This window comes from Mobula birostris, chromosome 6 (genome assembly GCF_030028105.1).
Source record: "Mobula birostris isolate sMobBir1 chromosome 6, sMobBir1.hap1, whole genome shotgun sequence".
Lineage (NCBI taxonomy): Eukaryota > Metazoa > Chordata > Chondrichthyes > Myliobatiformes > Myliobatidae > Mobula > Mobula birostris.
The window spans coordinates 27,789,070-28,077,427 of record NC_092375.1 but is presented as its reverse complement, the minus strand read 5'-3'; the positions used below and the strand labels follow the sequence as shown (position 1 = coordinate 28,077,427).

Below are 288,358 nucleotides of genomic sequence, written 5' to 3'. Positions count from 1 at the left end.
TTGCAGGCTACCCAAATGGAATATAAGGTGTTGTTCCTCCAAACTAAGTGTGGCCTTATCCTTGCAGTGGAGGAGGCCAAGGATGGACATATTGGAATGGGAAGTGAAATTAAAATGGGTGGCCACTGGGAGATCCCTCTTCTTCTGGCAGATGGAGCGTAGATCCTTGGTGAAGCAGTCTCCCAATCTACATCAGGGCTCACCAATACACAAGAGGCCACACCGGGAGCACCGAACACAGTATATGACCCCAACAGACTCACAGGTGAAATGTTGCCTCAATTGGAAGGACTGTTCAGTGCCCTGAATGGTAGTGATGGAGGAGGTATAGGGGCAGGTGAAGCACTTGTTCTGCTTGCAAGTGCCAGTAGGGAGATCAGTGGGGAGGGATGAATGGACAAGGGAGTCGTGTAGGGAGCAATCTCTGCAGAAAGTTTGGGGGGGGAGAGGAAATGAAAGATGTGTTTGGTGGTGGGATCTAGTTGGAGGTGGTGGAAGTTACGGAGAATTATGTGTTGGACGTGGAGGCTGGTGGGGTTGGTAGGTGAGAACATGAGGAATCCTATCCCTGGTAGAGTGGCAGGGGGATGGGGTAAGAGCAGACATGCATGAAATGGAAGAGATGTGGTTGAGGGCAGCATTGATGATAAAGGGAAGCCTTTTTCTTTGAAAAAGGAGGATATTTCCTTCATTCTAGAATGAAAAGCCTTATCCTGAGAGCAGATGCGGCAGAGACGGGGGAATTGAGAGAAGGGGGATGCCTTTTTCTTTTTACAAATGGCAGGGTGGGATGAGGTATAGTCCAGGTAGCCGTGAGTGTCTGTTGGTATATAATAAACACTGGTGGGTAAGCTATCTCCAAAGATGGACAGTGAGATCAAGAAAGGGAAGTGTCAAAATACCACTTCTCTTCCAGAACCATCCCAGAGATGTTGGCATTTTTTTTTCTCTTTAAATGTGGCAGAAGGACTGCTCCTTTTAAGGGTCTCTGGCATTTAATGGAATGTGATTCAAGGCTAAATCCAAAGCTAGGCTTTTCAACCCACCATGCACCAAGAACATGCAAGTGGCTGATAAAGTGAATGAGGTTGGTGGTATAGTGTCCCAAATGGGATGCTGAGTCAGATATTGCAACATTTCTCCCCACCCCTAATAAGTACACACATTCAGAATGCAAAATGCTGGTGAAACACATGTCTTCCTCTGAGTCATTGAGCCACATGAATCCAGGATCCCAGGTAAAATAATCGAACCACTTTTGCATATAGTCCCTTGAGAATAGTGCCAAACGGGGCACTTTTTGCAGCAAAGAACTACACCCACAAACTTCAAGTACCTGCTCAGAAATGCCTAGTAAGTATTTCAACATTGAGTCTGAGTATTTTTAAAAATGGCGACAGTGTAAAAGGAATATTAAGTCAGGTCATCTTAACCCGACTGCAACTTTAACTTTCAGATGATTAACTAGTTCTGTGTACATAGTTCAGCACAAATAAACATAATTCACTGGATGGGAGATTTGACTTTGGAAGTAGAGCTAGTTACATATAAAATTTCCTGCTATGCAACAGAATGAAATTCCAGCATTCTGACAAGTGAATTCCAGATTGACAAAGGGAGGAAATGTATCATTTCCTAGAGATGATATTGATGTAATACTTTCCACTTTAGTACCCCCATTCTATCAGAGACTTGAAGTTCTTATTTAAATTGTGGGTGAGAAGAGGGCATGAACAATGTAGCAGTGTTTATATGTGGCAAGGAACATAATCATAGCTGATGTACAAAGTGTACAACCAGAGTATAGATCACTTCCTTGCATTTAAAAGTCTATCCTGATATAAATGAGTCATAGGAACTGAATGAGGTTTTCAGTCAATGCACTTATTAAACTTTGGCTGCTTATACTGTAAGGGCCTAAACTTTTATGGTAGCATTTTACAGTTTATTGTAGAGGAAGGAAATGGCAAAGGTTCCATCAGATAAGAAAGTTGAGTAATATTAACCCATTTGACATAAGGAGCAGAATTAGACCATTTGGCCCATCAAGTCTGCTCCACCATTCCATCATGGTTGATTAATTACCCCTCTCAACCCCATTCTCCTGCCTTCTTCCCATAACCTTTGAATCCATTCTGCAGAATTTTTTTGTAACAAGAATTTTCCAAAAGAAATGCAATTATTAGTATTACAGTCAGTATATAAAATGCTTAAATTCAGACTTTAATAGTTTAACCACATAATGCAGAACATTTTCAACGATGTAATGTATGCTTACTACGTGCATATGTGCTAATGTGAGTAACTTCACTTTTTTTTAAAAAAACTTTGAAATATGCTGAGAAATCAAGCTGAAAGGTTAAAGTTCTGGTTGCTGAACAGTACAATGAAAACAGTAAATCTAATCTGCAGATAGCAATTAATTGATGTTAAACTAGAAATACCTGGTGAACTTTGAAGAGGAAGCTGGGGAAGGAATAACCTTCCACCGCTGACAGTAAATTGCTGGAAGCTCTGAGTCAGACAGAATGAGTGAGAAAAGAAAAATATTAACATTCTCAGCATCGTCTGTCTCTTTCCGTTCAAATTCCAGTATGTGCAATATTTTGCTGCTACTGCAATTTAAGGTCCTGGGAAAGATTCTGCTCTTTATCGCAAGTGGTAAAAAATCCAAGAGGTAATGAACTTAATGTAAACCCTGAAGACTTCAATGAGAGTATTGTATGCACTACTAGACTCTACACTATTGAGAGAACAATGAAGCTTTAGACCTAGTACAACTAAAATGTGCAAAAAATGCTGTTTAGTATAAAGATATACAAATGCAATGAAACACTTGAAGATTAAGGTTTTGTTTGAATCACATAGTGCTATAATAATGCATTTAAAATTATGAAAGGGTATGTCTTAGTAAACAGAAAAGATTACTGTACTTGATAATTAAGTCATTATGAATTTAATTATGAGATTTGGAACTGAATATAAGAAGACCAAACTCAGAGCTTGTGAAAGGGATACGCATATGTTGTTACAAGAAATTTAACTACATTTCTTTCTCGAGAGCAAAAGGCTTTTGTTGCAGTCACTGTTCTTAAAAACTACCAACATTGCGACACTTAAGATAGTGGGGAACAGACTTAATGGCTCACTCATGATTATCATACAAATAAGCTCTTTGGTTAAGCATTGTGTGTTGTCATGCTGATGAGAGAGAATAATAGGTTTGACATAAAAAGCATGGAGATAGAAAATGCTGGAAGTATTTAATTAAAAGTTAAGATATTCCCCGTCCTAACTTTCAGCAGTGATTCCATGTGGATTGGGATATTGTGCCGTAATGAAGAATGAAATTCCCACTGCTGTATTGACTGCCAAATGTTAATGGGTAGTATCCAGAAAGTAGTAAAGATCAAAACTCCATAGGAATTTAATACATAAACATGGAAATGAAAAGATCATTTGTGCAGTTAAGAAAAACAAAAAAAGTTACCAGATAGAAGTAAAGGTTTGTAGAAGTGGTGGAAATGGAAGTTCGGTGAGTGAAAGTTTCTATGAATATTAGGAGAACACTAATGGAGGACATTGATAGTTAAATATGAATACTGAGACTAATAGAGAATTCAGAAATTTAAATAAGTATTTTGCATCCTTTCATGGAATTCTGCTAATGATATTTTGCACTATTTTGCAACGTGAAGAAGAGAAATTTGTGAATTTAATTCATGAATTAATTAAGTTAGTAGAGAAACTAATGGGCTTGAACATGTAGTTGTATGTCTCCTGCTAAGTTTCTTGGAGTTAATTTGGCTACATTGGCCAGGAACCTGCCAAGTTGATTGAAGAATATTGTGTGCAGGGCAAACGAATGTCCAGCAAGGGGGAGGCTTTTTAAAAGTGAGATGATGAGAGTTTGTTTGCACACTTCTGTTAGACTGATGGGCACGGCTGGCAGGAGTACAAAAACCTAGATGAGGAATATTAAGGTTCTGGCCTGGATGAAAGGAGGTATAGCTTGGGTACAGGCAGCTGGTATCAAATTAATCCCTAGAGGAGTATAAGGGATACAAGAGTGTATTTAGGGAAATCAAAAAGGTAAAAAGCGGGCAGGATATGGCAGAGAAGGTTAAGGAAAATCCAATGAAACTTGACAAATATTAAGAGAAAAAAAGCAAATAGGGAAGGAATAGGGCTCCTGATAGACCAAAATGGACATCTTGTGCACAGTTGCAGGAGATGGGTGAGGTCCTCAATGAATACTTTGTTTATTAGTGTGAAGATTTCAGAACTTGAGATAGTTGATAGGGTTGTCCGTGCTGGATGCCTTAAAATGTATGAAGGTAGAAAAATCTTCAGGGCCCAGTCGGGTATATCCAAGAACATTGTGGGAAGCTAAAGAAAAAATTGTGGGTCCCTGGCTAAAATGTATGCATTATTATTAACTACAGGTGAGGTTCCAGAGGACTGGAGGATGGTTAATGTTGTGCCTTTTTTGTAAGAAGGGCTGAAAAAATACCTGCTAAATATAGAAGAGTAAGCCTAACATTTATGGTAGACAATTTGCTGGAAGGAATTCCAAGGGAACAGATGTACAAGCATTTTGAAAGACAGATTGATTAGGGATAGTCAACTTCACTTTGTGCATGGGAGATTATGTCTCATGAATTTGATTGAGTTTTTGAAGAAGTAACCAAGATGGTTGATGGAAGGGTGATAGATGTGGTCTATATGAACTTCAGTAATGCCTTTGAACGTGTTCTGCATAGTGAACTGCTATGGAATGTTAGACCGTGTGGGATTGAAGGATAACTAGCTAATTGGATACCATCTTAGCTTGACGGTAGGAATCAGGATGATGGTAAGAGTAGTTGTGTGCCTCAGATATTGTAGCTAGACTCATTGTCATTTGTATCAACAATTTGGTTAGTAAGTTGGTTGTTGACATCTAAAATAGTGTAGATAATTATCAAGAACTGGGTGACAGATTAGAGGTGTTGCATTTTGGGAAAACAAGTAAGGGTAGGACTTTCATAGTGAACATTGTAGGGTGTGTTGTAGAATGTGGGTGGGGGGGTGGAAGGATAGCAAGTACGTAGTTCCCTGAAAGTGGCATCACAGGTAAACAAGGTGGTGAAGGTTTATGCCACACGTCTTCATGAGTCAGGGCATAGAAGATATTGGAGAGGCCACATTTGAAATATTGTGTTCCATTATGGTCACTCTGCTTTTGGAAAGATGCCATCAAGCTGCAGCAAGTGGGAAGATGATTTACAAGGACATTGTCAGGACTTGCGAGACTGAGTTCTTCTGAGAGGTTGAGCGGTCCAGGACATTATTCTTTGAAGCTCAGAAGAATGAGAGGTCACTTAAGTTGAGTATGATGTTCTCCTAAGGGGTTATTCCTTTAATGAAGAATCCCTGTGCGTGACTTTGTTTAATGTGGGGTGGCTCATGCACAGGCTATCATCACATGGTCCTTGATGGATTGGGGTCAGGGTTCTGTGGCTTGGAATGCAAGTCAACTGGGGACCCTTCACTGCTGTTGTGATGTGTTACTATCTTCACCAGCTCCACCATTGAGATCTCATTTGGATTGTCCTTTGTCGGGAACCTGCCCCTTGACCTTACCACCATGTCCAAGCTTCAGGAGCCATTGCTCATGGATTCGCAGGAGCTCGAGCCTCTCCACCATGACATAGGGTAAATGCACAGTTTTTTTGCACGTTTGGAAAATTGAGAACTAGAGGTCAGAGGTTTAAGGTGAGAGGCAAAAGATTTAATAGATCCTGAGGAATTTTATTCACCCAGAAAGTGATATGTATATGGAATGGGCTGTGTGAGGAAATGGTTGAGACGAATACATTAACAACATTTAAAAGGTACTTGGACTGGTACTTGAATAAGAAAGGTTTAAAGAGATATGGCCCAAATCAAGCAAGTGGGACAGCTTGGGCATCTTGATCAAAATGGACAAGTTGGGTCAAAGGCCATGTTTCTATGCTCTGATTCTATTTGAGGGTGCTTCCACCATATTATTACAACAGCCAGGGTAATAAATTGGATATTTTGGCACAGATTTAATATGAATAAAAATAAAACAAAGAAAAAATGGCCATTTGACTCTTGGCATATCCTGCCTTTCAACAAAATTGTGGCTGTTTTATGCCCCAACTCAGTTACTTTCTCTTCTTCCCATATACCTTAATACCATTCAAGGATGAAAGATTTGTATATGCAGGTTTGTAAATGAAGCCAAATTATTTTTTTTCATTTATTAATGTTTTGAGGAGGTTCTCTTTGTTGCTAATAGCATCCCTAATTGCTCTTGGGTAGGTGTTGCTGGGCTTCTACCTTGAACCACAGTAATTCTTTCGGTGAAGGCATGATGTCAGGTAGAGAATTCCAGGCTTGGACACAATTAATGAATAGTCATACATTTCCAAGAGATAGTGAGATGGGATTAGGTTTACTGATTGTGAAGTTCTAAACTCAAACAAAGATCTTAAGTCCTATCCAATATGGGTACACTCACACTCACTAACAGGAGGTTATACTGTAGGTACCTACTCTTCAAAGACTCGTTCACTTCTCTGTTTATCCTCGATGGCATATTTAGCTGCCAATAGCCACTATTTTGATGGTGGGTCCCCCTCCCTAGCAAGGAGAGTATACTTCCAGCTAACAAAGTATTTTAAACACAGATATATGTTTTAATAGACAAAATTTTTAAACCATACTTAAAACTCAGGTTTTCTATCTTATAAAAGATTTCCAAATTACCAAAACTAAAACACGAAGGACTTCCAAAACACAGATACAACTCCTATATGCTAAAAAAAAAAGACATACCAATAGTTGCAGATGAGTAAATTGTCTGTTGCAGAAATTGAAGGCAGAGGAATAGATTCTAGTCCACTGTCTGTCGTCTTGCTGTTCCATGACCATTTCTAACAAACCTGACTGTTCTCTTGCATATTGTTTTTCTACCATTTGGGTGACTTCAAACGCATGTGATTTTTCGTTTCAGATGTCTTTTTACATAGATGGTCTAAAAGCTTCTGGAGACAAAATTCCCAGAGACACACAATTAATGCTGCGAAGCTGACTTTCTGAGTACACAAACCTTTCAACTATTTGAAGTGCTAAGTGATGGTATCAATCTGGTCTGCAAGCTTCCTTGAATTAAGTAACTTAGCCAGTATAGTCTTTGAAACAGGCCACTTAACATAACCCCAATATCTTGCACTGCAACCAGCCCCATGCTGTATAGACAGTGCAGTTTGTCTGCAAAGCTGTCTTTTGGTTGCAATTTACAGTAAGAACTGAAGAGTGGTTCTCATTTATGACAAGAAGCTGACAAAGAATGTTGGTTGGAAGTTAAAAACAATTCTTTGATGGCTAGAAGTGTCAGCTGCTATGTTAGAAAGATGAGCTTAGCAAAAAAGGCCTGATAGCCCTGACAGTGAGTATCCATCACAATAGTGTGAAATTTGGAGGGGAACCTGCAGCAGATGTAGTCATCCTTCTTGATGGTGTGGGTGTGTGTGTGTATGATAGGTTCTGTCAGAGGTTAAACCCATCAATGCTAGTATGTATCCAGGAGAACGTCCTCAATATTCCTGTACCGACTGTTTTTTTAGTGGTTTCTCTGTAGCTCTTAATCCAAAAATCCCATTATAGTATGTACTCAACAGTTTGGAATTCAGGATGTTTCCTGGATTGGAGGATTTTTGTTAAAGGAAGAGAAGCAGATTGAGGGGTAAACTGACAAAGGTATGTAAAATTGAAAGGCACCAACAGGATAAAGAATATTCTTTCCACAGTAAGGTTATCAAAAACACGGTATAGATTTAAACTGCGAGGAGGGAATTTGTTGGAATGGTTCTTACACAGGGTAGTCGATGCCTAGAACTTGCTGCCAGAGGAGGTGGTGGAATTGAATATAATCACTACACTTAAGGAACATTCAGGTAAATGTGTAAGTAGTCAAGTCATGGAAGTATGCAGTCCTTTTTGTAAGCAAATGGTATCATTGCAGAGTAGCAAATAGGAAGGCAAGGGTATGTTGTACTGTTCTCAGACGCTGTGAATCTACAATCGCCAGCTTAGATCCACATCTACGTATCTATGGGAACATCCTCAATATCACTGTTTCCCCGTAGCCTTTAGTCTAAGATATCAGTCATAGCTTTGTATGTACTTAACAGTTTGGAATTCGCTAAGTTTCCTGGATTACAATTTCTTGTAATGCTTCTCTTTTCTATGACCGATTAAACACTGCTGAACATTAAGAACACTACCAAGCAAAGTAACAAAGGTTGAATGTTCAAAGTAAATTTATTATCAAAGTATATGTTTGTCACCATATACAGCTCTGAGATTTATTTTCTTGTGGGTATACTCAATAACTTTATAGTATAATAACCATAACGGAATCAATGAAAGACCGCACCAACTTGGGCACTCAAACCGAGTGCAGAATACAACAAACTGTGCAAATACAAAAAGAAAGAGATGATAATAGATGAGCAGTAAATATCGAACACGAGATGAGTCCTTCAAAGTGAATCAATTGGCTGTGGGAACTTTTTAATGATGGTGCTGAGCAGTCGTGGACTAACGCGGGGATTTGGCTCTTGCCCTGTGCCACAGTCTACCGCAGCTACTCGGGGAAGCGGCGTGCTCAAACGCAGAAGCACGGTAAGCATGACAGTCTCACAGTAAAGCGGATCCTTGCAGGCCCGTGCTCCCGGCAATTGTACTTGCTAACATCTCATCACTAGAAAATAAACTGGATTACCTGCATGTGCATCAGTACCACCGGGAGATGCGGGACTGTCGCACACTCATCCTGACGCAAACATGACTTCAAGGTTCAGATTCCAGATTCAGCCAACCAGCTAGAAGACCTAATCTCCTTTTGGGCGGACAGAAATGCTGCAACCTCTGGATAAACCCATGGAGGAGGTCTGTGTGTCTATGTCAATAAGCACTGGTGTGTGAATGCCTCGGTAGTAATGGTCCTCTCCTCACCGCAGATAGTGGTGAAGTGCAGTCCCTTCTACTTACCGAAAGAGCTCACTACCATTGTGATTATTGCTGTTTACATCCTTCCCGTGCTAGTGCTGGGGATGCGCTGCAGGATCTCTACGGCGCAATCTGCAGCTTTGAAGTTACTCATCCCTATGGTGTTTTCATTGTGGCTGGTGACTTCAATCATGCCAATTTAAAAACTGTCCTGCCGAAGTTCTACTAGCATGTCACCTTCACAGCCAGAGTAGAGGATATACTAGACATGGTTTATATCAACATTCATGGTGCCCACAAGACTACCACCCGTCCTCCCCTCAGATATTCTGATCAGATAGCCATTTTGCTAATCCCTGCACACAGACCACTGGTTAAATGAGTCAAACCAATTCAGAGGACCAGGACAGAAGCTGATACCTCAACGTTGCAGGACTGCTTCGAAAGCATAGACTGGAGAATATTCAGTGAGGCGGCTACCTGCAAACGTCACTTCAACATTGAGCGTGCAGGATCGATGACTGACTACATGGGAAAGTACATTGAAGACATTGTCATGATTAAACTATACTGCAGGGCAGACTAGAAACCATGGCTGACTGCAGAGATTGCTGCACTGCTTTGGGATGGGGATGCTGCCTTTAGATCAGGGGATAAGGCCGTGCTCCCGTGCCATCAATAAGGCAAAGTGTGAATGTGCACAAAGAATGCACAGACACCTTTGTGACACCAGGGGCATGCAGTGCATGTGGCAAGATACACAAACCATAACCGATTACAAGTCCACCCTGTGCATAAGCAACAGTGACACCTCCCTTTCTGATGGGCTGAATGCTTTCTCTGCACGATTTGACCAATTGAATGATGTGACAGTAAGGAAAGCCCCCTCTCTTCCTAAGGAACTGGTACTCTGTATGGCCACAGCCAGGGTGAGGAGGACCCTAGTCAGGGTAAAACCACACAAAGGTCCAGCTAACAGAGATCTTAATGGCCACCTTTAATGTCTCTCTGAAAGGATCCACTGTCCCTGCAGGCTTCAATGCAGCTACCCTTGTTCCAGTGCCCAAAAGAGCAAAAGTAACTAGCCCAAATGATTACCACCCAGTGGCACTGACTTCAACAATCATGAAGTGCTCTGATTAGCTTATAATGGATTGTATAAAATCCCACCTTCCAGCTACATTGGATCCTTTCCAGTCTGTTTACTGCTCAAACCTGTCCACTGATAACGCCGTGGCCTCAGCCCTCCACTCTGTCTTAACCCAACCAGAAAGTGAAGCCTTGTACGCCAGGAGGGCAGAAAACTTCTTAACTCTTGTTGATCAGCATTGTGTCCAGATACTAAAGTTTTCCAAAGCCTTGAGACAGAGATCTGTCACCTATAGATGAAACTCCGGCTTTCGATTGTTACCTACAAGAGAAGGTTACTGTCATCCAGAATTACTTAGTTTCAGGAATATTCCAGCCAGTGCAGTAGCTGATAAGAATCACTTATGACAGCAATAACATACAGGGCTGAAAATAAGTTTTCATGACACTTATACCTTGTGTATGTATACTTCGGACAATAGGCTTGAACTTGAGCCGTTACTTGCAGAATGCTTCAGATACTCAGTATAGGGAACTTTTGCTGCTGCTGCCTTAAACACAGACCAGTGATTATTTGAAACATAGATCTTCCAAGATCACTGGCTTTCCAAAAGATACAGGGAATGCACACAAAACTCTTTGGGAAGAGCATTCGTTAAAATTTCCTGATTGTATCGTCAGATACAATCAGGAAATTTGGCCACAGTGGGCTCAATAGGAACTACTCTTACAATGTGTTTTGTAGCTCTTCAATACATTCAGGTGATTAGTTTGGAGATAGGATGTGCAATGAGATCTTAGTAACATTTCTTTTTGAATTGATAAGTGACAGATCCCTATTCTGCCATGCTTGTGATTGGCAATCAGTGTTGGTAGCTAATAAATTCTCTCCATTTCTTCTCAACATTCAATGCATTAGCATTGTGTATTCTTAACAGAAAGATCCTCTGATCAAAAAATTACCCTGAGTCAGGTATCTGATCATTATGGCCATGAATGGCTTCCTCGTATGCAAGACATTCTTTCAGAGTAGTTCCTCTTCCTCCATGTTTTTGAAGTCTATACTAGCGAGCCTGCATCCGTAAATACTAAAGAATGTAAAAGTTGGAACCAGGAACAAAACAGCACTGAAAGAATTTGGTGGATCAAGCAGCATCTGTGGATACAATAATAGTAAGTTAATGTTTCGGGCCACGACCCTGCATCAGAATTGTCTTTGTAATGCTGATGCTGGAGTGAATGATTCAAGTGCACAGTGACCTCATTCAATGTTCTTCTCCCCTTATAAACGCAACATGAGGTTTGCTGGCACTAATTAGATTTGGCACGTATGCAATCATCCTGAAATTATGCACATTTAATTAGGATGAAACTTGCAAAAATTTCAAATCTAACACTTTCAAAAACACATTTGCAAAAGGTCACTCTCTTCTGATACCAGGCGTGACTCCTCTCCAAATTATTAAATTAGTACAGGTTTTCAGTGGTCTATTTCTAGCACCATTTACCTTTACTCGACCAAACTTTTAGTCTCCTAATTTCAGAATGAATCCTCATAACTAGAATTACTGTCGGATTTGAATCCCTTTCACTATCAAAATGGAGTTTAGAAATCTACATGCTTATAATACATGAGAATCTAAGTTTTTTTAATATTAGTTACATCATCACAGCCTCTTCCAATTGCATAAAATAGCTAAGGAAATTAAAATACTGTGACTACTCAACGTATTTTAAAGGGACATGGAGAAATCATACATGACAACACACACTTGTAATGAATTGGAATTATGACACCTGTGGCAAAATGTCAGTGATCAACATTATTATTAATGCTTTATTGCTTTGTGCTGTGATGTGGGATTTAGTGCCTCATTTGGGCTGTGGGGAAGTACATGCTGGTTTAATGAGAGTCATTGCTATGGAGGCTGGGCATGTGCCTTGCCCTGGTGAAGAATGAGACTTGCTTTCTGTTGCGGTGACAGAGGTCAGCCACCACACCACATGACAGACCTTTCAAAAGCTAAGGCCAAGGAGAATTTCCGGAAGTGCAACCTTCTTAACTACACTCTAGCACGTCCTAACAAAAGATTCCTGTGTGTAGTGTTGTGGGGGAAATTTAAACACAGATAGAGGCAGACACTTCTTCAAATACCATTATTTCTGTGTGATTTCTTAAGCAGAGACCAGAAATTTTAATGACCCCTTGATCCTTTTAGGTTTACATTAAACATGAAGTTTGTATCTGACTTGACAAGTATTTGAATAAAGCCAGTAATCATTTGAGCATAGTTAATGTTGATTTTTATTTTGTTCCGTCTTCTTTGTACTACTCTCTCTGTTGGACTTAATTGAATAGAAATGCCATCCAGCTTTGTAGTGAGCCAACTTTCTTTTGCTAATGGAATCTGCACAAAACACATAAATTAGCTGGCTTATTTTATTTGCATTCATGTTCTAACTCCAGGAAGCCAATGTTCCGAATAAGCTTAGATCACCTTTCATCTGGCAATAATTCAACAGCCTTACTGCGGAGTACTACCGTCATTTAATTTCATCCTTGTAAAAAAAAATCTTTTCATCCTTATACCATCACATCATATTCATTTCACGATCAAAAGGGTAGTCATCAAACCTGTCTCTAAGCTTCTGCCAGCACTTCTCTGTAACCGAATTCTGACGAGCAGTATTGGTTAAATTATTCTGCGGATTTTTGTGTGTGAGAAAAATGCTTTGCCTGCAATGGTGCCTTGCCATACAACGCAGCAAAAATCTGTAACTTTCCACAACATTTTGCTATGAATCCAAAGGCTATAGTGATATGGTTTGCCAATTTGCTCGTGTTTCTAATTGACACATTGGAACATATTGTATTATTAAATTTCTGAATAGTTAGCACATACAGTACCTTAAATCATCACCAATATTTTATGACACATTGTCATTCTGGCTGTTGCACACTTTGACCACAAGATGGAACTTCATAAAGCAGCGGCAACAGGTTTCCAAAATCTATGTCCTCTTAAAGACTTTCTTTTGAAAATCAAGGGGGATTTCAGTAATTTTTATTTTGGGAGGGGAGGTGGGTTGAAATTAAAATAACATTTCAATGGCCTGGTGACAATGTGAAAAAGTAACTTTGAGTGTCAGCCTTGTTAATTAACCTGGACCCACAACAACACCTCATTAATCAAGAAGACCCAGCAAGAGTCTGCATTTTCTGAGGAGACTGATGCGTGCAAGGCTCCCACGCCCCCCTCACCCTTCTTGGAGCACTATCAAGGCTATCCTGTCTGGCTGCATTATTGTGTGGTATGGAAGTTGTAAAGGATTGGACCGCAAGATCCTGCAGAAGGTAATAAAAACCGCGAAGATTACGGGGGTTCCCTCCTTTCTGTGACATTTACCGGGTGTGTTGCAGACGAAGGGTCCAAAGCATTGCTGGGGATCCCTACCACCAATCCCACAATCTCTTTGACCCACTACCATCAGGAAGGAGGTACAGAAGCATCAAGACGAGGACTGCCAGACTGGGTAACAGCTTCTTTCTCCAGGCTGTGAAACTAATGAATACCCTGGCACCACCAAGGGTCTCATCACTCGGTTAGCGAGTTGTTTACCTGCGCCACGCACTAGGAATTTTGAATTATACTTGATTAACTTTAACTATGGTAATATTAGTTATGTTCTATGTGCGATTGTTTTGTGGGTGCACCATAGTCGGGAGTGTTGTTTCATTTGGTTGTATATCTGTACAGTCAGATGACAATGAATTTGAATTAGATAGTTTCACCCAAGTTTTATCAAGAGATCTCATATCAATTAAAAATGCAGTAATGCGCTTAGCCCAAAACGTCAACTGTTCATTCTTTTCCATAGATGCTGCCTGGCCTGCTGAGTTCCTCTAGCATTTTGTGTGTGTTGCATTGGATTTCTGGGATCTGCAGATTTTCTCTTGTTTGTGAAATGCACTTGCCTTGCAGCCTCTTTTATTGAGGATGATAATGCATTATAGCATCTCTAATGTCCCACGGCATATCCTCCTTTTCCAGGTGTATGATTTGTCTGCTTATCTGATGCTATGTTTTTCATTGTACCTGTGCATACGTAAAGGTTCAATAGGTGTATATAATGTCAAAGAAATGTATACAATTTATATCCTGAAATTCTTTTTCTTCACAAATGTCCACAAAAAAACAGAGGAGCTCCCTAAAGAATGAATGTTAAACATTAGAACCCCAAATCACCCCCCCAGCTCCCCCCTCCCATGCACAAGCAGCAGCAAGACAACAAACTTCAGTAAGGCCTTTGACAAGGTCCCGCATGGGAGGTTAGTTAGGAAAATTCAGTCGCTAGGTATACATGGAGAGGTGGTAAATTGGATTAGACCTTGGCTCAATGGAAGAAGCCAAAGAGTGGTAGTAGAGGATTGCTTCTCAGAGTGGAGGCCTGTGACTAGTAGTGTGCCACAGGGATCAGTGCTGGGTCCATTGTTATTTGTCATCTATATCAATGATCTGGATGATAATGCGGTAAATTGGATCAGCAAGTTTGCTGATGATACAAAGATTGGAGGTGTAGTGGACAGGTGAGGAAGGTTTTCAAAGCTTGCAGAGTGATTTGGACCAGCTGGAAAAATTGGGCTGAAAAATGGCAGATGGAGTTTAATACAGACAAGTGTGAGGTATTGCACTTTGGAAGGACAAACCAAGGTAGAACATACAGGGTAAATGGTAAGGCACTGAGGAGTGCAATAGAACAGAGGGATCTGGGAATACAGATACAAAATTCCCTAAAGGTGGCGTCACAGGTAGATAGGGTCGTAAAGAGAACTTTTGGTACATTGGCCTTTATTAATCAAAGTATTGAGTATAAGAGCTGGAATGTTATGATGAGGTTGTATAAGGCATTGGTGAGGCCGAATCTGGCGTATTGTGTTCAGTTTTGGTCACCAAATTACAGGAAGGATATTAATAAGGTTGAAAGAGTGCAGCTAAGATTTACAAGGATGTTGCCGGGACTTGAGAAATTCAGTTACAGAGAAAGGTTGAATAGGTTAGGACTTTATTCCCTGGAGCATAGAAGAATGAGGGGAGATTTGATAGAGGTATATAAAATTATGATGGGTATAGATAGAGTGAATGCAAGCAGGCTTTTTCTACTGAGGCAAGGGGAGAAAAAAAACCAGAGGACATGGGTTAAGGGTGAAGGGGGAAAAGATTAAAGGGAACATTAGCGGGGCCTTCTTCACACAGAGAGTGGTGGGAGTGTGGAATGAGCTGCCAGATGAGGTGGTAAATGCAGGTTCGTTTTTTAACATTTAAGAATAAATTGGACAGATACATGGATGGGAGGTGTATGGAGGGATATGGTCCGTGTGCAGGTCAGTGGGACCAGGCAGAAAATGGTTCGGCACAGCCAAGAATGGCCAAAAGGCCTGTTTCTGTGCTGTAGTTTTTCTATGGTTTCTAAACCCCAGCCCCACCAGTAAAACAGCATCAGCGCCCTCCACTGAGCACTCAGGTATACAGCAAAGCATCAGTAAAGACACAGCCTTGCAACTTGCAATACTCCAACGACTACTCGTTCACCCAGTAATTCGACATACCATGGGCTCGCTCTCTCCCTAATAAGGGAAAAAGAGGTGTCCCCATTTCACAGCGAGAGGGGAGACGTAACAAACAACTCGCTGATTTATGATAAAAGTTTGTTGCATCGCTTTTTCCAAGCTCTGTGCCTAGAGAATCGGCCCCAGAAATGCTCGGGTCTCTGGACACACAGCCGGCAGCTAGCCCACTGCTCCTGACGTCTGTGTTCTCTGGTGACATCACAGTCAGGGGCACCTGCCTTGAATTAGCCCGTCTCCAGAGCCACGAAAATCCAGCACCCTGAATGCGCGCTAGTCTTCCAGACCGCGTCTTCAGGTTATCAAAAAGCGGCCGGTCGTGAGGCCCTGAGAGCAGGACCCATTCCCACAAAGAACTGAAGTTAGAGTGTAACTCCAGGCCAGGGTCTTCAAACAAACCTTGAAAAGGGTGGGGGGGGGGGGAAGAGATATCAAAGGTAGAAATCGAGCTGTTTCTGAAGATGCAAACATGGGAGTCACTGTTTAGCACAATCTTGACTTTGCTCTGCCTTCCATCTTACCTTATGCATATAACAGTAAATTTGACTTTGAAGTTCTTCTGAACCAAGTTTTCAACTTCATCTACTCTAAAAGGCCATGAATTTTTGATTAAAGCATAGCCTATTTGACAATGCGTCACTCTGAGGTTGCGGCATGACTAAAATGAGTAGTTTGCAGTGTTCCCAACCACACATTATCCAAATGAATCCACTGGATTCCCTCTGAGGTAGGACCAGTACATTTGTACTCCAAAGTTGGAGTGGAAGTCTGGTCCCCTCTGTGCCTTCCATGGTTGGGTCATTTATTAACTGCTATGCTGTTTTGTGTTAGAAAGAACTGGAGATTCATGAGCTGTTCACTGAGACCCAACAATAGTTCATTTAGATGTCAGAGCCCACTGTTTGATAGATGCTACTTCCCTTTCAGTAAATTGTAAACGACCTCTTGCCATTGCTTCTCACTCAGGGCTACAATGTGAACGCAAGAGATTTGGTCACAGGGAAAGTCATTGCCAGTGTCCCCTGCAAACAGTAGTTAAGTAGCTGCCCTCTGGATCTCGGTGTGTATTCCATTCACCTGCAAGCACGATGGTGGTGATCAACAACTTGCAGTAACACTTCAGAGAAATTGGGGGAGTAGCATCAACCACTTCATGTGAGCTCTGTGGTCCTCCAGTGTTGAACCTGTACCAGTGGGGAAAACCCTGCAGCAAATATCTGTGTAGCTGAGTGCCAAGGACTGAGTCCACTTTTGCAAATGATTTCTTCTGAAACATTGCCAGTTTGTTTGTTTTTTGACATTTCCCACCAGCAATAAAATCTCATTTTCAATTCTCCACATATATTTCACAATTGTAAAGCTGCCAAATCTTTCTGCTTCACAGCAGCAGTAGAACTTGCCACTTGCCTATATTGTTACTTTACAGTTTAAAATTTAATTTTAAAACATTAAGAACCGCAAAGGCTTAAATATATCCAATGCCTTGAGCAGTTTACAGCTACATCTCAGAACCTTTTAAACATTGATTTATGAGAGGTAAGGTCTAAGGATTATCTTGGGACTCTGGACTTTGTGCCATTCAAAGCAGCCGTTTGAAATGAGCATGTAAATGGAGCAGTTCTCAGAACTCCATGTCTTAAAAGCAAGAAATTTACAATTGTACTGATGTTAATGTTGAGTGTATTATGATAATTGGCTGGCATTTGCGGTGAATGCCTCTGTCATGTAGCCTCAAAGTCAAGTTTATTGTTATGCATACAAAGCTGAAATGAAAATCTTACAACTGCATCTCAGGCATACAGATACAGCATTATATGAGCAGCTAGTCCCCAGAACTGTAAACCTAAATTAAACACACTTTCTTGTTCTAATTGTGCTCTTTCTGGCAAAAAAAAAATGAAGCCCATTTTCATGTAAGGTAGTCATTGCTAAACTTTTGTGATTAGTTTGGTGCTAGTTGGCTGAAGAACTGAATGGTTCTTGAACCTGGTGGCGTAGGTCTTCAGGGCTTCTGATCCTCCTGCCCAGTGGTAGCTGTGAGAAGGTGGCATAGCCCACATGGTATCCTTCATTCTTACACAGCCTAACTAATGATGTTCCCTCCAGAGTATAATTGAGCTGCATGCTGTAGGTCCTAGTGACAGACTTAACTCCTTCGATAATGTTGTTGTATAATACTTTTAGGTAATCTTGTCCCCTGAAATGATGTTGCAATTCTAATCATGAAATTGTCATCATATGGCATTGCAAAATGAAACTGACAGCATTTTCATGATTGTTACATATGTGACTTAATGCAGAAATCTGGAAATGACTTGATAATATAAGACAGCATTATACAGTACCTCATAACATAAGTGGGTGACACAGCATAATGCTTCTCAGCACCAGCGACTTGGGTTCAATTCCCACCACGGCCTGTAAAGGGTTTGTATAATCTGCCAATGGTCATGTGGATTTCCTCCGGGTGCTCTGGTACACGGGCAGACTATACAAACAGGCAGATATACTAGTTGGTAGGTAATTTGGTCATTATAAATCATCCCATGATTAGGCTGGGGTTAAATGGTGGTTTGCTGGGTGGCTCTTGCAATTGATCAAAAATAAATCAGTTATAAATCATGATCAATAAATCAATCGTAAATAAAACATCATTGAATAAATTGACTGTAAATAATCAAAAATTGATCCTCATTCAATTAATAACAGAGCAAATCATCTCAAATCACTTTTCAGGGGTCTTGCCAGTCCGAACATTGGGCTATACTGTAAGAAGTAGAATATAAGGAACATATCAAAAGAGAAGGGATGAAATTTCATGGAATTCCAGAGCTTGCGTCAGGCAGCTACTTTTTTTATTAGATGTGGCAATCTTAAAATTGGCTTGATCTAGATCTGGGGGAATGCTGATCTCTTGGAGTTAAAGGATTGGATTAAAAAGAAATAGATTTCAAAGCAAGAATGAGAAGCTTAAAATCAAGGTGTTGCATAGCAAAAAGGTAACTTGGGTCATCAAAGCAATGTGATGAGGATTGCTGCAAATTGGGGAACTGGTTCCCTACAGGTTGGTAGTGCTTCTGTCTCTACTTTGCAATCAATGGAAAACAATGATTTAATCAAATTCAATTAATGACAGCCATGGTAAAATACCTTGAATTTCATTGCACAAGGTACAAGGATTTTAATGGATTTGTGCCTGGTAACTCCATTTTTTAAAATATGTTTGTAAATGTGTGTAATTTAATTATTTTAGATAGTATAAAGTTCAAAAATTGAGCAACTTGAAATATCAAATTATTGTTTTATGTTTAGGTTCTGCTTTGTAAATAGAAGAATCCTCTGCTAATATGTGATGCCAAGTCATTTTCTGACCTTACTGCCGCTAAATGTCAGAGTCTATTGAACCAGCAGCAACAGATACTAGAAAAAGATTTTGTCTCCCAGAGTTTACTCTGTGAGCCTGGTCAGATGAGTGGCATCAGTGTGACACTGAACAATTTGGGACACAAATGAATGTTTCTGAAATCCTACTCTATGTAGGCATATTGTAAATTAATTTGCAAGAAAGTGAAGTGATGGATGAGCTGTTCCTTTTGGATTGTTATATAGTAAGCATGTGGGAGAGAGGAGCAAGAGGGGAGTTTTCTGTATCTCAGTGTCAAATAGATACACATTTTAGTGTTGACTATACTACAGAGCTTAGCATCTACAATGCTCAGAATTGTCATGTGTGGGATGACAACTAGATTCAATAAACTGATCATCTCTGGCAAACAGCTAGTTGTAATGGCTGGCCATATAAGATTATTAAGGGATTGGACACACTAGAAGCAGGAAACATGTTCCCGATGTTGGGGGAGTCCAGAACCAGAGGCCACAGTTTTAAGGATAAGGGGTAGACAATTTAGAACGGACTTGAGGAAAAACTTTTTCACACAGAGGGTTGTGGTTCTGTGGAATGCTCTGCCTCAGAAGGCAGTGGAGGCCAATTCTCTGGATTCTTTCAAAGGAGAATTAGATAGCGGAGTGAAGGGATATGGGGAGAAGGCAGGAAAAGGGTACTGATTGTGGATGATCAGCCATGATCACAGTGAATGGTGGTGCTGGCTCGAAGGGCTGAATAGCCTACTCCTGCACCTATTGTCTATTGCCAAAAAGCCCTATACTGACTGTGTGCTTGAAGGCTGAGAGTTGTGTCCACTTTCCAATGGCTCATGTATAGTTGTAGACTTGAATGCAAGTCTGATTCCTGCAAAAAAAAAAAACACTCAAATGCTTTGACAGAAATACAGGTACCACAAGAAGCAATTAGGTCCATGGTGTCCACTGGATCAGTAATGCAAGACAGGGTAACTAATTTCTGGTATTGCATGACTTACCTGGCTTCCTGCCATCATCATGCAGAGTCTGTTGGTTGAGCTCATTGTGAAACTCTCCAGACACAGGAACTATTCTTGAGTAGAATGCTTTCAAAAGTATTTTGTAGAGGGAATTCTTGATATTAACTAAAATGTGATTGAGTATTCTGTGAGGTCCAAGCCACAGTCAGAACAATCTACATAGAAATAAGGTTTGTGAACAGTCTTCATTAAACAAATTTCATCCACCTGGAAGAACAAGATGACAAAAGAACTTTTAATTAATTCTCAAAGATGGAAAATGGAATTCAAAGAATTTAATGTGTAAATAATGTCATCTATATTCATTTACATTCAGTGGCTATCTTGTTAGGTACTGTGCTTTACAGTACAGGTGACCTGGGGTCAATTCCCACCACTGCCTGTAAGGAGTTTGTACATTCTCCTTGTGACTGTGTTGGTTTCTTCTGGGTGCTCTGGTTTCCTCCCACAGTTCAAAAACTTACCAGTTGGTAGGTTAATTTGGCATTATAAATTGTCCATGATTAGGGCTCAAATTAAATTGGGGGATTGCTGGGCGGTGTAGCTCGAAGGGCCTATTCCACACTGTGCCTCAATAAATAAATTCACTACCCATGCCATTTCTTTGGCCATTTTCAGTTTTGTCAGCATTAAAGCTGGAACAATCTAAACCTGAATGGACCCATTTTAGAGAAGGCAACACAGACACGTCCCAAGCATTGCTTGGCGATCTATTAGAAACACCAAAGCCAAATAGTCCAAACCCCAATTACTAAAACCGCACTGAGCACCAATAGAAACACAAACTTATTTAGCATTGCACAAAATGACTTGCAAAGCAGAGTTAATCAGCAATTTGGGGAATAGAATCTTATTGCTGCAATAAACCTCAAAAGACCATAAGACATGGGAGCAGAACTAGGCCATTCGGTACATTGATTTATGCTCTGTCATTCCATCATTGCTGATTTATTATCCCTCTCAACCATATTCTCCTGTCTTCTCCCCGTAACCTTTGACACCCTTACTAATCAAGAACCGATCAAATTCTGCTTTATATATACCCAATAATTTGGCCTCCATGGCCACCTGTGTCAATTAATTCCACAGATTCACCATTCTCTGGATAAGGACACTTATCTCTGTTCTAAAGGGACATCCCTCTGTTCTGAGGCTGTGTCCTCTGGTGTTGGACTCCTCCACTACAGGAAACATTCTTTCCACATCCACTCTATCTCGGCCTTTCAACATTCAATAGGTTTCAAAGAGATACCACCCCCTTCCCCCCGCCCCCCCCCCAATAAACTCCAGCGAGTACAGACCTAGAGCCAACATTCGCTCCTCATATGTTAACCCTTTCATTCCTGGAATCATTCTTGTGAACCTCCTCTGGACCTTCTCCAATGCCAGCACATCTTTTAGATAAAGAGCTCAAAACTGCTCACAATACTCCAAGTGCAATCTGACCATTGCCTTGCAAATCCTAAGCATTATGTCCTTGCACTTGTAGTCTAGCCTTCTCAAAAAAAGGTCGACTAATGAGTGAGAACATTTCACACAAGTTAAGGTGGCTGAATGACTGAAATGTAGAAACGTGAACATCTTTCATGCTTGCTTTCACTTGTGTCATATATTTGTAGGCCCACAGTTTTCTTTTCTCCCTTAAGTCTGACTGGAAAGCCACCAAGTTCAATGTGAAAAGGAGCATGTAGTTAAGATCTCATAATTCTTTTGTGTTTTAATTTACTATTTCAAAAAAAAATACAGCCTTTGATTCCTATGGGATCCTGTTCTAGGACAATCCAGGCTGAATAACAAGAAACCTGGCTTCATCTAAATAATACAGCTATTGTATCCTTTTGTACAAGCAGGTCATTAACATTGCATTCTTTAATTCTTCAAATGTTTGTTTAAACTTTAGAATGTGGTATGCAGCAACCATGCATAAAGTGATGCATATTTTCAGTTTAATTTGAAGTTTGATATATGCTGTAAAACGTTGTTAAAATAAAGTCGTCTTCTTTGCTTGTCACATTAGTTGCATTCCTGACGCCCCCTCCGGTTACCACGGAGACAATGGCATTGATGGTCTGGGATTTATTTCCTGCTGAACTGATAGCCCAGATCTAGATGGGAAATAGAAGGTCTCTCAGACACTGCAACAAAATCTGAATGGATGTATGTTGCTCTGATCAATTGAATAGAGATGCAGAACAGAGCTGCAGCAAGCTGCATTGATCAAAGCTCCCTTTCTGTCGTTAAGCTATCATCTATTTCAGTACAATGCTTCCTGACTATTTAAGGACGCTGGTAACTCTCAACTAAGTTTTTGAATTATCAAAACACTCTACAAATTCTAAAATAATAATTGAGTTCTTCACATTAATTATTTTCAATTTGTTAGTCTGAAGAGAGCATGTTATGTAGTTTTCCCTTGTACAGTTCAACTTGGTGCAACTTGTACTGTTTCACTACATACTGTAGGCTTGCAGAAGTCTATGGGTAGGCAATAGATCGAGAAAGTGAGCATGGAGTCAGAGTTCTCGGAGGTCTGTGAAACAGATTCTGCATTTCAAATTGCAGTAGCGATAGTGGCTGCTACAACTGGATAGGATTCTTACTAACTCGAGAAGGAACAAAGTTAAATTAATATTGGCCAAGAAAGCTAAAGAAAAAAGAGTAAACAACCGAGATTAGATAATTAGTTTCAGAAAGGCCTTTATCATATTAAAACAACTTATATCTGCAACTCCATGACAAAATCTCTTAAGAAAGAAGATGAAACATGACAGCTTTGCAGAAGGACCTGATGCACAAGTGAAAACTTCTCATCATGTCTACAGGTTCTCTTAATAAAGCAATATTAGTGCACAGTCTGCTTCCTAGTAAAGGCTATCAGATACGACTTTCTGTCCCTAGTAAGTTAAGCTTTTCAGATGTGAGTAAACCCTGTCCTTAAGAACCTTCAATGGTTTTTTTTCGCCCAACTGGTGTAGGGCTTACTGGCCTATAATTTCCTAGTCTGTACCTATTAGAACACAGAAATCTACAGCACGTTACAGGCCCTTTGGCCCACAATGTTCTGCCGACCAGCTAACCTACTCTATAAACAACAGGAATTCTGCAGATGCTGGAAATTCAAGCAACACACATCAAAGTTGCTGGTGAACGCAGCAGGCCAGGCAGCATCTCTAGGAAGAGGTGCAGTTGACGTTTCAGGCCGAGACCCTTTGTCAGGACTAACTGAAGGAAGAGCTAGTATGAGATTTGAAAGTGAGAGGGGGAGGGGGAGATCCAAAATGATAGGAGAAGACAGGAGGGGGAGGGATGGAGTCAAGAGCTGGACAGGTGATTGGCAAAAGGGATACGAGAGGATCATGGGACAGGAGGTCCGGGAAGAAAGATGGGGGGGGGGGAACCCAGAGGATGGGCAAGAGGTATATTCAGAGGGACAGAGGGAGTAAAAGGAGACTGAGAGAAAGAATGTGTGTATATAAATAAATAACAGATGGGGTACGAGGGGGAGGTGGGGCATTAGCGGAAGATAGAGAAGTCGATGTTCATGCCATCAGGTTGGAGGCTACCCAGACAGAATATAAGTTGTTGTTCCTCCAACCTGAGTGTGGCTTCATCTTGACAGTGGAGGAGGCCGTGGATAGACATGTCAGAATGGGAATGGGATGTGGAATTAAAATGTGTGGCCACTGGGAGATCCTGCTTTCTCTGGCGGACAGAGCGTAGATGTTCAGCAAAGTGGTCTCCCAGTCTGTGTCGGGTCTTGCCAATATATAAAAGGCCACATCGGGAGCACCGGACACAGTATATCACCCAAGCCGACTCACAGGTGAAGTGTCGTCTCACCTGAAAGGACTGTCTGGGGCCCTGAATGGTGGTAAGGGAGGAAGTGTAAGGGCATGTGTAGCACTTGTTCCGCTTACACGGATAAGTGCCAGGAGGGAGATCAGTGGGGAGGGATGGGGGGGACAAATGGACAAGGGAGTCGCGTAGGGAGTGATCCCTGCGGAAAGCAGAGAGGCGGGGGAGGGAAAGATGTGCTTAGTAGTGGGATCCCGTTGGAGGTGGCAGAAGTTACGGAGAATAATATGTTATACCGGAGGCTGGTGGGGTGGTAGGTGAGGACCAGGGGAACCCTATTCCAAGTGGGGTGGCAGGAGGATGGAGTGAGAGCAGATGTACGTGAAATGGGGGAGATGCGTTTAAGAGCAGAGTTGATAGTGGAGGAAGGGAAGCCCGTTTCTTTAAAAAAGGAGGACATCTCCCTCGTCCTAGAATGAAAAGCCTCATCCTGAGAGCAGATGCGGCGGAGACGGAGGAATTGCGAGAAGGGGATGGTGTTTTTGCAAGAGACAGGGTGAGAAGAGGAATAGTCCAGATAGCTGTGAGAGTCAATAGGCTTATAGTAGACATCAGTGGATAAGCTGTCTCCAGAGACAGAGACAGAAAGATCCAGAAAAGGGAGGGAGGTGTCGGAAATGGACCAGGTAAACTTGAGGGCAGGGTGAAAGTTGGAGGCAAAGTTAATAAAGTCAACGAGCTCTGCATGCGTGCAGGAAGCAGCGCCAATGCCGTCGTCGATGTAGCGAAGGAAAAGTGGGGGACAGATACCAGAATAGGCACGGAACATAGATTGTTCCACAAAGCCAACAAAAAGGCAGGCATAGCTAGGACCTATACGGGTGCCCATAGCTACACCTTTAGTTTGGAGGAAGTGGGAGGAGCCAAAAGAGAAATTATTAAGAGTAAGGAATAATTCTGCTAGACGGAGCAGAGTGGTGGTAGAGGGGAACTGATTAGGTCTGGAATCCAAAAATGCCTAGAATTCCCCTACCACAAAGCCCTCCATTTTTCTAAGCTCCATGTACCTATTTAAGAGGCTCTTAAAAGACCCTATTGTATCCACATCCATCACTGTCGCCGGTAGTGCATCCCATGCACACACCATTCTCTATATGGGGAAAAACTTGTCCCTGACATCCCCCTTGTACCTACTTCCAGGCACCTTAAAACTATGCTCCCTCGTATTAGCCATTTCAGCACTGGGAAAAGGCTTCTGGCTAGCCACACGATCAATGCCTCTCATCATCTTGTACACCTCTATCAGGTCACCTCTCATCTTCTGTCACTCCAAGGAGAAAAGGCCAAGTTCACTCAACCTATTCCCAAAAGGCATGCTCTCCAATCCAGGAAACATTCTTGTAAATCTCCTCTGCACTCTTCCTATAGCTTTCCTTAAGCAACACTGGCTTCAACTCTCGAATTTTCTGAGAATGAACCTGAGACCAAAAGGAGATTCAAAGATCTCTGACAAGGCCCCAACTATCTCCACCCCTGCCTCTCACTATCTGACCTGGGATAGATCCCATCAGGCCCTGGAGATTTATTCACCTTGATGTTCTACAAAAGACTCAGCATCAGCTCTTCCTCAATGTCAATATGCTGAACATTCCTTCTTGCTTGTGATATAAATTCCATCCTTGGTGTGTAAAGAGAGTTTGTGCCAGTGATTTGGATACTGTGGAGTGAGAAAATGTCTGGGGAAAATGAGGATCAAGTTCAAAGATGGATTGTTAATGGAAGAAAGAAAGGAGCCTGCTTTCTTTACTTGCATATCCCTACTGCTCGCCCTGCGGGCTTGCTTTTTCCTTGGAACACTTCTGTCATCTTTAATAATATCTACTGCATTCCAGAACTCTTTCAAATTCCCCTGAATAATCTTTCCTAGATACCCAAGTAACTTTACTCCAGCTTCTGCACCAGTCATGATAAACACAAGAAAATAACCATTTTCTTCAATGTCTGAGTTGGGGGAAGGAAGGTAGAGAAAGAAGAAGAAATCCCCATTATAAAGAGGTAATCTTAATCATTTCTACTTTTTGAGGGAGATTTCTTTGTAGGTCTTTATTTATATACTTGCAACTGGCAAGCTACCAGCATACACTGGGCAAAACAAACTTCTGGAGTACAAGAGATGAGGTTGTTAAAGATTATGAACTAGATTGGAATGAAAGGCTCCAGTGAAGCAAAAATAATAACAGAACTTTGTAGCTATTTTAATCTTGTGTTTTGCAATGTACCAAATTACATTTGACATGATAGATTCTTGACCCAGGCTTTGTGCTGGCAAAACTGACAGCAATTGGTGCCATTTCAGCATGAAATATGCGGCAACTTCTTAAGCACATGCTTCCAGATGCCATTTTGTTAAGTACCTCCTGTACCCAATAAAGTGGCCACTGAGTGTATATTCATGGTCTTCTGCTGCTGTAGCCCATCCAGCTTCAATGCCTTGTGCATTCAGAGATGCTCTTCTATACACCACTGTTGTAATGGGTGGTTACTTGAGTTACTGTCACCTTCCAGTCAGCTTGAACAAGTCTGGCCATTCTCCTCTGACTTCTCATTAACAAAATGCTTTACCCACAGAACTCCCACTCATCAGATGCTTTTCCTTTTGTGTGTGTGTCTGTGTGTTTTTTTTTGTACCATTCTCTGTAAACTCTGTAAAGAGTGTGCATGAAAATCCCAGGAGATCAGCTGTTTCTGAGATACTCAAAACACTCCACCTGGCACCAACAATCATTTCACAGTCAAATTCACTTGGATCACATTTCTTCCTTATTCTGATCAACACACACAAATTGCTGGATGATCTCCGCAGGCCAGGCAGCATTTTGTGTGTTTGCTTGGATTTCCAGCATCTGCAGATTGTAAATTGTTCCCTACTCTGATGTTTGGTCTGAACAGCAACTGAATCTCTTGACCTTGTATGCATGCTTTTATGCATTGAGTTGCTGCCACATGATTGGCTGATTAGCTATTTGCATAAAGTGGCCACTGTGTGTATGCAAGTAAACCTACATTTCCAAAGTGTGCTGTCTATGATTCTGCAGTTGTACAGCCTTTGCAACAGTGATTAGTAAATTGACAAATCATTTGGTTACTCGCAAACTCTCCACCCTGTATACTAACCTCAGATGTCTTTTCTTTGAAATGTAGTTTAATTCTTAGAGGTGGGTGACCGTAATTGTTGTTTAGAAGTATCTTTGCTCCAAAAATCTATGAATTATAATTCTTCTGGTGTTTACTTCAGAAGATAATGGGCTATAAGGTATCCATAGTATTTTTCAAAATGATTGCAGCGTACTTTATTCCTCTTCTACGCCCTATTGAAATCTCTCTCTGAAATTTTTTTTTTAATGATAATACTTGTAACAGTGCTTTATTGTGAGAATGCTTCAGTGCAATATGCTGCTGAGATGGTCTGATTACATTATCACTACTTGGAGCCAGGGATCTTTTTGAATTTGTTGCCTCAAATCGCCAGCTTTCAGAAATGGGGGTTATTTGTGTTGCAGAGATTACGCTACTCTATCTTGTTTATAGGAAACTTTCTCCGAGGTTCACAGAGACTACACACAGTTCACTACCAAATGAACTTGACAATGCAGTGATGCACCTTTTTTTTTGCTAATGGTACAATTGCTAATTTTAGCATGATTGTGAAGTCTGAATACACTAACAATGGGTCATACTCAACTCCCCCTTTCCCCCAACATGATTTTGCTTTAACCAACCCCAAATTTCTCTTGCTCCATTCAACGCTAATTTGAGAAACTGGCTGAATGCTTATATTCACAAAAGATATTGGGGCCCAAATAAATTGAAATTGCCTGTAATATAAATGATTTGAGAAAAATGGGGGATATTATAATACCTCCAAATATACTGATATCCATTTCACCTCTGATGGTTTGTTCAGCCTGGTGCCAAGCACAATATAGCCATATTTTCTGGACTTTCCAAAACATTCTAAAGTAGCTGAACCTATTAAGCAAGCTGATTTTGGTGGGGTTATTTTTGGTAATTGCTACTGATTCAGGATCTGAAAGTAAATAAGTCATTTAGGTTAATCATTTTTTGGCATTTCACATGGCCCTTACTTCATGAATATTTATGGTCAGTTATCCCTACTCAGGAATATACTTGGAATTTGTGGGTGCAGCAGAGGTTCATCAGACTGATTCCTGGGATGGTGCATTTGTTCTGAGGAGAGATGGAAATTAGCCTCGTAATCTCTTGAGTTTGGATGCATGAGAGATGACCTTATTAAAATGAAATTCTTAGGGATTACACAAGTTCGGTATGAATTTGATGCTTTCCCTGGCTGCGATATCCAAAACCAGGATTCTCCATCTCATCATTGAAGTGACGGGCATTTTTTCCGCACTCAGATTGTGGTGAAGCTTTGAAGTTATGAACACCCAGTCACCCTGCATATCCAATGCAGAGATTGATACATCTGTAGATATTAAGGAAATCAAGGGAGTATCAGTTACTGCAGTAACAGTACTGAGTTAGAAAATTTGTCATTATCCTATGAATGGCAGAGCAAGGAGCTGGTTGGATTAATCCTGCTACCATTTCTTGTCATCTTGGGTATTCAAAGTTCAAAGAAAATGTATTATCAAAGTACATATTTGTTACCATATACAACCCAGAGATTCATTTTTCTGTGGGCATACCCAGCAAATTTATAGAATAGTAACTATAACAGGATCAAGAAAGATTAGCCGGAGTGCAGAACACAACTAATTTTGCAAATGAATAGCAATAAATAATAAAAGCATGAAATAACACGATAGAGTCCTTAAAGTGAAATCATTCATTGTGGGAACATCTCAATAGATGGGCAAGTGAGTGTAGTTACCCCCTTTTGTTCAAGAGTCTGATGTTTGTGGGGTAGTAATTGTTCCTGAATCTGGTGGTGCAAGTCCTGAGGCTCTTGTACCTAATGATAGCATTGAGAAAAGAGCATGGCCTGGGTGGTGGTGATCTCAGAAGATGGATGCTGCTTTCCTAAAACATCATTTCTTGGAACTGCGCTCAATTCACCCTCCCGTATTAGTTTTTAAAAATTTTCCGATGCACAAAAATATTGTTGTTACAAAAATGGGAAAATCATTTTGATTCTCCACCTTTTGCTGTATCAAGTTGAAGATTTGGATTTAAAAAGTGAACATACCACAGGAATTTCAATTATCTTTCCATACTGAGATTTGTTATGTGTTTAGTAGATCTAGTAATTAATTTTAGTTTTTCAAAATTGTCTTCCTAATTCCATGCTATTCTTTTCAGCACCAAGTATTAGCACTATGAGATTTTGTTAAACTAATATCTTGTAACTGAGTCTTATTTTCAAGAGCAGCTACTTCCCTTCAATCAGTTGTTCTTGAACCAACCAGCAAAACCCTAATTACAACAGTTTTGCAACACCATAGCAATTTGGCACTAAAATAGATCGTTTTATTTGTTCTAATTGTGTGTTTTGTAAAATAAAAATGTGTATAATTTGTGTTTAATTTATGCTTTTCTTGTGTTCCAAGAGAGTCAGAATGCTGTGCATTCAGAGATGCTCTTCTGCACATCAGTGTTGTAACACACAGTTATTTGAGTTACTGCCATCTTCCTGTTGGCTTGAAGCAGTCTGGCCATTCTCCTCTGACCTCTCTCATTAACAAGGCATTTTTTGCCCATAGAACTGCCACTCACTGGATGCATTTTGTTTCATGCATCATTCTCTGTAAACTCTAGAGATTTTTGTGCATGGAAGTCCCAGGAGATCAGCAATTTCTGAGACACTCAAACCATCCTGCCTGGCTCCAGCAATCATTCCATAATCAAAGTCACTTAGATCATAATTCTTCCCAATTCTGATGTTTGGTCTGAACAACAACTGAACCTCATGACCATGTCTGCATGCTTTTATGCACAGAGTTGCTGGCATGTGATTGGCTGAGTAGCTATTTACATAAATGAGCAGGTGTACCTCATCAAGTGACCACGGAGTGCATATTGCCATGGGCTTGTGATGCTGCCACAAGTAAGCTTTTCGTTATTTAGAGATGCAGTACAGAACAGGCCCTTCCAGCACACTGAGCTTTGCTGCCCAGCAACCCAACTATTTAACCCTAGCCTCATCACAGAACGATTTGCAATAACCTGCTAACCATATGTCTTTGGACTATGGGAAGAAACTGGAGCACCTGGGTGAAACTCATGCAGACATGGGAAGAATGTACAAACTTTTATACAGAGGACACTGGAATTGAACTGTGCACGATGATGCCCCAAGTGGTAATGGCATCATGGTAACAGTTACACTACCCTTGTACCCTTTTACACCGATGCACAACCTTGACCTGCTAAATTTGAGGCTCATCATCTAAGTGCAATCATAGCTAGGGCACGTGAAGAAATTCCTACTTTTTCTATACTGGACCCCTGTTGCAATGCCAGTAAATTTCCTCTGATTTCCTTCTAATCACATGCAATAATCTCTTGTTTTGCTGGTGTGAACAGAAGTCAATTAATTCAGTAAACTTTTAATTGGATTTGTAATGGAGAAAGCTCTGAGCAGTCCTTGTTTGCACTAGGATAGTTAGATTGACATTGGTTTAATTGTTCTTGCCTGCAGCTACTAACATTTAATAATAAATTTAGCCCCTGAAGATAGTTTTGTTATGCAAATTTATGCTTAATTAAATACTATATCAATTTGGAAAAAATAATTTCACTTATTTTCTGCTAATTTTTCATTTGTATAAATTTGTGCACTTCTGAAATGGGTTTATGTACATCTGGTTAAAATTCAATATTTGTATTTATGTTGCAAAGGGTTTTCAGAGTTCTATATTTTAATGTTGTTATTTACATGTTCTATACTCATCCTTTAAAAATGCTTCATGTTTTTGTAAATTTTAAAAAGTTGATCAATGGCATAAATTACTGAAAGTTAGAGGATTGTGAAAGAAGTTTTGTCTTCTGTACTGATTCAGATTTAAGGCTATAACAACACTTCAGCAGGAATTTATAAATGTGCAAAAATAAATGGCAAAAACTGTCAGGTAGCATCTTGGCTGGGAGTTCAGCAAGTACTTCTGGAGTTGACTCCATAAGGTTTGGACCTTTTTCTAAATAAATAAATAAAGTTTAAATTCTTTCATGGTTGTGGGAATGAGCGCCAAGGCCAGTAATTATCTTAATCTGCTCTTGCAGTCAGTGATAAAAACACTTTGTGGAACGGGGGTTTTGGCACAATGAAGTAAGAATAACTACTATCACATTTCCAAGAGGGGAAGATGTATAACTTGCTGTCCTTGTGCTTCAAATAATGGTAGCTGTGGCCATGGGAGTGAAGTGCTGCCAAAGACATCTTGATGAATTACTGCTGTACAAGCTTCAGATGGTTGTACACTGTGACCATGTTGTGCCAATGGTGCAGGGAGTGCATGTTTAAAGAGGGTTTACATTAATGTAGCATATTTTATGTCACTTTCAGGAAATCCAATTGCAGCCAATGACATACTTTGAATTGTGGACGTAGGACATTATATCACAGAACAGGCCCCTTGGCCTGCAATGTGTTGACCTTTTAACATAGTCTAAGATCAATCTAACCCTTCCCTCCTGCAAAGCCCTCCATTTTTCTACCATCCATGTGCCTAACTAAGAGATTCTTAAATGTCCCTAATATATCTGCCTTGACCATCACTTCTGGTAGGGTGTTTCACACACACACACCACTCTCAGAATCGGGTTTAATATCACTGCCATATATCATGAAGTTTATTAACTTATTGGCAGCAGTGCAATGCAATACATGATAAATATAGAAATAATTATATATGTATATTAAAAATCCCGCAAAAACAGAATGAAATAAAGTGAGGTAGTGTTCATAGGTTCAATGTCCATTTAGAATTCTGATGGCCAAGGAGAACAAGCTGTTTCTGAAGTAGAGTGTGTTCCTTAAGGTACCTCTTTCCTGATGGTAACAGTGAGAGGAGCGCATGTCCTGGGTGATGAAGGTACTTAATAATGGATGCCGCCTTTCTGAGGCACCGCTCCTTGAAGATGTCTTAGATACTACAGAGGCTAGTACCCATGATGGAGAGGACTAATTTTACAACTTTCAGTAGCTTCTTGTGATCCTCTGCTGTAGCGCCCTCCCCTCTCCCCACCACCACAATACCAGACAGTGATGCAGCCAGTCAGGATGCTCCCTGTGGTACACCTGTAGAAGTTTTTGAATGTTTTAGGTGACAAAACAAATCTCCTCAAGCTCCTAATGAAATATAGCCACTGCCTTCCCTTCCTTATACAGAAGCTGCATTGATATGTTGGACTAGGTCAGATTCTCGGATATTGACACCCAGGAACTTGAAATTGCTCACTCTCTCCACTTCTGATCTCTGAGGATTGGTTCATGCTCCCTCATCTTGCCTTTCCTGAAGTCCACAATCTGCTGTTTGGCCCTGGTGACATTGAGGGTAAGGTTGTTGCTGTGACACCACTCAATTTGCTGATGTATCTCGCTCCTGTATGCTCTCTCGATTCCATCTAATACTTTACCAACAATAGCTCTATTATCAGCAAATTTATAGATGGCATTTGAGCTATGCCTAGCCATACAATCATGGGTATATAGAGAGTAGAGCAGTGGGCTAAGCAACATCCCTGAGGTGTGCCAGTGTTGATCATCAACGATGAGGAGATGTTATTACCAATCTGCACATATTGTGGTTTTCTGGTTAGGAAGTCGAGGATCAATTACAGAGAGATGTACAGATGCCCCTAGTTCTGTAGCTTTTCAATCAGGACTGTAGGAATGATGGTGTTAAATGCTGAATCAGAGTCAATGAACAGCATCCTGACATAACTGTTTGTAATGTCCAGGTGATCTAAAGCCACGTGAAGAGCCATTGAGATTGTGTCTGCTGTAGACCTATTGTGGCGATAGGCAAATTGCAGTGGGTCCAGGTCCTTACTGAGGCAGGAGTTGCTTCTAACCATGACCAACTCAAAGTATTTCATCATGATAGATGTGAGTGGTACTGGATGATAGTCATTAAGACAGCTCATACTACTCTTCTTGGGCACTGGTATAATTGTCGCCCTTTTGAAACAGGTGGGAACTTCTGACCGTAGCAGTGTGAGGTTGAAAATGTCTTTGAATACACCAGCCAGTTGGTTAGTACAGGTTTTCAGAGCCTTATCAGGTACTCCATTGGGGCCTGTTGTCTTGCAAGAGTTCACCTTCCTGAGAGACTGTGTGTGCGGTGGAGTGGGGGGAGGTTCAACCAACAACAAAAGCAGCTTACCTCAGACATCCACCTCCAATACTTTCCTCCAATCAATTTAAAGTTGTAGTGCATATAAAAAGTATTCACCCCCCCCCCCCCAAAGTTCTCATGCTTTATTGCTTTACAACATTGAATCACAGTGGATTTAATTTGGCTTTTTTTGACACTGATCAACAGAAAGACTCCTTTGTGTCAAATTGGAAACATATCTTTACAAAGTGATCTAGATTAATTACAAATATAAAACACAAAATAATTGATGGCATAAGTATTCACCCCCTTTAATAAGACATCAAATCATCCATGGTGCAGCCGATTGATTTTTAGAAGTCACGTAATTCGTTAAAAGGAGATCTGTTTTTGGAGACCAGTGTGCAGTCAAGACGTTTCAATTGATTGTGGTAAAAATACACTGATACCTGCAAGGTCCAAATGCTGGTGAGTCAGTATCCTGGTAAAAACTACATGAAGACAAAAGAACACTCCAAACAACTCCGTAAAAAGGTTATTGAAAAGTACAAGTCAGGAGAGATGGATACAAGAAAATTTCCAAGTCACTGAGTATCCCTTGGAGGACAGTTAAGTCAATCATCAAGAAATGGAAAGAATATGGCACAGCTGTAAATCTGCCTAGAGCTGGCTGTCCTCAAAAACTGAGTGATCGTGCAAGGAGGAGACTAGTGAAGGAGGCCACCAAGAGACCTATGACAACTCTGGAGGAGTTTGAAGCTTCAGTGGCTGAGGTGGGAGAGATTGTGCATACAACTGTTGCCCAGATGCTTCACCAATTGCAGCATTACGGGAGAGTGGCAACGAGACAGCCACTGTTGAGAAAAACTCACATGAAATATCAGCTAGCGTTTACCAGAAGATGTGGGAGATTCTGAACACAACTGGAAGAAGCTTCTATGGTCTGATGAAACCAAAATTGAGCTTTTTGGCTATCAGACTAAACGCTATGTTTAGCATAAGCCAAACACCGTACATCATCAAAAGCATGCCATCCCTGCCATGAAGCATGGTGGTGGTTGCATCATGCTGTGGGGATGCTTCACTGCAGCAGGTCCTGGAAGGTTTGTGAAGGTAGAGGGTAAAATGAATGCAGCAAAATACAGGGAAATCCTGGAGGAAAGCCTGATGCAGTTTGCGAGAGAGCCGCGACTTTGGAGAAGATTTGTTTTCCATCGAGACCATAACCCCAAGCATAAAGCCAAAGCTACACAAGAATGGCTTAAAAACAACAAAGTTAATGTCCTGGAGTGGCCAAGTCAGAGTTCAGACCTCAATCCAATTGAGAATTTGTGGCTGGACTTGAAAAGGGCTGTTCACTCACGATCCCCTTGCATTCTGACAGAGCTGGAGCACCTTTGTAATGAAGAATGGGAAAAATTGCAGTGTCCAGATGTGCAAAGCTGATAGAGACCTAACCACACAGACTTGAGGCTGTAATTCCTGCCAAAGGCACATCTACTAAATACTGACTTGAAGGGGTAAGTAATTGTGCAATCAACTATTTTGTGTTTAATAATTACAATAAATTTAGACTAATTTTTGGAAATTTGGTTTATCTTTGACAAAGTCTTTTTCTGTTAATCAGTGCCAAAAATGGCAAATTAAATCCACTGAGATTTAATATTGTAAAACAAGACATGAAAATGTCCAAGGGGAGGGGGTGAATACTTTTTAGGTACCGTATATTCCATTTATTAACTATTTCTGCCCTGGGAAAAAGACTCTGCCTTGAAATGTGCCTCAATACACTGTTGTATTGTGAAAAACCTGTAATCGAATTAAGCACAAAACTCTCTCAATGAGTAATCTGATAATGGCCAGACAATCTGGTCCAGAAATTCACTGGGGCCCACGGGATCACATCTTTCATTCCAATTTCACATCTACTTGCATTGCTTTTTAGAGTCAACTGTCAGTGCCAACTTCAGGTTTTCTTTCCTTTCAACAGCATTTTAACATGGTAATGTAAAACTTAAATGGAGTCCTGACTTCAATGAGCCTTGTCCTGGAATGAGTTTGATTGGAGATTAGTCTCTTGTAGATGGAATAATGCATTGACAATTTACTTCTGAAATCACGGCAAAATCAAGTACCAAGGTATAGGTTATATTAAGTATAAAACTAAGAACTTGTCTCAGTGTGGAGCAGTGGAGTCTGCTGTCATGTGAAGATCCAGCACTGAGCAGAAATAAGGGAAATTGGTAACATTGTGTTTGCCTAAAATCTATTAATGTAATAAAATAGCTATCCCAAGATGCATCACAGTAAAGCTTAAAATATATTTTAAAAAATAGTTAATAACAGCATTAGACATCGAATTTCTCTCAACCTCCTTGGTGGAGCAGGCTTGATGAGCTTAGTGGCCTAATTCTGCTCCTATGTCTATGGTCTTTCCCTAATTCACCCACCAACACCTCTTTCTCCCCCCCCCAACCCAAATTGGGGCTCCTGTTATTAACCTTCCTAATGTGCTATTTTGCTTGTGACTATAGTCATCTATGCCTGTAAAATTACCTTACTGCATAGAGAAAAATCTAATTTTTCAACAGAATGAGGAAATAATTTTAATAAAATAGCATGGGCACACTTGCATAATTACAATTCAGATTGATCAGCTTTAAATTAAGAAGGAGGAAGAGACTTTGTGCCCAGTAGCCACACTATACGAAATGAGTTAATACAAAATTGTACAAAGTGGTACAGAATATTTTCTCCTAGTGGAAACTAATCACAGAAAAATTAAATTTATTTACACCTCAGCTCAGAAGATATTATTAATTTATTGTAACTAACATTTATGTTATTAATTGAACTCCACAACAAAGGTGAGATTTCAAATTACCAGAACAGAATTTCAGAATCAAAATCAGGTTTAATATCACCAGCATATGTCGTGAAATTTGTTAACTTAGTGGCAGCAATGCAATGTAATGCATGATAATACAGAAAAAAAGGTAGGTAGATCAATGACAGTAATGTCCTCAGTAATGACATCACCTTTCTGAGGCACCTCTCCTTGAAGGTGTCTTGGATACTACAGAGACAAAAGAATGAAGTTCTAGTATTGTTCTTTAATATATACTTTCCCTCCCTTGAAATAGTCAAGAGTTTAAACCAGCTCAAGTAAAGCTACTCCCATTTCATGAAAGACTCCTATTTTAAGCTAAGTAGGTTACCATATTTGTGCCAAACCCAAGCAACACGTCACTTAATCCTTTTGCTCATTGTCTGTACACCCACACCTAAACTCAGAAATCCTGAAATTCCTTCAGCGTAAGATTAGGTGATCCACATTACAAACATGCAGGATAAAACTTGTAAGGAAGTGAGTTTAATAGTCATAACTGAAAAGTAGATGCATCTGGTTCCAAAGAGCCCACTTCAGCTATTTTATTGTGGAAAATCATTTGGTGTGTTTTTACCTGTTTGGCAAAAAGACAAAAAGGCATAGCGTGAAGGTTGATATCAGTTAAGTACTACCAGCCAACACCCGCAGAGAATTTGATCTGAAATAACTAGACAAAAAAAAGCTTTTGTTAAAACGCCAATGAATATTTCATACAACCTGTGCGAATCAGATACAGTGTGTCTACAATAAATAATGAAGGCAAGTGCTATTGAATTGTCTGCCACTCATTCAAAATAGACATTCTGTACTGGATTCCAAGAGAACAGTGTATTAAAATAGCATGTGTAATAACAAAAGCCTATAATGTTTCTGTCCTATCAGGGATCGAGGAATTGAATGATGTGGAAATGTTGAGGTTGGAATTCTCAGAAGGTTAAGGGAAGATTCAAAGGAAGTGTTCAGAATTGCTACCACCTACATGGCTGTAAAATTGCTTGAGTTTTCTCTTGGTCATCATTGACTTCTAAGGCAGTCCCTTGGGATTATGGATAATTTGGTTCTAAGGTTGCTATAGGAACTGAAGATTCTTCCAGAAATGGGGCAGGAGGTGCTTGACAAGGCAAGTGGGTGGGGAGTCATGAAGAAGTGAACCCCTTCTGCCATTTAGAGCCTTTGATTTCCCAGTGCACGGTTTCTATTTTTTTAAATATATCCTGTGTTGTGACTGTGATCAAAGTCACCGGAGAGACACCAAAGCTGGTGATATGGATGACTTTATTCATCACATGTAGACACTCTTGATAGAGACTTAACAAACCCAAAAGTACGTCACATTTTTATACTCTTAAGATCAAAGTTAACAGTGTAGGTGACTCAATACAATTCCCATAATTACAATGACATCTGTTTACTTCAATACTTTTGGCTGATAAATGGTTCCTTTTGAGTACATGTTTACAGTGGAAGCACGTTGTAATTGAAAAGACACCTCTGGAGGTTCAAACACCCTTGTTGGGAGAAAATAATTAACACATATTCTTTAAAAACTTCTGATGACAGAGCTAGACACTCAAAAATAATGTTGCCCGGGCTGTCTCCGAGTATGCAAAAAAACATTGATTGCCTATACCTGAAGCCATGATGGATCTGCTTAGTGACATCAGCCTGGTCTTCCAGCTTCAATGGTGCAAATAACTTGACCATGTTGCAGATCAATTAATACAAACCTATTGTCTTAACATTTGACTGATACATATGTAATCTTTTGGTCTGTGGGTCAGTTTAACTTCAATTTACTGCCTGCAATTTACAATAAGAACTGAAGACTGGTTCTTACTTGAATTAATGTTATTTTCACTTAACTCCAGAATACTCCCAAACAGTCTGAATGCTGCTTTGAGAGTTGTGAACCAAGTATTCCCAATATTAGTTAGGATGTTGCCTTTTAAAAATAGGGTTGTGCATATTCTTGGACATTAATCTCTGTCCACCTGGTGGTCATATAAACAGTCATTTTTAACTCGTCCATGGCATTCAAGATGCCTGGGCTAATCCTATTTGCCTGTATTTGGCCCTTAACCCTCTACACCTTTCTTGTCATATAAATTGATTTATTATTATCACATTTTGCATGTCATCCATACAGATCATTTCATCACATCAGTGCATTGAGGTAGTACAAGGGAAAACCATATGAGAACATTGAATAAAGTGTTACCGTACAGAGGAAATGCAGTGCATGTAGATAATAAGGTGCAAGGTCATAATAAGGTAGATTGTGAGGTCAAGAGTCCATTTTGTGTACCGGGGACCAATCAATATTTTTACAGCAGCAAGACAGAAGCTGACCTTGAGCCTGGTGGTACATGCTCTCTAATTTAATCACATTCTTCCTATGGTAGAATGACTAGTACAGCACACAGTCCTCCAAGTGCAGTCTCACCAATGTCTTGTTATCTCTTCCTATAACAGAGCTGTGAACAGAATAAGACTTCTGGGGGCTTATAAGATGACAGTGATCTTTCCAGTGAATTTTAAAAGAATTTTTTTCCAGAGATGCCATTTTTCTCCACTACCTTGTGCCTGATATAAGGACTGCAAGTCCCATAAGCATATAAGAGGCCAAGTATTGCCGTTACTCACTAAATGGCGTAATCTGCAAGTCCTTTGGTCTTGACATTCAAGGAACCTTTATTTGACTGAGAACTAGGGTGTGCTGGTTCATTTAAGGTGATCACATTATTTTATCATTAACTATGTTCACAAATGGGTATTTTCTAAGATGTGGGAAATGTTTCACATTTTTCAATGTCTTACGTGAACCTTTGGATCAATGGCGGACTTCTATCCAGTAAATATTGATTTATAAGTTGCATCCTTTTGTGTACTCGGATAAGCAAGTTAGCGATTGCTCGGGTTTAATTTCTAAGCGTGCATTCACCCTAGCATCAGTTGCATATTGTAGCATGACCTTGGAGTAGCTCGACCTAGCATGACCTTGATATTGTAGCATGCTGTTGGGGTGACCTTGGTTCTGGAGCATTGGCACCACATTTTGAACTGTTTCCATGAGCTCCACTTTGCAGGAGTTTTGGTTGAAGTGCCACATAACAGCAAGGAAGATTGAACAAAATGTCAAAGCATTGAGACTGCCTTGTCTGGGTGGCAGCCACAGCCCTCCTACCTTCCACCAGTGTGTTAAAATGCTGGCTCTATTGTTCCTTTTAAGACAACCAACTAATGAGGGAGAGCAGGAAGTGATATTACTTTATTTAATTAAAGTTATATTACTTGAAAAGTAAAAATCTTCATAATTGGTTATTTAATATTCATTCATTCAAAGCTTCACTTCAAGTGTCAACAGTTTTCAAAATGGCTGAAAAGCAAATTGGAAAGCTGTAACACTAGATCTAGATCAGAAGTAGATTGGTCTCTAGGCTATGCTATTGTACAGTTGTATAAGGAGTGACAACTTTTTTTAAAAAGATGCTCAGATTACCTCTAGGAACAATTGAACAGAACAAATATCCATCATGTAAGAATTTCAACTGTGAATTCAAGTTTATTTAATTAAAATCCCTCCAAACTCATTTTGGCAAATCCTTCTGAGAAGGCAAAATAAGCCTTCACCCCAAAGCTGACTGCTCTTTTCCCCATTGATGTATCACACTTAGAACTTTGAGCATAGAACGGTACAGTACGGTACAGGTCCTTCAGCCCGCACTGTTTGTACTGATCGTGATGCCAATTTAAACCTCACAGCTGCCTGCACACAGTCTGTATTCATTGTGTGTGTGTGGTGTGTGAGAGAGACTAAATACCTCTAAAACATTACTATCAATGTTTAATAGCAGGGATTTTAAAAGCATATTCCCAGAAACCAAGAATCTCATTAACTACCATGCTATTTTCCTCCTACCTATAAAGACCACCTTAAAACCATTTTCAACTGTGTATTCATTCAATTCTACCACTCAGCTAGTTCTCCCAATGAAGGACATCCTTTAGCAGTTTATTCATGCACCTTCTTACTGAATTTCTTTGGCTAAACAAGGTGAAATATTTTAGTTTGCAGTGCATCCTTTTTACTAGGCATAATGAACAGTAGAAAGATTGAAAAAAAACATTTAATAGTCATTGAAGTATTTGATAGTTCTTAGTAATTCAATAGTTACTTGGTAGTTAAAGGGCCAGCCATTTTACATGATGCTCTTACCAAATAAGAATTTACCGCCAAGATCTATTTAATTCAACTAGCAATAGATCAAACCATGAAATGTGTACATTTTCCTCTTTCAAATCAATAATTCAGAAGCTGTGATAAATTATTCATTAATACAATATGATTTCAGCACCAGCTGTTAAATTCTACACCTTTAAGTGGGATGTCAATTTTCAGTAATGTGTATTTATGTATTGTGATGGATATTCACTGGCCAGAGCTGGGAGGTTTTTCTTTTTTGCCATGCTCAGCTTTCCAAACACTAGCAGATGACACTTGTAGAGATCGAAGTGTTGTTTTTGAATAAATTGAACTTCCAACCAATATTCTTTGTTTAGCTTCTTGTCAATCTTTAATTAATAATCTAAATGACAAGCAGTAATCAGTTTGGAGTTAAAAGGCCAGCTTTGCAAACAAACACCATCTATTGGAAATGGGCTCACAACACCTGGGCTTATTGCTCGAGGTGCAGTGTAAGACAATAGGGTATGTTAATTGCCCTACATCAAACCAGACAATACTGGCTAAATTATTTAGTTCAAGGAAGCTTGCAGAATAGATTGATATTATCACTTAGCATATCGAGTAGCTTATCAGTTAATAGTTGGAAGGTGTATGTACCAAAAGAGTTGGCTTCACTACATTAATTGTGGGTACCTCGGATCTCCAGAAGCTCTTAGACCACTGGTGTTAAAATGTATCTGAAAAAGTATCACGTGTGTGAATTCACTCAAGTGGAAGAGAAACAGTATAAATGTGAAGAGCTGTACAGGCTTATTAGGAATAGCTAAAGCTCTCAAGAAGAATGACAGAAACACGAGTGAAATAAATTCCATTCCTCTGCCTTTTGATTTCTGTGAAAGACAACTGGTTCATCTGTGGCTTGTGAATATGACTTTTTACCTTGTAGGAATTGTACCTTTTGTTTTGATATTCTTTGTGTTTTAAAAATGGTTTGTAATTTGGAAGTCTTTTATAAGATAGAAATCCTGAGTTTTAAATGTGATGTCAAGGCTGCAGTTACTGCAGTGGGGTCACCTCCCAGAAACTGCTAAACCACGGAGAGGTGAGAACGTGTGAAGTCCATCACTGCATCACTATCTACCACTACAACTTCCATTCAATCCCTGATACTTTTCATATTGTGAAGGGAAGTTCAATTCGCTTTTCTTGATAGTATGTAGCATTTTAAGTGATAAGTAGCTTGGATAACAAATTAAGTCTGACTTATTTTGCCTGTCAGATGGATTTTTAAACTGAATTTATTAAACAGTTATCAGGGGAAAAACTGCAATCTCATATCATGCAAAGAGGTTATTACAGCTTTCCTTGGAAAACTCAATTTTCAGCAACAATATTTGGACGTTGCAAGTTTATGCAATTTCTTTCACTGGACACCCTGAAGATAGAATTGCAAGATGATGATCTGATTCTATATCTTGATCATTTGAAACAACTGCGCACTAATTACAGAATTTCAATTCAGAGACCTGCTGGAGATGCATATTCCAGATTGTGTGGTGGATCCATTTGGGGTGAATCTGAATGATGTTGACACATTGCAGGAATGTCTTATTGAGCTTCAGAGTGATCTAATGGCCCAAGCAAAATTCAAACATAGCAAGCAAAATTTCTGGATAACTAGTGATATTCAAAATGTTTCCACAGTTTTGTGAGAAAGCAAAGTTGTTTTTAATTGGACTTCTAAGCACTTATCTAGTTGAACATGGTTTTAGTCTGAGGAAAGACATCCTTGCCATAGAGGGAGTACAAAGAAGGTTCACCAGATTGATTCCTGGGATGGCAGGACTTTCATATGATGAAAGACTGGATCAACTAGGCTTATACTCGTTGGAATTTAGAAGATTGAGGGGGGGGGATCTTATTGAAACGTATAAAATCCTAAAGGGATTGGACAGGCTAGATGCAGGAAGATTGTTCCCAATGTTGGGGAAGTCCAGAATGAGGGGTCACAGTTTGAGGATAAAAGGGAAGCCTTTTAGGACCCAGATTAGGAAAAACTTCTTCACACAGAGCGTGGTGAATCTGTGGAATTCTCTGCCACAGGAAACAGTTGAGGCCAGTTCATTGGCTATATTTAAGAGGGAGGTAGATATAGCCCTTGTGGCTAAAGGGATCAGGGGGTATGGAGGGAAGGCTGGTACAGGGTTCTGAGTTGGATGATCAGCCAAGATCATACTGAATGGCGGTGCAGGCTCGAAGGGCCGAATGGCCTACTCCTGCACCTATTTTCTATGTTTCTAGTCAAGTTCCTCACTTACTGTCAAAAACGTGTGACAGTTTTGATGTTGTGAAAAGAGGTATTCTTTCGTTATCATTAACCAATTTGCAACCAGATATTCAAAAACTCACTAGTTTGCATCAGTTGCAAAAATCACACTAAATGCCCAAAGTAATAACATTAAGTGCTTTTTTTGCTGTTTGGAAGAATATTATATATTAAAATGATCCTATTCAGATTTTGAAATGTTTTATTTTTCATATACACCTGTAAGATATTTAACATTTAATAATACTCAACCTGTTCAATATTGACTGTATATTAGAATAATTAGTGCAGTTGGCCACAAGCAGAAAAAAGTTGAGAGCCACTGATCTTTCCATATGCTGCATGTTTATTATTCCTTCGGATAATTTTTGCTCATAGTTGTTTCTTATCCAGAGCTCTTTCACTTTTTTTTTCTTATCTACAAATCTGGGAATAGTTGTTTCTCCAATTTCTGTTTACATAAGGCCATAAGACAGCAGGATAAATTAGGCCATTTGGCCCATCAAGTCTGCTTTGCCATTCCATCATGGCTGATTTATTAGCCCTCTCAACCCCCATTCCTCTAAATTCTCCCATTAACCCTTGACAACCTGACTAATCAAAAACCTATCAACCTCCACTTTAAATGTACCCAATGATATGGCTCCACAATCTTCTGTTACAATGAGTTCTACGGACTCGTCACCATCTGGCTAGATGCAATCTCAATGGCTCTCCACATGGCTTTAGACCAGCTGGACGACACAAATACCTATGTCAGGATGCTGTTCATCGACTATAACTCAGCATTTAATATAGTTTCCACAGTCCTGATAGAGAAGTTGCAGACCCTGGGCCTCTGTACCTCCCTCTGCAATTGGATCCTTGACTTCCTAACCAGCAGACCACAATAGGGGCTGATGGGTGATAACATATCCTCACTGGCGCACCTCAGGGTGTGTGCTTAGCCCACTGCTCTACACATGACTATGTGGCTAGGCATAGTTCAAATACCATCTATAAATTTGCTGATGATACAACCATTGTTGATAGAATCTCATGTGGTGACGAGAGGGTGTTCAGGAGTGAGATATGCTAACTAGTGGAATGGTGCCACAGCAACAACCTGGTGCTCAACGTCAGTAAGACAGAAGAGCTTGATTATGTGCTTCAGGAAGGGTAAGACGAAAGAATACATACCAATCTTCATAGCGGGATTAGAAGTGGAGAGAGTGAGCAGTTTCAAGTTCATGGGTGTCAAGATATCCTGAGGACCTAATCTGGTCCCGACATATTGATGCAGTTACAAAGAAGGCAAGACATCGGCTATACTTCATTAGGGGTTTGAAGAGATTTGGCATGTCAACAAATACACTCAAAAACTTCTATAGTTGTACCATGGAGAGCATTCTGACAGGCTGCATCACTGTCTGGTATGGAGGGGCTACTGCACAGGACCGAAAGAAGCTGCAGAGGGTTGTAGATCTTGTCAGCTCCATCTTGGGTACTAGCCTACAAAATGCCCAGGATATGTTCAGGGAGCAGTGTCTCAGAAAGGCAGCGTCCATTATTAAGGACCTCCAGCACCCAGGGCATGCCCTTTTCTCACAGTTACCATCAGGTAGGAGGTACAGAAGCCTAAAGGCACACACTCAGCAATTCAGGAACAGTTTCTTCCCCTCTGCCATCTGCTTCCTAAATGGACATTGAATCTTTGGATACTACTACACTTTTTTAAAAAGTACAGTATTTCTGTTTTTGCATGTTTTAAATCTATTCAATATACATATACTGTATTACTGTACTTTATTATTTTTATTTTTTCTCTCTGCTAGATTATGTATTGCATCGAACTGCTGCTGCTAAGTTAACAAATTTCACATGATAATAAACCCGATTCTGAAAAGACACATGTGTCCTAAATTCACATCCCACTACTCTGAGGCCCTCTGGTCCTAAACTCCCCACTATTGGAAACATCTACTTTATCTAGGCCTTTCAATATTTGGTAAGTTTCAAAGAGATCAGCACCTTCCCCCCCATTCTTAAGCGATTTCAGGCCCAGAGCCATCAAACGTTCCCCATACGTTAACCCTTTCATTCCTGGAATCATTCTTGTGAACCTCCTCTGGATCCTCTCCAATGCCAGCACATCTCTCCCTAGATATGGGGTCCAAAACTGCTCACAATACTCCAAGTGTGATCTGATCAATACCTTCTAAAGCCTTGGCATTACATCCTTCTAGTCCTCTCAAAGGCAAATGCTAACACTGCATTTGCCTTCCTTACCACCATCACAAGCTGCAAATTACATTTGGGGAATTCTGCAATGACAATACCCAAGTCACTTTGCACCTCTGATTTTTAAGTTTCTCTGTTAGAATCTTTCTACAGAAGTGCATGACCATACACTTCCTACCACAATATTCCATCTGCCACTTCTTTGCCCATTCTCCTAATCCAAGACCTTCTGCAGACCCCCCTTCTTCCTCAACACTACAAAGCCATCAAATCCATACGTTAATAGTGAAAACTGAAGAGTAACAAACAGAACCCTTCCAGGATTTTGGTAATAATTTGGTATTAGTATTCATACCATCCTTCTCCCATTGAGGCTTCAACTAGTCTTTTTTTAAATACCCACCTCCAGACCCATTTTTTGGTCCTGCAAGGCTCTTTAGTGTAGTAGCCTATTGTTTGGCAGTACTGAAACTGGAAATTATTGTTGGCTTGAAAATAATCTGGTCATCAATTTCTAACTTGAGTGCAAGATATCATGCTAAGCCTATAGTCGCTATCTGTTGTTCAAGTGTTATATTAATTACAGGCTAAAAATTTGTATTTTGCAAAAAAGTGTTTTATTCACTGCACTGTTTTAAAAGATTACGACTTACTGCAGTATGGTCATGCAGCGAATTTAAACACTTGTATTTTGTGGTTGGGGGGAATGCTTTTCAGGTTTGATTGTCAGGTTGTTACTAAGATTTGAATTGCTTCTGCAATTTGGTGGAAAACAATCTTTATTCTCCCTTCGAGATGGCTCCCCCTTCTGTCTAAAGAGGTGAATTTATAAGTGGAATCTAAAAGGAAAAGTAATGTGATTTTTTTTCCCATAAACCATGTGACTGTCCTGTATGACAATTTAGTGTTTGTTTTTTTTTGGGGGGGGGAGGGAATCCAAATCCAGTAATATTGATCAAAGTTGCTGGTGAACGCAGCAGGCCAGGCAGCATCTCTAGGAAGAGGTGCAGTCGACGTTTCAGGCCGAGACCCTTCGTCAGGACTAACTGAAGGAAGAGTGAGTAAGGGATTTGAAAGTGGGAGGGGGAGGGGGAGATCCAAAATGATAGGAGAAGACAGGAGGGGGAGGGATAGAGCCAAGAGCTGGACAGGTGATAGGCAAAAGGGGATACGAGAGGATCATGGGACAGGAGGTCCGGGAAGAAAGACGGGGGGTGGGGGGGTGGGACCCAGAGGATGGGCAAGAGGCAAGAGGCAGGAGGGAGAAAAAGGAGAGTGAAAGAATGTGTGCATAAAAATAAGTAACAGATAGGGTACGAGGGGAAGGTGGGGCCTAGCGGAAGTTAGAGAAGTCGATGTTCACGCCATCAGGTTGGAGGCTACCCAGACGGAATATAAGGTGTTGTTCCTCCAACCTGAGTGTGGCTTCATCTTTACAGTAGAGGAGGCCGTGAATAGACACATCAGATACAGTAAAGGAGGCCATGGATAGACACGTCAGACACGGCCTCCTCTACTGTATCTGACGTGTCTATCCACGGCCTCCTCTACTGTATCTGACGTGTCTATCCACGGCCTCCTCTACTGTAAAGATGAAGCCACACTCAGGTTGGAGGAACAACACCTTATATTCTGTCTGGGTAGCCTCCAACCTGATGGCGTGAACATCGACTTCTCTAACTTCCGCTAGGCCCCACCTCCCCCTCGTACCCAATCTGTTACTTATTTTTATGCACACATTCTTTCTCTCACTCTCCTTTTTCTCCCTCTGTCCCTCTGAATATACCTCTTGCCCATCCTCTGGGTAACCCCCCCCCCGCCCCGTCTTTCTTCCCGGACCTCCTGTCCCATGATCCTCTCGTATCCCCTTTTGCCTATCACCTGTCCAGCTCTTGGCTCTATCCCTCCCCCTCCTGTCTTCTCCTATCATTTTGGATCTCCCCCTTCCCCTCCCACTTTCAAATCCCTTACTCACTCTTCCTTCAGTTAGTCCTGACGAAGGGTCTCGGCCTGAAACGTCGACTGCACCTCTTCCTACAGATGCTGCTTGGCCTGCTGCATTCACCAGCAACTTTGATGTGTGTTGCTTGAATTTCCAGCATCTGCAGAATTCCTGTTGTTTGCCAGTAATATTGATGTTGCACAGTCAGTATTCAGTATGTAGACAGTTAGCCCTGGCATTTGTGGAATTTTTTTTATATAAGTAGAAACTTGTTGATTATCAGGAACTTGAATCACTAGAATGCCTCTGTGCTAAAGAGAAAATAAGCCCAACCACCTGCAAAAGAATTCTCTAATGAGCAAATCAAGACCGAAACAGAACTTAAGTTGTAAATAATGTTTAGAAAGTGATTGATGAAGTAAAATAGGAAAACACATTTAATAGATAGATTGGAAATGGTAAAAACTGTTTAAAATCTCCAGATTATATATTTATACATTACCAGGGCAAAAGGATTGCTTGGTAGTAATTATGCTTGCCCAAAATTTTAAAAAAATCACTCGTATGCAGAAGTTTTAATAAACATTTCTGCCTAACTGGACACTGCCTGGCTTCATGACCCATAATCTTATCACTTTTTTTTTTGATGAGCAGCATTGGACAACTGACCTCTGTATCCAACAGGCAGGCATCCAGCAAGGTGGTACAGCCTCCTTACCACAGACAGGCTTTGAATATCAAATTGTGATGCATTTCCCAACCACTCCAGAATTCTTTGCCAATATTCTTAATCATTTTTAATGCTGCAAATGCTTTTGTCAATCAAAGGCTTTTTTGTTTCCGAATGTGAGAAGTAAACATTTAAATAAAGTTGCAGTAACAATGCAAAACATCTCAAAGCCAGATAAGTTAGGCACTTAAACCAAATTGAGAATATATAGCAGGTTATGTAGCATGTGCAGGAGTGAGTTTTTGTTTTGAGATAATTTAGGGAAAAAAGAAGCACATCTTAAAACATAGAGAAAGGGGAGGGGAGGGACAATGGAGAATGCATCTGATAGGGTGGAGATTGAGAAGCTGACAAAGTGTTTGTGCCAGCTGAGAGGTGGTTGTGAAGGTGTGTTAATTTGTCTGGAGGTGGTGTAAATGGAGAGAGATAAATTAGAGGGAAATAAAAAAAAAAATGCAATAACTGAAATACAGAATATGGGCACTTGATTCCCACTTTGCAACATGCGTGCACTCAAGTATAAGAGGTACTGAAGGGTTGAAGTCGAGTAGTGGTCAGCACTAAAGAGAATGAAGTACAATTAGAGAGCAAGCAAGCAGTGTCTAAACATGCACAGGCATATACGGAAGTTGCTCTTCAACTTGCTTCATAACACTGAGCACTGATAGCCTCAGCATTGCTTGCAAAGTTAAATTTGAGCCAGTGGCTTTTTCTAAGATATTGCAGAATCCTTAAAATTTTTAATCTGTGCATGAATCCTGAAGAATGTACAGCAAAATATAAATTGGAAAATAAATATTTATTTAACATAAATACAAGTGTTCCTGAATTTCAACATGTATAAAAGAGCTAAAGAAAAGCTTCTACCAAACAAATTTATCATTAACAATATTTTGAAATCTAGAACTTTCCATTTGTTCAAAATGTAAAAGAGGCTTAGAGAATGACAGATTATTTTATTAGCTAAACTGCAAAAAGTTGAGATGGGAACATCATGGCATCCCCATTGTTTGTGATAGCAAAGCAGCAAAGTCTGCCAGGTGAGATGATCACTGTTATTTTCCAGGACCCCATCTGATGTTGCTTACACCCTGAAACTGCCTTTTCAGAGCATGCCTATCTGCCCAAGCTGAATCAAGATAGGATTCATCATCATTTTCATCAAGTTTCTGGAAAGAAACAATTCAAATATTCAAGTTAGAAATGTTCATTGAAAAAAAATTAAACATGCATTTTAAACAAATTTTTAAACTAGAAAAGAAAATGTAATCTTTTTTAATCTATCTATTGTTCAGTTTGCAGCTCTAGTCACTAGTATTCTTCTGAAATTCAGTGATCAGAGATTTTGCCAACTCAGTTTCTCGTGTCTTGACGTGACCAGGAATCAAATCTATATTCCATGTGCCAGAAGTATCCTTTCTCATATCAAAACTCCACAAACTCCAAGATGGGGGCTCACCAACACTACTACAACTGCGGCAACATAAGCTTGATATTGTACTCAAATTCATTACAATAAAGGCCTTCAAAACATTTTACTGTTGTCTGAATTCCTATTTTCTAACCATGTGAAGGTTTAAATACCAATTTCTCCAATGTACTTTCAGGCTGTTTCATCATCTAACATGATTATGAATTATGTCTTGCTCAATTCCATATATATGCCCTTAGAAACATAGAAAACCTACAGCACAAAACAGGCTCTTCGGCCCACAAAGTTGTGCCGAACATGTCCCTTAAATTACTAGGCTTATCCATAGCCCTCTATTTTTCTAAGCTCCATGTACTGATCCAAAAGTTTCTTAAAAGACCCTATCATATCCGCCTCCACCACCGTTGCTGGCAGCCCATTCCACGCACTCACCACTCTGAGTGAAAAAACTTGCCCCTGACATCTCCTCTGTACCTGCTCCCCAGCAGCTTAAACCTGTGTCCTCTTGTGGCAACCATTTTAGCCCTGGGAAAAAGCCTCTGACTATCCACACGATCAATGCCTCTCCATCTTATACACCTCTCAGGTCACCTCTCATTCTCTGTCGCTCCAAGGAGAAAAGGCCAAGATGTCCTTGCCCCATCTCTTGAAGTTCTTGGTTATCAAATTTATCAATCACAAGCTTGCTTATAACAACAGCATCAAATGCCACTTCAGAAAGCTACTTTTAAACAGTTACCACAATTTGCACATAGAAAAAACAATTCTTAACTTTATTTCTGGAATGCCTGCCTTTTTGCTTTTTTGGTTATGTTCCCAAATCCTAGACTTCCAACTCGAGTGATATTATCCATCTACGTTCAGTTCTTAGTATCTTGATCTTCAATAACATCACTTTTTATAATCTAAATTCAAAGGGTATACAATGAATGGAGTTCCAGTAATCATTCTGGTAACTCTACACTATAGAGTGCTGCAAAATCTGTATATCCTTCCAATACCGATCCCCACAGGACACAAGTCATATTGTTCCAATCAGAATATCTGAGTATTGCCCCCATTGTGTCAATACTCGAAGAATTTCCTTGTTAAGTTAATATTTTTGCCTTCACTTCCATGATAGCAACTTGAGCAAATTAAACATCTACCTAAATATTCATGTGTCAACTTTAAAACATTTCAATTAGCTGCACTTCGCATGACAAATCTGGGGCTCTATTAAAATTGTTCGTTCCTTCTTTATAAGGGACTCCAACAGTTTCATAACAACCACTCTTGTCTATAATTCCTTGGTTCTTCCTTTCACATACTAAATAGTGAATGGATTTTCAGATTAAATGAAAGATAAAACTTCATGTAAGGTAGATAAAATTGCTGTACCTTGAGTTCTTCTTGTCTCCTGTAGTAATACATCATCATTTGCTTCTGTTCGTCTTCTGTGATAATTGGTTCTCTGGCTGGAGCACCATGACTTTGCTATTGAAAAATCAAAGCCACAAATTAGCATCCAGTTGCTAATGCTGCTTTGTTATTTTATGGCTATTAAACCTTGCCCCCTCTTCCTTCTGTCCTAATGTTTTTCACCAGTGCTTTGCTCCTGCGGGCTTTGTTTAGGTATGTCCAGGTTATGCACAATGTCGTAACATCCCAACTTTTACACCACGCCTTAACTTCACAAACTTGCCATTTGCTTCCTCACCACCCTATCTAACCATGGTTCAAGGGACTATGGACTTGAATCCAAGATCCATCTGCTTTGCAACATTTTGCATTTTGTAGTGCTCTGCGTTTTACTGTGGAAGCTTTAGAGGGGTTGCACAGGAGATTTACCAGGATGCTGCCTGGATTAGAGAGCATGTCTATGAGGATAGGCCGAGCAAGCTAGGGGTTTTCTCTTTGTAGCAAAGAAGAATCAGAGGTGGCTTGACAGATGTAAAGATAAGAGGCATAGATCAAGTGGACAGCCAGCAACTTTCTCCCACAGTGGAAAATGCTAATACAAAGGGGTATAATTTTGTGGTGATTAAAGGAGTGTGGGAGAGGGGGATGTCAGAGGTAAGTTTTACACAGTGGTGGGTGTGCAGAATGCACTGTAAGGATGATGTTAGAAGCAGATACATTAGGGACATTTAGAAACTTAGGCACATGAATGATAGAAAAATCGAAGGAAATGTAGGAGGAAGGATTAGATTGATCTTGGAGTAGATTAAAATGTTGGCACATCATGGGCCAAAGGATTTATACTATGCTGTTTGCACTATACTATGTTCTAAGTCGTTAACATGTATGATAAAAACAAAGGCCCCAACAAAGATTCCTGTAGTACACCACTGGTCACAGACTTCCAAGCAGATTAGCATTCTTGCACTGCTACTCTGCATCCTATGTCCAAGCTAATTTTGGATCCAATTAGCTTCAGTGCCATATGCCCGGCAATGTGGGACTTCAGTAAATTATTTGATAAAGTCTATATGGACAATGTCTGGTATACTGCCTTCATCAGTCATCTTAGTTAACACCTTAAAAAAACTCAAATTAGTGAGATAGGATTTGCCACGCTGATCATCCCTGATCAGCACCTGCCTTTCCAAATGTACTAGATTCTCATCCCTTATTTTCTGCAAGAGTTCTCCTAGCACTGATATAAGCATCGTATACTTACCTACCTGGATTATCCAGCTACCCTTCATAAATAAAAGAACATTACCTATCCTCCAAAACCTCACTGTGGCTAGAGAAGATACAAATAATTGTCAAAGCCCCAGCTATATCTCCTCACAGCAAACTAGGATAGTTCTCATCTAGTTTTGGGAATATATTAACCCTTACGCATCCCAAAATATCTAACAACATCTCCTTAATACTAACCATCTCTACACACCTCTCAAACTGCCATCTTCCATGTCTTCCTCCTTGGTGACTTGTCAAGGACCCAAGTTTTAATTTCTGCTTCCCTCCTCGTTTAGCCCATGGATTTTAGTGTTTTCTACCATGGAGATACAATATTTTGTTTCTATGTGCTATATCAGCATACAGCGGGTACTGTCCCAATGATATTCTGTGGCATTACTTCTCATTGTCCTAACCAGGTGAATTATCTGCAAACATTTATTGGTTAATGTATTTTTTGCATCTCAATTTTGTAAGAACATTGGGGGTGGGGCAGTTTTCTTTTGGGTTTTGCTGATGATCTGTAATTTTGTGGGTGTATGGGGTGTCCAGGGAGGGAAAACACCTCTGGTGAAGGGGCTTGTCATGTCCATTCTGAGGCAGCTCACTCACCTTTGGGCCCCACTGGACACTCAGATCCTCGCCTGTGGCTCCAAGTAGCTGTTTGCATATGACAGCAGCCACATCCCAGTGCATCGCTTCAAAAGGCCAACTAAACCAGGTGAAGGTAGCTGGCAGGCCTCATACCCTGGTGAGATAGGGTAATACATGCCTGTTCTAGCATGTGAAGTCAGCTCCCGTGTATTGAACAGATGAGATCAAGAGTAAGATCCAACAAGCGGGAAGGTGGTTCTGCAAAGCTTCGTGGAGTGAAATGGGCATGATATGACACAGAAGTAGTCACTGTCATCTACTGCAACCAAGACAGACCGCAGTTTGTGACTACTAGAGAGAGAGTGGAACTGCCTCAGTGCAATGGTTTTTCCACTTTAAAAACTCTTATACACAGGTCTCCTGTCATTGCTGGAAATGATGATGACTTAAGCCCAGCATCCAAACTGGGGCAAAGGCTGCCAAAGGCAGCTCCCTAGAGCCCTCTATCCTGAACAAGTCTTAGAAATTTTCCCAGGTGTAGCCAATTTTCTTAGTGTATCCTTCCTCTCCCAGCGATGCAGTCCTTGGAGCTTCTGTTGGCATTTCTGTAACACTTTATATAAAAAAAATAAATGGGATGGGGTTAGTAGCTCCTCGTCCAACCCTCCACCTTTTGCAGCTGGGCTTAGAACCATCCATGGCAAAGTTGGATACGATGGACAACCGATAATTTTGTGAAAGCTCTAGAGAAATACTGGAAGAATAGCAAATGCCCACAATCCTGAAGACGGTTGAGATAGCATATTTACAACATAATGATAAGTTTTAACAGATCAAAGTTTAACAGGATTTATACAGCTTAGTTTTACTGCCTCACATCTATTCCTCTAAATTTGAAGCTGTAGTGGGGCTTGAGAAAGGGGAAATAAAACATTTTTTTACTCTTTGCAAATCAAGTGCTTCTGATACTATTCTTAAACCTCAAAGAAGCAATCTAAAATTGCTTCTGGGATCAATTTTATGTTTACTCTCTCTGGCAAATTGCAACTTTAGTTAAAAAAAAAACCCTCTTATTTAGTCCACTCTAAAAGGGAGAAAAAGGAATTCCAAGTTATTCATCTTATGTTCATGATCAAATGCTTAAAAGTACTAGGCTGGTAATGCATTAAAAGTACTCTTATCCACATATTTACCTTTTGTATCTTTACAACAATTTTGGTTTTCTCATTCTTGCCAACATAATCAGATAGTTTCTTTCCTCTTTGCAACTCTTTTCCTGCCCACCACAGACGAGCCTCAGAATCTTCAATCACCATTTTCCCAGCCTACCAAAATAACGATTATACAATATTTAATAATTTCAAATACAATAATCTTTTTCATTAGCTGCTTATTTCCATTATTGAAACTTTAAGAAAAAATAATCTGTAAACATCCATGTATCTCAAAAATAAATGTAGGTGAAGAAATAGAATTCAAGCTGCTCTCATCTATCAGTTAACTCTCATATAGTTTTCTACTTGCCTGTAATCCGGACAGATCTTCCTTCCCTTCAAATTCTTGTCGGATTGGATCATGTGGTGGAAGTCCCATGGGGTAAACTATCATAACAGCTCCTCGCAGTTGGTCAAGTGCTTCATTAACCATCTCCATTGTTACACATACGTTGGCCTGAATTTGTTTCTTATATAAAAGAGAGAACCAATCTTTCACTTGAGATGCTTGTTTGTTTCTGTCACAACTAAGTTATTAAACTTTTACCAAACAGTGCTCCTTAATGAGAAATGCCCTTGAACCAGGGACATACAGTAGCAGCAGCTTGAGCAACACACATCAAAGTTGCTGGTGAACGCAGCAGGCCAGGCAGCATCTGTAGGAGGAGGTGCAGTCGACGTTTCAGGCCGAGACCCTTCGTCAGCAGCTTAACTCAACTTGCGCAATTGCCCATATAGTAATCATCAGCTCAGGAAAAAAATTTAAGGATTTCTGATTTCAATCAGAAATAAGACTTGCTAGAAAGTGAGTCGATGGACATGAGGAAAATTGAGGGCAAGATCAAGCTTAATGCTAATGAAGTATTTGAACAGTTTTTCAATGTATTTCTTTACATTCTTTACAATAGAGTTTCTTTACATTCAAACTTGATAGAAAATAAACCAGTCAGATGACTATGAAATGGTTTGAAATGGATTTCTGGCATGTTAAAATTAAGTATTAGAGTTGTGTACAGTTCTGTTGCCACACTACTGGAAGGATGTGGCAGCATTAGGGACTGCAGAACAGATTCACCAGGATGCTGTCTGGAATGTAGGGCTGTAATTATAAGAGATTAGATAGGCCAAGTTTATTCTCACTACAACACACAAGGTTGAGGAGTAACTTTAGAGATTTATAAAATAAAGAACAAGATGGGACAAGTAATCTTTTTTTGCAGGGTAGTGAAGGTTTTGCAGTGACAGGGAAGAAATCTAAAGGAGAACTGAAGGCTAAGCTTTTCAACAGCAAACATCTGGATCAAGTTGCCAGAGGGGTAGTGGAGACAGTACAATTACAATGTTTAAACAGGTACATGGATAGGAAAGGCAAAAAGATACAAGCCAAATATTTGCAACAATGATTAGTGTAGATAAGCATCATAGTCAGCATGTGTGAAGTAGGCAGAAAGAATCCATTTTTGTTATTTATTTCCTTTTATAATGAATGAACCTTTGTTCCAGAGGTAGAATCTTTCAAATCTATTAAACTAAAGTCTTCATCTTTCTAAGATCTCAATCAAGTAACTTTTTGGTCCAGGACAATAAGTAACCCACAAACAACAACACAAAAATCAACAATATTTTAATTTTATTCCACTGCTTCCTGCAATCTTCTTGTGCCTAAAACAGCTGCCTTGTTAAAAAATATCAGGCAGTAATTATACTTGGGTTGTAAAGTGGATTTGGCCATCTTAATTATAAAATATACCTTTGAAATTAATGCTTTTGCCTCTTCTTTAGTTTTTGTTAAAACTGCTTTCATTGACTGATTTGGAGCTGGAAGAAAAGGAAAAGATGACATTTTCAGACCAATTTCCTGAACAATGTTTCACATCAGCTTTCTTTAAAAGTAAACCAATCAGTATTAATAATTCCTAATTTTTAAGATAGCATTTCCAATAGTAGGTATGAAGCATTTATTTCCTTATAAATCTTTAATTTTAAACTTCATTTTTGTTTGCAGCAGTTTTCATTTTCTGCAACTTAATCTCTTGCAATAGAGGGAATTAGAAAGGAGTCTTCTCAGTTTTGGTCTACAGTAAAACATGGGAGGACCAAAATCCTGCAAATAGTTCACAATGTTGTCAACTCCCATCATCTTACCTTGTCCATTTCTCCGTCCAATTTCGTCTTTTTTAAATTCAAAACCTCCACTGGGTATACATTTCTCTGCCCACTCATCTTTCAGTTTGAGTTCTTCTATCTGCTCATCTGTTAGTCCTTGCATATTAATAGGAAGGAAGGTACCATGCTCTGCCAAATCACTTATTTCTAAAAAAAAACATTTGAAAGCTGAGTCAGGATGTTGAACAGTGTCTTCCAAGTAAGACTTGCACAAAACAATAGGGATTTTCATCAGAATGGATCAGATATTTGCCTGATCACTAGTCTACTTATTTCATCAGTGGATCAAAAGTTTGCAGATTCTAGAGACTTCAGCAAAAATTCCACAAGCTCAATCCATTTGAGAGTGCTTTACAGTTAAGAGGTGCTATCATTCAGTTGAACTGCTATTAAACAGACATTACAACTATTTTATTGGGTGGATGGAAATTTTCATAGCTTCCTGGTATTCGTCAAACAGGTAGCTAACAGGTATTCCTCAAACACACATAACAAAATAAACTAAGGGCCAAAATTAATCAGATCTTCTCATTTTCAAATTTAACTTTTGATTTTTTTGAAGAATACATCTCACAATGCTCTGAACACATCATTACTGATGTAACCTGAGGTCATTGGGTGCTTCGGGTCTTTCGTCAGACCCCTGACCCAGGTGACCCAGCTGTGGTTGATCAAGCCGAGGCTTACGTAGAGGTAACATGTGCCGCAGATCCCCGTGGACTTGGTCTCTTCATTCAGAGCCATCTTGTGGCTTTCTCTGCTGCCTCGGTAATGTTGCTAACGGCTCTCTGCCTCCTTGTACCAGCTGAGATACTGGCACGATTAGCTGACAGGCAGGAGGCAGTGAGTGAGAATAAAGTGTTTTTTCTAGTTGACTGCCAGTATGTAACCGCTACTTTTCACATTGTTTGTCAATGATTTGGATAATGGAATTGATGACTTTGTGGCAAAGTTTGCAGATGATACAAAGACAGGTGGAGGGGAGATAATGCTGAGGAAGCAATGCGATTGCAGCTGGACAGACAAATTGGAAGAATGGACAAAAAAGTGGCAGATGGAATGCAGTGGTAAATGTATGATAATGCATTTTGGTAAAGGGCACAATAGTGTGGACTATTATCTAAATAGGGAGCGGTGCAGAGGGACTTGGAAGACCTTGTGCAAGACTCCCAGGAAGTTAATTTCCAGGTTGAGTCTGTGGTAGAGAAGGCAAATGCAACGTTGGCATTAATTTCAAAGGGAACAGGATATAAGAGCAAGGAGATAATTCTGAGGCTTTATAAGACACTAGTCAGGCCACACTTGGGAGTATTGTCAACAGTTTTGGGCCCCTTATCTCAGAAAAGATGTGTTGTCATTGGAGGGACTCCAGAGGAGGTTCACGAGGATGGTTCTGGGAATGAAGGGATTAACATGAGTGTTTGGCAGCTTTGGGCATGTACTCACTGGAATTTACAAGAATGCGGAGGTGATCGCATTGAAACCTACCGAATGTTCAAAGGACTAGACCGTGGATGTGGAGAGGATGTTTCCTCTGGTAGGGGGCATCCTGAACTCGGGGGCAAAGCCTCAAAATTGAGGGGGGCAACATTTTAGAACAGAGGTAAGGAGTAATTTTTTTAGCCAGAGAGTAGCAAATCCATAGAATGCTCTGCCACAGACTATGGAGGAAGCCAAGTCCGTGGGTATACTTAAGGTGGAAGTTGATTGTTTCCTGATCGGTCAGGGTATGGTGAGAGGGCAGGTGTATGGGGTTGAGTGGGAACAACTGAGCAGACTGTGGGCCAAATGGCCTAATTCTGCTCCTATGTCTTACTGTCTTATGGCTTTGTGAAGAGACTGTCCAGTGACGCCCCGGCAACCCACTCCAACAGACATAGCAGTTTACCTTCCATCCCTGCCTCCAACAGTCGCTGACCATCACCTTGCAGGAGGAGCATCTGGAGGAGGCCCACGAGAGGAAGCTTGCCAGATACGAAGAACTGGTCAGTGACTCTCGGAGGCAGGGATGGAAGGCAAAGTGCATGCCCATTGAAGTAGGCTGCCGGTGCTTTGCTGGGCAGTCTCTTCAAAGAGCCTTCAGCACACTGGGCATCACTGGTGCAAGGAGGTAGAGAGTCATCGGCAACATTACTGAGGCAGCAGAGAAAGCCACAAGATGGCTCTGGATGAAGACAGCAAGCCCATGGGGATTTGCAGCACATGCTACCTGAACACAAGTCGTGCCTTGATCAACCAAATCCCAATGCACCTGATGACCTCGGGTTACATCACTGTGTTCAGGGCATCGTGAGGTGTGCTTTTTCCAAATGAAGTACAAAATGGAAATGGAGTGTAATCCTCAGAGATCAGAAAACTAAAATAATAGGACAAGCAGTTATCTCAAACAATCAAAATGCAGAATTATATACCTAAAATATAAGGAAGTGAAAGCTGGAGCATTCTGATATGCAAAATGCATGAGGTAAGTCCATATGGGAGTGGAAATACTGGGAGATCCCTGCTAAATTAGTTGGATTCCTCCCTCTAAAGCAGGAGTTCCTAATCTTTTTTTTTTTAAATGCCATGGACCAATATCATTAAGCAAGAGGGTCCGTGGACCCCAGGTTGGGAACCCCTGCTCTCAGGTGAAGTTGTTAATATGTTCTGGTTTAAAAGTTCAGGTTAACAGTAAATCAGGGCCAAATATACAACTACATATACCATCAATAGCAAGTTCCGTAGAAGCACTGATAGGAACATGGGATGCATTGTCATAGCTTCCTGAAACTGACACTTGTAGACAGGATAGTGAGGGAGGGACCTAGCATGCTTTCATTCACAGGCAGGAATTCAGAGTATCGGAGTTGGGATATCATGTTTGCAATGATACAAGACATTGGCTCAGTTAGCATTCCATCTATAAAGTCAGGTTTGTATGATCTATTTCATGCTGCACAATTTCTCCCCAGATTTATAATTCAGTTTGGACTCCACTTTGTCCTTCAGCACCATGTAGGTACCTGAATGATCTTTCCAGTTGAGACAAAGATTCAGTTAACCCTCTTCTATCTAGTCTATTTAATTCAGTATTCTTGATGTGTCCTGTTCAATATCAGCAAGACCAAGTGTGCTGCGACTAGGCAACAAATTTTTGCAGAGCACCTGCACACTGGGTGCACTCGCCCTGAGCGCTCTGTTGCATGCCATTTCAATTCTCATTCCTACTTTCATACTGTCCATCCTCTGCTTTCTCCACTGCTAGCATGAGGCCCAATGCTAACTGGAACAATTTTCCAATTTCAGATAACCCTCACCTCTGGTTTCACCACTCTCTTCCCCCACTATCTGATCTTCTTCTCGTCCTCTTATGTCTGTCCCTGTACCTACAAACTCCTCCACCTCATAATTACAGCTACTAACCCTCACCTGGCTTGATCAGTCCATCAACTAACTTTCCCTCAACTTGCTCCTTACCCAATCTACCCGTCCTCCATCTCACCACTCTCCCCAGTTTTGATGCAGGGTTTCAACCTGAAACGTCAACAACTCCTTCCCCTACCCCCAAATGCTGCTCAGCCTGCTGATTTCCTCCAGCAGGTTTGTTGTAAATAAAGAGAAGTCCATCCTGAACTGCCTGCCTGTGCCAAGATACTGATCTCAGAATAAATGCCAATAATGGTTCTACAAATGTTGTTGTACTCTCTGAAGCTTTCCACTGATTCCACAGTTGATTCTAAATGGAAACTGTACAGGAACACAAGATTATTATCCTACTTTAGCATTCAACTGCTATCTCAGCTATAATAATCCTTCAGTTATGGATGTTGAGAATCAACTTAATTGTGTAGAAAATAATACCCCAACTCAATATTCATTATGGTTATGTGCAATTTTCCCAGGGCAGTGGTTTGCCATTACTTTCTCTTGGCAGTGTCTTTACAAGATGGGTGAACTCAGCCATTATCAATACTCTTCAGAGATTGTCTGCCTGGCATCAATGGTCAGATAACCAGGACTTGTGATAGCACCAGCCGCTCATACAACCATCCACCACCTGCTCCCTTGGATTCACATGACCCTGGGGGCTAGCAGAGGGAAGGAGCACCTTATACCTCCTTCAGTAGAGATGCATCTCCATCCCACCACCCCAATTTTGCTTTTATTAATCACATTTGATTATGCCTAATTTATTCATGCCAATGTATTAACACATTTTCAGGAACTTTATCAAATACTCACCCAAACAAATCCTGTCTACTTTGAGTCTGCCATTGTAAATGGCTGATACTTGCTTGGTTAGATCCTCCACTGTAACATCTACTGTGGTGTCAAGCAAAAATTGGCTTTCACTACCATGTTTGATGTGTAATTGAACCATAGCTAGAATTTAAAATAAACAATATTTAGTATACAAAGATTATACAAGAACAACACTGGAGGTAAACAACAATGATATGTGACTGGTTGGAGTGGGTAGAAGCCCCCTTTATGGTTTTTGGGAGGGAGGGAGGGAGGGAGGGACAAAAGGTGAAAATGAAAATACAGGAAAGATGGGAGAAAGGGAGATGCAGTGGATGTTGTACATTTGGATTTTCAGAAGGCCTTTGACAAGGTGCCACACATGAGGCTGCTTGACAAGATAAGAGCCCATGGAATTACGGGAAAGTTACATACGTGGATAGAGCATTGGCTGATTGGCAGGAAACAGAGAGTGGGAATAAAGGTATCCTATTCTGGTTGGCTGCCGGTTACCAGTGGTGTTCCACAGGGGTCCGTGTTGGGGCCGCTTCTTTTTACATTGTACATCAACAATTTGGATTATGGAATAGATGGCTTTGTGGCTAAGTTTGCTGACGATACAAAGATAGGTGGAGGGGCCGGTAATGCTGAGGAAACGGAGAGTCTGCAGAGAAACTTGGATAGATTGGAAGAATGGGCAAAGAAGTGGCAAATGAAATACAATGTTGGAAAGTTTATGGTTATGCATTTTGGCAGAAGAAATAAACGGGCAGACTATTATTTAAATGGGGAAAGAATTCAAAGTTCTGAGATGCAACTGGACTTGGGAGTCCTCGTACAGGATACCCTTAAGGTTAACCTCCAGGTTGAGTCGGTAGTGAAGGCGGCGAATGCAATGTTGGCATTCATTTCTAGAGGAATAGAGTATAGGAGCAGGGATGTGATGTTGAGGCTCTATAAGGCGCTGGTGAGACCTCACTTGGAGTACTGTGGGCAGTTTTGGTCTCCTTATTTAGTCATAGTCATACTTTATTGATCCTGGGGGAAATTGGTTTTCATTACAGTTGCAACATAAAAAATAAATAGTAATAAAACCATAAATAGTTAAATAGTAATATGTAAATTATGCCAGTAAATTATGAAAAAGTCCAGGACCAGCCTATTGGCTCAGTGTCTGACCCTCCAAGGGAGGAGTTGTAAAGTTTGATGGCCACAGGCAGGAATGACTTCCTATGACGCTCTGTGTTGCATCTCGGTGGAATGAGTCTCTGGCTGAATGTACTCCTGTGCCCAACCAGTACATTATGTAGTGGATTAAATGCTTACGAATGAAGGATTTACGAATTTAAGAAAGGATGTGCTGACGTTGGAGAGGGTACAGAGAAGATTCACTAGAATGATTCCGGGAATGAGAGGGTTAACATATGAGGAATGTTTGTCCGCTCTTGGACTGTATTCCTTGGAGTTTAGAAGAATGAGGGGAGACTTCATAGAAACATTTTGAATGTTGAAAGGCATGGACAGAGTGGATGTGGCAAAGTTGTTTCCCATGATGGGGGAGTCTAGTACGAGAGGGTATGACTTGAGGATTGAAGCGTACCCATTCAGAACAGAAATGCGAAGGAATTTTTTTTGTCAGAGGGTGGTGAATCTATGGAATTTGTTGCCACGGGCAGCAGTGGAGGCCAAGTCATTGGGTGTATTTAAGGCAGAGATTGATAGGTATCTGCGTAGCCAGGGCATCAAAGGTTATGGTGAGAAGGTGGGGGAGTGGGACTAAATGGGAGAATGGATCAGCTCATGATAAAATGGTGGAGCAGATTCGATGGGCCGAATGGCCGGCTTCTGCTCCTTTGTCTTATGGTTTTATGGAAAAGCCACAGCCACTCATAGAAAAGAGTAGAATTTGATTAAGTTCATAAATTTGCAGTTATAATACAAAGCTATCACCATAACCATACAGGAAAGAAAAGCAAAGAACATGAATAGTTTTAGAAGGAATGCCATATATCCCATGAAATAACCTCTACTACCATAAGCGTGTCTCGTTTTTAAAAAATAAAACAAAGGAAGTGAGTTATTAAAGGAGAAGGTATTCATTGCAAGAACTAATTCAGCCAGGTGAAGGAAAGTGATTCGACAAGGGCTTACTAGTGGTCCTGGTAAAAGATGAAGGTTAATAGTATTAAACATCCTACAAGGTGCTTATTGGTTAAGGTTAGGAAACCACAAGCTTTTAAAGTGGAGGACCAGTTTGTAGCTAGCTGCTACAGCCTGTTGACTTCCACCTGAAGCTAAAACTCGAATGGTGATTGCCAGTCTCTGAGTATACTGATGCGAAATAAATGGTTGGAGACGATGAACCAAATCGTCAAATCTACCTGCCGACATCTGAAAATATTTGAAATGCCTTTCCTCGTCCATTTCTCTTAGTAGCCGGACAAGCACAGAAAATTCACTCTCGTTCTGCCTCAATCCGTTCAATGGTCGTACACGCCATCTCCTCCGATGTCTTCTCTCTTTTCTGCATTGCAGTAATTTCAGTAAAAGTAACTCTTGTTCAACATTTATTAGCTCCAACTCCAACACGATGCGCTCCGTTTCAGTCACCATTGTTTGAAGTACACAAAGAAACTCAATGCGGTGGCACAGAAACTCCACCGCCAAGCAGTGTTGTGGCGGTGAATTGCAGCGCGACGCAACGCCTCGCACAGGTATAAATGCTCATAGCGGCGTAGAGCCTACGCGGCCCTGACTCTACCACCGTAAAGGAACCTTTACTAATGCTGTTCTCGGTATGACTTTCATTTGCAGGTTGCCTTCTTTTGTACATTGGCGTTTGTCGGTCTTTGTTCGTGTATAATTTTTCGTAAATTCTTATTGCATTTCTATTTTTTCCTGTAGATGTATACAACAAAATGAATCTCGAGGTATTAGTTACGTATAGGTACCTTAGTAATAAATTTACTTTGATCTTTGAAAAACTGGGGGTGGTTGGTAGCGAAGAACTTGTTTTAAACAGAGTGCAGATGCTGGAATCCAGAACGACACACAATGCGCTGGAGAACCTCAGCGGGTCAGGCAGCATCTTTGCCCCAGTCCTGGTGTCTCGACGCGAAACACTGAATGCCCATTTCCCTCCAAAAATGCTGCTCGACCCGCTGAGCTCTTCGTGTGTTGAACTTGAACTTTTTCCTAATACCGAGTAAGTTTTATATTTTAATTTCTGGCTATTACTCGGACCCAGGACGCTGTTTTCGAAACAAGACCACAAGTTGCTATGGTGACCAACACGACTCCACAATTTAACAGCTTCGGAACAGAAGAAATGAAATGCACAACACTGCTGAAATTAGATGTATTAATTCCCCACAATTAGACATACCTTACCCAACAGCCCGAGCTTTAAATTCCCAGAGCACAGGCTACGAGAGAGCTCAACGCTTTGCAGGCGCACGAAAAGCAACCCGGAAGAACATACGTACTGGAAATCGGCAATGTACCCTTTGGGCGCATGCGTGTTGACGCGACTTGCCGGAGCCTTTCCCGGATGCGCATGCGTTACATTGCACACGAGTGCCTGTTCTTGGCCGCCTTCCGTTCAGGCGCATGCGAATTGACATATATTGCCGGCCCTCCCTCGTCCAGGGCGGCACTATTTGTTTCTAAGGTTTGTGTGCTATGGCTTGGGGTTTATATTTTCTCTGTAATGACAAGTTTCGGCAATTCTCGGAAGTTCTGTATGAAGATTCGGTGCTTTAACAAGTTACTTTGTAAGTTGGCTCAGTCGCAGCGGTTCATGGTTACAGGTAAAAACTGTCAAATTAAATATGATAAGATGGTTTATTGTTGACACTTGTACCGAGGTACTTTGAACGACTTGTCTTGCATACCGTTCAATTTATTATAATAGAGTAATGAAATGGTGCAAAGCAAAACTTTAATTATAACACATTAGTCTGCATCACAGAGCGAATACAGTACAGGTAGCTAGTAAACTGCAATATCATATTGATGTACACCGAGAGGTCGAGTTGATTGAGCCTGGTGGTACCTGCTTTCATATCTTACCCATGGAAGATGCCATCACCTGCATCTCCATTTCTCAGACATTCACACTCACCCCTTCTTCCCGCTCGTCCTTACCTACCACCCCATTAGCCTCTGCATCCAACACATCATTTCCAGGATGTTTGGGGTGGGTGGAAGTTTTCATTGTGTTGCCTGCTTTTCTGAGCAGCAAAACGTGTAGACAGAGGTTATAGTGGGGAGGCTGGTTTATATGATGTGCTAAGGCTGTTTGTTTGCAACTCTCTTCAGTTTCTTGAATTCATGGGAAGAGTAGTTGTTGTACCAAACTATTAATGTACTTGGTCCATTTCTGACACCTCTCTCCACTTTCTTGATCTCTGTCTTCAGCATTGGAGACAAACTTTCTACCAATATCCCTTATAAACCCATCAATTTCCTTGGCAATCTTGACTATACCTCTGCCTGTAAAAATGCCATTCCATTTTTTCAGTTCCTTCTTTACCGCATCTGTTCCCAGAATGTGGCTTTCCTTTCCAAGGCATCAGAGAAGTTGTCCTCCTTCAAAGAATGGGGGTCCCACTCCTCCACCATTGAGGCTGCCCTCACCTGCATCTCCACCATTTCCCAAACATACACATTCACCCCATCTTCCCATTTGCCCTTGCCTACCAAATACAACTTTACCTCCCCCTGCCTCTCTCTTTGCTTTCTGCAGCATTTGCTTCCTCTGTGGTTCTCTTGTCCTTTCATCCTCCCCACTGGCACTTACCTCGACAAGTGGCAGAAGTGCTACACCTGCCCATTCACCTTCTCCCTCACCTCCATTCAGGGCACCAACCAGTCCTTCCAGGTGAGTTAACACTTCACCTGTTGGAGTTGTCTACTGTATCCAGTGCTCCTGATGTGGCCTTATCTACACTGGTGAGACCCGACATAGATTGTGGGCCAGTTTGTTGTGCACCTCAGCTCTATCCCCAAAAAGTGTATATTCCTGGTGGCTAACCATTTCAATTCTTATCCCCATTCCCGTTCCAACACGTCAGTTAGTGGCCTCCTCTTCTGCCATGTTGAAGCCACTCTCAGGTTGGAGGGAAAATGGCTCATATTCTGTGTAAGTAGCCTCCAACCTGAAGGCATGAATATCGATTTCTCCAACTTCCAGTACTTTTTTCTCCTCCTCTTCCCTCTTCTTCTTTTCATAGAAACATAGAAACATAGAAAATAGGTGCAGGAGTAGGCCATTCGGCCCTTCGAGCCTGCACCGCCATTTATTATGATCATGGCTGATCATCCAACTCAGAACACCGCCCCAGCCTTCCCTCCATACCCCCTGACCCCCGTAGCCACAAGGGCCATATCTAACTCCCTCTTAAATATAGCCAATGAACTGGCCTCAACTGTTTCCTGTGGCAGAGAATTCCACAGATTCACCACTCTCTGTGTGAAGAAGTTTTTCCTAATCTCGGTCCTAAAAGGCTTCCCCTCTATCCTCAAACTGTGACCCCTCGTTCTGGACTTCCCCAACATCGGGAACAATCTTCCTGCATCTAGCCTGTCCAATCCCCTTAGGATCTTATACGTTTCAATCAGATCCCCCCTCAATCTTCTAAATTCCAACGAGTACAAGCCCAGTTCATCCAGTCTTTCTTCATATGAAAGTCCTGCCATCCCAGGAATCAATCTGGTGAACCTTCTCTGTACTCCCTCTATGGCAAGGATGTCTTTCCTCAGATTAGGGGACCAAGACTGCACACAATACTCCAGGTGTGGTCTCACCAAGGCCTTGTACAACTGCAGTAGTACCTCCCTGTTCCTGTACTCAAATCCTCTCGCTATAAATGCCAGCATACCATTTGCCTTTTTCACCGCCTGCTGTACCTGCATGCCCACTTTCAATGACTGGTGTATAATGACACCCAGGTCACGTTGCACCTCCCCTTTTCCTAATCGGCCACCATTCAGATAATAATCTGTTTTCCTATTTTTACCACCAAGGTGGATAACTTCACATTTATCCACATTAAATTGCATCTGCCATGAATTTGCCCACTCACCCAACCTATCCAAGTCACCCTGCATCCTCTTAGCATCCTCCTCACAGCTAACACTGCCACCCAGCTTCGTGTCATCCGCAAACTTGGAGATGCTGCATTTAATTCCCTCATCCAAGTCATTAATATATATTGTAAACAACTGGGGTCCCAGCACTGAGCCTTGCGGTACCCCACTAGTCACCGCCTGCCATTCTGAAAAGGTCCCGTTTATTCCCACTCTTTGCTTCCCGTCTGCTAACCAACTCTCCACCCACACCAATACCTTACCCCCAATACCGTGTGCTTTAAGTTTGCACACTAATCTCCTGTGTGGGACCTTGTCAAAAGCCTTCTGAAAATCCAAATATACCACATCCACTGGTTCTCCCCTATCCACTCTACTAGTTACATCCTCAAAAAATTCTATGAGATTCGTCAGACATGATTTTCCTTTCACAAATCCATGCTGACTTTGTCCGATCATTTCACCGCTTTCCAGATGTGCTGTTATCACATCCTTGATAACTGACTCCAGCAGTTTCTCCACCACCGACGTTAGGCTAACCGGTCTATAATTCCCCGGTTTCTCTCTCCCTCCTTTTTTAAAAAGTGGAGTTACATTAGCCACCCTCCAATCCTCAGGAACTAGTCCAGAATCTAATGAGTTTTGAAAAATTATCACCAATGCATCCACTATTTCTTGGGCTACTTCCTTAAGCACCCTGGGATGCAGACCATCCGGCCCTGGGGATTTATCTGCCTTCAATCCCTTCAATTTACCTAACACCACTTCCCTACTAACATGTATTTCCCTCAGTTCCTCCACCTCACTGGACCCTCTGTCCCCTACTATTTCTGGAAGATTATTTATGTCCTCCTTAGTGAAGACAGAACCAAAGTAATTATTCAATTGGTCTGCCATGTCCTTGCTCCCCATAATCAATTCACCTGTTTCTGCCTGCAGGGGACCTACATTTGTCTTTACCAGTCTTTTCCTTTTTACATATCTATAAAAGCTTTTACAGTCTGTTTTTATGTTGCCTGCCAATTTTCTCTCATAATCTTTTTTCCCCTTCCTAATTAAGCCCTTTGTCCTCCTCTGCTGTACTCTGAATTTCTCCCAGTCCTCAGGTGAGCCACCTTCTCTGGCTAATTTGTATGCTGCTTCTTTGGAATTGATACTATCCCTAATTTCTCTTGTCAGCCACGGGTGCATTACCTTCCTTGATTTATTCTTTTGCCAAACCGGGATGAACATTTGTTGCAGTTCATCCATGCAACCTTTAAATGCTTGCCATTGCATATCCACCGTCAATCCTTTAAGTGTCGTTTTCCTCACTCTTCTCCTTACCTGCGTATTATCTCCCCTGCGTCGTTCTTCCTTCCCTTTCTTCCATGATCCACTCTCCTCTCCGGTCAGATTCCTTCTTCTCTGGCCCTTTTCCTTTTCCAGCTGCCTTCTCCCAGCTTCTTACTTCAAACCTCCCTCCCTCACCCATCCAGCTTCACCTATCAGTGTCCAGCTAGTCCTCCGTCCCTTCCCCACACTACCTTATTCTGGCATTCTCCCCCTCCCTTTCCAGCCATGATGAAGGGTCTTGGTTCAAAATGTCGTCTGTTCATTCATTTCCATAGATGGTGCCTGACATACCGAGTTCCTCCAGTAATTAGTGTGTATTGCTCTGGATTTCCAATATTTGCCAAAACTCTTTTGTTTATGAATCTGGATAGGATGTTTTCCGTGGTGCATTGATAAAATATTTTGAGTGTCAAAGGACCAAGTTTTTCCTTCTCTTGAGGAAGGAGAAGATGAACAAGATTGGCTTTTATTTGTCACATGTATATTGAAACCTACAGTGAAATGCTTTATTTGCATCTTTAAGTGTCGCCATGCCAACATGGCATGCCCATAATTTACGAACTGTAATCTATAAGACCATGCGATATCATCATCAGGTGCCGTGCCCAGTTTGAGCTTTGACTGCCATGGCCCACACACTCCTGTTTCGGGTCAAGTGGATCAATTCATTGGTATTCATTTCCAGTTCTCTGGCTGCTGTCTCCATCATCATTTGTCTTTGTCTTCCTCTTGCTTTCTTCCCTTCAATCTTTCCCATAATTACCGTGCATTCTAACTCCTCTTTCCTAATCACTCGTCCAATGAAGTCACTTTCCCTTTTCATGATCTCATACGTTATTTCTCCTTTTGTGCTTGCTCTGTTCATGACATCCTCATTAGATATTTGTTTCATCCATGATATTCTTTGCATCCTCCTCAAAAACCACATCTCTGCTGCTCCAATTCGTTTCCTCATGTTACTAGATATTGTCCAACATTCTGAGCCATAAAACATAACTGGATAAACGTAACATTTCAGTACTCTGAGGCCGCTTGTCATGCCTAGTTTAGTATTGGTCAGTATACTCTTCATTCTCGTAAAGGTGTCTTTTGCTATCCCTATTCTTCTTTTGATGTCCATGTCGCACCTGCCATCTGATGTCACCCAGCTTCCTAAGTAGCAAAAGTTCTGTACTTGTTTTATGTCTTCCCTGTTTATTCTCAGCCTGCAGATAGGATTCTCCTTCTTTTTGGATATCACCATACATTCTGTCTTTTTGCAATTGATAGATAGACCCACTTTTGCACTTTCTTCAACAACTATATCAATTAAGCTTTGTAGTTCTTCCTCCATACTTGCAATTAAGTGTCATCTGCATATCTGAAATTATTGATGTTTTCACTGTCAACTTTGATTCCCAAGATGTCTCTTATTTTTTGTAATATTGTTTCACTGTACACATTAAATTAGGGGAGAAAACACACCCTTGTCTAACGCCTCTCTTGATTTTCGTAAACTGACTCACTTCTCCATCTATTCTTACAGCGGCAGTTTGTTCCCAGTACAGATTTCTGATTAGGCGGAGGTCTTTCGAATCTAGATCTAGAGTTTTCTGTAATATTTCAAATAACTTATTGTGCTTCACTTTATCAAATGCTTTTGTGTAGTTGATAAATCAAACAAACCAATCTTTTTGCACTTGAATAGTTCGTTCTGATAGTATCCTTAACATCAATATTGCGTTTCTTGTACCTTTGTCTTTCACAAAACCACATTGTTCTTTGCCTATTTCAGCTTGTATCTTACTTTTAGCTCTTGTCATCAAAATTCTTAGAAGTATCTTGGTGATATGACTCATTAAACTTATGGTCCTATGTAATTTTCATTCTATTGCTCCAGCTTTCTTAGGAAGAGTGATAAATACTGATTTTTTTTCATATCTTCTGGTATTACTCCAGTTTCATAAATGTCATTGATTAACTCAGTCAGTTTTTCAATTCCATAATCTTCGAGGGCGATAATTTGTTCTATTACTAATTCATCAGGACCTGCTGCCTTTCCTTTCTTCATCTTATTTATTGCATTATGAACTTCAGATTTTAAAATACTTGGACCTTCAATGTTTTTCTTAATTTCTGGTTTTTCGCCTCAATCGTCTTCAAACAATTCCTGAATATATTCAGCCCATCTGTTCATAATCTCATCTTTTTCCATGATAATGGTACCGTCCTTTGCTTTCAAACATCCACCTGAAGAACAGAGGAACTTTTTACCAGTGATATTCTTGATTTGTTGATGTAACCTTTTTGGATCAGTAATAGGGATTCTTTCTATTTGCTCACATTCTTGGTTTAACCATTCTTCTTTGGCTTTTTGACATAAGCTTTTAACTTTTTTATCTAAGGACTTATTCTATAGGATTTGCTTTCTTCCGTCTCCTTTCTTCCATTAGATTTTTGATTTCATCTGTCATCCATTTATTTCTGCTTTTTTCTTCTTTAGGAATCACTGACTTTGCTGATTCTACCAAGGCATCCTTTAGAGAGCTAAATTTCATTTCTACATGATTGCTATCATCTTCAACAGATTCTATTTCTAGACTTTGAAATCTATTCCCTACTTCAATTGTAAATTTTTGTCTTAAGTTTTCTTCTTTAATTAATTGCAAGTAGTCAAGGGATTGTTCAGGTTTTTTCTTCTTTAGTTTTTTAAGTTTTACTTTTACATGACATACTACTGGGTTATAGTCGCCATTATAGTCTGCACCTGGTTATGTTTTGCATTGAGTCACTGAGTTTCTAAATCTTTGGTTTATAGTAATAAAGTCAACTTGATTTTTAGTGTTACCACCTGGACTTTTCCAGGTCCACAAGTGTCTTGGATGGTTTTTAAAGTAGGTATTCATAATGACCTGATTATTCTCCTTGCACCATTCTACCTATTTCTCACCTCTTTCATTTCTTTCCCCTAGTCCAAATTTTCCTAGGTATTTCCATCAGCACCTTGTCCTACTTTAGCATTTAGATCTCCCATGACAATAACAATATCTTGAGATTTGCATTCATTCTTTGCTTGTTCAAGCTCTTCATAGAATTTATCTATATCCTCATTTTTTCCATCTGTTGTTGGTGCATATACCTGTATAATTGCTAAATCAAATGGTTGTCCTCTGAATCTAACAAGGAGCACTCTTTCTGATATTGCCCAATGTCCTAAAACACTTTTTGCCATGTTTTCATCCATAAGAATTCCTACTCCATTAGTACGGGATGTTCAACAAGAATAAATTAGTGTTTTATTTCTATTCTGACATGTTCCAGCATCTGTCGAACGAACTTCGCTAATTCCCATGATGTTAATCTTTAGTCTTTCCATTTCATTTATCACATTGTCCAATCTTCCTGCTTGATATCGGGTTCTTGCATTCCAAGTGGCAATAATTTTCTTTTGTGTTACTTGAATTTTATGAGCAGTAGCTTGATGACAGTCAGGAATCCCCTGCTGCCCAGAATCAACCCTACCAAGTGAAGCATCTTCAGAATTGTCCTGAAGATCCTCTTGATGCTGTTGTTGTTTGATACATTTTATGAGTTTGACCATGGTTTTCTTAGCAAATAGCAATGATTGTTTGCTATTGCCTACCGTTGGGTGAACTAAAGAAATCGTCATTTCTCTTCCCAAATGTTCATCCACCTATACTATAGCTGTTGACATTTGAGGTTCTAGCTCACCCGCCTTCTCCGTCTGTTACTGAACGTGCCAGATCTGCCGTTGGCCTTCGCTCGTATCCTGAGCAGGAACCCTTGCACGTGCTACTGCTCCAGGTCACAGTGGCCCTGGGAGCAATGAATTACCAAGGGGTAACTCCACTTTCCCCAAAGCTCTGAAAGTTCCCATTCAGAGCCTCATCACTGGTTGCAGTTTACAGTCATGCCCGTAAGATGTAGGAGCAGAATTAGGTTATATGACCCATCAAGTCTACTACGCCAGTTCATTGTGGCTGATCCATTTTTCCTTTCAGCCCCAATCTCTTGCCTTCTCCCTGTTTCCCTTCATGCTCTGATCAATCAAGAATCTATCAACTGTTGCCTTAAATAAACATACAGGCTTGGCTTCCACAGCTGCCTGCGGCAAAGAGTTCCACAGATTCACCAATCCCTGGCTAAAGATATTCCTCCTCATCTCCATCATAAAAGGACACCCTCTATTCTGAGGCTGTGTCCTCTAGTCTTAGACTCTCTCACCAAAAGGAACATCCTCTCCACATCCACTTTATCAAGGCCTTTCACCATTCGATAGGTTTCCATTAGGTCACCCTCATTCTTCTGAATTCCAATGAATACAGGCCCAAAGCCACCAAACACTCTTCATACAACAAGCTGTTAGATCCTGTAATCATTTTCATGAACATCCTTTGAACCTTCTCCAGTTTCAGCACAACTTTTCTAAGATAAAGGGCCTAAAACTGCACACAATACACCAAGTGAAGCTTCACTAGTGCTTTCTAAGTATCAATATTACATCTTTGCTTTTATATTCTAGTCCTCTTGAAATGGATGCAAACATCACATTTGCCTTCCTCCTGTAAATTAATCTTTAGGGAATTCTACACAAGAACTCCCAAGTTCCTTTGCGCTTCAGATTTTTGCATTTCCCCTCTATTTAGAAAATAGTCTATCCTTTCATTTCTTCTACCAAAGTGCATGATCATACACTCCTCCCCCACTGTATACCATCTGCCATTTTATTTTTGCCCATTCTTCTAATCTATCTAAGTCCTTTTGTAGCCTCTTTACTTCCTCAAAACTACCTGCCCCTCCAACTATCTTTGTATTGTCTGCAAACTTTGCAATAAAGCTGTTAACTTCCTCATCCTAATCATTGACATATAGCGTAAAATAATCGGTCCCAACACAAACCCCTGTGGAACACCACTAACCTCCTGCAGCCAAATTGAAAAGGCTCCCTTTATTCCCACACTTTGCCTCCTGCCAATCAGCCACTGCTTTATCCATGCTGAAATCTTTGCTGTAATACTACAGGCTCTTAGCTTGTTCAGCAGCCTCATGTGACACCAGAGCATCTGGAGGAAGCCCATGTGGCCACGAGGAGAACGCACAAACTCTTTACAGACAGCGATGGGAATTGAACCTCAATCTTCTGACCGCTGGAGCGGTAAACTGTTACACTAAACCGTGCGCCCAGAAGTACAGCTGGTGAGTTTTCTTGGCCAAGGTATTTCCATGATTGGACCAGGACAGGGCTATTGGCAATGTTCACTGCTAGGAAATTGAATCTCTCACCCTTGTCCTCCGCACTGTTGATGTATTTAGAAACATTTGCATTGCTCTCCCCTCCCCTTTCCTGAAGAAATGCAGCCTTGCATTAATAGAGATCTGTCACATCCTGTAGAGGGCAGGCCCTGGATAGCTGTGCTCCATGTGGAAAATTAAAAATATCTCTAGACACTGATGCTGACCATAGCTCATATGAAGAACTTTAGTTCCAATACATGCTTAAGTGGTCATTTACATAGGCTTCTTGATTCTCAGCCTCTACACGGAGCTAAACTTCTGCTGAGATAGCAAAAACAATGAAGTAAGGACACCTCAGAGATATTTTTTAGCCATTTAAAAATAAAAATGGTCGAAGCATAATCAATGCCACAGATTTGTGTGCAGCATGCTCTTACAGAGCCATGACAATAGCAAATTTATTTATTCTAGGAATTGAAAAAGCTGGGCCAAATACTAGAATAATTACGCTGTTCAAAATAATATTGAGATCCTTTGCATCCTACTGATTAGATGAGGCCTTAATTTTACACATCATTCAATGATGCAGCACCAAAGTCTCCAATAAGATTGAAAATCTCAGAAGTAGGACATGATCTCAGGCAAGTCTTACTAACACAGCCACAGATGGTACACATTGAAGAATTGTCTTTTTTTCCCCATCCATTTTGAAAACTAAACTACATTTCCCATTGAAACAACCACCCTACTTTTCCATATGCTTCACTATTCCATATCATTTGGACTTGCATAAGGAAAACATTATGGTACATTTTAGTAGGTATTTTTAAATATGTATTCTCAAATTGTACTCCCACAATTTAAAATTTTATTCAGGATTAACCTTTCATATTTTGTATCTTTAAATTTATTTCTTGTGCTTTTGTTCTATTGGTGACTATGTGCAACAGAAAGCAGAATTTAGACATTTCATGTATCTTTCTAGACTTAAACACGTTTACATATTTCGGCCATGTTTGAAGTACATCCTTGTTTTAGTGTAAACTAGTGTATAATTTAGGTGCTTTAATAATTAGATGAGCATGCAGAATAATAAAGAATATTTGCAATCTCATTAATGACAAATCACGCTTACTAGATTTTCTTGAAGGCAATGCTGTTGATGTGTGTGGACTTTCAGAAGGCAGTTCATAAATAGGCTAGTCAACAAAAACTGGATATCATGGAATCAAATATGTTGGATACAGTATTTAGATTAGTGACAAAAGATAAAGTAGTGGAAATTGTTTATCAGGCTGGAGGAAAGTATGCAATGGGATCCTCAGAGTTTGTTGTTCAGTCCACTACTTTCCATAAAGTAGATAAATAATTTGAACTTGTTTACGGTTAAAATATCAAAATATTTAGATGACATCATGGAATGTGGTAAATAGAAGTTTAGTGATAGTTTTCAACAAACAATTAGTGTGATTGTAGAATAGTTAAAAACAAGGCAGATGGAGTTCAACAGTCTGAAATGTGGAATGTTGATCTTTGGTAAGATGAATGAGGAGAGACGTAGACAGGTATAATTCCAAAGAAAGTGAAAGATTAGAGAGCTGGAGTATACATCCACACAAATTTGAATGTAGCAGGATCATTTTGGAATGCCATTTAAAAAACATCACTTGTGATCCTGGAAGTTAAAAAGGCATTGAGTGTAAAAGCAGGGATCATCGAAGATAAATGTAGGGTTACATGGCAAGAGGCAGAGTAATACAATCAGTCAACGTTTTGGGCCAGAACCCTTCCTGACGAAGGGTTCCAGCCCGAAACGTTGACTGATTGTTTCCACGGATGCTGCCTGACCTGCTGAGTTCCTCCAGCGTGTTGTGAGTGTTGCTTTGACCCCAGCATCTGCAGAGTATTTTGTATCTATTATATATAATGTTCTAGTTAGGTTTAATTGACCAAATACCCCCATTTTGTTCTTTAATAACCTGTTACTTCTAGCAGTCAAGTTCCTTATTAATTCTCAACATTCACCCCAATTCATTGAGTTTTTAAGCCTATTAAATTTAATGTGGAATTTTTGTCAAAAAACCTATTGCAGGTTTAGGATCACCATGCTTTAAGATACTGTACAGACCTTTTAAGATGCCACTTCAAATACTTTCTGGATAAAGAGTAAGTGCTGATTTACAGATTTTGCAAAGCATTTACACTGTAGCATCCATCCAAGTGGTTGCTGCCATTTCTGATGCAGGACCAGTGTCTCATTTGAATGGATGAAATGGCTTTGAAGAGTAAGGAAGGTTAATCAGTCAAAATGTATTTGGAAAATGAAGTTCTAATTATCCATTGACTTGTATCCCATTGTTCCGTATGCTTATGAGATGGGCTGTGTGTTACTGAGTACAATTCTCCAGTACTCTGCTCTGTGATATCCAGTAAATTCCATTAGCTTTGAGATAGATTATATTTCACTACCTGCCATCACTGATACAAACTATTGGAGCTGGAACCAAGATTGGCAACAGCGGGGACGGTTGGAAGAAATGGTCAGAAATCTTGACTGGAGTGAGAGTGTGCAATGTGTTTGCCCACGTTGAAATTTGCTAGCTGAAGCTTACATAAGTCTTCATATCTGAAGGACTGGACTGCTGATGATCATTGCAGCCTTAGTGGTCTCTGCGGAGTCTATTCCATGCAATTAAATAGAATTTGGTGTATTTGCCAGGGCAGTAGTATCTTCTGTACATTGGCTAGACTAAGTGTAGACTAGCTGACAGTTTTGTCCCCAGTGAGCATCCTGGCATCCCATTTGGATGCCATTTTAACTCCCCTTCCCATTTCCAGGCTGACCTGTTAGTCCCACTGCCAGGGTAAGACCAAACATACACCTCTTCCTCTCCCATCTGTCCTTTATTCCCATCCTCACATGTTCTACATGCCTCACCCCCTCCTTTTCATCTCTCTGTACCATCTGTCTCCCGTCTATAATCTCAATCCTGTTGTTAGCCCAAAATGCTGACTATCCCTTTGCCTGCACAGCTGCTGCCAGAACTGTTCCTCCTCCAGCAATTTGCTTTTTGTTCTAGATTACTGCATCTGAAGTCTCTTGTGTCTCCATGATTCATTATGTATGATTTTGATATTTCAGACATCCCACCTCTCCCGGAAGTTCCGGGAGTCTCCCGCATATTAATAGTGGCTCCCTGATGCCCGCAAATTATATACAATATCACGGAGATCAATTTTTTGAGAGCGAGCAAGAGAAAGCAAGAGCGAGAGAGAGAGCACGCACGAGAGTGAGCAAGAGAGCGAGAAAGAAAGCACGAGAGAGAGAGCGAGAGCGCGCCATGGCAGAGTGTTCCAAAAAATATATAAAACATACATCACCCCAGACTACACTAAGGTGTACCCCTGCCTAATAGGAGTAAAAATAATAAGTGTTATTCGCTGCACTGTTTTCAACAGTGACTTTTTTATTGCCCATGGTGGGTTAAAACTGTAAAAGACATGTTGAGGTGAGTTTAACAGGTGTCATTCGTTCATTAGCATAGCTAATGTTATTTAAACTAGCTGGCCAGCTGCTAAGGAGCTACTCTATTGCAGACATCTCACCTCTCCTGGAAGTTCCAGGAGTCTCCCACAAATTGATGGTGTTTTTGCAAGGTGGGATGTCTGATATTTGCATCAAAATGAAAATTACCATGCTACAAAAATACATTTATAGGACAAAGCTACATTTATTGAATGAAGTTACATCTCAAACATTGCATGATATGTACAATTTACTGTGCACACAAATTTCAATATTGCAGTCTTCAGGTAAAAGAATTAGACATAATCTACTGAATATAATATAACCAGTTTAAATTGTAAGTTTATTGATATGCATTGAGACGCTCTAAAGATCAAGAGACTTATAAAAACTATAAACAGCCAAGTTACCACATTGAAACATTGCAGTTACGATTTTGTAAACACTGTTTAAGTTCTTGCAAAGTACATGTTTGCTGCAGCCCTATTAGAAACCACAGAAGTCAGTGGATTACTCAACAGTTACAGATTGGGAGTTTGCACACCAGCAGTACCATACTTGCACATTGACAGTATTAAAATTCAGTATATGATTAAGAGTTATACATGGAAGTGGTGTATTCAGTTGAAATGTGACTAGAGAATTTTTAAACAACTATTCCCCATTGTACCACAGGCAAGAACAGCAGCAACAAGCATGATATTGCTTTTTGGATATCAGTAGGACTATCTAAAGCAAGGCTGCAAGGTTATGTAATTAAACTTTCAGCATCTTTAGTTAGATTTTTCACTTTTCACCTGATTGAAAAGTCCATTCCATTTTCAGATTGTTCAGAATGAAGTTCAAAAATGGGAAAGGAGGATAACGTAGCCAATGAATCACCTGGTTATTTAATACATACTTTAAATAGATCACGTGGTTCATGGTTATTTTTATTTACTACATTTGAATATATAGAAGTGCATCCAACTGCCTATTTAGCACAATTTCATCAAAACCCCAAACATATATTTGCATCGTGGAAAACCAAACAAATGTATTAAAATGATCTGAACATAGGTCAGGCTTGGGAAATACATAAAGATTAGTTATAGTTCCTGATATATAGATTTGTCTTATTCAATAGTCCTGGCTCCATCATTGGTCACGATCTTGGTTTTACTCAGATTAACAAATCCTTTGTGAAATGTATTCTTTGATAAACTAAACTACAGTCTAATTAAATCACAAGTAGGCTCAAATAAGTTACATAAATGTACATATAATGACAGAAATATATTATAAAATTAACTTTGATAGGTATTTTACAAATGTTCTAGATAGGATGGGCAGGGTATAGGCTAAGTGTGCTTGTTGATGTGACCACTAATTTTGGATTTTGAATGAAAATTCAAGTTTTAGTAAAATATAGTTTACATTTGAACTAAGTTTAATCTTGGAAATGTGAAAGGATATTGCATGCAGGGTCATACAGTAAATTAAGAATGAAATATAATTTTATGCAGTCAGTGTTATGATTTTTTATATGGAAATATCTGTTGATAAATATGGCTTAATTGTCAACCATCAAACTTTACACCAAAATGTAATTTGCTATTTTTTTCTCCAGGTAATAATGGAATATAGGCAAATTGAGCTTATGGGCTTTAATATTTAGTAGTAGAATTTCAAGGTACCTGTGGCATCTGAGTCAATATAGTATAGCATATATGCTGTTTATTTTCCTCAAATCTACCTTGCAAAAAGAGCATTTCATTCAGTGAACCTGTTAATTTAGTTACTATCATTGGTTGCATCTTTGAACTTATTAGGTACCACCCAGTTTTAGTCACAAAGACCAAAAATATTTATCCCATTAACAGAATTAAATTCACTGTGATCAAAACAGAGTGCACAATATTAGTCGAATAAACTACTTGATAGATTCCATAATAACTATTAGACACAAGCTGCACAACAATTGCAACCCTTTTGCTTTAATATACAGTATAACCACAACTTTGCAAAGTAAACTGCCAGTTTGATTGTGTTACTCAAAAAGCTTGTGATCCAACTTAGTGACAAATTTTGACAATTTAGTCAAAACTATATAATCGTGTTAAGAAATAAATCTGTTTCACTTTCACTGTGCAGCAATTGTAATAATCCTGTTCATTAGTACAAAGTATCTTTTAACCACCACAACCGGGTGCAGCAAGATAAACAAAAGCACAACAATATTTTTAAAAATCAGCAAGTATTTTACATCGTAATGTCTCCTGCTTTATGACAAAAGTAGTAAAATCTTGAGGCATTAAAATGAATGCCAAAATGAATCTGTTGTATACGATGAAAACAATAAAACACACAGAGCTATGTGACTGTTACAAATTTTAACCCTGATGCAAAGTTATCATGGGACAGATTTGAACTAAGATTTCTCAGGTAGGTTTAGGATTATAAATTTTACTTTAACCAGAGTGATTCACATTGATTAAATAACTCGTGAATTATGTCACTTAAAGCCTTATCACTTCTCAGTGCACAAGTAATTTTAACTACATCTTAGACAAGGTCATTTCCTAAAATGCCATTCATTTTCTGATATCCAGGAAATAATTTTGAACTTGGACCGTTAACAAAATATTGTAATAATCTGTTGACCATTCAAATCTATTACCAATATTTTAAAGCTAATACTGATCTTGTACAAGAGATACCAGGTGTTTAATAATATTTCAAAAACATATTGCACATGTAATGTCCCAATAAAGAATTCAACTTACAAATAAAATCAACCTGCCTTATTGGAATACCTTTCATCTTTCTGTGAAGTCTTGTTTTGATAAAAAGGCAGTTGCCTCTGAATTAAATGGCAGGATTGGTATGATGGCATTTGATCTCTGAGGTATAGGAGGTGGTGCTCTTCGAGATGGTGCAGGTATTGATATACTAGATGCTGTGTTACTTTTGTTCCAGTCATTGCCAAACCCAAAATCTGTACCTGGAAATAATTCTTCAGTGCTTTTTTGTGACAAATTGCTAATGTTTTCATTCCATAGGTTCTGGGTATCAATTTTTTTTGCATCTGTTGACGTATTTCTTTCTTTTACACCGAAGTCATTATCCTCAAAGGTCACCCACCCGCTAATTTGCATTTTTTCTTTTGTAAGTTTGCTTTGAAGGGTACTGTCATCTGCAAAAGGATTTGATGAAAAGGCAGTTTTGCCAATCTCCACTCCAGAAGTCATTGTGTTAGTGGACAGAACAGGGTAACTGCTGCTGCTTTGCACAGACAGCTGTGATGCAACAGGTTTCTGAACAGCATTTTGAGCATCAGTCCTAAATGGATTGTAACTGACTTTTCCAGTGAAAGGATTTGTGCTGGAGCCATTTCCATCAACTAAGAAGTTGAAAGCAGGTGGAGAGACTCGGAAGTTCTCCTGTGATTTACTTCGGGGAGGAATGGGAGGTGCAAATGGCATGCAATCAGGCTGTGTTGATACAATGGGTTGCATGGATTGTTGCTGGCACAAAGTCGGAGATACAGAAGCAAATGCTGGCCGCATTCTGGTGTTTCCACTTGATAACTGGGTCGTTGTCCAAGGGTCAGCAAGCCGGTCAAGTGAAAAGTCAGCAAAAGGGTCAACAGTGGACGTTTCTCCATTGTTAATTCCATTAATATTGGCTTTTAGCTATAATAGAAAAACATAATTACTTCATTCCAACCAAAATGAGAAGAAGGCTATCAATTAATTTTCCAAAAATTATGACTGACTGACATCTCTACAGGTCCCTCCCTACACTATAGGCAATAAATACATAACAGCAAGAGTTGTTTTTCCTTCCTGTCTTTAGAAAGGGACTTCATGTGGTACTATTTCACTGCAATATAACCAATGTTATAAATTCATTACTGTACCTGTGACAGTGATTAAGTCCTTTTGATGATTATTTTCTGTTTGTATACTATGCAGACCAAAACCCATTGCTGCTTTTTCCTGTTCTTTCCTCTTTTCCCTCTCTGTACCATCTGTTACCTCTGCTGGTATGCTCACTTTTCCCCTATTCCAACTCCTCACTCACCTTCAGCCTTCCTAAAACTTACCCTTTGTGCTGTTTTGATGTTCCCAAAGGACCCCAAGGAACACTTGACACACTACTTCACAGCAGCAACAGTACATGTCATTTGTTGAGGCCTTGTAAACCTTTACATTTCTGTCCACCAATCCTTGTAATGTCATTCATTATAAGGCCTCTCCACATTTGGCTTCAAGATGTCATCTTTAGCATCCATGTGTTTAAGAATTGCATTGGTGTTTGTTCTTGGTGGAATCTTGGCAAATAAGCTACAAGCTTCATAGTTTGCCCTAGTATCAGTAGTAGTGTAGCACTCAGTACTAAATCACTTGATCCATCTGAATCAAGAGAGATAAATACAAATGGGTACTTAAGTTATGAATACATTTAGCACTGTGTTCAGAGAATAATTTCTCCTCCTTGTTCCTTGCACCTATCTAAACACCTCCGCACCTTTCTCACATTTTCACTCCTTTCCTCGCTTATGAATCAGCACTAAGCAATTTTCATTGTTTTAATTGCATGCAAACTCCTGTCTTTTCTCAAATCACTGAAATTCACTTTAATTTAAATCCCTGCTCCAAGCTTTGTTATGACATTCACAGCCATCCTCCTCAATCCTGCCATCTTCAAGAACCTGTTGTTTCTTTATGAATCATGTTAGATTCCCTTGTATCTCTCAACTTACAATCAACTTGTATGTCTGGTATATTTCAAATCACTCGGCATTTCAAAGTACCAAATATCAAACCCTTATCACTCACAACACAACAACATCTCCTAAGCTCCTACTTTATTTAATATATCCATAACTACACCTAAATGTCAACTCTTTTCCATTGATGCTGCCTGGCCTGCTGAGTTCCTCCAGCATTTTGTGTGTGTTGCTCTCCCATTCCAGTGGTTTCCCCAGTATAACCTGCACCTCCACTTCTAGGAAATCCAAGAGATGACAATCCAAATGCTATTGGTGAAAAAATGATTGAGCTATTCATTATCAGAATTGTCTGCAAGCAATGAATCACTAAAAGACCCTGCTTTCCTTTGGAAAATCTCCTTACTATACCAGAATTGTCCTGGAATACAAATAAATGTCAGCTTCTCTTCTCCACTACAATGTAAAATTATCACTTTTTATCACTGTGACCATCCCATCATCATTTCACTCTTTACCCACTCCACTAATCAAACATTTCTGTGGCCTCAGATATCTCTGATCTGGTGCAGAACATTCTGAAGGAGAAGGGAAAATGGCTGGAAGTTTAGGTATGTATACTAGCATCAGAGGTAGAAAGGGAGATGATGTTTTCAGAGTGAATTTAGGGAGTTAGGCACATATTTACAAAATACCAGCTTTAGGGTTGTAATCCTGGTAATATTCTTGTGCTTCAAGGTAACTATAGAAGGACAGATGAAAGTATGACAAAGGAGCTGGTGCAGGAGAGAGAGGCTTTAGGGACTTGGATAAGTAGGATTGTTTCTGGGGCAGATGTATCTTGTATAAGGAGGACTGTTACATCTAAACTAAAAAGAGACCAGTATCATTGCAGGGTGATTTACTCGTTCTACTTGAGGGTTTTCACTAATTTCGCAAAGAGGAGGAAACCTAGTAGCAATATGGCAGTTGGAGTGAGTGACTTAAATGTAGAGGATAAATCAAGTGAGTCCATTTGGCAGACTGGATAAATGCAGGTTACAGTAAGTCTATAGTAGGCCTAACTGCATTAACTTCAATGGAAGAGCTTCAAGGGGAAGTTGGAAAAGCTTCGAGCATGATTAAATGTATCACTATTACTACAATGATAGAAACCTGTTTGAGTAAAGTACAGGGCTAGAAACTTAATGTTACACCATGCAGAAGTTTTGGGCATGAGAAGCTGATGCGATAAGAATGGGAAAATCGGCACTCAGTAAGAAGCACATCACAGCAGTATGCAGGGAGGATCAAAAATCGGGTTAGTTATCACAAACATATTTCACGAAATTCATTGCAGCAGCATTAAAGTGAAGGAGAAAAATTATTATAAGCTACAGAAGTAAATAAATAGTCTAACAGTTGAGTAATGAGGTAGTGTCCACGGCTTCATGGACTGTTCAGAAATCTTACGGTGGATGGGTAGAATGTATTCTCAAAACATTGAGTCTAGTGAGCAGCTTCAAGTTCCTGGGTGTCAGCATTTCAAGATTGATCTAGGGCTCAGCAAGTTAATGCAATTGTGAAGAAGGCACGCCAGCACCTCTACTTCATTAGGAATGTCACCAAAGACTTCTGTAAATTCGTACAGATGTACTGTGGAGAGCATTCTGATAGGTTGCTTCACAGCCTGGTATGAAGCCTCCGATGCACAACATCACAAAAGGCTGCAGAGGGTTGTAAAATTGGCCAGTTCCATTATGGGCACAACACCCCCCCCCCCAATGGAGGACATCATCAAGAAATGGTGTCTCAATAAGGTGCCATCCATCACTAAATGCCTTCACCATTGGTACATGCCCTCTTCACATTACTACTATTAGGGAGAAGGCACAGGAAAGAAAGGGGTGATTACTTTGATCTTAAACTATAGGCCTCTCAATAATCAGTGGGAATTAGAGGAACAACGATGCAAACAAATTACAGAAAGGTGTAAAAAAGAAAGAATTATTACATTGAGATACAGTATGGAATAGGCCATTCCAGCTCTTTGAGCCACACAGCCCAACCACCCCCAATTTAACCCTAGCCTAATCACAGGACAAGTTACTATGACCAACTAACCTACTAAGCGGTACATCTTCGGACTGTGGGAGGAAACGGAAGCACCTGGAGGTAGCCCATGCATTCCATGGGGAGGATGTACCAATTCCTTGCAGATGATGCTGGAATTGAACTCTGAACACCAATACCTCAAGCTATAAATAGTGTCCTGCTAACCACTAGCCTACTGCGGCACCCAAATGTTGACTGGGATTGCCTCAGTACATGGGTCTTAGATGGGGCAGAATATGCTAAGCATGCCCAAGACAGTTTGAGGCATAATGTAGATAGTCCTATCAAATAAATGGCTGTACTTGACCTTATCTTAGGAAATGAAACTGAGCAGCTGATGGAAGCATCATTTGGAGAACACTTTGGAAATAGTGACCACAGTTCCAAGTTTCAAGGTAGTTATGGAAAGAGATGAGGTTGGTTCTCGAGTTAAGTCCTAAATTCGGGAAGACTGATTTTTTCAGATTACAGTTGAGAACCTGGCTAAAGTAGATTTGGAGCAAATACTTGTGGGTACAATAACATCTAACAAGTAGGACTCTTTCCCCTCCCCCCCCCCCCCAAAAGTTTAGGGACAGCATTTCCAGCGAAGGAGAGAAGAATAAATGGCAAGATTAGGGAACCTTGGATGGCAAAGGTTACTGAAGGTTTGCTTAGGAAAATAAAGTAAGCATACGACATATAAGTAACTACAGTCAAGTGAACCCCTGAGGAATATAGAGGGTGTAAGACAGCAATTAAAAAAGGAAATTAGGAGGACATAAAAAGGTAATGAAATATCCTTGGTAAGTAAGATTAAGAATCCCAAGACATTGTTAGTACGTTTGTATGTCAAAGCAAGAAGGTAGCAAGGGAAAGAGTGGTTCTTCTTTGGAATCAGAGGATAAGTGGAGCCAGGGGATTTGGAAGAAGTCTTAAACTTGTCTGGAGAAGGATAGTGAGTTCAGGAAGGGATATGCTGATTATCTGAATGCACATAGTTATTAAGGTGGAGGTGTTAGATGTCATGGAATGGATAAGGGTGAATAAATCTCAAGGGCAGCAAGGGGAGAGATCATTTGGGCCCTGTTGGATATTTTTGCATCCTTAGCAATCCTTCAGTCTTTTGCTACTCGCATGTGGTTAATGCTATTCCTTTATTTAATAAGGACAGCATATATCTGCTAGGTAAATACAGGTCAGTAAGACTTGCTTCACTGGTAGAGAAATTATTGGGGAAAATTCTAATGGACAGGTTATACATACATTTGGAAAGGTAAGGACTACTTGGGAATAGCCAGCACAGCTTTGAGAACAGGAAATCCTGCCTCTAATTTGACTTTTTTTTTTTTGAGGAGGTTAACGAAGGAGATTGTTGAAGGCAGGGTTGGTAGGTGTTGTCTATATGGACTTTAATAAAGTATTTGATAAAGTCCCATATAGTAGGCTGGTCAAGAAGATGAATGCACAAGGGATCCAAGGGAAGCTACCTCATTAGATGTAAAATTAACTTGGTAATAGGAGGCAGAGGAAATTGAAGGGATATTTTTCCTGATTGGGAGTGTATGACAAGGGATTGGGACCTTCCATTTGTGCTGTATATGAATGACAGGCGTAAATGAAGGAGGTGTGATTAACAAATTTGTGGCCAACAAAAAAATTGAGTTGATAGCCTCAGGTCCATCACCACCAGGTTCAAGAACAGTTATTACCCTTCAACTATCAGGCTTCTGAACTGGGTGAATAACTTCACTCACCAGTAATCATGTTCTCAGTGTTATTTTTATTTGCACAGTTTGCCTTTTGCTTATTGTTTCACTGTTTGTCTCACTGGTGCTTGCCAGTCTTTGCCTATGTATATTTTTTCATAAAATGTAATTGTATTTCTTTTTGTGTGAATGCCTATAAGAAAATGAATCTCAAGGTAATATACTGTAACATATACAGTGGCATGCAAAAGTTTGGGCACCCTGGTCAAAATTTCTGTTACTGTGAATAGCTAAGCGAGTAAAAGATGAACTGATTTCCAAAAGGCATAAAGTTAAAGATAACACATTTCTTTAATATTTTAAGCAAGAGAACTTTTTTTATTTCCATCTTTGTAATTACAGTTTCAAAATAACAAAAAAGGAAAAGGGCCTGAAGCAAAAGTTTGGGCACCTTGCATGGCAGTACTTAGTAACACCCCCTTTGGCAAGTATCACAGCTTGTAAGCGCTTTTTGTAGCCAGCTAAGAGTCTTTCAATTCTTGTTTGGGGGATTTTCGCCCATTCTTCCTTGTAAAAGGCTTATAGTTCTGTGAGGTTCTTGGGCCATCTTGCATGCACTGCTGTTTTGAGGTCTATCCACAGATTCTCGATGATGTTTAGGTTGGGGGACTGTGAGGGCCACAGCACAATCGTCAGCTTGCGCCTGTTGAGGGAGTCCATTGTGGATTTTGAGGTGTGCTTAGGATCATTATCCTGTTGTAGAAGCCATCCTTTTTTCATCTTTGGCTTTTTTTTTTTACGGACGGTGTGATGCTTGCTTCCAGAATTTGCTGGTGTTTAATTGAATTCATTCTTCCTTCTACCAGTGAAATATTCCCCGTGCCACTGGCTGCAACACAAGGCAACAGCATGATCGATCCACCCCTGTGCTATTTCACCTTCATCAATCCACAGGACTTGTTTCCAAAATGCATCAGGCTGGTTTAGATGTTCCTTTGAACCTTTTGAATAGAACTTTCTGACCGCAATGAGCAAAGGTATGTTTGGAGAAAAAAGGGTGCAGAATTTCATGGGAAGAACCCCCCTCCAACTGTTAAGCACAGGGGTGGATCGACCATGCTTTGGGCTTGTGTTCGAGCCAGTGGCACGGGAAATATTTCACTGGTAGAAGAAAGAATGAATTCAATTAAACACCAGCAAATTCTGGAAGCAAACATCACACCGTCCGTTTTTTAAAAAAAAAGCCAAAGATGAAAAGAGGATGGCTTCTACAACAGGCTATTCACAGTAACAGAAATTTTGACCGGGGTGCCCAAACTTTTGCATACACTGTATGTACTTTAATAACAAATATATTTTGAACTTGAAGAAAGTTTGTGCAAGGATACAGCAAGACATAGACGGAATTTATTCTTGACTAGTATGAAGTGATACATTTTGGGTTAAATTAGGTAAAGTCAGGCAATTTACAGATAGATATGAAAGAATGTTGATGAACAGATATTAGAGATTCAAGTATATATTCTTTGACAGTGGCAATATGGGAGAAATGCAGTGGCAAATTAGGCAAATGGCATGCTTACCTTCAAAAGTTAGTGTTATGTTGCAAGTTTTCAAAATACTGATTGGACTACATTAGGAGTATTATGTACCACCGAAAGAAAAGGTGGTTGTGTTGGAGAGTACAGAGGAGATTCACCAGAATGGTGCCTGATACTGGAAGACTTCTTTTATGGGGAGCTAAGGAGTCTGAGAGATGATTTGGTTAAAACTGTATATAAAATAATGAGAATTCTAGATAAGGTAGATTGTTGGAATCTTTCACAGTTGGGACATCAAAATCACAAGGGCATAGGGTTAGGGTGAGAAGAAAAGGCTTTGAAGGGTCTCTGAGGGGTATGTTTTCCATATATAGAATAATTGCAATGTGGAATGTAATGCCAGCGAAGCTGGTGGAACCAGATACAATTACTATATGTAAGATGCATTTAGATATATGCTTAATAAGCAAGGCAGAGGATACAGACCTAATGTGGGTAATTAGGGTTAAGGAAGATGGGCAAAAAGGCCGAGGAGCTCATTTCTACATTTGATGTTGCCCATAAATCCCTTCTACTTTTGCAGCTATTTCTGTGCTATGAAGCACTAACCATCCATGTAAATCTGTTGATCGAAACTATCTCCATGTATACTTAAAAAAATTTAAATAGTCATTGTTTTTTGTTTGCTCTGTAGCTATGCAATTCTATATTTGTAACACCCTTAATTCCTGCTAGCCTTCAAGTCTACTTTGCGTTCTTAATACTCAAATAATAATTAGGGTAGGTTCCGGTAAGTTTTTTGTTCAGATTGTTTAGTGCAGTGAGAATGCCAGGCAGGATGTTGGAATGCTCCTCTTGCAGGATGTGGGAAGTCAGGGAGCCCTCCGGTGTCCCTGACAACGACACCTGCAAGAAGTGCATCCAGCTGCAGCTCCTGACAAACCGCGTTAGGGAACTGGAGCAGGAGCTGGATGACCTGCGGATCATTCGGGAGAATGAGGAGATTATAGATAGTAGCTACAGGGAGGTAGTTACACCAAAGGATCAGAGGACAGGAAATTGGGTCACTGTCAGGTGAGGGAAGAGGAAAGGGCAGGCAGAGCAGGGTTCCCCTGTGGCCATTCCCCTCAACAACAAGTACACTGCATTGGATACTGTTAGGGGGGATGACTTACCTGGGACTAGCTTCAGTAGCTGGATCTCTGGCACTGGGTCTGGCTCTACAGTGCAGAAGGGAGGGGGGAAAAGAGGAGAGTGGTAGTGATAGGGGACTCGATAGTTAGAGGTGCAGATAGAAGGTTCTGTGGTCGTGACAGAGAATCCAGGATGGTTTGTTGCCTCCCAGGTGCCAGGGTCAAGGATGTCTCTGATCGCTTGCATGACATTCTGAAGTGGGAGGGTGACCAGCCAGATGTCGTGGTGCACATCGGTACCAATGACATAGCAAGGAAGAGTGAAGAGGTCCTGGACAGTGAGTATAGAGAGCTTGGTAGGAAGTTGAAAAGCAGGACCTCAAGGGTGGTAATCTCAGGATTGCTACCTGTGCTAGGTGCCAGTGAGGGTAGGAATAGGATGCTCTGGAGGAGGAACAAGTGGCTGAGGAACTGGTGTAGGGGGCAGGGTTTCAGATTTCAAGATCATTGGGACCTCTTCTGGTGCAGGTGGGACCTGTACAAGAGAGACGGGTTACACTTGAACTACAAAGGGACCAATATCCTTTCAGGGAGGTTTGTTAGTGCTATTGGGGAGGCTTTAAACTAGATTTGCAGGGGGATGGGAACCAAGAGTGCCAGAGCTGACAGTGTGGCTGGGTTGAAAATAAATGATATTGAAAGTTTAAGCAAATCCGCTGATAGAAAGGTTGTGAGTGGTGGTAAAAATCTTCTGAGGTGTATATATTTCAATGCTAGGAGTATTGCGGGGAAGGCGGATGGGTTGAGGGCGTTGATTGACACGTGGAATTATGATGTTGTAGCAATTAGTGAAACTTGGCTACAGGAGGGGCAGGACTGGCAGCTTAATATTCCAGGGTTCCGATGTTTCAGATGTGATCGAGGCAGAGGAATGAAAGGTGGGGGAGTAGCATTGCTTGTTAGGGAAAATATTACAGCAGTGCTCAGGCAGGACAGATTAGAGGGCTTGTCTACTGAGTACTTATGGGTGGAGCTGAGAAACAGGAAAGGTATGGCCACATTAGTGGGATTGTATTACAGACCACCCAATAGTCAACGAGACTTGGAAGAGCAAATCTGCAGAGAGATAGCAGGCAACTGCAGGAAACATAAAGTTGTGGTGGTAGGGGATTTTAATTTTCCATACATTGATTGGGACTCCCATACTGTTAAGGGTCTAGATGGTTTAGAGTTTGTAAAATGTGTTTAGGAAAGTTTTCTAAATCAGTATATAGAGGGACCAACTAGAGGGGATGCAATATTGGATCTCCTGTTAGGAAACAAATTAGGGCAAGTGACAGAAGTCTGTGTAGGGGAGCACTTTAGTTCCAGTGATCATAACACCATTAGTTTCAATTTGATCATGGACAAGGATAGATCTGGTCCTAGGGTTAAGGTTCTGAACTGGAAGAAGGCCAAATTTGAAGAAATGAGAAAGGATCTAAAAAGCGTGGATTGGGACAGGTTGTTCTCTGGCAAGGATGTGATTGGTAAGTGGGAAGCCTTCAAAGGGGAAATTTTGAGAGTGCAGAGCTTGTACGTTCCTGTCAAGATTAAAGGCAAATTGAATAGGAATAAGGAACCTTGGTTCTCAAGGGATATTGCAACTCTGATAAAGAAGAAGAGAGAGTTGTATGACATGTATAGGAAACAGGGAGTAAATAAGGTGCTTGAGGAGTATAAAAAGTGCAAGAAAATACTTAAAAAGGAAATCAGGAGGGCTAAAAGAAGACATGAGGTTGCCTTGGCAGTCAAAGTGAAGGATAATCCAAAGAGCTTTTACAAGTATATTAAGAGCAAAAGGATTGTAAGGGATAAAATTGGTCCTCTTGAAGATCGGAATGGTCGGCTTTGTGCAGAACCAAAGGAAATGGGGGAGATCTTAAATAGGTTTTTTGCGTCTGTATTTACTAAGGAAGCTGGCATGAAATCTATGGAATTGAGGGAATCAAGTAGTGAGACCATGGAAACTGTACAGATTGAAAAGGAGGGGGTGCTTGCTGTCTTGAGGAAAATTAAAGTGGATAAATCCCCGGGACCTGACAGAGTGTTCCCTCGGACCTTGAAGGAGACTAGTGTTGAAATTGCGGGGGCCCTGGCAGAAATATTTAAAATGTCGCTGTCTACAGGTGAAGTGCTGGAGGATTGGAGAGTGGCTCATGTTGTTCCGTTGTTTAAAAAAGGATCGAAAAGTAATCCGGGAAATTATAGGCCGGTGAGTTTAACGTCAGTAGTAGGTAAGTTATTGGAGGGAGTACTAAGAGACAGAATCTACAAGCATTTGGATAGACAGGGGCTTATTAGGGAGAGTCAACATGGCTTTGTGCGTGGTAGGTCACGTTTGACCAATCTGTTGGAGTTTTTTGAGGAGATCACCAGGAAAGTGGATGAAGGGAAGGCAGTGGATATTGTCTACATGGACTTCAGTAAGGCCTTTGACAAGGTCCTGCATGGGAGGTTAGTTAGGAAAATTCAGTCGCTAGGTTTACATGGAGAGGTGGTAAATTGGATTAGACATTGGCTCGATGGAAGAAGACAGAGAGTGGTGGTAGAGAATTGCTTCTCTGAGTGGAGGCCTGTGACTAGTGGTGTGCCACAGGGATCAGTGCTGGGTCCATTGTTATTTGTCATCTATATCAATGATCTGGATGATAATGTGGTAAATTGGATCAGCAAGTTTGCTGATGATACAAAGATTGGAGGTGTAGTAGACAGTGAGGAAGGTTTTCAGAGCCTGCAGAGGGACTTGGACCAGCTGGAAAAATGGGCTGAAAAATGGCAGATGGAGTTTAATACTGACAAGTGTGAGGTATTGCACGTTGGAAGGACAAACCAACGTAGAACATACAGGGTAAACTGAGGAGTGCAGTGGAACAGATACAAAATTCCCTAAAAGTGTTGTCACAGGTAGATAGGGTCGTAAAGAGAGCTTTTGGTACATTGGCCTTTATTAATCGAAGCATTGAGTATAAGAGCTGGAATGTTATGATGAGGTTGTATAAGGCATTGGTGAGGCCGAATCTGGAGTATTGTGTTCAGTTTTGGTCACCAAATTACAGGAAGGATATAAATAAGGTTGAAAGAGTGCAGAGAAGGTTTACAAGGATGTTGCCGGGACTTGAGAAACTCAGTTACAGAGAAAGGTTGAATAGGTTAGGACTTTATTCCCTGGAGCGTAGGAAGAATGAGGGGAGATTTGATAGAGATATATAAAATTATGATGGGTATAGCTAGAGTGAATGCAAGCAGGCTTTTTCCACTGAGGCAAGGGGAGAAAAAAACCAGAGGACATGGGTTAAGGGTGAGGGGGGAAAAGTTTAAAGGGAACATTGGGGGGGCTTCTTCACACAGAGAGTGGTGGGAGTATGGAATGAGCTGCCAGACGAGGTGGTAAATGCGGGTTCTTTTTTAACATTTAAGAATAAATTGGACAGATACATGGATGGGAGGTGTATGGAGGGATATGGTCCGTGTGCAGGTCAGTGGCACTAGGCAGAAAATGGTTCGGCACAGCCAAGAAGGGCCAAAGGGCCTGTTTCTGTGCTGTCGTTTCTATGGTTCTATCTGTGCCTTCATATGTTTATGCCTTAAATTATGAAATTCCTTTTCTAATCTTCACAACTTTTTTTTTCCTTGAACATGCTTTTTAAAAGCAAGCTTTTGATCACCTGCATTAATCTCTTTGCATGATTTTTAAATTTGTATAATTAACAGATAAATAAGGATGCTATACTACATTAAAGGTGCTGCATTAACAAAGGTTTCAGTGTTACCAAATTAAGTGACCACTGAAGAGAAAATCTCTTCTCATTCCTTACCCATGTGGTAATTTGTCTCTTGAACCAGAATATTACTGGTTAGCTTTTGTCTCATTTACCATTCTCTTTCAGACCTCATTTTTCTCAGCATTAGAAAATGCTGAAATTATTATGTAATGAACTAATGCCAACAGGATATTAAAATGGATTGTGCTAGTTCAATTTGATTGGATTCCTTTAACATACACAGGAGACTTGCATACTATGAACCTGAATAAGGAGAGAGCTCTAATTCCAAGAAAAAGAAAAGCAGAAAGGTAGAGGTATTGTCAACCAAGCATGTCTAGAGTTTAGAAAAGCAGAACTAACACATTATGGGGAAACAAAACAAAAATATGGAATTCAATGGGATGAATATTCCAGTAGTGACTGAAATGATGTTGATTAGAAGATACTCAGTTGAAGAACATTCATAACATTGTGTTATAACACATTTTTGAGTTAGACATAAGCTCAGTCCCTAGAGGCCAATTCTGGAAAATAAAATCTTTGAACCAATATTTTAACTTTACTCTCATTATATTAGCAGATATTAAGTATGTCCCAAGCACGTTTGGTATAATTTGAAAGTAATCGATTGGCAGTAGTGTAGAACTTTTAAAAAAAGCTTGTGCTTGCATTTTATTTTGTTCTTTAATTTCAGAAGATACCTTGCTGCTTCAACTTGATAAATCAATTGGGAGATAATGTTTTTGATTGGATAGGTGAAATAATATACATCAGCCATTAAAGGAGGCATAAGTAAAACGTTACCCCATGGGATAAATTGAAGGTTCAAATTTCAAGTTGTACATAATTTATTTCCAAAGTTTACGAATTTAAAATGCATTATTGTATGTAACTTTGCTTTATTGATCTGGTATTAATATTTCAATTGTATTTTTAAACAAAGGCTTTGTTGCATTTTTAGATAAGAAACATTTTAACTAGAGTTTATCTTTAACCATGAAATCATGCATTGTAATTGAGTTCACTTTGTCTTGGAGAGATGCTTTTGAGTATTTTCTACTGTTTCATGTAAACTAAAAGCAATGAGTTTCATAACTAAATCTAACATACATGAATTTTACAAAAAAAAAGCAACGGTAATTTCTCCACAAAATAAAAAGTTCACTTCACAAGACTGGTACAATTGCTGATGTATGAGGTTTCAGAATTCATACATCAGAAATATAGTGAATAAATGATTAGACCACATAGAAAATTGTAAATTAATTCAATACCTTTCACCCTGATGGTTGTTCCTGCTTGTGAGAAAGAGACAGTAAATATAAGAAAGAGGAAAACAAAGTCATTATCCACTGGACAGCTACTGCTTTAAGTCGAGTCACAGGTTTCCTTGACATAATTTTTTTCCCAATATTTTATAGTTGCACCATACACCAAAATAGATATCTTTTGAAGATGCACATTATGAACATAGTTTAACTAAATACAAACATAATGTGGTGTATTTTGGTAGGGAGTTATCATCTCCCTTAGAAAAGAAGTGCAAAAGGAAAAGAGGCATTAGATATATACATGGTAACAAAACTACCAAAAGGTAATAACATCACACTACAGTTCATTCTTAGTAGGTTAAAATTCAAGAAAACAGTTGTACTGTATTTCATGAGAATGAGCTAGACCATACTACTTAGTGTTGTCACCACATTACAGAGGCACAAGAAAAGGTATGTAGGTTAATTTCAAGGCAAGACTAAACAGGGATCATCAACATAAGACGGCGGGCTAGTGAATCCAATTAAAAAGGAAAAAAAAATCTAGGATCTCTTTAACCAGAGATTAGTTGGAATGTGATTTCTCCTCTACAAGTGACATAAATGCATTTAAAGGAAAATTCAGTTCGTACTTGACCATCCAAACACCAGATTCATCCTAGTAACCCAAATAGCTTGTTTCAGTCTCGGAAAATTATGGATAAACAATTTATTCTAATTCCACCAATGTAAGTGACTACATTTTTCTATCATTTTCCTCAAGGCAACTCTGATATATCCACTGAAGCCAACAGGCCTCTGATAATTTGCCCAAGCAGTCTGCATAAGAAAAATTGTAGAGGGCTTCATACTTGAGTACCTTTTAAGCTCACTGGATAGCAGTCAAATTCAGAAAGACCATTCAAATCCAACTCCTTAGTAGGATAAGATTGAGAAAACTGAGGAATCACCAGTAAAGTGCAAGCTAAGAGTTACTAAATTCCTATCACTAGAAAAAAATTTGAAGTACAATATCAAACAATTGAAGACTAAAGGATATGCAATGTAAATTTATGCACAGTTATATCTAACTTGTTTAAAATATTGAAAGAAATACAAAAGCTAAACACACTTGAAGCCAGAAATCTGAGATAAAAAATACAATATTGGAAATACTCAGCAGGTTAGGCAGCATTAGTGGAGAGAGAAACAAAGTTGAATCTAGTCAATGCTTTTCTCTCCACGGATTTAACCTGATCTGAGGAGTATTTGGTTTTAACATAAGCCAGTTTCCCCTTATTGCCCCATCCCCTAATGAGTGGTCTCTCTTGTAACTATTCCCTTTGAGACAGATTTGGTTTTCAAACATACAAAAAATTCTCAATTTTGCATGTGAAGTAAACTGACCATTCTAAAATATTTTAATCCATAAGATACAGGCAGAATTTTTGCTACATTCTTTATTGGTAAATTTTTTATCTGAACGAAGTTATCCTCTTTCGCAGTCTGCTCATTTTTGCCTCCATGAATACTTCTGATGGTTACTGCATTTCTGCCTCATCTCCTTGGGTGTGGACCCAACACTGTCTATTTTCTCTTCCCATGTTTTCTTTAGAAATGTCAGAAAATAGGCAAAGTTTAACTTGGTTTTTGTTGACAAGCAAATGAAAATAATGCCTTGTTATTCCATAGTGTAGAATATTGGTACACTAATATGCATGTTACCGAATGTGTAATGAATAGTTTATCATTCTGCTCCATAGTATCAGTAACAAAAGGAACTTCACAGCAACCATGAGCAAATTTTGTAAAACACAAACACACATTCTCTTTAGTTGGTCTGTCTGCCTCAAAAGTCAACACAAATTTTATCATGGTCAAGAGTTTACAAACAATATTATTTAAAATTACCACCAATGTAGAATTTCCATTCGAATTGTATGGAATACAGACTAATTCTGTCAAGGCCTACATTTACCCCAAGAGCTCAGAAGTCAGAGCTCACAATCCCAGAATATTGCTGTGATTTAACCAACTGAACCTGTTGTTTACTACCAAAGAACAGTAATCCATTTACTTGTATGCAAAGCCAAATGCCCAATGTATGGTTGACAGGTTTATTTCAGATGAATAGAAAACTCCACTGCCAGAATGAAGACTGTTCCTTCCACAATACAGTAATACCTGTTTGCTCATTTGCCCTGGAATACTTCTGTGGCTCAGCTACTGTATTTCTGAAATATGGTACTGCTTTCAGTTTATTTTGCATCCATCACACCCCACCCCCATCACCACACCTCATAAAATTCACAACACTTAGCGAAACATCACCAGTTCATCCTCCCACAAGGTTACTGACCTGGCAACTCCCAATTTCAGATTCTATCACCTGACATCCAATCACACATAGCTGACTGCTCAGCACCAAGGTTTAGTGACTTAGTCAAATATTGTGTGGTACATAATAAAAGTTTCTCTCTAGTAGCTCTAAATTAGTCATTTTAAAAAAAACATTGAAACTATTTCAATTACTGGAATGAAACAGTGATAAATGACAGGAGGTAAAGAAAATTTTGTGGATCATGCAGAGGGCTCATCAACTAGAAACACAGAAAATAGGTGCAGGAGTAGGCCATTCGGCCCTTTGAGCCTGCACTGCCATTCAGTATGATCATGGCTGATCATCCAACTCAGAACCCTACACCAGCCTTCCCTCCATACCCCCTGATCCCTTTAGCCACAAGGGCCATATCTAACTCCCTCTTAAATATAAATATGGCCTCAACTGTTTCCTGTGGCAGAGAATTCCACAGATTCACCACTCTCTATGTGAAGAAGTTTTTCCTAATCTCGGTCCTAAAAGGCTTCCCCTTTATCCTCAAACTGTGACCCCTCGTTCTGGACTTCCCCAACATCGGGAACAATCTTCCTGCATCTAGCCTGTCCAATTCCCTTAGGATTTTATACGTTTTAATAAGATCCCCCCTCAATCTTCTAAATTCCAACGAGTATAAGCCTAGTTCATCCAGTCTTTCATCATATGAAAGTCCTGCCATCCCAGGAAACAATCTGGTGAACCTTCTTTGTACTCCATCTATGGCAAGGATGTCTTTCCTCAGATTAGGGGACCAGAACTGCACACAATACTCCAGCTGTGGTCTCACCAAGGCCTTGTACAACTGCAGTAGTACCTCCCTGCTCCTATACTCGAATCCTCTTGCTATAAATGCCAGCATACCATTCGCCTTTTTCACCGCCTGCTGTACCTGCATGCCCACTTTCAATGACTGGTGTATAATGACACCCAGGTCTCGTTGCACCTCCCCTTTTCCTAATCGGCCACCATTCAGATAATAATCTGTTTTCCTGTTTTAGCCACCAAAGTGGATAACTTCACATTTATCCACATTAAATTGCATCTGCCATGAATTTGCCCACTCACCTAACCTATCCAAGTCACCCTGCATCCTCTTAGCATCCTCCTCACAGCTAACACTGCCGCCCAGCTTCGTGTCATCCGCAAACTTGGAGATGCTGCATTTAATTCCCTCATCCAAGTCATTAATATATATTGTAAACAACTGGGGTCCCAGCACTGAGCCTTGCGGTACCCCACTAGTCACTGCCTGCCATTCTGAAAAGGTCCCGTTTATTCCCACTCTTTGCTTCCTGTCTGCTAACCATCTCTCTATCCACATCAATACCTTACCCCCAATACTGTGTGCTTTAAGTTTGCACACTAATCTCCTGTGTGGGACCTTGTCAAAAGCCTTTTGAAAATCCAAATATACCACATCCACTGGTTCTTCCCTATCCACTCTACTAGTTACATCCTCAAAAAATTCTACGAGATTCGTCAGACATGATTTTCCTTTCACAAATCCATGCTGACTTTGTCCGATGATATCACCGCTTTCCAAATGTGCTGTTATCACCTCTTTGATAACTGACTCTAGCAGTTTTCCCACCACCGATGTTAGGCTAACTGGTCTATAATTCCCTGGTTTCTCTCTCCCTCCTTTTTTAAAAAGTGGGGTTACATTAGCCACCCTCCAATCCTGAATCTAAAGAGTTTTGAAAAATTATCACTAATGCATCCACTATTTCTTGGGCTACTTCCTTAAGCACTCTGGGATGCAGACCATCTGGCCCTGGGGATTTATCCGCCTTTAATCCCTTCAATTTACCTAACACCACTTCCCTACTAACATGTATTTCCCTCAGTTCCTCCATCTCACTGGACCCTCTGTCCCCTACTATTTCTGGAAGATTATTTACGTCCTCCTTAGTGAAGACAGAACCAAAGTAATTATTCAATTGGTCTGCCATGTCCTTGCTCCCCATAATCAATTCACCTGTTTCTGGCTGTAGGGGACCTACATTTATCTTAACCAATCTTTTTCTTTTCACATACCTATAAAAGCTTTTACAGTCAGTTTTTATGTTCCCTGCCAGTTTTCTCTCATAATCTTTTTTCCTCTTCCTAATTAAGCCCTTTGTCCTCCTCTGTGAACTCTGAATTTCTCCCAGTCCTCAGCTGAGCCACTTTTTCTGGCTAATTTGTATGCTTCTTCTTTGGAATTGATACTATCCCTAATTTCCCTTGTCAGCCACGGGTGCACTACCTTCCTTGATTTATTCTTTTGCCAAACTGGGATGAACAATTGTTGTAGTTCATTCATGCGATCTTTAAATGCTTGCTATTGCATATCCACCGTCAACACTTTGTGTCATTTGCCAGTCTATCTTAGCTAATTCACGTTTCATACCTTCAAAGTTACCCTTCTTTACGATCAGAACCTTTGTTTCTGAATTAACTATATCACTCTCCATCTTAATGAAGAACTAGCCTTGAAGAACCAGCCAACAATAAAAATAAGTACTGCTGCAGTCTCCTGTGCCTATTCGCTTGCCAGCATTTCAACTCTGAGGCTTGGGCATTGCCAGTGGCTCTTATTCATGAGGCCTACACCTGTCTGCACTATGTTGAAGTGTTCATGCCACTTGGAACTCAGAATATGATTATAAATGGGACTTGTCAAATAATGTACTGCCTGTGAAACATGTAAGGAAATGTTGGGTTTCCTCTATCCATGCGTCACCATCAGGCATCCTTGAAGACCTTGATCTACCCACACCCTACCATTATCTGTAATGTTACTAGGGCATAATTCCTCATTTCTCAGTCCATTTATTTATTACATTGGTGCATGATTTTTTTTTAAACAAAATATACTTTATTCAAAATGAAATTATTTACAATAAACCATTCAATGACTCTCAATCCTTTACAGACATTACTACTACATTCTATACATTTCCACACTTTTATCCACACACGTGGCACTCTGTTGGTTCATCGTTACTCACCATTGTTGAGGGGTATGCTCCCCGCCACCCTACCCCCCCCCATTCCTGCGGGAGAAGACCCTAACCCGTGGTCCTTGTGGAGGCTGCACCAAGTTTCAGTGCGTCTCTCAGCACATACTCCTGCAGCCGAGAATGTGCCAGGTCTTCAAGGATGCCTGATGGTGACGCATGGATAGAGGAAACCCAACATTTCCTTACATGGCTGATTAACATCCAGTGCTGCTGGCAGGTCATCAACTTGGTCTTTGGTCAGCCCGAAACTTGATAGTCTACCCGCACACGGAGATGTCCTGGGAGAATGTGCCAGTCGGCAGCATTCTCCCAGGACATCTCCGTGTGCGGGTAGACTATCAAGTTTCGGGCTGACCAAAGACCAAGTTGATGACCTGCCAGCAGCACTGGATGTTAATCAGCCATCCAGTAATTATCACTGGTTTTGTATAGGAATCTGTTAGATGAGAAATAATGCAAACACACCCTTTCCTTCCACTTTAAAGTTGTAATCACGTACAAAGTTAAAATCAGGGCTAATAACTTTTTCTGTTAAGATCACAATAAACTGAAATACCAGAAATACAAAATAACAAATGCTCTGCAGTTACTTCACAGATCTGTTCACCACTGCCTTTAATCGCACAAGATGAAGAACATACAACCAAAGTTCTATGCAAAATAATTTTTGTTCACAATCCTAAATCAACGTTATTTAATCAATACCACTCTGTTTCCACTTACCTGCTCTGCAGTAACAGGTTCTACTGGCAGGTTTTGAGCAGATTTGCTGCGGGGTGGAGCTTGTGGTGCAAGATGATCTATATTATGAAAAGGGGGCGGTGTCTGAGAAATGGGTTTCAAACCAACTGGTTTAAGAGGTTCTTGCAGCTTCTGGGAACTTATGGAGGAGGGTTGAGATGGAAGTGGCGTAGCAATCTTTGGCTTGAGTGGTTCTGGCAGGAGCATTGGCCCTAATTGTCAAAAGAATTAGATGACATTTACTTTTCATGCATCTAAGGTTTCCTCTGCATCAGGGGTTTCCAACCTGGGGTCCACAGACCTCTCTATTAATGGTAGGGCTCCAAGGTGTAAAGGTTGGAGACCCCTGCTCTACATATACACATCTTCTTCTCCGTCTTGTTTTACGGCGGTTGGCACCCAGCTTAATGGTGCATTACCGCCACCGCCACCTTCAATAGACTTGCATTCTAAATCCCTTCACCCAATCAATCTCACTGTCTCACTCACACACACCCCCTAACCTACACTTTATCCTCCCATCTTCGGCCATCCTAGTACCCTATTCCTGCTTATCCATCATATCCTATTAAAAAACCCTGTACTCCTTAAGAAAGCTAAAAATACCCTGACCTGTGCTCTCTCACCCATGCCCAGCAACCCTTTTAATGTGAATTCCTGCACCCCCATTCCCTTAGATTAATTCTCATCATCTCTCTCTGTATCCCACACTTCCTGCAACTCAGAACTACATGTTCTACTGACTCCTCTTCCTGACATTCCTCACACAATCCTGTCTGGTGTATCCCTATCATTTTCAATGTTTTGTTTAATGCACAGTGCCCCAGCCTTAACCTAGTCCACACAGTTTCCTCTCTTCTGCATCCACTACCTACCCTAGTACCTGCAACACTCTTCTGTATTTAATATAAATGCCTCCCTTTCCCCTCCCATCTTTCTTGCCATATTTGGTTGATTTTTTTCCCCAGATTATACTCGGCTTTACTGATACTAATGTGCATTTCTATATTTTCTTTCTTTAAAGCCCTCTTTGCCAACTCATCCACCCTGTCATTCCCCTTCACCCCCACATGTGCTGGAACCCATAGAAATTTTACCTGACCTCCCTGATTTGCAGTTCTTGTGACTGACTGAAGGACTACGTAAGTACATCTTGTTGACTGTTTGAGTGAAAAGATCTTAAACTTGCTAGAACTGAGGATGAATCTGAGCATATCAAAACTTTGACTTGTCTAGCTTTCTCCACCCATCGCAACGCAACCAACACTGCCAGCATCTCCACTGTATACACCTCTAACTTATTAGATGTTCTTTTGCTGGTATAGCCACCCCAAACCCTGTCACTCCTGTTTCAGGTTCCTTAGCACCATCCGTATCAATCTCAGTATAATCACTATACTTTTCCATAAAATGAGTTAAATGATTAACATGGGCAGACCATATCAGAAAAGTTGAGGAGGAATGTAAAAAAGTAATAAATGTGATGAGATGTTTGACTGGTAGGGAATGGGAAGCAAGTTGTTCAGCGTTGAAGAGAATGTATGTGGTTTTAGTGAGATCTGTGTTGGACTATGGAAATATAGCATATGGATCAGCGGCTAGGTCTCTTATAAGGAAACGGGATGTGATTCAGGCTCAGGCTCAGGCTTTGAGAGTGTGCAGTGGGACTTTTAAAACATCACTAGTATCAGCCCTGCAGGTAGAAGTGGGAGTAATGCCTTTGGAACTAAGAAGGATGCAATTGATGGCAAACTGCTGGGCTAATTTGCAGGGGCTCAATGATTCTCACCCTGCAAAAGGAGTGTTGCAGGAGTGCTGGGAAAATGGGAGGTTTCAGCTGGATACCTTTAGTCGGGTAGGGAATGATATTGCTAAACAATGTGGAGTGTTTGATCTAAGGATAAGTCCTTCAGTAGTTTATCCGGTTGCTGCTCCATGGAAGCTTGTATGGCCTGACATAGACTGGCATTTGTAAAAAGGAAAGGAAAATATAAAACTGATTTGGTAAGTGCATTTAACTGTCATGTGATGGAAAAGTATAGTGATTGTACTCAGATTTACATATACACATTGGCAAATGAGAGTTTCTTAATGACCACATTCATATTAATCAGGATCTCTGATCTGAGGATTAGAAAGAAGCGTGGCCATTATTTTCCCAATTAATTTTACTTTAATGTTTTTCAAAATTATACTTCTTTCTCTTAAGAGCAAAAATAAACTTCGCTGAGTGTTAAAGATGTTATAAACACTTACTAAACCTGATAGACTTTGACATTTAAGGCTACTTGCCAGTTCCTGGAGCAATCCTCCACTAATTTCCTTCCACAAGATTGTACCATCCAGCTATACTCAGGGAAATTTAGCAGCCAATTAACCAATCCATTTGCCCTTGGAATATGGGAGGAAATTAAGCATCTTGGAATCCCATGTAGGTACACTAACAATTTGCCATCTCCACTACAGATCAGGGCTAAACCTGAATCATCAGAGCTGTAAAGCAACAACTTTACAAGCTGAACCAAAGTACTGCCCACACGCGCCCCCCCCCCACTTCTTGGCTCATGTGTAGTTAATTGTATTCTATTTTTTAATCTTATCTACCCTCTAACACAGTAGAAACTATGAGTATCAATACTTTTTAGGAAGGGATAGAATATAGATCCTAACCCTATAAGATGTAAGGAAAATAAATGTGAGGAATACTTTTTGGTACAACTAGTGGTTATGATAAGGCATTCATAATACATAAAGGTTGCGCAAACAAAGTGATTCCACCTTCAAATGATAATTGGGCAAACATTTAAGTGATAGCAATATACAGGACTTGGATGTTGGGGAGAAAAGCAGGGGAACTTTAACTACCAGTAGCTGACAGAGTCTGAGACTGGCTTTCCACAGTAGCTCTAAGTACAAACCTTTTAAAGGTTCTGGTTTGCTCAGAACGTCTGAGAGTGGTAGTCCTACTGCTGGTTTGATAGGCACCTGATTTGCTGGTGCACTGATTACGCCAGCACGTGGTGGAATATTCTGTAATGAAAAAGAATTGATAATGGAACCAAAAGCTTCAAATACTTTAACTTGGCAAGTTAATCATTTTTTTTCCCTTGTCACAATACATGCAAAATTCTATTTGAATATTAGACTATAATGATGAATATACCGGTCTGGAAGCTGCTCCAGCTCCTGAACTAGCTAAACTTGTGACTGCATGTGGAGGTGGTTGACCACGACCTGCAGAGAAAAGGAAAAACACTGGGTAGTACAAAATGGTATTAACTTTTGTCCCTGCACTTAAAGATATTCCAGATGAGATATAACTTTACCTTCTGGTTCTTTCCTGCCTTGTGCTGGGCTCTTTGGCACTATGCAGCATAAAACGGAATTAAGCAAATTTCACAAAGTTTCAGTAATGTGCAGAATTACATTCAACACCAAAGAATATTCCAAGTTTCAACTTTATTCAATAATCATATTATTCTCTTATTGAAACAACTCAGGCAATCAATTTTCAAGCAATAGGAGAAAGGCTGCAAAAATTGACAACACTATACTTAGAGTAGAAATATTTTGGACAATATCGCTGTGGAATAAATTTAGTAACAGCACTGTTGTGAATGATCTGAGATTGATTTTTGTGTATATATGTAATCAATGTTCCCTCTAATTTGTAATGACCAGTGTGTGCAAAAATCCTGTGCTGTGCAATTTTTTGCCCAGTTACAAGTGTGCACTGAATAATTTCTTCAATAAAAACAGTATAAATAAGCCAGTTCTAAATCTGCAGAGAAATCATAGCAAACTCCACATTGACCACACCTTCTGCATCAGAAAGCAGAAAAGGAAATGTGATTGTGTATGATCACGAAATATACTTAACATGCTAATAAGACAGAGGATGACAACCTTTTGCTCACAGTTTAAACTCCTTTGTGTGCTTATAGCAAAAGATGTATGCACACACACCTTAGAGGGAACAATGTATGTAAATATCATTAAGTTCATGGAGTATCTTTAAGAAATGTGTATTGTACCATGTTTGAATTCTCACTTTGGATATAGAATAAAAAGTTGAGGGCACAAGATATAGGAGTAGAAACAGGCCATGGTGCCCCACTATTTTTCTTGCATTTTTATTTACAGGTACAGCACGGTAACAGTCTCTTCTGGCTCAACAAGCCCGCACCTCCCAAGTACACCATTGTGACCAATTAACCTACTAATCCATCTTTGGTGTGTGGGAGGAAACTGGTGCACCCAGAGAAAACCATGCGGTCACAGGTAGAATGTACAAATTTCTTACAGCGGCAGTATTGAACCTGGTTCACTAGCGCTGTAACAGCATTACACTAATAACTATGCTACCATGCCTGTGCTGCCCCAACCAATAAGCTCATACCTGATTTGAACTTGGCCAAAGGTACACTTTCCCACTTGTTCATTCCTTGATTATGCTTATAATTAAAATGCATGTCCATCTCAAGCACTGTAAATTATTTCAAAGATTAACAGCCCTCTGAAGAGATTCCTCTCTTCACTTAAATGCATGATTCCCTAACTCCGTAACCGTACTTCTTGACTTCATATTCTCCTATGAGTGAAAATATTCTCTTAGCATTAATCCAGTAAAATTCCTCAGCATCTTATGTATTTCAATAGGATCATCTCACTTATCTAATCTCCATTAATTTACTGTACAAACTAATTTTTAATCCTCTTGTACTACAGCATTCTATAGCCTCTGTACTACAACAACCTGCTTTCTATTTTTCCAATTTTTATTCATTCATACTGTATCTCCTTTGTGCAGATTCTTTGCATGAGAACGTCTAACTCAGGTGCAGGAGAAGAACACTTGGTCCCTCAGTCTACAACAGGCATTTACTAAGATCACGGCTGATCTGACTGCAACCTCAGTGGCACATTCCTGACTACCTGTGGTAACCTTTCAAGTCTTTACTAATGAAATATCCATCTATGGGCCAGGCTGCATCTGTAATACAAGGGAAGAGCCAACACTACATTAGGATTAAGTGTGCAGTGGGGAGATAGCCAGTAAAAAGAGATAATTACTGTACTCACCAAAGCACTATATAACTGAAGCAAAACCCCCCTATTTTGTTAGTGAATTCCTCTAGCATAAAAAGAGAAAGTTAGATTTCCAGGATATTTGATCTACCTGCATACCAGCATTTCGTAAATCATGCACTCTGCAGCTCTGAGGCCTGCAATCTTAATAATGATTTTCTATAATTTCTGCCAAAATGAACAAATTTATTATTATTCCTTCTTATAATCCAGTTATTGGATATTTTCCCACTTGCCTAAACTATTTAATCACTTTGAAGCTTCATTATGTTCTTTCCCCAACCTATTTTCGTACTTATCTTTGTGTCATCAGCTAATTTCCCAACCATATTTTTGGTACCTTTATCCAGGTAATTTATATAATTTGTTAAAAAAACACCTGCAGCTCTAACACTGAACATTACACCTTCTGAATCTGAAGAAGATACAATGATTCCTAATTCTGTTACCTTACACATTTTCTATCCATACCAAAGTGTTATTCTTAGACCATGAGCTTTTAGTTCCAGCAGTAACCTTTGTGGCATAAGAATATTAGATCTTTTCTGGAAACCTAGTATAGTACATTCACTGATTTTCCCCTCTATATCCAGAGCACCTGTAACTTCTTCAGAAACTCAAATAAATTGATCAAATAAGATTCTTCATACACAAACTATATTGACTTTGCCTGTGTAATGATTTTTTTTCATGGTATCTGTATTATTAGCTTCCAACATGTTCAGTGTGTCAGATTGTAAACTATCTGGCTTATGGTTTCCTGCTTTCTGTCTCTCTCCCTTTTTGGATAAAGGAGTTGTATTCAATCTAATGGCGCTTTCCTAAATCAGGGAATTTTGGAAAACTTTGCCCTCCTGCAATTTGCTGTTTTTGTACATCAGGAAAATTTGGCTGCAATATACTCAATCCTTTCATATAATCCTCAATAACTCTCTCTAAGCCATTAATATGGATCATAAATTGGATAACCAGCACTGATTCTTGTGCTGTCCTATTAATTTTATTGGTAGTTTATAGTAATCAGGCAAGAACAACTTAAGACAAATTGTGAGTGATTTGCAGCTAATATTATTTTCTTAAAGGACTATCTGCTGGTCTGAGAGAAATTATACAACAATTGTTAGAGACAGAAAAATAGAAAATAAAAAAAATTTGAATTAGTATAATACCTTTTGGCATTCCATTTATGATGTCCCAAAGCACTTTACTTTAAGTATAGTTGCTGTTTTAGAGTGAACATGTTAGTCAATTTGTGCAGAACAAGCCCTCACAAACAACACTGTGACAATGACTAGTTCACATATTTTTGTGAGGTTGGTTGAAAATAAAAATTGGTCAGGATGACGAGAGTAGCTTGCCAGATAAATGGAGGCAGAAGGAGAGTTAAGTATTGGACAGAAAGGCAGGCAGAGGAACTGAGAAGGAGCAAACAATGGAGGAGTGAATATTCCTGTAACCATCTTTGGGAAGCAAATAAAATGGCTGCATTGCATTTTAAACAATGAGTTAAAATTTATTACATATACACTTGTTTGTATAAATGCTGCTCTGCTACTTCACTTTAGAAAGTTATTAAGAGAAAATTTTCAAAGGAACACAAGCTAATGAAGTCCCCTTGACAAAGTAATCACAGCAAACTACATGCAGATACCTATTATTTATTATGTAATTTTTCATTCAAAATCTGAAACAAAATTACTTCATTTAACTCTGATAATTTACACAAGTTATGTCATAGACAAGAGTTACCTTCCATTTCCTTTCTAGCTAACCCTGGACTGACAGGTGCCCCAGGACCTTATGAGGGGAAAAGAAAGAAAGTATATTCTCTACATAATAACCATCACGGTAGACACAGCAAGAGTGGAAAATACAAAGCAAGAAATTGCAAAACATTGCTGAAGAGCCATATATCTAGCGGCTGGTTTAGCCACTTAGATTTACGGAAGCTGAACGCAGAGCTAGCCTTGCAGCATTGGTTTTGGAACAGAGTTACCTGTGGACAATTACTGGTAGTCACTATCAATTTAAGCAGAATTAAGCACAAATGGGGAATGATCTACTTTGTAGTTTATTGATAGTATTACTATGGTTACATTAATTTTGTTGCCTTTTTGTGATTGTGCAGTTCAGTAAATGGGCTACATGTGGTGCAATGTCAATTGACTACAATTACAAAATAACAGTATAATATTAATTGAGACAGTGTTCCTGCAAACCAGTCAAAGTGAATGGATTAGCTCCGAATGTACTGTACAAAAGTTGAAAAAAATACTAAAAGGTAGCCCTTGATAGGAAATTTAAAAAATACAACAGATTTCAAAACAATCAAGAGGGCAAAATGACATCCATTGTTTTGCCTTAGTCTCACTTTATATAATACACAGAAACAAAACTATCCCTGTGTAGTGAAAACAAAGAAAATTCAGTGTACTGACTCTTCTTTCAATCCATTTTTATAGTATTTTTCCATGTGCAAAGGAAAAATGAAGTAATAACTTTACTCAAGGGTTTACATTAACGTAAGATAAAAGAAACTATTCAGCACATCATGCAGGGATTAATGTTATACATAACTGGAGGTTAAGATTTAAGGAAATATTACATATCATAATTGTTACCTTTCAACTCTTTCCTAGCGGCTGCTGGACTTCTCGCTCCTTCATGAAGCAATACGTTTATAGTGCAGAGAAGGCCATTAGTATGTACGAAGCAAACATGAGCTTAGTGTTAGTGTACACAAATGTATGTGCATGCACACAATGGTTTATTTAGTTAGAAACATGTTCCTACCAATAAGCTATATAAATGATTTTTCATTAAGTAGTTTAATAAGGCTATTAACAAAGATAAAACACAGGTGCTAGAAATCTGAAAGAGTCTGGAAACACTGAACAGGTCAGACAGTATCTGGGAAAGGAGAAGCAGACTCAACATATCTGATCAAAGCATCAGAACTGGGAAAGAGATAAAACACATTAGTTTTAAGTTGTAGAGTATAGAGGTAGGATGGAAAGGTCAAGGTAAATACGCTATGAAATGCAAAGCTGCAGGAAATATCCACCAAGTAAGGCTTTCTTGGTGGATAATCCAAGAGAATGGCCTGATGAGCATCCTGTTATGTGCTCTTTTACAAAATCAATATGAAACTTGAACTTACAGAATCTATCCCACTAAGACTCTTGAATGGCCTCTATGTACTATGAAGAACTTGTGATCTCTCAATCAACTTCATCACGCCACTTATTTGTATCCTTATTTGTCTACCTGCACTTCACTTTCTCTGTGACATAACTTTATATTCTATATTTTTTTAATTGTTTTTCCCTTTGTACTTTCTTGATGTACTTGTGTTTGGAATGATCTGTATGGATGGCATGCAAACCTGTTTTTCACCTTATCTCAGTACATGTCACAATAGTAATCCAATTACCAATTTAATAAGGATTTTCAATACACAGGGAAATCAGGTATACATTGTTATTTATGTAATGATATTGAAAACAAACTGCAGAGTTGTACCTAATTGAAGTTGCAGACTTTGTTACAATGTTTGCAAGTATTCAACCCACAGGATACAGTAATTCTGAAGATGACCACCAAGTATTACAGGCTTCCTCACTTCTCCCTCACATTATAACCCAGACATAGCTAACAAAAATTAGTGGATAGCATTAAATCAAAAATGAGTCAAAGTTGTTTGAGATATTAACAAACTTGCATATTGTAACCAATTTAGAAATCTGCAAAGATTAAGAGTAAAGGCAGAGTAGGAGAGTAAAAATGCAAGAAATAAGACAATGGGGAAAAGAATTCTACAAGATTGTTTCCAAAAACAGAAGATTAGTCAGACTGACTGGGATGTTTTAGAAGGGAAGTTATAATTGGGAAGAAAGAAATGGTAGAGTTAGAAACTGGTGCAGGTCGACCTTCACTAATCCGGCACCATTGGGACCTGAGGAGTGCTGGATTAGTGAAAATGCCAAATTACAGAAGGATCACATTAAGCATAATCAGTGCCGGATTATCGAAGGAACCGGATTACAGGTAGTCGGATTAGTGAAGGTCGACCTGTACTTTGGTTCTACCCTCACGACAGGACACAAGTAACTTCCTAGAATAGGTTGGGAAAGAAATCCTTATGAAAAGGAGGAATTCAAGGAAATTAATGAGGCTTTTTGAAGTACTTTTAACTTTAAAACTCTGATAATCTGCATCCAAAAGAAATAGCCATAAAAAAGTTAGTTGAGATCATCCAAAATCTGATAAATTATGAAATAATACCTGCAGATTAAAGGAGAGCTATTTTAAAAAGGAGGCAGAAAGGAACTACAAACTGGTTAGTTTAACATCATTAGAAGTGAAATTGCTAGTCTATAATAGAGAAAATAATAACAAGGCACAAATTTCATACAAGAAACTGCATCTCCAGATTTAGTCTCACCATTGCAATAAATAACATTCTGTTGGTCTTCCTAGTCACTTGTAGAACCTCCATTCTAGGTTTTTATAAACATGTACAAGAACATCTAAATCCCTCTACATTTCAGAACTCTAATCTGTCAGTATTAAGGAAGGTTTCTTAACTTAACCTGCCAAAAATGAACAATTACACATTTTTCTATATTGTACTCCATTTATCAGATTTTTTTCGTTCGTGTTTGGAAAAAGTTCAAAGTTAATATAGTAAAGAATAAATTAAGGAAGACAATTGCAGATAAATGTGGTGGGTAGAATAGAGAATGGGTAAGAAATAAATATCTACCTGTAGGAGGAGGAGGTCTTTGTGGTGGGACAGGTCTTGAAGGAGGAACTGTAGGGCGTGGCGGTGGTGGCCGTTTTGGTTCCAGAGTCTGACAACTTTCCTTCTGTGCTGGGACTTGTTGGAACTCTGAAGAAGCGGATAATAAAATAATATCCCATGATTTCTTAGTACAAAACTGGATACAGTCCTGGGTATTATAGTAGAAATGATAAAATCAACTGTAATAAAACCCCAGGCAACTAATTGCAGAGGAAAAACTAGCAGACCACTCAGCCCTTCCATACTGTTCTTCAATTCAATGTTAATAGCTGATCGTCCAAATTCAGTACTTTGTTTCTGCTTTCTCCCCAGATCCTTTGATTTCTTTAGCTTGAAAAACAACATCTAACCCCTCTTCCCCGCCTGCCTGAACATATTTCATAATTTAACATCAACTGTGGTTGATGAACTTCAATAAAAAATAAATTACAAAAAAAATTCCAGAGGTTCAGTACTTTCTGGGAGATTTTTCACATCTTAGTGTTAAATGGCCTATCTTATACCCTTAGTCTGTGTCCGCTGAATTCCCCAGCCATCAGGAACATCTTTCAGTTCAGTACTGTCCTCAAATAAAGAGGTCCTAACTGCACACAATACTTGAGGTATAATCTCACAAAGTCCTTGCTGTACATGGCAGCAAGACCTTCCTGCTGCTGGACTCAAATCCTTACCTTTTGCTGGGCAATGTACCATTTGTTGCCTTAATTGCTACTGTTCCTACATGTTTATGTTCAATGTTTAGTGCACATTAGGCGCCCTCCCAATACTATGGTCAACACACTCCTAGAAGGCAGCAGTGCGGCTAATGTAGATGAACTGAACACACTGATGAGGGAGAGGGAGAAGTGGAGAGTCCGTCATCGTGCCCGATGCCAGCCCCCTAGGCCTGAGTCGACGTAGTAGTAGAAGTAGTTTAGTGCACAAGGGACAGCCAATTCTCATATTAACTGCCCTTTCCTTATCTGTCTATCAGTATTCACAGTTATTTCTGAAGTTACTACATTCTAGATTCTTCAAGTCGCTGGAGAATTAAAGTAAATTTGCTCCTTTTTCTCCCCCTTAAAATTAGTTGGAATACCACATATTAAATACGAGGGGTGATTGATAAGTTCTGGCCTAAGATAGAAGGAGTCAATTTTAGAAAACCTAGCATATTTATTTTTCCTACATTTACACACTTAGTCCAGCGGTCATGGAGCATACGGATCCCTTCTTTATAGAAGTCAGCATCTTGGACCTCCAGAAGTGGTCCACAGCAGCGGTGATTGGTAAGTTTGTGGCCTAAGGTAGAAGGAGATGAGTTATTAACTTCAAATTTTCTGCATTTTCACTCAAAGAGTTGATCTGCACATACATGTAATGAGAGCTGTATAACTTATCTCCTTCTACCTTAGGCCACAAACTTATCAATCACTCATGCTGTGGACCACCTGGAAGTCCAAGATGCTCTCATTACATGCACGTGCAGTTCAACTTTTTGACTGGTAATGCAGAAAGTTTGAAGTTAATAACTCATCTCCTTCTATCTTAGGCCACGAACTTATCAATCACCCCTCGTAGTAGGTAGCCTACTGAACGTGCATTTTGAATTCAGTGGGTTTATGTAGCTTTTTAGATGTTATAATTTAAAGATATATCTGCCTTGTTTTGGGGTTTCATCAGTTAGTGTAGAAAAAAATATTGGTCTTAAAAGGGTAGAATTATTGAACAGATGATAACAATAGTTAAAAGATGATTAACAGTAGTTTAAATGGATACAGTGAGGAAGATCTAGGGGTCATGCCAACTTTTGCCAGAACCAGGTTGGATATGAGGTAGTGTTTTTTAAATTGCCCAACATCATTAGGTTCGGAGAGTAATTTGATACATAAATATAAAAAGGTAGCAATTATTCATTTTTAGGGGGAGGGATTTGAAGTAATTTTCATATAGGGTATACAAATCAACTTGAGTGAAATTTCCTATATAAATGGAACTGGAGTGGAGACTCTCATATCTTAACCCCCATTTTGATGTGGATTTTTTTCCCATGCTTTCATAAGGTTAGGCGTTAAGGGAACCAGGCACTATGGAGTTACGCACATCATATGCCATCTGACCTGCTGAGTTCCTCCAGCATTTTGTGTGTGTTTGGATTTCTAGCATCTGCATATTTTTTCATTTTTATGCTGCTATTACTACTACTACTGCGAAGTCTCTTCCAGGGATGCCTACCCTGAAGAAGTTCAAATTTTCCCTTCAACAGGAGTTCAGTGACAACCTCTCTCACTGCTCCCCCATTGTGATCTCTGCTGCTCTCTGATTAAGGTTCTCTCTTTTCCATAGATGCTGCCTGTCCCGCTGAGTTCCTCCAGCATTTGGGATGACTTGCTTGGATTTCCAGCATCTGCAGATCTTCTCATCGACATGGAGTTAGTTCACAAAAGTGGCACTTCGGTAAAAGATCAACCATGATCTTATTTGAATAGTGAATTGGACAAAATAGACTGAATAGCCTATTATTTCTTTAGTCTCTATCGCATAAGGAGGATATTCGAAACATGTTGTGTCAGGAACAGTGAAAAGCTTGATTAATATGAATGGTCTTTAGCGTTCTGTAATTTCTAAATCCATCTACAAGTTTGCAAGTGACACCAAATATCAAATGATGATGTATCATAACACAGGAAGGAAATAAAGAGCCTAGTGATAAGGTGCCATCACAACCTTCTTTCCCTTAATGTCAGCAAAACAAAATTTAATTCGTTTTGTTGACCAAAATTTGCTTTGGTTATTGACTTGCTCTGCCCGAGAGCACAGGAAATTGCAGAGTTCTGTGCGCATTTTAATATATCACAGAAAACAAAGGAGGCCTCATGCAGAACTGGGAGTGAGAGATTTAAAATAGGAGCTGTTGCAGGATTTCAGCTTTTATCAATGGTGCAGTCACAATTCATTAACAAGGGCAAATAAAAATAAGGTAGGGCAATTGTGTGAGAGGACCAGGCTTTGGCTCATCAGGCTTTGGTGACAACAGGCTTGGCAGGGGCAGGTATCTGGTGTTTCTTCTTTATCTGTTAATGTGTAGCTAGAGCAGTGAGAGATGCTTCGGAGCTGTGCTGTGTTCATTGTGTAACGTGGGAATTCTGGGAGACCTCCAGTCTCCTGAGTAATCACTTCTGCATCAAGCAGCTACTCAGAGAGTGTGTTAAAGAACTGGAGTTGCAGCTTGATGACCTTTGGTTCATATGGGAAACTGAGTTGGTGATGAATAGGAGCTATAGGGAGGTAGTCACCCCTAAGTCACAGGAGGCAGCAAAATGGATGACTGTCAGGAGAGTGAAGTGAAATGGGCAGCCAGTACTGAGTACCCCTGTGGCTGTGCCCCTCAATAAGTATATCTATATTTTGGATACTGGTGACAGGGAATGGCCTACCAAGAGGAGCCACAGCTACTGGTTTCTAGAGCTGTGGTTCAGATGGGGGACTTCATAGTTAGAGGAGTAGACACAAGATTCTGCCGACTTGATAGAAACACCTGGATGGTATTTTGCTTCCATCAGGGATGTCTCTGATTAGGTCCACGACATTCTAAAAGGGAAGGGTGAGTAGCCAGAAGTCTTGCTACATATCGGCACCAATGTCGCAAGTACGAAAAGCGAGGAGCTTCTGAAGAGAGAATATAGGGTGTTATAAAGCTGAAAAGCAGGACCCCAGGGTTAGCAATCTCTGAATTTCTGCCTATGCCACGTGCCATGGAGGGTAAGAATAGGATGATTTGGTAGATGAATGTGTGGCTGAGAAAATGGAGCAGTGGCAGGATTTCAGATTTCTGGATCATTGGGATCTCTTCTGGGGAAGATGTGACCTCTACTAAAGGGAAAGGTTACACCTGAACCTGAGGGGGACCAATATCACTGCAGGCAGGTCTGCTAGAGCTGTTGGGGAGGGTATAATTTGGCAGGGGGATGAGAACCAGACTGATAGGGCTGTTGGTTTACAAGCTAAGGCAGTGTGTAGTGAAACTGTCAGAAAGGACGGCAGATATTAGGACAAAATTGCAGTCAGTGGGATGAGTTGCAGTGTAAAAGGGGTACAAAAATCAAAGGGTGATGGATACAGCACTGAAGGTGTTAAAATTGAATGCACGCAGTCTACAGAATAAGGTAGATAGATGATTAGAGATTGGCAGGTATGTGTTGTGGGGCTCACTGAGTTGAAGCTACAAGAAGATTATAGTTGGGAGCTTAACATCCAGGAATACGCATTGCGTCCAAAGGACAGGCAGGTAGACAGAGGAGTGGCATGGCTTTGTTGATAAGAAAATTAAATCAAATCCTTAGAACAGGTGACATGGGATCGGAAGATGTAGAATCTTTGTGGGTAGAGGTAAGAAACTGCAAAGGAAAAAATACCCTAATGGGAGTTATATAGAGGCCTCTGAACAGTACCCAGGATGTGGACTTCAAATTACAACAAGAGATAGAAATAGCCTGTCAAAAGGGCAATGTTGTGATTGTCATGAGGAATTTCAATATGCAGGTTGATTGGGAAAATCAGATTGGTGCTGGATCCCAATAGAGAGAATTTGTACAAAGCCTACAAGGTGGCTTTTTAGAGCAGCTTGTGGCTGAGCCCATTAAGAGATCAGCTTTTCTAGAGTGGGTGTTGTGCAATGAACCGGATTTGATTAAGGAGCTTAAGGTAAAGGAACCCTTAAGAGACAGTAATTATGATAGAATTCACCCTGTAATTTGAGAGGGACAAGCTGAAGTCAGATGTATCAGTATTACAGTGGAGTAAAGGGAACTACAGACATAACAGAGAGGAGATGACCAAAGTTGAATGGAAGGGAACACTTGGAGGGATACTGCCAAATCAGCATTGCTGGAGTTTCTGGGAGCAATTCAGAAGGTGCAGGATAGATGCTGTCCAAAGAGAAAGAAGTACTCTAAAGGGAAGATCATGGAAATGTGGCTGACAAGGGAAGTCAAAACCAGCATAAAAGCAAAACAGAGGCATATAATAGAGCAAAAGTTAGTGGGAAGTTAAGAGATTGGGGAACTTGTAAAAGCCAACAGTAGACAACTATAAAAGCCATAAGGGGTAAAAGATGAAATATCAAAGAGGGTACCCAAAATGTTTTTCTGATATTTAAAGAATAGAGAGATGAGTGTAGATATTGAACTGCTGGAAAATGACAGTGAGGAGAAAATAGTGGGGCACAAGGAAATGGCAGATAAACTGAAGTATTTTGTATCAGTCTTCCCTGTGCAAGACACTAGCAGTACGATGGAAATTAGAGTGTGTAGGGGGCAGAAGTGAGTGCAGTTGCTGTCACTAGCAGGAATGTGCTTGGGAAACTGAAAGGTCCTAAGTTTGATGTCACCTGAACCAGAAGGACTACATCCCAGGCCTCTGAAAGGGAGATTGTGGAGGCATTAGTAATTATTCAGTAATCAATAGATTCAGGCATGGTTCTGGAGGACTGGAAAATTGCAAATGTCACTCCACTCTTCAAGAAGGGAAAGGAAATTATAGGCCAGTTAGCCTGACCTTTGTGTTGGGCACGTGGCCAAGTGGTTAAGGCGTTCATCTAGTTACCTCAAGGTTGCTAGTTCGAGCCTCAGCTGTGGCAGCGTGATTGTGCCCTTGAGCAAGGCACTTAATCACACATTGCTCTAGTTTGTGCGAGGAGTGGCGCCCCACATAGACTTTCAATATGCGCCTTGTAAGGCATGAAAATGCCCGACACAAGGCCCCTCATGGTCTGAGTCGATGTTCCCTCCCTTACCCTGGCCTGACCTCAGTGGTTGGGAAGGTGTTGGAATCAATTGTTACGGATGTGGTTTCAGGGTACCTGGAGGTGCATAATAAAATAGGCCAAAGTCAGCATGGTTTCCTTAAGGGAAAATCTTACCTGACAAATCTGTTGGAATTCTTTGAGGAAATAACAAGCAGGATAGACAAAGGAGAATCAGTGGATACTGTGTACCTGGATTTTCAGAAAGCCCTTGACAAGATGCTGCTTTTGTATTACAAGAAAGATACTATTATCGATAGAGCATTGGCTAACTGGCAGGAGGCAAAGAATGGGAATAAAGGGAGCATTTTCAAGTAGTGTTGAGGAAGCAGGGTGGTTGTAAAAGGACTTGGATAGATTAGGAGAAAGGGTAAAAAGTGGTAGATGGAATGGCATCAAGAAGCGTAATAGTCATGTACTTTGGGAGAAGGAATAAAAACAATGACTATTTTCTAAATGGGGAGAAAGGTAAAAAATCCAAGGTGCAAACGGACTTGGGAGTCCTCATGCAAGATTCCCTAAAGGTTAATTTGAAGGTTGAGCTGGTGGTGAGGAAGGCAAATGCAGTGTTAGCATTTATTTCAAGAGGACTGGAATAATAAAAGCAAAGATGTAACGCTGAGGCGTTAGAAGGCATTGGTCAGAACACACTTGGAGTGTTGTGAGTAGTTTTGGGCCCCTATTCTAAGAAAAGGTGTGCTGGCATTGGAGAGGGTTCAAAGGAGGTTCACGAGAATGATTCTGGGAATGAAAGACTTATCGTATGAATCAGAATCAGGTTTAATATCATCGGCATATGTCATGATATTTGTTATCTTTGCAGTAGCACTCCAGTGCAATACATAATACCAGAAGACTGAATTACATTAAGTGTGTATTGTGTATGTATATATGTCTATGTAAAATAAGTAGTGCAAAAATAGAAATTAAAAAAGTAGTGATGTAGTGATCCTCTTTATAGTTACTGTTCTATGGATTTGCTAAGTCTGTCTGCAAGGAAAAGAATCTTACGGTTGTATGTGGTGACATGTATGTACTCTGATAATAAATTTTACTTTGAACATTTGAACAGCAGAGGGAAGAAGCTGTTCCTTAATCGTTGAGTGTGTGCCTTTTTCCTGAAGGTACCAATGCAAATAATGCATGACCTGGGTAATGGGTGTCCTTAATGATGGACTTCACCTTTATGAGGCATTGCTCCTTGAAGATATCCTTGATAGTATGTAGGCTAGTGCCCATGAAGGAGCTGACTAAGTTTACAACTCTCTGAAGCAATTGACAGCTCTGCACCTTTACTCATTGGAATTTAGAAGAATGAGGAAGGATCTCATTGAAAGCTATAGAATGTTGAAAGGCCTAGACAGAGTGAATGTGAAGAGGATGTTTCCTATGGTGGAGGAGTATAGGACAAGAGGGCACAGCTTAAGAATAGAGGGATGTCCTTTTAGAATGTAGATAAAGAAAATTTCTTTAGCCATAGGGTGGCAAATCTGTGAAATTTGTTGGCACAGGCAGCTGTGGAGGCCAGGTCACTGGGTGTATTTAAGGCAGAGGTTGATAGGTTCTTGATTAGTCAGGGTGTGAAAGGTTATGTGCGGGGTGAAGGCAGGAGAATGAGATTGAGAGCGAAATGGATCAGCCGTGATGAAATGGTGGAGCACACTCAATGGGCCAAATGGTTTAATTCTGCTCCTATGTCTTATGGACATTCTTCTCCCCCACTCCTGTCGGGCAGAAGATACAACAGTCTGAAAGCACATATCACAAGGCTCAAGGACAGTTCTATCCTCCTGTTATAAGATTACTAAACGGCCCCCTTTATGACAAGATCGACTTACTATCTACCTCATCAATGCCTTTCATCCCATTCTATTCCTGCAATATACTTTCTCTGTAACTGACACTATTCTCGCTGTTTTTTCTTGACTTATATCAATGCACTGAAGTGATTAAATTATCTGTATGGAGGGCATGCAAAACAAATGTTTTCACTGTACAGTAAATGTGCCAGTAATAAACCAATTTACCAAATTTTTGTTTCATAATATTCATGCAGAGTATTGTTATCATTGTGCATTAACAGCGTGTCCTGAACAATGGTAACAACTGAAAGAATTGGTAAATCTATAATTAAATCGTAGCACTGTCATTGTCAATCAAAATGAAGGTCATTTCCTTGAAAGGTAATTACAAGGGGGAGGTTACTTTCCAGTCCCTCCAGTTCTCAATTTATAACATGTTGATATTCATGATGAACCTTTACCTTGATGTGACTGTTCATGTGGTAACGTGGAAGTCCTTGGAGTTGCTCGACTTGGTCTGCTAGGCAGTGATGGTGGAAGCACCTCTGGTATTGTGGGTGATGGACAGGGACTTGTCCTGGGAGTAGAACCAGGAGAAGTCCCTGAACCTGAACCAGAAAGAGGCTGCAAATGCTGAGGGATTTCATATACTTCAGCGCTATAGTCATCCACATCACCTAAATTAAAACAGTGCAAAAGACTTGATAGGCAATACAAAAAAATTGTAATAAGTGGATTTAAAAGTGAACTAAACTTAACTGTTTAGCATTGTTTAATATGTGGCTCTACATATTGCTGTTCAAAAGCAAATTATTCTTTTGGTTTAAATTTATAGATTTGATTCCCAGATATTGATAAGTGATAATTATCACTTGTAATATTAGCTACCTTCTGACTTTTTAAAAAAAATCAAAATATGATACACATATAAACAAAAGGATCTAGTGCTTTCCTGGTGTTAACAAATAAATTCTTCTCGGGCTCCCAGCCAGGTACAAGTATCAATTTTAACTGGTGTTCCAATGACAAATTCTGCCATCTTCATGTGGTATTTAATACCCCGTCATATGTCCCTTTTGATTGGATGAGGACTAACCAATCAGGTTCCTGCTGTTCCACCTCAGTTACAATCTAATTCCAGTTCTTATTTAGAGCGAGACCTTCGTCTCTGTTAAAATTCTTTTCCTCTAGTTTTATTTCAATGGCTTCTTTCACCAGGCGGTCCAAAAAGGCATTGGTGCAACACATTAGTTTGTGCAGTCGAAGTCAATCCCACAGTCATTATGAATGCAATGGGAGCCCAAGAAGAGTTTAAACATATAAACAGTCAATATCTGATTGATACTTGCCTATGGATCATTAATTTATTTGTAGCCAACTGACTTAAGCATTTAATAAAGTTGACAGAAAGGGTTAACAAATTTACAAACATTACAAAAGGTCACTTTATAAATTGAGTAATCTGATTTTAAAACAACTTAATACTAAGGCACCAGACTTTTTTCTACATACCTTCCATATCATAGTCAGCAGTAACAACTGTATCCTCTCCCAGCAGAGTAGAACTAGCAGAGACCGGTAAACCAAGGCCAATTCTTTCAAGATTAATTTCTTCCTCCAGTTTACTGCTCCAGTCTGGATTCTTCAGACAGATGGCAATTTTTCTGCCCAAAACCTGCATGGATACAATGATTTTTTTTCCCCCCATCATCTTTAATTTCAACTCATATTCTGCGATTCTGGTCAGATGGTTATTTCATCCAGCATTGTTCAGACAGCACCTACTTATTCTAATAGCAAGATTTAGGAAAATATAAATTTAATTTTTATGACTGATAAAAATATTATTCCAAAGTACAAGTATTCCGCTCTTTTCTTTTCAATGATCGATTGTTCGTCTGCTATGCTTCACCATTTGCTATGTATGCCTGTGTCTAATTTTCTTTTTCTACATTTGTTTCTCTGATAGTCTCCCTGGTTCTATTACTCTCACTGCTTAATTCTTTGTTACTGCTCTTACAGGTTTCTATCTTTCCCAAAAACTAATGCCATTTTTACTTAAATATCCCACGGATTGAAAGGTAGCAAATGTAACACCACTATATAAGAATGGAGACAGAGGGAAAACAATAAGCCACAGACCAGTTAGCCTGACATCAATGGAAATGAAATTGCTAGAATACACAGTGGGAGTGGAATCACAAACATGAAGAAATTTGCAGATGCCAGAAATCCAAAGCAACACACAAAATGCTAGAGGAACTCAGCAAGCCAGGCAACATCTATGGAAAATGGAAAACAGTAAACATACGACCTTACGGGCCAAAACTTTTCATCAGGACTGGAAAGGGAGGGGAGAAAAATACACAGTGGATTCCGGTTAATTGGGACATCAGTTGAGCTCATTTCAGACAACTCTTAAAGAACAAAAACTAATTGAGAAAATAGCTGGGATTCTCTTCGTTTATATGGAACACTGTGGAGCGAAACTGGGACTGAAGACTGTTGCTGAATAGTTTCAAACTAGTATCAGTCGCAGGCACTTGATTGGCCATTAGACACTACACTGAATAGTTTTTAAATAGTTAGTTGTGTGTGTTTGTATTCAAAAATCAGTTGGTGAGAAATAAGCAATAAGACAACTCTGAACTGTTTTGCTCACTGCGGTTTCAAATATTCAGGCTTGGAGATGCCAGTAATGGCTGGGTGTGAAAATGAAATGATTTCACTACTTCAACAAGTTAGACATTACGAAGAATTTGAAGGTGTCAACAGTTTTACAATCAAAATGAAGATTTGGAGGATGCAATCACTGAAAGTATTGTATGAAGGTAGTCCATTATCTGCACTGTCAGCGCATTTACAGCTGATGAAAAGAATATGACAGATGAATTCCTTCATTGATTATAATAAGGAAGTAATTCAGTTTTATAGTACCGTTGAGGTATTGATAGTATTCTAACTTGTTCTGTATTTTATTGTTACTCAGTTAAACAATAGTTTATCTTTTTTATACCTTTTAACCACTTCCATTAAACTTCAGCTAAATGGGCCAAAATGTACTGGTCACAATGTGTTCCAATTAACCAAAATCCACTGTATATCAAAGTTTGAAGAAGTGAAAACAATAGATGGAACATGACATCCATACAATGCAAGGTCATCCATTTTAGGAAGACTTTTTTTTCAAGTTCAGAGATATTTTGGTATTTTAGTACATGATTCATTGCCATTGTGCATAGAATACCAAACTCTGCCTGCTGTACAATCAAAATTGCTAAATTAACTTTTCTATTTCTACGGCATTTTGTCTAAAATAACTAATAGTGAAGCAGAAAGAAGGAGTTTTTTTTCAATATTTAGACCAGAGCAGGAGAAAGTACAGCAACAGCTTCCTTATTAGGACATTTGCTTACCTCAGTACCACTTAACTTCTGTACTGCAAGAGCAGAACTGCCTTCTAAGAACGTCACCCACATTTTGTCTTCTACAAACCTAAGGGAAAAAAAGTGCTTCTGTAATCACATTTAATATATACATTATTCAAATAGAGAAAGCTAAATTCTGGAGACATTAGTTGCAACAATGATTAGCTGCAATTAGCTGTAATGATACAATACAATCATATTGTATTTAAGACAATCGAGCCAATAATTTTCAAGTTCATTTGCAGTTGCAATAATCACACTCTAATGCTGACACAAATTATATCCAAAAATCTCATTTGAATATCCTGGTTTGAATATTATTCCCTGCACTGTTCTTCAAAATGCTATCAGAAGGTACACTTTATGCAATATTTGCATAGATCCTGAATGTGTAATGTTGATTAAGCAAAATTATCAAACACCTTTTTGCAGAGCATGAATTAAAGAATATTTTCAGACATTGGTTTTATTGTAACCAAGCTCTGGATTTGAATATAACAGCATTGTTCAATAAAGCCAAAAACACAAGAATAAATTGTGTTTTGTTTTAGTTATGTTATAGTACAGAAAAATTCCATCAAAATTTAAGTAAATGCTTGTATTTTTCTTCTACTTAAGCTACTTTGCTTGATTTAGCTCCCTGGTTCTTTTCCTATCCTTAAACTTCTAGATTCTAACAATATTTATATGAAACCTTTACTAAAAACTACCTATCACACTTTCTGCACAGATTTTATTCTGATTGCAATGGGATTACCACTCCTAATTGCCAACCATGTTTCTGTACACTTCTTATTAGTACAACATTGGATCCAGCAGTGATACCATATTCAATTAACAGAACAGTCAACAAAGGCAAGAATAAAAACAATTAATATATGGGGGAGAACCTGGAAGCATACATTTTCAATCAGCAGATTTTGGTGAAAAGAGAGAAATTAAGTACAATAGTAGAATAAGATTTAAATCTTGTGCCACAGGGATATATCTCCTTGCTTCCAGTGTATCTAGCATATCAGAATTTTGTTTCATTTACTCCCCTCTTATTCTTCCAACTTCTACAGAATGCAGATCAAGACTGCCTTCTCTTCACAAGGTGATTCCACCATTCCAGGAATCAGTTCAACCCTCACTGCACTCCCTTAAATGGCAATTATATCCATTATTTAAAAGAGGAAACCAAACTGCACAGGATACTTTAAGCATGACCTCACCAATGCCCTGTATAGTAGCAATTTGTCCTTGCTTCTCTCCTTCAATCCTCCTGCTACAAAGGCCAAAACATAGTTTGCGGCATCTGTGTTTTCACTACTGTATAAGAATGCACATATCTCTTTGTAGATAAACAAGAGATTCTGCAGATGCTTGAAAATCCAGTTATTCTTTGTTGACAAGCACTCCCCCAAAATAATGTCATTTGAATAATATACCTCCGTTCTGTTTTCTTACAAAAGTGGATACTTTCACACTTTTGCCAAATTTTTGCCTTGTCACTTAAACTAAGTCACCCAGAAACCTCATTTGTATTTTCCTAAAAATCCCCACTTAGGTTAGTGTCACTGGTCTACACAGCTTACAAACTAAAAAGTGCCTAATAATATTTAAAAAGAACTTGGTCAGGTACACGGATAGGAAAAATTTGGAGGTATATAAGCCAACCATAGGCTAGTTCAGGAAGTCATCTTGGTCAGCATAGAAAAGTTGGACTTGAAGTGCCTGTTCAGATTGTTTGGCCAAATAACTTCATCAAGACATTCTGAACTCTGAACACTGTTGGACTGGTACTTCATATTCTGTAACCAAGTTCCCTTGCCTCCAGCAGTATGAAATAGAGATATATGACTCTACTTCTAATTTGGAACTATGTGTCTTTAAAGCCATAAAACATTACAAACTATTCAGCACAGAGAAAATCAAAATCAGGTTTAATTATCACTGGCATATGTCGTGAAATTTGTTAACTTAGCTGCAGCAGTATAATGCAATACAGAAAAATATTAAAAACAAGTAAATCTATCATAGTAAGTATATATGAACGTTAAATAGTTAAATTAGAAATAGTACAAAAACAGAAATAATACAAGTGAGGTAGTGTCATGGGTTCAACATCCATTTAGGAATCGTATGGCAGAGGGGAAGAAACTGTTCCTGAATTGCTGAGTGTGCGCCTTCAGGCTTCTGTACACCGCTTCCAAAAAGATCGCTGAGATCTCCCACAGCAGATAAAATGGATGGCACTTAATTACGAGATATTCCAGGTCTGGTGAGCAGAATTGGAATGTCACCAACACATTAGTACACCACGAGGAGTTGATCATGAGGCACACACCTCCACGTCTGCTTCTGAGAGACTTGGCAGTCTTATCCTGATGGTGTATAGTGAATCCCAATTGCTGCATCAAGTACGGAAGAGGTTAACCAAGATTCCGTAAAACAAAGGACATACGCGGTCCTAAAATCCCTCTGAAACAGCACCCTAACTCTGAGATCATCAATTTTATTTACCAGAGATTGTATGTTTGCCAGCAAGATAGTCCGTATTGGTAGTCGAAAGCCTAGTTACTTTTTATATAAACGCACTTGTAGCCCCGAGAGGCAGCCACATTTCCGACGAGGGGCCCGCACAGCGAGTATATAGTATGGTCAGTCAATTTTAAGCAGTGATAGATTGTTCAATCGCATTAAAACATCTTTCTTAACTGTACAGACCTTGGATGCAGTTGTGATTATCAGCTGTAGCAGGCTGAAACGTGAGTATTTAATCGTATTCATTGAGATACACTACCTTGAGCTCACCCTTTTGAAGGCACGCCATACGACATCTTTCAGAAGGAATTAAATTTATGCCTAGCACAATACTTTGACAGCTTGGGTGTCCAGAGTTCAAGGTTCAATTCTGGCTCCATCTGTAAGGAGTCTCCGTACATCCTTCCTGTGTAATGCATGAGTTTTCCCCAGGTGCTCCAGCTTCCTCTCACAATCCAAAGACCTACCAGCTGGTTAAGTGGTCATTGTACTGTGATTAGGTTAGAGTTCATTGGGATTATGAGGTTGCTGGGGCAGTGTGGCTCAAAGGGCCAGAAGGGCCTACTCCACATTGTATTGCTAAATAAAATAAAAATAAATAAGTAGGTAGAGAAACAAACTGGCACAAGACATAGTTGGTTACCTTATCAAAATAACATCACCATATGCAGCAAACTGTTGAAGCAAATGGTCTATCAAATTATCATCAAAGTAATTCTGGTCCGAGGAGGAGCTGGTCAGTGACACTACCACTGTGCCATCCGGTGGTCCTTGCAGAGCAATAACATCCTTGTAAACTCTCTGTCGAGCATCAGGATCAATGTCAAATATGTCTATATCAATGATGGCAACCACCGGCCTAAGTAAAATAAAAATAATATATATAATTTGTAAAGTATTGACAAAGGAAATTCAACGTGGGATAACTACAATAAAGCGTGCTTTTATTGATCACCTCTCCCCCAATCCATGCAAAACTACACAGATACATGTTGCATTCAGAGATTTTCTTCATTGAGAGGTTCTGAAGACCACAGATTGGCTGGATTGGCATGTACTTCACATACTGTAACCAAGTTCCTTTGCCTCCAGCAGTATGAAATAAAATTTTAAAATTCACAAGCATTTTGTCCAATTAAAAATATAGTTAAAGCTGTGTATACAACCCCTATATATCACAATATAATCTGCAAACCTAAAACTTTTCACTAAGGTGAAAAAAAAAGTTCTATCAGCTGAAGATAAAAGGAAATAACTCTTTAGAATTTCTTTCCTGATATTAAATTAGTGAGAGCCACAAAATTAAGGCAGCTTTCATGCTCTGTTATATGACTGATCACAAAGATTTTCATATGGAGCTGAGTTTACGGACAGATCAGCCATGATCTTATCGAATGGTGGGGCAGGCTCGATGGGCCAGAAAGAAACATAGAAACACGGAAAATAGGTGTAGGAGTAGGCCATTCGGCCCTTCGAGCCTGCACCGCCATTCAGTACGATCATAGCTGATCATCCAACTCAGAACTCTGTACCTGCCTTCTCTCCATACCCCCTGATCCCTTTAGCCACAAGGGCCATATCTAACTCCCTCTTAAATATAGCCAATGAACTGGCCTCAACTGCTTCCTGTGGCAGAAAATTCCACAGATTCACCACTTTCTGTGTGAAGAAGATTCTCTTCATCTCGGTCCTAAAAGGCTTCCCCTTTATCCTCAAACTGTGACCCCTCGTTCTGGACTTCCCCAACATCAGGAACAATCTTCCTGCATCTAGCCTGTCCAATCCCTTTAGGATTTTATACGTTTCAATCAGATCCCCCCCTCAATCTTCTAAATTCCAGAGAGTACAAGCCTAGTCGATCCAGTCTTTCGTCATATGAAAGTCCTGCCATCCCAGGAATCAATCTGGTGAACCTTCTTTGTACCCCCTCTATGGCAAGAATGTCTTTCCTCAGATTAGGGGACCAAAATTGCACACAATACTCCAGGTGTGGTCTCACCATGGCCTTGTACAACTGCAGTAGTACCTCCCTGCTCCTGTACTCGAATCCTCTTGCTATGAATGCCAGCATACCATTTGCCTTTTTCACCGCCTGCTGTACCTGCATGCCCACTTTCAATGACTGGTGTACAATAACACCCAGGTCTCGTTGCACCTCCCCTTTTCCTAATTGGCCACCATTCAGATAATAATCTGTTTTCCTGTTCTTGCCACCAAAGTGGATAACCTCACATTTATCCACATTAAATTGCATCTGCCATGAATTTGCCCACTCACCTAACCTATCCAAGTCACCCTGCATCCTCTTGGCATCCTCCTCACAGCTAACACTGCCGCCCAGCTTCGTGTCATCCACAAACTTGGAGATGCTGCATTTAATTCCCTCGTCTAAGTCATGGCCTACTCCTGCTCCTATTCTTGTGCTCTTATTATTGGACCAAGAGCACTGGTAGAATGTAGTGCAGTAAATCCTCAGTGTTTCTTTATGTCAGTGACCCATATTAAATGTCCATTTAAAAAATATAATCAGTTCTTAATTTACAAATAGAATGTGTTCATAATAAGTAGTTTGTTAAGCAAAATTTTGCAAATCAAAGATTGGATGAAATCCATTACTTTGGTACAGTCTACTCCAATGCTCTGAGAGTAGTATGCTTTTCCTTAAAGTGAAAAATAGCTTTGTCAATTGAATACCTGTATCCCAAGGAGTCAATTTTGTTACGTTGAAAATTCATAAGAACATTCATAAATTCCTTAATCATCATCCATAATTTACAAATAACCATCGGTCAGGCACCCATTTAAAAATTAGTGTTATTTACAGCTTGTTAAAACTGGAGATCCTTACTCATTTCACTTGTGACATTTGTTTTTAAAAGATCAACTTTCAAGTTGCTTCAGCACTAAAATGGTTGGTGTACCTATGATCCGATGTTTTTAATTCTGCTCGTCCATAATAAACTAATGTTCCAGGACTCCATGAATTAGTTAGTTTAGATTCATCCTTAATACTTGAATTCAGCAAATCCAGGTCTTCAGCTATAAAGAAGCAGAAAGACTTTATATGGTTTCAAGTTCCTCACTACAAACACCCGCATAAAAATAAAGTCAGTGATGGTGGAATTCAGTAGATAGCTTTTCGAATTTGAACCGGAGGTTTACCTCAAAACACGAGATAAATTTAGTTGTTCAACCTATGATTTAACCAGACAGAATAATTCCGTATTCCCGCTGGGTACTTTTGCTCATACGAAGCACTGGCCAGGGAACTGGGGTTATATTGGAGCATCATAATATACATTACGGAAAAACTGCAAAAAGCATAATTTTGGGGTGGGAGGATTCAAGTATAAAGAATATTCTGTAATTTTCCTGATGACGCACAGGAATGAAGAAAGTAGTAAATGTCTTGCAAGAAAACTAGTTATCATACCTGATTTGTCAACAGGCCACTTCCGTCTTTTCCAAAGAACTCGATCTGTCCAAGCTGGAGTCCGACATTTTTCACTTGTATCATAATCATCAGAGAATAGGTCATATTTGTAAGTTGGAGCAAAACTTATTCTACCTTCCAGAAAATCTCGGAAAATCTACAAAAGAGAAAAAACAAAGGTTATTTAACTGTGAAACCAAAAAGACCAAAAACTGATGAAGCATTCACTTTCCACTGCAGAATTATAAGACAGATTGCCGAAAATTTAAGCTGAAAGCTATAAATATAACTACAAAAGTATTATAAATTTCCAGTGAACCCAGAGAGTTTAAAATGAGTGTGGAAACCCTCCTAAAAACCCTAAAATACATGGTTTTGTCAACAGGAGTAACAATTGGGATTTCCAAACAAGTGTTTTTTTTAAATCTTACTGTATGAACAATATTAATGTAAACAAGAATAGATCCTTTATGGCAGAAACAAGATAACTTATACTCTGGTTCTGACTTCTGAAGAGAATACAGATAGCTTACCAGGAATATTAGGAAGGCGGGCGGCAAGTGAAAAAAAGTAGTAAAAGTAAAGTACTTGAGAGGTAAGTTGTACTGAAGGCTGTAAATGGAAAGGAAGGCTAATCCCCAGGGCCTGATATGCTAGAGCATTCTAGAGCATCAGAAGATGGAGTAGTGGGTGCATTTGCTGTCAGCTTCTAACGTTCCTTAGCATAAATGGCAAATGCAACTATTTAAAAAAAAGATGGAAAGAGAAAACAGGGAATTAAGGATCTGAAGAGAATACAGAGAATCCTTAGTTGGGAAACTGTTCCAGTCTATTATAAAGGACATGATAAAAGAACACTTAGAAAATCTCAACAATAGTAGACAATTCAACATGAATTTAGAGAAGTGTAATTGCTATTGAAATCAACTGTATTTTGTTTTATTGAGGATATAAGAGGAGAACTAGCACACATAATAGATCTGTATTCCCTTGTACAGCAGTCATTCAAGTAAACACGTAGGTGCTGCAAGGAGTTAAGAAAGCAAATAGGATGTTGCCTTTAATTGAAAGTGGTTTTGAAGTTTGGGTGTTGACAAAACCACGTATTTTATGTAATTTATCTAAGAAGAGATATATCTGCAATAGACATAATGCAGCTCAGTTTCTGAGAAGGTAGGTCTGCTGTTTGAAGATAGATTGGGTAGTTTAGGCTTATGTTCACTACAGTTTAGAAGAATGAGAGGGATTTTAATTACAATGCAAACATCAGACTGGATTGGACAAATTTGATGCAGAAAGAGTGTTTTCCTTGGCAGGGAAACTTGAATGAAAAGTTGAAGTCCCAGGATACAGGACTGAAATGAAGAAAGATTGGATGAAACTATGGAATTTGTCACTATAGAAAGCTGTGAAGGCCAAATTGTTGAATATATACAAGATATGTAGACAGATTTCTAGACAGACAAAGCATTAAGGGATTTGAGAAGTAAAACGGAATTGGGCTTTGAGATATACAGTCAGTCAGCCATGAATGAATTATATGGCAGAGCAGGCTTGAGAGGCCAAAAAGGGCCATCCTGCCTTTATTTTTCTATGTTTCTCTGAATGTGACATTGTAGGCCATCTATGGGTTTTTGGTGACTAAATGGGGATCAGTAATAGAGTATCAATGCAGGTTTGCTTTGTCAAGTGTGCAGAGGCTTGCTTGATGAAGAATAGAAAACAAAGTTTGTTTATTAAAAAAGTTTCGATTTTCTTTTAATGGTCAACATAGAAAAACGTGAAAATTGCTTAAATTTCTCCTGGAGGTTCAATGGACCAACTGGGAACTTACAATATTCCATAAGAGTAAGAACTTAAGATGAGTTGAAACAAAAGTGGCAGTATTACGTTCCATAACTTCCGAGATAAAACTTACACATTTTATCCATCGCTAATATTTGGCATATATTTGAAACTAACATAATCTTGAAACGATTTGTAAATTATTTTTATATTCTGCAACAATTTGTCAACTTCAGTGTTAAGACTTTTTAATGTCTTTAAGCCAGCTGGAAGTCTTTCACCACACAACAGCAATTTATGCAAGCCAAAATAAAATATTTTTCAATTTAAGCTACCTATATGGCTTTCATGATACATTAACTATCTTGATGGCAAGCTTATTTCTTGGCAATCCATGTGAAATTACAAAATAGATCAAAAACTACTATTTCTAACTGCACCACTCCCCCTTCTCCATACTGCAATTACACCTTGTCCATGATAAGCAAGCTATGCAGTATTGATAAATTTTTAAACACAATTTTAAGAAACTTCAATCTTACATGTCCAGCATTCTTCTGATTAATAAGTTGATCCCCTGACAGAAGGCAGTCCCAATTCTGTTGTCTTATCAGCTCTTTTACTTCTTCATTTGGAAGATCAATGCGGTAATTGAAATCTCCACACCAAAATATATAATCATGAGAAAACAATAATCTGCCCTAGAGAAAGTGAAGAGAAGATAATTTTGAATTATATTCAAAATTAACCACAGAAGAACATTTTTTTCTAGTCTCCAAGGGTAGGTAAACATTATCTTCATTGGCAATTTTTGCTAACTGGATTTTGGATTTACTTCATTGACTTCAACAAATTTCACCAAAATACTGTACCCTCTTGCCACATTCCACAATCCATCTCACCCTCGAGGTTTCCGCCATCAAGATTTCAATTCAGTTCAGTCTACATGGCATCATGAAAAACAGCATACAGAATGCATAAGCATCATTTGGCCCAAGACCCAAGTTACAGTGCTCAAGGCAGCCAGCCTCCAAACTAGACTGTTCCTGTACACACTCAAGCACAACAACGATAGAGTGTTGAATTGGACAGCTATTCTTGTTCACATAAAGCAGGATGTCCAAATTAGCTATATTAAAATAATGGAAGATGTCATTGATGTTTTCAAGCAGCCAGTAGCGACTAAGTTCTAAATTCCAGAGGTGAAGCAAAAGTGACTGCTGCTGATATGTCCTCCAGCAATCCTAGGAAAATTGATGTCGGGAGAGGAATCATTAGCCCCATAAGTCAAGTCAAGTCAAGTCAAGTCACTTTTTATTGTCATTTTGACCATAACTGCTGGTACAGTACACAGTAAAAACGAGACAACGTTTTTCAGGACCATGGTGCTAAATGAAACAGTACAAAAACTATACTGAACTACGTAGAACAACACAAAAACAACACTAGACTACAGAACATTATACACTATACACTTGACTATACTAGAACATTACTCATACCAAGTTATTTCTTCACCTTCTGTTTAAAAAAAAGTGAGAATTGGAAATGCCAGTAATTGCAGAATTTCCAATTTAGTTAGCTACTACTTAGGAAATCACATAGCCCTTAGCTGCATGCAGTAATACTTCAGAAATAATACTCAGTTTTGACTGCTAAGTGGAAAGTAACACTTAAGCCAAATTGATACCAGGCAATGACCATAATCAAGTGAAAGTAACCACCTCCTGTCACATTCTTGGCATTGCCTATGGTACAGCTCCACTATTAACACACTGAGAGTTTAGAATTGATCAGAAATGCGATTGCATGTATTGCAGCCACAATAATAGATCAGAATTTAGGTGTTTAGAGCAGAAGGAATATCTCAAATATCCTGATCCCAAAGTTCAGCATCTACAAGGCAGTCCAAAACCATTAAACAAAGTTAGCATCAGAACAAGTTGTCGCCCTAACATATCAGTGCACCAAAACTGCAGTGCTGAAGGATCAAGTGGATGTCCTGCAGTAATTCGAAATGCCACATTTATTGTTAGAAGGACCAAGGCAAGAGGGACACAGGTATACCATCACTAAAATTTCCCATCATAAGCCATCCAACTATATAAAAGAAAATGATAGAAAGAATCAGCAAGTCAGGCAGCACCTTAGGAAGAAGAAACAAAGTTAACATTTCAGATCAAAGATGCTACATCAGAACTACTGGTGGAGAAAGAAAACAAGTTAGGTTTAAGTTGCAGAGAGATAGCAATATGTGTGTATATACATGTTTGTTTGTGTTGGATGGAGAGGGTCTTTGACTTGAAACATCAACTCTGTCTCTTTCCACTCTAACTCATGAGTGCTTCCTGTTTCAGTTCCAGATTTCTAGCATCTGCAGTTTTTCAATTTGAAAAAAATTACTTTTCTTGAGTAAAATCCTGGAACAAATTAACAATTATGAGAATATAATTACCACGCTGTGGCACAAGTTCAAGGCAGCCAATAATGACCATTTCAGAAGCACATAAGAATGAGATCTACTGCATGTGCATGTCTCCCGATACACATTACCATACATTCCCTTCTCAAAAAATAATGGTTTTATTTTTAAGAATTATTAAGATGTGCCCTTCACTGACTATGTCAGCATATACAGTGCCTCTAAAAATATTCACCCCCCCCAGGAAGCTTTCATGTTTTATTGTTTTATAAAATTGAATCACAGAAGATTTAATTTGGCTTTTTGACACTGATCAACAAAAATACTCTTTTGTGTAAACATCTCTACAAAGTGATCTAAATTAATTACAAATATAAAACACAAAATAATTGATTGCATAAGTAATCACCACCCAAATCATCACTGGTGCAGGCAAGTGGTTTTAGAAGTCACATAATTAGTTAAATGGAGATTTGTTTTTGGAGACCTGTGTGCAGTCAAGCTGTTTCAACTGACTGTATTAAAAATACACTTATATCTGGAAGGTCCAACTGCTGGTGGGTCAGTATCCTGGTAAAAACTACACCATGAAAACAAAAGAACACTCCAAGCAACTACGTGAAAAGGTTATTGAAAAGCACAATTCAGGAGAAGGATACAAGAAAATTACCAAGTCACTGAATATCCCTTGGAGTACAGTTAAGTCAATCATCAAGAAATGGAAAGAATATGGCACAGCTGTAAATCTGCCTAGAGCTGGCTGTCCTCAAAAACCGAATGACCATGCAAGAAGGAGACTAGTGAGGGAGGCCATCAAGAGATCTATGACAACTTGGGAGGAGTTACAACTTCAGTGGCTGAGATGGGAGAGACAATACATACACCATCTATTGCCCGGGTGCTTCCCCAGTCACAGCTTTATGGGAGAGTGACGAAGAGAAAGCCACTGTTAAAAAAATCCCCTATATGAAATTTCGGTTAGAGTTTGTCAGAAAGCACATCAGAGACTCTGAGGTCAGATGGAAGGTTCTATGGTCTGATGAAACCAAAATTAAGCTTTTTGGCCATCAGACTAAATGCTATGTTTGGCGTAAGCCAAAGATTGCACATCAGAAATGTACCATCCCTACCATGAAGCATGGTGGTGGCTGCATCATGCTGTGGGAATGCTTCACTGCAGCAAGGCCTGGAACACTTGTGAAGGTAGAGGGCAAAATGAATGCAGCAAAATACAGGGAAATCCTGGAGGAAAACCTGATGCAATCTGCAAGAGAACTGTGACTTGGGGAGAAGATTTGTTTTCCAGCAAGACAATGACAAGCATAAAGCCAAAGCTACACAGGAGTGACTCAAAAACAACAAAGTTAATGTCCTGGAATGGCCAAGTCAGAGTCTAGATCTCAATCCAATTGAGAATTTGTGGCTGGACTTGAAAGGGGTTGTTCACTCACGATACGCATGTTTGAGCAGTTTTGCAAAGAATGGGGAAAAATTGCTATGTCCAGATGTGAAAAGCTGATAGAGACCCATCCACGCAGACTCAAGGCTGTAATTGCTCCCAAAGGACAATCGATTAAATACTGACTTGAAGGAGGTGAATACTTAGGCAATCAATTATTTTGTATTTTATATTTGTAATTAATTTGTAATATCTGTAACCACTTTGTAGAAATCTGTTTTTCACTTTGACACGAAAGAGTCTTTTTCTGTTGATCAGTGTCAAAAAGAGCCAAGTTAAATCCGCTGTGATTCAATGTTTAAAGCATGAAAACTTCTGGGGGTGGGGGGGGTGTGGTAAATGCTTTTTATAGGCACTGTATTTTCCAACATACTAAGGAAAGTCAATTTTATAAATTGCAATAGTCCTTTGGACTGGCTTTGAAGAAAATGAAAGTCCCAGTTCAAACATTGATTAAAAATTCTCCCATATTTTAAATAGGATGTAAATGAGATTATACATGTTTTAATATAGTTAGTATTTATCCGTCGGTAGGCAGAATAAAGATCGTGTAATCTTAAAACACAATTGTTTATGGAAACATGCTATGTAAAACTGGCTACCATATTTTGAAAGCTCGTGCATACAAAGTTGCAAAGAATAGTGGGAGACTGGAGGATTGGGAAAACTTTAAAAAGCAACAGAGAACAAATAAATAAGAAATAAGGAAAGGGAAAATAGACTATGAAAGTAAATTAGCACAAAATATAAAAACAGATAGCAAAAGTTCTTATAAATATATAAAGCGGAAGAGGGTGGCTAAAGTCAACATAGGTTCCCTGGAAGAAGAGAAGGGGAAATTGATATTGGGTGATAAGGAAATGGCTGAGGCATTGAACGACTATTTTGTGTCGGTCTTCACGGTGCAGGACACGTCTAATATGCCAAAGAAGGATGTTATGGACGAAATGGGGGGTGAGGACCTTGATAAAATCACTGTCACTAAAGAGATAATGATGAGCAAACTAGAGGGCCTGCAGGTAGATAAGTTCCCTGGTCCTAATGGGATGCATCCCAGGGTGCTGAAGGAATTGGTGGAGGTTAGAGTAGATGTATTGGTAATCATTTATTAAAACTCTCCAGACCCTGGGCAGGTCCCGGTGGATTGGAAGACAGCAAGTGTCATGCCACTTTTTAAAAAAGGATGTAGGCAAAAGACGGGCAACTATAGGCCAGTTAGTTTAACATCTGTAGTCGGGAAAATGCTTGAAGCTGTCAGAAGCTTGAAGAAATAGCGAGACATTTAGAAAGGAGTGGTTCCATTAGACAGACGCAGCATGGATTCAGAAAGGGCAGGTCCTGTTTGACAAACTTACTGGAGTTCTTTGAGGACATAATGAGTGCAGTGGACAGAGGGGAACAGGTGAATGTCACATACTTGGATTTCCAAAGGCGTTCGATAAGGTGCCGCACAAGAGACTTATAAATAAGATATGGATGCATGGAATTGGAGGAAGTGTATTGGCATGGATAGTGGATTGGTTAACCAATAGAAGGCAGAGAGTTGGTATAAGTGAGTGTTTGTCCAGTTGACAGTCGGTGGTGAGTGGGGTGCCACAGGGGTCGGTGCTGGGACCGCAGCTGTTTACCATTTACACTGATGAATTTGGAAGAAGGGACTGAGTGTAGCGTAGCAACACTTGCTGATGACACTAAACTGAGTGCAAAAGCAAATTGTACAGAGAATGTGGAGAGTCTGCAGAGGGATATAGATAGGTTAAGTGAGTGGGCCAAGGTCTGGCAGATGGAATACTATGTTGGTAAGTATGAGATCATCCATTTTGGAAGGAGTAATAAAAGAGCAGATTATTATTTAAATGGTGAAAGATTGCAGCATGCTGTTGTGCAAAGGGACTTGGGGTGCTTGTGCATGAATCGCAAAATATTGCCTTGCAGGTACAACAGGTTATTAAGAAGGCAAACGGAATGTTGGCCTTCATTGCTAGAGGGATTGAATTCAAGAGCAGGGAGGTCATGCTGCAACTATACAGGGTATTGGTGAGGCCGCACCTGGAGTACTGTGTGAAGTTCTGGTCTCCATACTCGAGGAAGGATATACTGGCTTTGGAGGCAGTGCAGAGGAGGTTCACCAGGTTGATTCCAGGGATGAAGGGGTTAACCTATGAGGAGAGATTGAGTCGCCTGGGACTATACTCTCTGGAATTCAGAAGAATTAAAAAAATGGTGATCATACCATTGGAAAACTCAGTTTACGAGCTATTTCAACGTAATCCTCATTCCGTTCTTTGACCTGTGATTGTCCTGCAGCAAAATGGGCACAAACAAAGCAAAGGCTGGTGGTATAGAACAACATGTGGACAGCAACTGCTCCTTTGTTACCAGTAGCTCCTCCCATTCCAGTCTTCACAGTGTCCACTGCTACATCCCTGAAATAGAATGCCATCACAGCGATTAGCAAAACATAACAGCCTACTCCAACTACATTTATTGGAACAAAATAGCTTGATATCAAGGATGTTTCTTGAAATTTTATGTTATCATTTATACACAACTGTCTAGCAACACAATTTCCACCAAGGTATTAACTTCTAAAATCTTAATATTTTGTCAATTCAGTGCTCAAAGTAATGGATAATTATGTTAGAGAACATAACGTTTTTCCCTTCATTTAGCCTTGGTCATAATCAGGTTACGTTAAGGTATAATAAAAGAAGAATCAGGATCAGGTTTAATATCACTGGTATATGTCATGAAATTCATTGTTATCCAGCAGCATTACATTGTAATATATAATAATAAAAACTGGAAATTACATTGTGTGTATATATACTAAAAAAAAAGTTAAATTAAAATAACTAGTGCAAAATCAGAAAAAAAAGTAATGAGATAGCGTTCATGGGTTCAATGTCCATTTGGAAATCTGAAGGCAGAGAGGAAGAAGCTATTCCTGAATCATTGAGTGTGTGCTTTCAGGCTCCTATACCTCCTCCCTGATGGTACCAATGAGAAAGGGCATGTCCTGGGGGTCCTCAATGATTGATGCTGCCTCTTTGAGGTATCGCTCTCTGAAGGTGTCCTGGATGCTGAGGAGGCTAGTGCCCATGTCGGAGCTGATGATGAATACAATCTGCTGGAGTTTGAAGTTCTATTTATCCTGGTATAACAATATACGTAAGCCATAATCCTTGATGAGCATTTTTTATCAATGTTTTATTTTCTTTATTAACCTTCAATTGCCTATGCACTCCAAAATTACCAATGTCATGCCAAGTTTTGCTAAATTAACAATATACTCATGTAATGGGAAATAAGATTAAAACTCTTCAACCTCTTTTCATATTAGTTTTAAGCCCATTTTTGATACTAATTCTAGAACTGGAAGACCAGTGTTTAACCCAAGCAACCGGCCAGTCTTTTAAGATAGTTATTTATACTTAAAATCAAAAAGAAATAGATACAAGAACATAGCATCTACAAATTGAATCATTTTCAAAACGTCGGTAACCAATCAAACACCGAATTCTGAAGTAAAGCACATGTCAATGCATTGACTAAATATAAATGTCTCAATTTCAGTTCAAACACTAGAAGTATACAGAAAATACCAATGGCCAGAGGTATGACACTTTGGAAAGGAGCAACAAAGATATGGTGGGCAAAGCCATGAGGAAGCAGAGAGGAGAAACCAGAGTTGAGTAGAAAAGAGGCAGCAAGGGGGGCGGTGAGAGAGCAGCAAAACATGACCAAAGTGATCAACATCCGATTACATATAGTTCAGTTAATAAAGTCAAACTTTAAATCAGTTAAGTAATTTGTTAGAACAGATCAATTAGACTCCTAGATACCGGGAATTAAGAGATATGGGGATAGTGCAGGAAAGTGGTGCCAAGGCAGAAGATAATCTATAATTGTAATGAATGGTGGAGCAGGCTCAAAAGGGGCCAAGAAGGACACTTCTGCTCTTATTTGATCTGCAGAGTTTAAAGGGACAATTAAAAAAGCAATTAAAAAAGCTTGGCATTACTAAATAGATTGTTCTCTGGTTTTCATGGACTGTAATGTAATTTTTGACATTTATGTAACGTAACATTTAATGGGGAAGAGCAAAATCAGGCTAGTGGTTTAACTGTACTTCCACTCCTACACAGCCAAGGATTACTGCTATCCTTGTCATTTTTGTTAATTGCTGAACTTGCAACTTAACCCCCATTAAATCTTAAGATCTCCAACCATCACATCCCTACTGCAACACTATCACAGTTTACTTGCTGCTGAAGTCATCTCATGATTCTACTAGCTGAAACAAGAGTAAAATGTTTACATTTAGACGAGTTATAATTTCTTTCTCCGGCCAAATTACAGTATCAGATCATCTTAGCATTTTTTGTAGTTAATAAAAAATACTGCTAATGGCATACTTCCTTAATCAAATTATACTGAAAAAATAAACTTACCTGATAAATGCAGCATGTTGTGGTCGGATAAAAATAAATAAGCAGACACCCACAAGTTGCTCAGAAGCTAAAAGAACATACTTGCAGTCCCTGGAGATACTCTTCTGAATCTCAGCAGCCCATAATTTCTGATTGGTGGTGCTGTCAAAGAGTTGTATGCAATGATAAATAATATATACAGATGTTTTTAAACATATACATAAATGAAGGAGAACTTGGGAGATCAAAGACAGCTGATTGACAACAATGTAGCCAAAGTTCTGACTTCAGTATAACTGAAGTTTTACCCTTTCTATCACCACAGATACTGCCAAACAGTTTGTGTACTTTTTGGTATTTTTTGTTTTTATTTCAGTATTATTATAGTGGTATGGAAGAACTAAAGGAAGATTTAGAAAGAGAAAGATAAAGTCAAGGAGGTATTTTTAAAGTTTGTTCATGGAATATAAGGTAGATGACTGAAACAAAACTCTTATTGCTCATCTCTTACTACCTTTGTAGCATAATGGTGGCTTTTCTCGTGTGTCAAATTATCATGGCAAGTTCAGGAATACAACAAAATAATTTTACAACGTGATAGGACATTTATGGGTATAGAAAATATGTTGGGAATTTAAGAGTCTCCCAAAAAATAGCTTCATATTTTAAGGATCTAAATTAAAAGTACTCATGCGATGTAGGCAACATAAAAAAATAAATAATTTTAAATTGTTATATTTAAAGCCAAAAAAAACACAAATTATACAATAAATTGTACAAATAAAAAAACAAATTGAACAAATATATTCAGTGGCAATGAATCAGTTTCCAATTTAAACATGCCATTCTAAAATAATTAAGTAAAATAATTAAAATTACTTAAAACTGTGTTTAACCATATCACACAAAAAGGACTTTAGTAGTATGGTTAAATTAACTCATTTCAGTAACAAGAAAACTTAAAATGACAAATATCAAAGTATTATTACCTACCTTGCACTTACAATATTTCCTGCATTCAGCTCAACCATTTCTTCAAATCCGATAGCAAATATGTCCACAGGTCTGCCTCCCCTATCTGAAATTAAATTATAAGAAAATAAATACTCTTCAACGAGTGAAACTCCCTAACACTGGGGAAATAAAAAAGATGCCAAGCGAAAGAGACTAAATTTGGGGAGGGTGCCAACAACTAGTTGGAACATGAAAGTTCTGATGAAAGAAAGAACATAAATAGATTATAATAATGACTTGGATGAAAATATCACTGAGCTGATTAATAGATTTGCAGATGACACAAGAATTGCTGGAGTTGTGGTATAAAGGAAAATTATCAAAGAAGACAGCAGGATAAAAATCAGTTGGAAGTATTGCTGGAAAAATGGCAGATGGAATTTAACCCACAGAGTGGCAGATGCCTGGAATATACTACCAGGGAAATCAGTGATAGAAATATTTAAGAGACATTTAGACAGACACACAGTCAGAAGATTACAGCAAAGAAACAGGTCTTTTGGCCCATCTAGTCTATGCCAAAGTATGAATCAACCTATTCACATCGATCGGCACCCGTTTCATAGCCCTCCATATCCCTCCTACTTATCTACCTATCCAAATTTCTCATGTTGAAATCAACCCGTATCAACCACTTTCACTGCAGCTCATTTCACAGTCTCACCAACCACTGAGTGGAGAGGTTTCTCCTCCTTAAACATTTTACCTTTCACTGTTAATCCATGGCCTTTACTTCTAGTCTCACCCAATCTCAGTAGAAAAAGCCTGCTTGCATTTACCTAATCTATACCCCTCATTATTTTGTATACCTCTATCAAATCTCTCCTCATTCTTCTATGTTCTAGGAAATAAAATCCTAACCTATTCAATCTTTCCCTATAACTCAGGTCCACAAGTCTTGGCAACATCCTTCTAAATTTTCTCTGTACTCTTTCAACCTTATTTACATCTTTAGGTTATATCTATAGGGCCCTATAGGTTGGTGACCAAAACTGCATACAATACTTACCAATGTCTTATCCAACTTTAAATATAACATCAGAATTCCTGTACTCAGTACTTTGATTAACGAAGGCCAATGTGCCAATATATATTTTAACCAGTGACGACACTTTCAAGGAATTATGGATCTGTATTTCCAGATCCCTCTGTACTACCACACTCCTCACTGGCCTATCGGTCACCATGCAAGTCCTACCCTGGTTTGTGCTCCCAAACACTTCCCACTTGTCTGTGTTAAATTCCATCTGCTATTTTTCAGCCTATTTCACCAGCTGTCCCAGATCTCACTGTAAGCTTTGATAGACTTTGATAGTCTTCTTTGCTCTCCACTATACCCACAATTCAGTGTCATCACAAATTTGCTGATCCAGTTTACCACATTATCATCCGGATCATTAACAAAGATGACAAACAACAGACCAAGCACCAATCCCTGCAGCACACAACTATACAGGCCTCCAGTCAGAGAAACAACCACCTACTACCACTCTCTGGCTTCCCCCACGAAGGCCATGTCTAATCCAATTTACTACCTCATCCTGAATGCCAAGCGACTGAACCTTCTTAACAAACCTCCCATGCGGGACTTTGTCAAAGGCCTTGCTATGGTCCATATAGACAACATCCACTATCTTGTCCTCGTCAACTTTCTTGGTCATTTCTTCGAAAAACTCTATAAGATGGGTTAGACATGATCTACCACGCACAAAGCCATATTGACTATCTGCAATCAGTCCCTATCCAAATACTATATATTCACTCCCTTAGATAAGCAGGCAGAAAATGAAGGGATATGTGCAGGAATTGTGGTTGTGCAATTACATTCACAATGTGATTACGTTCAAAACACAGATGACTAAATTTCTGCATATTATAAGTTAAAGGATGCTGAAATAGGAGATTGATCATAATCCAGCCTTTTAGAACACAGCACAGGAGCAGGTCCTTTGACTCACATGTCTGTGCTGGCCATAATAGTAATTTAAACTAATCCCATAAACCTGCACATGATCTATATCCTTTCACCCCTATTTCATGTGTCTGCCTACTATCTCCGAAACGTTGCTACTGTATTTGCTTCCCCCACTTCCCTGGTAGTGAGTACCTGCAATATATTTGTTCTTTCAGATCCATAATCTGATCTCCCAATCCACTGATTGTCCTGCCACAGCTACACTAGATGCAATTCACTGCAACCAATTAATCTATCAACCAGCATATTTTTTGGAAGTGGGAGGAAAGTTGAGCACCCACTGGACTTGCAAATTATCACAGAAGTGAAGGGCAAATTCCATATAGACCGCACTGAAGATCACATCAAACCTGGGATGTTGAAACTGTGAGACAGGAGTATTTCCTACAGCAGCAGTCCCCAACCACCGGGCCGCAGAGCATGCACTACTGGGCCGCGAGGAAACGATATGATTTGGCGATAGGAGTCAGCTGCACCTTTCCTCATTCCCTGTCACACCCACTGTTGAGCCATTACGCATGCGAGGTCATTACGCGCGCGTCATCCATGTCAGCGCGGGAAGAAGATCAACTCCTCAAGCTTGCAAATGACAGCGGGCTGAAAAGTATGTTTGACATAACATCTCTGTCGGCTTTCTGGATCAAACTCAAGGCTCAATATCCTGAGATAGCCACGGAAGCACCAAAAACGTTGCTTCCATTTCCAACATATCTCTACGATGAAGGTAACAAAAACTAAATTGCGGAATAGACTGGACACAAGGAACCCCCTTCGAGTATCGCTGTCTCCCATCACCCCTCGATGGGACCGTATTGTTGCAGGGAAACAAGCCCAGGGCTCCCACTGATTCAGCGATATTTGTGTGTTGCAATGATTTTATATGTTCATACAGGGAAAATATGCACTGTGTGTTTAATATCCAAACGTTACTTAAAATGTTATGATGCTATTGATTTATAAGTGGCTTTTATAACCATATAACAATTACGTCTAGATATAACAATCTAGTCTGTGCCGAACTCTTACTCTCACCTCATCCCACCGACCTGCACTCAGCCCATAACCCTCCATTCCTTTCCTGTCCATATACCTATCCAATTTAACTTCAAATGATAATATCGAACCTGCTTCTGCCACTTCCACTGGAAGTTCGTTCAACACTTACTTCAAGCTCTCCTGATTGTTGACTTATCGCTATATTCATGCGAGGAATATATGCGCTGTGTGTTTAATATTAAATTCGTTAGATAATCCCTTTTAGAAACGAAATTGAGTGTATTAGCCACTTATCACCGATATTCTGGTCGTGATTAACACCCCCCCACCAAAACAGAATCGCCAAAAACAATTTGTAGAAAAATAATCGGCACGTGCACGCATGTGCAAGTCACACATGCGCACTTGGTGTCTGCGCAAGGTTTCATGGTTATTGTAGTCTTTCTCTGGGTAAACAATGTATTTGACTGCTACTCTTGTCCGTTGGCAACCATCCCCCCCCCCCACCCCCCAGTCCGCAAGAATATTGTCAAAATGAAACCAGTCCACAGTGCAAAAAAGGTTGGGGACTCCTGTCCTACTGCATCACTGAGCCAGCTGCACACAACCGCATTAGTGCATTAGTGGACCTTGTCTTCAGAAAGAATGTTATTGCATTGGAAGCAACTCAGAGAAGGTTTATTAAGCTAATACTTGGGCTGGGTAGGTTAAATTACAAGGGAAGGTTGGACAGGTTAGTCTTGCATATGCTGGACTTCTGAAGAGTGAAAGGGGACTTGACTAAAATACACAAGATCCTGAGGAGTTTTGACAGGGTGAATGTTGAGAAGGTGTTTCCTCTTCTGGAAAATCTAGAATAAGAGATCACTGCTTTAAGAGTAAGGAGTCACCAACTTAAGACAGAGATGGCGGTAAAATGGCAGCATGCTAGGTCTCAGGATCCAACAAAATGTGCAAGTGTTTGTCTTACACATTTTTCTTGTGATCACAAGACCTGATGGACACTGGTGATACAAAGTACTACATGTCTGGTTCACTGGCGAGACCAATGGTAGAGGAGCTGCACTGACTCAATTGTTATGCAGACCAGGCTCTCTTGCCTCGCCTGTTACAGCCATCCAGGGGAAGAGGTGCTGGAGGCAGCTTGGGAGTGGAGAGAGGCATTGCAGGAGCACTAGAATCCCCGTCTGAGGACCAGGCCCTGATGCTGTGGCATCACCTGTTACAGCAACCAAAGGGAGGAGGCACCAGGGGCAGTGTGGTGACAAAAGAGGCAGGCGGGAATGCTGGAATCTGTACTATGTTGGAGGCTGGCCCTATAGGCCAGCTTGTCCATCAGTGCCGTTCTCTAGTGCTTGTTCCCTTCAGTGGTGGAAGAAGCTGTGTGCTTGTTTTCCAGGGCAACATCCCATGCACCATCAATCTTCAGTCAATGTCATTCATGAACTTGTACTAATCTTATTTTGTGACTGTATATGCTATCGTAACTATATGAGTTGTGTAAACACGAGGAATTCTGCAGATGCTGCGTTCACCAGCAACTTTGATGTGTGTTGCTTGTTATATGAGTTGTGTGCTTGTATGACTGTCTTTTGTTTAGCTGTATAGATGTGTATAGTTGAATGACAATTAATCTGGAAGTTGAAATTCACACAGGATGATTGCAGAAAACAATGTGTTGAAATATCAGGAAGTAATTCCAAAGAAACTTTGGAAACTGAGAACACAGACAGTAATACTGGGATGAATTTAACAGAAATTGAGTTATAAGCATGAGGAAGTCTGCAGATGCTGGAAATCCAAAGCAACACACACAGCATGCTGGAGGAACTCAGTAGGTTAGGCATCATCTATGGAAATAAAGAAACAGTCGACATATCAGGCCAAGACCCTTCTTCAGACCTGGAAGAAAAGGGGAAGATGCCAGAAGAAAAAGGTGGAGGGGTGGGGAAGCTAGCTGGAAGGTGATAGGTGAAGCCAAGTGGGTGCGCAAGGTCAAGGGCTGGAGAAGAAAGAAACTGATAGGAGAAGAGAGTGAACCATAGGAGAAAAGAAAGGAGGAGGGGACCTGGGGGAAGTAATAAATAGGCAAGAAGAAGTAAAAGGTCAGAGTGGGGATAGAGGAAGGGGGGAGGGGAAAATGCATTTACCTCAAGGAAAAAAAAACAACATTCCAGTTGGAGGCTACCAAGACAGATTATCAAGACAGACCTAGACAACTCCTGAGGGTGGCCTCATCCTAGCACAAGAGGGGGCCACGGACCAACATGTCGGAATAGGAATTATGGGAATTGGAATTAAAATATCTGACGACCAGTTAAGTCCCGGTTGAGGCAGATGTTGTGGAAGTGCTCGAGAAAGTGGTCCCTAAATTTACCACTGTTCTCACCTCTGTAGAGGATGGTGTATTGGGTGCACCGGACACAATAGATGACCCCAGCAGAGTTGCAGGTAAAGTGTTGCCTCACCTGGATGGACTGTTTTGGGCCCTGAATGGAGGTGAGGGAGGAGGTGTATGGGCAGTTGTGGCACCTAGGCCACTTGCAGAGATAAGTCCGTGGAGGGAGATTAGTGGGGGAGGGATAAATGGAATAAAGGTGTCGTGGAGGGAGCAATCCCCATGGAAAGCAAAGGGTGGGGGGGGGGGAGGTAAAGATATGCTTAGTGGCAAGATCTCTTTGGAGATGGCAGACGTTGCAGAGGATAATGTGTTGAATGCAGAGGCCGATGGGTGCTAGGTACAGACAATAGGGATGCTATCACTACTGAGGCAGCGGGAAGATGTGGTGAATGTGGATGTATGGGAAATGGAGGAGATATAGGTGAGAATGGTATCAAGTTGTATAACTAAAAAGGCAGTTAAGTACCAAAGGAGGCGACAGAGATAGAGGCAAGCAAGGCCTGTTTCTGGGATTTGGGTCATTCGGGCAAGTTACACCTATTGCCAATTCATTACCACCTTATCAAGGGCACCAGTGATAATAATAAGAAACCATACAGTGGCAGAAGTGTTACACCTGCCCATTCAGCTCTCCCCTCACCTCCATTCAAGCCCCAAACAGGTCTTTCCAGATGAGACAACACTTCTCATGTGAATCTGTTGGGGTCGTCTACTGTATTTAGTGCTTCTGATGTGGCCTCCTCTACACTAGTGAGACCCGATGTAGATTGGGAGACCACTTTGTCGTGCACCTGTACTGCATCCGTAAAAAGCAGGATTTCCTGGTGGCCAACCATTTTAATTCCTATCCCCATACTCATTCTGATATGTCTGTCAATGGCCTCCTCTTCTGCCATGATGAAGCCACTCTCAGTTTGGAGGAGCAATACCCCATACTCCGTCTCGGTAGTCTGCAAACTGATGGCACAAACATTGATTTCTCCAACTTCCTGTAATTTCCCCCCTCCCCCTTCCCTCTTCTTCAATTCCCCATTCTAGCCCCTTGTCTCTTCCCCTTTCCTTTCCAGTCCTGATGAGGGTCTCAGCCTGAAACGTTGACTGTTTATTCATTTCTATAGAGGCTACCTGACCTGCTGAGTTCCTCCAGCATTTTGCATGTGTTGTTCTAGATTTCCAGCATCTGCAGGAACTCTTGTGTTTAAGAAACCATACTATTTGATTCCTTCCAATAATTCTATATCACAGCATTAAAATTATAAAAAAAAAATGTAGACTGTAAAATACAGTTGAAGTTACCAAATGATCATACTAAATGCAAGATTTTACCTTGGAATTCTTGAGCATTTGCTTTTTTTGGCGCATCCAACAGCCAGTCATTCAGAGTTTGATTCTTGAAAGCAATACTGCGAAATTGCTTTCCACCATTCACATTCCAGGTTCCAACACTGACTCTGATACGTTTTGGTTTTGTATATTTATGATAGTTTTCACACATACCATGCAAGACTTGGGGTGAAGCTGTAAAGTTAGAAAAGAATGTTCTTTTAGAAACATGTAATCGTAAGTATTTGTCCAGTTTCCAAATCCTGAGCTAGGACTATAGTATTATCTACTTTAAGATTAAAATGAATTTAAAATGGATTCTGACTTTTACAGTTCACTCTTTTGCCTTCACACAAGTTTGGATCTTAATCGGACAAGAGGGGCAAAGACTAGAGAGCACCATACATTAAACATGCAAATTCAATGTCTTAATTTTGTCACAGTTTGAGGATAAAGGGGAAGCCTTTTAGGACCGAGATTAGGAAAAACTTCTTCACACAGAGAGTGGTGAATCTGTGGAATTCTGCCACAGGAAACAGTTGAGGCCAGTTCATTGGCTATATTTAAGAGGGAGTTAGATATGTCCCTTGTAGCTAAAGGGATCAGGGGGTATGGAGGGAAGGCTGGTACAGGGTTCTGAGTTGGATGATCAGCCATGATCATACTGAATGGCATTGCAGGCTCAAAAGGCTGAATGGCCTACTCCTGCACCTATTTTTCTATGTTTCTATGTTTTCTAATCATGACTCAATTGCAATTTTGACCCAAGGTCTGTCAATAAAGTTTGAATTGCATGAAGTGCATGGAAGTCCTGGATCACTGGGTTTCCATTTACTCTCTAACCTCATTATCCTTCCTTACTTTCCTTGAGTAAGTATCTGGCTGCCCCATTATTGCTTGGAAGTATAAGTCTTTGACGCACCCAGGTTTCTAAATTCTATCATTTGATGATGGTATCAAATAACTATGATTTTAGTTGTTCAATAATACAAACAAATCACAGCAGTCCATATGACCAGTCTAAACAGCTTGTACAGTAATTTCAATCCCAAATTTTTAAAAACAATTTAGCTCTGTAAAACAACCAGTCATATAGTTCAAACGATTTCACTGAAAATTGAATATGAACATTTTAAAATTCTACCCATATTCTATCCAGACCAATTTCAGATATTGTAAGGGCATTTAGCTTACTAAGTGCATTTGGCTTTCTACAAATAACTGAGTCTGAATCTGAACTTACTTTCAGAATTTTAGATGCAACAGAGCTATATGAATGCTTTCTTATCTGTATCATTGGATTAACTTTGTGAGGCATATAACTAATTGAAGGCCTCATAAAAACAAGTTATTTCAGACTCTGAAGTTACCAATAATGTGAATGCAAATTCATCTGCTGTGTGCATCAGAATTATTTTTAGGAAGATTTTGCCTACAGTTTTTTTTGTTATTGCATGGTAGCTCCAATTGAGTGAACTTATAACTTCCACTGTTAGTTCACTGCCCTCAATCTAGTGAATCAGGGATAGATGTGTATTTTAATTAAACTTCTGCAAAAATAACAGTGATTTTCATATTTCCCCAGATAAACTGCAAACCATATTTGCAAATTCAATCGTTTTCACCTTCCTCACAGTATACTTATTAGTGTTCCCATTCTCTAATTGAAAGTGTCAATTCTCTGCTCCTCAACTAACAACTTGTCCTTCTCTTCCAATTGTTATTAGCCTTCTTCTGCTTCCCCCTCAACCCACCCTTTCACTTTTGCCTTTTATGTACTATACTCCTCTCCCATACTTCACAAATCTTGTGAGAAGTAATGGGGACTCCAAGGAATATTTGCATGTAACTCTTGGATACTCTGCACTTGGCCAGTGCTTCTGATCATAGGAAATGATTCTGGTATTATATTCAGGGTGTTAAAAAAGGAAGGTTCTACACACATGCCGGACACATCCTGAACTTCTGCTACCATGGGAAAATGATAAATCAGAATGCACGCTTCTGCACACACCCCCCCCCCATGCACCCCTCATCCAATATCTTAAGTAAATTTAAACATTCACTGAGCAATTAAATGTATTTTTGTGAATAAGTATCAAATTAATGCCTTCAGTACAATTTTCTAAGAGACAATTTTTTTGTATTTGTGCATCTTATAAAAGAAGTTCACATTTTTTTGCAATATCAATTAATGGTAGTATTTGAGTCATGTAATCTAGAGCAAGAATATTTATTTAAAAAGATCAGAAATGTCCACTGTTACACAGTAAGCAAAGGGTATCTTAGAACAATACAGAATGACAACTACTTGGGTTACTTTTGCAAATAATGCAATTAGTAAAAGTCAGCATTTTTTTTAAGAAAAGTGGCATCTGATTTTGCTGTTGTTATTTCAGAAGGATTTAGGCAAAGCACTATACCTGATTGAAGTGTCAATTCTGGAACTGCAGCCACAGCAAAAGGAGAAGAAGAAAAAAGCATTAAACGCACTTTATGCACATCAAGCTCTTCCATAAATAAAAAGAAACCTCAACATGCAGACGTTATACATTTGAACACATGGTACAACTTAAGCCTTCACACATTCATTGTTGTATAATCACATTAACTAATTGTACTTAAGTAGATTATACAGTTGATTTTAGATGTATAACAAAGGATCTTTATTTTACTGATCTTCTACAGAATGTTAGAATGAAAAGAAAATTGTTTTAGCATGCCCTTCAAATGCCAATTATGATCTTGTGTTCAATGTGGTTATCAACAGAATCTAAAATTAGGGAGACATTATTGCTGAGAAAATGATTTTTCACAGATGTTAGAAGCACCAAGGACACAATTTGATTCCGATATCATGACAGGAAAAGGCAACAGAAAGGGAACACAAAAATACTTAGATACTATTAAGACGGTTAAAAAGTACAATCAAATGTTAACTGTTTCTTTTTCCACAGATGTTGTCTCACATCCTGTCTCCAGAATTTTGTTTTCCGCTAAAACTATCAAAAAGCATACCATCCATTCAAGTTTCCACCAGACACAAACTAAATCTGAATTAGGTTAAGTCTCTGATGGAGTGAAATCCTCATATTTTCAGTCTAAAACCACTAGTGAATTTTACTTTCTAATTTTTTCCCACCAAAATTTTCCTACACATCTGGAAGACATTGACTCTTTGCACAGACACACAGACACCTGCAAATGCTAAACCTCCTGTAGCTCACCCAAGCGACTGTTATTTGTCATGCAGCTCACTGTACATTCAACAATCAGTAACTTATTACCAAGCACAATATCCATGATCCGGATGTTTGCACAACCATCAGAAATTCCCTCAAATCCTAAGCGACTTACTGAATGGAAATGTATTATTTTTTTTTAAAAAACAGGAATCTAACTGAATAGGAATTCTCTCTAAATGTAGGAAGTACTGACCATTATAAGCTGGACCTAGAGATAATATGAAGTAATACAAGATGGGCTCATAGTTATTCATAAACATGCCAACAACCATAAAGCTGTTGAGCTTTCCCACTGCAAATTTTAACAGCTTTTTTTAACCCCCAGTTTGAACCAATCCTTTTATATGTGTTAGACAAACAAAACATAAAAAGTAAACACAAAATCCACAAAAGTAGAAAAGCTTTTTTTAAAAAAATCCAAGGATGGTATTAGCAATTTCATGTCTAGAAAACAAATCATGAACAACCATTGTTCTGCCTACTTTACACAATGTACAAGCAAAACAACAGAACATGTGATTAGATGGTGCCCTATCATGTCCTTGAAATATCCCAAAATGCTTTATAGGTCAGGATTTTTGTTTTGAAATATAATCAAACTGCTAGGTAGGTAAGCAATGGCTAATTTTGCACACATGCTGCCCCCACTAATGAGAAATTAATGAATGGTATTGTGGGATCTATTAAATCCACTTGAACAGGCACACGGTACCTTGAATTAATAGCTCGTGGCATTAACAACACTTCCAGTGCCACAGCCTCATTCAGCATTGCATGAAGTGTCACCCAGCATTAAGTATTTAAATCCACACTGGGGCTTGATCAGACAACCCTGAGTTAGAGATGAAATTGTTACGAATTCAGTCAAGATTACACTGAATTACAAATGGAACCTTGTAAAGTAACTAAAATGTTTTAAAAATAAAATTTTATTATTGGTTATTAAATGGAACTTCCTAGAATCCCTTTTAAAACTAAAACAATGTGGCTAGCTTACATGATCCAAATCTTCAGTGAGGAAATTTCAAGTTTTTAAGGATTTAACAGGAATTTTCTGGTTAAAAACCCAAGACTAAATTGCTTTATTCTAGGAAATCTAGTTCTGCAATTTAACGATATATTTATCCATAAATCATCTGCAGACAAAGTTCAAATGTACATTCAGTGGAGAAGGTATCTCCTAACCCTGATTCTCTCGGCCATCTGCCCATGAACCATACCATCTTCTGTTAAGAGGCTAAAAGTCCACACTGATTCAAGGCAGGGGGGACAGTAGTATAGACTTAACAACAAAAGCACAGCCACATGCAGAAGATCTGCCCCATTAAAGAAATATTTAAATTTTAATGTTCAATGGAAACAGTAAAACAGGAAAGAAAAAAAAAATGTATTACTGCTACTAAATGTTCATTTGTAAAGGGATATTTCACAAAGCACCTGACCAGTATTTCTCCAGTATTATTTCTAGGGCCCACCCTGTGTCACCAAAGTGAAAGGGCAAGGAGGAGCTGTTCTGACAATAAAGATTTTTCCGGGATTGGCTTTACCTCCTGTTTTTGGAGTGACTACACTAACCACCACCCAAACCATACAGAATTAGATTTTCTTTCTGCTATATTGCCTTTCTGCTATTGTAGTTTTGGTTTTCATTTACAGGTCTCAGTTTCTCTCCTACACCCCTCCCAATCTCTTCCCAAGCTCCCTAATCATTAACCCCATTTCCCATAACAATCCTACACCAACCCCGACAATACTTGTCCACTGTCATCCTTTTCCTTCCTTACAAAATCCTCACCTCTTGGCACTCTCCATCACAATAAGAGTTTGCAGAAGCAAGTCCTACAAAATGTGCATACAAGGCTGGGACCTGCCAGCTCTATTGAACATACCACCAGAGATATCATGGACTAGGGATATTGGCTTTATACAGCCTTGATCAAAAACAACTCCCCTTGCAGTGCTATTTTAACACATAGAAACTTGCACTGAAGAATTTCTAGACCAAAAACCAGTAAAAAGATATTTAACAAAGCTTAATATGTGCAAATACTAATCTATGTTAGAGTACAATTCAAGGCTATTCTCAGAAAAAAGGATCATATCTATGAAAGGAACCAAAATGGATATATGTACTTAATCTCTTTAAACTGGCAATGGGAGTCCAAAAATCTGGGTGGTCCATCTGGCCTGGAATGCGGCCATATCAAAATACATGTCTTATCTCACTGCTCAAGGTGACAATGCCTTGTAGAACCACGCCTGCTGCCCTAGTAACTTGACTCTCAAGAAAACAGAAAGGTTGCTACATAAGCAAGGAATCCCTTTACTTTGCCTGGTGTCCAAGAGTGATAGAATGCAATGCAAAAAACTATATTAACCAGTTGACAACCTCTTCTAAGGCAATGCCCCACAATCATAGATGACTTGCTTCCATTCTGTTTCAATGGGTTCTAAAGTACTAAAGAGGCCAATGTGGGAATCAGTCTTCTACACAGATGGAGCAGAAAGTATCTAATGACACAGTAAATAGATAGCTAGTTTGTGAGATGGCAACCTCCTTCTGCCATTGCTAAACACCATTTCATCAGGATAACTGACTGACTTTTCTACGACTGTGATCAAATCCATCTTATTTATTTTGCTTCCTTGCCAAATCCCCAGTGACATTAGAATGATAGCTAAAAGTATATATGTAGATGGGTATCAAGCACTGTTTACAATGGCCCAAAGAGAATACGTGAACAGATGTAGTCTCAGGATTATGGGTCGATTCAGTATTCAGATAGCAGTGATTTTTTGAAATTATCTTTACCTTGTCTAAAATATCTAATTTCCTTGAATATAATCAAGGCTGACACTGCCAGATTTCTGGTCTCCAAGAAAATCAGTGAATAAGGGTTCATATCAGAAACTGCTTTGATCAAGGGTTAGCCATGATCTTACTGAAAGCAGCCACAATGAATCACATGACCCAGTCCCAGTCATACTTGTACAATATAGGGTTTGCAGAGGTACAAGCCAAACTCCACACAACAGGACTGGGCAAGTTTGGAGAAACTGCCAGGTTTACAATCCAGATACTTCCAAGTGTCATTCACAGGAATCACATTTATTCTTGCTGTGCAATACCAAATACTGATACTTCAAGTCACAAAAATATTATAATTCTTGATGCCTCACTGGACCCTTGCTGCTTTCTCAGTATTTTCCTCTCTGCTCCACTCACTGTCTTTCTGCTATTCCATTTTTCTTTGGCAATTACCTCAACTTAGCTTTGGCTCTTTTTCACAGCACCTAGCCTTCATCTGATTGGTAAGGAGAAAGTCTTTTTTCTAGAGTGAGCCTATGGATGTCGCTCCACAAGTTGCAGATTAAATTCTGTTTTGTGTATTGAAGTGAAATAATTTCTAATAACAAAGAAGAATCAAAGCACTTTCAAGTATAGATTTAAAGTTTACTACCAGTTTGCATTACATGCCATAAATGAATTCAAAATAACTTGAATATCATTGCATGCATTTATAAAGTAAACCTTACCATGTAAAGAACCAGTCGTTAGGAGAGCTCGAGCTTTATCTGCCAAGTCACTGTTCAGCGTATTACCAAGTAACAAGATGTCAATAGCTTCCTGCTTGGAGCTATCGAAGAAATTATTCTGAATGGTTCTTGTCACTGAGCGAGCTCCATCCTTAAACTTTCCACCCTAGAAGAAAAAGATATAACATTACTATGAATAATTAAATGTTATTTAACTTACTAAACCAACCATTGATTTTAGCTGAATATACTCTGTACTTTAATGTGCTACATTACATGAAGTATCCTGATGTGAAAATGTGCTTTGCAAATACATGTTGTTAGGCAAATTTTCCATTAACTTAAGGGTCACACACAGAGACACAGGCCCTTCAGTTTAATTAGTCCACACAATTCACTGCATCCTCCTTGCTAGTCTCAATTGCCTATGTTGGGCCCATAAATATCCAAGCCTTTCCCCTCCATCTGCCTATCCAAATGCCTCTTATATGTTGCAGTTATACCTGCCTCAACTACTTCCTCTGACAACTCATTCCCGGTACTCACTACCATCCCGTGTAACAAAAAAATGTTAACTCTCAGGTCTCTTTTTACCCTCCTTATCTTGTATCTGTGCCCTCTAGTTTTGGACTGCGCAACCCTGGAGAAAAGACCATCTATCCATCTCACCTATGCCCCTCATGATGTTATAAACCTCTGTAAGGTCAACTCTCATTTTCTCTACTTTGCAAGGAATAAAGATCCAATGTGGCCAACACACACTCCCTGGTCCAGGCAGCATCCTTGTAAATCTCTTTTGCACCCACTCCAGCTCGACACTGTCTTTCCTATAAAAAGCTGACCAAAACTGTAACATCATACTTCAAATGCAGTCTAACCAATAACTTATATATCAGCACCTGGAGTATTGTGTACACTTTTGGTCAGCCTTTTATAAGAAAGACAAGCTGGAAAGGATGCAGAAGACTGAAATATAATATCCCGACTCCTAAATTTGATGTCTTGATCGACAAAGACCAGCATGCCAAATGCCATCTGCACCATGCTGCCTACTTGAATAGCCACTTCCAGCGAATTAGAACACTTATACTCTCAGGCCACCCTGTTCCACACTTGTCAATGATCTCCATTCACTGTATAGCTCCTACCCTGGTTTGACTGCCCAAAATGCATCACATTACACTTAGATCAGTTGAAAGCTATTTGCCATTCCTCATCCCATCTCCCTACCTGATCAAGATTTCTTTTAATTCAGTATCATCAACAAACCTGCTAATTGTGCCATGTACATTCACATCCAAATTATTTACATAAATGATACAAAACAGAGGTTCCAACAATGACCTCTCCCAGGCACAGACCACCAGTCAGAGAATTGACCTTCAACTATCACACTCTGCTTCCTATCTTTGAGCCAATTCCGAATCCACCTCACTAACACCTCTTGAATCCCACGCAACCTGGTTCTAACATTTAACTGTCATTCATTCTTTGGAGCACTCCTCTGTTTTCGTGGAGGGTTGTGAAGAAAAAGAATTTCAGGATGTATACTGTATACATTTCTCTGACATTAAATGTACCTTTGAAACCTAATTTTCCAGATCAGCAGGATCTTGACAAAGGCCTTGCTAAAGTCCATAACTTCCCATCCACTGCCCTGACTTCTTTTATCTCCTTAGTTACCTCTTCAAAAAACTCCAAAATAATTGTCAGACATGACCTCACACTCACAAAACCATGACCATTGTTCCTGGAATTGTATTACTGTCACATATTGAGATATAGTGAAAATATTGTCTTGTATACAATTAATACCGAGCATATCATTAAATGGTGCATTGGGGTATTAAAAGCTAAAACAACAAAATAATGCAGAATAAAGAATAACAGCTACGGAGAAAGTGTGGTGCAGGTAGACAACAAGATGTAAGAACATAACAAGGTAGATTCTGATCAGGCTATGACTATCCAAATGATGGTAGATCTGATATCTTTATGATTCTGATATACTTAACTCACCATTAGGCCAACACCCAGAGAAAGCAATAATCAAGGAAGGAAAAATAGATCAATTACTGAATAATCTACACTGATAAATCATTATGTATAGTACATTTAAACATAGTCATAAAATATTAAGGAAGTACCGCTCACTGAAAATGAAAGCAAAGTTCAAGGTTCTGCTTAAAGTGAAACAATGTGAAGTTCTTAATGCTGTAGTGGTTTTCTGCCAAGTATGTGTGTGAAAAGGTTAATTAGCAGGAGCATTCTTATCCACAACAACTTTTGAATTTGAAATTGTTACACAAGTTTTCTGTAAAGTCAATACAAACATTTGTCTGAATTTTAACATCTTATCATGGCATAGAATTGGACTCATAAAATTAAAAAAAACATAACTTAATGGCACTTTCCCAAATACCAACAGAAGAAATACTTAAATAAGAGCCCTTCACACTTGCGAAGTATGGCAAAGTATATCCTCAAAAGTTAGTAATGTAGTAAACATATGAAAATGCATCAGAAACACAGGAGTAGAGATTGACAGATGAGATACTTTTCAAAGGTCCACTGAATTTCATATGCCTAACAGGCATACAATGGTTTAAAACTAGGAGGGGAGAAATAAAGGTACATTGCACAGGAATACCAACATGACACATTGAAAAATAGAAAATCTAGGAGGGGAAACAATAGTTGCAGAAATTTCACTATCAGAGAAAGAGACATCCCTTGAGGAGCTACAGCTGAGAGTCCTGTACAATGTGCTGCAAACTAGCAAAGGAGGGAAAGATTTGGTATGAGTGAACCAAAAAAATGGTTCATGACAAAGCAAATACCAGGATCATAAACAGAGATTCTGCAGATGCTGGAAATCCACAGTAACACACACAAAATGCTGCAGAAACTCAGCAGGTCAGGCAGCATCTATGGAAAGGAAATGTCGACCGTTTATTCTTTTCCATACATGCTGTTTGACCTGCCTGACATTCAACATTTTGTGTGTGTGTGTTACAAATATCAGGAAATTTGAAAGTTCTGAACTAAAGAACAATCATCTTTGAAGCACTTCCACAAACTCAATTGTCATGAAGTAAACATTATAAATACCTGCTGGCTTTGGAATACAAGCAGGGTCTCATCCAAAGCACTTTGGAGGAGAAGGGGGACCAGCCAGATGTCTTGGTACATATTGATACTAATGACATGGGAAGGAAAAGCAAAGAGGTCCTGAAGAGAGAATTTAGAAAGCCAGGCAGAAAGCTGAGAAGCAGGACCTCCAGGGTAATAATTTCTGGATTGCTACCTGTGCCACATGCCAGTGAGGGTAGAAACAGGATGATTTGGCAGAAAACTAAGTGGCTGAGAAGCTGGTACAGGGGTTAGGGCTTTAGGTTCTTGGATCATTGGGGTCTCTTTTGGGGGAGGTATAAACTGTACACACGGTTCGGGTTGCACCTGAACCCGAGAGGGACCAATATTCTAGTGCGCCAGTTTGTTGGAGCTAATGGGGAGGGTTTAAACTAATATGGCAGGGAGATGGGAAGCAGAGTGAAGAGACTAGGGGTAAGACAGATGGTAAAATAACAAAGATAGCGTGCAGTCAGACTGTCAGGAAGAGCAGGCAGATGATAGGACATAATTGCAGCCAGCAGGGTGAATATCAGTGGATTAGGGATGCAGAATCAGAAAGATAACAAATACAATATTCAATGCACAGAGTATAAGAAATAAGGTGGATGAACTTGTAACACAATTACAGATTGTCAGGTATGATGTTGTGGCCATCACTGAACTGTGGCTGAAGGATGGTTGTAGTTGGGAGCTGAACATCCAAGGTTACACATTGTATCGGAGGGGTAGGAAGGTAGGCAGAGGGGGTGGCATGGCTCTGCTGGTAAAGAATGGCATCAAATCAGTAGAAAGATGTGACATAGGATCGGAAGATGTTGAACCTTTGTGGGTTGAGTTAAGAAACTACAAAGGTAAAGGGATCCTGATGGCAGTTATATACAGACCTCCAAACAGTAATTGGGATGTGGACTGCAGAATGCAAATGGAAAATAGAAAAGGTGTGTCCGCAGGACAATGTTATGATAGTCATGGGAGAATTTAACATGTAGGTAGACTGGAAAAATCAGGTTGGTAATGGATGTCAAGAGACTGAGTTTGTTGAATGCCTATGAGATGGCTTTTCAGAGCAGCTTGTCATTGAGCCGACTAGGGGATCAGCTAAACTGGATTGGGAGTTATGTAATGAACCAGAGGTGATTATGAGGCTTAAGTTGAAGGAACATTTAGGAGGTAGTGATCACAATATGATTGAGTTCAACTTGAAATTTGATAGGGAGAAAGTAAAGTCTGATGTAGCAGTATTTCAGTGGAGTAAAGGAAATTATAGTGGTATAAGAGAGGAGATGGCCAAAGTAAATTTGAAGGAGATGCTGACAGGGATGACAGCAGAGCAGCAATGGCTTGAGTCTCAGGGAAAAATGAGAAAACTGCAGGATAGATGTATTCCAAAAACAAAGAAATATTCAAATGGCAAAATAGTACAACCGTGACTGATGAGGGAAGTCAAGACTAACATAAAAGCAGAGAGGGCATACAACAAAGCAAAGCTTTTAAAAACCTACAGAGGATTGCAAAGCTTTTAAAAACCTACAGAAAGCAGTAAAAGAATCGTGAAGGTGGAAAAGATGAAACATGAAAGGAAGCTAGCAAACAATGTCAAGGTGGATAAAGCTTTTTCAAGTATATGAAAAGTAAAAGAGATGAAAGTGGATATAGGACTGCCAGAAAATGAGGCTGGAGAAATAATAACAGGGAACAAGGAGATGGCATATGAAGTAAATGAGTACTTTACATCAGTTTTCACTGTGGAAGACACCAGCAGTGTGCCATTTCAAGAGGCCTAGAAATGTGATGCTGAGGCTTTATAAGGCACAGGTGGGGCCTCACCTTGAGTATTGTGAACAGTTTTGGGCTCTTTATCTAAGAAGAGATGTGCTGATTCAGAGGAGGTTCACAATGAAAGAGTTATCGTAGGAGGAATGTTTGACGGCCCTGGGCATGTATTCACTGGAATTTAGAAGGATACGGAGGAGTTTCATTGAAGCCTTTCAAATGTTGAAAGACCAAAGACAAAGTAGGTGTGGAAAGGATGTTTCCCATGGTGGGAGAGTCTACGACAAGAGGGCACAGCCTCAGGATAGAGGGGTGTCCATTTAAAACAGAGATGTGGAGAAAGTTCTTTAGCCAGAGAGTGGGCGAATTTGTGGAATTTGTTACCACAGGCAGCTGTGGAGGCCAGGTCATTGGATGTACTTAAGGTGGAGATTGATGTTCTTGACTGGCCATGGTATCAAAGGTTACAAGGAAAAGGGTGAGAAATTGGGCTGAGGAAAGGAAAAAAGATTCAGCCATGATTGAATGGCAGAGCAGACTCGATGGGCCAAATGGCCTAATTCTGCTCCTAGATCTTATAGGATCAAGACTGGATTTGCAAATTAACTGGCATCACAGTGAATGCAAATAAAGTAGATGGCAGAAATAAATAAAGCCGATCAAGACAGAAGCTGGTAGATATTGGTTCAAGTCTATGTTTTACACACTTAGTTCCTCTCAAGAGGTGAAGCACAGGAAACTCAAAATATTCCTTAAGGTAGAGAAATAGATTCATCATTATTTCATATACATGTTGAGCACTCCTTTTCTGAAAATCCAAAATTTTTTAAAATGCTGACATGATGCCACAAACAGAACTCGCACAAAATGCTGGGAAGATTCCCAAGGGATGCATGGGTCTCTGCACACCACAGGTAGTTCTGAGAAGTGATCTCACATACCCTGAGTGAGGCCCTGTTTTGCGCCAGTTGTTTTCAGCAATCATTATAGCCAGATCTTCATACATTACTGAAAGTGGTTACCATGTGTTTTGCACTTATTCTCTGCTCTGTGCTATGAAGATATTGTTGGAAATGTTAAAAAGGTCTGCAGTTACTCCTATGTGTAATAGTGAAAAGAAAAATGAGGAAGAATTTATGTTTATGTATAACACAGAAAGTCAAGATGCTGGGAAAACTTCACAAGGGTAAGCGTGAAGCATCTGACAGAGGAATATGATGTTGGAACAACCACCATCTACGACCTGAAGAAACAGAAGGACAAACAGTTAATGTTCTATGCTGAAAGTAATGAATGGAATTTAAAGAATAATAGAAAAACACTGCAGAAAGCGAAAAATTAAGATCTCATTATGTATTGAAAGAATGGATTCATCAGCATCAGAGTGAACATATGCCACCTAACAGTATGCTGATCATCAAACAAGCAAAGATCTATCAGGATGAACTGAAAATTGAAGGTAATTGTGAATATTCAGTAGGCTGCCTGTGGAAGTTTAAAGCAAGGCATTAAATTTTTAAAGATTTGTGGTGATAAAGCACCTGCTGATCACGAAATAGCAGAGATTAATTAAATTCAATTTTGTTTTTTATTTTACATAAAGCTGCTGTGCAGCTCTTGTTACCCTGCACACATTATATTTTCATTATGTTAATGGTGTGTAATAATTTTTACCGTTAAGTACATATGTCTGATGAACAATTGTAAGATAAAGACTGCTTACCGGTAATTCAGAATCCGGAATGATGGCAATGTCAAAGAGTCACTGACTGCCCACCTGGGCAGACGAGGTAGTGATAGCTTACCTTTCTAATGGTTCAATATATATATTATTGTTACATGCACAAGATTATTAAAAATATTACCTTCAGGGTATAAGTTGTATATGTAATGTAAATGGATTTTGTGTTTAGACTTGGTTCCCATCCCCAAGCAATCTCCTTATATAGATTCAAACATTCCAAAATCTGAAAAAAATCTGAAATCCGAAATACATCCAGCCTGAGGCATTTCAAATAGGGTGTGCTCAACCTGTACTAAAAGTCTTTATAAGCTCTAAGACTTTGAAGCTTTTATATTGTATTGGTTTACTATTGTCATATGCAACAAAATACAACACAAAGCATTTGTTTCACATGCCATCCAGACAGATCATGCCACACATGATTACAACAAAAGAAAAAACAAAATGCAGAATATAGTGTTGCAGTTACAGGGGAAGTGCAGTGCAGGAAGACAAATATGTGCAAGGGCCATTATAAGTTAGATTGGGAGATCAAGAGTTCATCTGTAAAGCCTGGCTCAATAAACTAGATAATATGCTAAATAAGTGCATGAGAAAGCAGGTGTAGCCCTAACTTTCTTTGAGAAGACTACTCAAACATTCCGGAAAACCAGGAATAATCTGCCAACTCATCAATTTTCTCATATAATCCTCATATTATTTGATTACTGCTCAAAATGTATATACAGTATAACGTATAAATATATATGTGGTATTAACAGGCCTCTGGAATATAGAATTCCAAAAAGTTACAACCCTTGAGACCATCTACTCTACCCTCAAATTATACCCTTTAATCTCAGGATTCAATCTGGTGAATCCATGACACACTGTCTTTAAGGCAAGACCATCCTTTATTTCATACAGAAGCCAAATCATCATCACTATTAATGCAGTCTCACGTAAACCTTCCGCAAATACAATAATGAGCCAATGCTCTTGAACCCCATCTTTCACATTAAAATTCACCCTCCTAATTTCTGACTGTGTAGTAATTGCTTGATTTGTAAATGTTCAATTTATGACTTTTTGCTAAAATGACATGGCTTGAGGTATTTTTTCCAATTTATATAATCATTTTTATTCCACTGAATAGCATATCACACTGTGCACAAAGGCTCTTAATACATTTCACTTGGCATTCCTGATTTATGGAATTTTGCTTAGCAAAACAGTTTTTCCAGAATGCATCCCCTTCATAAACTGAAGATCTTTTTATTTATATTCCTCCACCATAGTGAATTACTTCAGCTTTCTAAATTGTGCTCCCACTCTTTTACAGGATTATGTGCGCACACATGCATACACAATCTTGTTTACTCACTAATAGGGTACGATGCGATTCAAATGTCACAGAAAAGGAACACTAAGTATGAAAAAAACTACACATTCCAGATAGACGAACATCATGTTTAAATATGGATAAATGCTAGTCAAAGGAAATAAACTAAGAATTCTATACAAAACCTTTCCCTCTACTGGTGAAACTTTACTCCGAGAAAAGGTCTGAACCAGCCTTTGATCAATTCTTCTAATATCCCGATCATAAACAATTTCCATTTTGCCTAATTACAATTCTGTTAAGTAGATAGAATACGTGTCTACGTTAAAAATGTGGTGAAGTAAAAGGTAAAATACCAAATGTGTCTGATGTCAAGTTATATGTAAAGCAATTTTTACTTTAAACAGAGAAAACTGTAGTTTTTTGCAGAATAATTAGGAAAAAAATCTATTGTATAAATCAATCGTAACACAATTTCATTACTTTTAGATTTTCCAGTGCCAAGTACAATAATTTATACTATACCTTTGCTTTTCCTTCCAGTGCTCCAGTTCCAGCATAGATTTTGCTTATTGAATCACCACACATTGACCACATGGAACGAAAGACTTCCTGAAATCTAGTGATCATCTGTTGCTTCTCAGCTAGCCCTAGAATTTCTAACTGCTTGTGAAGCATCTGTTGGGAAGAAGAATGTGGGCAGGCATAAACAGTCAAAATGCATTTTTAAAATCAATTTAAATTAAACATTTAACATGATTTATTATTGCAGACTATTTTAGTTTCCTAAGCAGCTATCCGAGATTGTACAGTACTGTGCAAAAGTTTATAATATATAAACTTAAGCACTCTAGCTGTATATACGAGGGGTGATTGATAAGTTCGTGGCCTGAGGTAGAAAGAGTCAACTTTAGAAAACCTAGCACATTTATTTTTCAACACAGTCCCCTCCTACACACTTAGTCCAGCGGTCATGCAGCATATGGATCTTGGACCTCCAGGAAGTGCCCAGCAGGGATGATTGATAAGTTCGAGGCCTAAGGTAGAAGGAGATAAGTTATACAGCTCTCGTTACATGCATGTGCAGTTCAACTCTTTGCGTGATTATGCAGAGAGTTTGAGGTTAATAACTCATCAGGGGTGATTGATAAGTTCGTGGCTTAAGGTAGAAGGAGATGAGTTATTAATTTCAAACTTTCTGCATAATCACTCAGAGTTCAACTGCACGTGCATGTAACAAGAGCCGTATAACTCATCTCCTTCTACCTTAGGCCACGAACTTATCAATCACCCTTGCTGTGGGCACTTTCTGGAGGTCCAAGATCCGTATGCTCCACGACCGCAGGACTAAGTGTATAGGGGGGGACTATGTTGAAAAATAAATGTGCTAGGTTTTCTAAAATTGACTCCTTCTACCTTAGGCCACGAACTTATCAATCGCCCCTCGTACTTGCCTAAGACCTTTGCACAGTATTGTATTTGTCAATGTGGAGCGGAGAGCGTCTTTGTAAATCTGGAGGAGCGAAAGATGTCGCGAATGGCGAAGGTAAAGCTCCATGGAGGGGGTGTGAAACAGGCGGCAGAGAAGGAGTACCGGGGTGGAGGGGGGTGGTGGCGTGGGTATAGACACACCCAGCCCTGAGTCACCAGGCAAGGTTATTTGATTCCAAACAATTGGTTTATTGATCATTACAGAATGTCTCTCTGGTGCTTCCTGCCCACTCCCCACTCCTTTCCCCTTTTTCCAACCATGATTCCCCTCTCCCTGCCCCCTTCTCACTCTCAGTCCACAACAGAGATCCATATCAGAATCTGGTTTATCACTCGCATGACACGAAATTTGTTTTGTTTTGCGGCAGCAGTACAGTGCGATAGATAAAATTATTACAGTACTGTGCAAAGGTCTTTGGTACATACATACAGCTAGGGTGCCTAAGACTTTTGCACAGTGCTGTACAATGGTTGTCATTACAAATACAGTACAAGTATTTACTTCTTCCCTGCATTTCATGATCATAAAACATTACGCTTCATGTTCATAAAACTGTGCAGGATCTAAAAAATTATTAACTTTTATCATGAATACCAGTATTTTCATTGCAATTCCAGACTCACATCAGGTAATAGAACCATAGAACCATAGAAACTACAGCACAGAAACAGGCCCTTTGGCCCTTCTTGGCTGTGCCGAACCATTTTCTGCCTAGTCTCACTGACCTGCACACAGACCATATCCCTCCATACACCTCCCATCCATGTATCTGTCCATTTATTCTTTGATGTTAAAAAAGAACCCGCATTTACCACCTCGTCTGGCAGCTCATTCCATACTACCACCACTCTGTGTGAAGAAGCCCCCCCTAATGTTCCCTTTAAACTTTTCCCCCCTCACCCTTAACCCATGTCCTCTGGTTTTTTTCTCCCCTTGCCTCAGTGGAAAAAGCCTGCTTGCATTCACTCTATCCATACTCATCATAATTTTATATACCTCTATCAAATCTCCCCTCATTCTTCTACGCTCCAGGGAATAAAGTCCTAACCTATTCAACCTTTCTCTGTAACTGAGTTTCTCAAGTCCCAGCAACATCCTTGTAAACCTTCTCTGCACTCTTTCAACCTTATTTATATCCTTCCTGTAATTTGGTGACCAAAACTGAACACAATACTCCAGATTCGGCCTCACCAATGCCTTATACAACCTCATCGTAACATTCCAGCTCTTATACTCAATACTTCGATTCATAAAGGCCAATGTACCAAAAGCTCTCTTTACGACCCTATCTACCTGTGACGACACTTTTAGGGAATTTTGTATCTGTTCCACTGCACTCCTCAGTGCCTTACCATTAACCCTGTATGTTCTACGTTGGTTTGTCCTTCCAATCTGCAATACCTCACACTTGTCAGTATTAAACTCCATCTGCCATTTTTCCAGCTGGTCCAAGTCCCTCTGCAGGCTCTGAAAACCTTCCTCACTGTCTACTACATCTCCAATCTTTGTATCATCAGCAAACTTGCTGATCCAATTTACCACATTATCATCCAGATCATTGATATAGATGACAAATAACAATGGACCCAGCACTGATCCCTGTGGCACACCACTAGTCACAGTCCTCCACTCAGAGAAGCAATTCTCTACCACCACTCTCTGGCTTCTTCCATCGAGCCAATGTCTAATCCAATTTACCACCTCTCCATGTATACATAGCGACTGAATTTTCCTAACTAACCTCCCATGCGGGACTTTGTCAAAGGCCTTACTGAAGTCCATGTAGACAATATCCGCTGCCTTCCCTTCATCCACTTTCCTGGTAACCTCCTCGAAAAACTCCAATAGGTTGGTCAAACATGACCTACCACGCACAAAGCCATGTTGACTCTCCCTAATAAGCCCCTGTCTATCCAAATGCTTGTAGATTCTGTCTCTTAGTACTCCCTCCAATAACTTACCTACTACTGACGTTAAACTCACCGGCCTATAATTTCCCGGATTACTTTTCAATCCTTTTTTAAACAACGGAACAACACGAGCCACTCTCCAATCCTCCGGCACTTCACCCGTAGACAGCGACATTTTAAATATTTCTGCCAGGGCCCCCGCAATTTCAACACTAGTCTCCTTCAAGGTCCGAGGGAACACTCTGTCAGGTCCCGGGGATTTATCCACTTTAATTTTCCTCAAGACAGCAAGCACCTCCTCCTTTTCAATCTGTACAGTTTCCATGGTCTCACTACTTGATTCCCTCAATTCCATAGATTTCATGCCAGCTTCCTTAGTAAATACAGACGCAAAAAACCTATTTAAGATCTCCCCCATTTCCTTTGGTTCCGCACAAAGCCGACCATTCCGATCTTCAAGAGGACCAATTTTATCCCTTACAATCCTTTTGCTCTTAATATACTTGTAAAAGCTCTTTGGATTATCCTTCACTTTGACTGCCAAGGCAACCTCATGTCTTCTTTTTGCCCTCCTGATTTCTTTCTTATTTTCTTGCACTTCTTATACTCCTCAAGCACCTGATTTACCCCCTGTTCCCTATACATTTCATACAACTCCCTCTTCTTCTTTATCAGAGTTGCAATATCCCTTGAGAACCAAGGTTTCTTATTCCTATTCAATTTGTCTTTAATCCTGACAGGAACATACAAACTCTGCACTCTCAAAATTTCCCCTTTGAAGGCTTCCCACCTACCAATCACATCTTTGCCAGAGAACAACCTGTCCCAATCCACGCTTTTTAGATCCTTTCTCATTTCTTCAAATTTGGCCTTCTCCCAGTTCAGAACCTCAACCCTAGGACCAGATCTATCCTTGTCCATGATCAAATTGAAACTAATGGTGTTATGATCACTGGAACCAAAGTGCTCCCCTACACAGACTTCTGTCACTTGCCCTAATTCGTTTCCTAACAGGAGATCCAATATTGCATCCCCTCTAGTTGGTCCCTCTATATACTGATTTAGAAAACTTTCCTGAACACATTTTACAAACTCTAAACCATCTAGACCCTTAACAGTATGGGAGTCCCAATCAATGTATGGAAAATTAAAATCCCCTACCACCACAACTTTATGTTTCCTGCAGTTGCCTGCTATCTCTCTGCAGATTTGCTCTTCCAAGTCTCGTTGACTATTGGGTGGTCTGTAATACAATCCCACTAATGTGGCCATACCTTTCCTGTTTCTCAGCTCCACCCATAAGGACTCAGTAGACAAGCCCTCTAATCTGTCCTGCCTGAGCACTGCTGTAATATTTTCCCTAACAAGCAATGCTACTCCCCCACCTTTCATTCCTCTGCCTCGATCACATCTGAAACATCGGAACCCTGGAATATTAAGCTGCCAGTCCTGCCCCTCCTGTAGCCAAGTTTCACTAATTGCTACAGCATCATAATTCCACGTGTCAATCCACGCCCTCAACCCATCCGCCTTCCCCGCAATACTCCTAGCATTGAAATATATACACCTCAGAAGATTTTTACCACCACTCACAACCTTTCTATCAGCGGATTTGCTTAAACTTTCAATATCATTTATTTTCACCCCAGCCACACTGTCAGCTCTGGCACTCTTGGTTCCCATCCCCCTGCAAATCTAGTTTAAAGCCTCCCCAATAGCACTAACAAACCTCCCTGAAAGGATATTGGTCCCCCTGTAGTTCAAGTGTAACCCGTCTCTCTTGTACAGGTCCCACCTGCCCCAGAAGAGGTCCCAATGATCCTGAAATCTGAAACCCTGACCCCTACACCAGTTCCTCAGCCACTTGTTCCTCCTCCTGAGCATCCTATTCCTTCCCTCACTGGCACCTAGCACAGGTAGCAATCCTGAGATTACCACCCTTGATTTGGGCCATGCAAATATCCAATAATAAAATCTGTAGCAGGTTAGATTCTGTGCTATTGGTTATAGACTCAACCACAAAATACTGGGTTTTGCCAAATAATTACATAATTTATTTATTCACAAGGCCTAAATTTATTATACACCACAAACTGGGACTCTGAACTGAGTGGTTTACTAGCCCATTTCAGAGAATATTTAAGAAATAACCACAATGATTTCAGGTACAGTAAACACAAAATAATCTGCAGATGCTGGGGTCAAAGCAACACTCACAACATGCTCCTTGGTATGAACATAGAATTCTCCAACTTCCGGTAATTCCCTCCCCCTCCCTTCCCCTATCCCTATGTCACTCTGCCCCCTCCCCCAGCTACCTACCACCTCCCTCTCGGTTCCACCTCCTTCTACTACCCATTGTGTTTTCCCCTATTCTTTCTTCACCTTTCCTGCCAATCACCTCCCTGCCTCCCTTCCCCCACCCCTTTATCTTTCCCCTTACTGGTTTTAACATAGAAATATAGAATAGTACAGCACAGTACAGGCCCTTCGGCCCACAATGTTGTGCCGACCCTCAAACCCTGCCTCCCATATAAGCCCCCACCTTAAATTCCTCCATATACCTGTGTAGTAGTCTCTAAACTTCACAAGTGTATCTGCCTCCACCACTGACTCAGGCAGTGCATTCCACGCACCAACCACTCTCTGAGTAAAAAAACTTCCTCTAATATCCCCCTTGAACTTCCCACCCCTTACCTTAAAGCCATGTCCTCTTGTATTGAGCAGTGGTGCCCTGGGGAAGAGGCGCTGGCTATCCACTCTATCTATTCCTCTTATAATCTTGTACATCTCTATCATGTCTCCTCTCATCCTCCTTCTCTCCAAAGAGTAAAGCCCTAGCTCCCTGAATCTCTGATCATAATGCATACTATCTAAACTAGGCAGCATCCTGGTAAATCTCCTCTGTACCCTTTCCAATGCTTCCACATCCTTCCTATAGTAAGGTGACCAGAACTGGACACAGTACTCCAAGTGTGGCCTAACCAGAGTTTTATAGAGCTGCATCATTACATCGCGACTCTTAAATTCTATCCCTCGACTTATGAAAGTTAACACCCCATAAGCTTTCTTAACTACCCTATCCACCTGTGAGGCAACTTTCAGGGATCTGTGGACATGCACCCTGAGATCCCTCTGCTCCTCCACACTACCAAGTATCCTGCCATTTACTTTGTACTCTGCCTTGGAGTTTGTCCTTCCAAAGTGTACCACCTCACACTTCTCCAGGTTGAACTCCATCTGCCACTTCTCAGCCCACCTCTGCATTCTATCAATGTCTCTCTGCAATCTTTGACAATCCTCTACACTATCTACAACACCACCAACCTTTGTGTCGTCTGCAAACTTGCCAACCCACCCCTCTACCCCCAAATCCAGGTCGTTAATAAAAATCACGAAAAGTAGAGGTCCCAGAACAGATCCTTGTGGGACACCACGAGTCACAATCCTCCAATCTGAATGTACTCCCTCCACCACCACCCTCTGCCTTCTACAGGCAAGCCAATTCTAAATCCACCTGGCCAAACTTCCCTGGATCCCATGCCTTCTAACTTTCTGAATAAGCCTACCATGTGGAACCTTGTCAAATGCCTTACTAAAATCCATATAGATCACATCCACTGCACTACCCTCATCTATATGCCTGGTCACCTCCTCAAAGAACTCTATCAGGCTTGTTAGACACGATCTGCCCTTCGCAAAGCCATGCTGACTGTCCCTGATCAGACCATGATTCTCTAAATGCCCATAGCTCCTATCTCTAAGAATCTTTTCCAACAGCTTTCCCACCACAGACGTAAGGCTCACTGGTCTATAATTACCCGGACTATCCCTACTACCTTTTTTGAACAAGGGGACAACATTCACCTCCCTCCAATCCTCCGGTACCATTCCCGTGGACAACGAGGACATAAAGATCCTAGACAGAGGCTTAGCAATCTCTTCTCTCGCCTCATGGAGCAGCCCGGGGAAGATTCCATCAGGCCCCGGGGACTTATCTGTCCTAATGTAATATAACAACTCCAACACCTTCTCTCCCTTAATATCAACATGCTCCAGAACATCAACCTCACTCATATTGTCCTCACCATCATCAAGTTCCCTCTCATTGGTGAATACCGAAGAGAAGTATTCATTGAGGACCTCGCTCACTTCCACAGCCTCCAGGCACATCTTCCCACCTTTATCTCTAATCGGTCCTACCTTCACTCCTGTCATCCTTTTTTTCTTCACATAATTGAAGAATGCCTTGGGGTTTTCCTTTACCCTACTCGCCAAGGCCTTCTCATGCCCCCTTCTTGCTCTTCTCAGCCCCTTCTTAAGCTCCTTTCTTGCTTCCTAAACCTCATGTATGCTGCCTCCTTCCACCTGACTAGATTTTCCACCTCACTTGTCACCCATGGTTCCTTCACCCTACCATTCTTTATCTTCCTCACCTGGACAAATTTATCCCTAACATCCCGCAAGAGATCTCTAAACATCGACCACATGTCCACAGTACATCTCCCTGCAAAAACATCATCCCAATTCACACCCGCAAGTTCTAGCCTTATAGCCTCATAATTTGCCTTTTCCCAATTAAAAATTTTCCTGTCCTCTCTGATTCTATCCTTTTACATGATAATGCTGAAGGCCAGGGAGCAGTGGTCACTGTCCCCCAGATGCTCACCCACTGAGAGATCTGTGACCTGACCCGGTTCATTACCTAGTACTAGATCTAGTATGGCATTCCCCCTGGTCGGCCTGTCCACATACTGTGACAGGAATCCGTCCTGGACACACTTAACAAATTCTGCCCCATCTAAACCCTTGGAACTAATCAGGTGCCAATCAATATTAGGGAAGTTAAAGTCACCCATGATAGCAACCCTGTTATTTTTGCACCTTTCCAAAATCTGCCTCCCAATCTGCTCCACTGTATCTCTGCTGCTACCAGGGGGCCTATAGAATACCCACAATAGAGTTTCACCTGGAACCTACCAGCCTTCTCCTTCCCACCCTCCCCCCACCTTCTTTATAGGTCCTCTGCCCCTTCCCCCTACAGTCCTGACGAAGGGTTCCGGCCCGAAACGTCAACCGATCTTTTCCACGAATGCTGCCCGACCTGCTGAGTTCCTCCATGTGAGGTACAGAATACTCTACAAATTCTCCACCTAGCAGTTAACTGTTTCTGCTGCAATAGCATCCTGGGTCTGAAGTGAAGCATTTAGTGACAGAAACTAAGAAAACTTGTAGTTATACTTATTTAATGGAATATATTAGAAGAAAAAGCAACCACAACTTGAAACATACCTCCAATCCAAAGAAAGCTTGCACACTGTTTGTTCTGTCTAGGCAATCAAGACAATTGGTTCTGATAGCACCACTCTGGCACCTGTGGGAAAACATCTTATGCTCAAATTAAATTGGTTTAATATCCCTTTCAGAAATACTAACTCAAACTTCAATGGTAAAATGAGCTCACCTCTGAACACCACGGGAATCACAATAAAAAAAGTCACATTCTTCCAGAAATGTCTCTAGTTTGGGTTTCAGCACAGTTATAAGTCTGTCTGTCTTTCCACCCTTTACCTGCTGGTGGTAGTCAAAATTCACCATTGGAACATCTGCAGCATGTTCCGATGCCTTCAAATGACTCTAGCAAAAAAATAAATTAAAGTTTGTAGAATGGTGCACACTTTTTATTTAACATCAGAAGAGAAGAAAACCAAAACATAGGAAGGTGTTTAATACTAACCGAGGTCATCCAAAAGCAGAAGATATTTCTTCATCTCCAGCCCTTTATCTTTCCACCTACCTGGCTTCATCCATCACCTTCCTGCTAGTCCTCCTTCCCCTCCCCCCACTTCTTTATTCTGGCATCTTCCACCTTCCTTTCCAGTCCTGAAGAAGGATCCCAGCCCAAGACGTCAACTGTTTATTCATTTCCATAGATGCTGCCTGACCTGCTGAGTTCCTCTAGCATTTTGTGTGGGTTACTATCAAAGATAAATCCTTTTCATTTCCTGTCCTCTCAAAACAAATTATTTTCCTAGACGCACAATGCATTTCAGCTAATTAGTTCAAATCTCCTATAAACCTATACATTAATCACCAGGTTAACATAATCACCAGGTTAACACAATAAGTAGCCCAACTACATTCTCACTTAATGTCCAAATAGATTGACATTATGTGAGTAGTAAAAAAAACCTCCGGCAAAAGTTGCCAAATAAGCCATATAGATTTGTCTGGAACTGCACCTCAAAATAGACAACCGTACCCAAACAGAGTAATTGCATTTCATCTGCACCAACATCCATGGAAAATCACAAAGTGTGTGAAAGGGACCACTCGTTTGTTTTTGCTGCTTCTTCATTCCTGTCTGAGCTGAATATATATCACAAGGTGTTCGGACACAGGCAGGTTTTTCACAAAGACACAAAGATTTTTTTCCTGACTTTTGTTTATATTACAGAGATTTGGTAACTCAACAGAAGCCAATCAAAGATCCTACTAATCAAAATAGATCAAGTATTCCTTGCCAATCAAATGACACAATGGAACCGTAAACACTGTTTATAATTTATTGCAAGAAACTTTGGGAAACCAGAAAGATTTCAGGAGAGAATTAAATAAATGTGTTCAACAGGCTTGAGAGCAGGTCAAATTTTTCCTTGAAATACACATATTTAAGGTCACCATTTAAAATGAAGGTATTTAAGGAAGCAGCATAAATGTTTTCAAATTTCATTTGAAGATTCTGAACTGAGATACCAAAGAACATTTAATTTCCTGAAAATTGGAGCATTGAGAAACTTATTTTTACATCAAGTTTAGTCACTTACCTGGAATGCTTTACTAAGCATGTGCTCTCCTTCTTTCATTCCTAGTAAATTGATTATAGTTTGCTTCCCATATAGCTTTTTCAGTGTTCTAAAATGTCTGTAAAAATTTAGTAGGTATATTTTGGGAAATGGAGATCTGAAAGACTAATAATCAATACACATTCTAAAGCAAGCAATTGTTTTTGAAAAACATTAATTGTTACTATTGCTCAACTGATAGTAGTAATTACTGCTAAATGCAACTTCAATACCTGTCAAAAGCTGGTGCATTGGCTTCAAACCCCCTGGACATCCGAACACGATGGGACCCAACCTAAAGCACACAGCACGAATGATAGTTAATAAATATTCAATGGAAATTGCTGAAAGAAAGTTGATTAGCAAAAAAAAATGTGCGAATTAAATAAATGTTAAGTTGAATACATTTTTATCCAAATAAAAGAAAAATGACAGTAAAAATATTTACGTCTTTTGAAATCTGGCTATCGAATAACCAACGTATTTTTGGTACACTATTACTTTAACTTCAATCTTGATATTTTTTAACAGGCCATAATTGGGTTTAAATTCTAGTGGTCACTGCAGTAATTAAGCGATGCTAGCAGTAAACACAGGTCACTTCAAAGCAAATCACATTTAGCAACATTCAATGTTAATATTACAACTATTTACCAAAACACGATGGTTTTAAATATTCACTTCTACAAACAATGATGTACACATCTATGGCAATGGATGATCTCTGCTGGAGCAGTAGCGAGGATATTATGATCAGATAATGTCCATGGGTTAGAGATGGGAGAAAGGGAAACCTCGCAAAATACACATTCATCATTGAGATTAAGCTATAATGTTTACTAAAGTCAGGCATGTTGTCAGCATTCAAAGATAAAGCTCATCCAAGAGACACTGACAAAGGGTCCAGAAAAACAAAGAGAAACAAGAAGAAATAAACTAAAACAATAATCAACATTTTTCTCTAAAAATGTAGAAAGAATGGCAAGATACTAAGTCATACTAGTGAAACTCATTACTTGGAATTAATTACATCCATTTTTTCTACAGTAGTAGAATGTCTATTAGTAAACACATCCTTTGACATAATAATGGCCTCTTACTGTAACATTAAATTTAAATCAGGTAGTATCAAAAACCATTAGATAGGAATGAAAGCAAATATGTTGATACAAGTCATAACCCAGTACTGGCAGAAAACCAAAATGTCCTCTGAATTCATAGCAGAAAAATGTAGACTACAAATGTGAATTATAATGAAATTTTAAAAGGCCAACCTGAAGGCCCGGTTGCTCCCAGAACAAAGGAATGGAACCACGGATTTGAATAAAAGAAGACACACAATCATCCAAGAATATCACCTTTGGAAAATAAAAGTAAAGCATTACTGATTGGAGTTAAGCTAAAAACACCAATGATGACTTTTTCATCATTTGTACAGAGCCTCTTAAAATAAACATTTCATGACAAACAAAAAAAGGCACAGATAAATGTATATATAATTAACAGAAAATGCTGGAAGTTCTCAATTAAGCCACATACACATAACATATGCAGAAAAGTTTGCTTCAATTGGTGACCTTTCAGTTTTAATGAAGGATCACTGACATTGAATATTTTGTTCCTTTCAGATGTTAGCTGAGCTATTGTGTATTCCGGGGATTTTTAAAAGAAATCTCCAACATGTTCATTACACCAATAGATGAAAATATTCAATTTATGGTTAAATCTGATATTGCCTTCCCTGTTATATGCTTATTATTACTTGTATTACAATACCAGGAACAGTGGAAAAAAGGGAGATGAGGGAAATGGAATACAGATCAAATTGGCTGAGGGGGGGGGGGTGTGCAGGTTCTTATAAACCAACCCTGACAATTTCAGAAACTACATCCCTGTAACCAAATCCTCCAGGATTGGGAAATAAAGAGGCACTGAAGAAGGTGCAAAAAAAAATTCTTAAGCATGACTCTAGAACAGAGCTTTAAGGAAAGGATGAACAGGTTGTTAGTCACTTTACAATAAAGTGAATGCAACGATTGTCTCAACAGAAGCCTTTAAAATTGTGAAGCAATTTGATCATGTGGATAAGAAACAAAATTTCCATTTTTGAAAGAAATTTAGTGTTGTGGCCATAAAGCAATAAGACGTTCCTTGTCCAACAAAGAATCAGAGAAATGTATTTATTCAGGGAATGCTTAATTGATAGATTTGACCTTAAGGCAATCTACAAACCCAGATGAGTAATAGGAGATTCAGTAAAATAGTGCTGAGCTAATCAAAATTACAGGAGTTTCTGCAGGTGTTGCAAATCCAGAGCAACGCACACAAAATGCTGGGGGAACTCAGCAAGTCAGGACCTGCTGAATTCCTCCAGCATTTTGTATGTGTTGCACTGAACTAATTAACTCTGATTTCCTTCTATGCCCCTTGATTCTCTCAACACACAAAATCTATCAGTGTAGTTATATACTATTCAATAGGCTCAGCAAAATGGCAAAGTCCAAAGGATTACAGCTTACTCAAATGAAGGAATTTTACTTCTTCTCCATGCCATCTCATTGTCTATGATATTCTATACTAGCCCCAAGTTCACTGAAGAATTTTATACATTTTAATATACAGTAAAGCTTCAGAATGCGCAGGACATTGATAGATGTTCATCCTAATCACACAACAACCTTTTAATTCACTTTGATTTTTAGAAATGACTTTGCAGGACAACAATTTTTCCAGTGAATCCACTGAGTTAAAGGAAGCAAAGAAATCAGCTTCTTAAAGGGAATTGTGATACATCATCCACAAAGCCAAACACTGAACCATTCAGATTTCTGAATAATAGGACAGGTATATTATATTGAATGTAAACCTATTTTATTTACTCTCTCCTCATAGAAGGACCTTCTCACTCCCTAAATCAGTCTGGTAATGGATTAGGTGAAGAAGGGCAGATGGAGTCTTGTGTGGAGAATCAACACTAGCATAGGCAGGTTGCAGGCTGCACTGAGTAACCTTTTTCTGCTAATGCTAATACGTTTAAAATGCTAATATATTTTTAGCAAAGTAATCCAGAGCAGAACATTACATGAGGAAAAGAAATCCCCACTTCCTGCAGTTTAGTTTAAGATCATAAGCGGCAAGGATTTGCTTAAAGAGTTTGTACATCTTGGAGGTGTAGCATGGGTTTCCCAGTAACCGCGTGGGTTTCCTTTGGGTACTCCAGTTCCCTCCCACAGTCCAAAGGCATACTGGTTGGTAGGTTAATTGGTCATTATAAATTGTCCCGTGATTAGGCTAGGGTTAAATTGGGGAATTGCTGGGCATCGCGTATCGAAGGGCCAGAACGGCCTACTCTGTGCTGTATGTCAATAAATAAATAAAAGTTTATCATATTTGTAATGTTATGGGGAGGGGAGGAGGGAAGTTCTAATGACCAGCTCAACATCTGCAAATTATTAATTTGAGATCTCACCACAAACTTAATCTCGGTGAATGGTTGTGATATATTCTAAAACAGTACAGCTCTGAAAACACAGAGCAAGATCTGATCACCTTTAGTCACAACTGTTATACAGTTTACAATCATGTTCATAAATCAGATTATTTTTATACATTTGTATCTTTATAGTTTTACAAATTCTTTATTTTTTCTGTGAAAATGATGGGTTATTTTGTCTACCACGAAATAGCACACTACACCTCAAACAAGGACCATCAAAAGAAAGGAACACCTCAATAAGTATTGTACCTGTTCTGTTTCAACAAAGTTAGCTACTTGTCCGTCATCATTAGTTCCCCGCACGTTAAATCTTGTTCCAGCTCTTTCACAGCTGAGACGTGAAATTAAACAAGCTTTCGCTTGTTTGTGAGCAGCATAGATGGTCCTAATTTCCACTCCTCCACACATAAGTCTCAATACCCATTCATCACAATTCACATCATAATGCTTCAAGTGCAAATGCAATGCCTGGTTCCTAAAGGATATAAAAGACGAATTTATGAAGATAATTTTTTTTTGATTAGGTGTGATAATTCTAGAGCAAAATATTAGAAGCGCATTTAGTTCTAAAAATGCATCTTAGAACTAATGGGATAAAGAGTATAGTGCAACACATATCTTTCCATGGGTTTCTTGTTACTTAAAATTTACATCATTCTAACTTTGCCTGGAAATCATACTGTGAAAATCAAAGGTTTTAAACACAAAGGATAAATTAGCAAATGCAAATATATCTTGCATTTTTATATAATAAAATACATTTAAGTTTTACAGTTATTTGAAAGGACATGGACCAAGTATTATAGATCACTGGCTTTCAAACAGAGTTCTACAGATTACTTTCAAAGGGTCCAGGAAAGCTGACTTTGCAAGAAACTAGGCTAAATCAGCAACTTAAATGTTATCATAGTTTGGATTAAGATAAATGGCATGACACCCAATTAAAAATAAATACATTACGGTTTGAAATATTTCAATGTACTGCTTTGTTTAACCTATCTCAACATTTTTCCAAGCAAATATTTGTACCAAAGGTAGAAAGTATAGTTGAAGTCAAGCTCTGTCTTTTAGATTTGTGATAAAGGAGGGTGCAGGACAATGGATGGGAGCTGGAATAAGACAACTTCTACTCTGCTATAATATTTTTTTTCCTTTGCAGTCCACTATCTTCATAAATTGACTGTATCAGTTAGCAGGCTGGCAAGTGGATGAGAAAATAAATTCTCAGAGTATTTTCAAGTCCTGGGACTAACGGGCTTAGAAGACAGAGAATCGGGAAGGATGGAGTCTTGTTTCACTAAAGACAAACCAGGTCCGATAATTGTGGTTGGAAATGCAGTAAATGGAAGACATTGATGGTGATTTTTGGTGGAGGACAAGGAGGAATACATTTCAAACCCATTAAATTGTACACAAATGATAAAACAAATGATAGTTTTGGCAAAGCAAGGAATGATTCTCCAGACTTGTACCTGACCTTTGTTCCCAGTTAACAAGAATTTGGAAGTAATCATTAACTTATTCTACTGTTCCTTTCTCAGCTGCCACTAACAGCCATGCTTTATTTCACTACTATGCAGTTGGGTGGTAAAGCCTGTGCTTGGCATGTTTGAAGCTCTGGGTTCCATTACCTCCAATCATGGTGCTGAAAGTTATTTTAAAAAGGCCTCCTTGGGTATAGAGTCATTCAGCAAGGTATTATTTATCACAATAGCAATCTCAAGGTCCCTTTACATACATAATTTTTTCAGCTCTAAAATTTTGTTAAACAGCTCTAATTTAAAAAGGTTAAAATTTACTAAGAACGCAATCTTTATTATGATGTTATGCTGCTTTAGTTTTATAGAACAACACAACAGCCAACTCACCAAAAGAAACGATTATCCGTTGTATGTTCTTGCATTCTACGATGAGCATTCAAGCTCAAGTCCAGACTAACACCACCGGAGGACCAAGCAAAGTAGAAGCTTCCAGAATTCAACACTTTTCGTACTTCAGAGATGCGTTCCTCATCCAAAGGCTCGTTTCGAAGAGAAATGAACTCAGTAGAAGTGACTCTGAAGACTTCAGAGTCTTGTATCTTTCCCACTGACATACAGCCAGTTACCAGCACAAGGTAATGCAACATATTGTCATCTACGAAAAAGAGACGCATGACTGTATACAAGAAAATAGTTGCATCTGAAAACTTCATTGGCCGTACACAACTCAAGTCAAGCCAGTTGGAATTTTTTCAAATTAAATCATCAAACATTCCAGATGATAGATAAAAGCAGAACAGCTTACCTAAGACTCAATAATATTTGTTAAAGACTAAGTGTCATTGCAGCAATATTGAAACTACCTATAACTAAATTTCTATTCACAATCACAGTTACTTACTAAGATTCAACCAAGTCATTTAGGCTACTTACCTAGATTCAACCTCAAAACACCCAAAAGGCCATAAGCATCAAGGAGCTTGGCATACATGCTTTTGATAGACTCCTTCTCAGCTGATGCTGTAGGAAGCAAAACAAAGTTCCAAGTCAGAGAGCAAGAAACTGCCAACGTAGTTTTCAGATCATTGTCATTAAAAATAAAAATAATCTTTGCCCATATTGGTTCCTAAGCAATTAACATTAGAGACAAAATGATCAAAAAAACTAATTAAAACAAATGATACTACAAGGATTAGAAAGGCAAGAAGTTCAAGAGGAAACAAATGGGAGTGTGGCAGAAAAGCCACATCAGAAGTGTGCAAAGTTCTAAGTAAAAATTTTATCAAAGTACATACATGCACCATATACAACCCTGATATTCATTTTCTTGTGGGAATTCATAGTAAATGCTAAGAAACATAATAGAATCAATGAAAAAGCACACACAGAAACCAATAAACAACCAATGTGCAAAAGACAACAAACTATGCAAAGACAAAAAGAAAATTAATAAATAATCAATAAGTATCGAAAACAAGAGTTGTAGAGTCAATAAAAGTGAATCCACAGGTTGTGGAACCAGTTCAGTGTTGGGGTGAGAGCGTGATAGTTGAGGAGTAATAACTGTTCCTGAACCTAGTGGTAGTATGGAACTTAAGGTTCCTGTACCCCCTTCCCGGTACAGCAGCAATTAGAGAGCATGTCCTGACAGTAGGGGTCCTCAATGATATTGCTGCTTTCCTGTGACAGCATTCCTTGTAAATGTGCTCAGTAGTGGGGAGGGCTTTACCTGTGATGGACTGGGATGTATCCACTACTTTTTGTAGATTTTTCCCCGTTCAAGGACATTAGTGTCTCTACACCAGGCTGTGATGCAACTAGTAAGCATACTTGCCACCACACATCTATAGAAGTTTGTCAAAGTTTTAGATGACATGCCAAATCTGCATAAACTCCTAAAAAAGTAGAGGTGCTGCCATACCTTCTTTGTAATGGGAGTTACATGCTGGACCCAGGACAGATGGTCTGAAATATGATACACTAAAAATGGGTAAAACAAAATGGAATTGAGTGCTCCCTGACACAAGAAATTCAATTTAGAACATTTTGGCGCTTTGCAGGATGGATAAGAAGACATGAACTGAGAAATCAAATCTGAAAGATGAAAAAAAAATTAAAGGTGTAGTTAGTGAAAATCAACTAACGTTGTGGATGTGGAAATATGTGCTCCAAATATAATTCACCGTAGCTCCATGTCAAACATGGCTATATTATAACAGATGATCTGGATAACCTTAGTATGTAGCTGGTTAGAGATATCATCTCAGTAGCAAACAGGTTATAAAATTCTATTGTTATTACATACCTAACAGAAATTCTGACATTTGTCTCAGGCAGCCAGATAAACACGTTGCTTGGCACTGAGTTAAGGATAGGTAACACATTATCAGTATAAATAAAGAAGCTTTTATGAATGAAAAAATTATATCAATACAGTATGTAATTTTTTCATTCATCACAAATCAAAAGATTGAAAGGACATCCCAAAAGGATAAAAAAGGCAAAATAATTTTAGTATCTTTTTGATCAAAGACATGCTGGATTTTTAGTATCAGATTTAGCATTAGTGCTAAACAACATCTTTTAGACAAAGACTTGAGCACATAATCCAAACTGAAACATCACTAGAGTATGTTAGTAGAACTAAATTGGAAATACCATTTTATGATTGAAATGACAGTGAGGCTCTATCTGAATCAAAAAAGAAAAGACACAGGATACGAACTGAAAAATAAGTAAGTGTTCTCTGTGTTTCTTTAACCCTCAATCAAATTCAAAACAAAATTTGATCATTTGTAGCACTGGTCAATTCTAAGTCCATACTACATATTTTCTGGATACCATTTACTTATATGGCAATAACACTATATTTTAATAGTATTTAAATAACTTCAGACCATTTTCAAGCACACACATTATTTTTCTTTAATTTTCAGTGTTTGGAAAATTTCGGGCAAGAAGTTGACTGATGTTCAGAAGTCAATATTCATAGATAAAACGCATTAAATCAAGCCTACCAAGCAAATCCTACCAGAGTTTCAAACTACCAAAATTCCTAGGAGTTAAAATCCCAGTCCAACCATGTAGACACCACAGCCAAGAAAGGCCTTCAATCTACATCATTATGATCCTGCACATAATGTCTACCTGCACCGCACTTTCTCTCTAGCTGTTACACTTTATTCTGCATTGTTTTTGTTTTACCTTATACTATCCTCATAGTGAATTGATCTGTATAAACAGTACGCAAATCAAGTTTTTCACTGTACCTTGGAACATGTGACAGCAATAAACCAATTCCAAGAAAACTCTCTAATGCCTCAATTTCCTCAGTTTCTCTGCATTACCTTGTGTGACACTGAGCTGCTGATTTCCTCACAAGTAACCTGTCTAAAGGATAGAGGCAAAGAAGGAAAGAGTTTAGACTATGACTACGGCAAATAATCTTGGACAGAAAAAAAGTTAAGGTGTCATTCCATCACACTGTTTACAGAGGAAAAAACTGCAACACACAATTAGGCCTTCATATAGTGTATGATAGCAGGAAATCCACTTGATGCATTTACAAATGCAGCATAAACAGTCTAGAAATGAAATGCATTATTGTTAGCAGTTATTTGCTTATAATAAAGAGTAAGCAGGATTCTATAATACTTGCCTAATGGAGCTAAGACTAAGCAGAGAAGTGGAGTTTCAAATATAAAAAGGCTCACTCATCTGAATTCTAATTGCTTGTACAATCTCAGAGATCATATTGACAACAGTGAGAAACAGAGACAGGAGTACACAGCTGGGCCCCATACCTTCACTACCATTCAATAACATAACAGCTGACGTTTTACCTCAGTACCACTTTCCTGCATTAACCTCATATCCCTTGATTCCCTAGTCTTGGTCATACTGACTGAATGAGCCTCCACAGCTTTTTTGACCAGAGAATTCATAAAATTCACTGCTTTCTGGGTGAAGAAAGTTCTTCTTCTCTCCACCCTGAATAGTCAATTTTGTTCAACCAAGCCTAGAGAAACAGAATCGGTTTTATTATCACCGGCATGTGTCGTGAAATTTGTTAACTTAGCAGCAGCAGTTCCATGCAATACAAGATAATATAGAAAGAATAAATAAATTACAGTAAGTATAATACATAAATTGAATAGCTAAAAAAGTGCAAAAACAAATAAAATAGTTTTTTTTTAAATATTTGAGGTAGTGCTCATGGGTTCAGTGTCTATTTTAGGAATAGTATGGCAAAGGGGAAGAAGCTGTTCCTGAATCACTGAGTGTATGCCTTCAGGATTCTGTACTTCCTTCCTGACTTTAACAATGAGAAGAGGGCATGCCCTGGGTGATGGGGGTCCTTATAATGGACGTTGACTTTCTGAGGCATGGCTCTTTGAAAACGTCTTGGGTACTATGGAGGCTAATACCCAAGATGAAGCTGACTAATTTTACAACTTTCTGTAGCTTCTTTCAGTCCTGTGCAGTAGCCTCCCCATACCAGACAGTGATGCTGCTTGTCAGAATGCTCTCCACCGTACGTCTATTGAAGTTTTCGGGTGTTTTAGTTGACAAACCAATTCTCTTCAAACTCCAAATGAAATATAGCTGCTGTCTTGCCTTCTTTATAGACATGTTGAGAACAGGTTAGGTCCTCAGAGATCTTGACAACCAGGAACCTGAAACAGCTCACTCTCTCCACTTCTGATCCCTCTACGAGGATTGGTTTGTGTTTCCTCATCTTACCCTTCCAGAAGTCCACAGTCAGCCCTTTCGTTTTACTGTTATTGAAGGCAAAAGACTGTTGCTACAACACCACTCAACTAGCTGGTATATAGATACATAGAAAACCTACAGCACAATACAGGCCCTTCGGCCCACAGAGTTGTGCCGAACATGTCCCTACCTTACTAGGCTTACCTATAGCCCTCAATTTTACTAAGCTCCATGTACCTACCTAGAAGTCTCTTAAAAGACCTTATTGTATCCGCCTCCACCACCGTTGCCAGCAGCCCATTCCATGCACTCACCACTGAGTAAAAAGCTTACCCCTGACATCTCCTCTGTACCTACTCCCCTGCACATTAAACCTGTGTTCTCTTGTGGCAACCATTTCAGCCCTGGCAAAAAACTTCTGACTATCCACATGATCAATGCCTCTCATCATCTTATATGCTTCTATCAGGTCACCTCTCACCCTCCATCGCTCCAAGGAGAAAAGGCCGAGTTCACTCAACCTATTCTCATAAGGCATGCTCCCCAATCCAGGCAACATCCTTGTTAAGTCTCCTCTGCATCCTTTCTATGGTTTCTACATCCTTCCTGTAGTGAGGCAACCAGAACTGAGCACAGTACTCCAAGTGGGGTCTGACCAGGGTCCTATATAGCTGCAACATTACCTCTCGGCTCCTAAATTCAATTCCACGATTGATGAAGGCCAATACACCGTACACCTTCTTAACCACAGAGTCAACATGCGCAGCTGTTTTGAGTGTCCTATGGATTCAGACCCCAAGATCCCTCTGTTCCTCCACACTGCCAAGAGTCTTACCATTAATACTATTTTCTGCCATCATATTTGACCTACCAAAATGAACCACTTCACGCTTATCTGGGTTGAATTCCACCTGCCACTTCTCAGCCCAGTTTTATATCCTATCAATGTCCTGCTGTAACCTCTGACAGCCCTCCACACTATCCACAACACCTCCAACCTTCGTGTCATCGGCAAACTTACTACCCATCCCTCCACTTCCTCATCCAGGTCATTTATAAAAATCATGAAGAGTAAGGGTCTCAGAACAGATCCTTGAGGCATTCCACTGGTGACCGACATCCATGCAGAATATGACCCGTCTACAACCACTCTTTGCCTTCCGTGGGCAAGCCAGTTCTGGATCCACAAAGCAATGTCCCCTTGGATCCCATGCCTCCTTACTTTCTCTATAAACCTTGCATGGGGTACCTTATCAAATGCTGAAATCCATATCTCGCTCTATGCCCTCTCATCACCACCTGAGATTCTACCAACAATGATTATATCATCAGCAAATTTGTAGATGGTATTTGAGCTATACCTAGCCACACAGTCATGGGTATATACAGAGTAGAGCAGTGGGCTGAGCACACACCACTGAGGTGCACCAGTGTTGATTGTCATCAAGAAGGAGATATTATCACCAATCTGCACAGATTGTGGTCTTCCAGTTAGAAAGTCGAGGAACGAATTGCAGAAGGAGGTTCAGAGGCCCAGGTTCTGTAACTTTTCAATCAGGATTGTGGGAATGATGGTGTTAAACACTGAGCTATAGTCAACGAACAGCATCCTGACATAGGTGTTGTCCAGATGATCTAAGACCATGTGAAGAACCAATGAGATTGTGTCTGCCATAGACCTATTGTAGTGATAGGCAAATTGCAATCAAGTAAATGACTTGAGACAGAGTTAATCCAAGAAATGTGTATACAAATATCAAAGCTATGGAGCGCTCCAAAGCCAAAAATGATGGGTACCCTAAAGCAGGGTTCAAACAGCCAAGGTGGCTAAGACGTGAAGGCTAATACAATATCTGTAAAAGATTTGCCTACATATGGGAAAAATTGTGAGCATGCAGATTAGATTACCATTTTTACAAATAGGGCACAGTAAAAAGGACATCAACACAAAATGCCATACAGAGGCAAGGTCAGAATTAGGGTATCAAATAAATACAATATAACTTCTGTCCATATGATCTATTTTATGAGAACATAATATATTGGTTGGTGCATGTGCAATCAGTGACATTTTGATTGACTTTGAAGCAACAGGAAAGACATATTCCTGAGGCAAGCTGTCATATACATGGGTTATGACCAAAGGAAAAACGGCTGGAGTCGCTTAGCACTTTAGTTCAAGGGTGCTGATTAGGTGCATTAAAAAATCAAACTTACAAAAATTAGTGAAAATAATGAAAAGAAAACTGCCAATATTTACAAAAAGTTATCTACCAAAAAACACAACAGTAGCTCCATACTTTGTCGATATGAACTCCTGGCAGCCTCGATCTCTCTCACTGAGGGCAATGAGCTTTTTATTTGGCACTAGCACATACTGTACCATCTTTAGTTACCAAAGATAACTTTAAACTGCACAAGATTTAGAATATGATGCACCACACAATATCGTTACAATCATATTACAAAATAAACAAAGTATCTACCTTAAATACAGTATGTATACAAACAACATATACACACTTACACATCCCCATTACTAAAGAAATAGAATATTCCAATGGCAGGAAAGGCACCATAAGGCCGAGTGCATCAGGTCGGTTTAGGACCCATTATGAGAATATACCGAGGAAGACATTGAAGTGCGTACACTCAGCACAGTAATAGCAGAATGACAAGGCAACGTTTGTGTGTGTGTAAATGACTATGTGTTAGGAGTACACTTACCAAGTGCTCTCCATCACACAACCCATCAAAATCAAATAAGCACTGTAAAAACAAATAAAATGTGTTATCAAAGTACAACAGCAATACAATTGATGCCATGGGATGGGAGAAGTAAAGGTGATTCTCTGAAGGTGGAAACCCAAAATTTTCTAGTATGGAGTTATTGTAGTATACCAAGAAATGTCACAGCTATACTTTTAAATACTTTAGAGCACTATAGTTCATCAATAGCATGGGTAAGTCACACCATGGGAGCAGCATCAATAGATTTCAATGCAAGCAATCATCTCAACCTGGCAACTCACTGATGACTATACAAAAACTGAACACCAAGCAGTAAAAGCAGAAGTGCAACATTTTGCAAGAAGGCAGCCAAAAGAAGACAAACAAATCACTTTAGACTGTAACACCATAAGGTACAAGAGCAAAATTAAACCATTTGGCCCATCGAGTCTGCTCCGCCATTCAATCATGGCTGATTCTTTTTTCCCCTCCTTAACCTCACTCCCCAGCCTTCTCCCCATAACCTTTGATGCCATTGTCTATCAAGGACCTATCAATATCCATCTTAAATATGCTAAATGACCTGTCCTCCACAGCTGCCTGTGATAACAACTTCCACCCTCTGGATAAAGAAATTTCTCCATGTTTTAAATGGACGCCACACTATCCTGAGGCTATGCCCTCTTGTCCTAGACTCCCCCACCACGGGAAACATCCTTTCCACATCCACTCTGTCTAAGCCGTTCAACATTCGAAAGGTTTCAATGAGATCCCCCTTCATCCTTCTAAACTCTAGTGAATACAGCTCCAGAGCCATCAAACATTCCTCACGTGATAACCCTTTCATTCCCAGAATCATCCTTCTGAACATCCTCTGAACCCTCTCTGATGCCAGCACATCATTTCTTAGATGAGGAGCCCAAAACCGTTCACAATACTCAAGATCACACCTCATCTGTGCCTTATAAAGTCTTGGCATCACATCCCTGCTCTTATATTCTAGACTTCTTCAAATAAATGATAATATTGCATTTGCTTTCCTCACCACTGACTCAACCTGCAAATTAACCTTTAGGATGTTTTGCACAAGGACTCCCAAGTCCACTCCATAACCGCATCCTTAACAATTGACTCCAACATCTTCCCAGCCACTGAGGTCAGGCTAACTGGTCTATAATTTCCTTTCTGCTCCCTCCCTCCCTCCTTTCTTAAAGAGTGGAGTGACATTTGTAATTCTCCATATTAGTTTAAAACCTCCCAACAGCTCTAACAAACTGGCTTGTGAAAATATTGGTCCCCATCAGGTTCAGGTGCAATCCATCCCTTTTATATAGGTCATACCTCTGCCAGAAGAGATCCCATTGATCCAAGAACTTGAAGCCCTGCCCCCTGCCCCAGCTTCTCAGCCACACATTTCTCTGACAAATCATCCTGTTCTTACCCTCTCTGGCATGTGGCACAGGTAGCAATCCAGAAATTACTACCCCGTAAGACCTGCTTCTCAGGTTCCTGCGTAGCTCTCTAAATTCGCTCTTCAGGACCTCGTAGCATTTCCTTCCTATGCACCAAATAAGTACAAAAACATCTGACTGCTTCCCTCTTCCCCTCAAAAACACCGTGGACATGATCCGAGATGTCCCTAACCCTGGCACCTGGAAGGCAACATACCATCTGGGTGTCCCGTCCACGTCCACAGAATCTCCTGTCTTTTTCTCTGACTATTGAGTCCCCATAGAGGGATAAGAAGTGGAGACAGTGAGCAGCTTCAAGTTCCTGGGTGTCAAGATCTCTGAGGATCTAACCTGGTCCCAACATATTGATGTAGTCATTAAGAAGGCAAGACAGCGGCTATACTTTATTAGGAGCTTGAAGAGATCTGGCATGTCAACAAATACACTCAAAAACTTCTACAGTTGTACCGTGGAGAGCATTCTGACAGGCTGCATCACTGTCTGGTGGGGGGGGGGGGGGCCACTGCACAGGACCGAAAGAAACTGCAGAAGGCTGTAAATCTAGTCAGCTCCATCTTGGGCACTAGCCTTCAAAGTGCCCAGGACATCTTTAGGGAGTGGTGTCTCAGAAAGGCAGCATCCATTATTAAGGACCTCCAGCACCCAGGGCAGCCCTTTTCTCACTGTTACCATCAGGTAGGCGGTACAGAAGCCCGAAGGCACACACTCAGCGATTCAGGACCAGCTTCTTCCCCTCTGCCATCCGATTCCTGAATTATCATTGAAGCTTTGGACACTACCTCACTTTTTTTAATATACAGTATTTCTGTTTTTGCACATTTTTAAAAATCTATGCAATACATGTAATTGATTTACTTGTTTATTTATTGTTTTATTTTATTTATTATTTTTTTCTCTCTGCTACATTATGTATTGCATTGAACTGCTCCTGTTAAGTTTACAAATTTCACGTCATATGCCAGTGATAATACACCTGATTCTGATCACTAACGCTCCCCCTTTCTCCCTCTTTCCCCTTCTCTTTAACAGAGACCTAACACCACTGAGAGATACAGAGAGAGTTAGGGAAAAGCCCACATCAAACTGATGACAGACATGGCAGAAGTTAGTGACGTGCACGCACCAGAATTGTGGGGCAAGGAAACTTTTGATTATATTAAACAGGAACATGCAATAGTCAATTGGAATAGACTGGGGACAAAGGGACTTCAGGCAAATTGGAGGCTTTTAAAAGTTATATTGAGAGTTCAAGATCTACATGCTCCTGTTACAGTGAAGGGCAAGCCTGGTAGGAGTAGGAAAACTGATGATAATGGATAATGAGGCTCTGATCAGATACAGGCAGCTGCAATCCAGTGGATCATAGGAGGATTTTGGGTTTGCTGGTGTATAGTTTGCTGGCAGGAGGAGAAGATGGCAGCACGCCGCACGTGCGCCGCTCTCCGGTGAAAATGACATTGTATCCGTTAAATAGGGGCCGTGGACAATTCTGATTTTATGAAGAATGGACGTGAAAGCACAGAGGAACATCTGGAGAAATTTCTGAAATGCCCGTTCGCTGCTGTCGTTACTGTGTGATCGTGAATCTTTCGGCGGGTAGGCCTCAAAATCCTCGGCCTTGCCTGTTTTTGGCGACCAAGAAGGAGGTCGAATCATTCGGACAGAGATGGCGCTCAGTACTCAGTGTCAGACAGCTGATCAGAGCCCAAAGTTTTTGGATGACTCAGAGTCGGATTGTGGTCGGCATGGCAGGGAGAGTTTTTCTTCTTTCTCCCGTCTGCGTGAGATGTGGGACATTTGAGAAACTTTGAACTTTACTGTGCTCATGGACTTCTTCATCATGTTACGGTATTGCTACACTGTCTGTAACTATATGTTATAATTATGTGGTTTTGTCAGTTTTTTCAGTCTTGGTTTGTCCTGTGTTTTGTGATATCACACCGGAGGAAATAATGTATCATTTCTTAATGCATGCATTACTAATTGACAATAAGAGAGGTCTACGTGTCTTCATAATCATATCATACTCAGAAAGGAACTCAGAAGGGCAAAAGCGGACAGCATGAGAGCTTTAGTCTCTCCTTAATCTTCTCTGCCAGAGATTTAAATATATTAAGGGGGAAAAAAGACCAAAGACCAAAGATGTCATCTGGAGCCAATGAGATGGGAGAGATCCTCAATAATTTCTCCTCTGTTTTTTAACCATGGATAAGGACAATGAAGACTTCTGACCTTGAGAGAGTTATTGGGGAGGTCTTAGGATAGTCTGCATTATAAAGGAGGAAGTATTGAATGTCTTAAAACATTTGGAAGTAGGTAAATCTCCAGGGCCTGATTATGTACGTCCATGAACCCTGTGGGAAGTTAGAGAAGAAATATTCACAGAGAGGATAGCGGGTATATGGAAATAAGCTGTCAAAGGAAGTGGTAGACGAGGGTAAAATTACAATGTTTAAAGGACATTTGGACAGGTGTATTGATAAGGAAAGGTTTAGAGCAGTATTTTTTATGCCATAGACCAACACCATTAAGCAAATGGTTCATGGATCCCAGGTTGGGAACCTCTAGTTTAGAGGGACAAGGGCCAAATTGAGGCAGGTGAGACTAGCTCAGGAAAACATCTTGGTCAGCAGGACTTTGGGCTGAAGGAGCTATTTCCATGCTGTGTAACTCCTAAGACTTTATTTTGCTCAAAAATTGCACACTGATAGTTGAGTAGCCATTTATAATTTTGACTCCACATCTGTTCAATAAAATGATGAGAAGATTTGACAGAACATATCATCCACTTAGCAAGTCGCTAAGTCATGAGAGGGCAGAACTGAAGGAGAGAAGAATTTATTTTACTCCTCCGTACGGTTATCAGTACAGGTTTCCCCCGCCATCTGAAGGTAGAGCGTTCCTATGAAACGGTTCATAAGCTGGAATGTCGTAAAGCAAAGAAGCATTTACCATTTATTTATATGGGAAAATTTTGTGAGCGTTGCAGACCCAAAAAGTAACCTACCAAATCATGCCAAATAACACATAAAACCTAAAATAACAGTAACGTATAGCAAAAGCAGGAATGATATGATAAATACACAGCCTATATAAAGTAGAAATACTTTTCCACAATCATTTAGCAAAAATCTCACGCAAGTGCTCTCGGCAGGAACACGGCGCAAGCGCTATCGGCAAAAACACTCTCTCCAGTAACCTTTAAGCTGTGAAGCTGTCAAATCGTATCAAATAACACGTAAGAATACACAGCCTATATAAAGTAGAAATAATGTATGTACAGTATAGTATCATTTACGGGAATCAAGAAGTCAGCGCCGAGCACACTGACGATGGAGTGTTAGGCTGAGTTGTCGGAGGTTGGGGTGGTGCAGTGGTCCCCAACCTCCAGGCAGCGAACTGATACCGATCTGCGGAGAATGCAGGAGTACAGCGGTAGCCGGGAGGCACACAGCACATCTTTAAGAAAAAAGCCGAAATAAACAAGCTAATTAATTAGGTGTTGCCCAGCATGTAAATGTCGGCCCAGACCAGAGGCGATTGCATCGAAAATTGCAGCGAAAATCTCACGCAGTTGCTTCACGTTCAGTTCCTGGACAACTTCACTTTCCATCCGTTCACTACTGCATTCGGTTTCGATTGTTATCCTTTCCTCTTCCAATTGCATCAGCTCTTCTTCTATCAGTTCTTGGTCATGGGATACCAAAACCTCTTCAACATCATCTTCGTCAACTTCCACAAGCCAAACTCACTTTGCCCTTGCTTCGTTCACCACGATCAAAACACTTAATTACATCTAGTGTAACACCCTTACGAGCTCTTTTAGGCTTTTCCGATACAGTATTTTAGAACTCATCTTGCAAACGGCTGCTCACAGGCTCGTGTTTAAGCAATGCCGGTGAGAATGCAGTGCCGAATCCGGGGGACAGCGGCTGCTCGGGGCGCGCGCTGCTTTTTATCGCGCACTGCCTTTTTTCGTAACAGTGAAAACACCTTCTGTTAGCGAAAACAGGGAACTAATGTAGGTCTTTCATAACAGTGAGGTTTCGTAAAGCGAACACTTGAAAAGCAGGGGACACCTGTATCTTGAACATTTCACCTGGAAATTTGGGATTCAGGGCTAGGAGTAAGACAAATCAATATCGTGGATGAAGTACTTATTCATTATAGACAAAAAGGAATGGTGTGGGACTGGGTATTATCACTTTATCCAGGAACCAGCCTAGATGTGGCAAGTTGAAAGGTTTCCTTTTTGCTGTATGCTTATATCTTTTAGGAGTTTACCGTTTCTCTTCATTTTTCCTCTTAAAAATAGACTCTAATTTTATCGCAAACTTTGTTAGAATTTAAAAATAAGTGCAGTGATACAATCTTTTCCTTCTTCAATGATTTCCAAATCAGTACAATTCTACATTAGTGGTTTTATATACACGAGAATGGAAATAGTGATAAACAAATAGAACTGTTTAAATGCCTTCACAAGATTATTGATATCAACCTCAATCATTTTTTTGCCACTTAGCTTTGACTTTGAACTCTGTCCCTACCCTTAGAATTAAGCATCACACATAAAACTAAGATCAGAGCGCAAGTTGACATTTCAATGCATTTATCGAAAGTCCTTTCATAGTCCAGCTGCTACAAGCTGTCCATGACTGTACACAATAATTATACTTAAAATACAAAGAGAGATATTACACCTATATAATACTTAAAACATGATTTATTTTTCTTTTTATTTCATAACCAATTATTTTTGAAGAGCAGTAATTGTAATGTCAAGAATAGCAACAGCATATTGCACACAGCAAGAACACAAACAGCAATTGAAATGAATTGCCATTTGCCATTTTGGCGAAGGTGACAGAAGGAGGATTTGACTCAAATCCAAAAAGAGTTTTCTGACCTTTCTGAAATACCTCATAGGACTGTTGATTTCATCTGAACAATTGGATGTCTCGACTGATGGGTGGCACATCTGACAATGTACCATTTCTTCAGTAATGCAATGTGGATAATATTTGAGACGATGTGATATTTACTTAGAAACAAGTAGTGTGGACCAAAATAACAAGTCAGAAGAAAGACCAAACATATTACAAGTACACTTCTCACCACCAAAAAAAATGACGCAGCTGGAAAGAGTGGATTTTGTGGAATAATTCAGAAGGGGAAGTCTGTTTAACCTATAACCCAAAGATAGTTCGATTTATAAATGATGTTGACTGGCTGTTATCATCAGTTCACTTCAAAATGTTACTTTTCCAAATGAATCCTTAATTTGACTCACTCTCAATACATCTTCTAGCCTAATAGCAGAAAATAATTAAAAAGAGAAAAGTGATACAATTGTATTTTACATTAAAGGTAAAATGCAAATAAAACATTTAATTACTTCAATTATTTCTACATAAATGCTAAGATTTTATTAAAAACAGGTAAGTAGAAATCTATCAACTTGAGGACAGTCTATGAGATTAACCCAGGTGGAGTGACATCATTTGGAAACAAAAACGTGAGATAAAAAGTAATGGTTACATGAATGAGGTTGAATTAATTAATGGAATCAGTATTGATTGCCTATGGAGAATTATATTTAATTAATCAATTGAATTTTTTGTGGAGGTAACAAAGAATTATTAAAGGTTTTGCTGTTGAAATGGTATATATGAATTTCCAAAGGACACAATGACTACATAATCACCAGCAAGCTTCCAAAAGAGATAATGGTACTACGGGAAAAAAATGGCCCGAAAACAGAACCGTGGTAAACGGTTTCTTTTCAGACCAGAAGAAGAGTGCATTTCCTTGGGTTTAATGCTAGATACTAGTGTGCAAGAGCTTTTTTTTTATTTCAGATAATAAGTTAGAAGTATAGTCAGTGGTCACTTTAAGATACCTTCTATACTTAGAAAAGAGGCCACTGGGTGTATGTTTGTGGTCTTCTGCTGCAGTAGCCCATCCACTTCAAGGGTTGGGATGTTGTGCATTGAAAGATGCTCTTCTGCACACCACCTTTGTAACGCATGGTTACTTGAGTTACTGTCCCCTTCCTGTCAGCTTGAACTAGTCTTTCCATTCTTCTCTGACCTCTCTCAATAACAAGACATTCTTGCCCACAGAACTGCCACTCACCAGATTTTTTTTTTGTTTTTCACATCAACCTCTGTAAACTCTAGAGACTGTTGTGCGTGAAACAAGTCACTTAGATCACATTTCTTCCCCATTCTAATGTTTAGTGTGAACAACAATGGAACCTCTCGATCATGTTTGCATATTTTTATGCACTGAGTTGCTGCCATACGATAGGTTGATTAGATATTTGCATTAATGAGCAGGTGTATATATGCACTTAATAAAGTGGCCCTCAAGTGTAGATGATGGAGGAGGATAATGATAGAACACAAGCAAATTGGGGCAAAAATACACCTTAGTAGAAAAATAATAACAAGTACAGTTTAAAATAGTATCAGACAGGTTGATATTCCCTGACTATTGAATATTACTGACATTAATACGTAAGCACACTTTAAATTCACTTTACATTGCTGTAAGGTACATTTAAAAATTAGATGCAAATCCAGACACCAACCCTTTCATAGTAACATATTTATTCCTCATGAAAGGCAGCGCACAAATTCATGTAGAATGAGCGCCAAAAACTTTCATTCCTTGATAAGACAAAAGCTACTTCCTAACCAAGACAGTTATTTTCCACAGATGCATCTTTCCATTGTCACAGATTAATCCCAGAAATAAAGTTGATAAACCTCTTAAATCCCATGGTTTCAGAAAAATAATGAAGAACAGTTTAGTAACTTCATAAGATGTGCAAAAAAAAGATTTTGGAGGACATGTAGGAGCGAGATATACCAGGTGGTTGAGTGGTGTCGCAGCAACAACTTTGTACTCAACGTCAGTAAGACCAAAGAGGCGATTGTGGACTTCAGGAAGGGTAGGACGAGGGGACAAGAACCAATCTTCATAGAGGGATCAGAAGTGGAGAGAGTGAGCAATTTCAAATTCCTGTGTGTTAAGATCTCTGAGGATCTAACCTAGTCCCAACATATCGATGCATCTATGAAAAAAGTAAGACAGTGGCTATATTTCAGCAAGAGTTTGAGGAGATTTGGTTTGTCACCTAAAACACTTGGAAACTTCTACAGGTGTACGGTGGAGAGTATTCTGATAGGCTGTATCACTGTCTGGTATGGGAGGGCTACCACACAGGAAAGAAGCTACAGAAAGTTGTAAAATTAGTCAGTTCCATCATGGGTACTTGCCTCCATGGTACCCATCTTCAAGGAGCTGTTCCTCAAAAAGTCGGTGCCTATTATGAAGGCCCCCCCCGCCCCCCCCCCGTCAACCAGGACATGCCCTCTTCTCAATGTTACGTCAAGAAGGAGATACAGAAGCCTAAAGGCACGCACTCAGTGATTCAGGAACAGCTTCTTCCCCTCTGCCATTCGATTTCTAAATAGACATTGAATGCATGAACACGACTTCACTTTTTAAAATTACTTCTGTTTTTGCACTACTATTTTTAAATGCAACTAACTAAGTATACATACACATCCTGTAATCGATTTAGTTATTTATTTTTTTATATATTATCATGTATTGCATTGTACTGCTGCTAACAAATTACATATGCCAGTGATATTAAACCTGATTATGATTATCATAAATGCTATAAAATTATGCTTATTACATATTTTAATTCTACAGAAATGAGTGAAGTGATTGTCACTAGTCAGGGATGGGACAAATTTATCAACTTATTTAAAGAACAAAAGTAAATTTAATGAGCCCAATGACCTCCTTCTGTAGAATTTCTTGGGTGGTGTCCCATAATCATAACCCATTTCCTGTGATAGAAACTATGACAATTTCTACACCATGACCATAAGTAACAAACAAGGAAAAGGGATAGTTCCTTTTGGAATTCAGCACTTATTTCCCACAATATCCATCTGTACCAATAATATATTCTAAGGTAGCAATTAAGAAACATTTCAAGAATTGCAGAAAGCCATTTGGCTCTATGCCAATTCTCCATAAGTGCCATCTAGCAAATAGTTCTCTTCAGTATTCATATGATTTCATTTTGAAATTTATTATTAAAACTGCTTCTGACACCTATGCAGGAAGAGCATTCCAGATAAATCACTGCATTCAGAAAATGCATGCTGCCTCTGGTTCTCTTGCTAATTACCTTGTATCTGACTCGCTGATTACTGACTGTGTTGCCAATGAAAATAAATTTTCCTCACTCACTTTAACATGTTGAATACTTACAGAAAATGTCACAACAATCTTTACTCAGAGGATGGCAATATAATTCTCTAACCTCACTATGGAAATAAAGGTTTTCATTCAATTACATCCTTGTAAATATTTTTATACTTTCATAATGACCAAATCTGGGAACAATCAACATTTTAAATAAGTACAGCATAACTTTTGCCTTTGTACTCTATGCTTATTGATAAACCAAGGAAACCATTAGCTAAAACTTGAACCCGAGGAAATCTGCAGATGCTGGAATTTCAAGCAACACACATAAAAGTTGCTGGTGAACGCAGCAGGCCAGGCAGCATCTCTAGGAAGAGGGCAGTGTTGATGGTGGAGGAAGGGAAGCCCCTTTCTTTAAAAAAGGAGGATATCTCCTTCATCCTGGAATGAAAAGCCTCATCCTGAGAGCAGATGTGGCGGAGACAGAGGAATTGCGAGAAGGGGATGGCATTTTTGCAAGAGGCAGGGTGAGAAGAGGAATAGTCCAGATAGCTGTGAGAGTCAGTAGGCTTACAGTAAACATCAGTAGATAAGTCCTGACGAAGGGTCTCGGCCTGAAATGTCGACTGTACCTCTTCCTAGAGATGCTGCCTGGTCTGCTGCGTTCACCAGCAACTTTTATGTGTGTAGCTAAAACTTGACCTGAAACCTCAAATGAGCACTTCTCTCCACAGCAGCTGCCCGACCCACTAACAAGTTCAAGTTTAATCATCATTCAGCCATACACAATACCCATGGATACAACCAAATGAAACACTGTTACTCCAAGGCCGAGACGCAAAACACAGTAGCAACAGTAATACACAACACAAATCACATAAAGCACATGCAAGCTATCAAGCACATACAAGATATCAGTAAAATACACAAAAAATATATCCCAAGACCCTGAGTCCATGAACGTTGCAGCAGTCTGCAGTCAAACACAATACAGCTCGTCTTCTGCTGAGCAAACACTGGAGAGCAGCACCAACTCCAGCTGGGATGCCGTGCCACACTGCGCCCCCCCCCCCAGCACCCTAAAGGAGCACACCAACTCTAATGCCTCTCTCATGAATGGCTGTAAACAGGCAACACCGTGGGATGAGGCCTTGTCTCACTACAACTGAAGCCACACAGCTCCCCTGCTGTCTGCCCTTGCCATTCTCCAATAAATCAGTGAATTGAACTTGCAGCATTCCACATTAGCAATGTGCAACAGGGTCTTGCGATCACAAGAAAAGTGACTAAGACGATCACTCACTTTTAGACTGCAAACTATCTTCGTGCACCAACTCCTCCAGAGCCTCTCTGACGCAGGCAGTAGCATTATCCACACCAAGCCCATCTCCTTCAATTTCTCCGCCAAAAAGTAACTCACTGATGGGGTAGACCTGCAGTACTTTAAATTCTTAATGTCCAGTCGGATCTTGCAATTGTAAAAAAAAAAAGACAACACCTTTGGTGGGCCCCATGGAAGCCACTACCACTGAGTGCGCCATTATTTTACTGGAATTTCATCTGGCATTCTGATTATTGCTCCAGATTGCAGCATCTCTTGTTTCCATAAACCTTTTAAAAGCAGCCTTCTCAACTCCTCATCTATCTTCATGGACACATATATGCACCTCAGATCTTTGTTACTGTACACGATTTGATTTCATCACTTACGGTGGCTCATCACATTCTTCCAACCAAAATTAGATACTTCAGAAATTCGTTGCAGCTTTTTAACAACTGCACATCATACAATTGAAGTCAAGGATATTTTTAAGGACAGCCGTTAACAACACAATGTTTTGAAAAAACTAACCTTGTTTCTGCAACAGCACTACTGCATTCTCAACCGAGCAAACTAAAGATGTTTCTCTCATTAGATGTACACTTTTGGAAGGTCTGGCTGAATCAGCCCAGCAAATATCACATGACATGCACACACCAGATTCAGTGGACAAGGTGAAGATCTCCAGATAGCACAATTAAATTCCTTGGACTCTCCAGTCAACCCTATTTAAATTCTTATGTTAATTCTCCTCTCACAACGAGGTTGAAATCCAGATGAGTCATTGGATCTCTGCAGCCGCAGTGTTCCTCAAGAGGCTTACCAAGGAAATGAGACAAGTAAAATCAGTTCTGTGCGTAGATTTTGTTTCTTTTCTCCTCACTAGTAAATTCTCCACTTCCCTTTGGGTTTCAAGGTAAAGTGAAACGCAGGACAGCAAGATCATCCATGAAATGTACTTTGCTGACTAAAGTGTTTGACAACACTGAAAGGAACATGAAAAGCATTCATAAAAATGAAGCCTTGGTTTTGTGTTTTTTATACAACCCTTCAAACTACACATAATACCAAATAACGTTTAAATTCAAACAGAAACTTTAGAAAATAAATTCTGAAAAAGATAACTAAGGAGAGGATAGGACCACTCAAGGATAAAGGCAGGAACATTCGTTTGGATGCAGAGGTTCTGGGTGAGGTTCTTAATGAGCACTTTACATCAGTATTTACCAAAAAGAATGTCATGGAGGATAGGGAGATCAGTGTTGAGAGTATTGATATGCTAGGGCATTTCAAGGAAAAGGAGAAGGTAGTGTTAAATCTCTCGAAAGAGCATTAAATTGGATTATGTCCCCCAGGGCCTGATGGGATATCCCCAAGCTTATTGACAGAGACAAGAGAAGAGATTGTTGGTGCTTTGACCAATATCTTTGGGTCCTCTTTAACAACAGGCAAGATTCCGGAGGACTGGCAAGTACCTAATGTTCCATTATTCAAGAAGGAAACCCGAGATAATCTTGGAAACTATAAATTTTTGAGTCTCATTTCAGTGGTAGGGAAGTTACAGGAGAGAATTCTTAGGGTTAGGAGTTATGAGTATTTGGAAAATCATGGCCTAATTAGGGAAAGCCAGTGTGGCGTGTTACAAATTATAAAATACACTCGGCCTTCGGGACATAGTTGACAAAGCGCACCTACTTTTTTTTCCCACGCGCTTTCCTGTATAACTTCACATTAATAACATTATCTTTCCATTATTTTAAAACACCTGTAGATTTAGTTCATTGAAGCTGACAGCAGCATTATGTTTCTAACTATAACTTGCCATGCATCAAGTTCCGAATTCAGACATAAAACAATCTTGATACTTTTTTGCAGGCACAGATAATTGGTGGAAATTAAGCCCACAATGCTTATATTTCCTAAAGAATCAAGGACAATGGGCAATATCAGATAAGACTAGGGTACATAATGTACTGGTTAGGCACAGGAGTACATTCAGCCAGACACTCATTCCACCGAGATGCAATACAGAGCGTCATAGGAAGTCATTCCTGCCTGTGGCCATCAAACTTTACAACTCCTCCCTTGGAGGGTCAGACACCCTGAGCCAATAGGCTGGTCCTGGACTTATTTCCTGGCATAATTTACATATTACTATTTAACTATTTGTGGTTTTATTACTATTTAATTATTTATGGTGCAACTGTAACGAAAACCAATTTCCCCCGGGATCAATAAAGCATGACTATGACTATATGCATTCACTCAGCATTTGGAATTCCATTCTAAGATCAGTTTGCAAACTTAATCATTGCCATAGTGTTCATTCAAAACACAGGCTGACAGATTATTTAACACTGAAGAAAACAAGAGATATGGGAAGAGTGCTGGAAAATGGGACCGAGACCACGATCAACAGGGCAAGCTAAAATGGCCCCCCTCCTGCTTTTATTTCTTATGTCATTACATTCATGAGACAAGTGGACTTTTCCACTAGAGTCTCAGGTGAAATAACTAGTCAGTGGTTAAGGGTAAAACACACAAGGTTAGTCCCCCCTTTTGCACACAGAGCGATTTGCATAAAACCAGAAGTACAAACGATTTGACAGCGGCAAAAATCCAATAAAATCACAATCCAAAAAGACAATAACTTCATAATCAAATGAAAAACAAGAAATGTTAATCCAACTATTAATCGTAAATATATATTAGCTTCTAGAGAGGAAGAGAACCCTTTGAAGCATTACAATATTCAATTTTTAATTCACAACTCTTCAGTTGTCAAAGAAACATCACTAACAATCAAAATACCACCGCTCCTAGCTACGAAAATATTCACTTACAATACAGTAACACCCAAAACCGAAAGAGGTTTCACTTATTACTTACAAAGAATAGCCACAGCTCCAGATTCAAACATCAAACAATCTTCTCGATTTCGGGTTTCTACAATTACACTATAAGGACTCTGTGGTGGATCCAGTTTGTGATAGATACGATATCCTTTGCTAAATGCCATCTTCTCCAGTAACCTGTCGATAGAGATAAGAGATATCGCAGATCGGACAGTGGTCTTCAGAAATGTGCAAACATCGTCACAACCACATTACAATTTTTGAAGGCCAAGTCTAAGCTCTCCACCGTCATTCTGCACATTTGATTTGCCTTACAGCAAATGCATTATTTAAACAAGTCACGTCTCCTAATCTCCCTCCATTGAAACGTTGCACACATTAAATATTAACTGATTGCTTAAACATGATCGATCATTTCCGAAATCGGTTGTCTCTCAAGGGCAAATCACAGCTGTCAACATGCAGTCAATAGGAAGAATTTTGGAAACAGACTATCAGCAAGTAATCAGCTAAATCAAAGAAAACAAATGCCTTCCGAAGACCAAAACCTTCCGAGGACGGGGTTAATTCGGTTTGCTAATGTAGAGGCCTGTCAAGTCGACAGAGAGAACCCCCACCGGACAGTAACCGAGCAAACACGATAAGCAGAGCAAATAATTTCCGGCAGTAACAATGTGGGAGGAGATCTGGTCTCGGCAGGGGCTGCATCCTCTCCCTCGACCGCCCCTCAGGATTTAAATGCCCGACTCACCAATAACAACCCTGACACCGAATCTATGGGAGCTGCGCCCACACCCACTGCCCACTGAGGCGGCGGCAGTAGCGTTACCTCCTCCTACCGACTCAAACGCCGCAGCGACCTCCGCTTCTTCTCCGTCACCCGCCAGTCCCGTCGTCACTTCCTGGAAACCGAGGCAGGCGATTGTCAATCAACTCCGTCTCCCTAAACGTCCCCGCCCCTTCCGGGGCTTTCGCCGGGGGGCAATGGCGGTGGTAGTAGAGCGGACGTTTGGCAATGGTCTCCATTTCGAACCTGTGGCGTCTGCTTCACTTTCACAGCTCCAGGGCACATTGTTTTCTCCAGTGATGAAAAATTGGAAGCTGTTGTTTTAAAATTCTCCGCGCGAAAATTTTCTTTCCACATTTAAAGTGAGGAAATTGAAAACGGCATGATAACTTGCTGCTGAACTCTGATACTGGAGGTAAATCCCACGACCCTGTGGGAACTTCTGCGCTGACACTCAATGTGCTGCTGTAATTGAAATAATACCAACAGGTTTGTGGAAACAGCGAAAAAAGGTCTGTACGGACGGCGTGCGTCTCCCGGTGGCTACCCATTTCCATTCTGAATTGTCTGTGCGTGGCCGCCTCTGCTGCTATGATGAGGCCAAACTCAGGATGGAGGAGCAACATCTCATATTCCGTCTTGGTAGCCTCCAACCTGATGGCGTGAATCTCGATTTCTTCCATTTCCGGTAATTTCTCCCCTCCTCCTTTTCCATTCCCCATTCTGGTGTCCCTCTCACCACTTCTCACTTGCCCATCACCTCTGTCTAGTTCTGCACCTCCTTCCCTTTCATCCATGGTCCACTGTCCTATCAGATTCCTTCTTTAGCACTTTACCTCTTCCACTCATCTCTTACTTCATCCACCCACCCACCTACCTTCTCCCTCATCTATCACTTGCCTGCTTGTACTCCTTCCCTTCCCCCAATTTTGTTATTCTGGCTTCTGCCCGCATCCATTCCAGTCCTGATGAAGGGATCAGCCCAAAATGTTAAATATTTATCCCCCACCTTGGACACTCCTGAATTTGTGTTCCTCCAATATTTTGTGTGTGTGTTGCTGAAGTTTTTCACTGTACCCAGGTACATGTGACAATAATAACAATTTGCCAATTACACATTTGACCACCTCAAATGAATTGTAACTTAATGTTGTTTTGGATTGAATGGTGCTGGTATGTTAATCACTAACAATTAATACTTGTACAACATTAAAGTTCCTTTGATACACTTCTTTATTTTATGCCACTAATTTTGGCACTGCTTCTAAATAATTTTGGAATCTGCTGCCATTATTCAAATCTGTAACGAGAACAAACTTCACTCCTCCTGGGGCATAGGCTGCTGACAGTAGCTCACCGGAGGCCTCTGTCCAGGGCCAGTCTTTCAAGTTGTCACTAAGTGTAAGTGAAGATCCTTCCTCTCCCAGAGATGAGGTCTTTGGTTCTTCTGTTGGTGTTTCCATAGCACTGGTGGTTTTATGGGACGGCTTTGATAGCCCCATGCGCAAATCTCCTTTGGTTGGAATTAATCAGAACAAAATTATGGTGAAAATACTCAGCAGGTCAGGCAGCATTTGTTGAAAGAGAGAATTGGCATTTCAGTTTGAACGTCCCTCATCAAGGCAGCTGTATATTATGAGCAAAATACTCATCTCAAAATGATTTTGAAAGAGAATGAAATCCAAAGCAACACACACAAAATGCTGGAAGAACTCCACAGGTCAGGCAGCATTTGTTGAAAGAGAGAATTGGCATTTCAGTTTGAACGTCCCTCATCAAGGCAGCTGTATATTATGAGCAAAATACTCATCTCAAAATGATTTTGAAAGAATGAAATCCAAAACAACACACACAAAATGCTGGAAGAGCTCAGCAGGTCAGGCAGCATCAACTGTGCTCTTCCATAGATGTTTCAGGCCGTGACCCTTCTTCAGACCCAACCGAATGTTGACTGTTTATTCTTTTTCATAGATGCTGCGTGGCCTGCTAAGTTCCTCCAGCATTTTGTGTATGTTGCTATGCAAACTGCATCCTGTTAGTGTGTATCAAAATAATTGTTTTATCCATAAGTGTTAGAAGCAATAACTCAGTGTACAACAATAGATTATAGATAACACAAGGCCACAGGCTGTGATGAAACTCTCCATGCCTTCATGAATATAACAATTTCTAAGTAAATTTCAGCTTATCAAAGCAATCAGAAACATACAACAAGCAATCTAGTGGAGAAACTGGCATCTGAGAGGTGTAATGAATTGTTGACTGTCGCAAAGTTCCATACATTTCAATTTTGTCAGCTCCGATGAATATAATTCATCAGTTTGGCTTGTCCAACCTTTTTCCAGAAAGACAAAATCCCATTCCATATATTTCTCCAGTAAACATTCTCCATATTGTTTCCATATGTACTTACATCATTCCATTAATGGAGAAACCAGTCTTGTATTCTCAGTCCAACTGTGGTCTCTGTTTGTAAGTGAAACATGACCTCCTTAATTTTGTATTCCTCCTACAATAAACAGTAACATTCTGTTTGTCCATCACCTGCCTATTTATTAGCCTTATTCGACCATTAGGTATAGAAACAGAATTAGGCCATTTGAGTCTTTTCTACCAATTTGTCATTGCTGGTATATTTTCACATAAAATCCCATTTCCCTGCCTTTATTCTTCACAACTTACTTTCTTGTCAATCATTGGTTATAGCAAATTTGCAAAAACGCCATCCCCTTCTCGCAATTCCTCTGTCTCCGCTGCATCTGCTCTCAGGATGAGGCCTTTCATTCTAGGACGAGGGAGATGTCTTCCTTTTTTAAAGAAAGGGGCTTCCCTTCCTCCACTATCAACTCTGCTCTTAAACGCATCTCCCCCATTTCACGTACATCTGCTCTCACTCCATCCTCCCACCACCCCACTAGGAATAGGGTTCCCCTGGTCCTCACCTACCACCCCACCAGCCTCCGGGTCCAACATATTATTCTCCGTAACTTTCGCCACCTCCAACGGGATCCCACCACTAAGCACATCTTTCCCTCCCCCCCCCCCCCGCATTCCGCAGGGATCACTCCCTACGCAACTCCCTTGTCCATTCATCCCCCCCCATCCCTCCCCACTGATCTCCCTCCTGGCACTTATCTGTGTAAGCGGAACAAGTGCTACACATGCCCTTACACTTCCTCCCTTACCACCATTCAAGGCCCCAAACAGTCCTTCCAGGTGAGGCAACACTTCACCTGTGAGTCGGTTGGGGTGATATACTGCGTCCGGTGCTCCCAATGTGGCCTTTTATATATTGGCGAGACCCGACGCAGACTGGGAGACCGCTTTACTGAACACCTACGCTCTGTCCGCCAGAGAAAGCAGGATCTCCCAGTGACCACACATTTTAATTCCACATCCCATTCCCATTCTGACATGTCTATCCACGGCCTCCTCTACTGTAAAGATGAAGCCACACTCAGGTTGGAGGAACAACACCTTATATTCCGTCTGGGTAGCCTCCAACCTGATGGCATGAACATCGACTTCTCTAACTTCCGCTAATGCCCCACCTCCCCCTCGTACCCCATCTGTTACTTATTTTTATACACACATTCTTTCTCTCACTCTCCTTTTTCTCCCTCTGTCCCTCTGAATATACCTCTTGCCCATCCTCTGGGTTCCCCCCCCCCTTGTCTTTCTTCCCGGACCTCCTGTCCCATGATCCTCTCTTATCCCTTTTGCCAATCACCTGTCCAGCTCTTGGCTCCATCCCTCCCCCTCCTGTCTTCTCCTATCATTTTGGATCTCCCCCTCCCCCTCCAACTTTCAAATCCCTTACTCACTCTTCCTTCAGTTAGTCCTGACGAAGGGTCTCGGCCTGAAACGTCGACTGCACCTCTTCCTACAGATGCTGCCTGGCCTGCTGCGTTCACCAGCAAATTTGATGTGTGTTGCAACAATATCTTCAGTTCCTTTGTCCATTCATTCATAAACATAATAAAGCTTTCTATAACTGAGGCAGATTTAACATGTATATGTTTTATAATCCAGTTGAAATTGACATTTACGGCAGCAGTTTTGAGATGAGGGTAAGGCGGAAGATGTCACTGAAAGCAAGGAGCTCATTGACCAGGCTCTGACTGTCACAAGGCATTATCATCGCTCTCAACCAATAGTAGTCCGAAGTTTATCTACTCTTGGGGTGGGGGGGGGGAAAGAAACTATTTATTTCTGCTTGAATAGAAAGCTGTACAGTTAATTGAAGTTACATACAGTTGATTTGACTGCTGTGTGAGGCAGTTAATCCCTCTTGGTGATCTCTGTAACCTGTTTCACTGTTGCACTCAGTTATGGAATTCTGTGCATTTTAAGCAGAGTACTAAAAATGTGGAACTTGTTGCCAGTAGTATTTGGGATAACAAACAAACGGGTGTTGTATTTGAAAGAGAATGCCAAGGAGGAAAAACTGTTTCCAAATGTTGAATCCTATATAATTCACTACATTTTCATCCCGTGCTATGTTATCTTTGTGCAGTGAAAGATGCCTTTACACTGACAAGTCATTTTTCTGAACAAACATACTAAAATTTATTGTGACAGCTGTAAAGATGGAGTGATAACAATATATTTTTCTTTCTGCTTACTAATTTTAGTATATTGAGCAAATTTGCTCTGAGGGTGTCCTTGTGACTAGGAGGAGGTATTTCAAACCCCTGAGTCTATGTTTGCTCACAGATTTCCCTGCAACATATTCTCTCAACATGCTCATCAATTTCACCACCCACCTGCACTTAGATTGGCTTTATATCAGCCTTTTAATCTACAAACACACAAATCTGTGGCATGTAGAAGGACCAGAACATCTGGAGAAGCCCACACAGTTGCAGGAAGAACATGAAAACACCATTCAGGTAGTGTCAGGAAGCAGAATTGAACCTGGGGTTATTGAAACTGTGATACAACAGCTTTACAGCTGTGCTACTATGCTGCCCTGCAGTATCAGTAAAGCACTGGCACAAGTAGCTCTCTAGAACTATAAAAGCTACAGTTAGGTCAATCAGACCATAAGACATAATTATACCATTTGGCCCATTGAGTCTACTCCATCCATTCTATCATGGCTGATTTATCATTCCCCTCAACCCCATTCTCCTGCCGCCTTTCTGTAACGTTCGACACCCTTTCTAATCCAGAATCTATCAACCTCGGCTTTAGATATGCCCAATGTCTTGGCCTCCACAGCCATCTGTGGAAATGAATGCCATAGATTCACCTCCATCTGGCTGAAGAAATTCCTCCTCCTCCGTTCTAAAGGGGTATCCTTCCATTCTGAGGCTGTGTCCTCTGGTCCTAGATTCCTCTAGTGGAGGAAACATCTTTACCACGTCCACTCTATCTAGGATTTTCAATATTCGATTGGTATGAAAGAGAATGCCCTCCCCCCATTCTTCTAAACTCCAGTGAGTACAGGCCCAGAACCATCAAACACTCCTCATCCTGTCATTCTGGAATGATTCTCATGAACCTCCTCTACAGCCTCTCCAATGCCAGCACATCCTTTCTTGGATATGGGGCCCAAAACAACACCATATTCCAAGTGCAGCCTGACAAATGCCTTATAGAGCCTCAGCTTTAAATGTCATTGCCTAAACTGCTGTGCTAAATTGTCAGCTAAAATGGTAGGAAATAGCAGACAGCAAGAATACTAACATTGAGCTGCACCTGAACAGCAAATCTTAGCAGTAATCAGCTTTTGAAATTCTTATGTTGGTGAGGCTGGGATTAGGTGTGGGATTTACTGTATAAATCAAAAGCTTGCAATTTGTCATTGGCTCTGCAGAATAGTGGTCAAGAATAAGAATTCTCACATTGATCCCACATGGTGCTTTGAGTTTCACAATTCACGAACAGGCTGAATGTCCCATTGACTTGAAATCATCAATGCCTGGTCTGTTTCTTTGATTAATGTTGCTGTTGCAAAACCAAAAAATCTTCATCTAGAAATTTGCCTCTCTCTCAACCCAGTAACATTCACCAAAAATGTTAGCAAATTAAGACTGGATAAAGAAGATCAATATTAACAATCTTGCTTTATTTAAAATAAAGACTGCCATATAGAACACAGAGCAGTACAGCACTGTACAGTCCTTTCAGCCCACAATGTTGTGCTGGCCTCTTAATCTACCCTAAGATCAATCCAACCTTTCCTTCTGTATACCGTACCCTCCATTTTCTATCATCCATGCGTCTATCTAGGAGTTTCATAAATACTCCTAATGTATCTGCCTCTACCACCACATATTCCGCATATTCCATGAGCCTGCCACTCTGTGTCTGCTTCTGGGGAAAGCAATTAGAAGTAAACTTGGAGAGTTTACAGGAAAGGAATTGAAAGAGGAAATACTAGGTCACTTTGTAGGAAGATAAAAAAGGAAAATGTGTCATTGCATTTAGAAATGTGTATCCAGATGACACCATTTTGGGAAGAAAGCAGAGATAAGATTCAAAATCAGGTTTAATATCACTGACATACGTCGTGAAATTTGTTAACTTTGCAGCCGCAGTACATGATAAATATAGGAAAAAAACTGGATTACAGTAAATATATATATAGTAGTTATGTTAAATTAAGTAGTGCAAAAGTAGAAATAAAGGGCAGTAATGAAATGGCGTTCATGGGTTCAACGTCCATTTAAAAATCGGAAGATGCTGTCCTGAATTGCTGAGTGTGTGCCTTCCGGCTTCTGTACCTCCATCCTGATATTCTGGGTGGTGTGGATCCTTAATGACGGATGCCACCTTCCTGAAACATTGTTCCTTGAAGATGTTTTGGATACTATGGAAGCTTTCATAGAACTTACTTCGATCTTGTGCAGTAGCCCCCATACCAGACAGTGATGCAGCCAGTCAGAATGCTCTCCACCGTACGTCTGTAGAAGTTTGAGTGTTTTAGGTGACAAACCAAATCTCCTCAACAGTTTGAGGAAGAAACTATATCAGTATCTTTCAAAGGACACTTAAAAAAACACAACAATTCCAGGAAGAACATACTTATTCCAAATTGTTCTTATATATGTTTTTATTAGGGAATAAAATGTTGCTAAAAAATGCAACCTTTATTGACCATTCCTTTGTAATTGTGGCAGGGGTCAGAGGAGAGAGAGGACATGGCTGAAGGAGTGTGCAGTGTGGGTCAGTGTTGAGTGGGGTGGTAAATAGTATTTCATTTCATTTTATTTAATCCAATTCAACAGATTAATCAGAATCAGGTTTAATATCACTGGCATATGTCATGAAATTTGTTGTTTTGTGGCAGCAGTACAGTGCAAAATATAATATTTTTGCTTAAAAACCTATAAATTACAATAAATACAGTGCATTCCAGTTCATTGGGGCAGCTTTTATTTAGGACAACTCTAAAAGGACAAAAACTATTCAAGATAATGGGATTCCTTTTGTTTATTTCAGACACTATGCCGCATAATTGGGACAGGAGACTTGCAGAATAGTTTCCAGTTAACATCAGTCACATGTACTTGCGTGACTGTCAGGCACTACACCATACTCGGAGGGAACAGTTTTTAAATAGCCGCAGCTGCATGTGTTTGTGTTCAAAAATCAGTGATTTTTGTCACTGATAGTTCACGGGAAATAAGCAGTAAGACAATTCAGAACTGTTTTGCTCACTGTGATTTCAAGCATTCAGGCTTGGAGATGCCAGAAATGGCTGGGAGTGAAAATGAATTCAGAATCAGAGTCAGGTTTATTATCACTGGCATTTATCATGAAATTTACTAACTTAGCGGCAGCTATACAATGCAATACATTACAAATATCAAAAAAAAAATTACAGTAACCGCACAAACATTTGTATATAAGATAGTTAAATTAAGAATAAAAGTGCAAAACCAGAAATAAAAAAGTGAGGTAATGTTCATGGACTCCAATGATTTCACTACTTCAACAAGATAGGAAATACAAAGAATTTGAAGGAATCAACAATCATCTCGAAAATTACAATAAAAGTTATGATTTGGAAGATGCAGTCATTGAAAGCATTGTATGAAGATGGTCCATTTCTACACCAGGCGTCCATGCTGATTTTGTTCTTTTACAATCAATCAAAAGAATATGGTAGTGTATACTGAATGAATTCTTCCATTAATAATTATTAGGAACCAATACACAGTTTTATAGTACTGTAGTACTATTGATAACTTTCCAATTTTCTATACCTTTTTAACTGATTCCATGAAATTTTGGCCAATTGGGGCAGCCATTTAATTGGGCCCAAATATTCTGGTCTCAACTGGAAATATCTATCTATCTATCTCTATCTCTATCTCTCTCTCTCTCTCTCTATATATATATATATATATATATATGTATATACACACACACCTATTATATACATACTGTACTGTATATATTTTTCTAATAGTGCAAAAAGAGGTAGAAAAAAATTCATATTGAGATGGTGTTCATGAGTTCATTGTCCATTCATAAATCTGATAGCAGAGGAGAAGAAACCATTCCTAAAACACTGCGTGTGTGTTCAGCTCCTGTACCTGCCCTTGATTGTAACAGAAGGCATGACATAGGTATTGGGGGCCCTTAATGATGGAATCTGCCTTCTGAGTTTATGACTTCCTGGAGGTTTTTCCAATCCTGGACCGTGGCCCCTCAGAAGCAGACGGTGATGCGACCAATCAGAATGCTTTCCATAATACATCTGTAGAAATCTGTGAGAGTCTTTGGTGACATACCAAGTCTTCTAAAACTCCTAATGAATATAGCCACTGTAGTTCCTTCCTTGTAATTGCATCAGTATGCTAGGCCCAGAAATGTTGACACCCAGGAATTTGAAACTGCTCTCCCTTTCCACTGCTGATTCCATAATCAATTCCTTTGTCTTGCTGATGTTGAGTGCAAGGTGGTTTCAACACCACCTTGATTTATCTCACTCCTGTACATTTCCTTGTAGCCATCTGAAATTCTGTCAAGAATAGTAGTGTCATCAGCAAATTTATAGATAGCATTTGAGCTGTACCTAGTCACACTGTCATGGTTGTAGAGAGAGTAGAATAGTGGGCTAAGCACGTATCCTTGAGATGTGCCAATGTTTATTGTCAGCAAGAATGAAATATTATTTCTGATCGGCACTGACGGGTCTTCCGGTGAGGAATTCAAGGATCTAGTTGCAGAGAAAGGTAATTACACCCAGGTTTTGGAGCTTGTTGATTATAACTGAGGGTAACATTGTGTTGACTGCTGAGCTATAACCGTTAAGCAGCAGCCTGCTGTATGTATGCTATAGTCCAGGTGATCAAGGCCGAGTGGAGAGCCAGTGAGATTGCATCTGCTCCAGATCTAATGTGGCAATAAGCAAATTGCAGTGAGTCCAGGTCCTTGCTTAGGCAAGAGTTGATTCCGGCAATAACCAACCTCTCAAAGCACTTCATCACAGCAGATGTGAGTACAGCTAGGCGATAGCTAGTAAGGCACATTTTTTGGGGGGGGGGGAGCGGTCGTCCAGTATAGGCAAAAATGTGTAACCCCCTCATTATAGGCTCGTAATGAGTTAGCTAGTACTGTGAATGCAAACTAACAGTAACACAATTCAACAGTTGCATGGAAATAACAATAAAAAGGCCATGTCCAATAAATAAACACATCCAGGATAAATATGATCCAAGTAAACACAAAGCATAAAAGATTGAATGTCCCTTTAAGTGAAACTAGGATTGTATGAATACGTGTATGAATACTGACACACCCATGCAAATTTACTGTTCACCAGGGAGCTATAATTTAACTCGCAGATTAGACTAAAATATTTTGTCAATACAATTTTAAACTGTAACAAACACAATAAAGAAAAGGACCCATTACACATATTAATTAGCCTATAGTGTGTATATAATCATTGGAAATCATTGTTGCATAATCAAGCTAATTTGCTTCACTTCATTTACTCATAGTACCAAACAATTCTGCCTGAAACACAGTCCAAGTGAAGCATAAATAAATAGACAAGGACAAGCGTCAACCTGTCTCCAAGGTTGTGTGATAACTAGCTAACTAAAAGTTATCTGCACATTCTCTGAGACCATTGTCTGCATGAGGATTTTCCAACAGTGGTATCTCTCCTTTCAAATGAGTTCATGTTCTTCTGCTATGTTTGTTGGCCATTTCCATTTTCCCTCTTTCTCCTTCCTCCAAAACATCTACACATTCTCTCCAGAAAATGGCTACTCCAGTCCCTCTAGAATGTTCTCAGACATCTTATTGGACAAAACGTAAACAAGATAAATCCTATTGGCTATTTCAACAAGCCTAACTTGATCAACTGAATTATTATTTTAAACAACAAAAAATGAAATACCCAATTATACAATGTAATTAAAGGAAACATTGCATTTTGACAAAATCTGCAGAAAAAAAATACCCAACAGCATAACTGTATTAATACAATAAAGCATGGTCTTAAATCAGGGTATTTAAAGAGAGCTTTTGGTACATTGGCCTTTATTAATCAAAGTATAAGAGCTGGAATGTTATGATGAGGTTGTATAGTGCATTGGTGAGGCCGAATCTCGAGTATTGTGTTCAGTTTTGGTCACCAAATTATAGGAAGGATATTAATAAGGTTAAAAGAGTGCAGAGAAGGTTTAGAAGGATGTTGCCGGGACTTGAGAAACTCAGTTACAGAGAAAGGTTGAATGGGTTAACACTTTATTCCCTGGAGCGTAGAAGAATGAGGGGAGATTTGATAGAGGTATACAAAATTATGATGGGTATAGATAGAGTGAATGCAAGCAGGCTTTTTCCACTGAGGCAAGGGGAGAAAAAAAACAGAGGACATGGGTTACGGGTGAAGGGGGAAAAGCTTAAAGGGAACATTAGGGGGGGCTTCTTCACACAGAGAGTGGTGGGAGTGTGGAATGAGCTGCCAGACGAGGTGGTAAATGTGGGTTCTTTTTTTAACATTTAAGAATAAAATGTTAAATTGGACAGATACGTGGATGGGAGGTGTATGGAGGGATATGGTCCGTGTGCAGGTCAGTGGAACTAGGCAGAAAATGGATCGGCACAGCCAAGAAGGGCCAGAAGGCCTGTTTCTGTGCTGTAGTTTTTCTATGGTTTCTATGGTATTACAACCATGTCCTGGAAGCTGCAGTGAAACTGAAGGAAATAAGAAGTTACTCAATTTGTTTTTAAGGACACTCAAAACCCCCAATTACTCACTGTAGCAATCAAACCCAGAATGGTACATCTATCTTTTATATTTGAAATGGCTCCAGGAGAAGATAAGAAGTTGTTTCAGAAATATTTGTTTCATTCCACCCTCCAGAGTACTCCACTCTGATCTAGAACAGATTGACTTGGAGTGTTCCAGAGTGTCACCAGGAACATTGTCAAATAAACCTTACCAACATTTTTAGCTTCTAGTGTTATCTTGTCTTTCTATAACACTTTGTGTTTTTATTGATTCAGAATGATTCTGTCTGTAAAGAAATACTTCGTTTTTCTTAGATTTCCTTTTTAGTTTCTTGATTGATTCACTCTTGTGTATTTTCAGTTCTCTAAATCCTTTTTAATTTTTTTGGCCAAAACTATCAAGAAATAAACTGGAAATGCTGGACATTCTGACCAGATCAGACAGCATTTAAGAAGAGAGGCAACATTTACTGCGAGTGAAAATGTCACTTCATTGAAGCTTCAGAGTGTCAATTTCATCTTCATAAAGTTGCTTCATTTAAATTCACTTGCACATCACTGTTCATTATCTTTGAGGTTTCTGCCATACCCAGTTTCAATGTTTAACCAATATTTGTATGAAGGAAATTTTCAGAGAATCAAGTTTAAAATTTAGTTTGCTCTTTACTGCCACTTTTTATTGAGAAAGGAATATTGCACCATTGCATTCAATACTTAATCCAGATTCAGGAATTAGAGCTAAGGTATTGAAGAAGAGTTTCAGCTCTAAATGTTGACTGATTATTCATTTCAATGGACGCTGCCTGACCTGCTGAGTTCCTCCAGTATTTTGTGTGTGTTCCTTTGGACTTCCAGCATCTGCAGGATTTCTTCTGTTTACGATTTGTGTGCGTTGCTAAGGTATTAATACTTGTTTATTTATTTTAAGGTAATAATACTGTACTTTGTATTTATTTTTGTCATTTGAGTTATGACCTTTTGAGTTGCAAGAAGTGAGTAATGTAACTGGAGTATCATGCACTTGCAGTAAGGGATGTTGGGAATATCACCCACAATTGTTATTTCATATTCAGGAAGCAGTACAATGTTATTGACATTTGTTTCCCTCTGATTTCTGGCTTTCTGGCCTTTTTTGCTCTATGATCTTTCTAAAAGAAAAAGAAATATGTTTATCCTTAGAACGGATGCCTAATTTGCTAACTTTGTTTAACCAAAGCAGCACAGTTGAGCTGGTAGTTTTCTTTAAATACTCCTTTCTGATTAGTTTGCTGTCATTCAACAAATGCTCTTTTCTTGTGTGTCCCTGTTAGAGGATATTTGTTTTTACTTTTAATATACTCCTTAATATACTCATACTTGGCAGTGGAGATGCCAGGCAGGATAGCTGAATGCGCCTCTTGCGGGACGTGGGAAGGCAAGGAGACCTCCAGTGTCCCTGATGACTACAACTGTGAGAAGTGCATCCAGCTGCAGCTTCTAACAATCTGCATTAAGGAGTTAGAGCTGGAACTGGATAAACACAGGATCATTCAGGAAGCTGAGGGGGTGATAGGACGTATAGAGAGGTAGTTATAGCCAAGGTGCAGGACACAGGAAACTGGGTGACAGTTAGGAAGGGGAAAGGGGTTAAAGAGCCAGTGCAGAGTACCCCTGTGACCATCCCCCTCAACAGCAGGTGTATCACTTTGGATACCATTGGAGGGTGTGGGGGATGACCTAAAAGAGGAAAGCACAGTGGTTGGGTCTCTAGCATTGAGTGTACCTCTGTGACTCAGAAGGGAAGGGTGAAGAAAAGGGCACACTGTGGTCAAAGGGGACTCGTTAGTTAGGGGAATGAATAAGAGGTTCTGTGGGTGAGAATGAGATTCTCAGATGCCAGGGTCCGGGATATCTCAGGTCGAGACCTCAGCATTCTTAAGTGGGAGGGTGAACAGCTAGAAGTCATGGTCCATGTAGGTACCAATGACATAGACACGACAAGTGACGAGGTTCTACATAGGGAGTTAGGTGCTAAGTTAAAGGGCAGAACCTCCAGGGTTGTGATCTCAGGATTGCTACCCATTCTATGTTCTAGTGAGGCCAGCACTAAGAAGATTATGCAGTTCAGTACATGGCTAAGGAGTTGGTGTAGGAGGGGAGGGCATGAGATTTTTGGATCATTAGGCTCTCTTCCAGGGAAGGAGGGACCTGTAAGTAGGGATCGTTTGCACCTGAACCGGAGAGGGATTATATCCTAGCAGGAAGATTTGTTAATGCTGCATGGTGGGGTTTAAACTAGAGTTGCAGGGGGATGGAAATTAGAGTACCAGAACAGTTAGTGGAGGGGTTGTGGAAGAAGCTGTTGAATAGACCCCAAAGTTAGGAATCGAAAGGTTGAGCATGGTGCCACTAGTGTTCTGACCTGCATATATTTCAATGCAAGAAATATTGTAGGAAAGGCGGATGATAGTGCTGAAGATGAGGCAGCTGGCTTACGAACAGAGGCAATGTGTTTTGAGGAGAGGCTGTTTATAGGGCAAAATTGCAGGCAACAGGATGAATTTCAACATAAAAGGCAGACAAAATTGAAAAGGGTGAATGCAGGACTGAAGGTGTTATATTTGAATGCACGCAGTCTATGGAATAAGGTAGATGAACTTGGAGCACAGTTGCAGATTGGCATGTATGATGTTGTAGGCATCACTGAATCATGGCTGAAAGAAGATTATAGCTGGGACTACAATATAAAAGCAAGGATGTAATTTTGAGACTTTACAAAGCACTGGTTAGGCCTTACTTGGGAGTATTGTGAGCAGTACCTTAGAAAGGATGTGCTGAAACTGGAGAGGGTTCAGAGGAGGTTCACAAAATGATTCTAGGATTGAATGGCTTTTCATATGGAGAACATATGATGGCTCTGTACCTGTATTCACTAGGATTCAGAAGAATGAGGGGTGACCTCATTGAAACCTATCAAATGGTGAAAGGTCTTGATAGAGTGGATGTGGAGAGGATGTTTCCTATGATAGGAGCATCTAAGACCAGTGGATAAGGCCTCAGAATAGAAGGGCATCCTCTTAGAATGGAGATGAGGAGGAGTTTCTTTAGCCAGAGAGTGGCAAATCTGTGGAATTCTTTGCCACAGGCAGCTGTGGAGGCCAAATCTTTATGTATATTTAAGGCAAAGGATGATAGATTCTTGATTGGTCAGGGCATGAATGAGATTAAGCCGAGAGGAAAATTGGATTAGCCATGATGAAATGATGTAGCAAACTCAATGGGCCAAATGGCCTAATTTTGCTTCTATATCTTACGGTCTTAAGTTACTCTGATTTAAAAGCATTTCGTGAAATAACAGAGATTATGCATGGTATTAAACATAAAAAGGCTTAGACCATGAGATCATAACATAGGAGCAGAACTAGCCCATTCGGCCTATTGGATCTGCACCACCATTTCATCATGGCTGATTTATTATCCTTCTCAATCCCACTCTCCTGCCTTCTCCTACCCTAGATGCGCTTACTAGTCAAGAAACTATCAATCTCCACTTTAAATATACTTAATGACTTGGCCTCTCCAACTGCCTGTGGCAATTAATTCCAGATTCACTACGCTTTTACTAATGAAATTCTTCCTCATCTCTGTTGTAAATGGATGTTCCTTAATTCAGAGGCCCTCTGGTCCTAGTCTTACCTTCTATAGGAAACATCTTCCCCACATCCACTCCATCCAGACCTTTCAATATTCAATAGGTTTCAATGAGATTGCTCTCATTCTTCTCAGCTCAGGTCCAGAGCCATCAAATGCTTCTCACATGTTAACCCTTTCATTCCCTGAACATTTCTTGTAAACTCCCTCTCGACCCTCTTGAAGAAGGGGCCCAAAACTACTCACAATTCTCCAAGTGCTATCTGACCAATGCCTTATACAGCCTTATCCTTACTCTTATGTAAGGGGGTTTCGATTTTTATGTTACTGCGGAGGCTAATTAAAATGGCGTCTTTGTTATGTTAATCTGGGGAATGCGGCTTTGTTGTGTTAAACACTGAGAAAGTTTGCGCTAACAGTTTGTTTTCGCTTTAGAGTGTGATAAGAGAGTGCTATTAACCAATTGGGATAGTTGTTATGGTTTCAGTGTATTTGAAGATACTGTATGCGCGGGGTTTTGGGGGAGAAGGCGGGAGAGTGAGACAGAGGATGGACGAGGTGCTGTGAGTCCGCTAACGGGGTCGGACCCCGAGCGGGACGTTCGGCGAGGAGACTGAGACGGACTTGTGTGGAGCGCCTGGTCGACCACTGTTGTTGGTCCCAGGCGGCCAGTGGAGGCGGTCCGGGGGGTCTCAGGGTGAAGAAGAAGGTCCTTGAGCTCCAACGGTTTTTGTGCACGAAGAGATTGAACTTTGATAAGTGTGGCGCCTTTTATTTTCCTTTTATATTTTATTCTCTTTTAATTATATAGCTCCAGTAATATCTATAAACTGTAAATCATTTAATTGCATCTGGTGTATTGTCTGTTATTTCGGCGGGGTGGAGTACCTCACACAGCATCCACACAAACGAATTATCCAGTTTGGCGGGGCCGAGGCTGTTTACCTAGACGACAGCAAGCCGAGCGACCCTGAGGGTGGCTACACTTATATTCTAGTCCTCTCGAAATGAATGTTAACATTAGATTTTGCCTTCCTTACCACCGTCACAACCTGGATGTTCACCTTTAGGGAATCCTTATCTTGTTAAGCAACCTCATCTGCGGCACCTTGTCATGGCCTTCTGAAAATCCAAGTGAACAACATGCACTGGCTCTTCTTTATCTATCCTGCCTGTTATTTCCTCAAAGAATTCCAACAGATTTATTTGGCAAGGTTTCCCCTTAAGGAAGCCATGCCAAATTTGGCCTATTTTATCATGTGACTCCAAGAACTCCAAAACCTTATCCTTAGTAATGGACTTCAACATCTTTCCAACTACTAAATTCAGGCTAACTGGCCTATAATTTCAAACAAGAAAAAATCTGCAGATGCTGGGATCCCAAGCAACGCACACAAAATGCTGGAGAAACTCAGCAGGCCAGGCAGCATCTATGGAAAAGAGTACAGTTGACATTTCAGGCCGAGACCCTTCAGCAGGACTGCGCCTTCTGAATTATCCCCAGAAACACCAGCCACTGCTGTTATGCTGTCATCCCTGCTAGTATCCCTTTCTAATCAATTTTGGCCAGTTCCTCTCTCATACCTCTGTAATTCCCTTAATTTCACTGTAATACTGATATATCTGACTTTATCATCTCCCTCTCAAACTGCAGGGTGAATTCTATCATATTATAATCACTATCCCCTAAGGGTTCCTTTACTTTTAGCTGCCTAATCAACTGAAACAACTTGACTGTTTCAAAATGACTAACTTGTTTTCCTGAAAAAATATTACTGAATTGAGATTTTGTCATGATTCTTTTGGTATTGAGTCCCTCTGTTGGTTGGGATCAACCATGGACATTGTATCCCAGCTGTCTACGTTTATCGAGTACCATTCAGCTAGATATTCTATTATACAAAAACAAATCACAACCTATTTTGAGTGGATCACATTATGAACGCGTATTATTTTACTTGTGTTGGGGTGTGGGCTAGTGATCTGAAGGTTGCTAGTTTGAGCCTCAGCTGAGGCAGTGTGTTGTGTCCTTGAGCAAGGCACTTAACCACACATTGCTCTGTGACGACATTGGTGCCAAGCTGTATCAGCCCTAGTGCCCTTCCCGTGGACAACATCGGTGGCGTGTAGAGGGGAGACTGCAGCTTGGGCAACTGCCGGTCTTCCATACAACCTTGCCCAGGCCTGCGCCCTAGAAACCTTCCAAGGCCCAAATTTATGGTCTCACGAGACTAACGGATGCCTATTATTTTACTTACCTCCGAACATTATGCTGGAGAACAGTTTCCAATCTTGTGTATCAACCAAAACACTTCTATACATTTTTTGCAAGAGAACAGTCATTAGGTTGTTTCATTCGATAACATTACATTCCTCCATTATCTTTTACTTATCTCATTTATGTATTAGTTCTTTTCGAAGCTCTATCCTATCCTGTTTATCTGTTGAAGAAAACAAATCACCTGTCATAAAAAACAGCTTCCTCCCATAAAACACATAGACTTACGTAAGTTTTCCCATGCAAACCAGCAAAGCACCTTGGGACTCCATTTTTTTGCATTACATTTTACCAAAGTTACAAATTCATAATGGCTTCAGGGTTACAGATATGTTTCCACAACGTGATATGCGTTCCAGGGCAGTATGATATGGAGAGCAAGCTGTGCCCTTTAGCGGGCTCCCCCCCCCCCATGCCATTGATGAATCCTAAAGAACGACAGAGACCAATACAGTTTGGCACCAGTGGTGTCACAGGAGTTACCAGCCAACATTGAACTCAATGTAGCACTGTCTTAGAGACTCCAGCTCCAAAGTCCCTAAGGCAGCGGAGGTTTGAGATCAGAGTTTTCCTCTCCTATTTGAGCTGCCAGTAGAAGCAGTTCTGTTGGGTTTAATAGCTAAACCTCACATCGAGGCCAGGAGCTAATGTGGTTGTCAGAGGCCATTTGGGATGCACACCATTGGGAGCATTTAATAGGTAGTGGGAGCTTAATCCCACTACCACCCCTAGCTATGACAATCTTAAGGAACTGATTCTTCTGGTATTGTTGTACAATTTACCAGATTTGTGGACTTTCTTCAATTTGCCAGTCTAATCCCAAACCCAGCAGGCCATAATTTAAAACTCTGATTACCACCTGTGCCTCATTGTAATTATTGCTCATCTCCTAGTGGGGTCCTGATCTAGGTAAGTGTAGGTTGAATAATGGAAAAGATTTCAGAATGTACAAAAGCGAGTGGCTTTAGATGCAACTCACTTAATATCCACAATCTTTTGTATCACTTTAGTCATTTCTGTTTGAACTACGCAAATGAATGAAAATTCTAGCCTTGCATTTATAAACTACTCTCAGTAGCCACTTTATCAGGTACTGTAGCCCCTTCATTTCAAGATTCAATGTGTTGTGGATTTAGAGATGCTCTTCTGCACACCACTGTTGTGATGCATGGTTACTTGAATCACTATCCCCTCCTGTCAGCTTGTACCAGTCTGGCCATTCTCCTCTGAACTCTCTCATTAGCAAGAACTGCCACTCACTGGATGTCTTTTCTTTTTCATACATTTCTCTGTAAGCTCAAGAGGCTGCTGTATGTGAAAATCCCATTAGATCAGCAGTTTCTAAGATACTCAAACCACCCCATCTGGCACCAACAATCATTCCACAGTTAAAGTCACCTAGATCACATTTCTTCTCCATTCTGATGTTTGGTCTGAACAACAACTGAACCTCTTGACCATGTCTTCATGCTTTTATGCATTGAGTTGCTGCCATATGATTGGCTGATTAGGAATTTGCATTAAAGAGCAGAGGTACAGATGAAACCTAATAAAGTGGCTACTGAGGGTATATTTAATGTTATGGGTAATTATTTAATTGCATATATACTCAAAAGTATTATCAAATGAGTTATTTATATAAATTCAGTATATTTAGTGAAGATGTTAACCTTTAAGTTTATCCTTGACTTTCTCTTATCAGTTAATCAAAATCTCTATGGGAGTGATTTTGACTTTCTTCAGTTCTTTTATTTATTAATTTTACAGGATTTGGTTGTCACTTGGCAATGCTGGCACCTTTTGTTTCTGACAGCACTTCTTAAAACACTACAGTCCTTGTGCTGAAAATACTACTGTTGAGGAAGGTGTTTAGATTTAGGTCCAGCTGTGGTAAAAGAATGCTGATATAGAGTTCAGGGTCCCGTCATTGGCTAATCCAGGGATCAAAACCAAAGATTGGAGCCCAAAGGTTGATCAGTAGTCGGGAAATTGGAGCCTGATGCTCAAAGCCTGAAGCCGGAGGTCTGTTCTGGAGTTGGAGCATTGTCTGTGTGTGTGTGGGTGGAAAGAAAGGGACTCGATTTGCTGTTTTGTTGCTTGATGTGTTGTTTTACTGAGATTTGCAGGCATGCTATATTGGTGGTGAAATGTGTGGCAACAACTGCAGGCTGCCCCCAGCACATCGCTAGGTAGAGTTGTTAGTCAACGCAAATTACACATTTCTCTGAGTGTTCAATGTGCATGTGATAATAAATAAGAATCTAAAATGATATTTACAAGTTAGTATGGAGTAATGGAGAGCACTTGGTAAACACACTCCTCCCACACATACATTTACACACACGCAAACATTGCCTTGTCATTCTGCTGTCGTTGCACTGAGTGTACGCACTTCAGCGTCTTCCCTGGTAGATTCTCGTAAATGATTCTAAATTGATGCACTTGGTGCCGTTCCAGCCATACACGCGGAATAGTCCATCTCTTTGGTAATGTGTAAGTGCGTATATTTTGTTGGTATACTGTACTTAAGGCCCATACTTCTGTTTGTTTTGTAATTTGATTGTAACTACATTGTGGGGTGCACCATATTCTGATTCAAGTACTGTATAGTCCTAAGGTAACTGGATATTTAAAGAGGGCTTGTCCTGGTGCTTTAAAAAAAACAGGGAGAGAGGGAGTGGGGGAGAGAGAGAGATTGAGATTCACACTGGACAAAAATAGCATGGAGCTATTATTGTGTTTTCTGCTAGATGCCTTTTGTAAATATTGGCTGTTTTTTTCAATACTTACACTGATTATTGTAGGTTTTATTTTTGTCGCTCCTAATCAACACCCTCGCACTAAAGTGCTTAGCGACTCCAGCCATTTTTTAAATATCATAACCCACGTATCTAACATGGGGTGTGTGACTTGGAGTGTAACACACAGACAGTGGTGTTTCCATGCACTTAAAGTTTTCATCCTTTTTGACAGCAAAAGTTAAGAGTTTGAAAGTTCAGTCAGAGTAGCCTAGTCAAGTAGCCTCAGTGTATTTTTGTAGGTGGTATAAAGGTACAAATGGTAGCTATTGTGAAAGAAATTAATGTTTAGTGTAGTGGATGGTGTGGTCATACAAGTAGGCTGCTTTCTCCTAGATGGTATCAAATCTCTTGAATGTTATTGAAACTGCAAGTGGAGAGTATTTGACTTGTGGCTTGTCAGGAGGTAAGTTGCTGAGCACGGGTACCCGGACTCCAGTTTAATCTTGTAGCCTTGGTATTTTAATAACTTGTCCAGTTGAGTTTGTGGCCATGTCTGGAACTTTGGTAGCACAAATATTGTTTGCCAATTATTAGACCATCCTTAAACATTGTCCACATCTTTGTACCTTTTCTAACTCCACAAAAATGTTGAATCTTTGAAAAACATAGTAGTGATAGGACATATGTTTAAGTAAGCCATGAACTCTTATGGAAGATATTTTAAAATGTGCTCATCTTGTGGTCCCCCAGGAAATAGTTTCAAAGTGATTTTCAAAATTTTCACTCAGCCATCGTTCACCCACAATCATACCTACATAGGCCAGGTACAGAGGGCCTGCCTTAGGAGTTCAGCTGAGAGATTTCAACAGAGATGAGGACTCGGGCAGCATGCTGCAGAGACTCCACCTCTGTAATGTTTTGGTAGATTTTGACAGAAGACGGTGCTGGAGGCTGGAGCCTTGCTCTGATTTGATTTTAATTTAATCAGGTTTTATATACCCATAACATCCAGAGACATTTAAAACTACTAAAAGTAATGTAAGTGATTTTTAAACATAAAATTCTTAGAACCTGTAGTACTACCTGTCTTCGGACATGCAGCAGACCACCAGTGTCACCCCAGGTTTGGCCCACCAGCTAACTTTTTCAGTGAAGTACCTGACTTTGACTGAAGGTGGAGCAATTAGTCTTGTGACCAGATAAAGAGGAGAAAATGAAGATTTTTTTTAAAACTTGAACATTTTTACCATTGCTTATCTAAATCAACAAAATTTTTAACAACATACTCTTGATGGTGCTTTTGCAACACCTTGCAATTTCCTGAAAATTCCTTAATACAAACAGATGAGATATAAAATATGCACAAATTTGGATGCATTTCATTTATCTCAAGGAGCGCCTTCCCTCCTTTGGCAAAGACATATCTCCACCCCAGGCATTACAGTACATAAATTCCACTATTCAAGAAAGTGTGTGTGTTTGTGGTGGTGGGGGAGGAATGGGTGGAGAGGAAGGTTGAGTTTGAAAGAAGGAAAATATAGGCTATTTAGCCTAATATCTTTATTTGGGAAAATGTGGCATTTATTAATAGCAGGACATTTAGAAAATCACAAGATGGTCAAAGAGAGTCAACATAATTATAAGAAGAGGAAATCACATTTGACAAATTTCTTTGAGAATGTAACCATTAGGATACAACCCATCAGAAATAATATATATGGATTTCCAGACAACTTGCTGTTCAAGAGTTCGTAAAGTTGCGGGTAATATATTGATATAAAATTACTCTTTTAAGATGAACATTAAGAAGCCTTAGTTCCAAGCCTGGGAGAAATAGGTAGAAACCTACATACAGAGGAGCTGCTTTGCTCCAGAATCAAGCTGTATCCTGCCTCTGATTATATATCTTTATTTTTTAACATCATTGTGAAATGGAAATATACTATATTTGTTTTCATTTTGGTCACAACTCAAGCTTCAATGGTTAATATTGAAATAAAGCTTGTTTAAAGTATTTAAAATATTCAAAGCTGCAGTTAATTTTATTGGTCTGTGATCAGAACCCTGCATAATGGAGCCCTGTGATAAATTCCACAGGATTTTCAGAAACTCCTTTAGGAACCTCATTGTCGCATCATAACAGTAACCGCGCTAACAAGACCCCTCCACATCCACTGCACAATACTACCCCTCTAGACTAATATCCGAATTCAAAAGCCTGAGTGTATTGGAGAATTATAATATGAGGCAAGGATGAGCATATTGCAATTACAAAACTAATATTGTATAGCAAAAATATAAAACTTTACTTATAATGCTCAAAGCAAAGCACAAAAGAGCTACATTTTCCATCTTATCCTTCTAGGATCAATAAAGCATAACAACCTAAATAGGAAAGGTTCAAAACATCAAACAAATCTGTTATTAAATATATTAATATACTATAAAATATTTACAGTTAAGTATGAACAATAAGACAATTCATTTTTATGTAGTAACAAAAACAGTTCAAACTCTCCACTTTTTCCTTAAAGTTAACATTTAGTTATATCCACAAGAATTTTTTTTAGCAGTCTTTTCCCTCCATTAAGAGATTCCCAATACTCAGTTCCTTAAAAAAGAAAATGTGATATTTGATGTCCTACAAAAGCTAGAATTGTGGACTCTACATCATTCATGTACATTATTGTATGCAAAGTGACTCAAAAGCAGGAAACTGTCTGTCATTGTTTCAGCTGAGGTTGGGCCCTGGCACTATTGGAAAGTCCCTTTTGTGAATGCGCTCTTTGGCCTCTACCTGAATTGTTAAGAAATTGAGTATGGTGACATTGAACGAGGCATTGAAGCATTTTTTGAATGAAGTCACTCTGTAATTCAGTCAGCTCACTTATTTAGAAATCACTGAATTGCATATAAACACCTTTTATGATTTTGAGTGCCAGGAACATGTGAAGTCAGCAAATGCTGGAAAAGCTCAGCAGGTCAGGTACCATCTACAGAGAGGGAAGGAGGAGTAACACTCCAAGTCATTGTTCTTTTATTAATGATCTGTTCTTCCTCAACCTGTTCCAATTCTGATGCAGGTTTTCAGTCTGTAAACCTTCTCTCCCCACTGGCTGTGCCTGACCTGATGAATATTTCAAACAAATATTTTTGATTCTGTCTCTGTGTGTATAACAGGACCAATTTCAATAAAAATATAATCAAGAAGCACTGTTACTGGAAATATGATATAAAACCAGAAAATACAAGTGAAACTCAGTAAGTCAAACAACTTCTGTGGAGAGAGAAATACATTATAGAGAGATATTAAATGCTGAAGATGTAACTTAGAAAGCAAAATCATGATGCTTTGACATTTTGCTATGCTCCTTAGCCTACATTTCTTCAGCAAATTTCAAATTCAGCTAAGATATAAATTTCAAAAACTGTATTCATTAACAATGATGAGATTTATAATTGTCAGCCTATTGTAAGTAGATTGTGTTACAGATACGTTTAAATAGATAGCTAAACCCAAGTACATTTCTGTTTAAAAAAAGGGAGACACAGGAGTCCGCTGGTCCTGAAACAGAGAAAAAAACAAACCGCAAGAGAAACTCAGTGGGTCAAGCATCATCTGTGGAGGCAGAGGAAATATCATTTAAGATCGAGACCCTCCATCTCTATTTCTCCTGTTTATTTTCTCCAGTCATTTTCACAAATGCAATGAAGTGTTAACATTTTCACTTCTTCTGTTATGTGAATGGCCTAGTTGCTGCATTGCATTTACAGCAAAGAACCTAAGAATACAGAGATTTATTTATTTCATCCATGATTTTCATGCTGCAAGAATTCACTGGTAAAATAAGGATAAATGAACAGTAAATTGCTGCTAGTGTTAATAGTACAATCATTACATGCAGCATTAAAGTAACATACAAGTGGAACCAGAACTAAAATGACAAGAAAGTTGTAAAGAACATTGATACTTCAAGTTACAACATTCAAGGATGTTATATGAATTGCAACATCTGCAGAGTCTAAATGGCCCAGTATTAGAATTCAAAACGTGCATAAGCTTCCCGCAGTTTATCTGTTATCTGAAAAGGAAAGAAGATTTTGCATCAGAAATTTATGTTACTGGTGAACCTCCTACCATGTTTGCCAAGAGATAAAATTTTGCATTTGAAATGGTCTTCCTGTGATTTTGCATTTAATTTGCCTGTCTCTTTTCTTTTGATTTCTTTTTCTGCCATTCCTTGTTAACCGATTGCAGCAATATGGGGAAAAGCTGAAGAATCAATCTCTTTCGGTCTGCCACATCAAAGCCTCGTATGCCAGTAAAGGTATTTTACACGAGGAAAGGCTGTTCATTTAACAGTTGCACAAGTGCATTAAGTACAAAGGTAATCAAATATGTCCAGAGCTACAGCAAGATCCAGAGAGAGAGAGAGAGAGAGAGGGAGAAAAGACACAGGGAAGAAAGGGCAGAGTGCATGTCAGGCCGCAGATGAGAGCAATTGATGGAGAAATGGCTGAAGCCTGCCTTTGTCTGTCAGGAGTAGAAAACTGCTGTCAATAGCAAAATGTCTGGTCAGTAATTAATATGTTTGGTTGATGATCAATAGGTGGTGGGAGGTGTTGAAACATTGATGGGTTCAGTGTAGGGCTCAGATCATGTGATCAGTGAGTGGGGGCAGGTAGCCAGGTGATCAATATTTTGGGTGGAGGGCACTGATGCTATTATGGAGTAAGGACAGACTAAAAGAACTCAACTGAGTAAATTGCATATTGCGGACTACTGAAGCTTGATTCCTAGGGCCAGCTTAGGACATACTCCAGATACTGTGGAATGAAAACAGTCTTTGACATTTTGTTTAGTATTTTTTTCCATGGGCCTAATATGGGCAGATGGGACTACCTCACTGGGCAACACAGTTGGCATGGACAAGATGGGTTGAAGGGTCTGTTTCTATGACCCTATAATTTATCTTTCAATTCAATATGATTACTAGGTCAAAAACATGGTGCTATGCAATCTAATTTCTGTACAAATGTGCCATCTTACGGTCCATACGTGCATGAGTTCAAGCGTGTCACTCATGCTCCATTATCTGTGTGAACTCAAATATGCCAAACTTGAAAATTTTTTTGTGATCTACTAAAGTCAACTCCAATGGACTGGGCAGATGAGATCGACAGAGAGATCCAACAGCCAGGAAGGCAGTTCTGCAGCGCTTCATGGACAGCAAAGGCAGAGAAGTCAAGGTCAATACAATCGAGGAAGACTCCGGTTGTGACATCACAGGACCCAACTTCCAAGGTCAAAAGAGTGGAACTGCCCCCAGTGCAATAACTTTTCCACTTTAAAAACGCTCCCACGTAGCTTTCTACACGATGGATGTCAAACACAATGGACAACCATTCAAGCAAATCATACTTATCATATTGTTATACTAGTTCACATATTGTAACTAAATAATGCAATAGATTTTTGTGGCTGCAAAAATATTACAATCAACCACCTTGCAATTTCCAGCACTGTATGGGATTAGCTCCAGTATCAGGAGCTGTTGTTGCTGCACGCTTATCTTTGTGCTGATGATGATAGAATATGTAAAAGGTGAAAAAGATTCATAATCAATAATTCATGAGAATTATCATATAGCTGTACATATGGTAAAATATTTACCTTATTATACATCTGAACCTGTTCATAGAGAAAATGTTGAACTGCTAATTTGTAGTCACTGGTAAGTTCATGGTTAAAATGATTGATTTCAGCTGCAATCACAAAAAATGAACAAATGCACAGTTATTGAAATATAGGTTCACAAATGCACCTATTTAATAAATATTTCTTATTTATAAATGAGTGTCTGTTGGTTTTCACTGCTTAGACAATGCAATGGCTTATAGAGACAATCACTTCTTTCTTATAGAATAGTTTTCTGAAAGAAATAAAGCCACTAGTGATTCTTATAGAGTGAGGCTAATATAAAAGAAATTATTGATCACTATATTTAACTTACTCTTTTATCTGTCTCATTTATGCTGCAATGGCGATAGATATTAACTTCATTAGTATATTGCTTGGGGAAATTCCTGTAACTAGTGTGAATAATCAGAACTATATGAGCAATGATGATCATTAATAATTTGTTTTAAAAATTTATCTTTATACATTTGGCCCATCCATTACTTCTTTTTTATTATTGAAGGTCATACAAATTTCACCTATTGGGTCAGTCATAATTTCTCAGGAATGCCATTAGCTAAGCATTTCAGTTTGGTCCTAGAACATAGAGAACTCTGGGATCTTCCCTAAGCAGGATCCAAAAAAATGTATGGCGAACAGAAGGAATGTATATGAATATGTCAAGGAACACCTGGAGCGGATCGCTCACTGAAGTGACAGGAGATATTTGAATTTGCCACCTTTTAAGTACTTAACTATGCGAGGGTTCAGGAATACCAAGTATACAGTAGGCTGAAATCTAGCCTTCCACTTCACTTCACTCAGCTTCTCATTCTACAGAGGCTGCATGTCTTGATGAGTATTTTGAGCAATTTCTGATTTTATTTCTGCTGCAGTTAAATAATGGCTTGTGAAGGCCTGTTTTTTTCTATGATCTCTTCAGCTCTTAAAACTGGGAAATCTGACCAGGTAACACTGCAACAATTGAACTTAAATAGTTTAATTTAAATGTATTTAACTTTGTATTTAAATGTGTATTTTTCAGCAGAATCAGAATCAGGTTTATTATCACTGGCATGTGACATGAAATTTGTTAACTTAGCAGCAGCAGTTCAATGCAATACATAATCTAGCAGAGAGAAAAAAATAATAAATAATAAATAAAGTAAAACATAAATAAACAAGTACTGAAATCAATTACATGTATTGCATAGATTTTTTTAAATGTGCAAAAACAGAAATACTGTATATTAAAAAAAAGTGAGGTAATGTCCAAAGCTTCAATATCCATTTAGGAATCAGATGGCAGAGGGGAAGAAGCTGTTCCTGAATCTCTGAGAGTGTGCCTTCAGGCTTCTGTACCTCCTACCTGATGGTAACAGTGAGAAAAAGGCATGCCCTGGGTGCTGGAGGTCCTTAATAATGGACGCTGCCTTTCTGAAACACTGCTCCCTGAAGATTCTTTTAATTTAATTTGAATTCTTATTATCTTTCTTCAAAACCCCTATATGTTTTAAATGACACAGACATCTGGTCCTTGCCTCTGCTGTCAGTTGTTTTTATGTTACGCACCTCATTAAAATGGAAACAGTGTGCCCATCGTGGAATAATCCTAACTCAGAGAATCGGAACACTGGCTTCAAGGCCCATTTCCAAAGAGTGGACTCAAAACTCTGGGCTGACCATCTAGAGCATTATTCAGGAGTGCTGCTCTTTAATAGACGTTGGCATTTGGTAGAGGTGTTAACCCCATCTTCTCTTTCAGGTGAACATAAAATAAGCTATGCACTATCGTGTGGGAAACAGAAATATGACTCTAAAAATCACCCTATGGCCCCCACCTCTACTGGTGTGTGTGTGTGTGTTCTTGCCAAGCTAAGAAACTCGAATTGGCTATTAAGTAGAAGGGATCAGAAAGCTTAGATCTGAAAGAAAACAGACCTTCAATAGCTGAAGACACAATTCCAGCTCTGAAAACAACAGCTTCTTTTTCTTTCAATGTGACTTTGTTGGTGTGTGCAAGCTCTTCATATTCATGAGCCTTTTCCAGAGCTCCCTGAAAAGATAAACAAGTGCATTTTTTTCCAGTTAAAGGTCTGAAAAACACAGCAGAATTTCTATTAAGCATGCTGTTTTAAAAGCTTTTCTGTCTAAAAATATCCTATACAGGTACACCAAAAACCTATGTACTTTGCAGATTGGAAATTATGCAAAAGAACAGTGGATGCTGTTATAATTGCAATAGAACTTTGGACTTGGAGACATAGATTGGAATACTGGGTACACCATCTCCTTGTTAATTAATGCTGTCTCTTCTCTTACACTGCAACGGGAGCTCACCTAACACTGGAGCAGTGCTCAATGCATGAATATTGTATTGGAATCAGACCAGAGTCAGAGTGGTGGACACAACCTTTGGCTATCCTTCCTCTGATAGCAAAATTGTCATGCAGAACAGTCAAGCCAACGCTAAGTATAGATTTTGCATCACAAAATATATTAACCTCATGACTGCATTTCACTTCAAATGAAAAAAAACTGACATTTTAAAAAAAAACACAAATCTGCAACTACACTGACAACATGTTTCCTTTTGTTACAAAAGTGACACACAGAGCAGTCTGGGAATTCAGATCCATAATTCCTTGAAAGTGGCCTCACAGGTACAGAGGGTTGTAAAGAAAGCTTTTGGAAGATTGACCTTCATTAATCAAAGTACTGGGTACAGGAGTTGGGATGTTATGTTGAAATTGTATAAGATGCCAGTGAGGCCTAATTTGGAGTATTGTGTCCAGTTTTGGTCACCTACCTACAGGAAAGATCTCAATAAGATTGAAAGCATGAACAGAAAATTTATAAGGATGTTGCCAGGACTTGGAAGACCTGAGTTATCTCTAGAACATAGAAGCATCAGGGGAGATTTGACAGAGGTATACAAAATTATGAGGAGTATAGATAGAGTAAATGCAAGCAAGCACTTTCCACTGAGGTTGGCAAGACTACAACTAGAGGCCGTGCATTAACAGTGAAAGGTGAAATGTTTAAGGGGAACATGAGAGGGAACTTAATCGCTCAGACAATGGTGAGAGTGTGAAATGAGCTGCCAATACAAGTGCGGGATGCCAGTTCAATTTCAACATTTAACAGAAATTTGTATAGATATGGAGAGTTATGGTCCGGATGCAGGTTGATGGGACTAGGCAGATTAATGGTTTGGTATGGTCTAGATCGGCCGAAGGTCTTGTTTCTGTGCTCTAGGGTTCTATGATTCTATGCCTTCACTTCAAAAGGCATTGGCTGCTAAATGCTTCTGGACAAATTGAGGTTATGAATGTTGGCAAATAAATACAAGAACTGTTTCCTCCTTTTCTTTCAAGCTGACAGAGAAACTAAACTGACAATCCAAAGCAAATAAAAGACATTCAAGTTTTGACTTAATATTGGTACATAGTGCCCTAGAAATTTGTATGTACAGCAACTGTTGAAGTGCACACCAGAGCTAAAGCAACATCAGATCGGTAAAGACCCCATAGAAAACAATGAACATCCAAACTGAGCAATAGGCCTAGAAACAATTGAGTGTAATGGACTAAATGCTTGCTCAATGCCCTAAATATAAGCCAGTATCAGCAGCAGGCACACGAGACAAAACAAATCTTCATGCAATCTAACTTCATATACTTGTAAGGATGACATGTAAGGGTATAATTAACAGGGGAAATTTTAAATATTTACCTGAATGTGGGACTGAGAGGCTGGCATCTAAAGCTATCATGCAGCACAATTTTCTCTGCTGCTGCACCCCCAGTGCCACTCCTTTCCAGCTTCTACTGTCTCCCAACTATATTATGTTCACGTCTCAGTTGATTTCCATTTCAGTCATCAAATAGCAATTGGAATTTGAGCTTGATCAACAAATGGCATTTTGATGTAAGTGTATCCCATGACAGAAGCAACTAGAACCTAACTAATTGTCCCCATTAGAACTGACCTTTGGTCATGTTCAAAGCTGATAGCTACAGACCTTTTAAACAATGCAGTAATAAAGTAGAAAACAAAGGAAGGTCATCTTAATCAATATGTCAACAAAAACATACAGCCACACTTATTTAAATGAAATTCTAAAATATGAGAAAAGCAAACAGTGTTATCTAAAAATCTTACATTTCAAAGCAAACAATGCATTTTTTATCAAAATGATAATGCATTTTTAACCTATAGTTATGTAGGTTTGGGAAGGTGGTTTATTTGTTACTAAAGGGTGAATCCCATTGAGCTGGTATGAAAGTGATTGTTAGCACAATTGTCCCATTTTTCATACTGTGATATCTGCATGCAGTTTTCTTGAATGAAAGGGCATTATTAAACAAGCCAATAAAAAGCAGCATCACTTGGTGCCTGGTTTGTACTTATTCAGTTCATGAAGAGTTTGCATCAGTGGTAGGAGGGAAAATTCCTGTTGTGAGGGGGCAGGAGTATTTCGCTTTGGATGCTGTGAGCATTAGAGAGAAGCACATCTGAATAAGCTTCAAGCTGCCTTGTTTTATTTTTAAAGCCTGCCTCATTTTTAACCACTCGGCTTCACGTATGGATACTGATGGGAAGAAGATCCTCATTCTGCGCTGCATGGAGCTACTGCTGAGCTTAGCCTGTTTTATTGCCATCACCCTGAAAGTTTCAGCTGACTTTGAATGGACAATCCTCTGTCTTTTCTGTGGCGTACTATGCACAACAATGAGCAGCATTATGCTCTTCCTGGAGAATGGCACCAGTAAGGACCAGTGTCGTCATCTGTCACATATCACAGAAGTGTGCATTTTCAGCCTTGCTTCTGCCTTCACTACAGAGGCTCTTGTCCAAGTTATCAGTGTTATTGAGATGGGAATGCTATTGCAACCTGGCCAGTATTATTTTAAACCTCCTCCAACTTGGCTGACTGACTTTCACTTTAAGCTAGCCTTAACAGTATCCATTTGTTTGGTTTCTTCATTGTACTGGATGGATCATCACCACACCAGATACCGAATTAGGCAACGGGGGCTTATTACTGTCACTCCAAAATCCATGTATGGCGTGAAACTAACATTTTCTTTGATTTTGCTATTCTTGTTGTGGCACTCTGAAGAAAAGGGAATTTTTTCAACCGTGTGTCTTTACTTAACAGCTCACATTATTTCAGTATTCAAGGCTTCAACATTTATGATTCCTTTGGAAGTGTCCACAATAAAAATCAGATCGGCAATCGTCTGTGTAAATATAGTGCTGTTTTTTATTTATGGCAAAACCTTATTAGTGTGGTCTAAACATGTTATGATGCAATGTAGTAATGAGGCATATGTAAAACGTTGTGTGAAGAAAGGTATTGATGTATTGTGTATGTTTTCCTTTTATAACTTTTGTGCTGAAGGTGTTACCTTCACGATACTTTCAAGTTTTAACTCACTGTTGCTCATTTATGAATTAATATACTTAATTAGCTTTCATGAAAGTAATATGAATAATGTTATGCAAGACGGACCTGTGTAATGCAGTCCTCTTAAAATATCTTTGGTGAGCTGATGCAAATAACTTATTTGCTCTACTTATTTATTCTACAGAACTTAAGGTACAAATAAAGGTAAACAAAAAATATAATAAGATTCTCATGCAACTAATAGGCTTACACTAACAAATTTATCAAGGTATTTATAAAGAATATCTCACAATTTAAACCGGAGTGAAAGTGGTTCTCTTCGGGAAGTAAGGTTATTAAAAATAAGCTATCAAATCAGTTTAACTGGTTGTTAATGCAAAGCAAAACGAAGTTTGAAAATAAATTTCAATTTTGTTTTTCAAAACCTGTTTTCTAGAGTTTTCTGTATTTTACCTGTTCCATTCAAATCAGGACCTGATTCATTATGTAATTCTTAACTTCATCCCCTTCACTTCAAAGATACAGCTAAACCTAATAGGAGAAAAGACCTCCAAAAACAATCCCATCCTCACCGATGGCAGGGTCCAGCATGTAAGTGCCAAAGACAAAGCCCAAGCATTTTCATGTTCTGCCTGAGGTTCTGAGTGGATAATCCATCTTGGCTTTCTCCAGAAGACCCCAGAGTCAGAGAAGCAGTGTTAGTGAATTCAATTCGCTCCTCTTGATATCAAGAAAGGACTGAGAGCACTGGATACAGCCAAGGTTATGGGAGCAGATCACTCCCAGCCACAGTATGGAAAACTTGCAGCCTTGATCTAATTGAGCTGAACGGCAAGCTATCCAGTACAAGTAAAGCCCTGATGACTACCCAGCAATGTGGAAAATCCTGTCGTTCACAAAAAAAGCAGAGCAAATTGAATCAGGTTAATTATCACCTAGTCGATTCACACCCATCAATAAGGTGAGGGACTGTAATCAACAGTACCGCCAGGCTGCACAGTCACTCACCATCTGCTGCCAGATGACCAGTCTAGGGTTTGCTAGGACCACTCAGTTCTAGACTTCATCAAAACTTTGACACAGTCCCACATGGGAGGTTGGCCAAGAAGGTTCAGTCGCTTGGCATTCAGAATGAGGTAGTAAATTGGATTAGACATTGGCTTCACGGGAGAAGCCAGAAAAGTGGTAGTAGATGGTTGCTTCTCTAACTGGAGGCTTGTAATCGGTGCTGGGTCCATTGTTGTTTGTTATCTATATCAATGATCTGGATGATAATGTGGTAAACTGCATCAAGAAATTTGTGGTTGACACCAAGATTGAGGGCATAGTGGACAGTAAGGAAAGCCATTGAAGCTTACTGTGAGATCTGGACCAGCAGGAAACATGGGCTGAAAAATGACAGGTAGAATTTAATGCAGACATGTGTGAGGTGTGCACTTTGCGATGACAAACCAGGGTAGGACTGGCACTCTGATTAGATTAGATTATGAGGACACGCGGTCCTCTTTTATTGTCATTTAGTAATGCATGCATTAAGAAATGATACAATATTCCTCCGGTGTGATATCACAGAAACACAGGACAGACCAAGACTGAAAAACTGACAAAAACAACATAATTATAACATATAGTTACAACAGTGCAAGCAATACCGTAACTTGATAAAGATCAGGCCATGAGCACGGTAAAAAAGTTCAAAGTTTCTCAAAAGTCCCACATCTCACGCAGACGGGAGAAGGAAGAAAACTCTCCCTGCCATACCCGACCACAGTCCGACTCTGAGTCGTCGGAAAACTTCGAGCTCCGACCAGCCCTCCGACACCGAGCACTGAGCACCATCTCTGCTGAACGCGTCGACCCCAACCCCGGTCGCTAGCAGCAGGCGAAGCCAAGGATTTTGGGGCCTTCCCTCCAGAGATTCTCAATCGCACAGTAGCAGTGGCAGCGAACCAGGCACTTCAGAAGCTACTCCAGATGTTCCTCTGTGCTCTCACGACTGTCTCCATCAAATCAGGATTGTGCACGGTATCCTACTTACAAATACAATATCATTTTACCGGAGAGGCTACGCGTGCTGCGTTGCGTCGCCATCTTCTCCCTCCCTTGTAGGGCACTGAACAATGTGGTAGAATAAGAGGAACTGGAAATTCAGATCCATAATTCCTTGAAAATGGCATCACAGGTAGATAGGGTTGTAAAGAGAGTTTTTGGCACAAAGTATGGTAAGAGTTTGGAACGAGCTGCCAGCGGAAGTGGTGAATGAGGGTTCAATTTGAACTTTTAAGAGACGTGAGGATACATACATGGACAGGAGGGACATAGAGGGCTATGGTCCAGGTGCAGTGCGATAGGACTAGGCCAAATAATACTTCAGCATGGATGAGATGGGCCAAGGAGTCGGTTTCTGTGCTGGACTATTCTATGACTCTAACCAAATTCCAGAATGCGAGGCAAGAATGGCTGTCTGGGCATCACAGCAACAATTGACTGAATGTAACATCACGGTACTTGGGTGAAACTAATAAGTGGCGGGAAGGGGGGACACTCTAGTGGTCATAGATCATGCAGAGAAAGACTTTGATATGTTGGCAATCATACATCCCAGCCCTGCCTGGCATATCACCTTTGGAGCAATAGATCCAATCATCTTCAGTGGCTTATCATTGGACTTGCTGCTATCATAAGACCAGAAGTGTAGCTATTTGTTCCACTCACAACTTCTCTTAAAATGAGGCAGCTCATATGTGCACATAGCAAAACTTAGGTAAATCCCAGTCATGGCTTGATAAGTGGCAGGTAACATATGGGCTGCAAAGTTAAGTGCCACGCAATAACTACTCTCAGCTTTTCTGCACACAGAATGCATGTTTTTCTAGAAGAGATGGTAGAGTCAGGTACAATCACTATGCTTAAGAGACATTTAGACAAACATTTAAGTTGGTAAGACATAGAAGGATACAGTCCTAGGGCAGGCATATGTGATTAGTTTATATTAAAATTAGTTCAAATATTAGAAAATATGTACATATCTTCATTATCACTGGCATATGTTGTGAAATTTGTTGTCTTTGTGGCAGAAGAATGAAACATAGATTTAAAACAGTGCAAAAATAGAAATAATTTTTGAAAAGTGAGGTAGTGTCCAAGGGGTCAATGTCCATTTAGGAATCGTTAGGCAGAGGGGAAGAAGCTGTTCCTGAATCAATGAGTGTGTGCCTTCAGGATTCAGTACCTCCTTCCTGCTGGTAACAATGCGAAGACGACGCACTCTGGGTGATGGGGGTCCTTAATAATATGTGTCACCTTCCTGAGGCATTGCTCCTTGAAGACGTCTTGGGTACGACGGAGGCTAGTATCCAAAATGGAGCAGCATAATGTTACGACTCTCTGCAGCTTCTTTCAGTCCTGTGCTGTAGCACCTCGCCCCCTCCCCGTACCAGCCTGTCAGGATGCTCTCCACGTTGTTAATAATAATAATAAAAGAGGAAAAAATGTGAATTGCAGCAATGTATGTGTGTGTATATATATATATATATATATATATATATATATATATATGAAATACACAAAATAAATAAGTAGAGCAAGAATAAAAATAAAGAAAAGGTAGTGAAGTAGTGTTCATGGTTTTAATGTCCATTCAGAAATCTGATGGCAAAGCAGAAGTTATTCTTGAATTGCTGAGTGTGTGCCTTCAGGCTCCTTCTCCTCCTCCCTGATGTTAGCAGTGAGAACAGGGCATGTCCTGGGTGATGGGATTCCTTAATGATGGATGCTGCCTTTTTGAGGCATTGCTCCTTGAAGATGTCAATGTGGGAGCTCCTTCACAGGAATGATCACTATAGGTTAAGATGGCAGCTCATTCATCAATCATCACTTTCTCAAGGCTACTTGCCGCAGGTGTGGGAGATAAATTCTGTCCTTGAAACTGATGCTCAAATCCCAAAAAAACTGAATAAACAAAAGAGAATCTGACGTAAAGAAAAATAGAGTAAGATGGCCCTCTATTGAAACCCTGCTTCAAAGACAGTCTGTTACAAACTTCTTCCTATTCCTCTAAGTGAAGGTTGAGAAATTTGTCTACCTTAAATTTCTTAAACTAACATTTTCTTAAAAATTGGACATCCAAAATTTCTTTATAAGCCCCATTCATCCTGTGTGATCACATTTATTTAAATTAAATGAGGCCTCTTATTGTTTTATTGAAAAATTCATCAACATTTATTTATTTATAGCCCAAACAAAAAGAATCAATTTGATTAGATTTTGGGTATTGGAAATGTGACAAGTAACTGAGCGGCAGGAGAAGAGCACATTATGAATAACAGAGCAATAAAAAAATGCTGGATGAACTCAGCAGGTCAGGCAGCATCTATGAAAGGGAATAAACAGTCATGTTTTGGGTTGAGATCCTTCCCCAGGTCCTGATGAAGGGTCTCGGTCTGAAGCGCCGACTGTTTATTCCCCTCAATCGATGCTACCTGACCTGTTGAGTTCCAACAGCATTTTATGTGTTGCTTTGGATTTCCAGCATCTGCAGAATCTCTTGTGTCTATAAATAACACCTTTTACCTTCTTGTCATGGTCACCAAAGATTGTATCTGGACGATAGGACTGCATATTTTCCTAAGCTGTTTTTGTTGTACGAGTAGATTTTGAGATTGCACACTGAGTTGTACAAAGCCATGTTTCTACATTTTGATAGTCTCCCACCATATTTCACTAGCTAGTTCATCGTGTTTCACGTGAGTTACACTAAATCTCTTAAAATCTAGCAAAGATTGTCACTTTTCAAAACGCTTACTGCAGAAGGTCTGAATCTGCACTTTACAATGCCCTCAAGCCAATTGTTGATGGCAAACTTGAATAAGATGGATGACAACACAGAATTTAGCTCTCTTAGCTTTCAAGAGAAATAGATTCACTGGGGCAACTGTTTACTCACATAGATTTTGCTATATCACAATATCTGGCAGACAGTTCTCCAGTGATCCCTGCTGGAAACTGAGCTGTAATTATATTTGCATATATTATAATTACCGTTCAAGTGCTGTATTTCAAAACAGTCATTAACTAACCTTGAGGACGTTTAGAATATCAGGGAAACAAGTCAGCATCCCTTTGTACTCTTTATTGATCTCGATCAGGCTGTGAAAATCCTTTTTTGGCTACAAGACAAACCAGAAATATACCAGGAATTTCTAGTGGTGCCATTAAGTAGTTTAAAGGCCATTAATTTTACAAAAAGCAAAGTTTAATATAAATTATGAATAAATAATTTTAAAATAATTAGTTTGTTAGAATAACGTACCTGTTCAAAATGAAGATTCCCAATGTCATTGTATGCTTTTCCAACAAATGATAAAGCATTTTCAATTGAGCCTTTCCCTTTTGAAAAACGATAGAACATTTACACTCTGTTATATTTAGCATTCGCACTGTAGCATTCAATGTCACAATACTTTAATGCTACATTTATTTAATATCCATTTGCTATCGCATTTATTCTAAGCATGCAAGGTCTCATTTTCTTGGCTACAATTTCCATCTCCAGCTTATAGGACACCTATAATGTACTCATGCATGGAAATGTAATTGCTATATTTTCAGTGTGTAAATATGTACAATTAATTAAAAGGGATGTTTGAATTTGATATAGCCTACTTAATATTTCATAAGCTCTATTTGACTGCCTGCCAGAATTCCATTTGCTGTGATGTCAATGCAAAATAGTATCACGCGCTTCTATATCAATTCTCTTTTATCTTTGGATTTGGTCTGCACTGTATCTGTTATTAGGACTTTCATCAGCAGCAGGCACATGAAATAGGTCCAATGGAGAAGATCATATTTGTAATTTTAAATTGCTCTTCTAGAAATGCACAAATCCCAGCATGTTTGCCACCTGTATTCAAACTGTAATCAACTAACTGAGTAGTGGAAAATCAGAGTGACTATATCAATTACCATTACTGCTGTGCAATATCACATGCCAGCTGTTCATAAACCTGTAACACCAAGATCATACACCACTGAAGCAAAATTATTGGACCAACACAGATCACAACCAAGATATGTCTCATTTAATTTGTTCTAGGACTAAAACAGATCCAGCTTCCATTGGGAATTTTGCAACATAATAGCTATAGTAACACTTAACTAATGCAATTCTTTTCCAAACACACAGCTCCTTCTGCTCTGCAAATGTGACTCCCTTGTAGATTAACAATCTGTCTTCCTTGCTTTTGAATATATTCAATGAATCAGCCTACAAAACTCCCTGGGACAGAGAATTTTAAAGATATGTAAAAGTTAGGTTTCAGAGCCAGTGATGTTTGACAGCAAAAGTAAACAATGTGAGAAAAATTTCAGATTTGAATTGTCAGGTCTGATTTGTTTTGCTCTTAATAATGAGCCAAGGGCAGTAACTTCGTGCTGTACCCATCAACCGCCTCCTGCACATGCAAAAAGCAAATTGTTGGAGTGGCGGGGGTTTATGTTCTTGTTGCCGTTTGCGCAATGTGTTTTTTGTGCATGGAGAGGGGGAGGTTGATTTTTTTGTGAACGAACTCCATGGTTTTCTTTGTTACATGGCTGTCTGGAGAAGATGCATCTCAGAGTTGCATCATACATTGATAATAAATATACTTTGAACATTGACTGGACAGCCACATGCGAAGCCTCTGAAGAATAACCATGTTTAATTGTGAATGCAACGTCAGTGGCCTGAAGATGCTGTTTAACCAAGTCCAGAGGACCACAGGCTGACAAATGCCATCAATATTGCTCAGATTACACAGCTGTAACTCTGCATCAAATGTGCACAGTTTCCTGGTGATAGTGATTGACTTATGTTCCAACTTCTGTTTGTTTCCATACTTTCCAATATCATTGAGATAATGTTAATGTTTTTTATTGTGGAAACAAATAGAAAATAATTGTTCGAAGTTTTTGCCATTTTAAAATTTCTCTTTGTTAACTTCCATTCTCTTCCTCTAGAAAAAACATTTACCTTAGGTTTTTTTTCCTGTCTCTCATAGTATTCATTCTTTATTTTATCATGAATATTCCAACTAAAGTCTATCGATCCTAATTAACATTAAATTATGCCACTTTTACCAATCCATTTCCAGTATGCAGTTTGCAAGTTTCTGATATCTTGAAGCACCCTAACTGGAATGGCAAGATTAGCCAATGATTATAGTTTAATGCATAGAAATATTTACATAGAGGTAATATGTTGTAGAATGTTTACAGACAATTTAGTTGGCTAATTTGAATCCACACTGTTCTTTACACTTATCGAGGATGTGTGCTAACACATGAAAAGATATGCTTTGGCAATCTAGGCAGGGTGAGATAAAATGCTAACAGTAAACTGTGATGACATGTAACTGAGGGTTAAAGTGAAAACAACAGAAACAACCTTAGAAAGATGGACCAAATCTGTCGACTAATAGGAAAGAAATGAACCAGGAACTATTGAAAGGTATGAGAAAAGTTCTTTCCCTAGAAACTCAAAACATTTCACATGTTACACAAGTGAATTTTCATCTCTGATAACATGGGCAGAGGCTCTTCCAGGAAAGTGTAGTGTGGTCTTCATTGTTGCTGTAACAGGCGTGCAATGATCTCAACTGGCTGGCAATGCATAATTGACATCACTCCCATGATATTCTATCCTAAGTATATGGTTCTGGGGACAACTCTGTTTTCCAAAAGAGCCCCAGACATTAACACTTTTAAGGACTCAAGGTCTGTGTACCTGTTCCACAGGTAAAGCAACTCCAAAGTGGCCCCACAAATTGAAGCAGTAGTTCCTGTTGAGAACTGCATGCAATGAGCATGATAATATTGCTCCACCTCAATACGAGTTTTAATGCATTGAAGAATTCCCAACTGAAATAAATAACTAGCCTCTGACATATTTAAACACAGAAATTAGGATTTGGTTACTTCATATCATGACCACAGCTCGTATGTTGTAAGAGAAGGAGTAAAATTTAATATATTTGAAAGTCCAGCAGGTAGCAAAAACAAATTCAAAGTCAAAGCATCCAAGGTTCACCCTCAAACATATGGATGACATGTTATTTATGATGCTTGATGTATCTCACACAAAATGCTGAAGGAACTCAGCATCTATGGAAACGAATAAACAGTCCAACACCCTTCTTCAGGGGGGAGGGGAAAGACGCTAGCTGGAAGGGGATAGGTGAAACCAGATGGGTGGGAAAGGTCAAGCAGTGGAGAAGAAGGAATTTGATAGGAGAGAGACCATGGGAGAAAGGTCCCCTCCTTCCACCTTTTTTCATCCTGGCGACTTCCCCCTTCTTTATTACTCCTGAAGAAGGGTTGGTCTGAAACCTCGACTGTTTATTCATTTCCCTAGCTGTTGCCTGGCTTGCTGAGTTCCTCCAGCATTTTGTTTAGGCTGCTTTGCATTTCCAATATCTGCAGACTTTCTCGTGCTTGATGTATCTGTTTAAGCTACTGCAAAGGTTTTTATTTGAAATTAAATATGTCAATGTTTACTTTACCATGAAAGGTGTTTTTGCCAAATGATGCAGCCAAATTCAAGAAAGCTTTTCCTATTTTGGTATATTCAGACTTCAGTGCTGAAAGAACAGATTTTTAAAAAAAGACATTGTAAAAATTATTTTAACACAACATGAAGCAACCCAAAGGATATTGTCATTGATACAGTTTTCATAATATTTTAGTGTAATGGATTAATCCAAACATTCACAGCTGTATCTACCCTTTAGTTGTGAATGCAGTCAGTGGCCTGAGGATGCTGTATGACTTCAAGTCCAGAGGTCTATAGGCTGACTAATAGTTTCAGTTTGCCTTACACCATTTCCTAGTGATACTGATTGATTTACATTCCACCATATATATTGTCCCCATATTTTCCCATATTATTGAGATAGTTTTGGTGTCTTCTACTGTAAAAGCAGAGAAAATATTTGTTCATGGTCTCTGCCATTTCTTTATTTCCCATTATTAATTTCCATGCTCTCCGCTGAACATCGACGACTCCTCTGTAGAGATCGTTAAGAGCACCAAATTTTTTGGTGTTCACCTTGCGGAGAATCTCACCTGGTCCCTCAACACCAGCACCATAGCAAAGAAAGCCCAGCAGTGTCTGTACTTTCTGCAAAGGCTGAGAAAAGTCCATCTCCCACCCCCCATCCTCACCGCATTCTACAGAGGTTGTATTGAGAGCATCCTGAGCAGCTGCATCACTGCCTGGTTCAGAAATTGTACCATCTCGGATCGCAAGACCCTGCAGCGGATAGTGAGGTCAGCTGAGAAGATCATCGGGGTCTCTCTTCCTGCCATTACAGATATTTACACCACACGCTGCATCCGTAAAGCAAACAGCATTATGAAGGGCCCCACACACCCCTCATACAAACTCTTCTCCCTCCTGCCATCTGGCAAAAGGCACCGAAGCATTCGGGTTCTCACGACCAGACTATGTAACAGTTTCTTCCCCCAAGCCATCAGACTCCTCAGTACCCAGAGCCTGGACTGACACCAGCCTACTGCCCTCTACAGTGTCTATTGTCTTGTTTATTATTTATTGTAATGCCTGCACTGTTTTGTGCACTTTATGCAGTCCTGGGTAGGTCTGTAGTCTAGTGTAGTTTTGTGTTGTTTTTACATAGTTCAGTGTAGTTTTTGTATTGTTTCATGTAGCATCATGGTCCTGAAAAATGTTGTCTCATTTTTACTGTGTACTGTACCAGCAGTTATGGTCAAAATGACAATAAAAAGTGACGACTTGTCTTGACATTTACCTTAGTTTTTCTCTCTCATAGTATTCTTTCTTTATTCTGCCAGGAAAATTCCAGCTGAAGTGTATCAATCCTACTAAGCATCAGATTATGCTGTGTGTGCCTGTCCAATTCCACTATGCAAAGAGTTTGCATTTCACTCACACCCAGGAAAGCCCAAACTAGAATGGCAAGAGTAGCCAGTGTTGATAATTTACTACACAAGTTACTTGAACTATAATCTAAGTACTGAGGCACCGAATGGAAATATGTGATTGAGCAGCCTCAGCCAAAAGATTATTGTTGTTTTGTTGCTTGCCTAATGGAACCAGCAAGAGGAACTAATGTTCTTTATTGATGGTTCTTGCTTGAAGAGCAGTGATCCACCTGCTTTCAATAAGCATCAGTATTCAGTTTGCCAGTTTACTGAAAGGAACTTTGTTTCACAAAATATAGCTGGAAGCAAGTCTCTGATAGAGGTAGACATGAAGAAAGAGACCAAGTAATCAACTGTCAAGGGGCAGTTATTGAATATTCAAAAGCCTAGACAGAATGGACGTGGGAGAGGATGTTTCCTATAGTAGGGGAGTCTAGGACCAGAGGACACAGTCATAGAAAACAAGGACATCAATTTAGAACAGAGATGAGGAGGCTGGTGAACCTGTGGAATTCATTGACACAGATGGCTGAGGAGGCTAAGTCAATGGGTAGATTTAAAGTAGAGGTTGATGGGTTCTTGATTAGTGTTAAAGGTTATGGGAAGGGAGCTTGAGGGGGATAATACATCAGCCATACATCAGGAATAGCGGTGTCGACTCAATGTGCTGAATGGCTTAATTCAGCTTCTCTACCTTATGGTCTTATGGCAGAGTGATTTTTTTGGCTGTGAAATATGGGAATGCAGAATATGTGCTGAAAGTTTTAAATGAAATGCTCAGCTGAAATTTTAGCGAGGTTCTAGTAAGAGATGTTAAATCAAGATCTTCCAAGGGAGGTTCTGTGATCTCCTTCTTTGGGTATAAAGGGTTCACATTCAGACAAGGTGCTTGAAAGAAATCTGTGTGCCTTCCTTTTCCCCCAATATAAATAAGTAATAAGCTAGACATTGATGCCATTGTCCTCCTTAGCAAAACTCTCCACGGTATGATTGCTATTGCTAATATCTATAGTATTAATTATGGAAATTTTAGAATTAAACATACTGTTTTTATGGATCGTGATTCTATCCAAGTAGTACCATTTCTGAACTGTTATTGATAATACCTATGGGACAAATTAAAACATACATAAAATGATTTTGTATTAATTCTGATTTGATGGAGACGGACATGAGAGTACGGAGGAACATCTGGAAAACTTCTGAAATGCCTGCTTCGCTGCCGCTGCTACTGTGTGGTAACCGGAATCTCCGGAGCAGAAGGCCCCGAATCCTCGGCTTTGCTTGTTTCAGCAGCCGGGGCTAGGTCAAAGACACTCGGCAGAGGATGGCGCTCGGGAGGCTGTATCGGAGGGGCTGGCCGGAGGCTCGAAGTTTTCGGATGGGCGGACTCAGTATCGGCTAAGGTCGGCTGCTTCCAAGGCATCGGCAAGTTGACGGTGCCTGGAGGTTTATGGCAGGGAGTTTCTCCCTTTTGCCGCCGCTATCGGGGACTCGGGGACTTTGAGACTTTTTTTTACCATGCCCATGGTTTGTTCTTCATCAAATTACGGTATTGCTGTAATTATATGTTATAATTATGTGGATCTGTCAGTATTAGTCTTTGGTTTGTCCTGTTTTCTGTGATATCACTCCAGAGAAACATTGTATCATTTCTTAATGCATGTATGCATTTCTAAATGACAATAAAAGAGGACTGAGTGTCTCATAATCTAATCTAATTATGATCAGACCATAGTTCTACCCATTTCCTATAAAGTTCAAACAATTAACAAACACTTGACACCTTTATGGTAGTTCTGCCACATTCTAATACATTCAAAAAACATTTCTTACGGAATTCCACAATCAGTGGCCACTTAATTAGGTACCTCCTGTGCCTAACAAAGTGGCCACTGAGTGTATATTTGTGGTCTTCTGCTGCTGTAGCCCCTACACTTCAAGGCTCAACGTACATTCAGAGATGCTGTTCTGTACACCACTGTTGTAATGTGGGGTTATTTGAGTTACTGTCACCTTTCTGTCAGCTTGAACCTGTCTAGCGGCATTTTCGCCCACAGAACTACTGCTCACTGGATTTTTTTTTATTTTGCAAGCCTTTCTCTGTAAACTCTAGAGACTGCTGTGCATAAAAATCCCAGGATATCAGCAGTTTCTGTGATACTCAAACCACCCCATCTGGCAGCAACGATCATTGCATGGTCAAAGTAACTTAAATCACATTTCTTCCCCATTCCAAACAACGACAGGACCTGACCTCTTGACCATATCTGCATGTTTTCATGCATTGAGTTGCTGCACGTGATTGGCTGATTAGATATTTGTATAAACGACCAGGTGTTTGAGTATACAGAATAAAGTGACCCCTGAGTGTAATCCAATGCTATTGATTGTAAGTTCCAATATATTCTATATCCATTCTAATACTAAATGATTCTATATTGAACAATAGGTCAACTATATTTAAGAAATGCACCATATGTGGTGAATATGTTAAGGCTGACTGGAAGTTATTAAGAAAACACTACCAGTTGGGGAAAGACACCAATCAGAGTGGAAATTGGGAAGGACACTACTTACTTGGTTCTATCAAGTAATCAAAGTCTTTAAAATTATAGGTGCTTGTTTGTGGGGACATAGAGGCCATGTATCAATGTGGGGGAATTCCTAACATAATAAATCTAGCAGGGAACTCAAGAGGAACTTGTAGATGAGAAGTCATGGCCACTTGGAGTAATTGAGGAAAGTAAGCTCTGCAGCTGGCCAGTGATCATTGGAGATGGATAACGGGTCACAAGCACTGTGCACGAAGACCTGCAAGGATGAGGGGAGGGATCCCCCCCCATTCCCCCCCCCCCCCAGTGTTAGAGGGTTCCTGGATCAGAGATCTGCGCAGGCAGGAGGCATGAGGGCTGGAGACCCCCTAGGTTGGTGAGACGGCAACTCTGGAGTTCAAGACCTGGAGTTCACGGTTCTGTCATCGGTGGATCCTGGGGAGAGTACCAAAGATCAAAGTCCAGAGGTCGAAGACCGAAGTCTAAGTGAGACAGCAAGTTTGGAAAGCAAGGCTCAATGGCCAACACCCTGGGTCTGCAAGTCTGTGAATTCACTGGGGAACTCAAGAGCCTGATGTCTGGGAGTCTGCAAGGCCACAGGAGGAAAGGACACACCCTCTCCGAGGGTTTAAATCCTTCTCGGTGTGAGAGTGAGAGGAAAGGGGCTTGCTTTGCTGTTGTGTTGTTAGTCTGTTGTCCTGTTGAACATTGTGGGCATGCTATGTGGCATCTTGGCGATACTTGTGTGCTGCCCCCAGGTTGTGTTGGTTATTAACACAAGCATTGAAATTCACTCTATGTTTCAATGTACACGATAAATAAATGAATCTGAAACTGGATATATCCCAGTTATTGACCAACTTACATGGAGTGCAGCCACAAGAAAGCAGCACCCATCATCAAAGATTCTGGCCATCCAGCCCATGCCTTAGATCCCACTCCATTGGGTTTAGTATCAGTTATTACATTAGGTAGATAGGGTAGTTAAGAAAGCTTATGGAGTGTTAGCTTTCATAAGTTGAGGAATAGAGTTTAAGAGTTGCGGGGTAATGATGCAGCTCTATAAAACTCTGGTTAGGCCACACTTGGAGTACTGTGTCTAGTTCTGGTCACCTCACTATAGGAAGGATGTCAAAGCATTGGAAAGGGTACAGAGGAGACTTACCAGGATGCTGCCTGGTTTAGAGCGTATGCATTATGATCAGAGATTAAGGCTAGGGCTTTACTCTCTGGAGAGAAGGAGGATGAGAGGAGACACGATAGAGGTATACAAGATATAAGTTCATGGGGGGGATATTAGAGGAAGGTTTTTTACTCAGAGAGTGGTTGGTGCGTGGAATGCACTGCCTGAGTCAGTGGTGGAGGCAGATACACTAGTGAAATTTAAAGACTACTAGACAGGTATATGGAGGAATTTAAAGTTGGGGGGGGTATATGGGTGGCAGGGTTTAAGGGTTGGCACAACATTATGGGCCGAAGGGCCTGTAACTGTGCTGTACTGTTCTATGTTCTATGTTCTAGGTTCCTGAACTAATGTGGATAACTTCAATCACCATTACTCTGAAATGATTCTATGACCTACAGACTCACTTTCAAGGACTCCTTACCATTGTTGGTATTATTTGTTTATTTGCACAGTCTCTCTTCTTTTGCATATTGGTTATTTTTCAGTTTTTATGTATTGTTTTTCATAAAATTATTGTACATTTTCCTGTAAATGCCTGCAAGAGAATCGATCTCAAGGTAGTTATGCTAATGTATACACACTTTGATAACAAATGTACTTTGAACTTCGAACTAAAGATATGATTTTTACTTTTGCCATGCATTAATATACATACTTCCAGTACACCGAGCCATGTGGTCTTCTGTCACTGTTATGAGGTTTCTGACACTTTCTCCCATACTCTTGGCAAAGGTCAAATATTTTTCTGCATCTTCTCTTTAAATTAAAAGAGAAAAGGAATCTGTCAACAAATATAAAGAGCTGGCCAATCACGTTAACATTGCAAAATATATAAAATTGTAAGTAACACACAAAAAGTCAAGGAACTCGGCAGGTCAGGCAGCATCTATGGAGGGAAATAGCCGGCTGATGTTTCAGATGGAGATCCTTCATCAGGATTGGAAAGAGAAAGTGGAGAGAGCCAGTACATAAAGGTGGGGGGAGCAAAAGAGAGCAAATGATGCAGGTGAGGGAGGTGATAGGCTGGTGGGAAAGAGTCGAGTGGGACTGATGTAAGAAGTTTAGAGGTGATAGGTGGAAGTGACAAAGGGCTGAAAAAGATGGAATCTGATTGGAGAGAGCAATATACCATGGAATAAAAGGAAGCGGGTAAGGAGGGGAACCAGTAGGAGGAAGGTAATGGACAGATTGAGAGGGGGCAGAGGCTAAAGAGACGGCGATGGGAACCAGTGGGATTAGCACAAAGAAGGAGGAAGGGGAGTGCTTACCGAAGGTTTGAGAAATTGATGTTCCCTTTCCTCCACTCTCCTCTCCAATCAGATTCCAAATATTTTCTAGCTGTAAACAGAATAAACCTACCCATCCAGCAGCTTAAATTCTGATGACGGCATGATTTCAGAGAATATCATTCCTCCAACTGCTTCATCTTTCTCTGCAATTCTTTTACCAATTTTCCATTCCTGCAGGGAACAATGCTACAATCTTAACCATTCATGAAATATGTACAGGAATAACTCAGAACCCATACAGATGAATGATCAGTGTCCTCAAGGTTTAGAGGACACGATGGCACCTATGCACTGTAACATATCCAATGCTGTTGATTGTTTTTTTATTAATTCAATATTTTCCTGATGAATTGTCATGCCTATCAAAGCAGTAGAATACTTTCTTATTGTTGACATCCATTGTCATAATCAAATGCCACACAGCGTGACAGAGAGCACAGGACAGATGCAAAATGAACTTCGCATTCACACAGAGTTAAATTTAGGTACTAGAAGTTTTGATTATAATGGATTAAATTTGGTCCTTCATTCCAGTTTCTCTCCATTTTGGCTTGCAATACAGCTTTTGTTGCCTCAAATTCCAAAGTATGATAGAAACATAGAAAATAGGTGCAGGAGTAGGCCATTCGGCCCTTCGAGCCTGCACCGCCATTTATTATGATCATGGTTGATCATCCAACTCAGAACCCCGCCTCACCCTTCCCTCCATACCCCCTGATCCCCGTAGCCACAAGGGCCATATCTAACTCCCTCTTAAATATAGCCAATGAACTGGCCTCAACTGTTTCCTGTGGCAGAGAATTCCACAGATTCACCACTCTCTGTGTGAAGAAGTTTTTCCTAATCTCGGTCCTAAAAGGCTTCCCCTTTATCCTCAAACTGTGACTCCTTGTTCTGGACTTCCCCAACATCGGGAACAATCTTCCTGCATCTAGCCTGTCCAATCCCTTTAGGATTTTATACGTTTCAATCAGATCCCCCCTCAATCTTCTAAATTCCAACAAGTACAAGTCCAGTTCATCCAGTCTTTCTTCATATGAAAGTCCTGCCATCCCAGGAATCAATCTGGTGAACCTTCTTTGTACTCCCTCTATGGCAAGGATGTCTTTCCTCAGATTAGGGGACCAGATAGTTCATAGGGGACCAGATGATAGTTCAGATTGAGCATGAAGTACAGTATAGTAAGATTCTAAACAGCATGCCCCCACTTGCATGGTTCCAAATCCTTAATGTATTATTGGCCACTTCAGTGCTGGTTTTAGGTTCTTCTTAATGTAGCCTTCAAAACATTAAGCATATTCCACTTATGCTTTGTATTTAGTATCTTTCAATTTGTGGTGTTTATTATGCTGGTTCAGACTATCATGGGGTTTAATAGAAGCAAAGGCTAAATCCATGAAATGTGGTTAAGTATGAAAATCAAGCATAAGTATGTTTTCTCAGCATAGTTTTCTTCAAAACAGTGACTGAAATACTCACAAACAAGGGAGAATCTACAGGTGCTGGAAATACGAGCAACACACAAAACGCTGGAGGAGCTCAGCTGCCAGGCAGCGTCTATGGAAAAGAGTACAGTCAACATTTCGGGCCGTGACCCTTCACCAGGACTCAAAAGGACTGAAGTACTCACTCACTTTTTCATCCCTTTTTCTGATAAAGTGTTGGAAAATTTCACTCTGGGAAATCACGGGGTGACGAGATATACAGTTGATCCAGATCTGCAGTCCACCCATGCGAGCCTGAATAAACTCTTCACTGAGCCGCCCTGTAGATTGACAACAATCAAGGATGAACTTACATAGGCAAACCAGACAGGGAGCCAAAGATCAATTGATAGCCTGTTCAGAGAATCAGATGCAACCCATCGTATCGACTCTTATTGACCATACAAAGCGGGATGGCGCGGAAGCATAATGGTTAGTGCAACACTATTACAGTGCCAGCGTGGTGGCGAGGGTTCCCTCCGGGTGCCCCAATTTCCTCCCGCATTCCAAAGATGTATGGTTAGGTTTAATAAGTTGTGGCCATGCTATTTCGGAGCTGGAAGCGTGGTGACACTTGCAGGCTACCAAGCACGATCCACGGTGATCTGATTTGATGCATGCGACGCATTTCGCTGTTTGTGACAAATAAGACTAACCTTTCTTTCTTTCAAAAAGGTTATTACAGATGTTCTCGTTGAAGTGAAGGAGGATGAGAGACGACTTAAGAGAGGTGTTCAAGATTATAAGAGGCACAGCTCGAGAGGACACTCAGAGACTTTTCCCCAGGGCGGAATGAGCTCATTTCGGGGACATAATTTTAAAGTGATTGGAGGAAAGTATAGGGGGTTGTGACAGGCAATCTTTTTGCAAGAGAGTGCTGAATGCAGAATTCCCTGCCAAGGGTGGTGGTAGAGGCAGGTACATTAGGAGCATTGAAGAACTCTTAGGTAGGTGCATGGATAAAAGAAAAATGGAGTGCTAGGTAGGAAGGAACGGTTAGATTGATCTTAGAGTAGGTTAAAATTTTGGCTCAATATTGTGGGCTGAAGGGCCTGTGCTATGCTGTAATGTTCCATTTTCTATATTCTGGATAACTTACTAGCATTGATACAGGGTTAGTTGAGGGTAGAGATTGGAGAGTAGGGTAAACAGATTGTTTACTGGTTGGACTTTCACTACAGGGGACCAGAGGGATAATTTCTTAGCCCTCAACATTTCAAATGATTATTAATGCCTTGGATGAAAAGCAGGGTGCAGCACAGCCACACATGCTGATGTTATAAAGCTAGGTGTGTGAGTGAACAGTGAAGCTGACATAAAGAGTCTGCAAGTGGACACAGACAGAATGAACAAGTGGGAAAGCAGATGACAGATATAATGTGGGAATAATGTATGTGGTATAATGTGGGAAAATGTGACTTAAAAAGATTAGAAAGAAACACTTGTTTTGAACAGTGAGAATCTAGTAAATACTAGCAACACACACAAAATGCTGGAGGAACTCAGCAGGCCAAGCAGCATCTATGGAAAAGAGTACAGTCGATATTGATGTGCAGAGGATACTGACTAAAATATTCATGAAAGTCAAAAGGTAAACATGCAAATGTGGTAATGGTCAGAAAATCAAATTTTTTTTTTGGACTTTATTGCAAAGTGGTTGGATTATAAAAATAAGAGTCTTTCTGAGATACTACAGGGCTTTGGTGAGGCATCATATGGAATAGAGACATTGAACCATGCAGTATATGAAATGGCCCTCTTGCCCACTGAGTGTTTACCTACTGTTAACCAACAGTTTGCAGAACTCATTCATTAACCCCATCTCCATTCTCCCCACATTCTCATCATCTCCTCCCAGATTCTACCCCTTACCTACATACTCGGAGTGATTTACAGAGCCTCCTCATTTTGTTTTCCATATTTTCTATTGCCTCTTCTCAAATTCTTTCAAACTACATCACCTCATATTTATCTATATTAAATTTTAACTGTAATGTAACAGCTTATTTCTAAAGCTTAACAATTTTCTCCTGAAGTTTGCATCTAATCTCCTCACTGTTTACGACATTGTTTGCACAATTTATTCATGGATTCTAGGAATTCTTGGGGTGAGTGGGTGTACTGTATAAATGCAAGAATGATATCATGCATAACTGAGCAGGAAACCTCACTTGTATCAATGATGCTCTGTATATCCCAACACTAGTTTCATATAACAGAAATGCACAATCAAGTGTTACCATTAGTTCAATTATTTGGTATGAATTACATTAAAACTTCAGTCTGAAGAGTATCATATCAAAGGAAACAGGTCCAAACTTAAATACATGAGATAAAAACAAAAAACATAAGAGAGAGAACAGCCTCCCTACAATCAGCTTCAGAATGCCGGAGACAGGTAACTGGGTGACTGTAAGGAGAATGGAGGGAAATTCACTGCCAGTGCAGAGTACACCTGTGGTTGATCCCCTCAATAATAAATATACAATTTTAGATTCTATTGAGGGGGACGACCTACAGGGGTGGAGGGGGTAAAAAGTGACCAGGTCTCTGACACTGAGTCTGTTGCTGTGGCTCAGAAGAGCTGAGAGGTGAAGGAGACTGCAGTGTTGATAGGAGATTCCTTAGTCAGAGGAACAGAGATGAGGTTCTGTGGACATGACAGAGATACCTGGATGGTATGTTGCCTCCAAGGTGACAGGGTCAGGGATGTCTCAGTTAGAGTCCACGGCTTTCTAAAGGGGGAGTGGGAGTAGCCAGAAGTCTTGGTACATATTGGTACCAATGCCATAGGTAGACAAGGTGAGGAGGTCCTGAAGAGAGATTTTAGGGAGCCAGGTAGAAAGTTGAACAGCAGGACCTCCACAGTAGTAATCTCTGGATTGCTGCCCATGCCACACACCAGTGAGGGTAAGAATAGGATGATTTGGCAGATGAATGCATGGCTGAGGAACTGATGAAGGAGGCAGGGGTTCAAATTTATGGATCATTGAGATCTCTTCTGGGGAACCTATGACCTATACAAAAGGCATAGGTTACACTGAACCCAAGGGGGTACCAATATCCTTGCAGGCAAGTTTGCTAGAGTTGTTCCAGTGGGTTTAAACTAATTTGGCAGGTGGATGGGAACCGGAGTGATAGTGCTGAGGAAGAGATAATTGATTTGCAAACAGAGGCAGTGTGTAGAAAGACTCATAGCAAGGAGAGGCTGAAGGTAGGGCAAATTGCAGTCAACAGGATGAGTTGCAATGTAAAGGGTGGACGAAATCAAAATGGGTGAATACAGGACTGAAGGTGTTATATTTGAATGCATGCAGTATACGGAATAAGATTGATGAACTTGTAGCACGGCTACTGATGGACATGTATGATGTTGTGGGTATTACTGGATCATAGCTGTAAAAAGATTATAGCTAGGACCTTAATGTCCAAAGATTCACATTGTATTGAAAGTGCAAGCAGATAGGCAGAGGGGATGGACTAGCTCTGCTGGTGAAAAATGAAATCAACTCATTAGAAAGAGGTGACTGAAGGTGCTGAATTGTTGTGGCTAGAACAAAGAACTATAGGGGTAAAAAGACCTTGATGGGAGTTGTATACAGACCTCCAAACAGTGGTATACAAAATACAATAGCAGATAGAAAATGCAAATTAACTGAGATAAAGTATGCACTCTGCTAATCTATTGTAATTTGGGAACTCTTCTTAGAATGATTAATTCAAGATTGGTTAATTTCCCTATGAAAGGGGAAATGGAGTTATTGAATGTTATCCAAGTCAATTTAGAAACTTGATTCACCGGATTAAGGGTATAAAATGGGGTGAGCATTTCGGGTATAAGGCTATCACTGAAAAGGTCTCGCAAAGATTTTTGCTAATAGATTCCACTTACATTATTTGTTAACACAAAATGTAAAAATTCTACCTTATTGTCTGTTGGAGGCAGACTCTTAGCACCTTATCTTTCTAATTTCTGGAAGTATATGGTCACCTGCCAAAAGCACTTTACAAGGTGATGAACATTCAGTATGCAGACTCAATGAAGATTTACTAATGCCTCAGATGTCTGAAACAAATAAACATATGAAAATTCTGCTCCAAAAAAAAAAATGCATGCCAAATGGACAATGTATGGATGATTTCAATATGCAGGTAGATTGGGAAAATCTGGTTGGTGCTCAATCCCAAGTGGGGGAATTTCTAGAATGCCTATGAAATAGATTTTTAGAGCAGCTTGTGTTTGAGCCCACTTGAGGATCAACTATTCTGGACCAGGTGTTGTGCAATGAATCAGAATTCATGAGAGAGCTTAAGGTAAAAGAATCCTTAGGGGAAAGTGATCCTAATATGATAGAATTCACCTTTGCAATTTGAAGAGGAGAAGCAGATGTATCAGTATTACAGTGGAGTAAAGGGAATTAGAGAGGCATGAGAGGGAAGCTTGCCAAAATTGATTGGAAAAGAACACTGGCAAGGATGATGGCAGAGCAGCAATGGCTGGAATTTCTGGAAGCAATTCGGAAGGCACAGGATATATACATTCCAAAGAGGAAGAAGTATTCCAAAGGCAAGATGTCACAACCATGGCTGACAAGAGAAGTCAATGTCAACATAAAAGCCAAAGTGAGGGCATATAATAGGGTAAATGTTATAGGGTAAATGTTAGAGGGAAGACTGAGGATTGGGAAGGTTTTAAAAACCAACAGAAGGCACATAAAAAGTCATTAAGTAAAAGATAGAATCCGAAAGTGAGCTAGCCAATAATATTAAAGAGGATACCAAAAGTTTCTTCAGATACATAAAGTGTAAAAGAGAGGTGAGAGTGGATATCAAACCACTGGAAAATTATGCTGGAGAGGTAGTAATGGGGGACATTGAAATGAAAATAATCACTTTCATCAGTCTTCACTGTGGAAGACACTAGCAGTATGCTGGAAGTTCAGGGGTGTCAGGGGTCAGAAGTATGCGCAGTTGCCATTATTAGGAAGAAGGTTCTTGGGAATCTGAAAGGTCCAAAGATAGGTAAGTCTCCTTGTTCAGATAGTGTACACCCCAGGGTTCTGAAAGAGTTGGCTTAAGTGATTGTGGAGGCATTAGTAATGATCTTTCAAGAACCACAAAAGTCTGGAATGGTTGTGGAAGACTGGAAAATTGCAAATGTTACTCCATTTTTCAAGAAAGGAGAGAAGCAGAAGGAAGACAATTACAGGCCTGTTAGTCTGACCTCAGTGGTTGGGAAGATGTTGGAGCCAAGAATGTGGTTCTGGGATACTTGGAGGCACATGATGAAAGAGGCTGTAGTCAACATAGTTTTCTCAAGGAAAAATCTTGCCTGATAAATCTGTTGGGAATCTTTGAATAAATAACAAGCAGAATAGACAAAGGAGGCTCGGTTGATGTTGTGTACTTGGATTTTCAGAAGGTCTTTGACAAGGTGCCTCATATGAGGCTGCTTATCAAGTTAAAAGCCCATGGTATTACAAGAAAGATACTGGCATGGATAAAGCAGTGGCTGATTGGTAGGAGGCAAAGAGTGGGAATAAAGGGAGTTTTTTCTGGTTGGCTGCCCGTGAAGAGTGGTGTTCCACAGGGGTCTGTATTGGGACCAATACTTTTTACATTATATACCAATGTCTTGGATGATGGAATTGATGGCTTTGATGCAAAGTTTGCGGATGGTAAGAAGATAGGTGGAAAGCAGGCAGTTTTGAGGAAGTAGAGAGGCTATAGAAGGACTTAGACAGATTATGAGAATGGGGAAAGAGGTAGCATTTGGAATACAGTGTCGGGAAGTGTACGGTCATGCACTTTGGTAGGAGAAATAAAAGGGTAGACTACTTCCTTTACAACCAAGTGGTAAGACCTCCAAAAAGGGATTCCAACCAGCTGTACCATCTCCCCAACTTTGTTTGTCATGGGTATGAACCTCCTCAAATCAACAGCAGCGGACATAACCTGAGGCCCAGTGTAGGATCCTGGCACCCCCGACAGCCTGCAATATGGGGGTTCATGGATGACATCACAGTAACCACTGTAACCCATGACCAAGCAAGATGGGTATTGGAAACCCTGGACAATGGAGCTACTTGGGCTTGGATGACCTTCCAGGCCAGGAAGTATGATGATCAAAAAGGGCAAGGTTACTAGCAAATACAGTTTTCAAGTACAGGGAGAAGTCAGTCCACCCAGTAAAGTATCTTGGAAAGTGGTTTAGTGCAGCAATGATGGACAGTGCCAACTCCACCGACACTGTAAAGTAGATTGAAGAGTGGCTGAAGAAGATTGACAAAACCGGACTCCCTAGTAAATTTAAGACATGGCTGTAGCAACATGGTCTTCTACCAAGGCTGCTCTGGCTTTTCACAGTGTACGAGTTCCCCAGGACCACTGTAGAAGGCATCAAGAGGAAAGCCAACATGCACCTGCAGAGGTGGCTGGGGATCCGCCCAAGTTTTTCTTCAGTGGCACTCTACGATAGATCAGGCCAGCTACAGCTCTCGTTGTCATCGGTAGTGCAGGAGTTCAAGGTGGCCAGTGTAGAGCTGTGTTAACACTGAGGGGCTCCGACGACAAACTAATAAATCAAGCAGGAGTCACAACAAAATCGGTCCGAAAGTGGGCCGCCAACTTGGCTACAGACCAGGCAGTGAGCTCCCTGCAATTAAGAGACATCATCGGCAACCCATGCCTGAGATGGCAAGGCCTCAGCTCAGCACACTTCTAATAATGGGACAGTGCAAGTGCAAGGGATAGGCATGACATGGTCAAGGCAGAGGTACGGAACCTTGAGGACCAAAGGCAGGTATCAAAAGCAGTGGAGTTGGGGTTACTGGGCGCCTGGACAAAATGGGATCTTACCAAACATAAGATCATTTGGGCAGAGCTTTGGAGACTGGAGCCCTTCCACATTTCTTTCCTCCTGCGGTCCGCGTATGACACTCTCCCTACGCCATCACAGCTGCACACATGGGGGCTGAGAGAGGACACTAACAGCAAGCTTTGTGGTCACTGGGGTTCACTGGCACACATATCGTCAGGATGCAAAACAGCTTTAACACAAGGACAGTATAGGTGGCGCCACAACAAGGTCCTGCTATCCCTTGCTGACATATTGGAGCAGGAGAGGTGTAAAAAGAGACCAGCTGGCAGAAAGGCAAACAGGGCAGTCATTTTCATCAAGGAGAGGGCTATGACAGTCGTATCAAAGAGGCCTAAATCCAATCTGCTGCAGAACTGCCAAATCATGGGAGCTGAGGGTCGATGTGGGGAAGAAGCTGCAGTTCCCAGAGATGGTGCAGACCAGACATCGTACTGTGGTCTACCAAAGACAAGAAAATCATCCTGGTGGAGTTCACAATACCACGGGAGGACGGATGCAAGGAGGCTCACAAGAGGAAGGTCCTGAAGTACTAGTCTTTAGTCCAGACAAAGGATGGTTGACGTGGCTATTCCCCGTGGAGATCGGCTGTAGAGATTTCCCAGCAAGGTCAGCATGGAGGTCACAGTCTGCATTAGGCCTTAATGAAAAGAGCATGAACCAAGCAGCTCGCAGGTGGGGGAGGAAGCAGAAAGAGCCTTGTGCTGGATATGGAACAGGTAAAAGGAGTTGAGCTGGAAGTCAGCAGCAGATGGACAGTGACTTGGCCGCCACTGCTGACCCACCAGCTGGAGAGTGTAGTGGTTAAGGGTGGAAACACTGTATGAAGGTTGGACAATCTGTGAAAGGGTGTCCTTTTAGAATGGTGATGAGGAGGCATTTCTTCAGCCAGAGAGTGGTGAATCTGTGGAATTCGTATCCACTGGTGTCTGTGGAGGCCAAGTCTTTATGTGTACTTAAGGCAGAGGTTGATAGATTCTTGATTGGTCAGGATATGACGGGATATGGGGAGAAGGCAGGAAACTGGGGCAGAGAAGGGGAAAATGGATCAGCCATAATGAAATGGTCGAGAAGCCTTGATGGACCAGATGGCCTAACTCTGCATCTATCTCTTATGGTCTAAAATGATGCAAACAGGTCAGGCAGCTTTGGTGAAAAGAGAAACAGTTAATGTTTGAGGGCCAGGACCCCTTCTTTTTCTGCAGTAGTTACAGCCTTTTCTGGTTGCATTTCAAATTTCCAGAATCTGCAACTTATTTTTCAATTTTCCTAAACGTATGGACTCTGAGTGTGGGAATTATTGAGAAAAAGATGTGTCTTATTTCTAAATGTTAGTACATTTCCTGTTAATCCTTCTTTTATAAATGATTTTATTTAATTAAATATTTATATATTTGGTGCTTGGAAAATAGGTACTGAGGGGATGCCAGGGGTAAGTTTTTCACACAGAGAGTGGTGAGTGTGTGGAATGCACTGCCGACAGCGGTTGTGGAAGTGGATACCATGGGGTCTTTTAAGAGCCTGTTAGGTAGGTACATGGAGCTCAGAAAAATTGAGGGCTCTGCGCTAGGAAAATTCTAGGCAGTCTCTAGAGTAGGTTACATGGACGACACAACATTGTGTTATGCCTGTAATGTGCCTGTAATGTGCTGTAGATTTCTATGTTCTATGTTCTAAATGTTAACATATTTTAAAACTGTCTTGAACGTCAGAGCTATTCTATTGGAAGATAACTTTGCAGATCACTTGCAACTTTAATGGAAGCTAGAAAGTGCACTTGTAACTTTGCTGGTTCATAAATCCTGCCCAGTCATTCCTGCTTGAGGTCTTATTGCCATTTAAACCTTATGCCTATCTTAAGGAAGCAGAGACTCAGCATGAGCAGATTTTGGCATCTGTTCTAACAACATTCTGACAACCCTTCTTTGTAACTTACATTTTTCTATTTTGTGCAGCAATGTGGATAAATACAATTTTCTACTATATCCTCCACCTCCCACATTTTTGTTTATTCATTCAGTTTGTCTGTACCCCTTTGAAAGCTCCTCCTCATTCACAATCTCTTTAATTCCTTTATTTATTCTTTAGTTTTGACAATTATCTTTGCCTATGTTGATTTTCCCTTGCATAATGGGTAGGGAAGCATGCAAGATTAATTATCCATAATCACTGTCACAGCAATTCTGACCATATCTGTACAGATTTAGTTAAAAGGAATATTTTAAAATGAAATATACAGACAGAAACATCAGGAGAAACTGTTCTTCAGTATTATTCTGTTGTTGTTATTAACTCCCTTGCTTTTTGGTCATTTAATTACCAGTAGCCATGGAGAGTTGAGGCCTTTTAAATTATAATGTAGATCATCAATACAAATTAGCGATGTGAACTAGCCACCCATAACAGTCCATAAGACCATAAGATACAGGAACAGAATTAGGCCATTTGGCCCAACAAGTCTGTACTTGGCTGATTTATTATTCCCTCTTAGTCCCACTCTCCTGCCTTCTCCCCATAACCTTTGATGTTCTAACTAATCAAGAACCTATCAAACTCCGTTTTAAATACACCCACTGACTTGGCTACAACTTCTATCTGTGGAAATAACTTCACCATCCCCTGGCTAAAGAAATTTCTCCTCATCTCTGTTCTGATGGAATATCCTTCTATTCTGAGGCTGTGCACTCTGGTTCATGACTCCCCCACTATTGGAAACATCCCCTGCTCATCCACTCTATTCAGGCCTTTCAGTATTTGGTAGGTTTCGCTGATATCTCCCCTTGTCCTTCTAAACTCCAGCGAGTACGGCCCACAACCTTCAAACACTCCTCGAATATTAACCCTTTCATTCCTTGGATCATTCTTGTAAACCTCCCTTAAATTTTCTCCAACCCCAGCACATCCCATCTTAGATAAGGAGTCCAAAACTGCTCACAAATACCCACATAGCCCTGGATTTTTCTTTCGTCTATATGCCTATCTAAGAGGTTCATTAGCATTCCTAATGTATCTGCCTTTACTACCACCCCTAGAAGTGCATTCTAAGCACCTACCACTCTGCGTTTAAAACCTACCTCTGACATCTCCCCTATACCTTCCTCCAAACACCTTAAAATTATGACCCCTCGTATTAGTCACGCAGTGTGAAAAGTAGCAGACCCAATACTGACCCCAGGGAACACCAGCAGCCAGCCAGAAAAGTCCCCTTTATTCCCAGTCTTTGTCTTCTGCAATTGTGCTGATCTTCTATCCATACTAGTACCTTGCCTGTAATAACATGGGAACTTATTTTGCTTAGCAGCCTTGTGTGTGGTACCTTGTCAAAAGCCTCTTGAAAAATGAAGTAGGCAACAATCCACTGACAGTCTTTTGTCTAACCTGCCTCTTCATGCAGTTGGGCAAGATCATTCCCTTGAATTTAATTGCAGCCCTTAGAAGTTGTCCACTGGTCAAATCAACGTTGAGCACATTCTTTTTCTTTTGAAACTATAATATTTGTAATCTTCATTGTTGCCCATGGCAAGATGGTATTTCACAAACATTATTCCCCTGCAATGGATAGTATCTAATCCTGTTGCAAATATATACTGTAATCATATCACTTCAACATGATAGTGTGTGAACACAACTCAGCTCAATTGGAGTCCAATCAAATAAAGTCAACAAAAGCAGGTTATATTTCTCAATTTTATGACCCAGGTATGTAAGCATTACAAGTAAAACTTATTATTTTCAAGTTGCCGTGATTGCAGAGATAACATTAACGGTAGTCGAATATAAAACAATGCAAATTTATTTTTAACCAATGCTTACATGGAACGTCTTTTTCTGGAAGTAGAGGGATTGGGATTGCTGAACCAAACTTCTCTAATAGTCGACCGTACAGCCAATCAAAATGCTTGTATCGATGGTAAACCGATACAGTTGTGTCCTAAAAATAACGGCAAGTTAACTTTAAAATTGATAATGTACGCAAAAGTTCTTGTCAGGAAATAATGTAAATGTGAAATCCAGGAATCCTGACTGGAAAAATAGTTCTGAACAATTTAATGCACTGTTCAAAAGATACAGCAAGATCTCTTTCTGAACTGTGATTTCATCATCTACATTAAGGCAAAATTTTAGTATTAGGACTAACAGTTTAAACGTATTTCCATTTATGCTACAGACCACTAGTTTCATGCAGTTTTTAAATGTCTATAAATCTGGAAAAACACTGAAAACATTGATTGTTTTATATTTACATGGCAAGAAATCAAAGATAACTGATGTTGTCATGCACACTTGTTATTCACCCTGTTGCGAGAGGTAGTTCATTGATTCTATTATGGCTGTTGGATCTACTGAGTGTGCCCGCAAGAAAATGAATCTCAGGGTTACATGTAGTGACATTTATGTATTTTGATAGTTTTCTATTTTGTTGTACCAAGAGCTTTTTATTATGTTGCACCGAACTTAAAGATAATCCAGGTAATGATTCAATGATGATGTTGTGATTTTACATTCATATCTTCCCTGCTTACAACACACCAACATCATGTAGCTTTGCTGAGGTAACAGATACAACAGCAGTGTGGATTTGTTACTGGGCTGGGACTAAATGATCAGGACCTGAATGATCTACCTGGCTGTATTAAAACCCAACCCCAATTCTAATTGATCACTGAAAATTGTGTTAGTGCCTTTCTCCTGACCCGATCAAATCTTACGTATATATTATTGTCCAGAATCCAGACCCAGACTCGACACATGTTCCCACTTGACTCAATATTGCAGAATCCCCATATGTGTTCACATTTTAAAATCATGTCACTGTATAGCATCCTTGGGTGTAGTTATTTCTTTTTCCCTTTCCACTTGACATCCCTGGAATGAATGGAAAGACTGATCTGAAGAGATTATTTGTTCCTTAGCCTTTGTAAAAGTCTTTCTGTTAACAGGCCACCTTTATTCCCCCTGCCATGACAGCCCTGTAAGTGGAGTTCCAGTGAACCAACCTTCACTGGGGGTCAAGGGTGAAAGTGAAATGTTTCAGGGGAAACTTCTTCACTCAGAGGGTTGAGAGAGTGTGGAACGAGCTGCCAGCACAAGTGGTGAATGCGAGCTTGATTTCAATGTTTAAGTGAAGTTTTGATGGGTACATGGATGGTAGGGGTATGGAGGGCTATGGTTCCGGTGCAGGTCAATGGGACTAGGCAGTTTAAATGGTTTGGTATGGACTAGATGGGCCTTTTTCCGTGCTGTACTTTTCTATGACTCTGTTTTACTAATACCTCTCCCGATATATCCTGCCATTGTCAAAGATCTTTTCACATCTACACCTGTGATTGTCTGTTCCTGTAATCCTTTTTGAATCTTGCCATTTGGTTTATGTTATCTTTCCATCCTTCCTAAACACCTAACTTTTAATAGCACTTTTTATTAAGTGACTGCAGTTTTAGGGGAATATTGTTTTTAGCATAACGTTAAGATCCTGTTGTTGGAAACACAGTGAGTAATAATGGAAGGACATTTATAATGGAGAAGCTGTTCCCAATCTATTCCTCTTTGAAGAAGGAGTTAATAATTAAAATAATCATGCTAACTGTTTATCCACTATCATTTCCAACAAAGGTTCCCTGCTCCAGTTTTCAGTTCATTATAAACCCTACCAGCCAAGAAAAAAAGGATACTTACATTAGGTGTAATTTGATAAGAAATAAATTTCTTCATGCCTGAATATTTAGTTTCTAGCTGAGGATTAGTTACGGTGCATTCCAGTGGTACTATTGGATAAACCCATGATGCTCCATGTTCATTGAACTAAGACAAAAGAAAAACCATGTTAATTTAATTTGTTTCACATAAAATGATGATTATTCAGACAGGCTATAAGCAAATATAATTATATTATTTTCTATATTATTGAAACTACACAATATGTAGAAGCATGAACATAATTGAAGGTAATTTAACAGTGTGTACTATTTGAAGAAATACTGAAGTATAATGTTCTGCTAATGGAGTTACTTTAACCCAGTCAATCGATAATTGATCAAATAGGTAGAGTTCAGAAATTTTAGAAAATTCTGCAGCATTCTCTTGCTCTTCAAAATAGTTATAGAACATTACAGCACAATGCAGGCCCTTCAGCTCATGATATTATGCCAACATTTTAAACCAGTCTAAGATTAATCTATTCAGGCCAGCTGGTGGTGCAATGGCATCAGCACTAAATTTCAAGGCAGATGGTCCTGAGTTTGAATTTGGCCAGGTCCCAACCTGCAGCAGTATCTGTGAGGAAGAAAGGCTTGGCAATCTACTTCTGTGTCTTGCCACGAGAACCCTATGGACAACTAAACTACACTATGTTTTGCCATGAGTTGACAACGGCTCGACAGCACTCAACAACAAGATCAATCTAATCTTCCCCTCCTATACAGCCCTCCATTTTTGTATCATCCATGTGCCCCATCTAAAAATGTCCCTAATGTATCTGCCACTATCAACACCCCCCCCCATGACAGCACATTCCATGCACCCACCACTTATCACTGGCATCCCCCAATACCTTCCGCCAATCACCTTAAAATGATGCATCCTCGTGTTAGCCATTTCTGCCTTGGGGAAGAAGTCTCTGGCTATCCACTTGATCTATGCCTCTTATCATCTTCTACACCTTTATGAGTGCTTTAATTTAGAGAATGGTGGTCGTTCATGGCATGAAGCCATGTTGAATTCCTTGCTTATCCCTGCATTGGCCAGTGTTGACATTGATCAACGTAAAATTGGCCTGGTGTTTAAAAATAGCTTCTAGGTTATTTTGGTCTGAATTTCACTTTAGACAACAGCTACCTTCAATCCAGCGATACTCAGCTTGATAGGAGTGAGAGCTTTCAGCTTCAGTCCCAAATGGCTGAAAGTCAACACTGCTACCAGCAGTAGAATGCAACATCTTTGGCTGGGCTACTTACTTAAATGTGGGACCTATGAGTGTGCATCTTCATTTTGCTAACACTTCCACAAACTGAGTAACTGAGATCTCAGAAGTTTCTGAATTCAAGATACATAAAAATAGATCTCTGTCCCCCTTTCTATTGTGAACTCTTACTGGACAGTAGTTCTTGCCACAATCCACAATATTCTCTTCTTTGTAACTCACAAAGGTTACACTGAGGAGAAAAAAAATGCCCTTCTTCTTTAAATGCATCTTGATTCTTGCCCACAAGCAGTTTGATCATCGATCTCTCAGATATTATCATGTGCACAAACTTAACAATGGAATTTGAAGGATCATGTATTAAAATATCAAATTAACAACTATGATGATTACATTCTACTTACTGCTAGTTGAATTTTTGTGGTTGTCTTTACAGTTTTTCCAGAAATGAAGGGCTCAGCTTCTGTTTTTGTAACCTGATACAATCTACAAGAAAGCCATAACCATATTAAAATAAAACCCAGACTGCACCCAGACCCCTAAGTCTGTTTATATCAAGGAGTACTTTTTCCTACGTGCACAATATGAGGACAATGATGCATAAGTTATTTCTAACTGATAATTTTCTTTGAACACCACATATTCTGCACATGGAGTGTAATTAAAAAGACAACCAAACCAGCAGCATTTCCTCTGCTAGATACCTTATACCTGAGGATGCCTTAGAAAATGTGGTTTCATCTTTGACAAAGATGGACTTGGGAACAATGATGAAATATAAATATACAGATTTATACACAAAAGGCATTTTAATCATATTAGATAATTGGATATGTTACTGTAGAACAGCAACAGCCTGTTACCTTAGCCATTATTAATCTCATAAATTAAAAGGATTTAATGGATAGAAAGCTGTCTAAACAGATGCATATTGAGTGGCTGTTTTTTGAGCCAGAAGGAAATGTAGAAAGCAGTTGGTACTGCTTCTCAGTAATGCTCAATACTCATGGTGATAGAAAGGAAGTTGGATAAGAACTGGAAATGGTTAAAAAAAAGAATAGGGGTATCAGGAAAAGAGCAGGGAATGAGATTAATTGAATTGCATTTGGAAAGAACAGGCATGTACTCAATAGGCTGAATTGCCTTTTTCCCTCCCATAACCATGCTGTGATTCTGAAAGCAATACAAAGCCACTTCATTAGAGTATTACCTGACAAAGTTTGTCACAAAGTCACGCAAAAAGTTATTTGGGGAATTTGTTTGGGACTGCTGCTCTTTTGATTTTTATAAATGACTTGTATGTGGAAATGGAAGGATTGGTTAGTAAACTTGCAAGTGCCACAAAGATTTGAGGTGTTATGGATAGTGTAGAAGTTTGTCATAAATTTATATGTGAAGCAAGACCTAGAAATTTCAAACATGACCCTGTTTCAACTCAAAAGGCAAATTCTTCTCTCTTTGACCACAATGATTCCTAACCTGGTGTGGTAAACCACATATATATGTTGTAGCTGGGTTGCCTGTCTGGACACGCCCCTCTGCTGGCTGCCTCTGTGGCTCCTCCCACAGACCCTTGAATAAGGGCGATTGGGCCTTGGCTCCTCCTCTCAGTCCAGAGGCAGACACTCAGCATGCTGGAGGTCACATTTTACTGCAAATAAAAGCCTTTCAGTATTTACTCTACTTCCAGTCTTTTGGAGTTATTGATGGTGCATCACCCAGCTGGGGAGATCAAATGGTACAAGATCCTACTGAAAATCAGAAATGTTGACTTCTTTGTCTCATCACCCATCTTCTGCTCAAGTGCAAACCTTATCAAATGAAAAGTAAAAATTTACCTGCTAGATCTTTTAGGACACTGTTTGCTACTGCCTCCCTTATCCTCTGGTTCAGTGGTAATTATTTCATAGTCTTGGTCAATCGATTCTGTGTAAGAATGGCAAATGCTTACACGTACACATTGATACATTCAAACTTTAAATAATCTTGTTTCAAATCTTCTCATCTGAAGCCTAGTAAGATTCATGCAATACTATATTGAAGTCTGCATTTATTCCAAGTATGCTGGTGATTCAAAACTGAATGACAGTGTGGGCTATGAAAAGGATGCAGAAGGGAACAGGGAAAGACTAAGTGAAAAGGCAAGGGCAAGGCACAAGGACTACAACATGAAAAAACGTAAGGTCATCCATTTTATTTAAGAAAATGGAAAGCTGGAGCATTTTTTAAAATGACAGGTTGAAAAGTATTGATTTTTGGAATGTTGTATGGACTAATAATTGAAAATTAACAACCAATTACTGCTATCAATTGAGAAGGCAACCAAATCTTGGTCTGTATTGCGAGAGATTTTGAGTACAAGAGTGAAAATATATTGGTTTACTTGTAATGGACCCCTGTAAGATTGCACCAGGAATATAATGTACATGTCTAGTCTCCCTAATGAAGGAAGGATAAACTTACGGGAGTACAAAGAAGAGTGACCAGTTTGATTGTGGTATGTGATGGAGAAAACGGAAACTGGGCCTGCTGCTCACTGAGGTTTGGAAGAATGAAGAGTGAACTCATTGCAATATAGAAAATTATAATAGGAATTGGTCGGGGGAGATGCAAGGATGATATTACCCAGGCTGGAGGTCTAGAAGCAGAGACCATAGTTATAAGACAAGGGATTAGACATTAAGGATCAAGATGAGAAGACATTTCCTCACCCAGAGGGTAGCAAATCCTTGAAATTATCTGTCCAAAAGCATTGCTGTTTATACTCAAAACAGATTTATACATCTCTAGATATTTGCGGAATCGAGGGTTTAGTGCATGTAAATGACATTGAGATGAAAGGGAATAGTGAACTTATTGAATAGCAGAGTTGTAAGGTGCCAAATGGCTTTTGTGCCTCATGTACTTATTGTCGCTGGAACTGTTTCACAGGAAAGAAAATTATTAAATGTGTTTGAATTAATGACTTCAATTTGGCCTCATAATGGGCCATCAAATAACTACATTGCACAATTCTACTATTTTTCTGGAACATCCTGAAGGTGAATATGAAATATAACTAGGAGGCATTCTGTCATGTGCTGTTCCTCTGGAGGCTGGCTGAAAAAATAGACAGTAGCAACCAAATGTGACCCAGTGTTTCTGTCAAGCACTTTGCAGTTATATACCTGAAGGAGAACATCTTGGCAGCATTTTCAATCAAGCTTTAGCATCAAGCCACTCAGATGAGCAACAAACAAAGGTCATATGCATCATAAAACAACCCACGTACTCTTAAAAAGAATAACCTCTTCAGCTGTCAACATGATAGATTTTGCAAGAAGAAAGGGGTGACTAATTTGTAGAATTATATCGATGATGTAGAAATAGAAAGATCTTGATATAGATCTCTGAATGTGAAAAGACAACTGGACCAAGCGGCTAACAAAGGAAAATGGAATCTAAGTTGCATGAGCTGAAAAAGTAAAAAAGCAAAGAAACTTCACAGAACACTGGCGAGGCCACTGAAGTATTGTATAATATTGATCAAACCATTTTAAGACAGATGTGAAGCCCCAGAGAAGGTGCAAAAAAGATTTACTAAAGTAGTCCCAGAGAAGAGGAAACACTTATGAAGTTACTTTAGTGAAGCTGTGGCTGTTCTTTTCAGATCAGAGAAGACTGAAAAAAAAAGATGTATAATATCATGGATAAATAAAAATGAACTCTCCTTATGAACAGAGACTCAAGGACAAGAGGACAAATAGACAAATCATCGAGGGTGATACAAGAAAAAGTGTTTATTCATTGTGTATGAATAACAGTTCACTGAAAATGTGGTGGATTGGATGCAGATTTACAAAAAGGAATAGTATAAACATGTGAAGGTAAACATTTCCTATAGAGAAAGAGAGGGAAATGGGATTGACTTGATTACTCCACGCAGAATCAATACGACACTCTTCAGTCCCAGAATTATTCAGAATAGAAGAGGACATGGAGATAAATTGTTAAGGAAATGCATTAAATGCTTTTTTGGAGACCTATGGAATACTTATTATGAAACTGAATGCTTAGGTTTAACGTGAGAGGCAGCAAATTGTGATATGAATTCCTGACAGGAATTATATAATGACATTATTCCATTCTATCATTCTTTGATCAAGTTTAGGATATTTGTCACTCCAGTTACTCGTTATATAATATAAAGACCGAGAAGAAACAAATTTCCCAAAATCAGCAAAATCAAAACCTGGTAGTTTGTTAAATAAAATTCTAGTTGAACACTGACTTACTGCCTGCTTTTCCCCACCTTTGGCCTGTAACTACTTTTTTTCAGCTCTGAAATGTTATTCAGTTCTGTTTCTACTTCTCAATTCCTGTGTGTTGAACAAATGAAATTCTCCAGCTTCCTACTCACCTTCTTGTTTCTATTTTCCATTCAGTCAAAAACATCTACTGGACAGAAGTCAAAATTGCACTATGATGATAATCCTGTTACCTCAAGCCATGCCAAATTCCACTTTAATCCCCACCGAGGCTTCATCCTTGCACCACTCCATCCTTATATTCCTGAATACACTCTTCACTGTCATCATCCTGACCCACATTATTTCCTGCTTCCCCAACTCCAATTCTATCTCTAGCTTCACCATTACCAACAAGTCCTACCAGTTCTCCCCTCAGTATCAGCAGATGTTTTGTAAATTGACTTTTCCTTGACCAAACCTTCCCTGCACAGTTAATTGGCTGTCTACAACCCAATGAGGTACTTCAAGGTGCATTTCTGAACACTTTGGGTGCGACAGCAAGTTAAGTTGGTGCAAGTTATAAAAAATTACTTGTGATAGTCTCAAAGACTGTGTGCCTATGTTCAGAAATGTCAAACACCAGACTTTGTATCTATGCAATGAAGCAACTTGCAGCAAAAAGATGAAAAAGTAATCAACAGACATGAAAAGAAACTCATGAAGATAAAAATCCCAATACATACCTGAAGTGTCTGAATAGCTGTGAGATTTCTTTGATCTGAGCTATTAAAAGAAGATTGATGAGAAACCTTGTTCACAGGTTATTATCAAGTAGGAAAACATATTCTGTAGTTAAGCACTGGCAGCAGAGGTCAAAGAAATCTTTGGTGATCTACACTGTTATGAAACATCATAGTTACATTTATATGAATTCTAAGAATAAATTAAAAGACTATCACTTGCACAGGACTAGATTTATTTTATTTGCTTTAATTTTCAATGCAGAGGCAGGAGATTATCCTGCAGTCATGGCGCAAAGTTTTTTTTTTGTTTTTCGCTTTTAGGGATCCTGTACTGTCGATAAAAATACAGATTTCAATAGATTTCCGTTGGAAGAGGAAGTTAGTCACTTCCTGAGATATTTGAAAAAAAATGTACCTATATTGTGCATCAAAGTTCAAAGTAAATTTTTTTTATCAAAGTACATTATGTCACCATGTTCAACCCTGAGATTCATTTCCTCGCAGGCACAATAAAAAAACTCATAATGGAATAATAACCATAATAGAATCATTGAAAGACCGCACCAGCTTGGGCATTCAACTAGTATGCCGAAGACAAAAAAAAAACTGTGCAAATACACAAGGAATAATATAATAATAATAATAATTAAATAAACAATAGAGAACATGAGATGAAGAATCCTTGAAAATGAGTCTATAGATTGTGGGAACGTTTCAATGGTGGGGCAAGTGAAGTTGAGTGAAGTTATCTGCTTTGGTTCAAGAGCCTAATGGTTGAGGGGTAGTAACTGTTCCTGAACCTGGTGGCGTGAGTCCGAGGCTCCTGTACCACCTTCCTGATGGCAGCAGTGAGAAGAGAGCATGACCTGGGTGGTGGGGGTCCCCGGTGATGGATGCTGCTTTTCCTGCGACGGCTCTTCATGTCCGTGTAGTCAATGGTGGGGAGGGCTTATCCACTACTTTTTGTACTTTTTGCATCAAGGGTACTGTTTAAGAGCAACAATGACCATGAATGAAACTAGTTGTCAAAGAAACATTGGGTAAACAATGTCGGAGGGGGTGGTGGAGGTCATGTTGGGACAGAAACAGAATAGTCCAGAAATAAAATATTCAGGTCCATATAATGACATTTCAGTCCATTCTATGATATTCTGTATGCAACACCACTGCAGCATTTATTACTGCCAGTGTAGATTGACTTTGAAAGCAAATTTGTTCCCTTTACACAATTCGTCTCACCCAAAGTGAACTTGAGGCTACAATGATGCATTTCCTTGGCTTAGAATTAATAAATATTAACAACTGTTTACAACTTTTTGTCACATGCACCATGAAATGAACCGTTGGGAGCTAAGACTGTAGCAGGATTGGTGAAATTCACAAGTGTGCCTGCTGCACATGAAGTATTCTGCAGCTGATCAAAATAACATGACAGTTAGTTGCAGTATGGTGACACAAATCTGATGTAGTGTATGTTTACATATTAGCTTATTGAATACAGTAAAAGACATAGTTGCACCCAAAAACAATCTTGAGCTCCCACTGTGCATTAGTCCAACAAGTGTAACAATAATGATACAGAATCCCCTTAATTATCATTCTCCATCTTAACATACCTCAGCTGCGTCTATTTCTTCATAATTCGAGTCAATGTCACAGATTTCGTCAATCTCAGGATGTGACACAGCGCCCATCAGCAACTAGAAAGATTTTAAAATAATGAAGTTTAGGTGTTGAATAAGTAGTTGCAATTTTACTTACAAATTTATAAGTTTCAATTATCATTGTTTCCTAAACAAAAAGACATGTAAAACTAAAATCAGTTTGTGATGTCATAAAATGTTATTGCAACCAGGATGGGACAAATTCATGATTCTCTTGCATTTCTTTGTTCTACTGTGAATGCCTGCAAGAAAATTAATCTCATTTGGTGACACATATGTACTTTGATAATAAACTTACTTTGAAATTTCAAATAGTCGCTATTTTTCTTGTACAGATATACATTCTTCCAGTAAGATGGTGGCCCATGCAGACGCAGGAGCCTCTCAGGGGCCAAACAAGCATGCTCTTTTCTTTGTTACATTTTTTTTTTACTATCATAAGACTATAATGAACTCCAATAAGGGTGCAGCTGGTCTACTACATCAGTGAGCTGCTTGTTGTTGGGCGTAGCCGACTGAGGTGTCGTAGGAGCCGGCTGGTGGTTCGGAGAAGGGGAGTGCACTTGGTGGGCCACAGGGGTCATACTGGGTTCGGAGCAGCTGAACTGGATGCAGACCATGCTGCTACTTGCTACTCAAAGGCGGTGTGCAGAGAAACCATGAGTGACTATCTTGGACATTTCTCTTGCAATCACAAGACCCTATTAGACATTAATTGCTGCAGGCCTTTTTCTCTTATTTGGTGATGAGACAGGTGGTGAGGCAGCAGCATAGCCTCAGTTATAGCAAGCACTGGGTCTCAAGCCACAGGCTTGTCTGCTGCTGCAGTCTAGATGAGGAGACGCCGGAAACAGTGTAGCATGGTGTCCGTGCTCAGTTGGGGGTGGCCGCTCCTGTCAGTGCTGCCCTCCAGTGTTTGATCAGTGGAATAACAGGTTCGATTTCCTGGAACCATCATTGTGTGGGACTCGTTACTCAGGGTCTTGGAGTAAAAATGTACTTTCTAACGTGACTATATTTTCTTTTCCTTTCTCACTATTTTGAATGCACGTGTATGTTTTTTCACATTGGTCCCAGAGGAACTTGGAGGCACATGATAAAATAGGCCATAAGTCAGCATGCTTTCCTCAAGGGAAAATCTTGCCTGACAAATCTCTTGGAATTCTTTGAAGAAATAACAAGCAGGATAGACAAAGGAGAATCTGTTGATTTTGTGTACTTGGATTTTCAGAAGGCCTTTGACAAGTCTGCTTAGCAAGCTACGAGCACATGGTATTACGGGAAAGATTCTAGCATGGATAAAGCAATGGCTGTTTGGCAGGAGGCAAAGAGTGGGAATAAAGGGAGCCTTTTCTGGCTGGCTGCCGGTGACTGATGGCATTCCACAGGGTCTGTGTTGCAACCGATTCTTTTTATGTTATATATCAATGATTTGGATGATGGAATTGATAGCTTTGTTGAAAAGTTTGCAGACCATATGAAGATGGGTGGAGGGGCAGGTAGTCTTCTGGAATTAGACAGGCTACAGAGGGACTTACACAGATTAGGAGAATGGACAAAGAAATGGCAGATGAAACGCAGTGTTGGGAAGTAGATGGTCATGCACTTTGGTAGAAGAAATGAAAGCTTTGACTATTTTCTAAATGGAGAGAAAATTTAAAAAAAACTGAGGTGCAAAGAGACTTTGGGGTCCTTGTGCAGGATTCCCTAAAGGTTAATTTACAGATTGAGTCTGTGGTGAGGAAGGCAAATGCAATGTTAGCATTCATTTCAAGAGGTCTAGAATATAAAAGCAAGGATATAATGTTGAGACTGGAAGCACTGGTGAGGCCTCATTTGGAGTATCCCGAGCAGTTTTAGGCCCTTATTTTAGAACGGATGTGCTGACACTGGAGGGGGTTCAAAGGAGGTTCGCAAAAATGATTCCAGGATTGAATGGCTTGTCATATAAAGAGCAATTGATGGCTTTGGACCTGTATTCACTGGAATTCAGAAGAATGATGGGTGACCTAACTGAAACCTATCAAGTGGATGTGGAGAGGATGTTTCCTATGGTGGGAGAGTCTAAGACTAGAGGACACAACCTAAGAACAGAGGGGCATCCTTTTAGAATGAAGATGAGGAGGAATTTATTTAGCCAGGGAGTGGTGAATCTGTGGAATTCTTTGCCACAGGCAGCTGTGGAGGCCAAATCTTTATGTATATTTAAGGCAAAGGTTGGTAGATTCTTGACTGGTCTGGGCATGAAGGGATATGGGTGAAGTCAGGAGATTGGGGCTGAAAGAAAAATCATCAGCCATGATGATTAGGCCAGATGGCCTAATTCTGCTCCTATGGAACACTGTCTCATTTGGCTGTAGCTAAGTATGGTTGAATGATAATTCAACTTTATTTATTTGAATGGTGTCTACATTGATGTGCAGGCCAACTATTATTAGGATCATATTTCATTAACATTCTTGTTTTTAAAAGCTATTAACAAATTAACAATTTTTTTATTTGAAAATATTAACTGTGAAAACTGAATTAAGTTTTAAAGGACAAAAAAACAAACCATAATTATTTGTGTAAAGGAATTGTAGTTTCTCCTTGAATTACTTCTTCAGAATACTGCAATCCCCATTGAATTTATTGGTCATGGGTGTCCAGTGTAAGTACTGAGAATCCATACAGAATGGACCCCCACCACTGGACTTCATTGGACGGAAAACTGAAGGATTGCACCTTGATAAAAAGAGAAACGCTGGAAATACGCAGAAGGTCAGAGAGCAACTGTGGGGAGTGCAGAGTTGATGTTTCAGGTCAACAACCCAAGATCTTGATTTACGGTAAGATAAGATACGATAAAACTTTATTTGTCCCAAAGGAAATTATTGTTGCATGTTTGCTCAGTCAGAAAAATACATTTTTAAAATACAAAATGTAAGCATTTACAAATGTAGATACGAAAAAAAATACAAAATGTGCATTAAAAAGTAATAGTGCAAAATAAAAATGTGAAATGAAACCATATACTTAAGGAGGAGGAGTTGTAGAGTCTTATAGCCTGTGGCGTTCAGTGGTGCACCTCAGTGGAAATCAGCCTGTTACTAAAGGTGCTCCTCTGTTTGTCCAGTATGTCATGCAGGGGGTGAGAGGGATTGTCCATAATGCTCCATAGCTTCTGCAGCTTTCTCCTCTCAGATACAGCCACCAGGGAATCCAGTTCTACCCCCAGGACAGAACCAGCCTTTCTGACGGAGCCTTTCGATCTTCTTGGCATCAGCTGCTCTCATCCTGCTGCCCCAGCAGACTGCAACGTAGAATAGACTGCTGGCCACCACGGAGTCGTAGAATGTCTGCAGCTTAGTACTGCAGACGTTGAATGACCGGAGCCTCCTCAGGAAGTACAGTCAGCTCTGTCCCTTCTTGTGCAGAGCCTCTGTATTTTTAGTCCAATCCAGTTTATTGTCCAGGTGAGTTCCCAGGTATTTGTAGTCCCGGATGATTTCCACATCTGTTCCCTTGATGGAGATGGGAATGCAAGGTGCTTTCACCTTCCTGAAGTCCACCGCCAAGCTGTTCTAACTGTGAGTTTCCAGCATTTTCTGTTTTCATGACTTTCACCTTGACTCAGATGTGAATTATGGAACAAGTTAGAAGGTGTATAAAAAGGAGTAAAAGCAGAGAGAACATAAGAGAGGTTTACGGCATAGTCTCCACCCTATCGCTGACCAGATGCTCCTCTTGCTCTTCCTGCTATATCCAACCTTATCTGCAATTTTTAACCAAGCTTCATTGCTAATTTTTCCTAGCTCTGCTGAAAGGTCATTGATCTAAAATATTATCTTTGTTTCATTCTCCATCTATGCTGTCTGACCTGTTGGATACTTCCAGCATTGTCTACCTTTGTTGCACATTTCCAATGTCTGCATTTTATTTTCGAGGGAATGTGCTATTGTGGAAAAAATGTTATTTTTCTATGAACATTTAGATCCCAGAACTTCCACCAAGCAGGTCTCAGGGAATTTTCTCCTTTCTCTAAATACAAGAGATTCTGCAGATGCTAGAAAGCTTAAGTAACACACACAAAGTGCTGAATAAACTGAACAGCTTAGGCAGCATCTGTGGAGAGGAATAAACATTTGATATTTTGGGTTGAAACACTTTATCAATGTCCCTTTCTTAGCATTTTAACCAACCAGATTTGGAAAATAACATTGAATGAGAACCACACCTATATAATTCTTTATATTTTTCACTTAATTGTGAATTAAACATTCACGTCTTGTGCATGCCTTTACAAAGGCTTTCTTTTTCTTCCCTGCCCAAATTATCTGTAAATTTGAACTTTACCTGTTCCAAGCCTCACTACTGTTACCCTTGGATCTCATTGACAAACTGGCCATGAGCTCAAACACTGAAATGGAATTCAAGGTCTCCACCCAGTTTGACGGGGCAGTTATGCAGTATGTGTGGCAAGTAGCATGCTTGGCATATCAAGCACGGGAGAGCGTACCAGATAAATAAATATATAAAGGGATGCAAGATAAAAAAGAGCTAGAGTTGGTGATACAAAATGAAGAAAATAAAAGGCAGGAAAGGGACATCAAGAACAAAGTAGCCAATTGAAATCAAACGTTTATTAGAAACAAGAAGAATGTGCAAAGCCAACAAGATTTGAAATTATTAAAAGGTGATTGTTGAAAGGGAATGCAATTAGAAAAACTGAGCTTACTTACTCTGCCACATAGCTTTGTGGAAGTGGCAAGCAGAGTCTCAGTTCCCACTTTTATATTTCTGTGATGAATGTCATGTCAATCCACAGATTATTTTTAGTAATGATTGTAAAACAATAAAGGAAAATCAGCTTAATCGTCTATTTTATTTATTTACAGCTGCAGTGTGAAATAGGCCCTTTAGGCCCTTCTGGTCTTGCTGCCAGTAACCCTCAATTTCACCATAGCCTAATCATGGGACAATTTACAATGACCAATCAGCCTACTCATTGGTACGTCTTTGGGTTCTGGGAGGAAACCAGAGGACCCAGAGAAAACCCACACATTCCACGGGGAGGACATACAAACTCTTGATGGAAAATGCCAAGATTGAAATTTAATTAATTAAATTTGTAAACCTCTTTTAATTCACCTCATCTTTAGCTTGCACCTGCTAAAGACATTTTTCTAAAATCTCCACAGTTGTTTTAAAGAACTTACCTAATAATGAAACAAATAACTGCTCTGTGACTTGATGCATGCAAGTGATTTTATTTTCACTATTTGCTGGTATTCTACAGAAGTGGAACAAACCATGGACAAAATACTAAAATGTGTTTCATTTGGTCAGATCAGAACATTTAGGTAATAAGGGAAATTAAATGCAATTAAATGTATTGGGGCTTTTACTGAGTTAAGTTTTAAATGTATAATAAAGTTAGTTTATAATGAATTGAGGCTAACCTGTTTAGCATCTTATCTCCACATTTTTTCCAGGGGATAGTCCATGCTCTCCATTAGAACTGATGCATTCATACCACCCATTGTCATTATCCTGAGGAAACAATCGTATCAGCTGAGAAGATATGTTTTGTGTTATCTTTAACAAACATTGCTTCCAACAAACATCACCTTCAGAACGCAAACTATATTTCAATAATATAGAAAATGGATCATTTATATTTTTAAAACTGGATTCTGTTCCTAGTATTAAAGATGCAGAAGTGGAAGTTCAGCACCATTTTGATCAGTATTTGGTTTGGAAGTGGTGTCAAACTGTGATATTTCACCCTGAAATAGGTTTATTTAAGAGACTTTAAGTATGCCTGGCAGCACTTAGACAATTACTAGTCACATTAACTAGAGGTTTTGTTTTAATGAAGCTCCTTTTGGGAAAGCTCTGTCCAGAAACAAATGATTTGTTTTTTCTTGACATAAATTGGATGAAGTCAAAAGAGTCAAGTTTCTGAATGTTTACTTTACATGGGTCATGACACCAATGAGTCAAGCTCCTGAATAGCTATTCTAGGTTGCCAGAGTATTTAGAAACAATTTTTTGTCCCTTTTGGCTGTGTTGGGGAAGTGTTATGATGACTAATTGGGACACTTGATCTTAATTTTTTCACCAATTTATCAGGGTAAAATGGAACATTGCAGGAAATACCTTTGAGATGATGTATGAAGTATGCAGGAGGCACTGGAGAATGCAGGTCTCCGCATAGAGAATATGATTCCTGAACACTGCAAATGAAGAGTTATTGAGGTTGGACTTCAGTTCAGTTGAGAGGCAGTCGGTAATCTAGTTACGTTGCTCAAGATCTCCAGCATCTGCAGGATCTCTTATAGTCAGTCATACTTTATTGATCCTGGGGGAAATTGGTTTTCATTACAGTTGCACCATAAATAATAAATAGTAATAGAACCATAAATAGTTAAATAGTAAGATGTAATTTATGCCAGTAAATTATGAAATAAGTCCAGGACCAGCCTATCGGCTCAGGGTGTCTGACCCTCCAAGGGAGGAGTTATAAAGTTTGATGGCCACAGGCAGGAATGACTTCCTATGACGCTCTGTGCTGCATCTTGGAGGAATGAGTCCCTGGCCGAATGTACTCCTGTGCCCACCTAGTACATTATGTGGTGGATGGGAGACATTGACCAAGATGGCATGCAACTTAGACAGCAACCTCTTTTCAGACACCACCATGAGTGAGTCCAGTTCCATCCCCACAACATCACTGGCCTTACGAATGAGTTTGTTGATCCTGTTGGTGTCTGCTACCCTCAGCCTGCTGCCCCAGCACACAACAGCAAACATGATAGCACTGGCCACCACAGACTCGTAGAACATCCTCAGCATCGTCCGGCAGTTGTTAAAGGACCTCAGTCTCCTCAGGAAATAGAGACGGCTCTGACTCTTCTTGTAGACAGCCTCAGTGTTCTTTGACCAGTCCAGTTTATTGTCAATTCGTATCCCCAGGTATTTGTAATCCTCCACCATGTCCACACTGACCCCCTGGATGGAAACAGGGATCACCGGTACCTTAGCTCTCCTCAGGTCTACCACCAGCTCCTTAGTCTTTTTCACATTAAGCTGCAGATAATTCTGCTTACACCATGTGACAAAGTTTCCTACCGTAGCCCTGTACTCAACCTCATCTCCCTTGCTGGTGCATCCAACTATGGCAGAGTCATCCGAAAACTTCTGAAGATGACAAGGCTCTGTGCAGTAGTTGAAGTCTGAGGTGTAAATGGTGAAGAGATAGGGAGACAAGACAGTCCCCTGTGGAGCCCCAGTGCTGCTGATCACTCTGTCGGACACACAGTGTTGCAAGCACATGTACTGTGGTCTGCCAGTCAGGTAATCAAGAACCCATGACACCAGGAAAGCATCCACCTGCATCGCTGTCGGCTTCTCCCCAAGCAGAGCAGGACGGATGGTGTTGAACGCACTGGAAAAGTCAAAAAACATGACCCTCACAGTGCTTGCTGGCTTGTCCAGGTAGGCGTAGACACGGTTCAGCAGGTAGAAATGGAATGTCAGAAATGGAACCAGAGGCCGTATAACTGAAGAGGTTACACGGATGCAATAATGGCATGGACAAAATTGGCCATCTTGCTGTCTATATTACAATCAGGAAGGCAAGCAGTGATAACATCTTCCAATCAGAGCTTAGATTTACCTTTATTATTAGTTTTCCATTGGTGTTAGTCATAAATGGCCAAAAACACATTGCAGTAACTTGAACATGTTCTAGTCCTTTAATATGTGGCAGGTGGGTGGTCACAGTTAACCATAGTCCAGCAACTCCTGGCAATACTCTTCTTTGTAAATGACTACAGAAAGTGGTGGATACAGCCTGGTCCATCGCAAGCAAAGCTCTCCCCACTATTACATGGAGTGCAGCCACAAGAAACCAACATCAAAGATCAAGCATCAAAGACGCCCACCAGCCAGACCGTGCTGTTTCCTCACGACTGTCATTGAGCAGGAGGTACAGAAGCCTTAGGTCCTGCAGTGCCAAATTCAGGAACAGCTATTGCTCTATAACCATCAGGCTCCTGAACAGGCATCAATATCTTCAATGACTATTACCATGAACCGATTCTATGACCTGCAGGCTCACTTTCAAGGACTCTTTTGCAACTCACGTTCAAAGTATTATTCATGTTTTATTTGCATAGTTTGTCTTCTTTTGCTCATTGGTTATTTGACAGTATGTATAGTTCTTTGTAAATTCTATTGTATTTCTTTACTTTTCCATAAATGCTTGCCAGTGTAACACTCTGGTTAAGATTTTTACTGCTAGCCTGTAGCACAAGAAAATGAATCTCAAAGTAGTATATGGTAATATAAATGTACTTGGATAATACGTTTTTCTTTGAACTTTAAATGAAGGTTCTCAAAACTTACCGCTTTCTACTTGACAAATATCAGTTTAGCTTGGAGACAGAGGCTCACACACTGATTACCAATGCAATAGACAGCAAATGAAAGCAAACAGTCTTCAATTAACAGACTGCAGATGCCCTCAGAAAGCTCTGTTAATTCTCTTAAGTTTACTACAGTTTTTCTCCATAATCCACAGAGCTACATCTTAAAGACACCATGAGGATCAAGTGGAAGAAGATGATGATACAGATAAAGAAGAACATGGTCAGGACTGGCCACTGTATTCCTGAGGTAGAAGTCTCAATGTGAAGGGCAGCATAGTAGCGCAGTAGTTTTACAGTGCCAGTGATCAGATAATTGGGTTTGATTCCTGCTGCTGCCTATCGGGAATTTGTACGTTTCCTCCGGGTGCTCTGATTCCCTCCCACATTTTAAAGGTGTACAGGTCAGAGTTAGTAAGTTTTGGGCATCCAATGTTGACACCATGGACTCTCTCAAGCACATCGTCAGAGTTTGCTGGTCGTTGATGCAAATGGTGCATTTATTTGTATATTTCAATGTACATGTGACAGATGAAGCTCATCTCTCTCTCTCTCCCCCTCTTGCTATCAGGGAAAACCTGCAATGACAACCAAATTGCAATTCCCCTTTAAATGGTGATAGTTTCTTTTAAGTAGTACCAGGAATCCTGGTAGTCCTGATTCTATTGTGTAAGTGGCCAAGCAATTCCCATAATATTAATAACCCACTATTTGAAGATGACAACTCTGATCAGTTTCATTTCCCAGTGACATCCAGGCTATTTAATCTGAGCTACACTTGCAACGTCCATTGTGGGCTTGAATGTGGGACCAAGATTACAATACATGTTGATGTGAAACGGGAAGAATCTATTAACCATTTAAACCTACTTCTGCTGATGGATATTTTGCTATTAATCTCTTTCAATTGATTTATTCACACAAGAAAGCCAAAGCCCTGCAGCATATTTTCCAAATACAGATAAATATGAAATAGTCTGCTTTAAAACGGGGCCAGGTTTCTTGTGGAAGTTGTGGTTAAACAGCAGCTTATATTTTGGTGATATTAGTTGGAAGTTCTCATTCAGCAGTAGTTCTGTAGAATGATAAATTGGATCCTTGGCCTCGCAACTTATCTCGTTATGATCTTGCAGCTTGCTATTAGCCTGTACTGCACTTTCACTGTAGCTATTACACTTCATTCTGCAATGCTGTTGTTTAACTTGGTTTAGTTCAATGCACTATGTAACGATTTGAACTGTCTGAATATTATGCAAGACAGGTTTTTCACTGCACCTCAATACATGCGGCAATAATAAACCATTTCCAATTATAGTAGTTACGTCCAACATAATGCCGATTTAATAAAGGCCATGAAACTGATACAGTATGCTCTATTGCCTAAGTACTAAAGGCCTGATTTCAGCTCACAAATAATATTACAAAATCAAGTAAATGTTTCTGCTCTTCACTGAATGAATTGGTCTATTAGTTTTTTAAATATGAAGCACAGAATAAATTGTACACTAAGCAATAGTTCAATTTGAAAAGGCTGGAGGCTAGATTTTCCATTTCAAGATGGGGCCAAATGGTGTTTAGTAACATCACAAGCAATTTCATGTAAGTATTATTAAACAAAATTTGATATCAAACCAACTAGTGATTGAAAGGAATATGGTGGCAATTCCAAACTTAGGTTCTCAGCAACTGGAGATATGGCTGCCTTAAAAAGAGCAATTAAAATGAGAGATATAAACGAATCGACATCTGAGGTTTGTGAAGCTCCCGAGTGAGAGAGAGAGAGAGAGAGAGAGCATTGGGAAGCAATAAAGAGATTTGAGGGAGGAAGATATAAACATTTCAAACTTTAAAGTAAATACATTTTAGTTTTAATTTTAGATTCCTTTAAATTCAAAGCATTTCTTCACCAGACAAAGTATAGGGCTAATAAGACATGGTGTAAATTATAAATATATGCTACTTGGTTTTGGATAACTTCAAGTTTACTGAGGCTAGCGAAAGGGATGCAAATAAGGTGCATAATGGTATATTCAAGAACCTGAACCTGATCAGCTGACAGAGTGAACATGTCAGAGATAGTAACCACATTGTCCTGATTTTAGCACCGCCATGGACATGGGAACATTTTTAATTGGGGGAGGACTAATTATAGTGGCATTAGGTTGAAAGTTGGGACGGTAAATTGGGAAGAGATGTTCTCAGATAAATGCACACTTGCATGGGGCTCCAGATAGGTTGTCCCACTAGGACAAGGAATGAATAATTGGGTAAAGGAACCATGATTGACAAGAGCTGGAACATTTAGTCAATAGGAAGAAGGAAGCATACTTAAGGATTAGGAAGCAAAAATTAAGCAGGGTTCTTGAGAGGTATAAAGTAGTCAGTAAGGAGCTTCAGAAAAGATTTATGTCAGCTAGAAGGGGAAATGAGAGTACATTGGTTAGTAGTGTTAAGAAGATTCCAAGGCAATCTACATAAGTGAAGAAAAAGAAGATGACTAGAGTCAAGGGAGGACCTCTCAGGGATAAAGGGGGAAATGTGCCTGGAGGCAGAGAAGGTAGGCATGGTCCTTAATGAATGTTTTGCTTCAGAGTTCACCAGGGAGAGAGACTCTAATGAATATGAGGTCAGCGTAGGACAGGCTACAGAGCTGGAGGATGTTGAGGTTCAGAAAGAGATAGTGATGGAGCTTCTGAAAAATACTAGGATAGATAAGTTCTGGGGCCAGGAATATACCCTAGTTAATACAGGAAGTGAGGGAAGAGAATGCTGGGGCATTGACAATGATCTTTCCATCCTCCCTCGTCACAGGAGCGGAACCAAAGGATTGGAGGATGGCAAATGTTGTTTTGTTGTTCAAGAAAGATAAGAGGAACAATCCTGGGAAATATAAACCAGTGAGTCTTACCTCACTGCTGGGTAAAGTATTGTGTCTTATTATGAATACTTAGAATGGTTTTGTGAAGGGCTGGTTGTGTCTCATGAGCCTGATTCAGATTTTTGAAGAGGTGATGAAGGTAGAGCAGTGGATGTGGTGCACATGGACGTGGGTGTCAAGGCTCCCCATGTTATACTCATCCAGAAGGTCATGAGGCAGAGTATCCATGGAAACCTGGCTGCATGGACTCAGAACTGGCCTGCTCACAGAATGCAGAGGGTGGTAGTAAATGGAATATTGTATATTCTGCCTGGACCTGGGTGACCATTGGTGTTCCACAGTGATCTGTTCTGGGACCTCTGCAATTTGTGAGTTTTATAAATGACTTGGATGAGGAAGTGAAAGGTTATGTTATGAAATTTGCAGATGGCATAAAGGTTGGAAGTGTTGTGGATAGTGTAGAAGGTTTTCATAGATTACAGCGGACATACACAGGATGCAGAGTTGAGTGAAGAAAGTGGAAGTCAATCCAAAAAAGTTTGAAGTGATATACTTTGGAAGATCAAACTGGAAAAACTTGAAGGCAGAGTACAAGGTTAATAGCATGACTCTTAATAGTGTGAAGGAACAGAAGAATCTTGGGGTCCAGTCTATAGATCCTTCAAAGTTGTCATGCTAGTTGACAAGGTGGTTAATAATGTGTATGTTGCGTTGGCCTTCATTAGTTGGGGGATTGAGTTCAAGATCCAAGAGATAATGTTGCAGCTCTAAAATTCTGGGAAGACCATATTTAGAGCATTGTGTTCAGTTTTGGTCACCTCATGATAGGAAGGATATGGAAGATTTAGAGAGGGTGTGGTAGAAATTTATCAGGATGCTGTGTGGATGAGAGAAAATGTCTTACAAGTTGAGTGAGCCAGGGCTTTTCTCTTTGGGGTGAAGAAGGATAAGAAGCAACTTGAAAGAGGTATATAACATTATGAGAGGCATAGACAGATTGGACAGCCAACATAATTTTTCCAGAGGCCACCTATTTACTGTGAGTGGAGGAAAATTTAGGGAAGATGTTAGAGGTATGATTTTTATGCAGAGAGTGTTAAGTAGTTGGGAATGGCAAGGGTGGAGCTCCACTGGAGGGATGTGGGACAGGTGGCAGGGAAGGTGTGTCAGGAGTGGGAGAGGCATGGGTGCAGACACACCCATCTCTGAAACACCAGGCAAGGTCATTTGATTCCAAACAATTGGTTTATTGATCATCACAGAATGTCTCTCTGGTGCTTCCTGCTCCCTTCTCCTTTTCCCAACCATGATTCCCCTCTCCCTGCCCCTTCCCACTCTTAATCCACAATAGAGGCCCCTATCAGAATTTGGTTTATCATCACTCACAAGTCATGAATTTTTTTTTTTTTTTTTGCAGCAGTACAGTGCAATACATAAGATTACTACAGTACTGTGCAAAGAACTTAGACACCCTGGCTATATACTATATGAGCCCAAGACCTTTGCACAGTACTGTATATCAGTACAGCATCATCAGCCGAAGAGTCTTTACTATGTTCTTTGTTCTGTTGGAGATTTTTCTGTGAAATTCACTTGATTCTTGCTCCATAGCATCAGCCAACTCTGACATTCATGAGTGATATTATGGAGGTGGCATCAAGTAATTTTCTAATATGGTAAATTACTGTTCTGAAGCTCATCTCAGGATCACATAACTCTTACAGACTAATATTTTTTGCCACTGTTGTTGCCAGGGAAAAGAATGGATTCCATGTCCAATTCACATATGCTCATCTAACCTGTAGTGTGTTAACCTTATGTGAATTCTTGGAATCAACCTAAGTAACACTTGGTAAAACATCTACTGAGTTTGACTATTAAAGGTTGGAATATCATATGTGGAGTAGTATTTGCCTATTTGGAGTAAGGGAAAATTTCAAACCAGGAAATATGAAAACTCTTATACCAACAAAGTTGAGTGGTCTTGTTTTCAAAGAAGAATGTTTTTTTTCAGAAGGAAAATTAAAGCCACAATAAAGGCATCAAGTGTAAGAATCAGCTGACATTTTAATTGGCTAAAATGCAATTGGTACTGCCCTTTAAGTGGTCATAATGTACGACTGAAATGGGGAAGGCAAAAGTGCTAAATGGAAGTAAAAAGCCAACTTCCAAGATGGAAGAACTTCTTTTGTAGTTCTGAATAACAGGAACTTGGAAAGAATTAGTCCAATAGAATTATCATTGTAGAAAAACAATTGTAAATATACAGAATGATAGATAACAATTTTCTACAATGTTATCGAACATGTAGGAAAAATACAAGACCCTGGCAACTGTACTGCTGAATCCTTGTTCATGAAGGACTAGAAATGTTGGGGCCAACATTAAACACATCTGACAGATGTGAAGAGATTTAACTGCCTATCCTTCGCTCCACCTAATTTTCTCCATTATCTTCATTGGAGGATAATAATCTTTGTCCAGGTATCAATACAATGGTACACTAAGTGTTCACACTGCTAATGCAACAGCCGCTAGTTAAGTTTGCACACACCTCAGCAGATAGTTAAGAGTTTGGGCCCTTAGATGGATGAATGAAAATTGGTTTTTACTTCATTTGAGACACTATGGCATAGACTGCATTTAATGATAGTTTTACAAGAGAGAAGTGGTTGTCCATATCCATTTTGATTAATAAGAAAAGCTGAAGACTTGAAATATCTTGATAACTCATGAATGGGGTGTCACCTGTTACTAATAACTTAACACTGACATGACAATATTTTCATACACATTCATTTGCCAGATAATTGCTGCAAATTCTTTAGCTGGTTCAAAGTTCTAAGTAAAATTATTATCAAGGTACATACACGTCACCACATACAACCCTGAGATTCTTCTTCTGTGGGCATATAGAACAATAACTGTAAACTATAAACATCAGGACCTGTAAACAAACTATGCAAATGCAGATATAAATAAATAGCAATAAATAACGAGCATGAAATAACAATATAACAGAGTTCCTTAAATGAGTGTAGTTATCCCCTTTTGTTCAAGAGCCTGCTGGTTGAGGGTAGTAACTGTTCTTGAACCTGGTGGTGCAAGTCCTGAGGTACCTATGCCTTCTACCTGATGGCAGCAGCGAGAAAAGAACATAGCCTGGATGGTGAGGATCTTTGATGATGGATGCTGCTTTTCTATGGCAACGTTTCATGTAGATATGCCCAATGGTTGGGAGGGCTTTACCTGTGATGTACTAGGCTGAATCCACTACCTTTTGTAGGATTTTCCACTCAAAGGCATTGGTGTTCCCATACCAGGCCAAAATGCAGCCAGTCAGCACACTTTCCGCCACACACCTATAGAAGTTTGCCAAGGTTTTCAATGACATGCCGAACCTCCACAGACTTCTGAGGAAGTAGAGGCACTGTCATGCTTTCTTCACAATAATATTTATGTAATGGGTCCAGGACAGGTCCTCTGAGATAGAGACATCCAGGAATTTAAAGTTACTGATGCTCTCCTCCTCTGATCCCTGACAATTACTGGCTCATGGACCGCTGGTTTCCCTCTCATGAAGTCTACAATCAGCTCCTTGATCTTACTGACATTGAGTGAGAGGTTGCTGTTATGACACCACTCAGCCAAGTTTTCAGTCTCTCTCCTGTGTGCTGATTCATCACCCCGTTTGATACAGTCCACAACAGTGGTGTCATCAGCAAACCTGTGTGTGGTGTTGGAGTTGCACTTAGCCACGCAGTCAGAGGTGTGAAGTGAGTAGAGCAGTGGGCTAAGTACACATCCCTGTGGGGCTCCTGATGTTTTTGTCAGTCTCAGCAGACTGGGGTCTACAAGAGAGGAATCCAGGATCCAATTGCACAAGGTGGTATTGAAGCCCAGGCTTTGGAGTTTACTGATTAGCTTTGAGGGGATGATGGTGTTAAGTGCTGATCTGTAATCAATAAAAAGCATCCTGATATATGCATCTTTGCTTTCCATATGTTCCAGGGTTATGTGAAGAGCCAACGAGATAGCATCTGCCATAGACCTTTTGCTTCGGAAGGCAAACTGGAGCGGACCCAAGATGCCATTCAGACAGGAGCTGATATGCTTCCACATCAGCCTCTCAAAATAATTCATCACTGTGGATGTAAGTGCCGCTGAGTGATAGTTGTTTGGACAGGTTACCATGGTCTTCTTGGGCACCAGTACAATTGAAGCCTGCTTGAAGCAGGTGGGTACCACTCACTGCTGGAGCAAGAGGCCGAAGATATCCGTGACTACCTCAGCCAGTTAATAACTGTAATAACCTCTCCTGGTATGAGAGTTAGTTCACCCTCTTTACAACACCTGAAGTAGCACTGAACTGTAGCCTAAGTAAAGAAAGTGAGTTATGTCCAAAGACCACAGTTTCCTGAACTGCTTTATTTCACTGAAGTTCAGTGTGAAAATAGAAATGGCAAAATAGTTCCTAATTCTGCGTTAGCTTCCTGTGGAAGACTGTTAGATTAAGATTTGCTTGTATTTGAGCTTAGATTCAAGACCATGAGAAGGGAGAAACTCAATGATCGAATGCTGCAGCAGACCCGATGGTCTGAATGGCCTAGTCCTGCTCCTATGTCAAACGGTCTTCTGGTCTCATTTGTAAATGGATTCCTGGGATTGTGGTGGCAATTATCTGATGATGAAAGATTTAGCAGAATATGCCTTTTCATTTTTCATTCTTCTAAGCTCAGTGGTGTAATGTACAAACATTTTCAGAGTTTACAGAGGTAGATGCAGGAATGATATTATCCATAGCTAGAAGAGGCCATGGTATCAACTAAAGAGTTGGTCATCCAGGAGTGAAGTAAGACTTTTCTTCTCTGCAGTGTATCTTTGGAATTCTCTATTTATGAGCACTGTTGTCTCTAAGCTGTGCAGGTGCACGGCCGTACAGTAACTGAAATGTTCCTGCATACATAGCCTTTGTTGCCATATAGCTTGAATTCTCTTTTATATAATGTTAATATAATTTTGAAATCTATGTTAACATACTTGAGTAATACCCCATAATTAATTGTGTTAATAAATATAATCCATACATCTTCTAAATAATAAATGTACTATAACCTTTACTTGAAACATTTTAAAGGTTCAATGTACTTGCATTGTCAGTGTTTCAAGTTACACTACTGTTACAAATTGTAACAATAAACACAGAATGGAAGTTGGTAGCTCACTGTTAATAAACTGCTGGCCTGCTGAATGCCAGCACTGTCAAAGCATTTTACTTTTGCCATTGTGCCTGTTTACTTACGTTGTGAGTTGTGGTTTGTGTTTGTTTGAGGTGCATATTGCAAAAACAAAACATTTAAAATGCTGCTCAGTTTTCAGGCCAAGTAAAAATTTCCTGCTCAGAACAATGGTTGGTCCATGCAACTCTAAAAAAAAGTTTGAGGGAACATTACCTATGAGGGGCATAGAAGCTCATTCACTGAGTTTATTCAAAGCAACAACTGATAGATTTCTGAATATTAAGATAATGAAGACATATTAAGCTAATATAGAAATTGGGGCCGAGATAAAATATTAGCCTTGATCTTATTGAATTGTAGAATAGGTGTGAGGGCCTGAATAGCCATGCTTCTGCTAAGATCTATACATTCACTTTCATTCTACATCTCCTAATTATTGAGGTGTAAAATAATGCAAATTGTTTCTCTTGCCCCTATATATTTCATTTGCCCATTCCACATACCTGTCACAATTGCCGGAATTCAAGCACTTTCTTTTTCACAGTTCTTGGTTCATGGGTAGATTTTTTTTTTGATCCTGATTAGCTTTCACACCCTTCTCTTTGCATTGTAATAGTTCTACTCTAGCATCAGAAGAGTAAGTATTTTGATCAGCGAAGGATCTTTAAAAACTTGCATTTAAGCCTCCATCACAAATTTAACCTATAGTTTAAATAGGACAGAAATGAGGCATTGTATATTAACTATTTCCTTGCAAGTAGGCTAAGCAATTGGGTCCTACCTGGAAATTTTTTTAACTATCTACGGCTGGCATTTATTGTCCATTCCTGATTATACCTGAGAAGTGGTGTTAATTATTGCCATTGGTCCGGTCAGTGAAAGTTTTACGCTATAAAATCTGATTGGGGAAGAAAACAACAAAATTGTTTTCATTCTTAGGTTTGAATAATATAGCACAGAACCATGCCTTTGGCTCATCTTGAAAGAACTGCTGTATCACAGTTCTGGTTACCCTGGTTCAATCGTGATCTCTGCTGTTTTGCAATGGAGTCTCCCTGTGACCTACTGGGCTTCATCCCAGTAGCCCAGTATTAGAGTTTGGGGACAATAAAATGGGATGAGTGCAGGACTGGTGCGACTGGAAACTTGATAGCGAGCCATAGTGATTTCCATTTAAAATTGAACTTAAACAAAAAATACAGTAAATATTTAACGCTCAATGTAGCCTACCTTGTTCATTGCGGAATGTGGGTTCGATCGTCGCTAAAATTCACACTATTAAAAACACGTTTTTAGTATTATACGCCGATATTTAACGCATTAAATCAATTCTCGCCAAATTTGTTCAGCCATACCGTGGCTGTACACAAGGCAATTATTTGTTCTCGGCAAAGGTCTAACTGTATCAGGAGCAGAAACAGGATCCCGGTAACTTCGTTCAACAACTTCACCTCCGGTCAGTTCACACCAGCTTTTCTTCTGATGGAAGATGAGAGACTTGAAACTTCCTGCTCATTAACTAGATGGTGGTATAAAGCTTGGGTTCCATTCACAAGAATTCTAAATTATACTGAACAAATCTTAACATTCACCGCAACATGCTCCAGTCCAGGTCGGCGGAATAAAAGTAAGTTTCCCAAATGACAAAATACTAATTCTTGCCGGCAGAAGGGTGCCTACCTTCCAGGACATTCTTTCCGGGTGCCCCGAGAATGTAACTTTTAACAATTGCAGCAGAGCAATGTATTTCGATCACCGCGCACATCGGGGCTCACCGATTCATCCAACAACGGTGCGTCATTCGGTGAACTTTCTCTTCTCGTTTGTCAAATTGCAATGTTCTTCCCGATAACGGAAGGTTCTACCATCCCCTGCTGGAGGTGAATCGGTACCGACTCACAGGATACTGTCCGAATGACTGATCATCGATGGTATTAAATATCTTACTTTGAACGAATTCACCTATATTGTGGTAAGAAGTAAACAGATTACTTACAGTAGATTGTTCCGATACAATTAGTAGGACATATTATGGTCCAAAAGCAAAATACTGCAGATGCAGGAAATCTGAAATAAACACGGTGTTACGTCCGATAGAAAATAACTAAATGCGTTCCCTGAAATGTTAACTTGTTTCTTTCTCGATTGATCGGTTGATAGTTTTCGGCATTTCCTGTTTTCAGAACTGTAACTGTATCTGTTCTGTTTCATGCAGGGTTCCACCTTTTAAAACGCGGGGAGACAAAACAGGAAAACGAAGTGAAAACATCTATATTACATGTACTTGCTTAATATAAACATTGTGTTATTTTACGAAAATTGTGTTATTTTATTAAAATTGAGAACAAAATAATTGCAATTTTGTAGGTTACTTTTGTTGATCTTGAGGGGGAATTTTCAAATAGTGAGGGGATAAAGAACAAGGCAGTTTTGTAATCTTGGAAAAGGTGATAAAATAGGACTAGGTAGAGAGATTTTAGAGAATGAGAAACCAATGGGCAATAAGATGGTGTCGATGTCATGTTTGAATTAATAAATTAAGTTTATAGCAGAAGCTTGATTTAAAAAACACAGTAGAGTGGTGTTTTGTGCATTATAAGTAATGTAAGTGAGCTCACCAAACCGTTACATTCTAAGTTTAAACCAGATTCATAGAAACACAGAAACAATGCAGGTACAAGACATTTACTCCTATCAATTTGCTCCACTGGCCCATAGGATCATGGCTGATCCTTTACCTTCATACCGTAACCATTCTCTCTCTATATAGCGTACAGAGATACCTTTTGTGTTTACAAATCAACTGATCTTCATTCAGCAGCACATCCTTTGTGCCAAGAGCAGAAAATTCCATGGGGTCACTACGATCTGAGTGAAGAAATCTTTCCTCATTCTGACAAGTGCTCTGAAATTACAAATGTTACATTTATTTTTTTTATCCTAATTATTAACGCGTTGTAAATAGCACAAATTCTTCTGTTACCCTATCAGTCACCACCTACTATTCTCAAAAAGACTATTTATTCCTACTCCGTTTTCTATCTGTCAAACAATTTTCAATATTTTTCCAATTACCCTCAATCCATAAACTTAAATTTTTTTCATGAATCTCACCTGTGGGATTTTATCAAAGTTCTTTCTAAAATCCAAATATATCACATGCACTGGTTCTTATTTATCTACTCTACCAGTTAACTTATTTAAAAAATTCATTGGTCTGACAAACAAAATTTCCCTTTCATAAATTAATGTCCACTTTGACTAAAGTAACAGATATTTTCTGGTTTTCTAGTAATCATAACTTTTATGATAGAATCCAGAATATCCCCCGTAACAATCATCAGTTCTTCACTCCCATCTTCTTTCTCCCTTTTAAATAGTTATGTTACATTTGCTGGTTGCAAACGGTTCTAAGATCTGCAGAATTTTGGAAAATGATAACCAATGTAACTGCTATTTCTATGGCTATCTCCTTCAGTACTATCAGGCAACGGGAGTTTATTAGCCTGCAGTCCCTTTAATTTCAATAAGATTTTTTGTTACTTATACTAATTTCCTTTGATTCCTCCTTTTGAAAAATCAGACTTTTCATCCCTTGTATTTCTGGGGAGTTATTTGTATCCTTCCAAAATATTCAAATGCTCTTTTTCTCTGTTCCCCCGTTGTAACTTATCCTGCTTCTGATCGTGAGGGAATGGGACTTGCAGTTTTTTATAAATATAGATAGAAACCTTTTATCATCCTTGCAAGTTTACTCAATGCTCTAATTTTTAAACTAATCTCTTGGGTAGTTCTGATGAAATAAATTCAAAATTATTAAGGTTGTTTCTATTTCTAGCAACTGTATATGACTGTGCTTTGGGTTCAATACAATCCTTAGCTTTTGTTAAGCCATATTTTTCTCACTTCTCCATTTACTTTTGCACAAGACTGGAATGTATAACATTGCAATTCCTGTATTCATTCCCAAAATGCTAGCCATTGTTTGCCAATTGTTAGGCCTTTCAATCAAGATCTCTAATCTATAATAGCCAACATACACTTTGTGGCTTCCTTTTTTAGATTTGTGTGTTAAAGGTTGAACCACTCTTTCTAAATGAATTATTTCATGTAATGGTCATTCTTCCTTATCCGAGAAGGTGATGAGTCTGCATACAGATGGGTGGTGGAACGGCTGGCCCTCTGGTGTGGTCAGAACAATCTGGAGCTAAATATGCTCAAGACTGTGGAGATGACAGTGGACTTCAGGAGGAGACCCCCAATACTCCCCCCACTCACTATACTCAACAGTATTGTGTCTGCTGTGGAGACCTTCAGGTTTCTGGGTATCACAATCTCCCAGGACCTGAAGTGGACACCCAACACAGACACTCTTATCAAAAAGGCTCAGCAGAGGTTGTATTTCCTACGTCAACTCAAGAAGTACAACCTGCCTCAGGAGCTGCTGATTCAATTCTATTCAGGAACAATCCAGTCTGTTCTCTGTTCATCCATCACTGTCTGGTTTGGATCAGCTACCAAACAAGACAAGAATAGACTCCAAAGAACTGTCAGGAAAGGATTATTGGCGTGAAGCTGCCCTCGATCCAGGATTTATATGTATCTAGAGTCAGGAAGCGAGCAAGCAGCATCATTGTAGACCCATCACACCCTGGACATCACCTGTTCCAACTCCTTCCTTCTGGTAGGCGCTTTAGATCACTGTATGCCAGGACAGATAGGTACAAGAACAGTTTCTTTCTGTATACCATCAGTCTTAGAGAGTGGGAGTAAACAGGACCTTTTCAGAATGGTAGGCAGTGACTAGTGGGGTACCGCAAGGCTCAGTGCTGGGACCCCAGTTGTTTACAATATATATTAATGACTTGGATGAGGGAATTAAATGCAGCATCTCCAAGTTTGCGGATGACACGAAGCTGGGCGGCAGTGTTAGCTGTGAGGAGGATGCTAAGAGGATGCAGGGTGACTTGGATAGGTTAGGTGAGTGGGCAAATTCATGGCAGATGCAATTTAATGTGGATAAATGTAAGGTTATCCACTTTGGTGGCAAAAACAGGAAAACAGATTATTATCTGAATGGTGGCCGATTAGGAAAAGAGGAGGTGCAATGAGACCTGGGTGTCATTATACACCAGTCATTGAAAGTGGGCATGCAGGTACAGCAGGCGGTGAAAAAGGCAAATGGTATGCTGGCATTTATAGCAAGAGGATTCGAGTACAGGAGCAGGGAGGTACTACTGCAGTTGTACAAGGCCTTGGTGAGACCACACCTGGAGTATTGTGTGCAGTTTTGGTCCCCTAATCCGAGGAAAGACATCCTTGCCATAGAGGGAGTACAAAGAAGGTTCACCAGATTGATTCCTGGTATGGCAGGACTTTCATATGATGAAAGACTGGATGAACTAGGTTTATACTCGTTGGAATTTAGAAGATTGAGGGGGGATCTTATTGAGACGTATAAAATCCTAAAGGGATTGGACAGGCTAGATGCAGGAAGATTGTTCCTGATGTTGGGGAAGTCCAGAATAAGGGGTCACAGTTTGAGGATAAAGGGGAAGCCTTTTAGGACCGAGAGTGGTGAATCTTTGGAATTCTCTGCCACAGGAAACAGTTGAGGCCAGTTCATTGGCTATATTTAAGAGGGAGTTAGATATGACCCTTGTGGCTAAAGGGATCAGAGGGTATGGGGGGAAGGCTGGTACAGGGTTCTGAGATGGATGATCAGCCATGATCATACTGAATGGCGGTGCAGGCTCGAAGGGCCGAATGGCCTACTCCTGCACCTATTTTCTATGTTTCTCTGTTTCTATGTTTTATGAACACTTCAATTTTAGTCTATTATAAACCAAATTCACCTGTACATACACAGGTATACCTCAATGTATATAGTTCATGATTATTTGCACTATTGTTTTGTTTGCTTTTTGATTCTGTACAGCGAGAACTCAGGGAAACCGGCATCAAATTTCCTGTATATGTCCACATACTTGGTGATAATAAAGGATTCTGATTCTGATTCTGAGAACCCTGAAAAGCATGATAATTTACTATTCTCATCTCATTGCACAACTGCCAGGCTAGGATAACCTGTTCCCTGGTTGATTTATAGAAAGCATTCCGTTAAGACTCTAGGAATTCATCCTCTAGAATAACTAAAAAGTGACCCATTACCATCGTACCCTTGCTCCATGCATCTCTAATGAACAGTTTGATGCCATCTCTACATTACATGGGTGACCAATAGACAACTTTCATCAGCTTTTCTGCCCTTGCTGCTTCATAACTCAAGCTGACCAATTCTACATCATGAAGCCAATAGCCTTCTCCCTCAATAGTACTCTGACTTCTTCATCTATTAACAGTGCCACTCCACCTCACTTTCATTGTTGCCTGTCATTTCCTTACTACTGAACAACACAAACAAAATGCTGGATGAACTCGGTGGGTCAAGGAGCATCTATGTGAATGAATAAACAGGTGATGTTTCAGGCTGAGACCCTTCATCAGGACTGAGAAGGAAGGGGCAAGATGCCACAATAAGATGGTGGGGGAGAGAAAGAGGACAGCTGGAAGGTGATAGGTGAAGCCATGTGGATGGTGAAAGGGGATGAAGTAAGATGCTGGGAGGTGATCAATGGAAAAGGTAAAGGGCTGGAGGAGACAGAATCTGATAGGAGAGTGGAACATGGAAGAAAGTGAAGGAGGAAGGGCACCGGGGGATGTGATAGGCATGTGAGGAGAAGCTAAGAGACCAAAGCACGGAATTGAAGAGAGGGAAGGGGGAGGGGAAATTACTGGAAGTTAAAGAAATGAATGTTCATGTCATCAGGTTGGAGGCTACCTAGACAGAATATGAAGTGTTCTTCCTCCAGCCTGAGAGTAGCCTCATTGTGGCAGAAAAGGACATCGAAAACTGACATGTTGGAATGGGATTGGGGATAGGAATTAAAATGGTTGGCCAGCAGGAAATACTGTTTTCTTGCACATGGAGTGGAGGTGCTCTACAAAGCGGTCCCCCGGTCTGCATTGTGTCTCACCAATGTAGACGCTGCACTGAGAGCACCAGAAAAAGAATATGTCTCCACAGATTTACAGGTGAAGTGTTGCCTCACCTGAAAGGACTGTTTAGGGCCCTGAAAGGAGGTAAGCAAGGAGGTGAAAGGACAGGTGTATCACTTCTGCCACTTGCAGGAATAGGTGCCAGGAGGGAGATCAATGGGGAAGTATGAATGGGCAAGGGAGTCATGGAGGGAAAGATCCCTGTGGAAAGCACAGAAAATCTGGTGGTAGGCTCCTGTTGAAGTTAGAGATGGCTGTGGAGGATGTTATGTTGGATGTGGAGGCTCGTGGGGTGGTAGATGAGGACAGGGGAAATTTTGTCCCTGTTAAGGTGGTGAGAAGATGGGGCGAGTGTGGAGAGAGTGGAAATAGAGGAGATGTGGGAGGGGGCAGCATCAATGGTGGAGGAAGGGTAATTCTATTCTTTGAAGAAGGTTTTCTTGGTGAGATCCAACGTAGATTGGGGGATCGCTTTGTCAAGCACCTCCACTTCACCTGCAAAAATCAGAACTTCCCCATGGCTATCCATTTTAATTCCTTCCCCCATTGCCATTCAACAAGTTGGTCCATGGCCACCTCCTTGACCATGATGAGACCACTCAGACTGGAGGAGCAACACTTCATATTCCATCTAGGTAGCCTCCAATCTGATAGCATGAACATTAATTTCTCCAACTTCCCATAATTTTCCCCCTCTCCTCTTTAATTCCCCATTCTGCCCTCTTACCTCTTCTCCTCACCTGCCTATCATCTCCCTCTGATGCCTCTCTTTCCCTTTCTCCCATGGTCCACTATCCTCTATCAGATTCCACCTATCACCTCCTAACTTCTTACTTCATTCCCCTTCCCCAATCCACCTGGCTTCAACTATCACATTCTAAATTGTGCTTTTTCCCTCCCTTCCTCTCCCCCCACCCCCACTCCCACCACATTCTGGTATCTTTCTCCTTCCTGATGACTGGTCTCAGCCCAAAACATCAACTGTTTATTCATTTCCATTGATGCTGACTGACCTGCTGAGTTGCTCCAGCATTTTGTATGTCTTGCTCTGGGTTTCCAGCATCTGCAGAACCTCTTATGTTTAATATTGAACATCCTTGTTTATTCATGTTCCCGGTCTTGGCCACACTGCAGTCATGTTTCCATAATGGCAACGAGATCATTTTATTTATCTCATTACTAAAGCTTTGTGCTTTCAGATAACAGCTTTGTGTTTGTCTTAACATTTTTAGATACCCTAGTGTTAACTTCTTCCTTGTGTGCAGGTCTTATTATTATGTTTTAACTTACCAGGACCGTACATTAATGTGATTATGATTTCTACACTGTATGTCCCTTATACAGTTTGGTTACCTATACCTCAATTGCCTTCCTGTTCTAATTCCTTATCATTTTTCATTAGCATTTTACATTTCTCTCCACCAGAAGCAAACCCCACCCTCCCCATAACATTCAGCTTGAAGTCCCATACAAGACCATAAGATATAGCAGTGGCATTAGGCCATTTAGCCCATCGAGTCTGCTCTGCCACTTCATCATGGCCAATCTATTTTTCATTCTAGTCCCAGTCTCCTGCTTTCACCACCATATCCCTTCATGCCTTGACTAATCAAGAATCTATCAACCTCTGTCTAAATATATACAGAGACTTGGCTTCCACAGCTGCCTATAGCAAAACTCTATCAAGGCCTTTCAACATTTGATAGGTTTCAATGAAGTCACCCCTCATTCTTCTAAGTTCCAGTGAATAGAGGACCCGAACCTTCAAAAGCTCTTTGTGACAAGCCGTTCAATCCCGGAA

The 288,358-nt window shown here is 39.8% G+C and overlaps 3 protein-coding genes across 17 annotated transcripts; all 3 read right to left on the bottom strand.

Moving 5' to 3' along the window:
• Positions 1-48,325: 48,325 nt before the first annotated feature.
• Positions 48,326-63,333, bottom strand: cfap298 (cilia and flagella associated protein 298). 3 transcript variants are annotated; one of them, XM_072262215.1, is made up of 8 exons: positions 63,228-63,333; positions 59,843-59,983; positions 55,601-55,768; positions 55,206-55,273; positions 53,766-53,924; positions 53,435-53,566; positions 50,358-50,453; positions 48,326-48,714 (listed from the first exon to the last, which is right to left on the bottom strand). In XM_072262215.1, the coding sequence occupies exons 2-8, from the start codon at positions 59,979-59,981 to the stop codon at positions 48,601-48,603; spliced, it is 876 nt and encodes a 291-aa protein (XP_072118316.1). In that variant the 5' UTR covers positions 59,982-59,983; positions 63,228-63,333; the 3' UTR covers positions 48,326-48,600. The 3 variants fall into 3 exon arrangements, with proteins under 3 accessions (XP_072118316.1, XP_072118317.1, XP_072118318.1); XM_072262216.1 differs by having other exon boundaries at positions 63,233-63,333; XM_072262217.1 differs by lacking the exons at positions 55,206-55,273; positions 59,843-59,983; positions 63,228-63,333 and having other exon boundaries at positions 55,601-55,762.
• A 12,880-nt stretch (positions 63,334-76,213) lies between these two features.
• Positions 76,214-195,264, bottom strand: synj1 (synaptojanin 1). Of its 7 annotated transcripts, none has more exons than XM_072260082.1 (30): positions 195,193-195,264; positions 194,388-194,530; positions 173,961-174,047; positions 173,415-173,682; positions 171,796-172,021; positions 169,325-169,408; positions 168,284-168,345; positions 168,033-168,129; positions 166,670-166,842; positions 166,498-166,579; positions 158,329-158,481; positions 149,831-149,996; positions 145,472-145,495; positions 143,052-143,243; positions 136,333-136,417; positions 135,361-135,501; positions 133,140-133,332; positions 127,568-127,726; positions 125,241-125,397; positions 124,729-124,846; positions 122,451-122,666; positions 119,270-119,348; positions 117,366-117,528; positions 116,315-116,530; positions 108,231-108,356; positions 101,704-101,742; positions 101,541-101,611; positions 101,296-101,407; positions 98,360-98,589; positions 76,214-79,702 (listed from the first exon to the last, which is right to left on the bottom strand). In XM_072260082.1, exons 2-30 carry the CDS (start codon positions 194,515-194,517, stop codon positions 78,827-78,829), a joined length of 4,725 nt encoding a protein of 1,574 aa, XP_072116183.1. In that variant the 5' UTR covers positions 194,518-194,530; positions 195,193-195,264; the 3' UTR covers positions 76,214-78,826. The 7 variants fall into 7 exon arrangements, with proteins under 7 accessions (XP_072116183.1, XP_072116181.1, XP_072116179.1 ...); XM_072260080.1 differs by having other exon boundaries at positions 195,183-195,260; XM_072260078.1 differs by lacking the exon at positions 195,193-195,264 and adding an exon at positions 195,105-195,189.
• A 20,998-nt stretch (positions 195,265-216,262) lies between these two features.
• Positions 216,263-281,361, bottom strand: LOC140198885 (sorting nexin-9-like). 7 transcript variants are annotated; one of them, XM_072260072.1, is made up of 17 exons: positions 280,729-281,359; positions 268,429-268,501; positions 262,922-263,007; positions 261,306-261,345; positions 258,172-258,259; positions 256,738-256,819; positions 255,091-255,216; positions 253,228-253,345; positions 242,688-242,818; positions 241,124-241,224; positions 240,420-240,520; positions 234,625-234,702; positions 231,396-231,472; positions 231,163-231,252; positions 222,613-222,727; positions 220,666-220,757; positions 216,264-219,073 (listed from the first exon to the last, which is right to left on the bottom strand). In XM_072260072.1, exons 1-17 carry the CDS (start codon positions 280,735-280,737, stop codon positions 219,029-219,031), a joined length of 1,452 nt encoding a protein of 483 aa, XP_072116173.1. In that variant the 5' UTR covers positions 280,738-281,359; the 3' UTR covers positions 216,264-219,028. The 7 variants fall into 7 exon arrangements, with proteins under 7 accessions (XP_072116176.1, XP_072116173.1, XP_072116172.1 ...); XM_072260071.1 differs by having other exon boundaries at positions 281,179-281,359; XM_072260076.1 differs by having other exon boundaries at positions 262,922-263,005; positions 268,411-268,501; positions 280,729-281,356.
• Between the last annotated feature and the right edge of the window lie 6,997 nt (positions 281,362-288,358).

Coding starts and splice junctions, on each gene's coding strand:
- cfap298 (XM_072262215.1), bottom strand. CDS start 59,981: ATGGTTCAATTACACATCAAACATGGTAGTGAAAGCCAATTTTTGCTT. Junction 55,769..59,842: donor AGTAGACAGGATTTGTTTGG/GTGAGTATTTGA, acceptor GTTTTTTTTTAG/AAATAAGTGATTTGGCAGAG. Junction 53,925..55,205: donor CAAAAGCATTAATTTCAAAG/GTATATTTTATA, acceptor CTTTTATATAAG/AAACAAATTCAGGCCAACGT.
- synj1 (XM_072260082.1), bottom strand. CDS start 194,517: ATGGCATTTAGCAAAGGATATCGTATCTATCACAAACTGGATCCACCA. Junction 117,529..119,269: donor AGAAGTTAAGTGGTACTGAG/GTAAGCAAATGT, acceptor GTATCCATGCAG/GTTTTGGGCAGAAAAATTGC. Junction 108,357..116,314: donor ACATGAACAGTCACATCAAG/GTAAAGGTTCAT, acceptor CCGCTTCTTCAG/AGTTCCAACAAGTCCCAGCA.
- LOC140198885 (XM_072260071.1), bottom strand. Junction 242,819..253,227: donor TCCAGAAAAAGACGTTCCAT/GTAAGCATTGGT, acceptor GTCAATCTACAG/GGCGGCTCAGTGAAGAGTTT. Junction 241,225..242,687: donor TCAGAAAAAGGGATGAAAAA/GTGAGTGAGTAC, acceptor TGTTCCCTGCAG/GAATGGAAAATTGGTAAAAG.